The 288,358-nt window shown below is 37.6% G+C and overlaps 1 protein-coding gene and 1 long non-coding RNA gene across 2 annotated transcripts; one reads left to right on the forward strand and one right to left on the reverse strand.

The window, feature by feature from the left end:
• Positions 1–35,334: 35,334 nt before the first annotated feature.
• Positions 35,335–166,256, reverse strand: LOC122688087. Its single transcript, XR_006339324.1, has 3 exons — positions 166,196–166,256; positions 112,419–112,509; positions 35,335–35,398 (listed from the first exon to the last, which is right to left on the reverse strand). It is a non-coding gene; the product is annotated as an uncharacterized LOC122688087 (long non-coding RNA).
• Positions 166,257–225,377: 59,121 nt separating this feature from the next.
• ZFP42 (ZFP42 zinc finger protein) lies at positions 225,378–231,062 on the forward strand. Its single transcript, XM_043893915.1, has 2 exons — positions 225,378–225,479; positions 229,776–231,062. Exon 2 carries the CDS (start codon positions 229,870–229,872, stop codon positions 230,770–230,772), a length of 903 nt encoding a protein of 300 aa, XP_043749850.1. The 5' UTR covers positions 225,378–225,479; positions 229,776–229,869; the 3' UTR covers positions 230,773–231,062.
• Positions 231,063–288,358: the final 57,296 nt, after the last annotated feature.

Here is a 288,358-nt window from a genome sequence, read left to right on the forward strand (position 1 = left end):
TCTAATGCTACCACCCGTACGTGAACCATACCCCCTTTTGCGGGAACCATTTTAGTTGCTATTTAATCTAAAGCATTCTTTCTTTACACTCTTGGCCCTAATCATGAAGTGTTAGAGAAAAAGAGAAAACAAAGATGACTCTAAGGTTTCAGTCTGAGAACTGCAAGAATGGTATGGCCACTGAGACACAGAGCTCTGAAGACGGTTGGTTAATTTGGTGAGGCCACGGGTCAACATGATTTTGAAAAATAAAAACATGGTTAGAGAACTTACACTTACTGAATTCAACACTTTTGTAAAGCACTTCTAATCAAGAATATGTAGTACTGAAAGAAGTATAAAAATAAAGATTAATAAAATAGTCTTGAAAGCCCAAAAATAAACTCTTACATATAAGATCAATTAACTTTGACAAAGGCACCAATTCAGAGAGGAAAATGTTAGGTAGTTAACAAAAAGTTGATCTTTGCAATGAAAAGCTTTGGAACAACTGGATAACACCAGATGAAAAGAGGAATTGAGACACTTTACTCACACAATACTCAAACAATAACTGAAAACGGAGCACAGACCTAAATGTAAAAGCTGAGATGATAACATTTCTAGAAGAAAACACAAAAGAAATTTCTTATGAGCTTGGGTTTGGCAAAGAGTTCTTAGATGTAACTCTAAAAGTAGAATCCATAAAAGGAAAAAAAAATGATAAATTGATATTTGTCAAAATTAAAAATATTTATGCTTTCAAAATTCACCTTCAGGAAATGAAGACAAGGTACATACAGGAAGAAAAAGTTTGCAAATCACACGTATCTGATGAAGGACTGGTTTCCAAGATATATAAAAGGCTCTTACATATCTAAAAGAAGAAGATAAATAACTTAGTTAAAACTGAGTAAACAATTACAAGACATTCACTAAATAAAACATGTGAAAGACTGATAAACATATAAAAAGAAGCTTCCCTACAATGTCATTAGTCAATCAGGAAGTTCCAATTAAAGCCACACCTACTTCACGTCTATTAGAATGACAATGAACAAAAAGCAAGCGATAACAATATAATCTATATTATATGAACCAGCCATTCTACTCTTAGGAATTTACCCGAAGAAATTAAACAAATTTCTAAACACAAAAACTTGTATGGAAATAGTCATACTAGCAAGAAAGGGCAAACACAGAGACAGAAGGCAGATTAGGTTAGTGGTTCCCTAGGGCTGGAGTAAGGGTGAGCATTACCTGAAAATGGGCACAGGACATCCTTTTAAAATGAAAGAAAAGTTCTAAAACTGATAATAGTAACTGTTGCATAAGCCTATAAATTTATAAAATTTGTTAAATTGTACACTTAACTCCAGAGGACTTTATAAGATGAAATTATAGCTCAATAATATTGTTTAACTTGTATGCAAATACAAAAAAATGATTACTGAAAAAAGAACAAAAGCAATTCAATAGAGGAAAAATAGTATTTCAACAAATGGTGCTGGAATAATTGAACAACCACATGCAAAATACAAATCTAGACACTCACCTTACACTTTTCGTTCAACTCAAATGTAAAACAAAATGCTAGAAAACTTCTAGAAGAAAACGTAAGAGAACAATCTATGTGACTCAAGAGCATAAAAAAATAAACAAGGAGAAAAATAAATACCAGGAGAAAGTATTTGCCAAAAACATATCTGATAAAGGACTGTAATCCAAAATATACAAAGAATTCTCAAATTTTAACAATACAAAAACAAAAGACTGGATTAAAAATGAGGTCAAAGATCTTAGCAGACACGTCACCAAAATATACAGACAGCAAATAAGTATATAAAAAGAGGCTCCACATCGTATGTCAACAGGGAAATGCAAATCGAGACAACAAAGAGACTTCATTATACACCTATGAGGATGGTCAGAATTCAGAAGGTGGACCAAAGGTTGGCAAGGATGTGGAGCAACAGGAACTCTCACTTATATTGGTGGGAATACAAATGGTATGACCACTTTGGAAGACAGTCTGGTGGCTTCTTACAAAGCTAAGCATATTCTTAGCCTAACAGCCAAGGATCATGCTCCTTGGGATTTATCCAAAAGAACTGAAAACTTATGTCTACACTAAAACCTGTGGCCAGATGTTTACAGCAGCTTTAGTCATAACTGTCAGAACTTGGGAACAGCCAGGAAGTCCTTCAGCAGGCAATGAGCATGTGTGTGTGTGCACGCACACGCTCAGTCGTGTTTAACTCTGAGTTCCCCCTCACTGCAGCCCGCCAGGCTCCTCCGCCCATGGGATTTCCCAAGCAAGATTACTGAAGTGGCCTGCCATGTGTAGGCAAATGGATACATAAATTGCAGTATATTCAAACTATAGAATATTATTCAATGTTAAAAAGGAAATGAGCTATTGAGCCAGGAAAAGATATGAGTAACCTTAAATGCATATTCCTAAGTGAAAAAGCCAACTGAGTCAGTTGTACTGAGGTAGATGAACCCAGAGTATCATACTGAGTGAAGTAAGTCAGAGAGACACAAATGTCATATATTAATGCATATATTGCATATATATGGATTGCAAACAAATGGTACTGGTGAACCTATTTGCAGAGCAGGAACAGGGATGCAGATGTAGAGAACCGACCCGTGGACACGGCAGGGGAAGCAGATGGTGGGACAAACTGGGAGAGGAGCACTGACATACATACACTACCACGTGCGAACAGACAGCTAGTGGGAAGCGGCTGGACAACACAGGGAGCTTAGCTGGAAGTTCTGTGGTGACACAGAAGGGTGGGAGGCTCAGGAGGGATGAGATACACGTAACCATACAGCTGATTCATCTTGATACACAGCAGAAGCCAACACAACATTGTAAAGCAATTATTCTCCAATTAAAAAATTTAAACAGCCCATCTGAAAGGTTATATATTGAATGATTCTAACTATATGACATCCTGCAAAAGCAAAACTATGGAGACAGTAAAAAGATCTGTGGTTGCCAGGCCTTAAAGAGGATGGAGCGATGAATAGGTAGAACACAGAGGACTCTTAGGGCAGTAAAACCTCTGTATGACACTATCATGTGGAATACATGTCGCTACACACTGTCCACCTGCAGAGAACGTACACTAAGAGTGAATCTAACGTAAACTATGCGTTTCGGATGATGAGAATGTGTCAGTGTAGGCTTATCAGTTGTAACAAACGTCCCACTCAGGGCGGGGCACTGATAATAGGGGAGTCTATGTGGGTGTCGGGGCAGGGAGTGTGTGGGCAATCTCTATATCGTGCTGTGAACCTAAAATTACTCTAGAAAATAAGTTCATTTTTGTTTTAAACTTATGTTACCTTGACCTTAGCAAGGAGATTTCAGATACAGCAATAGCATAATCAACTGAAGAAAAAATTGTTAAGCTGAATCTTATTAAAAGTTACAACTTCTGTTCTGCAAAAGACACTATCAGGAAAGTGAAAAGACAAGCCAGAGATCAGGAGTAAATACACGCCAAACAGGAATCAAATAAAGGACACGTATCCAAACTCTGCAAAGAACTCTTACAACTCAACAATAAGAAAAAAAAAAATTTTGAAAACAGACAAAATGTCTGAAGAGTCTTCAAAAAGATGGCAAATAAAGATACAAAAAGATGCTCAATACCTTGTCATTAGGAAATCAAAATTTTAAACAACAATATGATGCCACTACACATCTATTAGGATGGCTAAAATCTAAAAACAACTCACATTACCAAATGACCATGAGGATTACACAGCAACAGGAATACTCATTCATTTTGGATCAAATGAACAAAAACGTATAGAAGACAATTTGGCACGTTCTTATAAAGCTAAGCATAGTCTTACAACACCATCCACTAATTGTGCCCCTAGGTATATATCGATTTTATCTGAAAACTTGCATCCACATGAAAACCTAAGTATGAATAACTATAACTGTTTTATTCATAATTGCCAAAAACTGGAAGCAAACAAAACGTCCTTCTTTAGGTGAATGGATAAACAAAGTGTGTTATCCATGCAATAGAATAACATTCAGTGAAAAAAGGAAATGAGTTATCAAGGCACAAAAAGCCATAGAGGAAAGTTAAATGCATATTGCTAAGTAGAATAAGCCAGTCTGAAAGGCTATCGACTATATAATTTCAATTATGTGACATTTGTAAAAGGCAAAACTACAGCGATAGTAAAAAGATCAATGGTTGCCAGGAGGGAAGAAGAGAGGTGAATTAGCAAAGCACCATGGATTTTTAGGACAGTGAAACTATTCTGTATGATATTATGGTAGATAGATGGATAACATGGTAATGGTAGATGGATAACATCATACATTTGTTAAAATTGATAAAATTTAATAGTATGAAGAATAAACGTTAATGTATGCACATTTTTAGAAAATAGGAAACTGGAGGCCCCAGGAATAAATGCAGAATATGAGAAGAGAATCCAACTGTATTATAATACATGAAATTACTTCACTGGAGTGGTAACGTGGGGGTGGGTAAAGAAAGATGCTGACCTAAGTAACTGGAATTAGGTAGAATCTCTCAGCTTAATGGAGAAGGATACGGCAAGCCACTCCAGTACTCTTGCCTAGGAAATCCCATGGACAAAGGAGCCCGGCACCTACTGTCCACGGGGTCACATGACAGGTGAACGCGAGCGAGCAACTAAACAACCAAAGCTTAAAGGGGACAAACTGTCGCACACAGGCATTCTACTCTAGCTGATAATATTACTTCCCATGAGGGTACAGTTTAACAACTCCTATGCTGTTATACATGTACATCGGAATCGAACACCTCTGTAAATGGGTGGAGGCAGTCAGGTTTCTTAGCTGGAGTGAGAATTTACAGATGAGCAAGCAGAGGACATTAGAATGATGCATAAACTAATGGATCAGAGATGATGACATCACTATAACCTCATGTTCAGCTGAAAATACACAGAGATGATCACCTGTATAAATACTGATAGGTATGTATTCACATGCATTAGAATTTGCTGTTTGTTGTCGTTCAGTGGCTAAGTCATGTCCCATCTTTGCGACCCCATGAACTGCAGTATACCAGGCTTGCTTGTTCTTCACTATCTCCTGGAGGTGGCTCAAACTCGTGTCCACTGAGTCGGTGATGCCATCCAACCATCTCATCCTGTGTTGTCCCCTTCGCCCATTCATTAGAACACACACATATATTTCTTTCCACTGGCAGCTGAGAAGACCTAAAATAAATGGCAAACCAGGTGCCCAGATCTTGCTTTCTAGTACTTTCTCCCATAAAAGGAACCAGGGCTCTTCAGAGAAATGGTTGGTGCTCGCACTGGGGCAGGAATTTCACAGGATAAACCTCGAGTGTCTTGTGGTGACACAGAGTAAGGAAGTGCTGTCTCTCCCCAAAGTAAAACCCCACATGGTGGGGGCATGTCAAAGGGGCACAGAAGTCAGGGCTCCTGATGGCCAACACTGGACCAGTCTGAGAAAGAACATAGAGCTGGGCTGCAACCCAAAGTATAAAATAAATAGCCACAAGTCCTTACAGATGTAAATGAATGACTGACTAAATAAACTAGTGGAGAACAGAAACAAATTTCTTAAGCAGAAGAATTTATGCAGCTACTCTGCTCTTAAGGAGGTAGAACTTTTACTCCTCAAGTGTAAGTTGCACATAGGGACATCCTGCATCCTTTCCATTTCAGAAAGAGGGAGCATGCAAAATAACTCTGCAGTGGAAAAAACTGCCAAAACTGCCTCAGTGAGGTACAAAGTCATAAATCATGTTGCGTGTACACCCATGACACGACGCGATGAAAATGGCACTTAGCTTTTGTAATCTCCCTCTCCCAAACCGTAACTCCAGTCTAAGCATAAGAGAAACATCAGAAAAATTACAGTAGATGGCAGTCTATAAAACACCTGAGTAGTCCTCTTCAAAACTGATAAGGTCGTCAAAGATAAGGAGGGTCTGCGAAACCATACATCCAAGAAGAATCTAAGGAAACAAGACAAAGTAACGTGGCTCCCTGGGTAGGATTCTGGAACACAAAATGGACAGTGTAAGAACTAAGGATGTCTGAACAAAGATGAAGGTTAGTTAATAAATAATTAACTATATTCATTAGGTAGTCTAAACTCATGTAAGACGTCAATAGTGGGGATGGTTTGGCACATAGGAAAACTACCTGGAATGTCTTTACAATTTTAAAAATAACTCTGTAACTAAATATATAGATGTGAGTCCTATTTATTCTACAGTCTCATCTTTGTATTATTCTTCCTCTTGGGACTTTTGAACAATTGTCCCTCTGCCTGGAACACTTTTTCCCTAGTATTCATCTAACTCACCCCTAATCATTCTTTGAATCTGACCTAAAATTACATATTTTGTATTACTTAAGTGTTATTCATTCATTAAAACTTATCATTTCCATAGACTACAAGCTCCATAAAAGCAAGTCATATATGTTCTCAGTATCGTGCCCAAGCATAATATTCAATATTACACAGTTTTAATTAATAGATGATAGAACAAGTTTATCTTGACCTCTCAAAGGTTATTTACAGACCTTTGCTTCTTCCTTGGCTACATACAAGATTATTTATATTCTAAATTATTGATAATTGACTTCTATATAACCAACAAGGTGATATAAAAGACATTTTAACTAATTATGTATGACTTAACACTCATATCAGGGATATATGGGCATAAATGTCTAGCAGTTTAAACTCCATAAAAGAGCAATATTTTGCCCCATAATTTATACTGCTATTGTGTAGGGACTTTATCAAAACAGAGTAAAATCTCTCAATTTTGAAAAAAAAGTAAAGCAACCAAAAACTTTGAAAACAAAAGGCTAACCAAGCAGCATAGTGATCTGCTATTAAAAAGCATAAAATAAAAAATTCCAACCAAGAGTGGACTACTGACAATCTCATGAGGCATCATCATAGAAGATAAAATACACAAATAAGAACTTTAGTCAACACTACAGCTAGATAGTAACAAGAAAACTTTATTCTGCAATCAGCAGTTTATAGCAGACAGCTCTTAAAAGCAGGTAACAATATTAAATTAAATTGTGTTAAGAGTATCCCCTATCAAGAAAATATCACAAAATTACTGTTGTCTGTGTAAAGAAAGGATAGAGGTATCCACTTTTGGGTGGGTGGGGGGGTAGTTTAAACTTTATATTTCTCTTAGTTGAATATCCAGCTAATTTAAATAAATAGACCACGACATAAAACTATCAACTACTCCAGCATTAATTCTAATTCTCAAACTAGAATTTCCAAAACTGTGTAACACCATAAGCTGCTTTTAATGCCTTGAACACTGTGTCCTACCATTATGAAAACAAGATACGGAGTGAAAGGAGGAGAAAACTGTTGAAATTAATAGAAAATACAATATGGAAAATAATGATCATTTAAAGAATGTTGTAAATGTTGTTAAATGCCAAAAGGATTTTCATATACTAGCTACTGAAAGAAATGCTAAATTATTTTAGTATTTGCTATAATCATTTGACAGAACTTAAATCTGAATGCAAACGACTGCATGATTTAGCAAATATCAGGGTATGAATCAAGGTTGAAGACAGTTCAGTCAAACTATAATCATGTCTAGTTTTTTCATCAACTTGATGAGTCTTCATTTAAAGTCAGTCATGACCAGAAAGAGCCAAAAAATAAATCACCCCTCTTCATCAGTTTGCTTGGCAAGTGACACAGTGCTTAAGGTTTTCTTGTGAGAACAAAGAGGAGGAAATAATGTCACACCACAAGAATTTATAGTGATTAATGTTATTCTAATAAGCACCAAAGGAAGTGATCACAATTTGCTACTTGTAAAAGCATTGCCCTGTTTTCCAATGAGAACCCATCACTATCTGCTTCTGCAGAGCAAGGATTTCTGACAGAAGAGAGAGGATGTTGTTGCTCTTTTCCTGAGCAGGCTCTGCACCGGTGATGAACGCATCACAGGATTAAGCCAATGCTTGTGCAAGGTCTCCCCCGTTTTGCCTCTTGACCTTTCTCTCTGGACTTGTTCGGAACTTGACTGTCTGCCAATTCTCAGACTGCATTCCTGGAGAGTCCTGTTCCTACCTGCTACCCTTTGGGCTAAATAACTTCTCTGCTCTTCTGTCACAGAACAGTTCCTTCCACAAAAATTACCACCTTGCTGTCCGTGGTGTGTTTGCCAGCAAACCATGCCTCAGGCTTCTGGTGTGCTTGTAGATAAACTTTAGAAAATACTCACGGATGAAAAGGGAGACTTTGGATCTCTTGCCGCTAAACTCAGCACTGAACAGCTTTACCAAAACGATTTGAAACTTGCCTGCTCTTCAACTGCCTGCTCTCTGATGCTATATGATTGTAATGAGTTAAGACTCCAAGGTTAGAAAAGAACTTACTTTTCCTAGAAAATTCTGGTGAAAAGGAGTATTAGCTGTTCCTTGACTCTAGCCAATTAAGTCATATTTGGATTGTTCTTGCCTTGTGTAATGTGGATGTCTAAAAGTGCCAACGAGGCATCCAGTTATTTCCAGAATTTGCAAAAACCACAAACTTGACTGCCGTAAGGTGGGATCCCACAGGAATTCACGTAATTCTGTGGTATACCATTGAATTTAAGTGGCTCCAAATACTTTCTTAAAATGTCCTGATGTGGTCTATATTTGTGGTGACCTTCACCGTAAAGTACAGCGAGAAAAATAAACACATGCTTAGTAATAACTTGCTAGCTTGAAAATAAGTGCTTTGCCCATGTGGCATTGGATATACCAAGAAGCTCTCTTGCTTAAGCAAAAACCAAACTTGAAAAGTGAATGCATTCTTTCAGGTAGCAAGATAATGTCAGCTTTTCACATCATAAATTTCAGGTTTAGACCTAAGATAAATCACATCGCATTCAGGCTTTGTAGTTCATTAGTTAGGCAAGAGAGAGGAGGTTTTGATTGTAGGATCAAAGTGTGTCTAAAGGGCATGAGTAAAGGAGTTCCCCCAGGAAATGATTTCAATAGCCATTAGTAATGGCACTACAAATGTGATTCATAAGGTATGAAAAAAGTTTATAGCAAGAACAACTTCTTGTTCTGTATTATACGATTTCTCCAGCTTGGAATCCCATAGCCTGTAGTTTTTAGATTATTTCCTGTAATATGACATCTGAAAACTTCCCCACAGAGTTAATTTTTAATGTATATCATTTCATGACCTCCTTCTTGTTGAACCACAGAGTATACAATGTCAGTTTTTGGTTAAAGACTGGCATGTTGGTTTCAAGAGAAAAAAAAGAAAAAACGCTATAATCACGAAAGAAAGCTTGATTCTTTTTCAGGGAAAGAGAAATAACCATTATAATAAACATAATGACTCTTTAGTTAAAAAATAAATTTCATTTTCTTCAAAATTAGAATAGTTTTATCAAATACATTATCTCTTTATTCTCAGATTTCTATTTATTTTGAAAACTGTATTTTGTTTCTTTCAATAGCAATGACTGGGCAAAACGTCTTGAATGCCTGTGCTTTCCTGTTTGTTCTGCATTTTTCACCCTGCTCCTCGGGACAGAGGACTGTGAGCTGTTCTCTACTCGTCTATTGTGTGTGTGTGTGTGTGAGTGTGCTGTGATCACTTACCTCAGTCATGTCCGACTCTCTGCGACTCCACGGACTGTAGCCCACCAGGGCCCTCTGTGCATAAGATTTTCCTGGCAAGAATACTAGACTGAGTTGTTATGCCCTCCTCCAAGGGATCTTCCTGACCCAGGGATCGAACTCATGTCTCCAGCATCTCCTGCACTGCACCATCCTGGATTCTTTACTGCTGAGACATCAGGGAAGTGTGTGTGTGTGTGTGTGTGTGTGTGTGTGTGTGTGTGTGTGTGTGTGTGTGTGTGTGTGTGTGTGTGTGTGTTTATATATATGTATATATTCTGGCCCTTTATTAATGCAAAGACAACACAAACTGCAACTATCTATTTGGGATCGTTTTACCAATGCAGAACCCTCTCTTTTCTCTGCACATCAGCAGTAAAATTAGGGGACTCAATCAATCATGGCAAAACCTCCAGAGTTCTTACTCTGGGCCAGTCGGGTTTTTAAATTTATCCTACTCTGCGTGCAATCACAGGGTCTATGCTAACCCGAGTTGCAGTTTGAGATACATGCCAGTAGGTGGCAGTGCTACTCACACACTTTTCCTGAGGAAAGACTTTCCCACGGAAGAACGCCATTAATTACAGATGGTTCAGGAATATGTCTAACAAACATCTTCTTTGTCAACACAAAGAGATCAGTCAAGTAAACAGACATAAAGAAAACTAACTTGGAATTTACAAGACAGTATTAAAAGATAACATGCTTCTTTAAAGTTCTGTTTCTTTCCTCACAGTTTATGAGTTCAAATTGCTGCTTCACTTATGAACTCCTCATTTGCTTCACAGACCCAAGCTGAGGCTTCCTGGAGCCCCGCCATAGACACCTAAGGTTTCATTAGTGTCTAGATACATGGAAATAATCTTTTAAAATCTGTCCTAAGACCACTTAATTCATGGCTCTTATTGAAGAGTGGTTTTGCTAAAGGAAAAGTAAATAGATTTAGATTCTCTCCACAGAGGCTCAACAATATCCCCTTTCTCCTTAGGTCCCTCCTCTCTCACAATCTCTAAAGCAGACAGTATCCCTTTCTGCCTCCAACCCCAGATGTGAACAATAAACAGAGAAGCAACTGGTTCGCAGGTGGTCCCGACGGCTCCGGGAGCCCCTTCTCCTTCCAGGTAGCCTATTGCCACTCTAGTCTGGCAGCACTGTCCTTCTCTGATGTGGTCAAACTGATAAAAGATGAGCAAAGATTCAGGAATGCTTGCGCTTGTGTTACTTAGCTTTATGAATGTATATGGGTTATGTAATCCTTTCTATGGGTAATATCATCTGATGATGTTTGTCTGTCTGTAACTTCTGTGCCTACTCTGAGCCTGTGGCAGCACAAACTTCTTATTAATCAGGGGTCACTCACTCCCTGAAGAGCACACCAGGGTCCTTGCTCCTGGTGGTCGAGCTGTATCCGCAATGCTATTTCTACACTAAACAAGCTTGCTTTGCTCAAGGAACTCAACCCGTTTCTTTCCCAGCCGAACGCATTTTAACTTAACCTGGACATAAAATATTTTAAATGATTAATTAGCAACTGCCCCATAGACTTGGATAAAATTTATTCAAGTTAGGAACTCTATGGAAATTTCATAAATGGGTAGTTCAAAATCAAAAGACAGAAATCACAGGCATAGCTTATGTGTTTCAAGAGTTATGAATTAACTTAGACCTTAAAGAAAAGTTTCTAATGATAAATACTGAACTCTCATTTGTATTTTTTGTGGAACCTCTAATATCTGTATGTTCCAAGTTTATATTTTATAGTATCTCCATTTCTTAAGTTGAGGAATCTTAGGAAGAATGTTTAAATATCTCACCCAAGGACACCCAGTTAGTCCTTTGGCAAAAGCCAGGAAAACTGCCAACAAAGCTGACTTGCTGCAGTGTGTTAACCTGAATCATGCTTTCTTGGAAGTCTAATTCTGGACTGTGATATTTCTACTCTAACAGCTCACAGTGAAGAAGAAGAAGAAGAAAAAAAAAGAGCAAAAACCTGATATTATATACACACACCTTGAAATCCTTTAAAGTATGTGAAATATTTTTGCAAATATTCAGACTGAGTTTAAATGAAGGAAAGCATTCTGTTAGCGGCTTGCATATCCGTTAGAGTAAATGAGCTGACGGCCAATCAGCCAGTGGCCACACAAGATGCTAAAAGTTAAGGTACAGCTGGATGGATTTTCACCTGGGCTGGCAGCAAGAGACAGCTGGTATAGAAGTGACAGGTGGAAGAGCGGGAGACGGACTCTTGTTTGGGGTTTAACACTCTTATTAGCTGAAGCACTGACTCTGCTCTAAAAGCAGCTGCTCACCTTCTCTCCTCTTGGCTGGAAAACAGTCTACTGTAAGGCTTACGGGACTGCATGACCACCATGAGGTGGTCAAGAGCAGAGTTAGAGACAGGCAACAGATTTCATGTGGAAAACAAGAAGGAAAATTCTTCTTGAAAACAAATATGGGAATATAACTATACTTTTTAAATGCGTGTATATTTTTATTCTATCTTAAATAATTTTCTCTCTCTACAAGAATATAGCTTGAAAGTGTTAGTCGCTCAGTCGTGTCCGACTCTTTGAGACCTCATAGACTGTAGCCTACCAGGCTCCTCTGTCCATGGAATTCTCCAAGCGAAGAATACTGGAGTGGGTAGCCATTCCCTTCTCTTCTCATTAGGGGATCTTCCTGATGCAGAGATCAAACTTGGGTCTCCTGCTCTGCAGGCAGATTCTTTACCATCTGAGCCACCAGGGAAGCCCCCCTCTGCAAGAATACTCAATAAATACTGCATTCTCTATATTAAAGCCTTCTTAATTGTTCTTGAAAGAAGTCATTATCTCTGAGAATTTTATTTTTCTGAGATCTCCATATTTTAATCAAACACTTCTTCAAGCATTTTGACTATAAAATATCAGCTTAACTCAGTTATAAAATTATTTTAAGTCATTCATGGGACTTCCCTAGTAGTCCAGTGGTTAAGATTCTGTGCTTCCAATGCAGGGGGCATGGGTTCAATCCTTGGTCAGGGAACTAAGATTTCACATGCCACACAGCCAAAAAAAATAAATTAAATAAGTCATTTTCAGTCATTCAGTTACCAAATCATGTATACAATGATGATGTATTAAATTTTAAATCTGATATATAAAAGGTTGAACACTATACATATTTTTTGTTGCAAACCCATATCAAAACTACAAAATTTAGATTTGTAATTTCTTTGCTTTTTAAGTTTGCAAAACCCCACAAAAATGCATCCCACAGTTTTATTTTGGGTTTTGCTTCATAATAGCTTTTTATTTGTTTATTGATTTTATATTAGTAAATTAGCAGAAACAAATGTACTATTTATTTTGCTAGGAATTACATTTTGTGAGCTGGAACAACTGAAAAACTACTGATGGCTACATTAAGAAGTAAGTTTTGCAAATAAAAAACTTTTTTTTAACACCCTATCAAAATATTATTCCTTTCATTTATGTAAGTTTTTTTTGAATATTTTATATCTATTGTTTCATATGGGAAGATCATTATTTATCTTAAAACTTCTGATTTTGTTATTCTAAAAAAGGAAAGAAAAAGATTGCTGTACAGATAATTGTTGAATTGTTCTCTCAATTTTCTATTGAATATAACCTGAGGGAAGAATTTCTAGAGGTCTGAAGGAAGCAGAAGGAGTTGCTCTAACAAAGTCCTTGTATTAATAACTAAGAAATCTGTTAACACTGCTGTCAAACTTCTTAATTGATATGGAAATCTGACTGGGTCCTGTGGGGGGAGTCATTTTCCTGCGAAGCTCTCTTAAAAAGAATGGTGCCAAATCAGAAGTTGAAGAAAAGCATGTAGAAGTAATCAGGCTCTGTCTTTAATTCAGAGTATATCAGATAACTAAGAATTTCATTAGTAAGAGAATCAGCACAGGTGGAGTGAAAGTAAAACATCTATCCAACCTAAAGGCTACTTTTTAAAATATTTGAACTTCAACAACAACACTGAACCAAGTATAGATTGTTTAAGAGTAATTAACGGAGCAAAACCATAGCTGAGGTCACCTTGTCTTTCAGATTTCTTAGCTACTTTTGCTGGGCACTCTTGAGTCTGGGTGCCAGCTGGTAATTCTCTAACAAAAAACTGGTTTCTTCCTTTCTTAATAATTTTCAGGGTTCATTCTCCACAGCCCTGACGTACCTCAGACATTGTGTGTTCACACCCACTCTATTCACTTTCTCTCAAACAAACCTGAGCTAATGAAATAAGACATGGTTTGGGTAATCTTACAAAGCATATCAATGTTGTAGGCTGGTTCAGTTTAATTCCTTTTAGGAGAACAATAACATTCTAGATTCAAAGGATAAGGATAATTTGGGAGTATATTAAGGAATATGGGATACAGAGAAGCAAGGAAAAAGAGTATATTGTGAAAATAGAAGAATGAATCAGTGAACGGGAAGATAAAATGGTGGAAATAACTTCTGAAGAGAATAAAGTAAAAAGAATGAAAAGAGCTGAGAACAGTCTCAGAGACCTCTGGGACCATATCAAACACACCAACATTTGAATCACAGGGGTCCCAGAAGAAGGAGAGGAAAAGAAATGGTATGAGAAAATTTTTGAAAAGATTATAGTTGAAAATCTCCCCAGTGTGGAAAAGGAAATGTCAATCAAGGCCAAGAGGCACAAACAATCCCATACAGGATAAACCCAAGGAGAAACACGCCAAGACACATACTAACAAACTAATAAACAGGAAGAAAGAATATTAAAAGCAGCAAGGGAGAAGCAACAAGCAACATACAAGGGAAACCCCAGACGCTTAACAGCTGATCTTTCAGCAGAAACTCTGCAGGCCAGAAGGGAATGGCAGGATATATTTTAAGTACTGAAAGGGAAAAATCTACAACCATGATTACTGTACCCGGCAAGGATCTCATTTGAAACTGATGGAGAAGTAAAAAACTTTTCAGACAAGCAAAAGTTAGGAGAATCCAGTATCACCAAACCAGCTTTACAACAAATGTTAAATGGACTTATACAGTCAAGAAATACAACAGAAGAAAAAAGATCTACAAAATCAACCCCAAACAATTAAGAAAATGGCAATAGGAACTTATATATCAGTAATTACTTTAAATGTAAATGGATTAAATGCTCCAACCAAAAGACACAGACTGGCTGAATGGATACAAAAACAAGACCCATATATATATGCTGTCTACAAGAAACCCACTTCAGAAGTAAAGTCATATATAGATTGAAAGTGAGAGGATGGAAAAACATATTCCATGCAAACGGGAAGCAAAAGAAAGCTGGAGTAGCAATCCTCATATCAGACAAAATAGACCTTAAAATAAAGAAGATTACAAGAGATAAGGAAGGACACTTCATAATGATCAAGGGATCAATCCAAGAGTAAGATGTAACAATTGTAAATATCAATGCACCCAACATAGTAGCACCTCAATACATAAGACAAACACTAACAGACATAAAAGGAGAAATTGACAGTAACACAATAATAGTAGGAGATTTTAACACCCCACTCACACCAATGGACAGGTCATCAAAACAGAAAATTAATAAGGAAACACAAATCTTAAATGATACATTAGATGAGATGGATCTCATTGATATCTTCAGGACATTCCATCCAAATTCAGAAGAATGCACCTTCTTTGCAAGTGCACATGGAACATTCTCAAGGATAGACCACATCTTGGGTCACAAATCACACCTCAGTATATTTAAGAAAATTGAAACCATATCAAGCATCTTCTCTGACCACAATGCTATGAGACTAGATATCAATTACAAGAAAAAAAGTGTAAGAAACACAAACACATGCACGTTAAACAACACGTTTCTAAATAACCAATAGGTTACTGAAAAAATCAAAAGGGAAATTAAAGCATTTCTAGAAACAAATGAAAATGAAAACACAACAACTCAAAACCTATGGGATGCAGCAAAAGCAGTTCTAGGAGGCAAGTTTGGAGCAATACAATCCTACCTCAAGAAACAAGAGAAACATTAAATAGACAACCTAACTTTATACCTAAAACAACTGGAAAAAGAAGAACAAACATATCCCAAAATTAGTAGTAGGAAAGAAATCATAAAGATTCAAGCAGAAATACATGAAAAAGAAATGAAAGAAACAACAGTAAAGAGTAATAAAACTAAAAGCTGGTTCTTTGGAAAGAAACAAAATTGACAAATCTTTAGCCAGACTCATCAAGAAAAAAAGAGAGAAGAATCAAATCACACAATTAGAAATGAAAAAGGAGAAGTCACAGCAAACAATGCAGAAATACAAAAGATTATAAGAGACTATTATGAACAACTGTATAGCAATAAAATAGATAACCTGGAAGAAATGGACAGATTCTTAGAAAAATTCAATCTTCCAAGACTGAACCAGGAAGACATAGAAATTATGAACAACCCAATTACAAGCACTGAAATTGAAGCTGTGATCAAAAAATCTCCCACAAAACAAAAGCCCAGGACCAGATGACTTCACAGAAGAATTCTATAAAACATTTAGAGAAGAGCTAATGCCTATCCTTCAAAAACTCTTTCCAAAAATGCAGAGGAAGGAACACTTCCAAACTCATTCTAGGAGGCCACCATCACCCTGATACCAAAACCAGACAAAGACAACACAAGAAAAGAAAACTACAGGCCAATATCACTGACAAACATAAATGCAAAAATCCTCAATAAAATTTTAGCAAACAGAATTCAGCAACACATCAGAAAGTTCATACACCATTATCAAGTTGGGTTTATTCCAGGGATGCAAGGATTCTTCAATAAACACTAATCAATCACTGTGATACACCATAATAACAAGTTGAAAGATAAAAACCATATGATAATCTCAACAGATGCAGAAAAGCCTTTGACAAAATTCAGCACCCATGTATGATTAAAACTCTTCAGAAAAAGGGCATAGAAGAAACTTACCTCAACATAGTAAAGGCCATATATGATAAGCCTATAGCAAACATTATTCTCAATGGTGAAAAACTGAAAGCATTCCCCCTAAGATCAGGAACAAGGCAAAAGTGTCCACTTTCACCACTGTTATTCAACACAGCTCTGGAAGTCCTAGCTATAGCAATCAGAGAACAAAAATAAATAAAAGGAATCCAGATTGGAAAAGAAGAAGTAAAGCTCTCACTGTTTGCAGATGACATGATACTGTACATAGAAACCCTAAAGATAGTATCAGAAAATTACTAGAGCTAATCAGTAAATTTAGCAAAATTTTAGGATACAAAATCAATACACAGAAATCACTTACATTTCTATTTACTAACAATGAAAAATCAGAAAGAGGGAATTAAGGAATCAATCCCATTCACCACTGCAACAAAAAGAATTAAATATCTAGAAATAAACTTACCTAAGGAGACAAAAGAACTGTACACAGAAAATTATAAGACACTAATGAAGGAAATCAAAGATGACATAAACCAATGGAGAGATATTCCACTTTCCTGGGTAGGAAGAATCAATATTGTGAAAATGACTATACTACCAAACACAATCTGCAGATTTAATGTGATCCCTATCAAATTATCAATGGCATTTTTCACAGAACTAGAACAAAAAATTTCACAATTCATATGGAAATACCAAAGATCCCGAATAGCCAAAGCACTCTTGAGAAAGAAGAATGGAACTGGAGGAATCAACCTGCCTGACTTCAGATTATACTACAAAGCTACAGTCATCACGATAGTATGGTACTGGCACAAAAACAGATTATAGACCAATGGAACAAGATAGAAAGCCCAGAAATAAACCCATACACCTATGGGTACCTTATTTTTGACCAGGAGACAAGAATATACAATGGGGCAAAGACAGTCTCTTCAATAAATGGTGCTTTGAAAACTGGACAGCTGCATGTAAAAGAATGAAATTAGAACACTTTCTAACACGATACACAATAACAAACTCAAAATGGATTAAAAACCTAAATGTAAGACCAGAAACTATAAAACTCCTAGAAGAAAACATAGGCAGAACACTCAATGACATAAATCAAAGCAAGATCCTCTATGATCCATCTCCTAGAGTAATGGAAATAAAACCAAGATAAAGTGGGACCTGATTAACCTGAAAAGCTTTTGCACAGCAAAGAAGACTACAAGCAAGGTGAAAAGACAACCCTCAGAATGGGAGAAAATGATAGCAAATGAAATTGACAAAGAATTAAATTCCAAAGTATAAAAGCAGCTCATGCAACTCAATACCAGAAAAAGAAACCCAACCAAAAAGTGGGAAAAAGACCTAAACAGACATTTCTCCAAAAAAGACATACAGATGGCTAACAAAAACATGAAAAGATGCACAACATCGCTCATATTAGAGAAATGCAAATCAAAATTACAATGAGATATCACCTCACACTGGTCAGAATGGCCCTCATCAAAAAGTCTACAAACAATAAATGCTGGAGAGTGTGTGGAGAAAAGGGAACGCTCTTGCACTGTTGGTGGGAATGGAAATTGATATAAACACTATGGAAGACAGTATGGAGATTCCTTAAAAAACTAAGAGTAAAACCACCATATGACCTAGCAATCCCACTCCTAGGCATATACCCTAAGGAAACCAAAACTGAAAGAGACACATGTATCCCACTGTTCATTATAGCACTGTTTACAACAGGTAGAACATGGAAGCAACCTAGATGTCCATCGACAGATGAGTGGATAAAGAAGTAGTGGTACATATACACAATGGAACATTACTCAGCCATAAAAAGGAACCCATTTGAGTCCATTCTAATGAGGTAGATGTACCTAGAACCTATTATACAGAATGTAGTGAGTCAGATAAGAGAAAGATAAATACCGTATTCTAACACATATATATGGACTATAGAAAAATAGTATCGAATAATTTATTTACAGGGCAGCAATGGAGAAAGAGACATAGAGAATGGACTTATGGACATGGGGAGAGGGGAGGAGAGGGTGAGATGTATGGAAAGAGTAATAGGGAAACTTACATTAACATATGTTAAATAGATAGCCAATGGGAATTTGCTGTATGGCTCAGAAAACTCAAACAGGGGTTCTGTATCAACCTAGAGGGGTGGGGTGGGGAGGGATATGGGAGAGAAATTCAAAAGGGAGGGGATAAATGTATATGTATCGCTGATTCATGTTGTGCTTTGACAGAAAACAGCAAAATTCTGTAAAGCTATTATCCTTCAATAAAAAATAAATTTTAAAATAAATAAATAAGCTACAAGGATATACAACACAAGTCAATATTTTACAACAATTATACATAAAGTATAGCTTTTAACATTACACCTCAAATTTACATAATATTGTACATTATCTATGGGCTTTCCAGGTGGCATTAGTGGTAAAGAACCCACCTACCAATGCAGAAGCATAAGAGACATAGGTTCAATCCCTGGGTCGATAAGATCCCCTGGAGGAGGGCATGGTAACTCACTCCAATATTCTTGCCTGGAGAATCCCAAGGACAGAGGAGCCTGGTGGGCTACAGTCCATAAGGATGCAAAGAGTCAGACATGACTGAAGTAACTTAGCATGTACACACACACCTACAATAATTATAACTCAATTTAAAAGAGCACAACTCACAAGAGAAACAGTGATACACTGTACTTCATCAACATTAAAAATTTTAAGCTTCAAAACACAGAGAAAGAAGGAAAAAGAAAGAAAAAAAAGAAAAGACAATACACTGGCAGAAAATGTCTGCAAATCATATTTCTTGATAAAAGCTTGCATCCAAAATGTAGAACTCATAGAGTTCATGAAGACAAATATCCCAAATAAAAACTGGGCAAATATCTGAATAGATATTTCACAAAAGAAGATAGACATATGGCTGATAAGCACATGCCAAGATGTTTAACATTTTATGTACTTAGAAAAGTGTAAGCTAAAACTACACTATTTTATACCAACTAGACAGGCAATAATCAAAAAACAGACAATAACTAGTGGAAAAACTCTTACACATCCCTAGAGGAAATTTAAAATAATGTTAACCACTTTGGGGGGAAAAAAATGCCACTTTCCTGAAAATTAAACGTAAAATTACCTTATTATCTACTTCTAGGAATGTACCTAAGTAAAAATATATTTGCATACAAAGACATATGTGGCATATTTACTGCAGGCTTATTCATCATAGTCAACAACTGTTAGATAGCAATTCAAATGTCTAATAATTGACAAATGAACAAACAAGACACAGTATATACAGTCCATGGAATATAGTCAGCAATAAAAAGAACAAAACTACAGATAAATGCTAAACATGGATATAAAAACAAACATGCTACATGGAAATAGCCAGAATAAACAGACCAAATATTTTCAGATTTTATTTATATGAAATGTCCTCAAAAGGCAAATTTATAAATACAGAAAGCAAATCAGTGGCTGCCTGGAGTTGGGATCAGAACCAAACCTACAGGCTGGCACAGGCAAACTTGGAGGGAATGGTGAAATGTATTCTATAATTGGCTTGGGCGATGGTTGCCCAACTTTTCACATTGATTAATAACCACTGAATTGTACAGACACTTACAATGTGTGATAGGCGGAATAATGACCTCCCTAAAAAAAATCTATATCCCAATCCCCCAAGCCTGTGAATATGCTACCTTACACAGGAAAAAAGGATTATCTAGATGTGATTAAGGGTTCAGACCCTGAGATGGGGAGATTATCCTAAATTATCTATGTGAGTCCATAGAATTACATATGTCTACCAAAGTGGAAAAGGAAAGCAGATTTGGTCAGAAAGATGCAACATGTTTGATCCTCCATTTAAGCTTTGAAGATGAAGAGAAGGAGCAAGGACTTCTAAAAGCTGGCAAGAGCCCTCAGCTGACAGTAAGAAATGGAAGCCTTATTCCCATAACCACAATGAATTCAACTATGCCAAGAAACTGAATGAAATTGGCCCCTACAGCCTCCAGAAAGGAATAGAACTTGGAGACATTTTAGTTTTAGTTTGGTGAGACCTATACCAGACTGTTCGTCTGCATAACTGTGAGATAATTTGTATTATTTTAAGCCCCTGCGTTTGTGGTAAACTTGTTAAGGTGGCAATAGAAATGCAATGCATGATGGGATAAAAAGAATTATAAGAGGACTTTCATGAATCACATCAAGGAAAAGTGTTTAAAACTGGGAAAAAAAGATTCCAGGTTCTTTCAATGTCATACAGAACATAAATTCAAACAGGGATTATTTAATTTTCTAGAGGACTGCACCTGTTTTCATTTTGCTAATTTTACTTAACTAAGAGTTGAGCTTAAAAAAAAAAAAAAAAGAGTTGAGCTTCTGTGAAGTAATATGTTAAGTTAATGCATTTCTTTTTGGTAGAAAACAATTATCTCCAAAGGTTATGGCTTCGTAGCTCTGTGAGGAATCTTGACTAACCTAGCAACATTATGACAAAGAAACTTGTTTTTTAATACCTAAATACTCTGTCATTCAAATGCCCTCAGAAAACCTTTAAAATATCTCTCCTATTCCTCCACCCACAGACCCTGGCAAGCCCTGTTTTACTCTCTGTGTTCACTAGTTTGACTTTGATTCCACATGTAAGTGATATTGCACAGTATTTTTCTTTTCAGTTCAGTTTAATTCAGTCACTCAGTCGTGTCTGACTCTGTGACCCCAAGGACAGCAGTAAGCCAGGCTTCCCTGTCCATCACCAACTTCCAGAACTTACTTAAACCCATGTCCACTGAGTCGGTGATGCCATCCAACGATCTCAACCTCTGCCGTCCCCTTCTCGTCCTGCCTTCAATCTTTTCCAGCATCGAGGTTTTTTCCAATGAGTCAGTTCTTCACATCAGGTAGCCAAAGTATTGGAGTTTTTTAGCCTCAACATCAGTCCTCCCAATGAATATCCAGGACTGATTTCCTTTAGGATGGACTGGTTGGGTCTCCTTGCAGTCCAAGGGACTCTCAAGAGTCTTCAAAACCACACAGTTCAAAAGCATCAATTCTTTGGCACTCAGTTTTCTTTATAGTACAACTCGCACATCTATACATGACTACTGGAAAAACCATAGCCTTGACTATATGAATCTTTGTTGGCAAAGTAATGTCTCTGCTTTTTAATATGCTGTCTAGGTTAGTCATGGCTTTTCTTATAAGAAGCAAGTGTCTTTTAATTTCATGGCTGCAGTCACCATCTGCAGTGATTCTGGAGCCCAAAAAAATAAAGTCTGTCACTGTTTCCACTGTTTCCCCATCTATTTGCCATGAAGTGATGGGAGCAGATGCCATGATCTCAGTTTTCTGAATGTTGAGTTTTAAGCCAACTTTTTCACTCTCCTCTTTCACTTTCATCAAGAAGCTCTTTAGTTCTTCTTCGCTTTCTGCCATAAAATTGGTGTCATCTGCATATCTGAGGTTATTGATATTTCTCCCGTCAATCTTGATTCCAGCTTGGGCTTTATCCAGTCCAGCATTTTTCATGATGTACTCTGCATATAAGTTAAATAAACAGGGTGACAATATACAGCCTTGACATACTCCTTTCCCAATTTGGAACCAGTCTGTTGTTCCATGTCCAGTTCTAACTGTTGCTTCCTGACCTGCATACAGATTTCTCAGGAGGCAGGTCAGATGGTCTCGTATTCCCATCTCTTGAAGAATTTTCCACAGTTTGTTGTGATCCACACAGTCAAAGGCTTTGGTGTAGAAAATAAAGCAGTAGATGTTTTTCTGGAAATCTCTTGCTTTTTCAATGATCCAACGGATGTTGACAATTTGATCTCTGGTTTCTCTGCCTTTTCTAAATCCAGCTTGAACATCTGGAAGTTTTTCTTTTACTGACTTACTTCTCTTAATATAATACCCTCTAGGTCCATCTACATTGTCACAAATGTCACAATTTCTTTCTTTCTTAAGGATGAGTTGCACATATTTCATTGTGCTATGTGCATGTATATTTATATATATAACACAATTTCTGTATCCATTCATATATCAAAGGACAAATTTAGGTTGTTTCAACATCTTAGTTATATAAATACTTCTGCAATGAACACAGGGATGTTCATATCTGCTTGAGCTAGTGATTTTTTATTTTCTCTGAATAAATACCCATAAGTAAAATTGCTGGATCAGATGGTAGTTCTAGTTTTAATTTTTCAATGAACTTCCATACTGTATCCATAGTGGCTGCACCCAATTTACATTCTCACCAATGGCACACAAGAGTTTCCTTTACTCTGCATCCTTACTAACACCTGTTTTCATACCTTTTTGACAACAGCCCTTCCAACAGGTGAGGTGATACCTCATTGTGGTTTTGATTTGCATTTCCCTGATGAAGTGATTCTGAGTACCTTTTAGAGAAACTATTTAGTTCCTCTGCCCATTTTTAAAATGGATTTTTTTTGTTTTGTGGTTTTCCATTATTGAGTTGCATGAGTTCTTTATACATTTTGAATACCAGACCCTTATTTGATACATGGTTTGCAAAAATCTTCTTCCACACTATAGGCTTCCTTTTTATCTTGCTGATTATTTCTTTTGCTATGCAGTAGAACTGTTCATATTTCCATGGCTACTTCTCTTTTTAAAGATCTCCTAGGTAAGAGGGAGGTGGGAGGGGCGATCGGGATGGGGAATAAGTGTAAATCTATGGCTGATTCATATCAATGTATGACAAAACCCACTGAAATGTTGTGAAGTAATTAGCCTCCAACTAATAAAAAAATTAAAAAAAAAAAAAAAAAAAAAAAAAAATAAAGATCTCCTAGGTAGAATTTTGAATTTTAACACATTTCTATAGCCAAGGCTTTATTCTTCTCCCTCAGACTAGATTCCTGTGCCTAAAACAGAAGCCCCGGTAAACAATTATGTGTCATATTAATTGTGTATTATTACAAAGTCCCTCAAATGATGGGCAGTGCCCTATATTTGGCATTTTATGTACATTTCTCATCCTCACATCAAATTTAAAATACAGGAATTATTATCTCAACTATTTTTAATCACTGATGAAGAAACTTTGGCCAAGAGAAGTCATGCAACTTACGTCTAAGGTCACACAGTTAACATCCACATCCAGCTCTGTTTAAAGCTTCAGGCTCTGTTCTTTCCATTAAAAGGCAAGAAGTGGGAGGCCTGAGTTCTGGAGCAGCTTTGTGACCTGGAGTTTAATCATTTTACCTCTCGAAACCTTTGTTTCTTCAACAGTAAGAGAACATGGTCAGGCTAAGTTATATTGAGTACCTTTTTCAACCTGAAGTGCAGACACAATGCATATTACCTTATTTACAATGTATCATTTTGCTCTCATCACTAGAGCCTTTGATGCAAAATAAAGGAAACTTGAGATGCAAACTTCCTCTCAACTTTTTAACCAGGGCAGCTTGCCTTCCTCTCTAGAGAGTGTATATCACATAGCCATATTAAAACAGGCCTAGGGATGGAGTGGGAGGTAGGAAAGAGGTTCTAGAGGGAGGGGGTATATGTATACATATGACTGACTCATGTTGCTGTCCAGCAGAAACTAACAAAACACTGTAAAGCAATTCTATTCCAACAGAAAATAAAATAACCCTAGGATTTTACTACTGACCCCCACAGATGTGCATTTTGTGGTATGAATAGATAATGTTAGATAAAATGTTTGGATTAAAATAATATTTGCTTTAAAATCCACATTCATGATGTTTCAAAATCCACATTCATGTTTTATATTTCAAACAATATGATGTTTCAGAATATATATATAATCAGCTTTCAAAATATTTTTTCATTTAATTTGAGAATCAATGTGTTTAATACGTCTTAAATGAAGAACAATTTTTTTTTCTTAAGCATGAAAGCATGTTAGGTAACTGAAAACTCCAAAATTAAAGTATTAGGAAAGAGCAATAAAAATAAAAAAGCAGTTAAGACTGGACTTAAAATAAGTTAGATGTACCCACTCGAAGCTGAGTTTAACAAAATATGATTTATGTGCACAGCATTTTTGCTACATAATTTATGAAGCAAAAAAATGGAATGTAGTCAGCATATGGTGACTTGGTTTGGAAGAGAGAATTTAAGAATAATTCAGCCTCTAGTTTATGCCATATTTGAATAAAGTATCTGTCTTCTCTCTGCCTGCTCCCATCCTCAGGACTCAACCCTGTACAAAAACAGACTATCACATCTTATGTATTTTCTGCATTGCTTTCATTATTTATTGTTTTTGACCTTAGAAAAGCAAAGGCTTCTTATTGTGCACTTTTCTTTCATATGACTCAAGTAATGTGCAGTATGCCTCACCTAAAATAAATAACTAGCAAGGTTGGTTTGTTTTTGCTTATTTATTTCCAAATCCCAGCTTTCTCAGGGTCCTTTGTGAAATAGAGAGAAAGACTAGAGAAAAACTGGTTCTGGCAACTATGTTTCATTATTTCAGACATGCATGGCCTCCTATACAATTTGCTTATTGATCTCAATAATGAAGACCAGAAAATTACATACTCTCCCGTGTATGGAGCCTATGAATCACAGACTGCTCAACCACTGTCAAATTAAACAGCCTTTCCTGTGACTGACAAAGGATTCACATCGAAACTAAAATGATCATCAGCCTTCTGTTGAACCCAGTATATTACTTATGTTAAATATAGTTAACATCACTCTAGACAGCTGTGCCACCTCCCTCAAGTCAATTCAAGAAACTGTTCTCCTTTTCAACCACTACTATTTCTGTAAGGTTTGAATACTGTTGTTTATGAAGAAGATTATGCTGGATATCTTTCTTTCCTGGAGAATAGATGCTCAAAAACAATTAAAATAAAAGTCAAGTCAAACAAAGGGCATTGGAAGATGGTGGTTTCTGGTGGTATAAAAGCTCCCAGTTGACACTGAAACTACTGTTTTCTAACACTAATATTTGAATATTCAAGGTCTAAAGAATAAATAGAATTATTGCATCATATGCCTACAATTAAATTCAGACTGAGGTCAATCTTCAGAAGTAGCTCTCACTCTAAATCACACAATTGTACCAAAAAGCTGAGTGGTTGAAGGGGCAGAACAGTAGAATCTGGACTCCCAGCACGGCAGTACCCAGAAGTGTGTTGCTCATTCAGAATTCCACAAAGGAAAGCAGTATTTATGAAACTGACTCAAGGGTTAAAAGCTAAAAATTTATCTAGGTCCACTCTTCTCATCATATGCAGAATAATGATATAAGTTATAATGAACAATTTTAAAGGGAATTGTTCTTAAAACCACATAAATTATTTTGGACAAGTTTCTTATATTTCCTTGAACTTCAATTTCCTTACCTAAACCTGAGGGGCTTATGATGTAGATGTTTTTAATAATCCTAACTTTCTATATTTTAGTGCCTCCATAATGTTTAAAGCCCATCTTAATTCTAAAATTTAAAAATAATTCTTAAAGATTTCAATGAGCTTGGATTAAGCTTCAAATTTACATTTACATATGTTTATGTAATTTTTCATGCAAATTTAAATGTATTACTTCTGCCCGTGAGATTTTAAATTGGAAGACTCATCTATGCTAGGAAAATACTTAACCTATTAACATACATCTCCTGAGATCCAAATCAATTTCAGTATCAATCCTCTTGGTCAGGAAATTCTCCCTTTTGTTGATTTAATTAAGTGTCTATTTAAACACTCTTCACTAAAGATGAAGAGCGTTAGCTCCCATCCTTTTGAAAACAATCTATTTCAAGTTTAAATTTCATCAATAACTAATTTCTATAACCTTCTTTTATCAAAATAATATGACACCATTTCTTTAACTATAAAAATCATTTGAATTATTTATGTCTTTCAAAAATGCAAAAGCTATGACAGATAATATAGATGTCACAGTATATAAAGAACAATGCAGATGAACTGGATAGCCTCTTCTTATATAAATTAAACAAAGAGGAAAGCCGGAATACATTTTAGAAAAATATAAAGTGAAGTGGATACATTTAAAGAAGAAATAAAATCAATTCTATACAAATTACTCCAGAAAAGAGAAGAGGAAACACTACTTCTCAATTCATTCTCTGATTCAAAAACATATAAAAACATTACAAGAAAAGTACAGGCACTGACACAAAAATCCTCAACAAGCTTTTAGGAAACTGAACCAAGTAAATATAAAAATGGTAATACATCACAACCAAGTGAGGTTCATTTCAGGAACACAAGACCATTTCAACATTTGAAAATCAACCAATGTAATACATCACATTAAAAGACCTTATAAGAAAAACCGTATGATCATCTCAATAGTTGCAAGAAAGTCATTCAACAAAATTCAACACCTATTTCTGATTTAAAATGAAATGAAACAAACATACAAAAATTCTCAGCAAACAAATGAGGGATATCTACCATCAAAGAAGTCTTCAGCTAGTAGCACACTTAATGCTGAAAAATTGGAAGTTTTCTCCTTTAACTGGGAACCAAAGATGTATATTCTCATCACTCCTAGGAAACATCTTGGTGATGCTGCACAATATGCAAGAAAAAGAAATAAAAGGTACACAGATTGGCAGAGGAGGTATAAAATGGTCTTTATTCTCAGACAACCTGACTGTCTACAGGGGAAATAAAAAAATACCTACAAAAAAAAAGCTTTTAGAATTAGTACATGAATTTAGCAAGATTCCAGGATATAAGGAGCCAAATATCAAAAGTATTTCTATGTGTTAACAATAATTTAAAATTAACTTTAAATGATGCTATTTACAAAGGCATCAATAAATCAAATACTTAGGGATAAAACTAACAGCAAAATATGTGTAAGATTTGCCTATTCCAAATTACCAAACAGTGATGAAATATGTATAAGAATGAAATAAATGAGGAGATATACTGCATTTGTGTATCAGAGACTCAATATTGCTTATATATCAACTCAACACTAAATAGACCACTAGATTCAGTTCATAGAAGGCTTTTTTTTTTATTTAAGAAACTGACAACTGATTCTAAAATTCATGAAGAAGAAAATCACCTAGAATATTCAAAACAACTTGGAAAAAAACCAAAGTTGTATGAGACAAAGAGTTACAGGTAGAAAGACGAGCAAATCAAAGGTCCTAAGAACATCCTAAGCATGACTTGGACCGAACAAAGCTTCGTTTAAACACAGCTTTATGTGTTGAAAAGCACACCCTCCCAGCATCTTAATTAGCAGTCACTGCCACATATGTTGACTGAAACAAAAGAAAAGCACAACATGAGTAGTGAGTTAAGCTTTATTCGAGGCAAAATGAGGACTATGGCCAGGAGGCAGCCTCTCAGATAGCTCTGAGGAACTGCTTTGGAGAGGTGAGGGTCGGGGAGTCATGCATACGTGATTTTGGTGAATGCGGTATGTGCAATCAAGCACACATTTTGGCAGAAGGCTGTTGCTAGTCACAATAAGGTTGCTGCTCTGAGAAGCAGATCTCTCCATTAAAGATTTAAAATCGCCATTAACGATTTTAGTGTTTTTCTAGATATGGGAGAATGCAAGAAACTGGGCTCATAAAATCTCTTGCAATAATACCTAACTATCTGAAGAACTGTTCTGCCAGTTTTTCCCAGAGCACAGAGTGCCTCATTCCTAATTTCTGTCCTGAACTCCTGGGCTGTGGTGAAAGTCAGCGACTACAGTCATTAGTGAATTCATTCTTGTAGTGCCAGATAGTGAGTGACAATTTTTAGCTGGCACATACATAACTAAGCTATTGGATTACTGGTTCAGTGACATATTCTGGTGTAAGAGATTCTGCATCTTGAGAAGAGGATTTATTTCACTATCTTGTAAAAGATGCTGAGACAAACATCCATATGGTGATGGACTATGAATTTAGTCACCGCTCTCAGGTTTCCTTAAAATTTATGAAGGCGGAAATCAACAACTTATCAGAAGAAAGGAAAAGAGATAGGCACAAATCAAAGAGAAAGATTAGACAGGATTACAAAAGGGTGGACTTCCCTGGTGGCTCAGCTGGTAAAGAACCTGCCCGCAATGAGGGAGAGCTGGGTTCCATCCCTGGGTTGGGAAGATCCCCGGGACGAGGGCATGGCAACCCCCTGCAGTATTCTTGCCTGGAGAATCCCATGGACAGAGGAGCTGGCGGGCTACAGTCCATGGGGTCACAAAGAGTCGGACGTGACCGAGTGACTAAGCGCACACAAGATTTGGCATGGGTCTTACTCTGCTGAAGAAAACTAACATTTTGATATTTTAGGTAGATTTTTAGAATAGACAAGCAACACACTGCTGAATGGTGGAGTCAGTGAATAGTTCCCAAGGAGAAAAAGAACAACTAAAAAAAAGAGAGCAAACAGAAATTTAAATAGTCAAATTTAAATTTCAAAATGATCAAAATTAATTTTGGATGTCAATTATTTTCAGTCAATGTGTGAAGAGAAAATCTTTTACTAGCTCTGTTTTAGGGCTATAATGGATAGCATGTCAAAGTCAATTGTTAATAACACCCTTTATCATTTTTTGGAAGGACAGTACATATTTACTGCTTTATTCACAGGAAATAACTTTCTATTTTAAGTCCTCACTGTCCAGTTTTGGACTGTCTAGGAGATTTGTTAACCACTAATAAACAAATTAATCAATTCTTCTGTTTCTCCACCTAGAGATCTGGTGTCAGGGTTGGGCATGGCTTGACAAACAGCTCAGTCAGCAATCTATGAGTCCATCTACCCTGGGAGCTGACTACCAGCCTCTGCTCAGAGGTCCCTTCCCCACACAAACTTGCTCTCTGCCATGTAGTTTATATTTTAAATCAAATGATTCCAGACACATCCTCTAACATTTGAAGAAAATCTGGCTAGTTCTTTTTTGTGACACAGATTTACCACACAGAAGCACTGCTACATTTATGCAAGCAGAATCTACCCTCTTGAGGCTTTTCCTAAATTTATAGTTACCCAAATGCCAAGTTGGTTACTGTTCATGACTCAGCTTCTTTACTGTTTATGACTCAGATCATTTACACCCTCATGGAACTTGCTTACTGAATATTTGCATACCTGATTTGGACCCAATTAGCTATTCTCACTTGTTTATATATTCCCTTTTGGCCAAGCATGTCAAAGACTATAAACGTTCCATAACTTGCTCTTAATTTTATTAGCTGGAGAAGGTTCTTTATGTGTAAAAGAGTTAAGTACAGTTAAGGAACAAGGTAACTTTGTATCTTAAATTTTAGCTGTTTGATAGGCCAGCCAGTTTAGAAAATAAATTCATCGGAATTTCTGACTTTATCCATAAACCTGGTCAGTTGGATACGTTAATATATTCCTCCCTTGATTTATCTGACCTGCACTCTTCCTGTTTTTTCCTGTAATCTTCTGTCCTTTTATATTAATGTATCAATATCTTTTAAGGTTCTAATCTAAACCCAATTATTTTCCCATCTTTACATTCTCTCTGGCTAATTGTTAATATCTACTCAGTTGACTTTAATTACGATGCTCATTATTAACTACAATGTCTCAATCTTTTAAAAATAAATCTTTTTTTCTAAACCCCTACTCATTTGTTTGCTCAAGCATTCTATTGAGACTGCGGGTCTATTCTGTAGAGTTCTTTCTTCTGACCCTAAGGTCTGACTGCTTCTGTAGCTAAAAGTGGACTTCCCAGACCACTAACTTGCAGATTTGCAGATTTCAGTTTTCTGTCTTCCAAGGAAACAACAGAATAGTGTAGAGTTCTTAGAGCAGCAATGCCCAAAAGAAATATAGTGCACTACACATGTATAATTTACAAGTTTCCAATATTCACATTAATTTAAAGAAACATGTGACATTTTAATAATATTTTTTTAACCAAATATATTTTAACATGTACTCATTATTTTTTTAAAAAATAATAATCTATTTTACACTCTTTTTGGTACTTAGTTTTCTATTCTGTTATGTTTTCACTCTTAGAGTACATCTGCATTCTGGGTAGCCATACGTAAGTGTCAATAGGCTTGTGGCTGCCCACTAGACAGTGCTTATTTTAGGGTCTTAGCAGAATCAATCCTCTATTTCTGATAAACAAAAGACTCACTATTCACATACCAAGGATTATAGAGTCAAAGCCCCAAGTCAGATTCAGAGTGTCAAAGTTTGCTTTAAAGAGGTAATCTTTTCTTTCACCAGGGAACTAACTCTAGATAGGAGTCTAGAATTTGATTCAGAGTGCACTTCAAGGGCCTAAAGTTTACAGTGTAGGCTTGACCTACAGTGATTAATACACTAAAGGAGAGGTTGAAAGATCTTGCAACTGAGTCATGACAGACACCCTGAATTACAACATAGTGGAGCACTGACACCACTGGGCTTTTAGATAATGTATCTGTTAGAGTCATGAAATTACCTGTCTTTAGAACCACCGAGAGTCAGCTCTAAGATAATTTAACTGACTCCAACACTAAAGTAATTATGATATGCGACCTATGGGAATAGATATCAAATACTCTGTTGGAAAACAAATTACATCATTTCATGAAGTTATCCTATTAAGGATGACTACAAAAGCCATGAAATCACCCTGTTTTCTATATTCCTGTTTTCTAATTTATTGTTATTCACAAACTAATATTTAAAAAGGTAATTTAATTTTTGGTATGAAAGTAATAATTCTACTTTAAAATATACTAGGTTTTGTATTATAACTCTAAGCTTATATCTAAGGTAGTAATAGTATTAAGCTTAAAACAACTGCCTGGGTTCATATCCTAGGCTCACTACTTAGTAGCTGTGTGACCTTAAGCAAGTCACTGAACCTTTTTGACTTTTGGTGCCTTGTTTGCAAAACAAAACAATTCTATACCTTCTTCTTAGGGTTGATGTGAAGATTTTCTGAGTCAATAGGTATAAAGTACTGCAAAAGTCCTTGCTACAGAGTAAATTATTGTTTTTGATTGCTTACTATATGCTAGAGACAAGGAGAATGCTGCACTTGAGTAATTAAATAGGATAATGCTTGTACACACGTTATCCCATTCAATCCACATAATAACTCTGGGATGTAGCTGCCTCCATCTTGCTTAGAGAAATTTGCTTAAGGTCACTCCATCAGATAGTGGTCAAGTCAACACAGCGAAGGTCAAAGCCAGTGAAAACAAATCTGCAGTGATCTTAACATTTCTTCATAACCTTTCTTTTCTCAGATTTCTCAGAATCTTTTAGTCGGTTCACGTCATCTACTTAGTCCACTCTCCAGAAATCATGAGATTAGATCTGAATCTCAGTCAGTCTTGTCCTTGATGCCACTGGGAATTGAAATCCTTTCACAGAAAATTTGTCAATATAAAGCTTGATTCTTCCAGAGTTCTGTGAGCCATCTCGATTTTGCTGATGAATATCTGGTTCCAGCTTACCCTGCAGATACTACTTCCCTGAATTTTATTTTTTGTTTTATTCAAAAGAGTTTGCACACTTTTATCCTTTTGAGAACAAGATTCTCTGCAAATCCACCTGAGACCTACAATATATGCATGTGGATTTTGTTCTGAAAGTAAATGCACCACTCTGCCCTTCAGCTTTTCCACAAAGTCTCAAGTGTATCAAAGTTTGTTACCTCAGGGGTTGAATGCCACTTTTATATTATCGACTATTTATCCACATACTTTTCAAAGTACTGTCACAGAAGTATTTTCTCTGAAGCAAGATTTAACTTTCAATATTCAATTAGATGGTTAGTCATGTTGTATTTATTTCACATCATATCACCATTGCTTCCTATCAGACGTCCTGCTCTGAGTTGAGTCAGATATTAACAGTAAAATCTCTGCAGTAAAATTACTGCAGCCAGATGACCCCTGAGATGACAATATCACGGTTCAGGAAGGACTTACAGCCACTTGACGGGGAGGACCACATCACATCATACTGTCTTTGAACCCCAACTGCCTAACTAAGAGGTTGACCATTAGTACACACTCAGTAGTGTTTCATGAATGAATGAATGTCTTAAATGTTTGCCCCCCAAAAATTCGCTTACTAAAAATAAAGCAAAACTAGACAACATTTAAAAATTATTGATCTTATTTTTCCCCAAGAGAAGTTTCCATATGTAAGGAGAGAAGACTAAGACATGGTTGATTTTGGTTTTTACTTCTAATGTATACAAGTAGATTCACTATTCATCAAGTGCTTACTGAGACCTAACTAAATATCAGGAGTTTTGCTGGATACTGTTCACCTGGCCAAGCAAAACCAGAAATGTCTTCCTGGCCTATATCCTGCTTATCGTCTTGAGTGCATGTGTGTGAAACCCCACATGCATAACCCTAAACTAAAACCCTAAACTGCCCTTCAATGAAAGCCCAAAATGGTCCAGGTGATGATGGGCATAATGGGATACTAAAGATTGCAACTAGAGTGACTGCAACTTATTCACTGTAAAACAGTGCAATCCATTGGAAGAGACCCTGAAGCTGGGAAAGATTGAGGGCGGGAGGAGAAGGGGACAACAGAGGATGAGATGGTTGGATGGCATCACTGACTCAATGGACATGAGTTTGAGTAAACTTTGGGAGTTGGGATAGACAGGGAGGCCTGGCGTGCGGCAGTCCATGGGGTCTCAAAGAGTCAGACATGACTGAGCGACTGAACTGAACTGATAGTACCTTATATATTAAAAGAAAAAGATACAAGTCTATGTTTTTGGTTTACCACTGTACTTTGGATAACATAACATTCTTAAAAGTGAAAAAGAATCTTTTAAAAATAAAAATCTTAATTAAAAGCTTAAAACACAAAAAAACTATGATAAATCTAAGTTCTTAATCTGTTAAAATCAGTTTTTCAAAAATACATACTTTTATCAATTTTCTTATAAGAGAATACAGTACTTCTTCATTAACAAAATGTTTCCAAACCTTAATCACTGATGTTTGACTAAACTATTAATAATATATTCTTGGAAACCACAGACAGTAAATGATTAATATCTATATTTATAATAGAGTAGGATAACAATTACAGCAAATCTATTCAAAACACGTACAAATTTTATATAACTACAACAACTATAGGCCCTGAGGTAAAGTTGGGTTATTTAAAAAATGAATTTTAAAAGAAAATAAATTTAATTATCAACATAAACACTGTGAAACAGAGTTGGTATCTTTTGAAAACAGAGTCTGGCATTTTCTTGTGTGGTTAAACACAGAGTTAAAATACAATAAACAATTTCACTCTCACACTTACACCCCAGAGAAATAAAAACAATGTCCACTCAAAAATAAGGACAAAAATGTTCATAGAAGCATTACTCATAGTATATAAAAGTGGTAACAATTCACATGTCTATCTGATGTATGGATCAATGAGGTATATCCATACAGTGGAGTATTATTCAGTAAAAAATAAAAGGAACAAATTACTGACACACATTACTACAGAAATGAACCTTTAAAATGGTATGCTAAGTGAAAGAAGTCAATCACCAAGGGCCACATATTGTGTGATTCCATTTATATCAAGTGTCAAGAATAAGCAAACCTACAGTGTCAAAAAGTAACCAAAAAGTGGTTACCTAGGCCTGGGAATAACAGAGGACCAGGGTAGAGTCTAGGGGTGCAGGGTTTCTTTTATGAGTAACAAAATTTTTCTAAAATGGTGGTGATAGTTGCACAACTATGACCATACTAACAACTGACTTATACTCTTTAAGTGGGTGAACTGTATGGTATATGAATTATATTACAACAAAGCTATTTTTAAAAAAGAAGAGACACAGAAAAGTGGGTCACTCTTAGAGAAATTTTCATTTCCCTCCAGATTTGTTTAAAGATCTTGCCACAGTGTACTGTATGTAACACATTAAATTAATATAAAGGATTTGAATAATACCAGTTCTTAACCATACTTTACTAATTCTTAATAAGAAATATATGCTAGATGAATGCTGTTCAATATATAATTACTCTTTGCATGGGTTACAATGTTTTTAAATAGCATTCAAACACTGTAGTTATGAGAAGTCTTTGAAATGAATACTCCCCTTACAGAAATACATCCTTTGGAAATAATTAAACATATTATAATTATTTCATTTCAAAATGTTTGTTAATATTGTCTACAATAGTAAAATTTAAGACAACCAAAATGTTCAGCAATAAGCATTAGGTTAGACAATTTCACATCATTCATTGATGTAATATGTACTCATTTAAAAAATATTATAGGAATAACTGTTGAAATAAAAGTGCATATAATACAGAGTTGGGGACAAAAATAGGTTTTAAGTGAGTATATACAGTATGAACCTTTTTTTTTAAAGATATGCACAGAAAATTATCTGATATTGGGGTGGCATAATCATGTGATTATAGATATGTATCTTTTCTTTTGCTTCTCTATACTTAAAAGTCTTTCCTATAATGGGTTTCTGTTGATTTGCTAATCCACAAGATATTTTTCATTGTCTTTTAAATAACTAAATAGCATATTAATTTTTACAGCAACCAGCACCAGGCATTGTGTCACTTCACAGTATTTCAGCCAAGAGCTTAACTCAGGTTACTCTGAAGGAAGATAAGAAATGGTGAGCCTGATGGAATATATACAAAATCAGAGGGACATTCTTACCTACCTGTCTTTCCATGAGAGACGAATATTCATCATGAACTGATGAATGGTACTTACCATTGCTCAGGCTGTTTTCATCCATCATTGTCCAGTCAATCCCGACCTCATACCATCCTAATCCTGTGGGGAAGAAATGACAGACTGTGTATATCAAACAAGATTTCCAGTTGTAAGCAACAGAAAATGAGTTTGGCCCTTGTAAGCCTGCGGAAGAGTCTGGAAGTACATAGGGGACTCACGGAGGTAAGAAGACCTGCTTAGAAAACCAGCAAGAACCAAAGGGCTTCTAGAAGCCAAGACACAACAAATTCCAGGATGGGATACCACCATCCACTACTGCCTTCATATCCAGGTGGGAAGGTTAAAAGGCCCATCTTGGCCCTTTTCGGAATAGGACCTTCCTGAAGCAGAAGTCTGTGAAGTTCAGGAAACATGCCTGCCCAGAGTCCATCCCTGCCTTCTTGAGCAAGCTCTGGCTGGATACACAGGACCCTGGAACTGCCTGCACAAATACCCTGAGCCCGTGAGATCTCTTCACAGCCTCAACCCACTCAAGAGTGGACCACACATGGGAGTGGCCAACATACAGCTTTATGTTGGGAAATATGAATTTCCCAAGGAGGTTTAATTAAATTGACCCCACAGTTATTAGCTGAGTAAGGATGGTCCTCTTCCTCCTGATGGAATGCGTATTTGCACCTGCAGGCCAGGGTGTCCACGTGCCTGGGCACGAAGCTCCTAACAAAGCAGGACAGAGCCTGGAGCAGGAAGAGAAAGAGGGGGTCAGCAGACCAGGGCCAAGCATCAGGGTCCTCGCTCCCTGAGCTTTCAACATCCAGCCCGCAACTCCGAGGGCTCTCAGAATTCTAATTCAATCCTGGCCAGCTGGGTTTTAATGAAAATTACATTTGTCAAGGTATAAGAATAGAAATACATTATTAAGCAGTTCCTTAGATGGATTTCCAACGTTTAAATATTTAGCTGTACAGGATGTGGGCCTCTGAGTACCGCTGGGCCTAGCAAATGTTGCCGGCAACAGACACAGCTCACAGAACTATATTCTCATCATTCCTTTATCTTTGTATTTTTTTTTTCAAGATTCATTTTTCCTCAGATTCAATTAAACGGACTGAGCCCAGGTAATGAGCTGCACCCTTGCTGCCAGGCACTAGGAAGAAGGGGACCAGGCCCTTGATGGTTTCCATGGTGGGGGGCGAGGTCCTGTGATCCACAGGACCACAAATGACAGTGACAGGCAGCTAAAGGAACCAAACATAAATACGCATTCTATCAGGAGGAAGAAGACCATCCTTACTCAGCTAATAACCCTGGGTCAATTTAATTAATCCTCTTTTCCTCATATATAAAATAACCATAATAATTCTTGTGTCTTGGTATTGCTGAAAACATTAAAAAGATGATTCATTGAAAAATGCTCTGGGGCTTCCCTGGTAGTCCAGGGGCTAAGACTCCAAGCCCCCACTGCAGAGGACTAGGGTTCAATCCCTGGTCAGGGAACTAGATCCCACATGCTGCAACAAATATCAAATATCCTGAGTGCCCCAACGAAGACCTGGTTCAGCCAAATAAAGTTTTAAAAATTTTAGAAAAAGAAAAATGCTCTGCAAACTGCAGACTGCTATCAGAACGATGACAGTAGTGTTATCACATTCTAGAGAGAGCTCTGACAGCTGCTAATCAAGAATTAAGAGAAGCAGACTCAAGAAGGGAGACTTGACAATGATGAGTGTAACAAGCGGCGTGACTGTACCTGCTGAAACGCTCTTCTACTCAAACCTTTACATTTCTGTGCTACGGTTCAACCTTTCATCAGAAGGACTCTCTCTCATATAATCTGCACAATTTCCTCACACTAAATTTGCTGGCTTCATTTGGTCATCCCCATCAATCCAATACACTGTAAGCAAGCTGTTAAATACATCCAAGGATTTCACAATGAACAGCAGAGATCCAGTTATCATTAAAATGAAGTGCTGACACTGGAATAAGGCCACAGGGAAGTATTTACTGCTACTGTCCTGGAATTATAATGACTTCTCTGCTTGGCCTTTAAAGGACTGAATCACCTGATGCATATCTGTCTTGTTTACTAATAAGATGCTTGAAATAAAAATATTAACACGCCCGGGTATACATGATTATCAGAACTAGAAATGATCTTAGCATTGAGTTTACAAAAAGATAGCTTCTTTGTCGGTTGCGGGGTGAAGGGGGTGGTGAGGAAGGGTTGAGGAAGGGAAAGTTAGGGAGTTTGAGATCAGATCAATACATACACCCTGCTGTATTTAAAACGGATAACCAACAAGGACCTATGTGGAGCACAGGGGACGTGTGGCGCCCGGACGGGAGGGGAGCTGGGGAGAGTGGACCCATGGACATGCATGGCTGAGTCCCTTTGCTGCGCGCCTGAAACTGCCACAACACTGCTAACCGGGTATATAGTACTTCAATACAAAGTAACAAGTTTTAAAAAGACAGCTTCTTTGTTAATTGCCTACATTCCTTATCTCTGCCGGATGCATAAAATTTTATGAGATGATAGTCGTTTTCCAACTTCACAGAATATAAGCTAAGAAGTACTGGAGAGTTTGAGAGGAAACTTGACATCGAGTAGGAGGTAAAAGATAAAAAGTGAAGGCTTTTGTTTTAGAAGATGCACATTCAAAGAGATTTCTGTCATAGGAGACAGAGAATTTTCCTGAGAAGCTCACCTCCATGCAAGAGACTAAAGACAAGCATCCCAGCACTTAGAGATTACATATTTGAAAGAATATTTGAATCAGGATGGATTTAAGACACTTAGAAAAAGTCGGGAAAATGAACACTGCACTTTGCTAGTTTTCTCTTTTTCTTTTCCCCTCTTTGACCTCAAAATACAGTTCTTTCCTGAAACAAATAAGTCTATGGGCTACTGACAAAATCTTATAAAATAAATGTCAGAATAAGAGTAAGCAAAGGCATGTCAATTTACTGTCAGAGTTTTGGATTAAATTCCCACTTCTTTTCCTGAATTTTCACATCTATGGTTTGGAGAAGTAATTTCATGAGTTGTTACTAATGGTAATTAATGTCTGATAGTGTATTTTAAGTATGAGCTTTTAAATACCACTTTGTAGGGAGCAAAAAGAGCTTCTGAAACTCATAATTCTCCAAAGAGTAAGGGCCTAAATGAAACAGAATGCTACGAGGGGCTAGCTGACAAACAGATGTGTGTGTGCGCGCGCACATGCGCGCTCAATTATGTCCAACTCCTTGCCACCTTCTCCAGATCTTCTCAATTCAGGAATTAAACCCACCTCTTTTACACCTCCTGCACTGGCATCCACCAGTGCCACCTGGTAAGACTGACGAACAGTTATGGGGCAACTAAATAAAATAACTTGATCAAACCTATGCATTTTACTTGCTATGGAGCATTTTATTGATTTTGCTCAAATCACTTCAACCTCATTCTTTCTTATATCTCGGCTTTTTTCTAGGGATCTCAAACTCAGCATTTCTCAAGAACAACTTGCAGACTCTCCAACAGCAAGGGCAATGTGATATTTATTATCTATTCCAGAAAGCAACATTTTATTGAGTGAGATATAACATTCAGTACCAAAGAGATCTCTTCGGTTGAGAACAAATCCTCCAATGAAAGTCAACGTTCTCAATGAGGGAGGCCTCCGTGTTTCACTTCCGTCTTTTTGTGTTTCCCTACCCGACTCTCTTGGCCATCTGTGAAAATAGTCTTTCATTTCTTATGTTTTCTTGATTTCATTCTTGCCTTTCTTCACCTTAAACATCCAGCCCTTCCCCCAACACACATACTAGGCACCGCTCAACACCTCTGTCCGCATTTTAACATTTTCTAAGACATTACTGCTCAAATTGGGGTTGATGGATCATCTGCTTCCCAATCACCTGGAGTCCTTGTTAACAATTCAGATGTTTGAGCCCAATGCCAAGCTCCTGAATCAGATCAACGGAGGGAAGGGCCCAGAAATCTGCATTTTAAACAAGATACCTTGCTGATTCTGATGCACAGCTAAATTTGAGAGTTGTTCTATAATTTCTGTAAATCCCTTCTTGTTCACTCAGTTCCCCAGTGATTCACTAATAATACCCCTAGCTTAGAACCCTTATTTCCTACATCACTTACAGAGGAAATGTATGGCATCCTGCCTGGTGATATGTTTTACTTTGCTTAGTGGTTTTGTGAATTTTTATAATAATTTTAACTGTGTGTATGTGACTTTCTGCCCGACATCACTTCTGTAATTTTGGGGGGAAATCCTGACGTCACACTAGTTTCCTGCATCAACTACAGGGCCCAAGGAAGTACCTTGTGTACGTAAAAGCATAATTAACAATGATAGGCTGACTTTACACCAGACTCAACTTAGATCCCATTCTGATTTCATTCATGGGCTTCTCTTCTGCTTAATTCTACTTCCCAGTGTTTTGTCTTGACTCGCCAGTCTTTTCACTTTATATTTCTTTGTGAGTGGGTAACCATTTATGTGATTTTCTGTGATTGGCCTGTAGATGGTTACCCTGCCCAGACCCTCTCAAGCTCCAGATAAGTATATACCTGCTCAAGGGACATCTCTCTTTAGATGTCTAACAGGCACCTCACATTTAACATTATCCACATAAACCTCATTATTTTTTCTCCCAAACTCCGTGTCTGCACCTGAATTTTTCTGGTGAATGGTAGAACTGGGCCTTAAGATCCTCTCGCCATTGTGCTTGGAAGTATTATCTGATGCCTCCTGGTACATATATTCTAAAGTCAGATAAATCTGTTTCTGTTTGTCCAAATTCTGGCTTACCAATATCTGTGCAATCTCAACCAAGGTTTCCAAATTCCCTGAATCTCAGCTCCTTTATCTTTAAAATAGGTATCTGGTACTTATTCTGTAGGTGTGTTATCAGGATTAAATGAGATGTGTTTACAAAATACTTAGCATCCTACTGGTTTATGACATATTTAAAGTTAATGATTACTGTTCAGGCTGTAATTACTTCTTGCATTGATTCCATGTTTTCTAAAGTCTTCTTACACTGTTGTAGGAATGTAAATCGGTACAGTCACTATGAACAACAGTAAAGAGGATTCTTTTAAAAAAATAAAAAGAGACCTACCATATGACCCAGAAATCCCACTACTGGGCACATACCAAGAGGAAACCATAATTTCAAAAGACACATGCACGCCAATGTTCCTTGCAGCACTATTCACAATAGCCAGGACATGGAAACAACCTAAATGTCCATCAACAGAGGAATGGATAAAGAAGATGTGGTATAAAGATACACACACACATACACACACACACAAAAAAACACACAATGGAATATTACTTAGCCAGAGAAAAACAAATATATATTAACACATATATGTGGAATCTAGAAAAATGGTATAGATGAACTTATTTGCAAAGGAGAAACAGATACTCAGATGGAAGAACAAATGCATGGACTCTAAGGGGGAAGGGAGTGGGATGGACTGTGAAATTGGAATTGACACGTACCCTACCATGCGTAAAACAGGCAGCGAAGACCAACCGCACAGGACAAGGGAGCTCTACTCACTGGTCGGTGGTAACCAAGACGGGAAGGAATCCAAGGGGAGACGGCAGAGGTGGACCTGTGGCTGATTCACCTCGCTGTGCGGCAGAAGCTAACGCAGCACTGTAAAGCGGCCATGCGCCAATGAAAAATAATATATACAAATATCCTTCCTGCTCCGGGCTTGGCTCCCCACATGTGCCTTCCCCACAGCCACCAGAGGCTAGATTTAAATCACATACACGGTCATGGCAATCTTCTGCTTAACATCCTTCAGTGACCCCACAGGGCTTTGCTGATGAACTGTTAACTCCGCGATTAGCACACAGGTCCTCTCGCTGACCAGGCGTCCTCTGTTCCTCTAACCCCTTCTCTGTTACCCTCAACATTTGCGATTTTTGCTTTAGATCCTGCTTTGTGTCTGCCCAATGAGTCATGCAGATCAAGCATCCATATATTCCTCCTGGATGTAAAAGGCATGATGTATTATTCTCATCACTCAGGTCTTGGGGAAATCTCCTTTCTTTATCACTTAGATTCTCTTGTGTTATCTCTTAGCATTGTGGCTGCATGTTGGTCATAGAGCTGACTGTATTTTGGTGTGGATGTGATTTGCTTGTTTACTTCTCCCAAGTAATTAAACTGTGTCCAATTCACTTTTTGATCTGACAATGTCAGACACTGTGCCTGGCGCATGATAGGTGCACAACGGGTATGTGTTAAGTATGCTGGTAACATATTAAAATGAAATCTCTTCTCTTTCGCAGTTCACTGTGATCCTCCTCTCCTTGCTTACTATGCTGACTCTGCTAGGATCCAACTTAGCATTTTAATTCTGGCTGAGGTGTTAGTAAAGTGGTCCACCTCTCCTTGGAACCAAGAATCTCTACCACAACCTAGACTCAACTTAATTTCAGAAATGAGTGAAAGGGAAAAATCCTAGTTAAGACTATCTGTATTCCTGTCTCTTACCAGCAAGATATAGTCCACAGCACTTCATTTAGCACATGGCAGGAATCTGCTTCTAGGTGGAAGATTCAACTGCTATTTTATACATGCGGTGCTGATAAAACTCAAAATGGGTCATGAGGCCAACTATCATGATGATGATATCAGATTGAGGAGACCCAGGTACTTCTCTCTACACAGGTATATTCCTTGGATGAAAACCAGGCTTAGACTCCCTTTCTTTTATCAGTAGGGATCAGAGGGATTTGGGGGAGTGAATCAATAGACTGCCCCCCTTCTCCTACTACATCAATTTACCCTCCAATGGAAAATAGACAATTCAGTTAAGCTCTGCATTTCCTGAACTTCTTTCGGATCAATAGTTCATTACCTGCTATATTTGCCGATACGTAAAGCCTTCACGAGAGTTTTTACAATTAAATGAAAAACCTACATTTACAAACTATGAGATGATTTGAAATTCAAAAGGTCTTCTTCCTATTTTTATTTTTTTAGAGTATTAGCTTTGACTCTCATTCTGCTTGTCAGTTTTTCTTTAAGGAATATGCAGTTCTAAGTGCTTCTCCTTTAGACAGTAGCCTTGACATATAACACAGGTGGACCTCTCACCTTTTACAAAACAAAAGCTACTTATCAGATTTCCTGGCTTCTCAAACCACTGTTTGCTGTCAGGTGGGAAGGACTATCCTTGTGGGAGATCAAGGGCCATTAGATATAATTAACTAACTCCATTCCTTTCCTCTTAAGAGATGGATTTTAAACAACCACTGCGCATCCCACCCTGGTTTGTGATTACATTCTAATAGAGGTGATGAAGCATCTTCAGAGAAAAGAGCCATCATTATGAAGTGAGTTTAAAAACAAATTCCCATGAGATCTGATAATTATCTCGTGGAGTAGAGATTATCTGCCTACAGTAAGAGGATTTATCTTGTTCATTACTGTACTCATAATAATAGCCTGCAGCATGATACCAAAAAACGAGAGGGCAAAGCATGAGTCTCAGGAGAACAGAGATCTCACTTCAGTCCAGTGAAGGAAATCAGCCACAAGAAGACAAAAACTAAGTGTAAACAACCATCGTTCTCAGGAAGATAACTTGGTCAACTTTCAGTTATCTTTCATGGTTCGTACGGATATAATTAAACAGAGTAGCTCACAGTTAATATGCTTTAGTATCTCTGGTTTTCATTTCTACATGCCATCTACGCATCAGCAACCAAAGCACTTCATTATCTCCCCCAAATGAGAAAAGTAGTGATGAGAAAATCCACTGAGGAAGGGAAAGCAGGAAAGAGAAATAGGGTACAGAAAAGGCCAGCTTAACTCAATAACTGTCATCAGGGAGAGAGACGATTGTGATTTAGGCATTCCGCAAGGGATAGGAAGCCAGGGACAGCTTTGAGCAGAAGGCAGGAGGAAAAGCTGAGAGCGGCACTTCAGCACTTTGATTAAAGCGCATTTCCAAACACTCATTTCATACATATGTTAAAGTACAAAATGACATCCCCAAGCCAAACATAAATGCATTGCATACCGTGTACAACTTCAAATGAAAAAAAAAAAAGAAGAGTGGATTCTGAGACCTGTGAACAATATACAAGCATTCCCCTAAAGGAATCAGGATCTGAATACATCACAGAAATGAGCATTTTATGCCGCTTGACAAGAGCACTTGCTTCCATTCTCTCCCTTTGCTGATTAAGACTCTAAGCCAGAGAAGTGACTCATCACATTGTCAGAGCGAGACTGGAGGTTCCTTCCTCGTAAAGTTGTGTCAAGGTTATGTTTACATTACATACAAGTCAGTAGTATGTGCTCGTGTATATATGTCTGTTGTTTTGACCTTTTTTAAGAACAGTGCTTCAGTGGCCCAGGTTTAAGCATCATATGTCCTCAAGCATGAACATGTTTGGAATTCTAGTGAATGGAAATAATAGAATGTTTATTGCACAGCTGCTATGTTGAAAACTAGGTCTGTGACTTAACCGCATTTAATCCTCAAAACAACCCAGGGGAAACATCCCGTTTTCCAGCCAAGGTACCCAAACTCAGAGGACTTAGGTACCTGTCGCCACACTAAAGAGGAAACGGCAGAATCTGAGTTTAAACCTGGGTCATTCGGAACCTTCGTGAAGTCTTTCTGACCTCATTAGCTTGGCCTTGGAAAATTCTATTTGTGAAGTTCCTGCTTGTGTTTTCGCAAGTAAACGAGTGGTTGGAAATAAGAGTATTGTGACCCAACTCGTGACTTTTCATGAAATGACCCGTTGGCAGCAGTAAACAAGACAGAAAGTACTGCGGGCTGTCTGAAGAGTGCAGAGCAGACTCAGTCACAACTTCAAACGTCAGGCTTCTTTAGTGTCTCTCTGAACATCACTCACACTTAGACGGCAGCTCGATTTTTCTCAAGAGAAGCCATCATGTCCCTCAAGGATTTCAAGGCTATAATCCCACAAGGACAGGAAAGATGGAAGCTGCCTTTGAAGCCTGTTCACACATGCCTGATGCTGAACTGAAGTTTAGAGTCTGTCAGAACTCTCAGCACAGGAGTCTGCTAAAGCAGCTGATGAGGTTTTACTTCTGAATAATGAAAGAAACACATCGGTCTTTGTCGTTGTTTTTCTGAGGAAGAAAATAAACACACTGGCCTGTCTGATTTTGGAAAGAATAACTTATCAGGTGATCTCATGGTTGGAGCACAAAGATAAGAGTTAAGAACTTTGAAACTTGGTCAGCATTACTTTCCTACCAGCAAACATCCTTAGGTGTCCTCCGAAAGGCCAGTCAAGGCATTGAATGGGATTCAGTCACGGAAAACATGTTCCAGACATAAGCTCTTTCAGTTTTTGTCCCACACACGTGGATACTGGAAAAATCATCTTTCCAAATGAGCTGTATTTATGTTAAGATTATGAAACATAAAAGGAATGATCCAATCTAAAATCACTTAATCCCTCTAGAGCAGGGGTTTGGCAAACTTTTTCTGTAAAGATCCAGATAAAATTTCAGGCCAAGTTTGATAAATCTGTGTCTATTTTTTCATAGTTATTGGCAGTAAAACTGTGGATATGACAGAGTCTTATTTATATTTAAGGGCAAAGTAGAAAGGGAATTTGGGGGAGATTCTTTGCCTGGGCAGGACTGTGGATGTGGCAGTACAGTGTTCCAGTACTATTGTCTCCTTGTTGGGGGAGGAGAGGATATTTCTTTTATGCTTTCTTCTTGGAATAGTTAATTTAATGAGTCTCAAAGTCTTAAATGTAACACAGGTGATTTGCTAGAGAATTCAAGGGTGGGAAGGGTTCAGGGACATTCTACCCGGATGACCTCGGTCTGCTCAGGGTGCCCCAGCTACATCTCAATGCAGTGCTTTTTGGAGACACCGGCACCTCTTCCAACATTTGACTTCATCTCAAAATGCATCTTTCAGTGCATCAGACAGCAAAACCCTACAAGAGAATGAGCAGCAAGAGACGAAAGATAGTGGCCTTCAGGGCCCATCGTTCCTCTCTGAAGCCCGGTTGCCTCAAGGATGAAATGGGTTGGCAGGTTCTAACCTCTAAAGTTACTATGGAAATTCAAACTAACAGAGGTCAGTGCTTGGCATAAGGCCTAGCTCACCATGGACGCTCAGCAGTAGCTGTCACTATTCTGTTTTTTAACTTTGGCTGCACTGGGTGTTCATGGCTGCGTGCAGGCTTTCTCTAGTTACAAAGAGCTAGGGCTCCCCTTCCTTGCTGTGCAGAGGCCTCTCACCGTGGCGGCTTCTCGTGTTGCAGAACAGACTCTAGCCATGAGGGCTCAGTAGCTGGTGCACGAGCACAGTTGCTCCATGGCATGTGGAATCTCCCAGAACCAGGAATCAAATCTACGCCCCTTTCATTGGCAGGCAAACTCTTACCCACTGTACCACCAGGGAAGTCTTGTTACTATGGAGCAGCAAGGTGCTATTTTCAAAACAGTATCAGGTTTATTTCCATCATCTTGGAAGGCAGTTGAATATCATGACAACTTATATATGTAGTCTCCTTTTTCTCTGAAGTAATAAAACTCTAAAATAATTGAAATTATGAATCTTTCAGATGGAAGACTGGAATCTTTCAGATGGAAGTCACTGTCCATGACTTATATTTCTCTTTAACCTCACATTTCTCTCTTTTGACTTGTTATACTTAATAAACTAGCTGATGCCAAAGCTGAAGCTCCAATACTTTGGCCACCTGATTCGAAGAGCTGACTCACTGGAAAAGACCCTGATGCTGAGAAAGATTGAGGGCAGAAGGAGAAGGAGGTGATAGAGGATGAGATGATTGGATGTCATCATCAACTCAAGGGACATGAGTTTGAGCAAACTCTAGGAAACAGTAGAGGACAGGGAAGCCTGGTGTGCTGCAGTGAATGGGGTTGCAAAGAGAAACAACTAAGCAACTGAACAAAGACAAAACTTAGAGTAATAGTTTAGGAGGCAGTGGACTTTTCTCATACCTATGCAATGTTGAGACGTCAAAAGGCTTCATTTTATGTGACCATATTTTATTTTTTTAAAACTCTACTTTTGCCAAGTTGAAACTGACAGTACAGAAGTTTCTTTGAATTTATATATAGTAAATGTTTATAAACATAGATAAAATATAAATAGGAATCCTTCTTAAAGTGCAGTCCTCCTATACAATTAAAATCAACAACCCCACCAGGTTAAAAGCATTTTTCATTTTACAAAGGTTGAGCTACGAGGCCCACTGACCTCACTGCCACTCATCTGCCTCATGTCAAAGTTATTTCAGAGGAAGAAAGATTCACACATTCAAAATGCTGTAGAAAAATTTCCCTGGGAAAGAGACCAAAGACAACTGGCTATGTGCTAGCTTCTGTGTGACTGAATCAAATGTGCTCAGACAGGAGGACACTGTTATCTTTGGGAATGAGCATTCCTGTCCCGTGCACCCTGACCTCTGAGCCGAGGCAGGAGCAGCCCTAAAGAAAACCTCAGCGCGTGCTCCCCGCCTTCTCCCGAGAATGGTGTCTACAGGCAAAACCAAGAGATACTGTGAGCATTAACAGCAGCCTGGGAACGGGAAAAATTTACTAGAGAGGAATCTGAGATGTATGTACAAGTAGAAAGATATAGTCCCCGTGGTGTTTTGCAGAAAGGGATGGGAGAGTTACGAGCTAACTGTGTGCGTGGGAGCCGCAGGCATCCCTTTTAGGCTGTAGCACAGCATAATGAGCCTCCCTGACGTGAGGCACTGCTCGGTGCGGAGCTCTGCCTGGTATCCTAAAACCAAAGGCTCGGGGAAAACAGCCCTGATTTCAGTACCCTTCTAAAGACCCCACCTATTAGTAACAGCACGCATTTTCAGCTACAGAAGGCTAGCTGAGGTGCCTGGACACCATCCAAAATGTGGCCTCCCAAGGAAGAGGTGTCAGCGCTCCTGCGTTGGCTCACCTGCTACTTGGGCCCAGGGTGACACGTCCTCCCCAAGCCGGAGGTGCCCTGCTGCTCTACCCACCTCATGGGTTCCTGTTCAGTATCTTCAGTTTCTCTTTCTCCTTTCTTTCTGTACAGTAACACCCCAAATTCTCCCCAAATTTGCACACACATACCAACCCCCGCCCCCCGCCAAGATCCTACTGCATCTTTCAGTCTTTTTCACTTGTTTTACTGCTAAAATCTAAGTCAGCAGCCTATGAGTATGAACTATTTTCTTCCATCTTCTCAACTTCCTACAATCAGGGTAACTTGCTCACCATGCTCCAAAAGGTGCTGTCTCGAAGTCACTGAAGTGTTACCTTCTTTATGATCTAGAACATTCCACTGGCTCTGATTTTCCTTCTCATGCTTTGATGCAACAAGGAGTTACTGTCAGCTCTTTGGAGCTCTTATCTATTCTGTGACAACAGAAACAGCAAGTCGTTCAAAGTTTTTAATCCTGGACTTACATCTGCTTTGTACATACCTATGCTGCCAGTTAGCTTTGGAAATGAATCAAGTAAAAGATGTGGCAAGTGATCTCTTCTGGAAACCAGTGACATTAACCAAGAGCCACGCCCACTTGGGTGGCCTCTGATGCCTCTGGAAAAACAGGGGGCCGTGGTTCATGGCACAGTGTGACGCCTGCCCTGTGGAGGTGGGCGTTGCAAACGGCATGGCCATAAATGCGCCCTACGCAGAGGGGTGAACTCAGATAGCACCTATGAAAGGAAAAGCCAAAATTGACCTCAAAAGCAGTTCTGAATCTGCCATAATATACACCTTACCTGGTGACCAAGGCCGCTTAGGACTATGTAAGGATGGCACATGGTCACTGAGCAAGCATAAATCACACAGAGAGAGGAGGGAGGGAGGGGAGGTGAATGCACCAGCAGCTTGCTATCAAGATGCTGCTACAATCTCATTCTTTACAGAGTTAGACTCAAATAACAGATTTTAAGCATAGGCCATTTTTTGCTTGATTTCTTCTTTGAAATGATCCCTTTCAGTTCAGTTCAGTCACTCAGTCCTGTCCGACTCTTTGTAATCCCATGGAAGGCAGTATGCCAGGCCTCCCTGTCCATCACCAATTCCCAGAGCTTGCTCAAACTCACGTCCAATGAGTCGGGGATGCCATCCAACCATCTCATCCTCTGTCGTCCCCTTCTCCTCCTGCCTTCAATCTTTCCCAGCATCAGGGTCTTTTCAAATGAGTCAGCTCTTAGCATCAGGTGGCCAAAGTATTGGAGTTTCAGCTTCAGCATCAGTCCTTCCAATGAACACCCAGGACCTGATCAATCTCCTTTAGGATGGACTGGTTGATCTCCTTGCAGTCCAAGGGACTCTCAAGAGTCTTCTCTAACACCACAGTTCAAAAGCATCAATTCTTCAGCACTCAGCTTTGTTTATAGTCCACCTCTCACATCCATACATGACTACTGGAAAAACCATAGCTTTGACCAGACGGACTTTTGTTGGCAAAGTAATGTCTCTGCCTTTTAATATGCTGTCTATGTTGGTCACAGCTTTTTTTCCAAGGAGCAAGCGTCTTTTAATTTCATGGCTGCAGTCACCATCTGCAGTGATTTTGGAGCCCAAAAAAATAAAGGCTGTCACTGTTTCCATTGTTTCCCTATCTATTTGCCATGAAGTGATGGGACCAGATGCTACGATCTTAGCTTTCTGAATGTTGAGTTTTAAGCCAACTTTTTCACTCTCCTCTTTCACTTTCATCAAGAGGCTTTTTAGTTCTTCTTTGCTTTCTGTGATAGGGGTGGTGTCATCTGCATATCTGAGGTTATTGATATTTCTCCAGGCGATCTTGATCACTTTAGGAAATGGTTGATGCCACTGGTGTTTTCTATGAATTAATCCTACCTTCAAAGCATTCATATATGTGAGGATTAAAACTATTACACATATTTGGTTATACTGCACAAAAGAGTATTTTTCACAACTCACATGTTTTCCAATTAAAATTACATGCTATTCTTTTCTCTAAGGATGCAGAAGCCTAGAACTCAGAATTACTCTTCAATGGCATCTATGCAAAATTCTTATAAAAGAACTACAGACTTCAATTTCCAGATCTTTTCTTCATCCTAAAAATGTTACAAATTCCTTGGAGATTTTCTCTAATATTGAACTCTGGGGCAAGAACTTTTGATTTTAAAAGTTGAAACATATTATATGGAAGATATCAGACAGTTCTATTAGAAGATTGCAAGGGAGTCCCTTCCTGCTAACTAATGGTGCTATGTTTGCCCGTTCGCCTTTATTTCTATTAGGTAAAATTTATGTTTGTAACAGAATCCTTCACCTAAGTTCTAGCAATTCTCTATTTGTCAGATACACTTCTAATTTTGAACTTATTTTCAATGACCTGATCCTTTCAGAAAAAGAAAGAGATTCTGAACTTTTAAAGTAAATATCTCATTGAATTTGTTTTATGTTCTTCCATTATTCTTTCCCTCCAACACACACACAAACAGGGTTAGCATGTGAGTGATCTCTTCCTCTCTTACCTTTGTGTGTGTGTTTATGTCATCAATGCTGTAAATTCATTCAGAATCCACTTTCTTTCTCAGTGGCCCTTGAAGTATGTGTCAGAAGCTGTAATCAGTATGTATTATGCCCACCCTCTCTGCAGGATGCTTTCATTTCCATGGTTTCTGTTTATGCATCTCAGCTCGTTACTGCATTTTTCCTTGTAACTTCCAATTCCTTAGAGCTCCTTACATGCTTGGCATATTTCTATACATATTTTCCTTTAATTCCCAAATGGAAAGAAAACAAATGCTGACAATGTTTTCTTTCTTTGATCTGCATCCCTCTGTTCTTGCGTCAAGAAGATCTTAAGATTCAAAAGACAAACGAAAGATAATGAAAAAATGTATTTTAAAAAAGCACTGAGAGTTGTAAGTGAAAAAGCCTCTAGTGTTGTGGGGGAAAATGAGGGATCTGATGGACACATGGTCTATGTGTATGTAACACTTGGTTATATGTGACCTGGGGTTTTCTTTAGGAGAGAAGTCTTGATTTTCACTCACTAAACTCAAGAATTGCTATGTACAGAATGAGAGGTGGAAAGAGGAAGTCAACATTCTCATGCGTGGTTGGGAATAATACCAATTAGTAAAGCATTTTTCAGTACAAATGGGCAATCTGTATTGAAAACATTCAAATATAAATGTAAAGTTACTCAACAAATCCTAAGAAGACAATAAAGAAAGCACACAAAGATTCAGCTATAAGGATAGTCATCAAGTGTTGCTTATAAAAGCACAAAACTGGAAAACATTTCCATGCTCAACAACAGAGGATTAGTTAAATTTAAGATGATGTATAAAATGGAATATGAACCAATCATTTAAAATAGGAGGCTTTAACCTGCGGGATCTAATGTCTGATATCTGAGGTGGAGCTGATGCAATAATGACGACAGAAATAAAGTACACAATAAATGTAATGCACTTGAATCATCCAGAAACCATTCCCCTCTCCCCTATCTGTGGAAAAACTGGCTTCCAAGAAACCAGTCCCTGGTGCCAGAAAGTTGGGGAACCACTGATTCAAAGTAATGCTGTATAAAACTAATGATATACTGTAGGATTATTTGGAAAAATCAGACTTTAAATATCTATTTACAATATGATTCTACTTAGTAAATACACATAAACATATAAATAATAAATAGAGTATATTCTTCAAAATCTTAATAATGTTTATTTCAGAGTAAACACAATTTATGTTTTCTACCTTTTGACTTTCTGAATTTTCACAAATGAATAGCAATATACATCTTAACTTTTCAAATCTTCCTTTAAAATTAAATTTCTTTAGAAATAAGACTGGAAAGGATGAACATGAAAAAAAGATAATTCAATGGAAGGATAGAGCTGGGACTCAAAGTCATGCCTGACCAATCTCAAAATTCAACTTACTTCCAGTTCTCCTTCTGTTATAGACTTAATGTTTGCATCCCACCCTCCAAATTCATATGTTGAAACCCTACCTATCAATGTGACGGAATTAGGAAGTGGGGCCTTTGGGAGACAATTGGGATTAAGATAAGGTCATGAGGATGGGGTCCTTATGAATGGAATTAGTGTCCTTTTAAGAATCATAAGGACCTTACTTCCTCATTCTATTTGCCTGTGTGAGGATATAACAAGAAACAGCAGTTTGTGTCCTAGAAGAGGGCTTTCATCAGAACTAGATCATACCGGCACCCTGATCTTGAACTTTCAGCCTCCAGACCATGAAAAATATGTTTCCGTTGTTGATAAGCCGCTCAGTCTATATCACACTGTTATAGCAGCTATACTAAGACACCTTAAAACAACTTATGTGGCCATGGGTTTACAAAACTGACAAGCCTTTGTGGACACAACTAGTGGTCATTGTAATCTCTTGAAGTCCTTCAAACCAGAGCAGTAATTGCATGTGTGAATCCCATCTGAGTTTCAGATAGGTGAGGAAGCTATTTTTCTCCATGTCTGTCAATGTTTTGGGCAAAGGTTGCTGTAGCAGTAAATAGACTTCCAAATACATTCTTTCTAAAAAGAATAAAGCCCAATACATGCACCTAAAAGACGATAATAGCTAACAAATAGAGAAGAGTAGTGATCCTGTGTGTCAACATCCTGAATGTATAAAAAAAGCTGAATTCTTATAATTAAGGACATTCTATACATTTTGTCAAAACAGAAGAGACAAAAAGGACTAAAACTTTTTAAATTTAATATCACCTACATTTTTACCTGGGATGACTAAGTAGAAAATTGCTCCATGACTCATGTGGAATATTTGGAATGAGAAAGTGAAAAAATGGAACAAGTCCCATATTTGAAATGAGAAGATTGAGTCTGATCTCTGAGTTTAGCCCAAGAGCTGTGTGCTATTTGGAAGGGATTTCTGGCTTCTCCTTACTCCAGTTTACTTGGCTAAAATATAGATAATAATACTTTATAGGGTGAGCAATATATGTGCAAGGTTTATTTGTAAAATAAAAAGCATTCGCTCTACAATTATTGTCCTTAACTCACATTTCCACAGTGTTACACCTAAAATGCTTTTATAAGTAGAATTTCATATAACCACACAATATTATAAGATGTTTAAGGCTGTGGTCCCATCATATAAAGTTTCTAATTTTAACATTTGAAAACAAGAACTATAATTTAAAACCACAGCATTATAAGAACAATAACATTTCTTTAAGGCAGCTTGTGCCAATTTATTTTTAAGCACATTTTTACTGCTAGATTCTAATTCACCCCACTGTATTATGAAAGAATGATTTTAGTAATCTTTTAACTGTCAGCAGTTCTTTCTTCATTCATTCATAGAAGATAGGTACTGTTATGTTCTTAGCTGTTCATATTTTTCTACACATAATTATTGTGACAGATTGTGTTTTTCAAGAAACAGTAACTATCGCACTGCTTACCACAAATTCTAATAATTAGACACTGAAATGAGACCCACCTAAGATGATTAAAGAGTTTTAGAAAATATGGCCTAAGTAGAAAGGTTAACAAAATTATACTGGATAATTTTAATCTTTTTAAATAACTAGCTGTCTCAGGTGTCTGCCAGTAAGGCTCTCTAGCTTCATTTTTTTACAAATCAAGAAAAACTGAATCTTTAGTACAGTATGAGAGATCCAGTTTAGGAGGAAAAAGTACTTTTTGACAGTACTTGTCTAGAGTCAACATGATTTCACTGCAAGAACTGGGAACTGGAAGACCTGTATTAATGACCCAACTCTAGTCTTTCATCAACAACTTGACTTTGACCACCTTAGCTAATGAGCCTCCTCTTGCTTACCTGTAACAAGAATAAACTATGTGCTTCCTGTATCACTGGTGGTAAAAATCTAAATGAGGCAATCTATGAAAAGCACTTGGTAACCTGTAAGGGCTACACAAATAAAGCTGTTATTGAATGTGTGTATTGGTGGAAAAATCCTTTTTTTCTAAAAATCTTCAGAAGTAGATCAGAGTCTCATCATGATAGGGTGGTTACTGTCAGTCTTCTGCAAAAAGCAGCAAGGAAGATTAGGTCAACACTTAATAAACACTTTGTCAAGAAGGATATTATGCTATTTACATATGAATCATAGAACTTAGAGACTCTCTATGCATTTACTTGATGACAAGATATTTTATTTCTAATGTCTGATTATCTGGTATAAAAGCCTTATATGAATAGTTGTCTGGTCTCCTACCTCTCTTCGTTTTCAGTTCTCTCTTACAAGCATATGCTTCTTTCATGGACCATACTGTAACACCTTAGCATGTGGTATTCACCAGCTTTTCATCTGACACGCCTTTGCTCATTCACTCAATCAAAGACTTGCCAGTAGAGACCGTGTGCCTGTGTGCCTCCAGCTGCTCTCCGCCCTGCTCTGCTGAAGTCGCCTGCCTTTTGTCTTCAGCCTTCCCCAGCATCAGGGTCTTTCCAGTGAGTCGGCTCTTTGCATCACGTGGCCAAAGTATTGCAGATTCAGCTTCAGCACCAATCATTCCAATGAATACTCAGGGTTGAATTCCTTAAGGATTGATTGATTTGATCTCTGTGCAGTGCAAGGGACTCTCAAGAGTCTTCTCCAGCACCACAATTCAAAAGCATCAATTCTTTGTTGCTTGGTCTTCTTTATAGTCCAACTCTCACATCTGTACATGACCACTGGAAAAACCATAGCTTTTATAAATCGGACTTTGTCTGGAAAGTGACATCTTTGCTTTGTTAATAGGCTGATTACGTTCCCTTAAATCCATGCTACAATTCCTACTGGGCTTCCCAGGTTGGCAAAGAATCCACCTGCCAATGCAAGAGACACTGACTCAATCCCTGAATTGGGAAGATCCCCTGGAGAAGGAAATGGCAACCCACTCTAGTATTATTGCCTGGGGAATCCCATGGACAGAGGAACCAGGTGGGCTACATGGGATCACAACAGACTTGGACACAACTAAGCAACTGAGCAACAACAATAATCATTCCTGTTATCAACTACACCTGAAATTATTGTTTCTATTTCCAGCACCAAAGACATTGAATTCTGAAACATTTTATTCATTAAACTGCATTTTATTAAGCAACATTTTTGTTTTATTAATCATAAATATTAATCTAAAAGCACAATCAGTGTGAGACAACTATTGGTAATAGCACAGAGCTGATAAGATTATAGCAAAGAATTTTGTGGTTTTTATTACCCCGAGCTGCTTTACAGAGGGTAAATTTATGAATCTCACTTCACAGTTTGGACATGTTTAAAACAGCTCTGGTATGAACTAAGTATTATGTTCTCCCCTTAATTCATTTATTGAAGCTAAACCCCCAATGTGATGGTACTGGGGGTGGGACTTTTGAGAGGTGGTTAGATTCCAATTAGGTCAAGAGGGTGAGAAATTCAAGATGGAATGAGAAATATGATTAGAAGAACAGGAAGATAAAATGTCCTTATAACAAGGAGAGAGAATTCACTTTTCTTTTCATGAGCATGCACCAAGAGAAGGGCCCATTTACAATCAGGAAGAAAACTCTCACCAGAACCAGACATGCCAGCACCTTGACTTCTCACTTCCAGCCTCCAGAATTGTGGGAAAATAAATGTCTGTTCTTTAAATCATCCAGCCTATGGCATTTTTGTTTTGTTTTGTTTTTCCAATGTTCTCAATGCACTATAAAGGTTCTCAAACGTGGCTCTGTGGCAGAATCACTAGAAAAGCTTGTTTGCATGTGTGTGTGTGTATGTGTAGTTTATTTATTAAATAGTGATCATATTTTTAAAGTAACATGCAAATAAAAAAATATGTTAGTGACTCTACAATTATAGATTTCTGCGAGTACTATTTACTAAGGCAATGCTAGTTTAAAATGTAAAATATATACCAGGATATTGTCTATTGTAAGCAACATGGCATAATATACACAAAATGATAATCTACTGAGAGTCTCTCCATAGCTTTAAATTGTTGTTTCTCTATTTTGTACCGTTATTAATTTTTGTCAGTGTACCATGATGCCATCAGAGAAATGCATTGTTATTCATTCGTCATTACTGATAACTCCTCACATATGGGGTTTCTATTCATTATTTCCTTAATTTTGTTCAGATCTATTTTTTTTAATTGAATGATAATTACTTTACAATATTGTGTTGGTTTCTGCCATATACGTCAACATGAGTCAACCACAGGTATACATACGTCCCCTCCTTCTGGAGTCTCTTCCCCACCTTCCACCCCATCCCATCTCAGCCTGTGCTATTTTATTACTGCAGTCCAAGCTAAGACAAGCTCTCTCAACCCCACTGGCCTCTTGTATCCATATAATTGAGGAATTTCAGGACAGAACTATTTTGTGAAAACAAGACCTCTGAAGCAAAATTCATGTGTTCACAGTCAGTCAGCAAGTTCACGGCAGAGCTGAAACTTGCTCCCTAGGTTCTCTGATTCTGAAGTTCCCAAATTTTCAACTAGACTTGGCAGTCATTTTAATTAACAGTCTGAATGGCATTCTGCTAAACATCAGATTTAGTCTTTGGGAGTCAACTGGAGTCTTAAGGAAGTCATTCAGATTTCATGCTCCAGACTCAGATGAATGAATTTCTAATGAAACTGAGACTCTATATCACAGAGGTCATGGCCCTTGAGTCAGCCTATCCATTCTGCTTACACCTAAGGTGAGTGAGCCATCATCCAAGGAGACCAGAGGAGTAAGAAAGGTCTTTGTACTAATCCATGAAGAACTGGGGCAGTTTTGTCTGAGAGGAGAAAAATGGCCCCTACCTTTAATCATGAATCAAACTTGATCTTTTCATCTGACTCTTAAATAACATTTCCGTTAAGATTTGGCAATGGATTTTACTGACTATAACCTTTAACCACACACACACACACACACACACACACACACACACAGGATGGGTGTTCCTGACACTGCTACGTCATAGCTGTGTGACCTCTATCTTGATTTTCTTATCTGTACACTGGAGCTTAATAATAGTACTTAGCAATATTTTATTTAGTATTATTATGGTGAGTATACTCCTTAATACAAATAATCTCCTAGAAAGTTTCTTGACACAATGAATGTTAAATATTATGATGGCAATTATTATTTTTAGAATGCATGTTGTGATTTTTCACAATAAATACACCAATAGAAAGATATTCTACTGACTTTGAACTGATTTAAATTGCAGTATATTATGTTTATGTACTGCTCCATTCTTTCTATAATCACCACTTCTTACAAGAATGATCCTCCCTTATTTGAGGCTTCTGAGAAAAAGAACTGAAAGAGGGTTTGAAATCACAACCAACAAATCCCCTCATAGACATAGGTTAAACACTTATAGACAAGTTAAGAAAATAGGGACTACTCAAGTTGATGAAGGTATAAAAGACAGATGAAAAGGTCAAATTAACATTAAGAAGTGTTGCTAAGATATGAAATAAATATCAGCCAAAACAAAAACAACTTTGAAAAATGCAAACTAGAAATTCTGAAGTGAAAGAAGTGCTGAAGTATAAACTAGAGATATACTTCAAATAATTCACCGAGGATGAGAATACAAAATAAGCTTGTAGGAAAGCAAAAAGAGTCTTATTCTTTGCAGCTATAATAAAGGAGATGTGAAAGCTTTATCTTAGAAGCTTCTTAAACATATTGAATTTTCTTGGTCTTTAAATACATTTATCAATGTTATAAAATGCTATATACATTTTTTTTAGCTTCCCAGGGGCTGAGTAGTAAAGAATCTGCCTGCTAATGCAGGAGATACTGGAGACGCGGGTTTGATCCCTAGGTTGGGAAGATCACATGGAGCTTGAAATGGCAGCCCACTCCAGTGTTCTTGCCTGGGAAATCCCATGCACAGAGGAGTCTGGCGGCCTACAGTCTGTGGGGTCACAAAAGAGTTGGACGTGACAGAGTGACTGAGCACACATGTGTTTTTCTTAACTATCTGGCTGAGGTACGATATTAAGAATTGATTTTATAGCCACAAATCTGCCTTTAATTTTGTTTCCAAATACCATGCTGCTGTGTGCCTGTTAGGGAATGGTTGTGTGTGTTAGTTGGTTAGTCGTGTCAGACTCTTTGCAATCCCATGGACTGGAGCCTGCCAGGCTCCTCTATCCATGAAACTGTCCAGGCAAGAATACTGGAGTGGGCTGGGTACTGGTATATTAACCATATCATTCTGTCCTAAACATTTTGATCCAGATGAAAAATAGCTAGGGACTCAGACTCCAAAATATCAGCTTTATTACTTACAAACTGAATTAGGGAACTCAATTTTGGTCAGTAGACCATTCATTCCTCTTTTAAATTAGATTCACTCTCCCAGTCTGAGGCACAAATGTCCATGTACTGTTTCTGCACATGACTTCCATTGAATGATCTGAGGCTATTGCTCTAATTCTATTGCTATAACTCCAGGCTATAGAAAAATGCAGTGAGTGAGTTGTGATCCCCCCTGGCATACACAGACTGAAGTGTGAATAGACTGAGGTATACACAGCCTGACTCTGTTGTTTACCGGTCCTTTACGATCTTAAGAAAGTTATTCAAACTCTCTGAACTTCAAGTTGCTGCTGCTCCTATTTAGTCACTAAGTGATTTCCAACTCCTTGGAAACTCATGGACTGTAGCCCACCCAGCTTCTCCGTCCATGGACTCTCCAGGAAAGAATCCTGGAGTGGGCTGCCATGCCCTCCTCTAGGGGATCTTCCCAACTCAAGGGAAGATCCCCCTTCTCTTACATCTCTTGCATTGGCAGGCGAGTTTCTTACCACTAGCACCACCTGGGAAGCCCTGTGCCTTGTATATAGGATATTAATAATATAAGATACATTTTATTGAAAAATAGTACACATAAGTGGTGAATTTTTTATGCTGAATAAGATGGAAATCATTAGAGTAAAAAGAGAAGACTTCAGACCTGAAAATGTGTTTATGTGTGTGTGCACTATGTGTGTCTAAATATAAGTTTAGAATATTTAAAACAAATTCAACTTAATATTAGCTTACTGACTCCCATACACTGTTTGCTATATACCTGATACTATGCTAGTATGATGATGAAAGGTATGGAATATGTTTAAGATATATAAAATATAAAAATATTTTTAGAACAAATGTAAGGAACAAATATTGAATTATTTGTCAGAGCAGCTTTGATTTCAGCCTTCAGAAAATTCTCTCTGAAGGCTTGACACTTTTGTCAAATAGATTCACACATCATACTAACATGAACTTGCATTGACAAACAGCCCAAAATAAGAAAATCATTCTAAACCTCCCTGAGTCTCTAGTCAAATTTCCTCACAGGTAACTGGCTACTCCAAAAAGACTTCAAAGAACTCTCAACATGTCTAAGAATAAAGGGAATGTTCACTCATAGAAGGAGAAGTTTTGTGAGGAGGACATTTTTCTATTGTGACTCAACATTCTATTTAGAGAACTATGGCAAAAAATGAAAACATGAATTGTTTGTGTTCATTTGTCCTCCGAGTATTTTCTCTTTTTACTAAGGCAACATATAAATACATATACATACACATATGTAATCATTATTATATACAATCAATATATATAATCATTACTGTATATGTACAATTACTATTTATATATATTACTCCATATAAATTAATATATTTGTGACCCCATGGACTGTAGCCTGCCAGGCTTCTCTGTCCATGGGATTTTCCAGGCAAGAACACCAGTGTGGGCTGCCATTTCCTTCTCCAGGGGATCTTCCCCACTCAGGGATTGAACCTAGGTCACCTGCACTGCAGGCAGATTCTTTATCATTTGAGCCACAAGGGAAGCCATATGTATGTATGTATGTATGTATGTGTGTGTGTGTGTGTGTGAGTGTGTAACCATCTGTACCTGGGACACTTTATTAGAAGAACAAAATCTTGGCCTCAACACCGATCTACAGAATGAGAAAATTTATAGATTAGGATCCATCAAATACCCGCTCCATGGTTCTTGTGCATTTAATTCTCGCTTGAGATTTCATGATGAGCTTTGATCCTCCCTATCTGAGGGGTGCTTCTTCGTTTCATACAACAGTTACTAAGGTAATGAGTTTACATAATTGGAAATTACTAAAATCTCTCAGTATAATTCTATGGCAGTGATGCCTGTAAGATACAGTTCTGCACAGAGAAAAAAAATTGTTGGTTCACTAAGGTCAAGCAAACCAATAGTAACAGGTATTGGAAATTATTTTGGGTGCCAGCACTGACCTAATTAGCTTATCTGTATTAACTAAATTACCCTTCAAAACTATAATCAACTATAATATAATCAACTCTCTGTTTTTCAGATGAGGAAACTCAGACACCACAATAGTAAGAAACTGACTCAAGGTCATAAACAGACAGGCGTCAGAACTACGCTTTAAACTGAGGTGGTCACTCTGTAGACTGTAACCCTAAGGGCCACACTGTGGCATAGGAAAGTGTAAGATGCTCATACCAAGGGTCTCAACTGTGGTTTATAAGATTTGGTCATAAAACTCTCTGAGACTCAAATGCAAGCTGTGGTCCCTCTCTGAGGCAGAGAGAGAGAGAATAGCAGACAACCCTTACGTACCCATTAGAGGCACAAAAAAAAAAAAAAAACACAAGTTCAGCATCTATAGAAAGAACTAAAGGAACATTTGGCCAAATAGAAATTTTTAAAAGATAACAAATACTAGATGACAATCTAGGAAAAAGCCATTTTTCTCAAAAGGTGAATAGAAGAAGGAAAGAAGATGACTACCTAACCCATAGATTTCACATAAATTGCGCATTTCAAGAGATCCCCACATAAAAAGTTTTACATTCCAAATTAGCTGCTCACAAAAATCAAAATCAAGTTTCATTTTTATAAACTTCTGCCCTCCTGTCCAAGTTCTTTTGTGCTGTAAGATTCTACAGCAGTTTCTTTTAAAAAGAAAAATTGTCTAATGGATTAAAGCTGTAACTTGGGGTTTAATCATCTTATTATAGAGAACTTCCCTTGTAAGTATTTTGTGAATCTTCTTTCTTATTTTACTTGTGTCATATTTCAGAAATTCTGAATGCAGATAGCAAATGTTGGTCATCTCCTTCCCAAATGTTTTCTCACAGTCAACACCTAGTTTGTGTTGCCACTAGCTTTCAGACTTTGTACTCATCCAAGAAACTCCGAAGGGAGAATCAGAGTTTTCAACTGGGAATCTCTTTGAGGGCATCCATCTCGCATATATTCACATATAATCCAGGTCTTGCTGGTAACCAGATGTGGAGAAAGCAAACTGCGAAAATTCAGAAACATTACGATCACAATGCTCATGGGCATTTTATTCTCATCCGTGGACAGAGGCTCACTCCATCCTCACCGTGAAAACACCTGCAGATGGTTTCCTGGTATAGATTTACCAGAGCTCATTTCTAAGCCTTAGAGTGAAGAATAAAGTCCTTTGTTGCAAACCTTAAATGCAGTGTCAACATGCTGAGACCATGTCCCTGAGCTCATGTTCCCTACAGCACTGGAGAAAATGACTCTTTAATGTGTATTCAGCCGAAAAAAATATTTGCATTAAGAAAATTTCTCTGAGACTCCTGTGCTGGGAATTAAAGCTATGTCCATATACACGAAATAAACAAACTGTCCTATGGCTGATACGCTCATATCAGCTGTCTTAATGATTAATGGGGATTGTTGCACAATCAATTCAACTACCTCAATCAATATTATTCATGAACTCCAGGAAATCTGGTGCAAATAAAATGGCTGGCACATTGGAAAGTGTTCTCACTTATCAGGTAGTTGATTTAACGATCTTCAATATACTAAAAATCATCAACTTTTACTTTTTCTACAACTTGCAATTAACCTTTTCTGAGTCAAAATTTTGGGTCTCTGTATCATTTGAACTTGAAGATAACCTCTTCAAGATCTGGTAACTGATGATTTCTCTAAAATATAGTCAATAAATTATTATGATTCTTGTCATGTTAAATGTATATTTAATATCAGAGAAAGAATTCCATTGTAATTTGTAAGAGGTGAAAGACTAAATGTCTGAAAACAGTGTTTGGTTCACAAAAACTTGGATCAAAGTCCTGTATCTTAGGAAAAAAATTCCTTGGTAAAATTTTCTCTAGTGTGTATCACACACAAACATGTCAAATTTGGCAGCTTTTTCAGATAGTCTCCCAATAATCAGAATCAGACAGTAACCTAAAAGGATTTAATAATTCTTATAATCCAAGGTTTTTCAGACTGCCTGCAAGAATTTTTTTTCCTATATTATGAATATCAAAGAGATTATCTTCCAAAGAAGCCTTTGGTTGGTCATAGTAAACTACCAACAAAAGACCTCAAAGAAACCAAGTCTTCATAGTATCAAACGTTCCAAATATAACTGAATTCAAGGCGGATTTCTGTGATAATACTGAGTGCAAAAGAGGAAGGAGAGATCTGTAGGTCTTCCTGAAAAATTGTTTACTAACTACAGTAAATATAATTAGGGTTTTTCTGCGGGACAAATTGTTCTCTATTGGACGCATGAAAGCCTGTCCTCCAGGAAAGTTATATTTCTCTATGAAAACAGGGAAGATTCTGGCATCCAAAAATATGCCATGCCAGGGAGGCCTGATATACTAAGAAGATCAGAGAATATTTGTATTGCCAATTCATTTCTACTGAAAATATCGATTGTGTTCTTTGTGGAAGATAAGGAATTTATTTCTTAAGGCAGTTCTCAAATTCTTTGGTCTCAGAATCCTCTACACTTCTAAAAATTATTGAGGAACTCTGAAGGGCTTTTGTATATGTGAGCTGTATCTACCGATATTTTCCTTTCCCTACTAAAAGTTAATACTAAGAAGTCTTTAAAATACAAGAATGCACAAGGACATATTTTATTTTCTGTTAGAGTGATGACATAATCACTTACTAAGCAATCTTTGGAAAAACCACGATATATTTGTGGAAGAATGAGAGTGCAAATGGAAAAAGCTGTCCCATTATTAAAATAGGATGACCTCAAGAATTCCTTGAAGAGGTCTTGGCAACTCCTGAAAAGGTCTTGGGGACCCCCAGGGTTTCACAGATCACAGTCATGAGAAACACTCCTCCAAACAGAATATGAGATAACACAGAATATGGAGCCAGACAGTCTGATATCTTCAATACTGCACACTAACACAGTGTTAGAATGCATGAGATTTCTTTATAGAAAGAATATATATATGTATATATATTTATATTTACATAAAAAATACATAGTATTTACTAACCCTTTCACCATTCAGGAAAATTACAAAGAATGACTATCTTATACCCTTTGCCCCAATAAGAAACAGCCCTCGACTCTTGAATGCACAGTGTATGAAAAGACCCTAATGGCCTAACATGTCTAAGTAGATTTAGTTGTTCACACTAAGTTATGAACACTCAATAAATGCAAAATTAACATATGATAAATTCACAAGCACAACAAAAAACCTCTTTTCCCTCTTGCCCAAATAGGGATTCATAGTCCTTTTGATCTACTTTGGGTCTATTTCCAAGTCTCTGAAGACTGGATAACGTGACAAATAATTATTTAAATAATTATGAAGAATTATGATGAGAGGTAAACATAAAACATAATAAACACCTGATAACCAATTTATTTTGATAGCAGTTTCTCTGCCTAGACAGCAGAATTTTCTAGACATCATCCCCTCCCATATTCTGCAAGAGATCAGGGGAACTGCCTTTAAATGGGCCCACTTGTCACCCCCTACACAGTCATGAAAAGCCCACTACTAGACCATTTATATAGTATGGCTAAAAGAAAAGCTACGTTTCTTCAATTCTATTTATGTAGTCTGGCTAAATGAAAAGTTATGATTCTTCAACTCTTTAGAGCACAAAGGAGCTGGCTTTTTACTAAGTATGATATCCTAATCACGTGTTTCATTAAAACTATCAGCAAGGCACAAAGAAAATATGAATTGACATCAAGGACGATCAGACAACACTGCCCAATAGGAGAGCTTTTATTCATGAATGATTGAAGGTTTTAGATACTTGTCTCTTTCCTTGGCAGAATGTCATCCTTCGAGCAAAAATAGTGGCAGGAGCAAGTGTAGCATTACGGTAAATTGATCTCAAATCCTTCCTCAAAAACAGTGTCAGAACAAATTGATTTTCCACCAATAACTTAAGTCGTTTTAGATTCCTAGGCTCCTGGGTCTAAGGTTTTTTCTGCTGCAGTACTTTATTTTTCCCCAGAGAGGTTTCAGAGGGGAGGGGAATTGAAGTGGCAAAGGAGAAGGCAAAGCTTAGTGAATGATTAGTCATGACTGCTGCTGCTGCTAAGTCGCTTCAGTCGTGTCCGACTCTGTGCAACCCCACAGACGGCAGCCCACCAGGCTCCCCCGTCCCTGGGATTCTCCAGGCGAGAACCCTGGATGGGTTGCCATTGCCTTCTCCAGTGCATGCATGCATGCTAAGTCGATTCAGTCATCTCCGACTCTGAGAGACCCTATTAGGGACAGCAGCCCACTAGGCTTCTCTGTCCATGGGATTCTCTAGGCAAGAATACTGGAGTAGGTTGCCATTTCCTTCTCCAGTGAGTCTTGACTACTCTTGGCCTAAAAATTCATTTGCAGGAAAGGAGTGGAAGACTTCTGCTTTGGGAGGGTTAATACAACATGTATGTTGTATACATGTTTGTGTGCATGTGAATGGGTGTATAGCCTTCAATCACCCTTCAAATACTCATCTTTCATAATTTTATACATCTCTATCATGACCAAAAAATCTAATAACACATGTGAACAGGTATTTGGAGAACTTGGAGAACACAGATCCTGAAGAAACTTTCCTATACTTGTACAGAGAGACTGGACAAATTCTATCTTGCTAAGAATCAAGTTAGAACTGAACACCAATAAGTTATTATGAGTTTTACTAAAAAATGTACTCTATAAAAATTATAGTCAAATTACTTAATCTAAGGAAATAATATTTCAAGAAAGATCTTTTCTCCAACCCTTGCCTGCACAAAACACTACAAAAGTAATATATGTTAACAAAAAAATAAAAGAATGATAACAAAATGGACTCAAATAGATTAAGTACAATTGGGTGAAAGGAAAAGTTTGTAGCAACAATATACATGCCCACTTCATTTCTTCCATAGGTGGACTTCAATTTACTAATATCATGTTCTAAATAACATCCTCAGAATCGTTGTTAATTTTTAGCATCTAGAATAGTAATAGTTCTAATCACTTTTTGTCTGATTTCACAATGACTTTCGAAAACATGAAAACTATTGTAGAAAGGAAGTGGCCACCTGTAATTTGTGACTGATAAAATCTGATGGAAACAATGGGCCAGAGTTTCTAACAAGGCCTCTTGTGAGCACTGACTGTATTACTAAGTCAAGTCTTCTTCCTTATTGTTAATTATCTGTACAACACTGCCACAGGACTTCTCCTTAGAATGAATGACTGCACACCCCACACACACACACGCACACACACACACACATTCTTTTGGGGTAATTAAATGTTTTAGAAAGTCTAGACTTTTCCAAGACAGTTTTGATTTCAGATATCCTCTCATTTGTTAGATTATATTTGACCATGTGTCCAAATATAGCTACTTCATATTTTATGTGTTCTTATCACTAGAGATAGAGCCCATTACTGTATACTTGAACTCAATATTCACAGATTGATAAATTATAAGAAAATCTTTATAATATTTCAAACAAATATAACAAATAATAATGACTTAAAGTTCATAATTCTTAGCTACTCTTCTCCTATACTTCCTAACATTCTCCTGCAAGTCAGTAGTTATGAAACAACGGCTAAATATAAATAGGATATTTTAGAAGATGATTTCAAAATAACCTGCATTTGGGGTTTGTAGAAAACCCTCCCATGTCACATTATTTTAAAGAAATGCTTAAATGCAAATGAGTTGACCTATACTTGATGATCCATTTTGATTTCATTATCCAATGTCTTAATGTGGAAGATCTTGACAGTCTAACAATTTGTCTTCTGTTCTCTTTTGAAATTTCTTTTATTTTTAATTTGGAGAAAGGAAATGACATTTTATTTTCTGCTTTCTACGGACTCAAAAGTCATAAAATTGTAAAGAGGAGGAAAATTGTCAATTTTTTAAAGGTTAAATGCAGGAAAATTAGAGTTTCTGAAAGGGTAGACTCTGAATGGGTCCAACACAGAAAGGTAGATAGCACTGGAGGGCAAGCTCAAAAATGAGTTTTGAACAAAAAGATTGAGCAGAAGTAAGTATGTAAAAAGAGCCTCCCATGTCAGTGACATCCATCCTTCCAATTACTTCTTTTAGCTTTATGGTTGCCTTGAGTCACACGGAATATAAGCATCCATTTGATCACATAATGGAAGAACACAACTGTGTTTTGAAGTGAACCACTAACTCTAGGGGCAAATCTCCAGAAAGGTAAAATTTCCCTTCTCTTCTGTCCCAAATCTTTCCTTCTGAAGTACAGGATGACAGCTTTGCAAGTGGAAGAAAATCTCAGAAGGCCAGGCAGAAAACTAGCTTCTCATGACTGAATGTAGCAGTGTTGGTACACTTTTTGAAATTCACACAGTAGAATTATCTAAAATTTTATCTTTGCAGATGATAAGTTTCTGTGTGGGGAATGGTTCTGGCAGACAAGTAGTGTATTTTTTGTTCTCACCATTCTTTGAGACACTGGGATGATTCCTCCTTGTAGAACACTTCAATCACAGACTATTTTTTCCCTTCCCTATGAAAATACAGGCTCAGAAAGACTTTTCATGAGCAGGTTTCCACCTGTAGGTTTCTCTCAAAAAAACAATGATCAGGATGCTTGGGAGTTCAGTTTATCCTGGCAATGTTCGCATATCCACCTGTACTCTGCTGTTAGTCCTGTTCCTTTTCTCAAATCAGTATTGAAAGCATCCTTTGATTTTAAAACTATAAAAAAAAAAAGATTTTTTTCCTTCAGCTTTAACGATGCTGGAAGTCACTAGAGTATAATTTGGTGCAAAGTTGTCACTCCATGAATCCTTAAGCAAAGTCATGTGGAAATGTGTAAACACTCATTTAATGAACCAGATGTTTCTGGAGTCCAAACTATTCCTTGAGAATAAAAGGAATCTGAGCTGGTAAAGAGTCCGACTGCAATGCAATGCAGGAGACCTGGGTTCGATCCCTGATTTGGGAAGATCCCCTGGAGAAGGAAACAGCTACTCACTCCAGTATTCTGCTGTAGAGTCCATGGAGTCGCAAAAAGTCAGACACGACTGAGTGACTTTCACTTAGGATATTTAGAACTCCTGCATATTCCTTACTCCCTAGGAATAATAATAAACATCCATGTAAGCTGAATTACTAAATACTGACAAGGTAGGGGGAAAGATTTTTCAAATACATTTATCAGCATGATCAACAGAAACAAGATTTAGAAAATCATATATGTACAGAAGATTATGTTCCATTTACTCATAGTACAAGGGAAAATTGCAATAACTTGACACAGTGCCTGCCTTCAATAAAGTTACTAAGTGAAGATAAGACAAACATCTGAAAAGATAAATAACAAGTGAATGCCATAAATGTTACAGGCAAAATAAGCAGTACTGGGATGTGGTGATTCATATATAAGAAATATGTATTTGGTCCTGGTCCCTGCTTCTGGCACAGAGCTCCTAAAACCCTTAGGATTTCCTAAGTGCTAAGAACAATAAAGGTCTCTTTTGTTATATTAATGAGGTGACTTCTGGATAGATCCTATGGAGGGGTGCTGATTACCAGGAAAAACAACCAGAAATGGGGGGTTTGAACTTTTAACCCTACCCACCCCCCAACCTCCAGGGAGGGGAGAGGGGCTGGAGGTCAGGTCAACTGTCAATGGCCACTCATTTAATCAATCGATTAAATCATGATATACCTGAAGAAAAACATGGTCCAAAAGGATACACGCATGCCACTGTTCACTGCAGTACTGTATACAATAGCCAAGACATGGAAATGACCTAAATATTCATTAAGAGAGGAACAGATAAAGAAGCTGTGGTGCATGTATACAAGGGAATATTATAAATCCATTAAAAAGAATGAAATAATGGCATTTGCGGCAACATGGATGGACTTACAAATTGTCACAATGAGTGACTGCAGACAGAAAAGAAAAATATCATATGAAGTTTGGAATTTTTAATCCCATCCCCTGACCTCCAGGGAGAGGAGAGGCTAGAGGCTGAGTCAACTGCCAACAACCAATGATTTAACCAATCGTGCCTATGTAATAATAACCTCAATAACAGCCCCAAAGAACAGAGTCTGAATACATTCCAGGCTGGCAAGCTAGAACACTTCCACATGCCTCCATGTCCCAAAGTTCACCAGAATAGAAACTTTTCTCCTCAGGATGCTGACCTGTATATTTCTTCATCTAGTTGCTGCTTTATATCCTTTAATATCATTTATAATGAACCAGTAATCTAGTGAGTAAACTAGTTTCCCGAGTTCTGTTAGCCACCGTAGCAAATGAACGGAATCCAAGGAGTGGGTAGGGGGACCTCTGATTACAGCCAATAGGTCAAAACACGATAAACTAGATTCACAATTGGCATCTGAAGCAGAAAGCAGTCTTGCTGAACTACGCCCTTAATCTATGGCATCTGATGCTGTCCCTGGGTAGATGTGCCAGAGCTGGAGTGAGTTATAGGACACCCTGGGGTCAGTTAATTACTTGGTGCTGTGGGGAAACCCCCCACACACTGAAACTGGATGCAGAATCTTAAGTACAGACAAGTAATTTAAGAAAAAAAAAAAAAAAAGAGTATTATATAATCCCTAGATTGGAAAGTCTTCAATGTTCTAGGTCAATAACTTACTGATGCTGGAGTCCCTTTTAAAAATGAGAGTTCACATTTATTAAATGTGTATTATCATACCAGCCCTGTGCAAAGCATTTTGATAATAAATGTTGAAAATATATATTCACTGTTTTGCATAACAACTTCACTAGGTGAGTTTTTGTTTGTTTTGTTTTCAAATGAGGAAACCAAAATTCAGAAAGAATGTCTAAATATCTTGATTTCACTTCTAGCAAGAGACAGAGCAGTGATCCAAACTCCAGTCTTTCTTACCTAAGGTCTGTGCTCCTCACTGGGGTTAACAGACTCGTCAACATGAATGGTAACATCCTAGGGTCCTTTCCCCAGTTAAGGAGACTCAACACATTACCAGTAACTTGTTCCACTGATGGTTCCTGGGGAGCCTAGTAAAGGTTTCATAGATGTGAATATTCCAGAAAGAAGGAAACCAAAAGTTAATTAAATAGATGGAAATTAAAATTTAGAAAAGTAAATTCCAAACCGTGCTTGTAATTTGTAGACTGCAAATTTGTACTGCACCTGGAATAGCCTTTGATTCCTATTCTACTCTTAACTATCAGAGTCAGTTCTATGTGACTAAGAACTGCACTTTTAAAAACTTGGTTTTTATGACATTTAAAAGATAACTGAAGTATAGAGGAAACTATCAGGAGATTAATGCAATATAATCCATAGAGTTACAAATGCAAATTCAGAGAATTTAAATTCATGATTGACAAGGCATACAATGGTTATTACAGACCATTTGACAAAAATCCTTTACTTTTGTGATCTATTTTCCACTCAAGAACAACTTTGTCTAAATCCATTGTTCTCCCTTGAGTTTTATCTTTTATCTTGTTCAACAGTTTATTTAATTTCAAAGACAATTAGATAAGCCAAAGTAATCGCTCTACAGATGTATAAATGTATCCTGAGATGAATAAATTATAGACATTTCAATAAGTACCAAATGGAAACTGGGTAGCCTATCCCATCTCCAGCAGATCTCCCCGACCCAGGAATTGAACTGGGGTCTCCAGCATTGCAGGCGGATTCTTTACCAATTGAGCTATCAGGCAAGCCTATGAAATGAAAAAGGAGCAGCTATTTGCTTGAACACAAATGGGTTTGTTGTTTGGAATAATCTTCATCTTTTTTTATTTTTTTAACCAAGCACTTTGGCCCCTTTTGTTACTTAGTGAACAATTAAAGTGAGTAATTCTTTTTTTTTAATTAATTGATTTTAATTGGAAGCTAATTATAATATTGTAGTGGTTTTTGAAGTGAGTAATTCTTAATGTACTGGTCTTTAATGTCCATTACTAAATCTAATGATTTTTCTTTCTCAAGGTTTCTCATTGTCTTTTTTCTTTCTCAGTGGCATAGGTATGTGGGATGAATTCATATATGTGAGGCTTAAAACCTGAGAAAAAATATGACCTCATGGAAAAAAAATACATATATGGCAAGTTTTTCTGGAAATGAAAGAAATATTTTTCAACACAATCTTTCCTTACTTTGTTAGGCCCTTTCCTCTATAGATACATCAGTTTGACTATGGTGGAGCTTTTTAAAAATACTTGTGGTAAGTAAGAAAGACAGGATTGGTTAAAATACCTTAAAAAAAAAAATTATACCACTTCACTGCTCCAAACAGCAATGGATTCACCATTCTACACAAGAGAGAAAAAAACTTTTATGACATTGCGTTAAATACTTTGCATGATCTGACCACAGTCACACTGATTTGGGTTAGTTATTGGGGACCTTAAAAGGTATGATACATACAAAGATCATTTAAAGGGAAACCAAACAGTGGAGGTTAAGAGTTGGGACCTAGAGTCCATTAGGTAAGGGTTAAAATGTAGCCCAGCACTTGCTAGTTTAGCAACTGCAAACAAATTAATTAAAATGCCTGAGCTTTGTTTTCCTCTCTAAATGAGGATAATGATTTTACCTTTTCTATAAGGTCATAAAGAAGATTAAATGAGATAATAAATTTAAGTGCTTAGCTGAGTGCTTGGGTTTATGTTCAGTACGTGTCCTCCTCTGCTTTTGCGGCTATGTTGTTGTTGTTGCTGGCATTTTTATCATCTTATTCTCATACATTTGCCCTTGAAGTTCCATCTGTCTAGACTGAGTGCTCTTTCATCATCTCTCTGAACGGTCAAATTCTATAAATCACCCAAGACTCAGCTCATCTGCCATCTACATCACTGCATTTTGCCAGTCTAGAGAAGTTAATTCTCATTCCTCAAAAATAGTGCAATTCTTATCACCAATGACAGACATCTGTACTGAATTCTTACAGGCTTATTTAGGTACTTATCCTTTCATGTATTTCTCAGCTATATTATAGTGAGCTTCTTGAAGGCAGGTACTGTAGCTATTTCTACATATCTGATACAGTTTCAGCATCTGATACAGAGTCGTTAGCAATGAATATTTGTTGTTCATCTCAAGCTCCTTCATCATTGGATGAAATGGCCAGAGTTAAATGGCTGCATAATCTACTGTGCTGGCATTTATTATATGTTGCTGTTAATGCTTATTATATCCCAGGCATTTGTTCTAAACACTTTAATGTTTTATTTCCTTTAATCTTCACACTGACTCTATGAAGCAGGTATTTGCAATTCATTTAGATCTGAAGATACTGAGGCACTGAAGGTTAAAAAAAAAAACTTTTCCTAGTGTGAAATAATAGAAATTATATATATATTGGTCTCTGCTGGCAGTTCCTGACACAGACATCCTAAAACCCTTGTAATTTTCTGAGTGATAAGAGCACTAAGAGGATCTTTTGTTCTAATACTTGGTCTTTGATCCCAGTTCCTGACCCAGCTCAAATCCTTTGGAATTTCCTGGGTGATAGAAGTGTCTTTTGCTCTAACGAGGTGACTTCCTGGGCTCCAAGCTACCTTCAGGAGCTTGGTTATCAAGCCATAATTAGAAGCTAGAAACTTTCCACCTTACCCTCCTACCCCCCATTCTCCTGGAAGTGGGAAAGCAGTAGAAACTGAGTTAACAATGGATCATGACTACATGATGAAACCTGCATAAAAGTCCCCAAAATACAGAGTCTGGAATGTTCTGGGTTGCTGAATATATGCAGGTGCTGGGAGAGTGGTATACCCAGACTCAACGTGGAAGTTCCATGCCCCTCACCCCACACCTTGCACTATGCACCTCTTCCATCTGGATGTTCACCTATATCTTTTTACAAGCAACAGGTTAATGTTAAGTGTTTCCCTAAGTTCTGTGAGACATTCTACCAAATTATCAAAGCCAAGAAGGAGGTCATGGGAATCCCAATTTATCTATAGCTGACCGGTCAGAAATACAGCTGACAAGCTGGGACTTAAATTGGCATCTGAGGGAGCAAGGGAGACAATCCTGTGGGATAAGGATCTGACCCTAGTGTGAGAATAGAGTTCAACTTCAGGACACCCAGCTGGTGTCAGAGAATTGCTTAACATGTGGAAAATCTACATATCCAAAGTCAGAATTATAGAGTGTGAAGCAGCACAGAGGTGTGTTTTCCTCACACAAAGATTATACAGTCAGTATAAGACTGAGGGGGCATTCAAACCCAGGCAGACTACCTCTAGACAGAAAACACGCTCTTGACCTCTGTTCAATACTATCCACCTACTAAAATATCCAGAGATTACCCGTAACTCACATTACTTACAAGAATAACATTTAAATTGTGTCTAAAAGCACTATAAGACCTGATATTATCATCCTCTCAACTTCTTTGAGGTTGGACTAGAAACCAGGAAGCAGAGAAGTCACAGTGGGAGATGTCACTGTCCTACCTGAGGGCTCCTTTTTCGGATAGGGGAAATATGTCCCTATTTTCCAAATCAGAAATCAAGTCTAAACATAACAAGACAGAATATCTCAAATAGGACTGTCATAGGAAAAAATCTGGCATCCATGATGAAACCAATAATACGGAACATATTTTGAAGTAACAGGCACCATCCCAGGCTGTTAAAGTGGGTTCTCTCTTTAATTAAAATATACTATGGTTACCACTATGGAGAAAGAGAAGAGCAGCTGAACAGCGGGAAGCTGGCCCTTGATGCTCTCCTGGTGCACATAAACTGTCTCACAGAGCGCCATCCGGTGGGATCACACTGTGATGCAGATGGACCAGGACAAAAGTATCACGGCTCCATAATCAGGCCTGAACCCAGATAAAAACAACAGCATTCTCCAAACCACGGAAGTAAGCCAAAGTCATCTTAGCCTGGCTAAAACGAGGGGCTGCCACTCCTTCACCAGTTACTGAGCCTCCTCCACTCCTCTGTCATGATGAATCTGAAAACACCCCACTCCCTAACAGCCTCCAATCCAGAACAAAATTTTGCTTCTTAGAGCCTTCTCCAAAATTGCTCGACAAAAGCCCAAATCCTATCATTTCTTTGTAACACTTCCCTGCTGGTATGTTCCAGGGTCCCCAGGATGTGTGTTCTTTCTCACTGTAACATGTCAATGAGCCAGCTTTGTTCAATCACAAGTTTCTGGTGCTCTGGAGCTGACAGCATTGACACTATTACATCACTAAGTTATTGATGAAGAAACTGGCCTCAGAGAAAATAAATCACTAATTATTTGACTCTAGACTTAAACTCAGTTTGCTTTTCTCCTTTTGTTATTTTTGTTTCTATTTGGGTATGTTTTTGTTATACAGACTCCAGAGACTTCCCTCTGAGCCACTCACTGCATTATACAGTTTCCCAAATATATACATGAATAACAGGAGGACTGGAGAGAACACTAGTGTCCTTTGCATTCTTATTATGTACTGGCTACTTTATCTGTATCTCCTATTCAAATCTCACAAGTATTGAGTTGGCCAAGACGTTCTTTTGATATTTCGAAATGATGTTGCAGGAAAACCCAAATTTTTTTTACCAATCTGATATGTACCACAATCCTTTGAAGAAGCTCAATTCAACAACTGAAAAAATCTGCATATGAAATGGTAAGTAACTTCTCCAGACGAGCCAGTTTTAAAATTTTAACCTACCTGTGCAAGTGCTTAGTTGCCCAGTCAGGTTCAACTCTGCAGCCCCATGGACTGCAGCCTGTCAGGCTACTTGGTCCATGGAATTCTCCAGGCAAGAATACTGGAGAAAGTTGCCATTTCTTACTCCAGGGGATCTTTCCAACCCAAGGATCGAACTTGTGTCTCCTGCATCTCCTGCATGGGAAGACAGATTCCTTACCACTAGAGCCACTTGGGAAGCCCTAACTTAGCTATACCAGATACCTTATTCTCACATGCCCACACCATACTGGAATAGACCATGTCTGGAAAAGAGTTAGGCAAACTTTCTCTTTCAGCACCATCTGGTCTGGCCTCATGCTTAATTCTGGATAAAGTTCAGCAGCAAACATATACTCTGCATGCACTCGCTTTGTATTCCAGTTGCTGTTCAGTTTTTCACACTAGTTTTAGAACTGAACCCTCTCTATTTCTGCCTCTATTAAGTAAACTACTAAAATCAACCTGATTTTGAGAGCATGTTGAGAGTATGTTGGTTATCATGGCAGAACATTTACTGTAACACAAATAATGGCACTGGCTTGAAAGTTTCTAGCCAAGATGGGAATTAGGAAAATAAAATATGCTATTTCAAGGAATGGAATATGTGCAATATATACTATCAACAACTACTATATTAAATTATCCTTGTCCTAAAGAGACACTTTCATTCTCCTGAACCGTAATTGGAGGATCTTAGGTTACTGGGATGCTTCTGTCCCAAAAGCATACAAAGTCCTGGTTTCATTTACCTTCCTGCTTTTCTTTAAAAAAATCATTTTCTGTAAGAAACAGCAAAAGAAGAAAGGAAAACAGAAATAAAATTTATCTCATATACCTCATCCTCTATGATATCAATTTTCAAAAGTTGATTCTTTCTTGAAGAACTACTCAAACCTGCATTTGAACAGGAAATCATTGCAGACAGCAATAAAAACTGCAGACATTATTAAGTTAACTCCTGATTTCTTAGACTCTTGATAATCTGCACATCAGCATAGCTAAAGTAAATGCTGAAGTTGTAGGCAAAAAGAAAGCATTTGACTTTTCATAGAATTGGTTAAGATGAAATCACAGTACAACATTTTTGAACTATAACTAAAATTCAAGTTCTACATATCTTCAAGAAGACAACAACACTAGTAATGCCACCATTTCTACACTGATTTTTCAAATTTACTGATGTAGATAAAGGGTATAAATATGTACTAAGACGATATTTTCCTGAAAATAGAAACACTACATAAATTACATGAGGTAGCAAACCTTCATGTCATATATACAGCCATTTACACTATCGATGAACACTCATATATATATATAGTCAATAATGTAACTCAATGAAATCATAATTGATTTCTAAGTGTCACTGAGTCATAAAGTCTTGAGTCATGATTTCGTTTTAAATTTGACAGTACAATGCAAAAGAAGCACTGAAGCCAAGAGGTCTCACAATTTACGAAGCATTCCAGGCAGCTACGTGGTATTCCTTCCACTAATGAGCACTCAAGATCAAGCCTTACGACTGACATTTTTACACATTTAATAAAGATATAGGAGTGTCGAATAGTAAGTTTTTTATTTGTACTTTCATTAATATTTTTCTCACTTTTGTTCACTAGTGAACATAGAAAAACTCAATATGAAGGTAGTGACCACTCAGAGACTTGGCAAGGTTCACTGCAATGAGCCCCCGGTACTAACATTAAGTGGATGGCTCACAGGAGCAGCTATAGAGGAACTGAATTTAATATTCTGGGACTCAAGTCTGGGACTGCAGATCCATAGACTCAAAACTAAGAATCATTTCATTTCTTAAAAGCAATAAAGGATAAAGAAATAGGAAAGGACTACATTAAAAGGCCAACATATCACTGGATTCAGTGTAAGAGCCCTATAGAAATTAGACATTTTGATTAATGAACACTAGTAACACTATGAGGACTAGAAAGCCTGGAAAGTAGGGTCTGATATAACATGGACATATTTATAATGATTGGACATTCTGGGATGAAACTTGCTTCAACAACTGAAGAGGACTTAATATTTGGAATTTTGTTATTTGCAGTGTTACCATTTTTTCATCTATCAGTAAACTCACAGAAATTTTTTATTCTGGATATAGAGCTCAATTTACATTCCCACCAACAGTGCATTGGGGCTCTTTTTTCTTTACACCCACACACACCAACACCTCTTAATCCATGTGTTTTGAGGACACCCATTCTAACAAGTGTAATATACCTTTGATTCGCATTTCCCTGATGGTTAGTGATGTGGAGCATCTTTTCACGTGTCTCTTGGTCATTTATATGTCTTCTTTGGAAACATGTCTATTCAGATTCTCTGTCCATTTCCTTATCAGACTATTTGTTTTTCTTGCTATTAAGTTGTATGAGTTACTTATATATTTTGAATATTAACCTTTTATCTGATACATAGTTATGATGGTTCTTCCAGTCCATTCAGAGACCACAGTGATAAATGGTAAAAGAAAAATAAAAGGGGGTGATTGATAAGGAATGATGGGGAGTAATACAGTGATGCATGACAGAGTTAAAGCAAGACAAGGAGTAACTGGGAGGGGTATTGTTCTAGTTTCGGCAGTTAGATAAAGCTCCCAAAAGATCACATTCAGCTGAAATGAACTGACAAAAATAAAGCAAGTTGTGGAAAATTCTAGAGGAAGAGACCTGTAGGAAGAGAAAGGAGCTAGTGCCATGAATCTCAGGAAGGAAGTAGTTCAGCATATTTGAGAAGCAGAGGCCAGCCAAGCTCCCAAAGAGAGAATGGGGGGCTGGGGGCGATGTGAGATGAAATCAGGGAGGCAAGAAAGTGTAGGTAGGAGTAAGGGTCAAACTCAGGATTTTAGATTCAAGTATAAAGGGAAATCAATAGAGGGTTTTCCCAGGCTGTAGTTGGATCTTATTTATGTTTCTGATAGAACTGAAGCAGGGGAAAGAGCCTTATCAGGGAGACCAGACAGTAGAAATTACAGGCATATTAGAGGGGGACGTAATGTCTTGAGCCAAAGAGTGGAAACAGTGGAAATGTGGAGCTGGATAGATCTGGAGTGTGTTCTCCACGTGGAGGTAACAGGCACTGCTGATAACCTACACCAGGAACATTTATTCCTTTTAATTATTTCTGTGTCTCCTAAGAATTAATTTGCAGTGTTTATGATTTGGGGGGGAAAAAAAAAAACAGTGCTTCTTTCAGATGTTTTAAATCTGTTTGAAAGCTGGTTAATCCTACTGTGTACCTATGGCCAAACTATAAATTATACTCCATGGATATTCCAGACATTGCAAAGTTACCAATTAAAATATGACTAGCTAAACAAACATTACTTTGATAATAGTTATGTCTGCATTTTTTTTCTTTGTTAAGAAATTAAAATTCTGGTGATTAGTTTGAGGATGTTTAATAGTTTAATAACATACTTATTAACTTATGTTAGGGAAAAAACAGTAAATTTCACTCCACCAAAAACAATATGTACTGACAATAAATTTTGAAAGATTCATAAAAAATAACTAACCGAAACTCTGTTAACGATGAATCCTCAATATGTAGATATGAGAGACGGTTTTTGTTTTGTTCTGTTTTGATTTAGTTTTAGGCAACATAGAAAAAAAATGAATGGCTAGTAAAACTGCCCAAACAATCTGGTTTTATTTTATTATAAATTACAAAGGAAAAGAAAAAACATTTTCTTTCTTGAGTTCTCCTATCTACACACTAAAACTAGCGAGTCTGTTTGATAGCATGCCATTCCCATTTAACATAAGTTTAAAGGCATCCAATAATAGTAATCATTTAGAAGGCATCCATCAGAAAATTTCCCATTGCTATTCATTTTATTAGTTCAGTTGAGTAGAAACAATAGCAGCCTTGCATTTAAGAAAGTTAATGATGGGTTTGTTTTCTTTTTAACAAGGAAGAAAGAAAGAAAGCTGAAATGCACACTGTTGTTGGAGTGAAAACAAAGAAAACTCATCAAAGGAACCAGGAAGGCCACCCTGGAAACAAAGGATTCACAGCCTAGATATTGGTCACAACAGGATGCCTTCGAATTCTTGGGGAAAGTCGAGAACACAGAACAGTGAATTTGGCTAACTGTTCAGCACTCCACACACTGATGTCAAGAGCACATTTCTGACCCAAATTCTGATTAGTTAGGATCTAGTTTAGACTTCGAGATAGATCATCAAATTCATTCTTGCCAAAATCTCCCAGGCATGGTTATGATACTCTGTTTGACCTCAGACAATAACTATTCTTGAAATCATCAATCTGATTTCCTTTTTTTCTATCTCCAGTGCTCTTTAAGTCAGAGAGTGTCCCTTTGTTGTGTCATGACTGAACAACAATAAACAACTGGACTCTTGACTTTAAACAGAGGCTTGCTTTTCACTTGAGTATAGAATTTAATCTTTAAGAATCCTGGAGAAGTTCCTACCATCTGGGCAGTAGATGCAGAGTCATGTATTTAGAGTATGGACAGGCTGCCTGTTGCAATCAGAAAGCCATGTGACACTGTAACTGAGATACAGGGCAAAATGTAATAATTCTACACTTAGTAGCACTCTTGCCGTGTATTAGAAATCACAGGCAAGGAGAGACTGATTTCATAAGTGCAACCTGGCCAGGAGGAAAAATGGAATTTTAAAATAGCATCATAAGAATTTTTTTCCTCTGAGTATTCAATTTATCCTGATAATTTGAGCAATGAGCCTGAGCAAGCTCAGAGAAGAGTATTAGTACATTTGTTGAATGTGTCAGTGCTGCAGATATTCACATCAAATAATCAAATGAAAAGCCTACAATTAAATATACTAATCAAGCCAGTCAATCCTAAAGGAAATCAGTCCTGAATATTCACTGGAAGGACTGATGCTGAAGCTGAAACTCCAATATTTTGGCCACCTGATGTGAAGAACTGACTCACTGGAAAAGACCCTGATGCTGGGAAAGACTGAAGGCAGGAGGAAAAGAGGATGAGATGGTTGGATGGCATCACTGACTCGACGGACATGAGTCTGAGCAAGCTCTGGGAGCTGGTGATGGACAGGGAAGCCTGGCGTGCTGTAGTCCATGGGGTCACAGAGTCGAACATGATTGAGAAAAGGAACCGAACTGAAGAATTTATAAGCAAAAGTAAAGAGAGTATTTAGTGTTCATCATGGGGCTTCCCCAGCGGCTCAGACAATTAACAATGTGCCTGTAATGAAGGAGATGTGGGTTCAATCCCTGGGTCGGGAATATCCCATGGAGGAGGAAATGGCAACCCACTGGGGTATTCTTGCCTGGAGAATCCCACAGACAGAGGAGCCTGGCGGGCTATGGTCCATAGGGTCATGAAGAGTCAGACACAACTGACACTCTCACTTTCATGAAGTTTCCCTATACTGATGGACATTAAACATGCATGCACTGGATTTCTTAGATGACTCAACATAACTGCCTTCGAAAGAATGACGGAAACACTAATAATGATCCTTTTTTCTCTATCTCACCAACTTGCTGCAACATTTCCTGTCCCTTCTAGAATCTTTCTGTTCCACTCATTTCTCAAGTTCAGAAAATACAGCATCACTGTGACTTCAGACGGAACGACCTTCGTTTCCTTCACTTAGATTGACTGTATTTGTTTATTTCCTAAAATGACCATTTCGCTTAGGAAGAGACACAAGTTGATGACATGTGAAGTTCCAGTTTTCTTGTGTCGTCTAACAATTTATTCTAGGTCTGCTAATTCTCATCATGCCCTACTAGAGAAATAATTAAAAGACAATGCAATTTTTAGAAATGCTAATCAAATCAAATATATCACTATCACATTCAACATATATTAGTTCTTATTTTTCACAAGATTTAAGAGGCTCTCTTTCTGTACAGTTTAGTAATAAGAAAAGTTGCAAAGAATAACAGCCAAGAATGAGAATTAGCAGCCATAAAATTAAATTAGGTTAAAATTTAAAAACTCTAAATGGTAACTAGACTATTCTGCGTAGACATTTTGAAGGGATAAAAGAAAAGGTCTCAGCAGACTGGTAAACTCACAAAGGCAAGTCAGTGACTAAGGATCAGTAATCAGCTCCTTGGAATGCTACCCTCTGGGAAACTTCACCCAAAAGAAAACCTGCCTGGCCACGTGGTTAGGAAGGAAACTGGCATTCTGAAAATGCTACTGAACGCAGCACCAGTAGATGCAAACCATATGGCGTATTTACAGATGCTTTCCATTCATATTCATGTATTAAAGGTTCTGAGACTTTCTGCAAAGGAATCTGCTTACCTTTACTTAACCCAATATTTTCCATGCTTATTTCAGCAAGGAAACACTCTAATATTTGGTGAAACACAGTTTGGAAAAGTTTGTTGATAAGTCAGAGTTTTGCCCATAGTCCCACTTGGTTCTCTCTGAAATTAATCTGTGTCTTGACATATGTCAGTTGTCTGCCAGACTTTGTAAAAGTCTAAGTGGATCTATGAATTGTCACAAAGGTAGTGCAAGATAACAAATCATATTTATCTCATTTCTGATATTAAATGTTCCTTATCTGTTACCTTGGCAGGAAAGGAATTAAATGAGCTATTAAAATGTGTGAAGATCATTGCCAACCATTATCTTTGAGAACTATTTAAGCTTCTCTTAAAGGTGTGTCCCAAATAACAGATGTTATCTAGCAAGAGATTGATCAAGGAAGCCCATAATGGACTGTTAACAAATAAAAACATGTGCTATGGGAAAAAATTAACTGGTTTTTCTCTGAAGTCACAAACCTGCTACTAAGCATCATCACTTTCACAATCAGCCCACCAGGCATTTGTTAATTGTGCCCTGAGCTGAGCACTGCATTTTATCAAAAATGTATATACCCTGCCATCCAGCTAGAGAAGCACTGGATAACTTTAACCATGCCGAGTTTCCTCTGTTTGAAAAAGAATATTAAAAGGATTTACTTTAGAATGTAATAGATTCCCTTATCATTCTCTAGTTGGTTAAACCTAGAGAATTCCTGGTTCAATTAGGAACAATCACAAAAAGTGTCATCAAATATCAACCAGTGCTACCTGGCTTGAAACTGCTGCTTCTTTTTTTTTTTTTTTTTCTTTTAATGGTTTCTTACTGATAAATTTTTTAGTTATTCAAGCCCCAGGAAAGCAAACTGGAAGTTGAAAATCTTTAATAAGTATTTTTTACAACAATAAATCTTCAATTTTACTAGACTTGCCAAAAGCAGGCAAGAAGGAAAACTTCCTGCCATGAGCCTTTACTCTCATAACAAGCGTGTGTTGCAGGAAGTTAGAGCTAATTAGTTTGTAAAGTACAGAGCTTCAGAAATTGTATGCTTCTTCAGACTGTATCCAATGAGAAGACACACTACTTACTATTTTCAAACAGTAAAAACAATAAAGAGCAAATTCTGAGGAAAAAGCAGCCATAGCTAAAATAATGATAATAAAACAACAACAACAAAAATGTATTCCTGGTCAAATACAAAAAACATTGTTTTCGTTAAACTTGTAAGTTGGAAAATTAAAGTTAATTATTGCTGAGGAATAAGTTCTGAAGAGTTACTGTACAGCATTTTGCCTATAATCACAATGTTGTATTGTGCACTGAAAAGGTTGTTAAGGAAAGACCTCATGTTAAATGCTCTTACCACAATAAAATATACTTATATATGTAATAATAACTTTTAAGACTTAGCTTTGACAAAATGTAGCTGGGTTTTTTAAATAAAGACTTTTTGATACTTAAAATGCACTGATTAAATATTTAGTTACCTTGGCTGGTGTCCACATACAACATAGGTAATATTAGTTTATTTGCTAAATGTCTCACCAACAAAAACTTTAGTTAATACAGTCACTTCAGCTTTATCCTTTCCAAAAAATGTTTGCAAAAGAAATAATATCTCAAAAGAGAAGTCACTGCTTATTCTGGACTGTACATGAAGCATTCTGGCATTGATATATACACAAGAATAGATGTATAAACTATTTGGTGCTTGTTATTTTATTCAAGATACAAGAGAAATAAATGTCTTCCAATAGCTATTGTAGAGATTTTTATGTTTCAGAATCTCTCTCTTTCCTAGATAACCTCATGCACATGCACACATATATACACACACAAAGGCAAAATAAAACTCCAAATATATTTTAAGCCAAACATGTTAAGTCAAACAACAAGATGCTAGTGCAGTTTTGCAGGCTTGGTCATGTTTGGCATATAAAAAAATGTCTGAATACTCAAAATTATTTTGGCATCATCTCTATGATACCAATTCCTAATTGGATCTCTGTAAATATACCAGTAAATATTTACCAGCTGCTGACTATGTGCCTTTGTTATGCTAAGATCTGTGAAGAATAAGAAAGTTTTCTTAGGGGGCATATTAAATGTTAGAAAGGTTTTCTAATACTAATTTCTAAAGCTTGTCAGAGTTGTCCACAGTTATGAAAATGATGGTAAAATCTACCTCTGTATCTGTCTATCACACCACATACTATGCCACTCCACACTCCAGGTTAGAAAAATTAATGACTGAAACTGACGTCACGAAATTCCACTGTGAATTCCATAATCGGCTTCAAGGACTTGTGCTGGGTTACTGACGAGCTGAAAGAACGAATACAATATCCTTTGTTTAATGACCCAAATACTCCGAACATATTTTAGCCAAGGAAAAACTACTACATTACTGTGTTTTAAAAATAAACTCTCTTCAAGCTTTGTGACTTTCCAGAACCTTCCAGAACATATGTTTGTTTCAATGAAAGGTACATGAACTCTTTATGGTGTTTAAATATAGGTTGTGCAGACCTGCATATTAAGATAAGCATAGCATCCTTTCAAAATTAAATGTTATTTCCAGCGGAATTTTTGCTCAATGTGAATAATGAGGTAAGCTCAGCATTATAGGAATTATAGTGCCCCTGATTTTAATAAGTGCAAGCAGGTATCTTTAATTATGTATTTGAAATGGGTTAGGGAACTTTTCATTGTTGAAGAGCAAAGCAATAAAGGTGGACTATTTCTGCCATGTACTGCTTCCTCCCTAACATAATTCTGAAATATAAACTTTACAAGGTTGTTTTCTGTGGTGTGGAAAACCAGTGTTTCTGTGAGATAAAAACATGGAACTAATTGTTTATGTTAGAGCCTTTAGGACTGGTGCTATTTTACATGCAAATTTACTAGAGTAATTTGTTTTACATGTGTATTAAGCCAAAAGGATCAACTTATCTGAGTGGGTTGAACTAAGATGATAGACCGCTTCATTCTATTTCGAAAAGAATTTGCAATTCAGCATTTTATACAAATCTAATTGAAATGTATTCATGCCTCTGTAAAGCAGTGATAAACTTAATAAATGAGGACAGTTATTATGCACCCATAAAATATCAAAACCCAGGAAATTATAAAACCGTTATCAGCATGACTGTTTAAAATAACATAACTAGCTCTAAAGCTGGGTCAAAATAATTATTCCATCTGTCAGAAGGGCACTCTAGTAGAATGAACCACATTTTTCTGTCAACAGATTAAGTTTCTTTATAGGATGACAATAGTAGATGTCATCAGGATTTGAACCGTGTATCATGGATTACAGTTCAAGAGGGTCACTACCACCTGAACCAGGGCGAGCATCAATTCTCAGGCCAGCACACAGGACTCCTAGCAACAAACAGGTCTGTGGTCCTTTATGAAGTGAAGCGCTTTGCTGTCACTGCAGTGAGAGAGGCAAAATAGCCCTTTCTGATCGTGAAGTCATCAGTCACTTAACATTGTTTATGAGTAGTTATTTTCAACTGTTTTCCTTTTCTCCCTTCTTTCTGGTCAGTGCTAAAGTGAGCTTTTTCCTGAAGAACCCGCCCGCAGTACAAGAGTGGTTTCTGGGGGCAACTTAGCAGGACCTGGATCCTAGGCATCTTCTGCTGTTACATAAGAGGATGTAGCAAATTTTTTTTAAAAAAGATTTTAACACCCTAGATGACATTTCATGTCATTATTGTACCAGGGTATTTTTTTAAGAGCCTCCTAATGCTCTTTGGTTTTCTTACAATAATCCCCTTTTTAAAAAATGTTGACTCTAACTCAACAGCTCTACAAGAAACTTTGACTTGCTAACAAGATAAATAAAGGGTGCTTCACATTGAAGACCTCACTGAACAAAGTGCAGTTTGCAAATGTTTCTAAGCTTTCACCAAGCTTAGAAATATTTTCAAGTGAAAGAGCTTTTGGTAATAGTTTTGTAATGTGGGGGCAAATATAAAACTCAGTTCACAATAAATTTCTGTTTTCTTTCTATTCGTTCATCCAAGTACAGAATTCTAATGGCCAGTTTGTGACCTTTCTGTCTTGAATAGGAAACAACTTCCCTGTTAAGAGCAGAACACTGCAGTTGAGGTCTAGATAACCACCATTTTAAAGGGTGAACTACTTATTTTATGTGAATGATGTACTAAAATACTCATACACATCAATTTTGGGCATAGGTCCACCTCAAAGTGTTGGAAGAACACTTGAGCAGAACCTACTTGCTAGAATCTCCTATTTTAATTCTTTTTTTTAATCCTGGGACAAAAAATGAAAGCCTCAAAGCATATACACGTATGAGACTTGGAAATAAATACTAAATGCAACCAAAAATGGGTCAGATTATCATTCTTACAGTGCTCCAGGCAGCATCTAATTATAAAGGGTTTTTTGATGAGTTTTCTTTTCTTTTCAGGCATATTGATATATTCTTGCCCAGGAAAAAGGAACTCATGAAAGAAGTCTTTAATTCTAATGCGTAACAGATGGAAGGAATTTTGGGTTCCATACATGTCTATAAAAGACAAAGTGACCTCCAAAGTTACACTCTAGCTCTGTTTTGGTGAGTCTGTGAGTTCTGATTAATGAAAATGGGCAGGAGAGGGCCATGTAAGCAACCTCAGTGTCAGTTAACAATGTATTCTGCTCTCTGTATGCAAGGACATGCTTGCAGGCCTTGCACCCAGCACACATCTCCGTGATTCCAGGACTGTGAGGTGTTACTGACACCAATGAAGAGCAGTGAAAACCAAGAAAAGAATTCAGACCTTTGTGATGTCAACACTGTCTAAACAAATTCCTGTTTAAATAATCATGAGCAGAAAACACCAATTCTCGGATGACAAAAACTGTTTGAAAAATAGAAAACTGAGCTTTGTGTTTTTATAATTTCTTTTCATGGCAGTGCCTAAATTAATGTACTATTCTACACTTGCTCACATGATCTCAGATAAATATATTTATTCAGCATTTTCACCTGTGTCTTCCACTTTAATCGTGAGTAACATCTAAGAGGTTTTGATAAACTTCTACAGACAAAAGCAAGCAGAACAGCAAAAGTGCTCTTAAAGTTGTAAAAGATGAAACTTCCTTTCATAGTTATATCAATAAAAACAAGATATTCTTATAATCCAATCATGCCAAGTCTAGACTGAAACTCCAAACAGGATAGCCAATGTGGAAATGTATAGCGAAGTGTTGGTTTCAAAGCACAGTAGAGATGTTTAAGACACATTTTTAAAACAGATTTGTAGGGACTGCCCTGGTGGTCTAGTGGTTAAGACTCTGCTCCCAATGCAGGAGGCACAGGTTCTACTCAGGGTCAGGAAACTAAGATTCAGCAAGCCATGTGGTGCAGCCAAAAAAAAAAAAGATTTGTAAAAATGGGAGAGTAACTTGAAGAAGCAAACGCTCTATTGAAAACTTCATCCGTATACATGAAGAGAAACAGAGAACAAAAAGCAGATGGAAAGACAAAGGCTGAAAACAGCAGGAAGAAACTTGACTGTTAAGATAATAGTAAGGTTTTGAACGAAGCAAGAAGACAAACACCCAAAGCTGTTATTACAGTCAAGATCCCTCTTCTCTAGGCTGTTGGTTTTATTCTTGGCTCCTCAGGCCATACCCATCTGATTAGTTATAAAGGTTACAATCTCTAAACCAAAACTGGTCTCAAAGTTCTCATCCAGTAACCCACTAGAAACTGTGAAGACCCCCAAGATCTAGAGATAGATATCAAAGCTTTAGAAATATATCATAAGAAATCTTTTCTCATTTTATCCATGTGAGAAAAGAATAATTATATTTTTGCCTTTAGCATTGTTTTTAATTCTCAGAACTTTTTGATAACATATGGAGTTTGTTTCAGTTATGAAAATTAACCGTGTTTATTTTAATTGCCAGATGATATAAAATTCAATGAGTATTTTTTTCCCCATAGAATGTGAAATTATGCTGTCTAACCATGTGAAATACAAACTATTCCTTTGGCTATTCATCTACTGGCTTGGGCATGACTTTTATTTTAAATGCTAATTTTCAGAATCCTTTCGGAGGGCGTTGTTACTTCATCCCATAGTCCTGTGAGATTTGTACAGTGTCTGTAAAATTCTGAAGTGTGTGTAGGTTTTTTTAAGTATCACATATAATTAAGATTAAATTTTCACAGTATCATGAGCCTGTTCTTACAGATATAAAGCAAAGAAAATTCCCAATGGACAACACTTCAGAAAATATTTGCATCCTTAACTTTTATAGCATTAAATCTGTCTTACTGAGTTAAAGCTAAAATTGGTTTAGTGACCAACTTTGAATACTAAAACATAAATAAATAAATCGAAAACATGACCTAAAAGACAACTAATTGACCAAGAGAAAGAGATAAACAACATAAATTTGTTATTGATTTCATTTTCATATTTTAACTAGTTATTCTGCCAGTAGTAAGTGTAGTTTATGTATGTGTACACATACATATTGCCACTGTTTAAAAACGACATGGTTCAAAGATCTTTAAGGAAATTTAATACTTTATGGGCTTAAAATTATGAAATCTTTACCCCAGAAAAACTGGAAAACAAAAAACTCAGAACACTTTGTCTTTTCTCATGCTATAAATCTGTATTATTTGGTTAACTCTTTCGTCTTCATGTTGTCCTCAAATTTTTAATTGCTGGCGTGTGTTACTCGCTCAGTCGTGCACAACTCTTTGTGACCCCATGGACTGAAGCCCGCCAGGCTCCTCTGTCCATGAAATTCTCTAGGCAAGAATACTGCAGAGGGTTGCCACTTCCTTCTCCAGGGGATCTTCCTGAACCAGGGTTCGAATCTGGGTCTCCTGCATTGCAGGCAGATGCTTTACTGTCAAAGCTACTAGGGAAGCCCTTTAATTGCTAGAGATAACAATAAACATTGACTCAATCTATAACTTACATAATCCTGGAAAAAATTGCTCAGAATAGCTAATCTATAACTTGGCAGTGGAAACACTTGAAGAAGGTGCACTAATCTAACAAATTAAGATTTTAATCTATAGAGTATGTTCATTATATAGATCTCAATTCAACAAATACAGTCTGAACATCATCTCCAATAAAGCACAGCACTCAGTCCTGTTAAGATGCACAGCAAATAGAATCCTTGCCCTCAAGGAGCTTAGGTTATGTGTGTACATTAGAAGGGAGATCTGTGCTTCTATTAAAGTTGTTTTGCCTCAGACAACTTTATACAGGAGCATTAAACCTCATAAATGTAATGTTTTTTTTCCCTTTAAGAACAGTAAAACTAAAGACATCTATAGGGAAACACTGCAATTGTATTTAAAGACAACTGAAATTACTTAAAAGTGAAGACACCATAAAATACTATTAACATGAAACTATACTATTAGAGTCCTCAAAGAGATATGTCCACATTGTTAACTGCAATTCAGGAGGAAAATAACACTTTTAAGAAGCCAAATTTTTTCAGTTAAAAATGTTTTTAAAATAATTCTAAAGAATTTCTTTTAAACAAAAAGTTAACAAAACATGTATCAATCTGAATGTTTTCTGAGGCTACTTAAATTTATTTTTTAATCTGGTAACTTAATATGAGAAATGCTATTAAATACATCCCACCTTCGCCATAGGGTCTCAAATGACTTAAAGGAAGAATGGTACTTTATTCATCTTCTTTTGATCAGTCCTTAGCATGGAGACTTGTACATAGTAGGAAAGAAACAAAAGTTGCTCCATGTTAGAACTACTTCTAATATTATCTATTTGGTCACCTGCAAAAGTATTTTCACATGCTCAGTGTCCCTTCCACTCTCTACCATCCCTAACAGCAATTCTCGGATATTGCTACTGCCATACAGAAGAATGAGGGAGAAGCAGGGTAAACTTGTGGGAGCACAAACAAAAAAGAAAATTGGTCAGGTTTTACAAATGATCAACAGAGTGATGGCAAGCCTCTGGCAGCTACTGTGATATCAGATGGGTGGAAAATATTCATCACCATTTCTAACTATTTTCTGGATGATGCTATTCATTGAACTCTCAAATTTAAATCAGCACATACCAGCTAAAGATATGAGCAGCTCATCCAACAGGGCAGTGAAAGTAGAAAGTGAAGTCGCTCTGTCATGTCCAACTCTTTGTGACCCCGTGGACTGTAGCTCACCAGACTCCGCCCTCCATGGGATTCTCCAGGCAAGAATACTGGTGTGGGTTGCCATTTCCTTCTCCAGGGGATCTTCCCAACCCAGGGATCAAACCCAGGTCTCCAGCATTGCAGGCAGACACTTTAACCTCTGAGCCACCAAGGAAGCCTAGGTAGTAGGGCAGTACTAGGTGTAATTAATATACATTAATAAATGTAATAAATAATATTACATTAATAAATGTAATATACATTTTTAATAAATATTTTAATGAATAATTAGGTGAATAAATAAGAAAAGAGATACAAAATGAAATTAAATGAGGCATAAAATTAGTATAGAGTGGCACAGAAAAAGAAGTCAGGTGGTAGAGGGCCAGAGGTAAGATACAGGGCCATCAAAAATCACATATGGATACAACTGGATTTCAGCTACACTACTGGCTAGCTGACTTGGTACACTGCCTATAAAAATGTAGACAGTAGCTCTGTGCCTTTACACACCTGCCACCTTTCTTCCAGAAAGGACCAAACACTCATTACTTACGCAGTCTTATATCTTTATCTCAAGCATTATCTTCCAGAAATTTCCTGTAATGACCTGACTCCTTCTCTTGCTTAAGCACTTATATGTTCTATTAGGAATTCTTATTCTCTTTGTAGCCTTATTTTTTTAGTGCTCTATTTATTGGGTATCTTCTATATCATAGCCACTAGGCACTGGGTATAGAAAAGTGAACCAAAAACTGACTGTCCAGCACAGCAATACACTATAATGTAAGCCCTTGTTTCCTATGTTATTTTCTTTGTTTCACAAGAATAGTCTTAACACTTAAATGTGTTTTACAAGTATTGTTGCCTTAGTAACTATTTAAATGATAGGTATATGATAGAGGTTAGAATTATTTAGCAATTTCCTAAAAAGCACATGGAACATTAGGAGAAATTTTGTTTGTTTCTAATGAGGGGGATAAAAATGGACTAGTTTTCTCCATTATGTATTAAATGTGAGGGATCTTCATGCACATGTTAGATTGTAATTCCTCTCTACATCTCCTAACATAAGATCTCAATTCACTTACTGAAACAATTAACTAATTGTAAATGAAATTAATAATCTAAATAAATTCCATGTAATAGCTATAATATCCTTATACAACTACCTTATAAAATCCAAATGCTATTTTTAGTGCATGAATGAAATTCTTTCTGAGAAAACTAGGAGATATGATTTTTAAATTAAAAAATAATAAACACATTCCTTTTTCTCAAGAAATATACCTGGTTTAGTGTTTTGCCTCTATGGTATGAAAAGAAAACTTTTTATACTTAAAAGATGGTTGGGAAAATATTTTAGGATTCTCAATGAAAGGCAAATAGCAAAAACACACCTACCCTCAAATTAAGCAATATATAATACTGGTTAATTAAACGAGCTTCAGAATCCAGCAGCCTGAGTCTGAACCTCATGTCATTACTCACCACCTGGGAAACTTGGACACTTCCCTTGACTTTACTAAGCCTTGGCTTTCCTGTCTGTTGTCTGTGGTGAAAGTGCAACAGTGAATTAAGCATTTTTCTCAGTCTCTAACACAGAGTAAGGGCTTAATAAATGTTACACATCATTATTATGTGTTTGTTCAACTGAAAATATTCCCACTGAGTGGTGCCAACTTTCAAAAAAAAAATATTATAGGGTAGTTCACATATGACTCCTAAAATCTCCCCACTGATTAACATTAAAATTTCATTTTCCATTAATAATTTCAGCTTCAAAATGTAAGTTTTTTTTTCCTTTGTCTCTTACATAAAGAAATAATCAAGCTTTAATGTAAGAAATGCTTTGAGGATGCATTAAGCAGACCTTTATACCCATGTCTGGAAAAATAACCTTTTAATTAAGGTAATTATTGCATACTTTTTTTCCATTTCAATTGTAATTAATAGTGTTAAATAATTCAAGAAAATTAACTATGAAAAGAGTAGTGAAATTATAAGCAATGGGGTAGGTGAACAAGAACAGGCTTGGAATGCATCAAAGTAAATAAACTTAACTTCTCAACTCAGGTGAAATAAAATCACAATGTACATATTAAGTCCAGTTAAATTTTGAGACCAACAAGCCTTATGTACTCTGCAGTGAGACCTGACTCCCACCATCACAGAAACATGCAAACTAGAACCAGTTCTCATTTGCCTTTATTTCTCTGCTCCATGACCCTCTCTGACTTCTCCTTGAAACATCCATTGAGCATAACCTGATTCTCACCCAATTCTCTTTCCTTCAGCCTCCCTGTATTCTCTGAATCTTTTTTAGATTCTGTTTTATTCCCACCTTTTGCAGATCTACTTTCAGCCTCTTCTTTTGTCCCTCTACATTTTTTTGATTACAGTTACTAACTTTACATTCATAACTTCCATTTATTTCAGAAAGACTTCAGCCACCTCATCACTTCTGTCTGTTTCTGTTTAGATATTTGATGACACCCAGAGTCAAGGAATGCTGGGAAATACCTCTAGCTGAAAGGTCAAGAGCCCAAAAAAGACTTGGGAGAATTTTTTTTTTTTTTTTTTTTAGGAAGAATCAATGCAAGAACTAGTCTTTATTGGGAAGAAGGAATTTCACAGCACATTTTCAGAGAGTTAATGCAGGGGTTCAGTAGGCCAACTGGGAGGCACCAGCTTGTGGTTCTGTATTTAGGGCATCTTTGAGTTTTGACATTGTGCAGCTAGAACCAGATGACAACACTGTTTTCTTCACAGTTGCATCCCATTATTTACTTGCTAATGATGGAGGAGACTAAATTAGGATCTGCTCTGGTACCCAAAGCTGCCTTTGGGGCGAGCACACTGAATGAGTCTCCTCCCTTCTGTGACCTTCCTCTCCAGGTCAGTTGTCTGCTCACCATTAGCAGGAATGCCACCTCCGTAGGCCTTCAAGGGGATCACAGTAAGTCCACCTGGCCCACGGGGCCTTAGGGCCTTCACCAGCCAGTGTTTCAGCTCTGCAAAGGAACCCTGACTGGATTTCTTTCTAAGGAAAAGAGTGAATGAAGTCTGCGGACCTCTAACCTTCACCTTGGTTCTCAGTTTCCCTTCTGCTGAGGCTGAAACCCTACTCACCCTCCCCCTTTTTTCCAGAACAAATTACTACACAGAACCCTTGACTGGGTTCCTGCTACCTGTTCTTGGCCTCTTTTGTTATTTACTTATCACTTAAAGTATCTTCAGGAGGACTTTACCATAATTTGTCACAAAAAAGTGACAAACAAAAAGGTATTATGTTCACAGGAAAATAATGGAATAAAGCGATGGGGATAAACTTGATATGAGTAAGGGAAAAAAAAACTTAAACACTGGAAAAATAACCAGAATTCCATATTTTCTTGCAAGTCAACAACAAAGAGCTTTAAAGAACATATCCACAGATAAGGAAAGATGTGTTATATTTTAGTATTGATGTATAAGCAAAACTAATAATTATAACAGGCAAAAAAATGCAATTGAGAGAAGACATTACTAAACCTCAGTGGTGGTAATAGCAAAGAGGAAGAATTAGAAGTTATAGATGCAAGACAAATTATTATTGAAAATGAGAGAAGGGTCATTACTACAGATCTCATGGACATGAAAAAGATAATACAAGAATATTATGAACAACTCTATAACCACAAACTTAATAATTCAGGTGAAATGGGACAATTCTTTGAAAGACACAGTGTACCAAAACTCACACAAAGAGATTAACAGGCCTGCATCAAATAACTAAATTGAATCAACAATGAGTAACCTTCCAAAACAGAAAGCATCCAGCCCAGGAGGTCTCAATGGTTACTTCTACCAAACATTTAAAGAAGAAATGATCCAGTTCTCCGCAATTCGCTCCAAAAAAATAGAAGCAGAAGGGACCCCTCATAACTTATTCAATATGAGGCCAGCATTATCATAATACCAGAGAGACACTATAAGAAATAAAAACTAAGAACAATATTCCTCATGAAAATACATGCAAAATCCTCAATTAAATATTAGAAATTGAGTCCAAAAATGTATAAAAATAATTCTACACAACGATCATACCCGGAATCTATTGCAGGTATGCAAGATTGGATTGATACTAGAAAATCAATTAGTGTAATCCATTACATCAACAGTGTAAAGAAATTATAGATGTAGTAAACAACTTTGTCAACAAAGGTTCGTCTAGTCAAGGATATGGTTTTTCCAGTAGTCATGTATGGATGTGAGAGCTGGACTATAAAGAAAGCTGAGCACTCAAGAATTGATGCTTTTGAACTGTGGTGTTGGAGAAGACTCTTGAGAGTCCCTTGGACTGCAAGGAGATCCAACCAATCCATCCTAAAGGAGATCAGTCCTGGGTGTTCATTGGAAGGACTGATGCTAGAGCTGAAACTCCAATACTTTGGCCACCTGATGCGAAGAGCTGACTCATTTTAAAAGACCATGATGCTGGGAAAGATTGAGGGCAGGAGAAGGGGCTGACAGAGGATGAGATGGTTGGATGGCATTACCGACTCAATGGGCATGAGTTTGAGTAAACTCCGGGAGTTGGTGATGGACAGGGAGGCCTGGCGTGCTGTGATTTATGGGGTCGCAAAGAGTCAGACACGACTGAATGACAGAACTGAGCTGAAACAACAAGATAATGATGATTTGGGGAGGGGGGAACTTTGGGATTATCTCAAAAGAATACACCCCTAGAGAATGCCACAGATCACTAAGTTTGGCCAGCTCATGGAAAAGAAGAAAAATACCCACTGATTCAAAAGACTTAGAGGTAAGTTTGAGAGTCCAGACTTCATTCTTAATATCACAATATTTTACAAAACCTTACTTTACAAAGCCTTAATCTTACTTTGTAATGGTAAATAGCTAAATATAATAGTCATGTGCACTCCACAGAATTGTATAAGCAAAATGATTATACTATGAAATCATTTTGAAAAATCAAAACGTAGCCATGTTTTAACATAAAATATTCAGATTTTGGTTTCAGGAGGTACAACATTAGTGATTATGAGTTTTCTATTAAAAATGTGACCAAGTAATCTCCAAAGAAAGCTAAGTATAGGGTATGTGAGGTAGGGCTAAATTTACAAAGCTAACATTTGTAACATGAAATAAAATTTGAAATTCAATGGGTTGAAATATATTCAATATCACATGACTAGAGGGGAAGAAAATGAAAAGGATATGTGAAATTTGAAAAATATTCCTCTCATTTTAAGAATGATTCCAGTAAAATGAGTGAATTATAATATTCTAAATGTAAACCCAAGTCCCTCAAATATCAAACCTGAACCAAAATGAAATCTCCATCTTTATCAGTGGGTAGACAGAGTTTCTGCTTTAAGGTTCATTTTTTTAATCTTGTGCAAAAGCAAAATATTTATACACCACTATCCATTTCCCATAGCCCTCTACTTTTCTGTATTTATCTCCTTTTTTGAGCACATAATGTATTTCCATCTACTGAAAAGAAAAAACTGTCTCAAATATTACTACTGATTGAACTAAATTTGGCTTTTATACAAAGCCACATGGGAAAAGAATACTAATAAAGTCATCAACGGTGGAGAAACTACAGCCATTTGTCATTTGCCAAGTTACGTTTACACTCTGGCAGAGAAGGACTGTAAGGTAACTTTTTCCTAAAGTTGCTTTGAGGGCTTATCATTGCCAGCACAAGGAACTTTCTCCAGATCCTTAATAAGTTATATACAAGCTGAAACGATGTTCTTTTTCAAACCTTAACCCTGCTTCATATCATTATTTATTCAAGCACTAGCTCCATTCAGAGTTAGAAGGAAGAAGGCAAAGCAGCAAATGACATCATTTCAGCTTTCTACAATAAATTATACACCTGTCAAACCTCCACATTCTATAAAACCGCATCATTTTGGAAGCACATGAGAGTTTTCAATTTTTTCCATTATTCTTCCATTTAACTTATAGATGAATTTTTTTTTTTTTTTTTTTCATTTAGGGAATCCCTGTTATGATTTCTTGGTTAAACATACAAAATTTAGAAACTCTTAATGAATTAAGGGAAAAGTATATGCCCACTAAAATATTACAGTAATAATGTAGGTTTTTTCTATGAAGTAACTGTTAAAGTGAAACAACCACATTCCAAAATATTCATCACAGATCCAATAAGCATTAGAAACAGTATAGAAAGACATATCAAAACTGTACCCAGGTCCCTGGGAACTTACCACCCAGTTAAGGTAAGTTATATAGTAGTAATAACAACAACAAAGCAAATGTATGTAATACAATCTAGTACATGAGTATATAATGATTACTATATGTCAGGTATATGTCTAAGTACCTTACCTATTCTAACCCATTTAATACTTACAACAACCCTACAGAATGGGTAAAATTATTATGAATCTGCATCTCTTGCACTGGCAGGTAGGTTCTTTACCACTGGGAAGCCATTTGGGTGTATTATCCACATAAATATACTACAGGCACCTCAAATTCAACATGCCACCTTGACATTTTATAAAAACATTTTTCATGTGTTCATTTGCTTTCTCTCTCCCTGACTAGTATGTAAGCTCCATAGAACAAGATCTTGCCTGTTAGTTTATGGTTATATCCCTAGTGACCAGGCATGGTGCCAGGCATGTAACAGGGGCTGATTTATTTGCTAAATGCTGAATACTTATGTATATAAAGGAGTGAAAGGATAAATTTGGCTCAACTTCTTTTCCCCAACAAACAACAAAAACAACAATGGCTTGACGGTCTTGATACATGCTTCCTATTTCTTGCGTTACTCACGTTTTCAGGCAAAAAACCTAGAAATCACCTTTGCTCCCTTCTTTTCATCACCACTCTCCATACATACAATCATGCAATTGTCTTGCTCCTTCCTTCTAATTACCTAATTCTTCCACTTCTGTTTTCACTGCCATTATTATATTTCTGACTACCACATATTAACATTTTCCTTGGAATAATGCTATGGCCTCTTTACACATCTGCCCCTGACTCTTCTTCCAGTCCACTTTCCCCACTGGCGTTCAATTAATGTTTCTATAATATAAATCTAATTACATCGTTCTCTTATTCAGAATATTTGATAGGTTCCCAGTGTCCTCAGGATGAAGTACAAGTTCCTTAACACCACATAGAATGTCTTTCATGGTCTAGTCACTGCATAAGGCTATAATCTCAGCCTCACAACAAACCCTTCTACTGAACTTCTTGGCAGCCTAAATTTTACATCAATGAAACCCTTTGAGTTTATCAAATAAATTTTGTCTCTTGTTTCCTTGGGTTTTTTCAAATAATCATACAACTGAAATCTCTCCTTTCCCCCTTTTACCTTCTTCCATAATATTTATCACTCAGGTCCTGGCTTTAACATCTCCTCTTTTAGAAGGTTTCCCATAATTCCCAAATTGATGTTATCTGCTTGATTATGTTCTCTATTCCTACTGCTCCTGCATTCTGTATCACCTTCTTCCGTGAACTACTACAGATGATTTAGGGCTTCCCAGGTGGCTTGGTGGGTAAAGAAGCCACCTGCCAATGCAGGAGATGTAAGAGACGCAAGTTCAATCCCTGGGTCAGGAAGATCACGTGGAGGAGGACGTGGCAACCAACTCCAGTATTCTCACCTGGAGAATCCCCAAGGACAGAAGAGCCTGATGGGCTACAGTCCATAGGGTCGCAAAGGACACAACTGACTGACTAACACACACACAGATGACTTAAGATACCTAAGTAAATCATGCTCATCACCATATTATAATAAAGAAGTCTCCGAGCTGGCTCAGCCACCCCAGGGCACTGTTTCAACTCACTCTGTCCTCTAGCATCTACCCACCCATGTGCACGCTTGTTGAACAACCAGATTTTAAAGGAAAGACGTGACTGATGAAGCTTATTCATGGATTCTCTCCTCCTTCCTCAGAACCAAGCACCTGTGAATTTATGTTGCTCACTGATGCAGGGAGATGTGAGGAGCTGCTGAGTTTGAGTCACAGATGTGTACATGCCCAAGTATATACACATCTTTTCATCAACTTACACAATTCTGAAATTCCAGGATAAAGTCACAGAATTTATCCCCCAACTGTGTCCTTTAACAAAAAATTATTGAAAGAAGGACATCCAAACAATAAACTATACTCCCCCTCCAGAACTCATAGTTGGGTCCTTATTTAGACATCAGTACAAATATTCCTCTTCAGTGATATAAAACAGCTGCATAACCCCTAGGAACTCTCTGGAATATCATTTATTTAATCATTTTCACTATACTTATCACCACCTGAAATTATCCTGTTCATGTATTTGGTTACTTGTCCATTGCCTCTCCCCTTCCTGTCACTGTCATGTAAACTTTTTGATAGCAGGGACCTCATATGACTTTCTCACTGTTCTACTGCTAGTCTCTGCAAAAATAGTTGGTACATAATAGGTGACCATTAAATATTTACTGAATTAGGGAAGGGATAAATGAATAGATTCAATGGATATTTTGAAAACCCTATATTCTCTATTCGGAGAGTTTCTTAAAGTACAAACTACGACACAACGAGGACACCTTATATCCAGAAGGAGGTAACTTGAATTAACAAACTGGTATTCCTTCTCGAATTCTAGTAATTTTTTTAAGTTTTAGAAGTAATTAGCTTGCATAAAAATTGTGAAAGGTAGAATTATCATCTCAAAGATAGATTCAAATTTATAAAGTATCAACATACTTTTAAAGGTAAAAAATTAGAAACTAAATTATATCTTGATTTGAAAGAATGCCAGCTAAGGGTTTACATCTCTTCGTTAGTAAGGAAGCAGATACCACTCCTCTGGATTTGTATCTTACTCATACACACAAAAACAAGCTAACTGGAAAGAACTCTTCTAACTTTTCTATCAGTCCCTAACGAAATCAAAGTCTTCTGGCTTGTGTGCAGAAAACCTCATCAAGATCCTACTCAGGATCTACACAACATCTATAAAAGATCTACGCTAAACGAGCTAAACTCAGAGTCACAGACAACACCATCTGGTCTCCAGCCACCGTCTCCACCTTAGTATTGACCAAGGCTCCTGAAATAAGTTACCACTCATAGAGTCTTTCAGAAATCTCCTCTGCCCTGCTATGTCTCATCCCACGCCTGTCTGGACCTTAGCTAGCACTGCATCTATTCTAACTGAATGGTTCTTAAAATGATGAAGTAGAACACCAGCTAATAATAAGGTCCTTCACCATGAATACTTCCGTTTGCAGAGAACAGAAGACTAACTGAGCTGACCAATATTATAGGCTCAACTGCACTACACCTGGACAGTATGATGCTGCTAACTGGCATATAGAAGCATCACTCTAGGTGCTAAGTAATCGGACAAATATGTCTGTCATTAATTATGAGTTGGAATTCACACTGTGCAGGGTGCTATTCAAAGCCACTACATTCTTATGCAACTGTAAATCACAGTTTATTACAGAACGGGCCTCCGCTTTCTGACGAGCTTTAGAAAGAACATGACACAGTGTGAAAGTGGACGTTTACTACCCACTCCTGTCTGCACCTGCACACAGGAGCAGGTAACAAACGCTGCCGTCTGACTTGATGATGGTGATGCCTGGCACGGTGGGGACACAATTAATGAATGTTCTTTGATTGATGAGGAGACAACCAGTACAAACATGGATTTTTCTCCTTTCTCAGTTTTCCCCAAATAGTTCTGAACAAAAGCAAAATGTGCTCCAGCCGCAGCAGAAAGCTAAGACAACAGAATCTTTCTTGTTTCGTCCTAATAATATTTACATATCAGTTACTACATACCAGGCACTGTTTAACCTTCAAAGCCACCCTAATAAATAATAATGATAATAACGTGCCATTATGATTTCTGCTTTTACAGATGAACAGAAAACATAGGAGAGTATCTTGTCCAAGGTCACATTCCCATTCCAGCAGCTGTCACTTTTGGCCTCTTATGTACAGTGCTGCAGGACTTCCTGGTGGCTCAGAGGGTAAAGATCTGCCTGCAATGCAGGAGATCATGGTTTGATCCCTGGCTCAGGAAGATCCCCTGGAAAAAGGAATGGCTAATCCCTCCAGTAGTAAAGTAATGCTCAAAACTCTCCAAGCAAAGCTTCAGCAATACGTGAACTTCCAGATGTTCAAGCTGGTTTTAGAAAAGGCAGAGGAACCAGAAATCATATTGCCAACATCCGCTGAATCATCAAAAAAGCAAGAGAGTTCCAGAAAAACATCTATTTCTGCTTTATTGACTATGCCAAAGCCTTTGACTGTGTGGATCACAATAAACTGTGGAAAATTCTGAAACAGATGGGAATACCAGACCACCTGACCCTCCTCTTGAGAAACCTGTATGCAGGTCAGGAAACAACAGTTAGAACTGGACGTGGACAAACAGACTGGTTCCAAATAGGAAAAGGAGTACGTCAAGGCTGTATATTGTCACCCTGATTATTTAACTTACATGCAGAATACATCCTGAGAAACGCTGGGCTGGAAGCAGCACAAGCTGGAATCAACATCGCTGGGAGAAATATCAATAACCTCAGATATGCAGATGACACCACCCTTATGGCAGAAAGTGAAGAGGGACTAAAAAACCTCTTGATGAAAGTTAAAGAGGAGAGTGAAAAAGGTGACTTAAAGCTCAACATTTCGAAAACTAAGATCATGGCATCTGGGCCCATCACTTTATGGGAAATAGATGCGGAAACAGTGGAAGCAGTGTCAGACTTTATTTTTTTGGGCTCCAAAATCACGGCAGATGGTGATTGCAGCCATGAAATTAAAAGACGCTTACTCCCTGGAAGGAAAGTTATGACCTAGATAGCATATTAAAAAGCAGAGACATTACTTTGCCAACAAAGGTCCGTCTAGTCAAGGCTATGTTTTTCCCAGTGGTCATGTATGGATGTGAGAGTTGTTGGACTGTGAGGAAAGTTGAGCACCGAAAAATTGATGCTTTTGAACTGTGGTATTGGAGAAGACTCTTGAGAGTCCCTTGGACTGCAAGGAGATCCAACCAGTCCAACCTAAAGGAGACCAGTCCTGGGTGTTCATTGGAGGGACTGATGCTGAAGCTGAAACTCCAATACTTTGGCCACCTCATGCAAAGAGTTGACTCATTGGAAAAGACCCTGATGCTGGGAGGGATTGGGGACAGGAGGAGAAGGGGATGACGGAGGATGAGATGGTTGGATGGCATCACCGACTTGATGGACTTGAGTTTGAGTAAACTCCGGGAGTTGGTGACGGACAGGGAGGCCTGGCGTGCTGCGATTCATGGGGTCGCAAACAGTCGGACACGACTGAGCGACTGAACTGAACTGAATGTGCTTTTAAATAATTCTTCCAACACATTTACTGAAGTTTAGGAGTTTGCAAAACAAAGGGAGTCATCCCTGAGAAACTTCATCGATTGAAAGAAGCTTCTCTTTGAGTTGTGAGACTTTTAGGTTTAAACTTACAAGCTGCAGTCCTTGCATTAATTCTGACAATGGTGCTACTTTCAATTAAGTAACCACTAATACCCTAAGCACTGCTTCATGCTTCATTGCTTTTAACCTTTTTTCAAAAAAATGAACTTTAAATAGATAAGAGTCACATCAGCTTTGTGATGTAATATCTTCCCAGATGTTTGCAGGAAAAATGATATAAAGATGGATCCTCAGATGAGAAAGCATTTTCATGGCAGTCAGGGAAGAAATTCAGACTGGACCCCTAAGCAGCAGAGAGCTAAATTCTTTGGACATCTTCTCTCTACCCCGAGCTATTTACCTATTTTGTGTGATTTTTTTTTTTCAAATGTTGAGAAATATTATTTTGGAAAATAACTTTGTCATTTTTATATGGAGATGACTTTCTGAAACATACACAAATGTCTGTCCTTTATTGAATGAGACGTTTTATTGAGTATTTATAGCAGCCTCTCTACTTGCCTGTATGGTGTATGATTGTTAAACCTGTGCTATACATAAATATGTATTTTGTAATTTCAGCCATAGATTCTTATTTATGTAAATAGGGAAGAAAACTTAATTTTTTTTTAACCTTTTGACCTCCTTCACCCGTTTTGTCTAACCTCCAACCTTGTGTCTCTGGCAACCACCAGTCTGGTCCCTGTATCAATGAGCTTGGGGTTTTGTTTCTTTAGAGTCCACAAAAAATAAAAATCATAAAGTATTTGTTTTTCTTTATGACTTATCTCAGTAACCACATTGCCCTTGTGATCCATCCATGTTGTCACAAATGGCAAGATTTCTATCTTTTTTATGTCTGAATAATATCCCATTGTGTGTATGTATGTGTATGTATATATTTAATATATGTATATATACATATACATACTACAATTTCATTATTCATTCATCCATTGATGAACACTCAGGCTGTTTCCATGTCTTGGTTATGGTAAATAATGCTACAATAACATGGGGGTGCAAATATCTTTTCACAGTAATGTTTTTGTTTGCTTTAGATAAACACCCAAAAGTGCAATTGCTAAATCACATGGTAGTCCATTTTTAATTTTTTGAGAAACCCCCATCCTGTCTTCCATAATGTCTGCATGAATTTACATTCCCACCAGTGCACTGGGGTTCCTCTTCTCTACATCCTCACCAACATTTCTTACTTCTTGTCTTTTCGATACTAGCCATTCTCAGACATGAGGTGATAGCTCACTGTTGTTTTTGATCTGCATTCCTCTGATGATTAATGATGTTGAGAGTCTTTTCATATGTCTATTCGGCATCTGTATGTCTTCTTTGGAAAAATGTTTATTCAGATTGTCTGACCATTTTTTTTTTTTTTTCGTCTGACCATTTTTAAATCAGACTGTCTGATTTTTGGCCACTGAGTTGCATAAGTTTTTTATATTTTTTGTATATTAGCCATTTATCAGCATATGATTTGCAAACATCTGCTCTCATTCAGCAGGCTGCCTTTTCATTTTGTTGATGGTTTCCTTTTCTGTGCAGAAAAGTATGATATAGTCCCACTTGTTTTTGTTTTTGTTGCTTTTACTTTTGGTATTAGATTCAAAACATCATCACTGAGACCTATGTGTGGAAGATTGCCTCTATATTTTCTTCTAGGAATTTTAGGGATTCGGGTCTTACATTCAAGTCTGTAATCCATTTTGAGTTAATTTTTGTGTATGATATGAGACAGGGGCCACATATTTTAAACTGAATAACAAATTTAGAGATATTTTTCCATAGAGCAAAGTAAGATATATCTGGGTTGTAAGTGTGATGCCAGTTACATGTTGAACATGTGAGAGAAATACAACAGTATAGTGAAGTAATGAACTAGCTATTTTCTTTTTTTTTTTAATTTTCTTTTATTATTATTTTTTTTTTCCAGTGGGTTTTGTCATACATTGATATGAATCAGCCATGGATTTACATGTATTCCCAATCCCGATCCCCCCTCCCACCTCCCTCTCCACCCGATTCCTCTGGGTCTTCCCAGTGCACCAGGCCGGAGCACTTGTCTCATGCATCCCACCTGGGCTGGTGATCTGTTTCACCATAGATAGTATACATGCTGTTCTTTTGAAATATCCCACCCTCACATTCTCCCACAAAGTTCAAAAGTCTGTTCTGTATTTCTGTGTCTCTTTTTCTGTTTTGCATATAGGGTTATCGTTATCACCTTTCTAAATTCCATATATATGTGTTAGTATGCTGTAATGTTCTTTATCTTTCTGGCTTACTTCACTCTGTATAATGGGCTCCAGCTTCATCCATCTCATTAGGACTGATTCAAATGAATTCTTTTTAATGGCTGAGTAATATTCCATGGTGTATATGTACCACAGCTTCCTTATCCATTCATCTGCTGATGGGCATCTAGGTTGCTTCCATGTCCTGGCTATTATAAACAGTGCTGCGATGAACATTGGGGTGCACGTGTCTCTTTCAGATCTGGTTTCCTCAGTGTGTATGCCCAGAAGTGGGATTGCTGGGTCATATGGCAGGTCTATTTCCAGTTTTTTAAGAAATCTCCACACTGTTTTCCATAGCGGCTGTACTAGTTTGCATTCCCACCAACAGTGTAAGAGGGTTCCCTTTGCTCCACACCCTCTCCAGCATTTATTGCTTGTAGACTTTTGGATAGCAGCCATCCTGACTGGCGAGTAATGGTACCTCATTGTGGTTTTGATTTGCATTTCTCTAATAATGAGTGATGTTGAGCATCTTTTCATGTGTTTGTTAGCCATCTGTATGTCTTCTTTGGAGAAATGTCTGTTTAGTTCTTTGGCTGAACTAGCTATTTTCAAATCCTGGCTCCATATTTACTTTACTGCAGATTTTAACAACTTGAACAAAACAAAAGAGATGGGAGAAAACAGAAAAATCTAAAATGAAGAAACTCAGTAGCCACTTGATTATAAATGATCTAAGTGGCCGGTACAACATCTGGCACAGTAGCAGGACAGTAATTTAATAATGGTGATGAAAAAAAAGTGGAAGTGTTAGTTGCTCAGTCATGTACAATTCTTTGCGACCCCATGGAGCTCACCTGGCTCCTTTGTCCATGGAATTCTCCAGGCAAGAACACTGGAGTGGGCAGCCTTCCCCATCTCCAGGGGGTCTTCCCAACCCAAGGGTCGAACCTAAGTCTCCTGAGCTGCAGGCAGGTTCTTTACCTCCGAAGCCACACCAGAGAAGCCCAAAGATGCTGATAAGATGATGCTATTTTAAGTCAAGTCAACCTGCTTTATAAGGCACCTATACAGGCTACATAACTCTCCTAGGTACTGACAACATGGGAGTATATAAAATAGACCTCTTTCCAGCCCTGAGAGAATTTACTGCTAACTTGGTGCCGAAGCTTCGTAAGATTAGGTAATGAAAGTTAGGGATTTGGGGGCTGGATTTTATCAGAAAACAAAAATTAAAGGAAGATTCTGAAGATGAAAACAGGAATGACTACCAAAAACTTTTTATGTTTTATCATATTCATCATATGCTCCATGCAAATATATGTGGGCCTTGGAGTAAATTTAACCTAACCCTAAGGAGCATTTGTCCTTTTTAGTTTCAATGTGTTTTTATGTAGTTTATCCAATTAATGTGAGAATAAAAAATAGAAAATAAACAATAAATATAATTTAAGGAAATCATTTCCAAAATACTGGGAATCATTTCAAAAAGCTACTTGATATCAAGGCAGAAAATGGAAAAGTAAAACGTAATGTTAACTTTAGTTGCTATAACATATCATGTAACTGTGCTGCATTTTTTCTACTTTGAATTAAGATTAGTTATATCTTAATGAATGATTTTTTTACACTATGAAACAACAATGATTATAAATGATTTTTGAGATTATTCCAGTAGTTTTTACTACATGAAATCTGATTACTACATTGCCTTAGGCACTTTTTATGTTTTGTTTATAAAGCTCATAAAATGACTAAATGAAAAAGATAAACAGAATGAAAAGCTTGAAGGGCTGACAGAAGAGCTATGGTTCCTACTCTATTAAATCTATATTGCATATCTAAAAAAATAATTTATGACAATCTCTTTGTATGGAAGAAAAATTTTATAATGTTTAGATCTATTAAGAGAAAGGATGATTTCCTAGGGTTTGAAGCCATAAGAATAATGAAAAAGAGATATATCATCCCTCTGTCTTCTATCATGTGTAAAGTCAATTTTTAAAATGGCAAGATATTCAATCTAAAACCATTAAAGACTATTTCCAAAATCTCACACTAACTTTAGATATATTACCTATTATACAGTGATTTTACAAAAAAAAAAAGTAAAGGGAGATTTATCCTTTTACTAGATCAGGTAGCTGCATAGCTGTCTTCATTAGGGTTTAAGTGTAATCTTGCCTCAGGTAGATAAAAGAACTAAGTCACCTCTTATGATATCTCTATGACAACTTCCAACACTTGGAAAGTAAGCACACTCTTAATGCAACAACCAGCATTTATAACTGGAAGGAACTATAGAAACCATCCAGTTCAGGGGTTACCAAACCACTGACCATTTCCTGGTTTTAACAAATTGCATTTATTAAAAATTTAATAAATTTCATTATAAGACAGATGCTTTCATGCTCATGCACTTGTTTCTTTAAATATTGTCTCAGCTGCCTTTGCATTACAACAGCAGAGCTGAGTAGCTGCAGCTGAGACCACAGGGGCCACAAAGCAAAGAAAAAAAAAAAACAAAAACCACTATCTGGCCCTTACCAAAAAGAGCTGTTGACTCCTGACCTCATCCATCTACCTCATTTACAATGAAGTGGCTGAAGCCCTGAAAAAAAAAGTAAGTTGCCCACACTTACCCAGACAGTAAAGAATGGAGGTCTTCTGTTTCCAGAGTCACTGAATGCATCATTACACTATCCTGTCCCTTGTAATATAAAATAATGTTTGATATCCTCCAGAATGGCTTCCCAGGCGGCACAGTGGTAAAAAAAACCCGCCTGCAATGCAGGAGATGTGAGTTCAAATCCTGGGCTGAGAAGATCCCCTAGAGGAGGAAATGGCAACCCACCCTGGTATTCTTGCTCAGGAAATCCCATGGTCAAAGGAGCCTGGCGGAAAACGGTCCACGGGTTACAAAGAGTCAGACATGACGGAGCCACTGAGCGCTCAAACTCAGCATTACTGATGCAATGACACAATCCTTTCTAAGAAGTTTCTATCCTGGTAAATGTACTCCTTCGTCCGTCTTATTCTTTTCCTTGAAAATAAGGGAAGGTTTAAAAAGACTAGTAACTAAAATAACACCCATATCTTTTGATCTATAAGTTGTATTTGTATTGGATTGACCAGAAAGTTCATTCGGGTTTTTCTGTAAGATAGCATGGAAAAACCCAAACAAAACTGTTGGCCAACCCAATACAGAAGGAAAACAATGGGATATGAACACGTCATACATTATATATTACTGGCTTCCCATTGTCAATCACATTTTCACTTTCCCTGATTGACTCCAAATTTCTACCCATTACTGATATCCAAGTATTACACCATGTGAAGACACAATCAAGCAGAATGCCAGCCAGTATCTTCAGAAACACTTAAGTCCCATCACTTCATGGAAAATAGAAGGGGAAAAAGTAGAAGTAGTGACAGATTTTCTTTTCCTGGGCCTCAAAATCACTGCGGATGGTGACTGCATCCATGAGATCAGAAGACACTTGCTTCTTGGAAGTAAAGCAATGAGAAACCTAGACAGCATATTAAAAAACAGAGACGTCACTCTGCCGACAAAGGTCTGTATAGTTGATGCTGTGGTTTTTCCAGTGGTCAGATGTTGATGTGAGAGTTGGACCATAAAAAAGGCTGAGCACAGAAAAACTGATGATTTTGAAGACTCTTCAGAAACCCTTGGATTGCAAGATCAAACCAGTCAACCCTAAAGGAAATAAACCATCAATATTCATTGGAGGAATCAATGCTAAAGTTGAAGCTGCAACCCTATGGCCACCTGATACAAAGAGCCAGCTCATTGGAAAGCTGGGAAAGATTGCAGGCAGGAGGAGGAGAGGGCTGCAGACGATGAGATGGTTTAGACAGCATCACTGACTCAATGGACATGAACTTGAGCAAACTCTGGGAGACAGTGGAGGACAGGCAAGCCTGGCATGCCACAGTGCATCGTGTCACAGAGAGTCAGACTCAACAACTGAACAACAAAAACAAAGCTTCAAAAACTAGACAGATGGTCTGTTCTTTAAAGATTCATGGAGGAGACGGTGTGAGCTTAGGGTTAAGAGTGAAAAGATGGCAAGCAGGTTACCTTTGATCAAATTTTACTCCACACCACCTGCCAGCTCACCACGTGTACACACACACACACACACGCACACATATATCTTAAGGCACCCTATTGAAATGTTACATATCTTTTCAATCTTCAGAAATATGAGATGATACATTAATTCTCTTTATCATGATGATTATATATACGGTATACCTCAATTTAAAAAAACAAAGAAACAAAAACCATGGGATTAATATTCGTTTAGCAAGAGAAGAAAGGAAAACATAAACTAGCCATTTCTTGTCAAATTAAACCTTTGGTTATTATGTTGCTGAACTCAGAATAAACAAAATGACCTTTATTTCCTACTTTGCAGTGGTTAAGTATTTGGATGTTTATGATTTCAGGGGTTTGCAAAAACAAGTTACCAACCAGCGTTGTCATCCAAGCACTGTGTAACCATTGAAATTGATGCATCGGTGATTCTAGTCCAGCACGGAAAATTTCAGTTCCAACAGGTACTTATGAAACAAATTCTGTGTACAAATGTAAAAACGTAGAAATATCAACAGTACAATAAAAGAGCTGGGTAGATTGAGTCTAGAGTATATTTTTTCCAGTTTGGAGTTCAATGAAACTATTTTTCTTTCAAGAATCCAAAATCTGCATTAGGACATCAAAGAGACCAGACTTACCAAAATTTTAACCTCACAAAAATGCTAGAATTAATGTCCTTTATGTTTCTAAAATAATGAAGAGTTTCCTATGGAAGGAAATAACACTTAGGGTGTATGTTGCATGCCTACTGAAAAGATTAAAGGCTCCTTGGTAATTTCCTAATTTCCCAGCTCCTTTCTTTCAATATCTGCTCTCAAGAGATTAGTGTTGACTTCTGAGAAGTGCAAGCTGCTCTTTAAAATCATCTTTTATATCCCACAATCACTGTTGATAAAATAGGACAATGTCAAGGGATTTTATGACATGTAATTCTTCAACATGCACAATAAATGAAAAGAATAATTTATACATCTCTAATTATAGTATGGTAAAAGGAAGAAGGAAGATCATATCATTGAAGTTACGAATTATGTATAAGACTCATCCAAAGCCAGCACTTACTTTTGTTCAGGATAACTTTATGGCTCATTAACTCTGTTGTGTGTAGAGTTAAGACTTTCATGGTCTTACTGTTCATACATTTTCAATTATAATTAAATTGATTATATACATTTCTAAATAACTAGTTTTTAAAAACAAAGGCATGAATGACCCAATATATCATGGGATAAATACGTGAGCCACAATTAGTTACTTCTTAGCCTTATGGAGAGCTATTTTTAAAAAAAAATTCTTAAATAGAAGTTATTTAATATAATTATAAAAATCAGTTATATTTTTAAATATTCAAAAATTTCAGCAATTATTAGGCTACATACACTCAATTTTATCTCCTTTTCTGTTTTAAAATCTGAAATAATATTTTATGTATATGTACATTCAATAATAAATTTTAAACTCTTCTCAGGTCACTTATTCCTCTATAATTCGGCTGGGGAAACATCACTCATTATCAGAGAGATGCAAATCAAAACCACAACGAGGTACCATTTCACGCCAGTCAGAATGGCTGCTATTCAAAAGTCTACAAACAATAAATGCTGGAGAGGGTGTGGAGGAAAGGGAACCCTCTTACACTGTTGGTGGGAATGCAAACTAGTACAACCACTATGGAGAACAGTGTGGAGATTCCTTAAAAAAGTGGAAATAGAACTGCCATATGACCCAGCAATCCCACTGCTGGGCATACACACTGAGGAAACCAGATCAAAAGAGACAAGTGCACCCCAATGTTCATCGCAGCACTGTTTATAATAGCCAGGACATGGAAGCAACCTGGATGTCCATCAGCAGATGAATGGGTAAGAAAGCTGTGGTACATATACACCATGGAATATTACTCAGCCATTAAAAATAATACATTTGAATCAGTTCTAATGAGGTGGATGAAACTGGAGCCTATTATACAGAGAGAAGTAAGTCAGGAAGAAAAACACCAATACAGTATACTAACTCATATATATGGAATTTAGAAAGATGGTAACAATAAGCCTGTATGCGAGACAGCAAAAGAGACACAGATGTATATAACAGTCTTTTGGACTCTGTGGGAGGGGGTGAGGGCAGGATGAAAGGGGAGAATGGCACTGAAACATGTAAAATATCATATGTGAAATGAATCTCCAGTCCAGGTTCGATGCATGAGACAGGGTGCTTGGGGCTGGTGCACTGGGATGACCCAGAGGGGTGGGATGGGAAGGGAGGTGGGAGCGGGGTTCAGGATGGAGAATACACGTACACTCGTGGTGGATTCAAGTCAGTGTATGGCAAAACCAATACAATATTGCAAAGTAAAATAAATAATTAAAAAAATAAAAAATATTAGAATAATTGCATACTTCTCCAATCATTCTTCAAATGTACCCCTGAATCAACGTTAGTTGGCCTGAAGTATATTCAAGTCTTTAAACAAATATGACTGTGTCTATGTCAGGGTCTGCAGAATTTGATTTGATTTGATTATAAAATAGATAGTGAAGTTGCTCAATCGTGTCCAACTCTTTGCGAGCTCATGAACTGTAGCCCACCAGGCTCCTCAGTCCATGGAATTTTCCAGGCAAGAATACTGGAGTGGGTTGCCATTTCCTTCTCCAAAATAGATAGTATAATATTGTAAATTGTGCAGAGCATACAGGGAAAAGTTTCAGTTTCCCACTGTACACCTCCAACAAATCTTCCTCTCCAGAAGTAACCACAGTTTAGGAATTTTTTGTGTATCATTTTGAGTTATATTCTGTGCATACGTATGTGGGTTTTGAAATGTTAACACCTGTAGAGGAGAACAGGTAAGAACTAGGGATCAATGTAGAATATTTTAGATAAACAGAGGGTGATGACAGTCCATTCAATAAAGTACACTCACTGGATAGCTCCTGTATGCAAACTGTCATAATAAATTTTATAGAAAACATCAGTTCAGTTCAGTTGCTCAGTCATGTCCGACTCTTTGTGACCCAATGAACTGCAGCACACCAGGCCTCCCTGTCCATCATCAGCTCCCGGAGTCCACCCAAACCCAAGTCCATTGAGTCAGTGATGCCATCCAACCATCTCATTCTCTGTCATCCCCTTCTCCTTCTGCCTTCAATCTTTCCCAGCATCAGGTCTTTTCAAATGAGTCAGCTATTCACATCAGATGACCAAAGTATTGGAGTTTCAGCTTCAGCATCAGTCTTTCCAATGAACACTCAGGACTGATCTCCCCTAGGATGGACTGGTTGGATCTCCTTGCAATCCAAGGGACTCTTAAGAGTCTTCTCTAACACCACAGTTCAAAAGCATCAATTCTTCGGCGCTCAACTTTCTTCACAGTCCAACTCTCACATCCATACATGACCACTGGAAAAACCATAGCCTTGACTAGATGGACCTTTGTTGACATGGGAGGGTGCAAAAGTGGAGAGATCACACTGGCTGCCTTCCATGAGTGTGTATTTCTGTAATGTACAAAAATAAACACCACTGGGGCTTCCCTGGTAGTCCAGTGGTTAAGACTTCTTGCTTCCAGTGAAGGGGGCATGGGTTCAATCCCGGGTCCAGGAACTAAGATCCCACACACCACTTAGCGCAGCCAGAAAAACAACAACAAAAAAGATAAATACCACTATTGTAAAAACAATGCTGAATGTTACATGGTATATAAGAATCGGTTATGGAAGAACAGAAGTGAGTGGCTTAAATCTACTTGGATGAGTCTGTCTGAGTTAATCATATGGTCAGGAAGACAGATACTGCTTAACATATTTAGAGGGAAAAAAGAAAAACCAGCCTGGCATGACTCAGGGTTAGAGTGCACAAACAGGTACAGTAACTAATAAAGTAACTAATAAAGTGGAGGCCAATGTTGGATTTTATACGGTAGACAAAACACTGACATTACTGATTATTTAAAAATAAGCTATCAATATCAGATATGTATTATAGAAAAAAATATCCAATGGAAAGAAGAGTGGATCAAAGATGGAAAAGATTAAGATGAGTAAAATAAGAACTTATGGTGATCCTCCAGGCAAGACTTTTAAAAGGGCTTATAAAAATGGTAAGACTGAACTGAGAGACAATTCAAAGAGGAGGATCGACTTGAATATGGGGTTTAAACATTTGAATCTGAGGTATGAAACAGCAGGAAACTGGGGAAGCTGCAATATTTTTTGCTTGACTGATTGTGTGGCTGTTGAAGTTATTAATTACGAAAAGGGAATATAGTAGTAGCTGGGGAAGAATGGTGAAGAATAATGAACTCGGCTTTGAAAATATTAAACCTGAGTCGCCTATGGGGCCCTCACAAAAATTATCCCAGAAGCAATGTCTGGGACATTTAAGTTAATTGAATAGCAAAACTCAGAGCCATAAATTTGAAGATGATTTTCATCTAGTTGATATCACCCAGCGAGATATTTAAACTGAAGAAAGGTCCAAGAGATAAACATCCACCAGGCAAGAAATGCTGAAGAAGAAAGGAAAGAAGGACCCAGAAGGACACATAAGGGAAGAGAAACACCAAACAGCTCCTAACATACACCTAGGCCTCCCGGAAGCTCACGTCTTCTCAGCACCACTTCTGCTCCTGGGATAGTTCCAAAGCTTTCTCTTGTCATTTTTCTTTGGGCTTTGATGACTGCTCTACCTCACCCCTTCTTTGTTATCAGCACTCAGACTTTGATCTTTCAGATACACAAAGAGTACACTACTTGCTTCTGTCCTTAAGAGTTAGAAGTTACTTTGAGCTGAAAACAATTTTTACTAACAAATACTACACGAAAAAAAGAAAGAGGTTTTTAAAAATAAAAACAATAAGAAAGCTATAAAGATTAAATGGAATCTTAAATTGCTTTACCTTACTGTTCACGTTCTTTTGACATACAAAGAAACTGAAACTGATGGTTCTTAGCATCCTCACTGATTCCATTTTTACGTGTTTCTTCTTTGCATCAGCCTTTTCTAAAACTCCAATTATCTTTTTGTTCCAGGGCCGTGGCTCTGAATCTTTTCCAAATCCTTCCCTATTCAGTACACTTTAAACTAAGTAAGTCTCAATGTTCAGCAACTGGACCCACCTGTGAGATTCATTTATATCTCAGAGATTATCACATAATCAGTGTTTTGTTCCTTAATGTAGGAAAATGCCTGTGTTACTGCTAACTTAAGTGAGAGGAACAGGTACAGGGTACAGGATGGAATAGCAGAGATTTTTTCCCTTCTCTGTGTTTTATTACACTGTCAACAACAATAAACATTTACTGACTGTCTCCCAAGCAGAATACCGAGGAATGAAGAGAAGTGCCGCTTCTATTTTCTCTTCTCAAAAACCTCATTAAAAAATAGATATGCAAACAAGTGGGAGAGTTAACCCAAGAAGAGAAAATTTCCTACATAACAACTTAGTGTATACTAAAAAAGACATCACAAAACTATGAAGAATGGAAAGGGCAGTTGGTAAGTATTATTTGAATTAAGTGCTTTGCAACTGGGGTGGTGAGCAGGGAATTCATTTAGAACCATACTTCATACCATAAACCAAAATAATTCTATTTAAAGTGCTTTTAAAATACATAAAAATAGACTATGATTGTCTCCCCAAATCTATACCTGAATTTTTCTTTCATCAACTAATAAAAGCATCAATAGATCTGAGGATAGCAACAAAAGAGAGACTTTTTATGTTTTAAAAAACCACACAGGGGTACTCTTTCTACCCCCTTCTGATGTCTGTGTCAGAAGCTTTCTCTATCCCTTTTATACTTTAATAAACTCTATTAAAAAAAAAAAAAAACCACACAAACTAGAAAAATAACAGGAAAAATTCATTAGTTAAATGGAAAAGAGATATGAACATGCAATTCAAAAAATAGCACATTTTAACTAGACACTGGCTTTAAAATACGGGAGTGCTGAAACTTGATAAACAGGAAAAGTTTTACATTACAACAGCAGCAGAATGACTTTCACATATTGCTGGGACCATCCGAAATTTCTTCAAACATATGGAAAGCAATTTGGCAACTTGAACTGAAAGACTTTACACTCTTTAAATCAGTAATTCTACCTCAGAGCATGCATGGAATACATTCTCAGGAAGTAAATTGTAAATTATGATTAATTCACTTAATGTAGCATCCATTAAAAACTATAAGAACTGTAGAAATAGGGTAAAAGTCTTTATAATTACAAGTGGAAAAGCATGATATAAAATTTCACATACAACGTAATTGTTTCTAGGTAAAATTTATGAGTTCATTTGCCACATGATGTATAAAATGCACAAAGGTGTGTTAGTCGTATCTCAGAAGAGAGCTCTGCCAGCCAGCCCGCAGGTTCGCAGGACTAGACTCCAGCTTTGGTTCTGCTCCCTCTCTCTCTTTCAGGGTCAAGGCAAAAGGGAAGGTGCCACTATGGCATGCTCTTCGCGCAGTACTACTAAAATTGTGTCGGCTGAATGAAGTCACGGGGTCAAGTCCAATATCAGAGACAAGGACAAATAAACTTTTATTTTAAATTATATGGTTAAGTCATAAAGAGGTATCAAAATTGAAAGCAAAAATTATAGAGTAAGACGTAACATAACTACTAAGATGCCAAAGGAAGCGAAAATGGGACTGGGAGCGGGACAATGTGAACTAACGAACAAGAGAAGGATGAGGCTGGGGAGAGCACAGAGCATGTGCTGAAGACACCAGGAGAGAGGCCCCAGTGAAAATTTTAATCTTAGACAAGTACCCAGGTAATGTGATAACTGGACAAGATTTCAAAACCCCATTATGTGCTCAAGAGCCATCCTCACCATGGAAGCCATCTCTGCCATCCTCTCCTTCCTCAGCCTCTTTTTCATCATCAGTGATCACCTCCAGACGATCATCCCTCTGATCTTCATTCTGCAAATGCACATGACAGACAGAGTGCAGAATTAACAACAATCCAATCCACCACAGGGAGATGAGATCACCTGTTGGCTTCAGAGTCCTCATTTATAAAATGAGGATGCTGCGTTATACAGTCTCATCGACAACTTATTTAATATGTCTAAACTTCAATTTCTTCATTAAATATAAATGATAACAGTATCTCAAATGAACGTACTAAATAGGAACAGACACAGATTTGAGAGAATGAACTTATAGTTGCTCTAGGGGAAGGACTGGGGTGAAGGGACAGTTAGGGAGTTTGGGATGGAAATGTACACACTGCTATATTTAAAATGGATAACCAACAAGGACCGACTGTAAAACATAAAGAGCTCTGCTCAATGTGATGTGGCAGCCTGGATGGGAGGGGACTCTGGGGGAGAATGGATACAGGTATGTGCATGGCTGAGTCCCTCCTCTGTTCACCTCTAACTATTAAAACAACGTTAACTGGCTACACCCTGATACAAAATAAAAAGTTTTTTAAAAATGATAATAGTATCTATAGTTACAATAGTACCTACTTCATGCGATGTTGTGGGATTTAATTAGATAGCACTTGTAGAACACTGAACACAAGTGTTAAACAGTTTGGCAGTTAAGTCCAGCTATTTGAGACATCTATGACATTTTAGTTTATGAGAAGCCATTGTATCCAAAAGAAGGACAGGAATCAACCATTTCTCTCCAAGAATCATCCCATCTCCATTATTATCATCTCCTCTCCAGATTTACTCTCAAACACTGGCTAATTCTAAGGTTTACTCAATGCTTCCCAGTCCAAATATATAATTCAGTCAACTACTCTAATTTGAAAATAAGTTTAAAATACACACACCCAATCTAAGTGTGCCCATTTCTCATCAGATGTCATAAAGCGCCTTAACTCATCTCACGCATCCTATCCCAAATGATTCCCCCCATCAGACAAGCTTGAAACTCTCACTGCATGTGAAATAAACTCTAATCCAGACTCATTAACTTGGCCTTTATGATCCTAAATGACCCCTGTCCTCTGCTTACTTTTCCACTGCCATTTCAGTCACCCTTTCCGTTCATCTTCTCTTACCATGCTAAATCTCTCTCCCTATTTCCTCCATCATGCCTTGTCCCACTCTTTGAAGGATTTTTCAGAGGATGTACATTCAGTATGTTCTTTTTCTCTCAATCTCTCTTCTTCCCTCATTAGTACCTCATTTCAGTTGACCCCTCATTAACATTTAAAGTGCTGCTCAAGGGACTACCCTAGAGGTTCAGTGGTTCAGAACCCGTCTTCCAATAAAGGGGATATGGGTCTGAGCTTTGGTTGGGGAACGAAGATCCCACATGCCATGGGGCAACTAAGCCCATGTGCCACGACTGGAGAAAGCATACACGCTGCAACAAAGACCCAACACAGCCAAAATAAATGAGGTGCTGCTCAACTATTACTCCCTAACAGGAGACTCGCCCAAATTCTCAGACCAAGTCAGAAACTTCTGCTGCTGCTTCTCGTCAGGCTATATGTAGATCATTCTCTTACAACCCTTTTCCAAGAGTTACATTCTGTAAGTTTATCCCTTTGGTTGTTTGCATGCATTTGTTGACTGTTCCTTGCTAGACCAAACGTCTGCTTAGGACAGAGTCCTGCTGGGAAATAGCAATAAACAATGCAGAAAGAACCCTGTGTGTCAGCCAGTCATTGAAAATATTTTCCTGACTATGTTTGCGGAATGACTAAAATGTCTCTGTCCTTCACTAGACAGTTGACTCCACAGGATTATAGGAGCTTATGTATCAGTGGATTGCTTTAGGTGGAGCCTCTACATACTGCACAGTAAAATGACTGGGGCTCAGTTAATACTTAATAGATGTATACCTCTTCTCAGAATGACCTCCTTGTTGTTGTTGTTCAGCTGCTAAGTCCTATCCAACTCTTGCAACCCCATGGACTGTAGCACACCAGGCTTCCTTGTCCTTCACTATCTTCTGGAGTTTGTTCAAACTCATGTCCATTGAGTTGGTGATGCCATCCAACCATCTCATCCTCCAGTGCTCTTCTCCTACTGTCCTCAGTCTTTGCCAACATCAGGCTCTTTTCCAATGAGTCAGCTCTTTTCATCAGGTGGTCAAAGTATTGGAGCTTCAGTTTTAGCATCCATTTTTCCAGAGAATATTCAGGGTTGATTTCCTTTAGGATTGACTGGTTTGATATCCTGGCTATCCAGGGGACTCTCAAGAGCCTTCTCTAGCACCAAAGCTTGAACACATCAATTCTTTATCACTCAGCCTTCTATATGGTCCAAATGGCACATCCATACATGACTAATGGAAAAACCATAGCTTTGACTAGATGGACCTTTTTCTGCAAAGTGATGTGTATGCTTTTTAATATGCTGTCTACGTTTGTCATAGCTTTTCTTCCAAGGAGCAAGCATCTTCTGATTTCATGGCTGCAGTCACCATTCACAATGATTCTGGAGCCCACGAAAAGAAAATCTGTCACTGTTTCCATTTTTTCCTCACCTGTCTGATATGAGTGATGGGACCAGATGCCACGATCTTAGTTTTTTGAATGTTGAGTTTTAAGCCAGCTTGTTCACTCTTCTCTTTCAACTCTCATCAAGAAGCTATCTAGTTCCTATTCTGCCATTAGAGTGGTATCATCTGTGTATTTGTTGATAATTCTCCCAGCAATCTTGATTCGAGCTTGCTATTCATCTAGCCCAGCCTTTTGCATGATATGCAGTAATTTGAACATTCTTTGGCCCTGCCTTTCTTTGGAATTGGAATGAAACACTTTTTCCAGTCCTGTGGCCACTGCTGAGTTTTCCAAATTTGCTGGCATTTTGAGTGCAGCACTTTCACAGCAGCATTTTTAAGATTCGAAATAGTTCGGCTGGAATTCCACCACCTCCACAAGTTTTGTTTAAAGTGATTCTTCCTAAGGTCCATTTGATTTCACACTCCAGGATATCTGGCCCTAGGTGACTGACCACACCTCCGCAATTATCCAGGTCATTAAGATCTTTTTTGTATAGTTCTTCTGTGTATTCTTGCCACCTCTTATTAATACCTTCTGCTTCTGTTAAATCCATACCATTTATGCCCTTTATTGTTCCCATCTTTGCATGAAATGTTCCCCTGCTATCTTCAATTTTCTTGAAGAGATCTCTAGTCTTTCCCATTCTATCATTTTCCTCCATTTCTTTGTATTGTTCACTGAAGAAGGCTTTCTTATCCCTTCTTGCTATTCCTCTTTGGCTTCCTTCCTTCATCTCAGGGAAACACCTTGAGGAGGAGGTACATAAGACTTCCAGTGGGAAGACTCTTCATCTCTAAAGGTTTTCACTGTGCAAATTTTGTCTTTTCTAAATTCAAAAATAGAAGAGTGAAATGAAGCTAAGTGATCTGGATGCAGACAGAGATGGTGTGAATGCTAACAAGTTAATCAGTTTACTTCTTCACACAAATATTAAAGCAGAATGTAACAAAAGGAGGATTTATAGCTACATAGCTACAATATCAATGCAACAAACTATAACAAAAATTAAGGAGATTTTCAGGATCTGCAAGTAATTGTATGAGAAGACTCAGAACATTCATTACAGTGAAAGGCTTTTGCTAATATTCCTTCTGGAATATTATATAACCAAAGAAATTTACTTGCCAAAAAGCCTTCTGAATTTCAGATTAGAATGCCAGGCAGGTTTATATTTTTAAATTTAGAAACTAGTCTTATAAATTTTTTCTAAATTCCATTAAGACTCAGTTATAGAGGCTGTGCTCTGTATCAACTACTAGGAGAAACAACTAATACTGCAAGGATTGCTTATTAAGTCCAGGGAAAAAATGTTTTAAAGGCAATAAAATTCTGACTCTTTCTTAAATAGAAATTCTACTATTCTATATTACATTTTCATATAACACGTTATTTGATGCCCTTGGGCCATTTTGTAGAATAGAAGCCTATCTTAGTAAATGTCATGATGAAATGAGATCAAGGATTATGGAAGTTGTGAAACTTTCATTAAATATGAAGTCCTATATTCACTACCCTAGAATTGATGTCTTTAATACTTGCTTTTCAAAGTTTGGTGTCAGTATCAGCTATGTCCCCAAATTAACAAAATATACTGAGAATTTAAGGCAATGACATTTAATAAAATAAACAGTCAATTCGTATTTTAAATATATCACTTTGTGTGCCCAAATGTAAAATGACCTCAAATGTAATTTCTCATTTCATTCCAAAACTTTTTTCATCAACTTGAAATGTCGATATATAAATGAAACAGTCAAATGTCTATTTACAATATTAATTATTTTCATTACCCAAATATTTAAAGTTATACTCTGTTATAGCATCATACAGCAAAACTTTTTGCAATAATAAAAGTGTTCTATATCTACTCTGTCTAACGTGGTAGCTACTAGCCATGTGTAGTATTGGGGCCCTGAAATGGGACTAAAGCAACTGAAAAACTGAATTTTTACATTTCTTTCATTTTAAATAATTTAAATTGCCTCACATGACTCGTGGCTACCACAATGGACAACATGGCAATATAAAATTAAAGACTCCTGTGGGAACATTATTCTTTTTCACTCATTCAAACTGTCCACTTACATCCTGAGTGAGTGATTTAGTGGTAGTTGCTCAGTCATGTCTGACTCTTTGCAGCCTCATAGACTATAGCCTGACAGACTCCTCTGTCCATGGAATTCAGAAGGCGAGAATACTGGAGTGGGTTGCCATCTCCTTCTCTACGGGATCTTTCCAACCCAGGGATCGAACCCAGTTCTCCCACATTGCAGGTGGATTCTTTACCATCTGAGCTACCAGGGAAGCCACATCCATTGTAGACAATATTATCTTTACCATCTTTAACAAGTCTAACAACAGCATTAAATGTGTTAATTTTTCTTCTCCACAGCATGTAATTTTGTGACTTCTAAGTTGCTTTAAAACACAAAGAAGATTGAAAAATTGTATGTGTAAAGATAGGGGCATAAGAACAAGAAAAGTCCATGATTCTTATGTCTCAAATGAGATTGAGGAGAGGAGATGCACAATAAGAAATTCAGAAACTTAAAAAAAAAAAAAACCAGGGACTTCCCTGGGGATCCAGTGGTTAAGGGTATGCAGGGTAAGCAAGTTTGATCCCTATTCCAGGAACTAAGATTCCATATACTACAGAGCAACTAAGTCCATGCCCGAGGGCCACAAGAGAGTTCATGCATCACAACTAAAGATCCCACATGCTGCAACTAAAACCTGATGCAGCAAATAAATAATAAACTTTTTTCTAAAAGCTCAGAAGTAGAATCACAGATGTAGAAAACAAATTTATGGCTAGCAGGGAATACTGTGGTGGGGAGGGGTGAATTAGGAGACTGGAACTGACACAGACACACTGCTAGACAGAAGACAGGTAGCTAAGTACCGACTGTGTAGCACAGGGACTCTACTCGGTACTTTTAAAGGGCCTGTCTGGGAAAAGAATCTTAAACAAAAGACAGAAGTGAATACACGTGTATATAAAACTGAGTCACTTCACTGTACCCCTGAAATTAACACAACATTGTCAATAAACTTGGTAAAGAAGCCGCCTGCAATGCAGGAGACCCCAGTTTGATTCCTGGGGCAGGAAGATCCGCTGGAGAAGGGACAGGCTACCCACTCAGTGTTCTAGGACTGCCCTTGTGGCTCAGCTGGTAAAGAATCCTCCTGCAATGTGGGAGACCTGGGTTTGATCCCTGGGTTGGGAAGATCCCCTGGAGAAGGGAAAGGCCACCCACTCCAGTATTCTGGCCTGGAGAATTCCATGGACTGTATAGTCCATGGGGTCGCAAATAGTCAGACACGACTGAGTGACTTTCACTTTCACTTGTCAATAAACTACTCTAGAATGAAGAGGCTGGGCCAAAGTGGAAATAGTGCTCAGCTGTGCATGTGTATGGTGGTGAAAGTGAAGTCTGATACTGTAAGCAACAATACTGCATAAGAACCTGGAAGATTAGGTCCATGGATCAAGGTAAATTGGACCTGGTCAAACAGGAGATGGTGGGTGAACATCAACATTTTAGAAATCAGTGAACTAAAGTGGATGGGAATGGGTAAATTTAATTAAGATGACCATTAAGTCTACTACATGGTTAAGAATCCCTTAGGAGAAAGAGAGTAGCCATCATAGTCAACTAAAGAGTATGAAATGCAGAATTTGGGTGAATCTCAAAAATGACAGAATGATCACAGTTTGTTTTCAAGGAAAAACATTCAACACCACAGTAATCCAAGTCTATGCCCTAACCACTAATGCTGAAGAAGCTGAAGTCGAATGGTTCTATGAAGACCTACAAGGCCTTCTAGAATTAACACCAAGAAAAGATGTCCTTTTCATCACAGAGGATTGGAATGCAAAAGCAGGAAGTCAAGAGACACCTGGAAAAACAGGGAAGTTTGGCCTCGGAGTACAAAATGAAGAAGAGCAAAGGTTACCAGAGTTTTGTCAATGGAACATACTGGTCATAGCGAATACTCTCTTCCAACAACATAAGAGACAGCTTTACACATGGACATCACCAGATACTCAATACCAAAATCAGACATTATATTCTTTGCAGCTGAAAACAGAGAAGCCCTATACAGTCAGCAAAAACAAGAACAGGAACTGACTGTGGGTCAGATCATGAGTTACTTATTGCAAAATTAATGCTTGAATTGAGAAAGCAGGGAAAACCACTAGGCCATTCAGGTATGACCTAAATAAAATTCCTTTATACAGTGGAGGTGATGAATAGATTCAAGGGATTAGAACCTAGTAAACAAGAGTATCTGAAGAACTATGGATTGAGGTTCATAACACTGTACAGGGGGCAGTGACCAAAAGCATCCCAAAGAAAAATAAATGCAAGAAAGCAAAGTAGTTGTCTCAGGAGGCTTTACAAACAGCTGAGAAAAGAAGAGAAGTGAAAGGCAAGAGAGAAGGGGAAAGATATACCCAACTGATGATGTTGTCAAAGTGCTGCACTCAATATGTCAGCAAATTTGGAAAACTCTGCACTGGCCACAGAACTGGAAAAGGTCAGTTTTCATTCCAAACCCAACGAAAGGAAATGCCAAAGAATGCTCAAACTACCGCACAATTGTACTCATCTCACAGGACAGCCAAGTAATGCTCAAAATTCTCCAAGCCAGGCTTCAACAATATGTGAACTGTGAACTTCCAGATATTCAGCTGGATTTAGAAAGGACAGAGGAACCAGAGATCAAACTGCCAACATCCACTGGATCATAGAAAAAGCAACGGAATTCCAGAAAAACATACACTTCTGCTTCATTGACTATGCTAAAGTCTTTGACTGTGTGGATGACAACAAACTGTAGACGATCCACAAAGAGATGAGAGTAATAGATCACTTTTCTAGCCTCCTGAGAAACCTGTTTTCAGGTCAAGAAGCAACAGTTAGGACTGAACATGGAACAAGGGACTGGCTCAAAACTGGGAAAGGAGTATGTCAAGGTTGTATATTGTCACCCTGCTTATTTAACTTCTTGGCAGAGTACTTCATGTGAAATGCTGGGCTAAATGAATCACAAGCTGGAATCAAGACTGCTGGGAGAAGTATCAACAACCTCAGAAATGCAAATGATACCACTAGTGGCAGAAAGTAAGGAGGAACTAAACAGCTTCTTGATGAAGGTGAAAGAGGAGAGGGAACAAACTGGCTTAAAACTTAACATTCAACAAACTAAAACCATGACATCTGGTCCCATCACTTCATGACAAATAGAAGGGGAAAAGTGGAAGCAGTGTCAGATTTTATTTTACTGGGCTCCAAAATCACTGCAGACTGTGAATGTAGCCATGAAATTAGGATGCTTGCTCCTTGGAAGGAAAGCTGTTTCAAACCTAGACAGCATATTAAAAAGCAGAGATGTCACTTTGCCGACAAAGGTCCAGATAATCAAAGCTATGGCTTTTTTCAGAGGTCATGTATGGATATTGAACATTGGACCATAAAGAAGTCTAACCATCAAAGAAACTATACTTTTGAACACTCAAGCTGGCAAAGACTCTTAAGAGTTCCTTGGACAGCAAGGAGATCAAACCACCCAATCCTAAAGGAAATCAATCCTGAATATTCATTGGAAGGACTAATGCTGAGGCTGTAACTCCAACACTTTGGCCACTGATGCAAAAAGCCAACTTATTGGAAAAGACCCTGATATGGGGAAAGACTGAGGGCAGGAGGAGAAGGGTACAACAGAGGATGAGATGGTTGGATGGCATTATCATCACAACCCAATAGACAGGAGTTTGCGCAAACTTCTGGAGATAGAAAAGGACCGGGAAGCCTGGCATGCTGCAGTCCACAGTGTTGTAAAGAGTCAGACGTGACTTAGTGACTAACCAACAACAAAAATTGACTAAACAAAAATTTTTTGAAAATTTTTTCAAAAAAAGAAATTTTGGCTTCATTTTCTTTGAAGATAATCCTACTCTTACATTCTGTTCTTCCAAGTTCTCAGGAACCAAAGGATCCATATGGTAATTACAAAGCCTTTCATTCTGCAAATTTTCAAGTAAGTGATTGTAAAAAGACTAGTGTACAACCACATCCACATTCGCAATTGTGAGACTTTGCCCCTAGGAATAATCACTAAATCTGTTTTTTAAATATATATTTCCTTCTCTTTTCACCCACTAGCTAAGGTGACTCTTAAAACAACAAAATCTAGCAAACTTGATATCATTTCAGTCAAACCTGAACTTTGTTGTTTAAAATGAAATGATAGAGGCCTATTACATGAGAGCCTTCTTAAGGACACAGATAGTGCTGTCTTCTGAAAAATAATTTTGCCAAAAAACAATTGCCTTATACTTGGGACATACATGTATGTAACTAAGAAAAAGTATAGAAATGAGAAGTGAGGATTACTACTTTAAAAGCTGTGTATTTTCTTTATAATCATATGAATTATTTTCCCATCACCAGCCATCTTTAGAAGTGGGTCCTTCCTTAACTGTCAAAACTCATGCAGAACAATTCTGCAGCAATTCATGCAGAACAATTTGGCTTTAGCTGGAAGTGGCTGGTCATTCTAAGAATCACCACACTGTTGGCAGAAATGCAAACTAGTACAGCCGCTATGGAGAACAGTGTGGAGATTCCTTAAAAAATTGGAAATAGAACTACCATATGACACAGCAATTCCACTCCTGGGCATACACACCGAGGAAACCAGATCTGAAAGAGACACATGTACCCCAATGTTCATCGCACCACTGTTTATAATAGCCAGGACATGGAAGCAACCTAGATGCCCATCAGCAGACGAATGGATAAGAAAGCTGTGGTACATAAACACAATGGAATATTACTCAGCCATTAAAAAGAATACATTTGAATCAGTTCTAATGAGATAGATGAAACTGGAGCCCATTATACAGAGTGAAGTAAGCCAGAAAAATAAACAAAAATACAGGATACTAACGCGTTTATACAGAATTTAAAAAGATGGTAATGATAACCCTATATGCAGGACAGAAAAAGAGACACAGATGTATAGAACAGACTTTTGGATTCTGTGCAAGAAGGCGAGGGTGGGATGATCTGAGAGAATAGCATTGAAACATGTATATTATCAAGTGTGAAACAGATCACCAGCCCAGGTTGGATGCATGAGACAAGTGCTCGGGCCTGGTGCACTGGGAAGACCCAGACGGATGGGGTGGGGAGGGAGGTGGGAGGGGGGATCAGGATGGGGAACACATGTAAATCCAGGGCTGATTAATGTCATGTATGGCAAAAACCACTACAATATTGTAAAGTAATTATCCTCCAAATAATAAAAATAAAGGGAAAAAAATAAATAAATAAAATGCTTTCAATTCAAAAAAAAAAAAGAATCACCAAGTGGCAACACTCCTGAAGCCAGGACACTCCGTAGGTGAGCAAGGGGCTCATGTGCCAATCTCAAGAGTTTCTAGCATATAATAATGATGAGTAATTAATTATGTGATCATTTTTTACCTCTTGATATGTATTAGTAACATATATAGCTATGTATTTACTGGCAAATAAAATGAAATATCCAACGAGATTGAAGAACTACTCTTAACTCACTCTTCAAACTTTCCGTGTAACTAACTCCCCCCAAGATTAAATGAATGATGTTTAATGTGTGCCATTCAGTTTTGCTTTATTACTAAGAATTCCTAGAATGGGGTGAATGAAAACGAATGTTAATATACTGCAATCCAGAAAAAAAAAAATCTCATATCCATAAAAAGAAATTAATGATTTCCAGAAGCAAATAATTTTAGTGTGATGATGATCTTTGAAGAAGAATTAAGGTGCTTTCAGGTGCTCTGCTTGGATCTTTAGCTTAATGGGCAAGATTAATCAAGAGGATAATGACTAGATGAATATTTTTGTTGTTCTATTTTTAATGAATAAGAGACACTTGTATTCATTAAAATTATAAAAAAGATAAATAATGAATCACCTCAAATTACAGAATTTTCATATTTCTTTAGAAACTGACACTGTGTCTGCCAATAATAGCCGCATATAATATTTATGAAGGGCTGGCTTTCTGTAATGAGAAATCCAACAATTACCATCGTAATAACTTGGGAGGCACAGATGAAATATTTGGTAATAAAAGCAGGTTTCAAGTGGAGATGGTGTGTGTAGCATTACAGCTCTTGGATGCAGGAACGCTTCCGAGGTCTGAAGGGTGAGGCATGAGTTCTCTCGCAATCATTCAAATGAACATGAAACTCACTGTTTATAAAGCAATTTCCATTGTTCTTCCTTATACATTCCTCACCGCATTTTACTAAGAACTTCTCAGACCCAAAGTTTACATTTTTCTCTGAACATCTTCCCGTCACTTTTTTACCTTTTTTTTTTCTTCCAACTCCACTGTCCCTTTCTTCTCCATTCAGATTTTACTGAGTAAAACTTCCTTTTATCAAATCCCCTGAGTTATGTTTCAGTGATTCTATTCCTCTTCCTCCACCTTCCTTTGAAATATCTGGATACAAAAATACTTCCCACAAATGATTTCTAACACTACTGGGTAAGAGATCAACTTGTTTTTCCTGCTTTCTTTGGAAAATATGACCTCTGCCCGAAACCGAAACAACGCAAAATATTCAAACTCCAGTGCTGGAATTAAAAATTCTATTTGTCTCAGTAATTATTTCTTAAGATCTTTAAGATCTTAACCTACATTTATTGGTAAAGGACAAGTTATAAATTTAAGCACAAAATATTTACCAAAAACTCTTAAAGCAGCAGAGCATTGAGATGTTATGACTAAAAAGAAAATATTAAGATGTTTTTTCTATGAATATACATGCAATTCGATTGGGTGCAGACTTTTATCAAAAAGTACTTTAAATGAAATTAACTGTTTTTCACATTCTGTAAAGTTTTCTATCCATGAGACAAGACCATGACAAATTGCCACAAAGGGAAACAAAACTACAGAATGATTACAAAATACTATTTAGAACTAATATTTTAAATATACTTAAGCTGTCATTTGAATATTTCACAGCAAATTACTTCAATGATATTTCTTAGCTATCATAAAGAACTATATCAAGAAGCATAGCAGTTTAACATGCATAGTTTTAAGATCTTCAAATGCAAATAAGTAAAGCATTTTAAAAGCATTACAATTCATCCTGTTGTTACTTGAAACTCCTGATTGTGTACACTTAAGAATAGTAAAGATATAATAGGAAACAGACTGGAAACAAGCTGAACAAATACATAGTGTTCATAAATGCATCTAATTTGATACTGAAGTCAAATGGTTCTATCAAAATGATTCAGGAACTTGAGAGATAAACTAATACCAAGACCTGCAGGGAGTCTTATCTTCTTCTGTACATATGAGTTCAGAGCTCTCCATCGAATTCTACTCTTTATCACCTCTGATTATTTCACAAAGACCATTGGGAGTAGACCAAATTGGGGCCACTGATCCTAATTTATGTCCTTTCTGACCCCTTTCCAAGTCTTACCAGAGTGTTTGAAGATGTTTGTATCCAAATAAAGTTTGGATAAAGTGTCGATAATTCAGAATAAAACTTTGTTTCATTATTATACTAACTAAATATTTTATCTTCTGATGTGGCTCTCCTCTGTTCCTCTTAATATGAAATATGATGTTTGTCAGATGTAATAAAGTACATTATATCACACTTTACAAAGGCAATGAACTTTTGAGTTTTAATAGAATAATTTTTTAAACTACAAAAAATAAATTTTATAGTAAATACTTATAGGTATATGCAATAGATTTTTTACATATATACACAACATATATATTAGAGAGAGAGAAATTTCTAGTTAAACATAATCTTGAGAAATTTTTCTATATGTTGAAAAATCCTCAGTTCATCTGACATATAAAGATAGATACACACAGGGAGGTATATATAAATTTATGCCACAGACATTTACTTCAACATCATATAAGTTATTGTTTTTCTTTCCTAAGAAAAAGAACAGCCCCCTATAGAACTCATTTTCTAGGGGCAGTGGAGCCAGGTAGCAAATTAGACCTATCATCTGTTGGTTAGAATTCCTAAGACTGCACTCTGGCTCATCTATTTGACCTCTCAGTATATACCAAGAGACAGAGGCAGAGACAGAGCTAGAGATAAATATAAAATATGTATCATAACAAATAATCATTTATACTTTTCATTCATGCGAACCCATAAAACCACCCCCACCTGTGTATCACTGTGTGTGGTTTCTGTATGTTAACAGGGTTTTGATAGTTATGTCCGTGAATGTCTCTGAACTTATCTGGTAGTTGAACACCTATCTTTTTGTTTAAATTATAAATTAAAGAATTAGTACTGGGGTATTCAGCACTAATTTTATTCATCCACCATATCATTCATTCCCCTCAATTTACAGATGTGATAAATAAGTTACTGAAAGCACTTCTCTTCCAAGGGCCAAAAATACCCAGTGAATAATGAAGATGGGAAGAGAACCTAAATTGCTTCATCTTCAGTGGAGTCTATTTCTAACCATACCGCACTGCCTCACAAATGGCATCTTATTATCCTATTCATTGTGTTGTTGTTCATCTGGCTCTTTGAAGAACTGATAAAAATTAACTAGCAAAATGAATCATTTTCATGAACATTTGATCCTAGAAATGTATTCTGAAACCCTTACAGAATAGCAATATTAAAGCAGATTAAACACTAGGATGGGTGTGTGTATCTCAAATTGTTTTAATATAAACTGGTTTCTCTAACTTTAATCAAGAATACTTAAACCCAGTCTAGGCAATAAGTGTAAATCTATGGCTGATTCATATCAATGTATGACAAAACCCACTGAAATATTGTGAAGTAATTAGCCTCCAACTAATAAAAAAATTAAAAAAAAAAAAAAAAAACAGTCTAGTTTAAAAACACTTTTAGGAAAGGACATTCTATAGGTTCATTCGTCAACTGTTAACACAGCGATTCGGAGCCCTGCCTGTCCTTGCCCCTCAGTTACCCCTCAAACGCACACACACTCTCCAAAATCACGGGCAAAACAAAAATCTCCCAGATGATTCAGACATGCTCTGTTTTGCTTACTTCAACCCTCAAACTGAGAACAAGACATAAAAGTAGAGAAACTGAACATAAATACAAGTTTGGTTCAATCATTTCTTTAAAAACTATAAATGACTGTAAAAGTCAATGACTGTAAAAGTCGAGGAGGAATGTCTCATATTTATGTAACCTTAAGAGTTCATGAAGCAGATAATCAAATGACGTTACATGATGAGAAAGAAGACTTCACTGGTTTCCAATAAATGTATCTGACCTTCAGAAGGGTACCTAAAATATCACTGTTTCTTCATTTGTAAAATGTGTATAATCCTACAAGTTTGTCATGAGTACTGAGGCTCATAATATATATTTCTGGAAACTTAAAAAAAAAATTAAAAGTGCAAAAATTCAAACTGTTGTCTGTATGATGCAGTTTATCCATTTGTATGAAAAACTATGGAGGAGGACTGTCAAGAATGATAAGATCAAACGTGAAAGAGAATTGGAGCACTGGTTTATTTCAGTGAATTGCACCAAAGAATTATTTGAAATAAATCTAGCAAGGTGTAAAGATAAACTAACCAACAAACATCATGGTTTATACTTGCTAACTTGCTGCTGGACAGAGACTAAAGGCTTGAAAAATACAAATAAATGCCTGACAGAGAGAAGAAGGATATGAACTGAAAGAATTTATTTAAATAGAAAACAGAAGAAGACAGTGTGAAGCAAATTAAGTGGTAGACAGGAACTACCACATATGTGAATGAGCCTTCACTACATAGATTACTTTAGAATTCAATTTCAGTGCTAAGTTTTCCAAAATTTAAGACAGTAATCCTTTTGAATATCTAGTATTAATGACAATAAAACAATCTATTAAGTCCTTAAAAGGAAACATCACATACACACACACAGAGAATATAAATTTATGACTTTTTATCAGCCTGAACACATGCATTCACTTTTAATTTAGTCAACTTTTCTTCACTTCTAACATGTTAAATACAACTTATTGTATACTTATACATGCCAGACACTGTTCTAAGTTTTTGAGATCTACTCTTTTATTCACTGTTGATATCTGTCCAAGAAAATAAGCATTTCCCCTATTTTAGCTGTGTGGAAACAGATATTTCAAAACGTCAGGGTCACACCATACCAAGTAACTGGCCCACGATTGACTTGGTCCATCAAACTTCAAAGCCTGCAGTTTAAAACCCTGTACTGTCTTTTCTCTTGTATAATAGTCAAGTGGTGCTGTCATTATTCACATTTTTAATGTCTTCTGAACTTATTGCATGTTCATTTTCAGGAGCCTTTCAGTCAGAGCAGCGTCATGAAAAGAGAAAGCATGCCAGCATTTTAACTGGGGAAATTCCTGGAGGCCTGGAAAGACCACAAGCAGGGGTAAGGGGATCCCTAGGTGACAGCCTGGGCTGGGATAAAAGGAAGAGCATGGGCTTATCATAACCTGGACTCTTGGAAAACCTGTGAGAGAAGGGCAGTTACTGTTGATGGAGGCCACCTCACAGGTCTCAGGAGGGATCCCAGAGGCCTGGAACTTCTCTCTCCGGGCTGGGGTTCAGGGGAGGGGGGTGTCTCATGGGGAGGAGGAGGGGTGTTGCTGCCTGGCTGGTCTTAGTATTTGACTCTCAACAACTATGAGCATGGCCTGGGGTGTGGAACAAAGGCTGAAGCAAATGCTGCTCCTGAACGATGCTGACAGGAAGAAGCATGTTCATCTTACCTCCTCCCGCCTCCCTCTAGCGCCTTTTGTAAGCAGAAACCTAACAGGCAAGACCTGATATTGGTCACATATTTCCATCCTAGCACCACAGAGCAGAGTTTAGAAAGGTCGGTTTGAGGCACAGAATACACACAAGACAATAAGCTTCGTGCTAATGATCTAAGTATACTAAGGCTTATAATAGGACTCTACAGAATGTATCTAGTGTAGCAGGTAAGACTTATACTGAATCTCTAGTAGGTAAAGAAAAGGAGAAAAAACATTGTATCAATAGTATAGATAAACGTTGTGTGTTATAACATAAGCAATGGTGTGAGGTAGGAACTGGATGTGTATGTAAGTGTCAGAGGTAAGAGGCTAGCATGATTGAAAGGAAAGGAGAGGCATGTATAGGAAAGTCAGATTGTGGAGTAACTTGAACCCATATTTCTGACTTGACAGAGAAGACAACTGTAGGTTTGGGATCCCTGAAGATGTAAAAGCAATGTTTCTTTAGGATAGTCATACCTGTTCTCAGGCTGGTGACTGCTGTTATATTTTTTCAAGCACATTCAGATTTAAACAAGAACATATTTTTAATACATCTGAGCATAGTGTGCAAGAAAATCAACTAGCTCCTAGATTATGAAAATTGTCACTTTTGAAACAAAATGATTTAAAGAGCTAAAAATCAAGCCATAATGGAATAGTTCTAGATGTGCTATCTTATTTTAATTTTCTTCTTTATAACATGTCAATTTTATGATTCTCTTATTTTAAGGATTATGGATTGCTACTAATAAGCCTTGGAACTCTCAGTTCAAGCAGTGGGTATGCTTTATTACGATCTGAAAAACCAGTCAGGAAGGGGCAGGCAGACTGATTTAGTATTAGAGACACACCACCTTCCCAATACTTGGCTCATTTAGATTTTGCATTTTTAAAAAACTAAAATCACTTAGGTTTTGCTTTTTTTTAGAACAGCTGCTTTCAATAAAAGAGGGTGAGAATTTTTTTAATCTATTTTACTATCTGTTAAATATGTTTCATCAGCCTGGATGAACCACAAGCTGGAATCAAGATCTTGACAGTCCCGTGGACTGCCAGGATATCAAACCAGTCAATCCTAAAGGACTCTGATACTGAGGCTCCAGTAGTTTGGCCACCTGATGTGAAGAGCCAGCTCATTGGAAAAGACCCTGATGCTGGAAAAGATTGAAGGCAAAAGAAGAGGGCCACAGAGGATCAGATGGTTGGATGGCATCACTGACTCAATGGACATGAATTTGAGCAAACTCTGGGAGATACTGGAGGACAGAGAAGCCTGGCATGCTGCAGTCCATGGGGTCCCAAAGAGTTGGACACAACTTAGCAACTGAACAACAAAATATATTTCAGGAAGAATACTAAAATTTATATGTAGAATTGTGTCTTTACATAGATAAATTACATGTATATTAACCATATCTCTATTTCTATCTTAATGGTTTGGGCTTGTTTTTCTTACATGCATGATTTATTCTTTTTTAATTATTGCCTATTGTTCGTTTGTCTCAGGAGGGTAAACAGAAGTGAATGTCCAGATATTTGGCATCAGGCAGGTCTAGTTTGAATCTTATTAACTCTATGGCTTTGTTCAGGTTATTTCTGTGAATTTAAGATTTTTTATCTGGACATAATTATAATTATACTGCCCACCTCATAGAATTTTTCTCCTATCAATTAAATAAAATGATAAAAGTGCTTAGCAAAGGGACTGGCATACATCAAGGAAATGATATATGATACCTATTATTGTTATTGTTGTTGACCATTACACCATGATTGGGGGAAAAAAAAAAAGAATGACCATCAGTTAAAGTCTAAACTACCCAAAAATACACTGAATGCTAGTTATTCTGTCTCAATACAAAGGGACTTACAAATGGAATCACACCTTTGACTCTGATTTAGAAGAAAGACATAATGTGGGATCATTATTTTATCTTTCATCCTCCCCAGCACTAGTTACTCTGTAACTACTCCGGCTATTTCTTTCTCTGGGCTCAGATTTCAGCAGGTTTCCACATCTAGGACATTTATAAACACTGTATCTTTTTAATATGGCTAGTGAGGAAAAGCTTTTAAATATGTATTTCAAGCTCAAAGTGTGGATACTTGGGAAACCATGAATAGGTTTCTAAGAAGGTATTGAGAAAAGAAAACTTTGAAAATTACACTTTGGAGGTAACTTTTAAAAATTATAATTTCCAGTGAAGGATGGGATGTGCAGCATTCATGCAAATATATGCAAATAAATACAGCTGCTTTTCTTTTTTATTCCTAAATCTGGTCCTTTGAAATACCTCAGCAAAAATTATTTGCATGGAGGCTGTAATAAACTGTAGTACATATCCCTGTTACATAAAACAAAACATTCTCTGTATATATACTGCCACATTTATTATGATGTTGTTTAGAATCACATTACATGATGACTATTATTCACTGGATCCTGGTGATGGTTTTCATTTAACTGATGTTGGCAAGGACTAGAGTTCTCCTTCGGAAGAAAGTAGCATCTCATATGCAAGCACCAAGAACCTGGAGACTGTGTTCTGTTTTGTTTAAAACTGTATTGCCAATGTCAAATATAGTACTCAAAATAAAATATTTGCTTTATCAGTAGCTGCTGAATAAATTAATAATTAATACTAGTTGAAAGATTTCTGGTGTTTTCATAATTTTTTTTTCAAGTGCTAAAGCATCTACACCAGTTTGCCTAAAAATCTGTAAGTATCTCTTGCAATCTGAGTGTGAGTTTTGTACACTAGATTGAGTTTTCTATAATAATGAGTCCAAATCATAGTTTCCAATTTAAAAAAAAATCTAGAGTTCAGTTTACCTTGTTCTGTGATAAGAAAACATATCTGCCTCAGTCATAAATTAAGTTCATAGGTTGGAAGCATCTAGAGCAGAAACTCACCAAGCAGAGGGGGAAAATGGCCTATTCACCCCATTCTGTCCAATGTGGGGACCCTGTTCACTCTTTCAATTTCAGAAGGGCCACTACCACCACCTCGATCTGCACCTGACTTCCACCCATCACTGTTCACCACCGATGACACACAGGTAGGACCAGAGCAACGCCATGAAGAGTCCTATAACTGTCCTCCCAGTCACGTGAGGAGGTTATTTTAAATCTGTGGAAGAACAAAAATACCATGCTCTGTCACTAAGGCAAGCTCAGGTATTTACAGCCATTATAAAGGATAGAAGCTGGAGTAAAGGAAAGTTATTTGACAAAGTCAAAACTGTCAGTTATAACACTGGAATGAGAACACATAGCCGCTGATTTTTCTATTATTTGACCCTAGGAGTACAAGCTTTCTCATCTCCAAGAAGTGAATAAATAATGTGTCTTCGACTTAAATTGTGAACTCTGATATCTCAAAAATCTTGACAATTCCTTATAGCCCCAGAAATTTTCTACTTTTTCATGTTCTTAATAAACTGATTTCAACCTAACTCTCTCAATGAGTTTGTTCCCCTGTATACAAATCGAAATAGAATCATACCCCCCAAAAATGCAATATTGTTTGGTGAAAGCAAGCAACTTATAAATAATTGATGACCCATCAAAGTGAAGCCAGTTTTCCTAAGACTTGGTAAAGAAAAGTTAGGTCAACTTTTGAGCACTTTAAATAAAGTATGCTAACTAAACTTTGTAGATTGACTAGTGTCTCAAAATAGAACATTTAGTCAACCTTACCAAGGAATAGTCCTTTTAGTCTGAATTAAATATCCCAATATCTTTCCTAGGATGTTAACAAATAATATCATATTAGTCTAATCTGACATGCTGGGCAGCAATTTAATTTTCTAGGATATGAAATCTTTATTTGCTTAGAGAAATCATTTCCAATAAAACATTCAAGTTTCAAAATGCACATCTACCCATTGAAGACAGACCAACTCCATCGGTCCTCCATTGAAGACACATTTTTACAATGTATTTCTCAGAATTATCTATGGTTATGGTTTAAAATAGAAGATAAATATACTACCATCATTTTTCCCCCTTCCTCACCTTATTCTAGATGGAACAAATGGATGCAATTGATTCTACTTCATTTAACTCACTTTTTCTAACTATAAAGGTAAAAATGAGATCTAAATGTCAATCTGTGTTTTTCTCTTTCTTGGCATTTAAACCAAAGTTCAGAATATTACGTATTAATTGTAATTGTTTAAAACTTTCCCTATGCAGCTTTTTTAAGTAAATGGGCATTTCGAAAAAAATTATAAGGTGACTTGAGAAACAAAGATACAAAAGCATATCTCTAAATAAATGTTATCCTTCAAGAAAGTTACACCGAATAAATAGCAATGATATTACAGCTTCTGGCCTAAAGTCACAGAGTACTATACAGATTTGTAAAACCATCTGCTACTTACAGATGGGATGATCTAAGGCAAGTTACTCAACATTCCATGTCTCAGTTTAGCTGTCTGTATATGGTAGACTATTACAAAACAACACTGGATAAAATACACCTTTCTAAATGCATGTCCTTACGGAGTCTTCTCCCGCGCTGAATCTGGGCTAGCATTATGAACTGCTTAGTCCAACAGACTATAATGCAAGTATGTGACATTATCCAAGACCTGGGTCTAGGAATTAAGAGACTTTGCAGTTTTCATTTTTACCTCCTTGAAATCAGATCATCATGCTATGAAGATGCCTCATCTAGCCTACTGAAGGATGAGAGATCTTGTGGAGAAGACATGTGGTACCCTAGGTGATGGTCAACAGGCAGACACAAAATTCAGGCCATCCTGGTCACTCCAGCCTCAGCTGAGCCATTCAGATGATGGCAGGAACATGAATGTTCCCAGGTGGTATCAGAAGAACTATCTAGACTGCCAATCTGAGAATCATTAGAACTGACAAATTGTTGTTTTAAATCTTAAGTTGGGGGTAGTTTGTTAAAGAGCAAGGATCAAGTGAAACATTGTGCAATGGGATAATATTAACATTTATCTAATGAGGTTTTGTAAAGATAAGATGAAAATTATACACACACACACACACACACACACACACACTTAGAACAAAATCTGGAACAAATAAATGCTCAGCAGACATTAATCATAATTATTACTACAAGATAACTAACTGGAAGAAGACAACACTAATATATACATGCAAATTCTAGAATATTTGTTTAAAATCTGCATATTACTCCATAATATAAGAAAAGAGCAATAAATGGCAAGAAACTCCAGTGATTTGAAACCTGGGGTTAAAAAAAAAAAAAGCTTATAGATGTATAATGATGCTTTTATCAGAGGCAAACTCAGGTCTAAAGACCACATCTACAAGGTGGAATTTTTCTCCAGTTTTTAAAATTATTTTATTAATTATTCTCATCTAATAATCAGAAGATTTCATGTAATAATATATATTTTCAGCTTCTGTAAATATTTGGCTGACTTCTCAGGATCTAGCTACAAAGGCCCTCATCATAACCACTGTCTGGAGCTGGTGAGTCACCTCCCAGTCTGAAACTGCATGTGTTCTCCAAGCCATGGTGGACTCCATTTGGCCTATCACTTGTTTAGTATCAAACTAACCCCTGCAGGCATTTGAGCTTGGGGATGCCAGCTTCAAATCGAGGATAAATACAGGTCTGTATTTATTAATTTTAAAGCTATGAACTTCTAAAGTTGCAAAAATCCTTAGAAAGCATCTATTTCAACTAATTTAATTTAGAATCCAGCCATGTAGCAAATTAAGCAAAGAAAAAGCTAGAATGCAGAGATTCTAAGTCTAGCTCCAGGTTACTTCCACCTCTCTGAAGGTCAACAATCTGGTGGTTAGAAGTTCATGACAGAAATTCAGCATTTGGATAGGGACTCAGCCAGGGCTGGTGGGTGTTGGTGGTAAAAACAGAAACATGTAGTTCTAATAGCACCATCCATTTCTTAACAGAAAAAAATAAGTCACCAGAAACAACTTCCAGATCAGTTAGAAGTGTTTGCTTTTGTAATCAGTGTTGCTTAAGATCAGTATTTGCTGTGCATAGGACTTCAGAAGCTTCCCAGTTACACAAACCCTGGGAAGGGAGATTTGGAAACTTGGTCAGATGAGGTGAACTGACTTTACTTATTCACTTCCAGTTGTGTGCTGTTTTTGAGAACATTACCTTACCAAGAGTAGATTTGGTGAGAAAAATCAGTCTGAGGTTGGGAAGATCCCTTGGAGAAGGGAAAGGCTACCCACTCCAGTATTCTGGCCTGCAGAATTCCAAGGACCGTGTAGTCCATGGGGTCACAAAGAGTCGGACATGACTGAGCAAATTTCACTTTCACTTTCACGTTGGGCTGGAGGACAGCAGATTATCTTTGAGCAGGCTGTGGGTACTTTTCTAGCAAGGGGGAAAAAAATCAAGGGCTGGGTCACCCAAGTTAGTTTACACCTTCCTCTGTGTGCATAAAGCATGTTGCTTCACTTCTACTGCATCTCCAACAGGTAATATATACACACTGACTGCCTCAATACGCTTAAGTTTCTCCGAGATTACAACTTTTATCTTTGAAACAAGGTTGCCAGATAAACTCAGGATGCTCAATTAAATGAGAATTTCAGGTAAACAAATCATTTTAATTTACATATGTCCACGCAGTATTTGAATAATGCTGGAATCAGAATATGATTATAAACTAATTCACTGCTCATCTCAAATTCACATTTAAATTTAACTGGGCAGCCTGTTCTGGTTGTTGGTTTGCTTCATTTTGATTTGCTTTCTGCCAAACTGGTAACCCTACTTAGAGATAAATGCCAAATACGGTCATGTCATAAAAGAAATGTTTAATAAAGGCTATTTGAATACTGAATGTCACTTTCTGCAATTCCACTTAATAGTGTGATATCAAGTCTTCACTAACCTTTGGATGTCATCAGATTCTAATCTGATTCTAGACACAATCTCATCTCCAGTAATAATAATTAAAAACCAAAATAACAATACTGACAATATTTCTGTGGTGTCCCATGGTTTTCAAAGGTCAGAGGCAGTGCTTTCTCTTTTTAAAATAAATTCAGAATAATCACATTATTCAACTGTGACTTTAATAAAAAGAACATGTAGAGAGTAAAGAATTTAAGTGGTTCATGGAAAGATCTTCATACTTATATAAAGTACTATGTTTCTGGTTCATACATTTCTCTCACATTTTTAAATCAGATCATTCTTTTTCTAGCATGACTGTGTCAGTTTCAGAAGAAGAGAAAATAATTTAGAACACTACTGGCTGCAGGTGAACATGCATTTATTTTTCTGTGTCACCCCATTTTTATGCCTTGCAATCTTTAAACTGCTAATTAAGAAAAAGGGCAAAATTATATCCTTGAGCAAACAGTCTAGTACCCTTTCCCAGTCTGGGATGTGCCAGACACTACACTTGAAGTGTGCTTTTTTTCAGAGTCTTTATATAGCATAATAGACTAACCAAGTACAAGTTGAGCAGACTGAAAGGAAGAATTACGTCACACTCCTGCTGATGTTGCTTGGAAGTACAGAAATGCTTCTGTTAATTTTTTACTCTTCAGAATGGCACACAGACGGCACACTAGCAAGTACCAGAACTCACAATGCCATCTGTCTGTTAAAGATACAGCCTAATTCATTAGACACTAAGGTATACATTTTTTTTGTTTAGTTTACTGGTTTATTGCTTTCTGTTGATCTGGAAGTAATAAATTAAGCAGTAAGAAAATGAGAACCAGTTTCTGTTCCAGTCAAGGAAATGTGCTGCTTTCCTAGGACTTTGGAAAGCCTCCGATGGCCAGAAAGTACCATAGAATGCTTGAATGAAAAAATAGTTACATAGTAATGAGGCAAGGAGGTGGAAGCCAGAGTTTATCAATAGGCAAAACTAATTAGATGACTCCTGTCACTCTTAGAGGATATGGATGTCTTCAGAGTCTGACATATCCTTCTACCATTTCAGAGAAAATTGTCTCAGATCAAAACTAGAAAATTCAATCAACTAAAGACAGTTTTTTGGTAGAACAGGATCATCTGTGAGAATTTCATGACAATATCATCTCTTTATACTATGCTCCAGAGTTTGTTTCACCTTTCAAAGATCAAATGTTTATCCTCCAGTTAAGCAGTGTACTCTAAACATTTAGACCAAAATACCTGGTTCTGATTCTGAGGAAAATGTGTAAGCATTTGACTCAATCACTCAATGTATACTAGCTCACTCTACCTCTGGGAAGACAACAAAGAAGGGTTTATACACATATCAAAGAGGAGAATGCATTATATAAATTTAGAAGCACCTATAAATATATAAATCAGTGTATAAACTTGTGCATTTATATATGTCACTGTAATATGTATTATATATAACATGTACTTTATATATATGTAAAAATCTCAAAAGGAAACTTGAGATTTAAAAAAACTATTTAATATTTATTTGACAGTGTCAGGTCTTTGTTGTGGGAGTTTCTTAGTCGCAACATGTGGGACCTTTCGTTGCAGTGCACGGACTCTAGTTGTGGCTGGGGCTTAGCTGTTCCGAGGCACGTGGGATCTCATTCCCTCAATCAGGGAGTGAACCCACTTCTCCCACATTTGCACAGAGGATTCTTAACCACTGAGAAGTTCCAATTCTCAGGTTTTTGACCTGTCTCTCTAACAAACAGGAAATACAATTCTTAGAGAATAACAACTGGAGGATAAATATTTAATCTTTCAAAGATGAGACAAACTCTGGACTTAAAACTAAGGTCATTAGATTAGAAACCCTTAGCTTCTTATGATTTGTATTCCTTTATCCAGTCCTACAGAAAAATAAAAGCCTTAGTCTGAAGAATATGCATAAAGAAGCTTCAATTTACACTCTAACTGCAAAATTTGTTACCAATAGTCTTTTAATCCCTTCCTTCCTCAGTTCTCTTCTACATGAGTTTATCATTTGAAAGCAAACATTTATCTTTACACTGACTTGGGAAAATTTGTTCAGAGACTCTAAGCATTTATTAAGAAAGAGGAGCTCAGGTTTAATTTCCCTGTCTTTTTTCCCTACACTTCAATATTGATAATATGGTTAAGAGGAGACCTCCAATACCTATTCGAGCTCTTTAGATGTAATTGGGATGCTTGTGAAAAGTCCCAGTTTACTTATCCCTTAGAGCAAGGTGTCGGTCACATTCCTCCAGTATCCACTGCTGCATTTGGTTCTACACCATTCCAAAGCAACCCCTCATTAGCCAGGCCAGGCAGAAGCCTGCAGCAATCCGCTGACAACCAGCAGCTGGAGATGCAGGCAGTCACAATCACCGGTGTGACCCAGCCCATCCAACAGGCTGGATCAGGGAGAGCAATTGCCTTCAGCTCTAAATTCCTAGCTCTTCACAATGTTCACTCCCAGAGCGAGTAAAGGGACAGAGATTCAGTTGCTCCAGCACATCGGGGGATTTATAATGAGTCAGGCAGCAAAATAACAGATGGCGCACTGAGTGTAAACATGACAATACCCTTGGAGCCAAAACAGAAGGCTGGCGCTCTCAGGGGAGTCAAGCAAAAATCGAGAGGGCTTCCGCGCTCTCTCAGCTCTTCCCAGTTCTCACTTCTCAAGGCACAGGCTTTGTGGACCGTAACATCTTCACTTTCACATAGTAACTGATAAGAACACAATTGTCCCAAATTGCGTTCCAGCAGGAGGTCCTCAGCCTCTGATCCCTAGGCTCACTCACCTCCTTATCTGCTCAGATAGGTTTCCTCATGATCCTCTCTTTCATGGTTGGATCCCCTGAGGAAGGCACGGGCAGCCACTCCAGTATTCTTGCCTGCACAATTCCCATGGACAGAGGAGCCTGACGGGCTACAGTCCATGGGGTACAAAGAGTCAGACACAACTGACTAATGGTTGTGTTAGTAAGTCACTAACACTTTTGCTGTAGAGTCTTAAGCCTCCTTCCTCCCTTCTTTCTGGACTTGATATGTCTGTTGGAATGATCCACCTCGAGAACTGTAACACTGACCATATTTCACCACTCTCATTTCTTGTTTTCTTTTTCATTTTTTGTGTATAATTGAGCAGTCACTCCACTACCACCACCTTCTTCCTGTTTGAAATGCTTCTTTTTTTTCATAGTCTTCTTTATCTTTCCATTAACTGTATTAGAATTTTCATTTTTCTCATTAAAAGCCAGCAGGAAATTTTGTTAACATTTGCTGTGAACTTGACATAATGACTTTGGTACAATTACCCAAAGGAACACTACATCAGGGAAGATGTGTGGTGCACTGCTTTTCCTTTCATACTGCTATGCATTCCCTTAGGCAGTAAAAATGTGCAGCTTTCACTGGACTGGATTTAGCTACTCTGCAATTAAAATTGTGAAAGAGTATGTCAGTGTTCTACAGAGAAACAGAAAATATGGAATATGGATATACAGCATTCTAAGACAGCTGAGAAAACCAAATAGGAAAAGGCAGAATACATAAGAAATTCTTTAAAAAATTTTAAAACCCACAATGGGATTATTTTAAAACTTTAAATGAGTATTTCAAATTAAACTGAATAATTTTCTAGAAAATACATTAAATTGGATCCAAGAAAAATATATAAATAATATAATAAATAATAAAGAAATTTAGTCTGTGAAGATGTAAATAATTTCTATTTTATACAAAATTTTCAGAGGATGAAAAAAATGGGAGAGAACTACCTATCCCATTTTGTCGGGTAAAATTAATCTTGGTTTATAAGGATATGCAAATGATAAGAACAGTAAAAGAAAAAATAAAGATACATATGTGATGTGATAAATCTCAATTGTGGGGATCTTTCAACAATGTGTAGGTATATGAAATCATCATGCAAATATGTTATTAAAAGAACTGCATTTGTCAAATACATCTCAAAAAAACTGAAAAATGTTTCACAAGATATAAAAGGACAGCAAAAGAAATTTTTCACCAGCTAGAACATAAATTTTAAGAACTCTAAACAAAATATTTTTAAAGCAAATACAGCAGTGCATTAAAAAATGACAATATATGATACCCAAGTATCATATATCAGAGACAGCATTCAGAATAGTAATTTTCTCTAGATGATCGAATTGGTGAAGAAGCAAAAGATAAACTTCTGTGGTCTTGTAAATTTATTTTAATATGTGCTGGGGCTACATGGATATATAAAATATATCTAATATACTTTATTATAAAATATAATTAAAGTTTATAAAAGTCATTGAGGTGCTTAATTAAGATTTTATATTTTGTTATGTTTATTCTCCTATAATTTCTTTTAAATCATGACATATTTCTCTTTAAATCTACACATATTGGTCCTCTAGGTCCTTATTTTATTGTCAAAAAACAGAATATACTGATGTGTTTATACCCGAATTTATTATTGCTATATGTCCAATCACCTGATGCAGGAATCAGTCAAGAGGAGTATGAAAGTGTTTATTGCTTTTATTGGCATTACTAACCTTTACCTCTTTGAGGAGGAACCAGCTATGGATCAAATGTCTTATATTTCACTGCAGATGCCTAAGAACAGGGCTTGTAGAAAATATGAACTTTTATTACAACTGCACAAATGTAAATAAGTAGGAACAGGTGAGTTAAATATGGAATAATAAGCTTAAATGATGTTAATTATGGCAGGCTTTGACCTACCTCTTCAAAAAATACACATCTAAGTTTATTTCATATCTGAAAAATTAAAAGAAATAATCAGCAAATACTGCAATACAAGTAGATCCAAATTATATTGGCAACAAAGAAAATTTAATTGTTAAAAAATACCATTTACATTTATAATTATAAAACATAACAAAAATAACTGATAAAAAACATATTCTAAGGCAAGGGAAGTTAAAAATTCTATTTATGGAAGAATAAAAGTTAGGAATAAATTTAACAATTTACATGTAGAACTTGCTACATGAATGCTAAAATGTTACTGAAACAAGTTAAAGAAAGCCTAAATAAACAGAGGCATACAACATATTTATAGATTGAAAGATTCAGTGAAGTATAGATGTCATTTCTTTCAAATTTATCTATTGATTGAATGAACTCTATCAAATATCCCAGCTATTTTTTAATTGACAGATACTTTATACATGACAAAGTTAAGATACAGATAAAGTCACAGATAATTTATACATGAATGCAAAGAGACAAGAACAGTCAAGGCACTCCTGAAAACAAACAAGAGGGGAGAACTTACTCTACTCTATATCAAGACTCAAAAGAAAGCTATAATGAATACAGTGTGTTCTAACACTGGCACTAGAATTTTTAAAAAGAAATCAATTAAATATGGTAGAAAGTACACAGACAGTCCCATGTTTATATGCACACTTCAGTGTATGACAAAACCAGCAGTATAGGAAAAAATGGTCTTTTCAATAAATGCAGGTGGGTCAACTGGATATCTGTATGGCAAAGTATTTTAAGCTTGACTCCTGCTTCATAAATACACAATAATTTCAAGTATAGGAAAAGCTTAAAATGAAACAAATTGATGAAGCCTCTAGAAGATAATATAAGGCCATAGGATTTTAGAATAGGAGATGATTTCCTAAATATGACCCAAAAAACATGAATTTTAAAATTAAATATTGCTCAGTTCAGCTGTGTTTACTTAAGATTTTTGTGTATCCAGAGAAATAAGTGAGACAGTCAGCCGCAGGTGAGAGAAAATATTTACAAAACATATACGCAAAATAGCTTTTACAAAGCAGTAAGACAACGACCAACACACTGACAGAAAACTTGAACAAAGTCTTACAGAAGAGGATGGGTGTTATAACTGACTGATAAGCATATTTTACAGTGTTTAACTGCAGTAATAAGCAAATTAAAACCATGGCAGATGCCGTTTATATAACCTGACTTTCTAAAATTAAAAATAGACAATAGTAAGTGTTAATAAGATTGCATAGCAACAGGAACTCTTATACCCAAAAGTTGTGTCAATAAAATGATTTAACCACTTTGAAAAAGAGCTTAATACTATATAAAGTTGCAAAAAAAAAAAAAATATATATATATATATAAAATCCTCATACCTTATAGGTCAAATATTTCCACTCACAGGTAAATACCAAACTAAAATGGTATTCTAGTATATGTACTAGAACGTTTATTGCAACATTATTGGTAGGAGCTAATGACAACCCAAACACCCATCAAGAGTCCAAAAAGACTTAGTGATAATCCTTACAGTGGAATACTATCCAGCAAAGAAAAGAAATGTATACAATAATATGGATAAATCTCACAAAGGATAATTTTGAGCAGAGAAACCAGGCACATAAGATGCCATCCTGTGATTTTCTTTCTTTAATACCATTCATTTAAAAGTTCAAGAGATTTAGAAAGATGGTAACGATAACCCTATATGCAAAACAGACAGAGAGACACAGATGTACAGAACAGAATTTTGGACTCTGTGGGAGAAGGTGAGGGTGGGATGTTTTGAGAGAACAGCATCGAAACATGTATATTATCTAGGGTGAAACAGATCACCAGCCCAGGCTGGATGCATGAGACAAGTGCTCGGGCCTGGTGCACTGGGAAGACCCAGAGGAATCAGGTGGAGAGGAAGGTGGGAGGGGGGATCGGGATGGGGAATACATGTAAATCCATGGCTGATTCATGTCAATGTATGACAGAAACCACTACAATACTGTAAAGTAAATAGCCTCCAACTAATAAAAATAAATGAAAAAAAAAAAAGTTCAAGAGAACAAGCAAAACTAAATTACAGTCTCCTGCATTGCAGGCAGATCCTTTAACATCTGAGCCACAGGGAAGCCGGCAGAGATGAATACTCACATGAAAACAGTAACAAAGAGAGTGGTAGGCAGAAGAGTTATAACTAGAGAAATCAGGGTAGAAGATACCACTGTAAGGAAGAAAAGGGTAGTCATGTGTAGAGGTTATGAGGGTGCTTCAGGGAAACCTACCATGAGAAACACATTAGGGTACTATGGGAAAGCATTTAACTGGAGCAGAAACCCTTAAGAAGCAGATGGAGTAGCCAAGGCTCAGATTGGCTAGCGATATAGCAGCAGCAGCAGTACTTAAGAGCATGAAAGAAACAGAACTTCAGGCACCACCCCAAACCTACCGAGCTAGAATCTATCAGTTTAACGAGATCGCCAAGTGATTGACATACTTTAATTCTAGAGAAGCCCTGATCTAGACAAACAAGAGAATAAATGTCTCAACAGAGTAGATAATAACAATAGAGAAGACCAGAAATTTGAAAGAAAATTATAAATATAAGCCACATAGGCCAGAAGAAGATGCAAGTCCAACCTGGGCCCACAAAAGCATTTGCATTGCCAGAGTCTGAGTTGGAGCTGTAACCTGTACAAGACAGGAGAGCAGGAAGGATTTTAGTGCTCATCTCCACTGCCCTGAGCTCTGTACTGCAGAAGCACTTAATAGACGTTCACCAGATCACCATCTATAAAACTCTAATGGAAATGTGCTGGGAGTCTGCAGTTAGCACAGTCACCAGCATCCCTGGCTATTTCTCAGATCAGCAGAGAATCGTTTCTAGGATATATCTTCACTCTAGCTGCCTGGTGCACTCCATGCAAATAAAATATCAACTACTAATTATATCTTTTTCAGGCTTGGTCTCATTTTGAATAAAAAGACCTCTTCTTGAAGGCATATACATTAGCTTGACTTCTAATGCAAACATCATCTCAAAATTGTGCTTCTCCAGTTATTAGTCTGCAAGAATTTTTCTCTGCAATGCTTCATAAAAGTCTTTACCAAAAACCAAGTCATAGGAGCACTTCACTTAAAGTTGTTTACAACCAACTTCCCAAAACAATGAATGCCAACTGTACTATACTTTGAAAAGAAGCTATTTGTCACTATAGATTTCTTATCAGATTTTGTCTATTTTGCAGAGGAAAGGCCTTTTAGTTTATGTGAAAAATGACTTCTGATTTGATTTAGTAGCAATTTTTAATTTAGGTTTTCCAGTTTCCATTTCTTTTTCCTCTTCTCTAACCATATAAAAATGTTTCAATACTACAAAATATGTGTCCTTGATATAAACAAAAGTGAGCTGGAATACAGTAAAAATTTACAAACATACTAAAATAATTAGGACACAATTTTTCAACTGAAAGATTTTTATAAAGATAGATAAGACAAGAAAAATTTATTAATATTAGACATTCCTAAATATTCACAATTGTACATTGCATGAATTTAATTACCTATTTTTCAAGAGATATTCCACTCCCGCGACTAAATTTTATACAAAAGAAATTACCTTTAAATCTAGGACACCTAGAATACTGGAGTGGGTAGCCTATCCCTTCTCCAATTGATCTTCCCGACCCAGAAATCAAGCCAGGGTCTCCTGCATGGCAGAAGGATTCTTTTACCAGCTGAGCTACCAGGGAATTCCAGTTACTAAAATAGAAAAACATAAAAAAGGTCTATAACAAGGAACTAATATGATATATACGGTTGTCATTGCTCTCACCTTAGAACTTATGATCTAACTTTCTCTAAATAGTCAAACACGGCATAATATACTGAAAAGATCTTCAAAAATCTTTTAGATTTATATAGTGTTTCATTTCTGAAAGTGTCATGGAAAACACACACACACACACACACACACACACACAAAAGGCTGAGAAGTTTACCAAGGTTACAAAATGAATCAGTGGTAGAACAAGAAACCTAATTCAGATTTGATCACTCATGCCTGTAACAAATAAACCCTTAATCTGCTCATTTCCTAAAATATAGTGTTGTTTCACAGGAAAGAAAAGTGCATTTTACTTCTTTCACTCCAGTAAGCTATTAGAATATAATATTGTTTGGGGATCAAGACTTTTCATACTGCCCTTCTAAGGGTCTAAATGAAAAACCATTGATTCTATTAAAGATTAGAGGAGAAAAAAGAAAACTGGAATCAAGAATTTGAGGACTTGAAAACATCACACAAAAAGCTTATTTTTAAATTCACTAAGAACACTGAACATATTTTTGAACATCACTGAAATACTCTTTGTGTTTCAGTTATTAAAATTGGATTCTGCAAAACTGAATTTTACCCAAAACTCTGTTTCTATGCAACAGCAGTGAAACTGGACCTGATATTTGTTTAAAAGAGAGGTAGATCTTTGTACATTGCCCATTCACTGGGTTACAGCCTTGCAACCAGGAAGTCTATACAGCAAAATGGTATCATTCCTGCAAGAAAAGGAGAGGAGGTTGTAGAAAACTGTCCTGCCCTGTCCCTGTATTGCTGACAGTGACTGATCACATATATAGATGACCTTGTCCTCAGTCCCAGTTTGCCTCAGAAGCCATCAACACAATATTCACTAAGCCTCATCACCAACTCAGTGTCTGGGAGTTATCCACTGCTGCCTAACACAGAAAAGGCAAAGGAAGTGACAAGCAGATTCAAGGGATCAGATCTGATAGACGGTGTCTAAAGAGCTATGGACGGAGGTTCGTGATACTGTACAGGAAGCGGTGATCAAGACCATCCACAAGAAAAAGAAATGAAAAAAAGGCAAAATGGTTGTCTGAGGAGGCCTTACAATAGCTGAGAAAAGAAGAGAAGGCAAAGGAGAAAATGAAAGATATACCCATTTGAATGCAGAGTTCCAAAGAATAGCAAGGAGAGATAAGAAAGCCTTCCTCAGTGACCAATGCAACAAAACAGAGGAAACAACAGAATGGGAAAGACTAGCGATCTCTTCAAGAAAATCAGAGTTACCAAGGGAATATTTCATGCAAACATGGGAACAATAAAGGACAGAAATTGTATGGACCTAATAGAAGCAGAAGATATTAAGAACAGGTGGCAAGAATACACAGAACTATACAAAAAAAGATCTTTATGACCGAGATAATCACACCAAGACATCCTAGAATTTGAAGTCAAGTGGGCCTTAGGAAGCATCACTATGAACAAAACTCTAGTGGAGGTGATGGAATTCCAGCTGAGTTATTTCAAATCCTAAAAGATGATGCTGTGAAAGTGCTGCACTCAATATGCCAGCAAATTTGGAAAACTCAGCAGTGGCCACAGGACTGGAGAGGTCAGTTTTCATTCCAATCCCAAAGAATGCTCAAACTACTGCACAATTGCACTCATCTCACATGCTAGTAAAGTAATGCTCAAAATTCTCCAAGCCAGGCTTCATCAATACGTGAACCATGAACTTCCAGATGTTCAAGCTGGATTTAGAAAAGGCAGAGGAACCAGAGATCAAACTGCCAATATCCGCTGAATCATCAAAAAAGCAAGAGAGTTCCAGAAAAACATCTATTTCTGCTTTATTGACTATGCCAAAGCCTTTGACTGTGTGGATCACAATAAACTGTGGAAAATTCTGAAAGAGATGGGCACACCAGACCATCTGACTTGCCTCTTGAAAAACCTGTATGCAGGTCAGGAAGCAACAGTTAGAACTGGACATGGAACAATAGACTGGTTCCAAATAGGAAAAGGAGTACGTCAAGGCTGTATACTGTCAACCTGCTTATTTAACTTATATGCAGAGTACATCATGCGAAATGCTGGACTGGATAAAGCACAAGCTGGAATTAAGATTGCCGGCAGAAATATCAATAACCTCAGATATGCAGATGACAACACCCTTATGGCAGAAAGTGAAGAGGAAGAACTATACAGCCTCTTGAGGAAAGTGAAAGAGGAGAGTGGAAAAAGCTGGCTTAAAACTCAACATTAAAAAAATGAAGATCATGGCATCTGGTCCCATCGTTTCATGACAAATAGATGGGAAAACAATGGAAACAGTGACAGACTCTATGTTCTTGGGCTCCAAAATCAGTGCAGATGGTGACTTCAGCCATGAAATTAAAAGACACTTGCACCTTGGAAGAAAAGCTATGACAAACCTAGACAGCATATTAAAAAGCAGAGACATTACTTTGCCAACAAAGTTCCGTCTAGTCAAAGCTATGGTTTTTCCAGTAGTCATGTATGGAAATGAGAGTTGGACCATAAAGAAAGCTGAGCGCCAAAGAACTAAAGCTTTTGAACTGTGGTGTTAAAAAAGACTCTGGAGAGTCCCTTGGACTGCAAGGAGATCAAACCAGTCAATCCTAAAGGAAATCAGTCCTGAATATTCATTGGAAGGACTGACGCTGAAGCTCATGTGGCCACCTGATGTGAAGAACTGACTCATTGGAAAAGATCCCCCTGATGCTGTGAAAGATTGAAGGTAGGAAGAGAAGGGGAAAACAGAGGATGGGATGCATGAATGGCATCACCGATTCGATGGACATGAGTTTGAGCAAGCTCTGGGAGCTGGTGATGGACAGGGAAGCCTGGTGTGCTGCAGTTCATAGGGTGGCAAAGAGCTGGACACGACTGCGTGACTGAACTGAACTGAATGTATTACCATGACGTAGCCTCAGAACAACATCCATTTTTCACCCCTCTGTTTCTACGGTAAGGAATCGGGACGCCAGTTAGCTACGTCCTCTGCTTCAGCACTTTCTACAAGGCTGCAACTGCACTGCCCACCAGTGTTGGCATCTCATCTCAAGCTCTACCAATTCCAAGTGTGCATAGGTATTGGAAGGATTCAGTTCCTTGGAGGCTGTCAAACTGAGACCCTACAGTTCTTGCTGACCCTTGGTTTCTCGCCACATGGGTCTCTTCATAAGGCAGTTTACTTTATCAGGGTCAGCAAGGGACAGAGCCAGAGACAGAGTATGACAGCAAGACTGAAGTCAAAATCTCAAGGAGTGATATTCAACCACCTTTGCTGTATTTTATGGTTAGAAACAAGTCACTTGTTCCTACCCACACTTAGAAGAGGATCACAGCAGGACATGAACAACAGAAGGAAGAGACTGGAGCCTCTCAGAGCCTACCTGCCACAACGCTTTTCTAGATCACTCATTCACTATCTGCTGTTTCAGCCTGAAATCAAATGAGATGCCTGGAACTTCATTCTGCTGATAAACCACTTTATTCTCCCATTTTCTCTCTCTCTCCCGCCCCCTCTTGGTTTTTCTTTGTTTCTCTTTTGCTAGATAGCTTGGTTCCTTGAGTATTATGTTCTAGGCTTCTTCTGTATATCTGAATATTTTCCTGCTAAGTTGGCCCTTTATTTCCTATACAAACTTCCTTCACCCCTACCAACCAAAGTTTCTCCTTATTGATTCATGAAGGACAGAGTTCTCAGTATGAACACTCCTTGTATACACTTACTGACTTCCTGCTGCTACGTCTTCATCTACAAGCCTTCAACAGCAGGTTAGACTGCTACTCTGGAATTTAGACTTGGTCTGTATCTTCGGCCAATGAAGTTTGTACCACATCTATATTTACCTTGTAAACTGATAACTGCTTTTCAGACTAAGGTTTAGAACACATCTCTCTTCTTTAATTTTTTTTTTAATTGAAGCATAATTGACTTTGGAACATATCTCTTTGTATTGATTTCCTGAATAACCAATCCCAAGTCTCATTCCAATACTGTAACATCTGCAATTCTCCTGATCCTTTTGGTATCTTCCTGGGTTCTTGACTGTAACCTATTCTGATCTGGTTCATCCTAAAAATGTCTGAGCCTAGTTCTGATAGGAATTTACTTGCCAAAAAAAAGTTAACCTCTCATGAATTCTTCCCCAGTGGATGTTCCATATCTAATAAAAAACATTTAAATACTCATTGTATTACTGCCTTATAAAAATGAAGAAAAAAAGTTTTTAACCCAAGAAATACTGCTTTTTCATGGTAGATATTTAAAACTGTCAAACTATCTATTCCAGAGTTTTCATTTTATTAAACAGATAGGTCAAGTGAAAAAAAAGACAACTCTCTATAAAGCCAATATGAGTCCCCAAAATGCATATCATTGTTTAAATAAAATGCTTATGCTTTTTCTTCTGCCTGAGATAACCTCATACATCATTCATTTTTATATGTCAAAATCCTGTCTAGGGAATAAGTGTAAATCTATGGCTGATTCATATCAATGTATGACAAAACCCACTGAAATGTTGTGAAGTAATTAGCCTCCAACTAATAAAAAAATTTAAAAAAAAAAAAAAAAAATCCTGTCTATACTTGCACTCTCTCTGATCACCTTAATTCAACATAATAGTGAGCCTTCTTTCAAATCTTCAGAGACAAGACTCATATTTCTTCTGAGGTGTATCGTGTGTGTATTAGTTGCTCAGTCGTTTCCGATTCTTTGTGACTCCACAGATTATAGCCTGCCAGATTCTTCTGTCCATGGAACTCTCCAGGCAGTGGGGAGTGGGGAGCCATATCCTTCTCCAGAGGATCTTCCCAACCCAGGAATCGAACTCAGGTCTCCTGCATTGCAGGCAGATTCCTTAGCATCTGAGCCACCAAGGAAGCCCTTGGTATATCATATTTATTATTTTTTAAGTATCCCTTTTATGATGCTGCTGGGTTATGAATACTCCTCTACCAAAAACAATATCTTTCTTACTCACTGAGATATATTTACTGTTACTCTGAGCATTTTAGCTTTTCAGGAAATATTTAACTGACTTGCACTGTATTGTTTTACTGTGTTATTTTATATATTTCCCTTGTTAATGAAGTCTTTCCCAACATATGTTTAGTGTTTATATTAGCAACACATTAATAGCTAAAGTTTTATTATGAATAGATGACATTTGCTTCCAGAAAGCAGAGTTGGTATCTTTGACATCATATGTGATTTAATTACTGAGTTAAGTTTAAAATATGGTGACACTCAGTTCAGTTCACTCAGTTCTGACACTCACAGAACTGACACTGAATTCAGTCGCTCAGTCGTGTCCAACTCTTTGCGACCCCGTGAATCACAGCATGCCAGGCCTCCTTGTCCATCACCAACTCCCGGAGTTTACTCAAACTCATGTCCATCGAGTCGGTGATGCCATCCAGCCATCTCATCCATTGTCGTCCCCTTCTCCTCCTGCCCCTAATCCCTCCCAGCATCAGGGTCTTTTCCAGTGAGTCAACTCTTCGCATGAGGTGGCCAAAGTATTGGAGTTTCAGCTTCAGCATCAGTCCTTCCAATGAACACCCAGGACTGATCTCCTTTAGGATGGACTGGTTGGATCTCCTTGCAGTCCAAGGGACTCTCAAGAGTCTTCTCCAACACCACAGTTCAAAAGCACCAATTTTTCGGTGCTCAGCTTTCTTCACAGTCCAACTCTCACATCCATACATGACCACTGGAAAACCATAGCCTTGACTAGATGGACCTTTGTTGGCAAAGTAATGTCTCTGCTTTTTAATATGCTGTCTAGATTGGTCATAACTTTCCTTCCAAGGAGTAAGCGTCTTTTAATTTCATGGCTGCAATCACCATCTGCAGTGACTTTGGAGCCCCAAAAAATAAAGTCTGACACTGTTTCCACTGTCTCCCCATCTATTTCCCATGAAGTAATGGGACCAGAGGCCATGATCTTAGTTTTCAGAATGTTGAGCTTTAAGCCAACTTTTTCACTCTCCTCTTTCACTTTCATCAAAAGGCTTTTTAGTTCCTCTTCACTTTCTGCTATAAGGGTGCTGTCATCTTAGTACTTACTAATTAATAATATTGGAAATAAACTGCAAAATTTATTCTTCAAAATATCTACCACAGTTTTACATAGAGTAGAAAATAATTTTTCATTTTCTTTGCCTTGTGTCTATTCTGCTTCTTAATTATCAGTTTAATTTTGGCATACCTATATTCTTCAAAACAACTGTTGCTCTTTGCATGTGATCACATTACTTAAAAATATAATGGCATTTGAAATACCTTGACTGTCTCAAAAGATCAAAACACTGAACCTTAGATTCAGGATCTTTAAAGATCATCTCTCTCTAGAGCAGTACAGGCTGCAAGCTTCTCTATCGAGTTTTGTAGAAAATCAGTGGACTCCGGGATTCCCCACCTGAATTTCCATTTCAGGAAGACCCTATTTCCCCAGTGGCTGGAAGTGCTGTTGGAAAGATGGCCTTCAGCTGTCAAGTCTCGCTAGGGAACGTTTCACTTAAAGAATGCTGCTTCACTCAAGCCGTGGCTCCACCCAGGAGAGCCCACGCCTCATGACTAAACGGCAGGCTGGGTATCGAGGACCAGCCTGCTCAGCACTTGGAGCCCCGGGCAGTTGACCCCAATTTCCTAGTTCTTGGTGGATTTGGTTGATGCTCTCACTGGAACTTCATTTCAGCTCAACTTTTTCTGCCCAATCGTGCTTTCTGGGTAAGAAAGGAAGGAAGGTATCCTTCCACAGGTGCTAATCCCTAAATTATTCCCTAAAAAATACCCTGTTGGCTCATTTCCATCTTAGTGTCTACTTCAGGAGGAACTCAAGTTGCAACAAACATAAAAATGCTCCTGGCAGGAGACAGAATTTCCACAAAGTGATAGGATTATGATTCTTCGATTTCTCTGCCTAGAGAAGTTTTTTCCAACCATCAGTACTACTGACATCATGGGTCAGAGAGATAACTGGGGGCTGTCCTGTACACCGTAGAATGTTGAGAAGAATCTTTGGTCTCTACCAGTAGATGCCAGCAGCCCTCACACAAACACCCATACTGTCTGAAAGCCAAAAGTGTCTCCAGACATTCACCAAAGTCCCCTGGGATGGGAGGAACTACCCCATTGAGAACCACTGTCCTAGAGCTAATTTTCTAATGAAGGGCAATAGGAAAATAAAAGGGAAGGGAAGGAAATTGGTGTCACTTAGACAGTAGGTAGTCAGCGGGTAGCAGCTGACAGTATGCCAGGTAATAAAGACACTAGTTGCCTGGCACAGACTTTGATGAACACCTCCCCCCAATCATATCTCTATTCTACTCCCACCACTGGATTAGCAATTAAGAGTCAGGATTCTACAATTTGAAACTAAAGGTTGACAGGTATTTTTCCTTATAATATCTTATAATATCTATGGAGTCTTTAATCATACTGAATGTTTATAATATTCATTACTTATTGGCTTCTAAAAGGTGTCAAATTCTCTACAGTCCTTTATGAAACGTGGGATTCTTCAATTCTACAGAGAAACTGTAAGTTTTAGTGCCTTTTTTTTTTTTCCTCCAAATTCTTGAAGTACCGATGTTCTTAAAGGATTTTCTGATCTGCTTTAAATGTCCCGGGCATCTATTTAAGTAATAGAGACACTTTCACCACCTACAATCCCTTCAATTGCATGGAAAAACACGATATGAAAATTCTGGAAAATTTTTCTAACTCTTGAATTCTTCAGTATGTATGAAAGCTCAACTTGGCTGGAAAGGAAACTACAGTTGAATCTGGCAAAGGATCAGAAGCATATAGGGACTAGCATGGAAAGAATATACAACTTTAAAAGGAAATACATATCTTTGTCTTTTGTAGGTATGGTGTGTTTTTCCCTAATAGGCAAAAATATATTTAAATAACTTCCCATCACCAGGTTTTTCAATAATCCCCAGTACTGCTCCTGTTATATGTTGTTCCTAACCATAAAATTTTTAAAAGCACTTTAAAAAAATAGTTATTCTTCTTATATACGTGTGTGTATGCCATAAAAAGATTATATGTAAACCAATGGTAGAAGAAATCACTGCTTCTGAGCAGTATCTTTAACCATTGTCTTTACTTTTGGATCTAAGATTTTTATATTTTAAATTTATTTTCTGCTAGCCAATTTCATTTTTACATGTTTATTAAGGTACCTTTGTATCACAAAGTTTAGCATTAGCAACTTTGTGGGATGAAAAGTAGAAAGAATATCCATGAAATAGAGGTAATTTTTAATTTTATCAGATAATTTCTTCCCATGAAGAATTTATAACTTTCTCATCTCTAATCAAATTCCCTGCCATAGGAGCATGTTCTAATTACAGCCGTCTGCTCCTAGCAGGATATTCATCCCCGTCCAATGTGTGTGAAATATTCTAATCCATTTTAAGCATATAATTTGTTTCTGCACTCAAATTCTAGGCAAAGAGCAACTGAGTGTCATTGGAGACATTTCTTACACAATAAGGGCAAGAAAAGTTAAAATAGGAAGTCACTCAGTGGAGACCAAAGAATTACCACTAATTAGGAAATATTAATCTGGGACATGAGTGGGCAAAATGAATTGATCACGGCATTTACTGAAGTAGTTGGCCATAAGAAAACTACTACCATCCCGTTTGTTCACAGGCTGTAAGACTCCCTTTTCCTAAGATTCAGAGGCATTAATTCATTGACCTCCCCACCCAATCATATATTTATGCATACTACAAAGACTATTTTTGAGCAAGGCACTATGCTTTGTGCTAAAGAAAATACCAAGAAATATAAGCCACTGAGTTTGTTTTCAAAAGTTCATAGACACTGCAAAATAATTTCTAGAGTTTTTTAAGGTCATTTCTTCCTTATATCTCGGTGGCGGGGGACAGTCTATAGAATAGTTTATTTTTGTCCCACCATAAATATAGAGATAAAATATATGTACTAAATTGTTCCTTTCACAGTTTGTATACTATTACATAATCATAAGAATTCAGAAATCTCAGATTCTAAGATACAAGGATGATACATTCTATGACAGTTTTTTGTATTTAAAAGCCAGAATAAAAGACCACAGAATGGACCTAGGGACTGTTAAAGGAGAAAAAAGGCACTATTCAAATTTCCATAGTTGGATGTGACTTTAAGTGAAAATGTAAAGTACTAATTCAGATGTTAACAAGTGACCCCAGAAGACAAGTGCACACACAGACACACATTCACCACGCTGGAGAGCAGCCCCGGGTAGGGTCCATGTCCTACTGCATTGTGCAACTTCCCCATCCAGCTATAATCACATGCAAAACATGAATGAATGAATGAAGGAGGCTATGCACATGTAGATACCCATGGACACACAAACACACATAACAGCATTTATTTATTTCAGCAGAGAATGAGAACAAATTTCTAACCAAAAGACAATGTATAGTTTTACAATGATTCTGTTAAATGCAGGACCAAGATGAAGCTCTGGTGACCAAGAAAAAAACAGACCCAGAACCAGAGCAGCTACTGGCTATCCGTAACCTCACTGAAGTGGTTCAGCTATGGCAGAACCTCGCATATGGATATGGACTGCTAAGCAGAAACATTCGTTTGGATACAGAAACTTTCTCTCTGGTCCCCATATAGGCCTACTCCACCAATTTCAAAAGTGAATTTTTCTTGGAAACAAGTTTATCCTCAGAACTGAATCAGTGCCACAAACGATGCACATAGTAAGAGTGGATGATCAGCATTAAAACTGCTCTTCCTAAAAATGCCATCATCAAAGCTTATCACCAATTATTGCCTAGTAATACCTTGTCAGTCTTATTTCATGCCATTATAAGAGCATATATTAAGAGATTTAGCCTGTAAACAGTTGACTCTGAGCTCATTTCACATCAGCAAGGCACAGGAGAGAGATATAAATAATGCACGTAGTGATGCTGCAAAATAGTTTGAGTGCATGCAAAATGAATGACCATATTACATACAGTTTACCAAAGGTTCATTTACGCTTGTTTATAACTGGGCGGCTGCTAAGCATAGACATCTGTATAAATATTAACTGAGACTAGGGTTTTCAGCAGATCATACTAATTAAGATGCTGTAAAATAATTGCAAGCTGGAAGCCCGCTCCATGGTTTGCAGACAGGGCATGTGCAGACTCTGAAGACAATGTACATTATTTAGCATATATATCACACATTTATAACTAGTACAGACCCAGTATTTTCACTGCCTGAAATCATTAAAATATCTCCTTAAATAAGATATTTTAATTACTTTATGAGAATAAGTGGTTTATATTTCTAAAAATCCAGTAAAACACTTCATCTTTCTCCTTATTAACATATTTTGTTGTTGACTAAAATAACAATGGAAAAAGAAATAAAGAAAACACAAATAATAAATATCTTTAAGTTGTCTTCCAATATTCACAAACGAGCTATGTAAAGAAAACTACGTTTTGGCCTAGTGTTTTTATTTTAAATAGCCCCGCTTGAATTTTCTATATAGCTTGTTGAATTAATTTCAAATTTGTTATATCTGGCAGAGTTGGGTAGTACTAAAAAGGTGTGCTCAGGGAAGGTTAAGCCCGGGCATGTACCCTGGCAGCTTTCTTTTTGGCAGTTTCCACTATGGGTACACGCTATTGATAATATCGATCAGCAATGTAGCAAAAGGGCTGGAGGATTTAACATAATGCTTTCTGTAGAGTCCCATACTGAAGCCAGATAATTAAAGAAATATCTCATCATGAGATAGCATGTATTTATTAAAGCAAAAAAAAAAAAAAAAAACCAACATAAATATGGCTCAGACAGTAAAGAAACCGCCAGCAATGCAGGAGACCTGCGTTCGATCCCTGGGTTGGGAAGATCCCCTGAAGGAGGGCATGGCAACCCACTCCATGGAGGAATCCCCATGGACAGAGGAGTCTGGCAGGCTGCAGGCTATGGGGTTGCAGAGTCAGACATGACTGAGCGACTAAGCATACTTACAAATAATTTAAAAACCAGTCTGGTTTCCTAGAAACTCTGCCTTTGGCAGATTCCTTTAATTTAGCAGAGCAAAACAATGAATTTATATCCCTTTTCTCTGAAATCCTTGGTTTTCACTGCACTGGGAAAAAAGATAAATCTCTTCCATTAAGAATCCCTGTTATTAATAATAACTGTTATTATTAAACATTCATTCCAATCTTTACCTACGTACTTTTTTTTTCCCTGTAGCATGCCTGAAGAGAATAATCATAAGGTTGATTATATCAAGCTACTCCTCTTAAGTTATGAACGAAATATGCATTGACCTCTTTGTAAACAGCACAATGTTATACGAAGACAAAATTTTAAAACCTCAGAGGGAAAAAACATCTCCTCCCACAAAAAGCCTTCAAATTGGCTAAGTTTAAAAAAAGTCATGAAATAATTAAAAAACAAAACAGCATTTGGAAATGTGCTCTACTGCAGTTCTTTTTGTACTATGTACTAAAAGCATCAGAGGAACTTTACACCAAAACTAGAACTTGAGTTGGGCCCAGTAGATTTCACAAAAGATGGATAGATAGAAAGAGAAAGGCAGACTTGATATAGACCCAAACACAGAGATGTGAAAATATGATTTGGAATAAAGGAAAGTATAATCTATTTGAAGATACAGTACCTATATTTAAATACTTCAAATTGGTTCAATAGGTTGGAGACAGGACTTTGCTTAAAGCAGACAGTAATATTCATATGGCCTGGCCTTTAATATCTTATAGCATTCAAGTATTGCAACATTTGATTACACACTGATAGCACTTAAAAAGAAAGGAAAAGGGACTTCCCTGGTGGTCCAGTAGCTAAGACTCCATGCTCCCAATGCAGGGGGTCCAGGTTTGATCCCTGGTCTAGGAACTAGAACCCACATGCTGCAAATGAGAATCTGCATGCTGCAACTAAGACCCAATACAGTCAAATAAATAAATAATATATTTTTTAAAAAAGAAAGGAAAGAACATATATTGATTCCCACTGAAAGCAACCACTGCATTTTTTTTACTCTTTGGGAGCAACTTTTTCACAAATTAATACTTATTGGTGCCTCTTATGCAAGGTATGATATGTATCATTAAATATAAGAATGGCAGTGGATTATATATTTAAAAGTATAAATGAATTATATATCATGATGACCAACCACTTATTTGATTAAACATCAATTATCTTGTGATAAGTTTCACAAGAGGAAGAATTATGTCTTTGTTACTTGCCTCCTGTATGCCCATCCCTGTTCAGAGGGATGGTCAGGAATAAATGCTATAACAGGTACTCTGTAACCGCTGAATGAGGAACTAAATCAAGTAATTACAAAAACTGTTGCTGTTGTTTAGTCGCTAAATTATGTCCAACTCTTTCATGACCCCATGGACTGTAGTCCGCCAGGCTCCTCTGTCCATGGGATTTCCCAGGCAAGAATACTGCAGTGGGTTGCCACTTCCTTCTCCAGGGGATCTCCCTGACCCAGGGGTCGAACCTATTTCTCCTGCATTGGCAGGCAGATCCTTTACCACTGGGCCATCTGGGAAGCCCAATTATAGAAACAGCTTCAGATAGTAAGGAAACCAAAGCTACTGCATATCTGTTACCCAAATGGGACTGTGTCAAAAGAAAATAAATCGTAGTTTCATTAAGATGCCCTCCAGGACTTCCCTGGTGGCTCAGTGGTAAAGCATCCACCTGCCAGTGCAGGAGACCTGGGTTCCATCAGCTGATCCGGGAAGACCCCACATGCCACACGGCAACTAAGCCTGTGTGCCACAACTACTGAGTCTGTGCTCTGGAGCCTGGGCGCCACAGCCACGGAGCTCACGTGCCGCAACTGCTGCAGCCCGGGGGCCTGAGCCTGTGCTCAGCAACAAGTGAAGTCACGGCCACGAGAAGCAGCTAGAGAGGAGCCCCTGCTTGCCGCAGTGAGGGAAAAGCCCGCAGAGCAACAAAAACCAACACAGCCAAAAATAAACAAATTACAAGAAAAAGACCCTCTCCCATTCTCAGAGGTCATATGAAAAGGTACAGGAGATAGGAAGTCCAGAGTAATAAAAGGAAATTGTTATTTGCTTGTCATTGATGCTAGAAATGAAAGTTCTTTCTCCCATTTCTGGCTGACTAAATTTGCAGTGTACAATGTCAGAGAATCTTGACACTTACTATAGTTGTGAAACTTAGGGTTTGGATTTTAGTCTGTGAATCCAAAAGTCAAAATTTAGAAAACACTGATCTCTACCTGTTCATGTATCAGTAAAAAGAGAAATTTTTAAAGTGCTCCAAATTTGGCCTACCTTAGAAGAGCTAATTTCATTTACCACTCAATTAATGCATGAAGTATTTAATTAAGTACTTACTAAGTACAGAGTTCAATTAAACATTTCTTAATATTCATATAAATGATTACTGATATTCAGTACTTATCTTGGAGGAAATTAAACAAAGACAGGATAGGCAAATATTAAAAAGTTAATTAACAAGACAGAATAATATGTATAAATGCCATATAAGTTAATTAAATAGCATTGTAGGTCATCCCCTGGCGGTCCAGTGGTTAGAACTCTGCATTTCCAATGCAGGGAGCACAGGTTTGATCCATGGTTAGGGACCTAAGAAATCACATATCACACAGCACGACCAAAAGAAATAAACCAAAACAGCAAAAATTAAATAGCATTGTAGGACTTCAGGGAAGTAAGATTCACTAAAATCGGCATAACCTTGGGTAAGTTCATGGAAAGACTTGTACCTTCAAAAGTGGATATGATTTAGCATGATGAAGAAGACATAAGAGTGCATTTCAGGAATGCATTCATAGCATGAAAAAAAATCACCAGGTCTGGAAAGAGTCTGACATATTTAGAGAAAAATATACATTAGCCTTCCTAAGGAAGATAACTCCTGTAAGAGTGGAGATGTGAGAGGAAAATCACAGTTTTGTTCAGCATACTGAGAGCCTTAAATGACAGCTTAGGCTTTTAAGACAATTTTATAAGCTGCGGTTGATGATAGGACGAAGAGAGTCATTTTAAGATCATTCTAGGATGTGCATTTCAGGACGCAGGATAAATGCGAGGTGGGGTGGACTAGAAGCAAGGTGTGTTAGGAAGCCCTTGGAGAAAACCAAGCAGGAGAAAGAATCACAACCACAGTGGAAGCACGAGACTGGAAAAGAAAGGATGGACAGAAGTAACATTTCAAAAGAGAAGTCAATGGCACTTTTTGACTGGACATGAACGGAGACTTTAAAGGTCATTTTTAAACTAAAACAGCTGCAAGAATGACCACGGAACTACAGGAAGCTTGTGTTCAACTTAAGAGCGCTGGATAGATAATTCCTAAGACTTTATCCAAATTAAATCCCACTCCCTGTGCCTGGACAAACTGTTTCCTTCTCTCTCCCCTCCGCCTATCCAAACATGTTCATCTATTAAGATCTAGTTCAATGTTTACCACTCCTTAGAAAACCTTGACGACTACTCTTTGCCTTGTATGGGGTCTTTTCCTTTGAGCTCTTGATGCATTCACTTCTCTTCCACATAAATCAGATGTTTAATTGCATTCTCCTGCATGTTACAGTAATTCTTTTTTGTATGAATCTTTCCTCCTCCTCCACCAGTTTTCACTATTCATAGATCACAAAAGGTAGCACTGAATTAAATATTAACTAGTATGAAATATAAAGTTATAGGTTGAAGTATTACATTTAAATAAACGTATGCCTTTTCACTAGGTCACTGAAAATTTTAATACTCAAAGGATACAGGGAAGCCTATTTCACTGCATCTTCAAAAATTAAAATAACGTCTTCAGTTATACAGAGCTACAAGTGTTGTTAGATACTCAAGTGTTATCTATTAAAATAAAGCAAAGAGGCACTAGAAAGTGTGCCAACTACCTTCCATTGCCGACTAAACAATCAGAAAGGCTGGTGTAAGAGTTACAGTGGAGCTAACATTCCTTACACTGTACAAAGAGAAACAATTCAATGATGCCTTTGTGCTGCTCAGAAAATCACACAAAGTCACTTTCTGCTTTTTAGTTCGCTCTTTGGCCCTATGTAAAATGTTGCCACAGAAATTGCTTTGTGCTCAGCAAAAACCCAACCTGTTAATTCCAGTGACTGGAATCATTGAAGGTCACAAAGGTAAAAACCACCTGCTGTGTCACATTTTCACAATTCAGAGATTTCCTCTGTCCTCAGCATTTATGTGGAGCTTTCTTTCGGTAGAACATTTATTTCATTTTTAAAAGTCCTACTCTTGACTAACTTGCACTTGGTAAACAGCCATTTATTGAGAGTCATTTTGATTCCAAGCACAATATTAAGGAATCTAGAGAAGAGATGGTATAAAAATAATTACATACAGAGACATCAATTTAAAGTGTTGATGCCTCGTAACATATACACTAGTATATATTACTATAAATAGTAACATATATACTAACATTGACACTATTTTATCAATATATATTTTTTTAAATAGACACTGCATGGAGAAAAACAGAAATGATAATCTATAAAACAACATACAATTTATGGTTAATCAAACTAGAGCATTATAAAAATGTATTGTATAAGTTTTAATCTAAATACAGAAATACAATCAGCACTGAGAAACAGTCAAAAGGAATACAAAAATTTAAGGGATTCATGAGACATTTCAAAGCACAAAAGGAGGAAATTCTCTGATAATTTCAACAAATTTCAGGGACTTCCCTGGTGGTTCAGTGTTTAAGAATCCACCTTTCAATGTAGGGAACTAGAGTTAGATTCCTGGTTTAGGAACTAAGATCCTGGCCTGTGCACCGTAACTAGAGAAGCCCGCAGGCTGCAAATACTGAGCCCACAAACTCTGGAGCCCAAGCACCACAACAAAGAGCCAGAACAGCCAAAAAAGATTTTTTAATTTTTTAAAAAAATGAAAAATTTCATAAAATTTGAGATGTGAATGATTAAAATATTCAATGGTGACATTTTATAATACTTTGTATTAGAACTTTATATTTTTAAACAACAGAATGACAAAAACGTTTTTCTAAAATTTATAATAAGTAATGGTCAAATGAATGTTGCCACTATATTGAGTAGCCCCAAGCTACTGGGCTTTTTATACATCAATTTTTAGCATTTTGTTCACTTCTAATACTCCACATTTAATTTATCATTCATTGTAGCCTATGAAAAACTAAATAGCACCAAGGGAAATCATGTTGTTAAACCAATTACATGAATTTTTTTTTTAAAATTCAAAGTCAATAGGCTCCTTTTGAAAACCTGTGGTAAGTTCTATTTGCTCATTACTGTGTCCCTGAGACCTGATATGCCACTGGCAATCAATTTAACTTAGAAAAGTGACAAAGAAACAAATGCATGAATTAATAAATAATTAAAGTGCAAATACTTGTAAAATATGTTTTACTTATTCTTTGAAATCCTCCCCTATTTATGTCTAGGCTTATGTCTTTGTCTAAATAGGCACAACTGCTAGACGTTTGTATGTCAAGTAACTGAAGTGTAGTGCATATTTAATATTTCACATTAAAGCTAAATCTATCTTATTTGCAGATTTTTTTAAATGAAAGAAAGAAGTGTTAAGGGATACTGAAGATGTTTTATTTCAATATCAAATTCCCCCTGTCTTTTTTTTGAACTGTGGGTGTGTATAGCAGATTCAATTTTTAACGAAAACTTTCAATGAGGTTCTTTTTGCCTCACTAAATGTAAGTAGCAAATTGTTAACTCATCAAACATAAATGTTTGATGAATTAAACATTTCATATATATGGAAATATACTGGGTTTGATGTTTATCCAAGTTTGAAAAGACAATTCTGTATTTTAAAACGCTGTTTAGATTTAAGTCAGAGGTGATGAAGAAGCGAAGGAGGGCTAGGAAATAAATTTCAGTAAACTATGAGATCCCTTAATTTGCAAAAACAAAAAAGACTAAAGATTTACTTAATACTAAAGTATTAAGTTTTAATCATTCCTTTGAAGTGTTTCTATGCTACCTTGGATGGTAAAATGAGCCAGGGTATTTCAGAGCAATTCTCCTTAATGTGAATGGAAGTCCTCATCTGTATGTACAGTGGATGTGTTTCCGAAGAATCAGTCTTGTGGGGAGACACTAAATACAAACACACACACATACACCTATGTATGTGAAAATATATATATATATTAGTGTTTATTCAGGTCTTCTGCCTTTTTCCTCCCCTGGGCCACATGGTTTGTGTAATCTTAGTTCCTCAACCAGGGACTGAACCTGTGCCTTCGTCAGTGAAAGCTGAGAGTCCTAACCACTGGACCACTAGGTAATTCCCTCTGTCCAACGTAACATATATTTTTAAATGTCCTACAGAAGCTGACTTAAAAGAAAAAAAAAGCTCGTAATGAACTCACTTAGAAAATAATACCAACCTCCCCTAATGTGTCCCTTTATATGACAGAATTTTATATAAATTCTCACAGGATGTCACTTGAAAGGAAAAAAAAATGTTTTATGGAATCAAGACCTCAAGAATAAAGTGCACAGTCTTCATTAAAGATTGCTTTAGTGATATTTCTTCAAAATGACCAGCTATGCCATTTTGTAACATCGCTCAGAGGTTAAGCTTTTAGAGGATTTCCTGAAGAATCATTAAATGTTACCTACTTCATGCAGGATATAAATAGCTTAACACTTCAATCACTCTTATACACCTTTTTATTAACAACTCATAATTCTAATTTTTTCATCGCTGATTCATATCATAACTTGATAAATGAAGAAACTGAATGTATCTTCCCTGGAGTCAAGAATATCAGAAAAAAGGGATTTTTCCGGGCATCCATTGGTTAAGACTCTGCACTTTTACTGCAGGGGGCACAAGTTCAATCCCTGGTCGGGGAACTAAGATCCCATGTGCCACATGGAATGGCAAAAAAGTGGAAAAAAGAAAAAAAAAAAAAGCTTTCATTATATCAAAAAATAAAAGCATTAAATACATGTGTGTGTTTATATGTGTGTATAAATATATACGTGTGTGTGTGTATGTGTACATACATACATTCTGATATATATAAACAAATGAGCACTTTTACTCCCTTATAGGATTGTTAAACACACTCAGTGACTTGTGCCCCAGATGTGAGCTCTCAGGAACAGTTCTTCATTGCTGAAAGAACTGTCAATGTGGCAGGAGCCAAAGGTGCTTTTCGAATTCTACATAATGTAACTATTTTGATACCAAAACCAATTTTTAAAATTGAGATATAGTTTACATACCGTTAAGTTCACTATTTTAAACTGCATACTTCAATGTTTTTTAGTATATGTACAAAGTGGTGCAATCATCAACACTATCTAATTTCAGAATATTTCCAGTGCCCCTAAAAGAAACCTTATACTTGCTTTTTTTTTCATATTTATTTGGCTGTGCCGAGTCTTAGTTGTGGCATGTGAACTCCTAGTAGCACTACGCAGGATCTAGTTCCCTGACCTGGTATTGAACCTAGGATCCCTGCATTGGGAGCATGGAGTCTTAGACACTGGGCCACTAGGGAAGTCCCAAACCCCACATTTATTAGCAGTGATGTCCTGTCCCACCTCCCTCAATCTCTGACAATCGCTGATCGACTTTCTGGTCTGTCTGGATTTGCCTATTCTGGATACCAACACTAAATCTGAAAGAGAAACATTTCATTGGTTTCCTGGGATAATTGGCATTCCTCTGATTTTTTTTTTTATGTTGTTTTTTACTTTTAAAAAATAGAAAAACAAACCAAGAAAACAAAACTTTGCAGATTTTTGTCAACTATTTTTCACCATAAGAATTATTTTCTTAGGAAACATAAAAAGAAATTCCCCTTCCTGGGTTCACTTTCCTAGAATTCATTATTTCATTTATTCATGCTACCAAAGAAACCTTCTTAAGTGAATTATATTGTTTTTTTCATGGAAACCACATTAATTATGCTTTACAGTTAAAACAAATAACACTAAACACAGCTTAAACATAAACAAATTCTTTACTTAAGAACTGAATGAAATAATCTTCTGGAAAATATTGAAATGTTAGTTATTTCAGCATAATTGCTTGATTATGTGAAAAAGAATCAAATGCAAATTTGTTCCTTGTAAAATGAATAAAGTTTCCCAAATCATCTCTATTTAAATTAAAAGAAATTTACTGCCTTTGTAATAAATTAATAATGTTGTATTAAAATAAAAATATTCTCAATAGTAAATTGTTTTGCAGATGAGTTTTGTTAATAAACCTATGATTTGAACATCTGGATTCATTCTAGCATCAGTATTTATTTTTAACAACAGGAGCAGGAATAACAGACTATTATCCCATAGTCTTAGTGAGAACATAAAGGTCTGGTTTAAGATGGTGAGAAAATAAGGAAATAAGATATTTCAATGACGCAAAACCAACAAAGCTTGGTAACTAATTAGATGTAAAGGATGAGAAAAACTTTAGAATGGCTCCATAATCTCTTGCTTGAATGACTGGCTATTTAACACAAAACCTCCAATGTAGGAGATGGGCGGGGAGTTAAGAGGCAATGAAGGAAAGATAATGAGTCTTGAACATTTTTGCTCTGTAGATACTAAACTGTCTAAAACTAAAACTCAAATATTGGATATTTGAGTTTATTGCTCAGAGGAAAGATGGAGGCTAAAGAGATATTTGGAAACAATCGGTATAAAAATGGTGAAAAGTACGTTTCAGTTAAGATGACCCAAAATTTTTAAAGAGAAAAGAAAATAGCTAAGGACAAAACAGAAAAGTAGCTAACTAACAAAACTGAAGCTGGGGAGAGGGGAAGTCAAAAGAAGACTTGAAAGCTACTAAGCAAAAGAATTATAGAAGAGGAAAACAGAGTACAGTGCAAACCAAGGAACTGAGGTTTTAAACCAGAAGCACTGGTCAGCAGAAACAAGTGCAGCATAAAGATCAGGGAGAGGGGGACTGAAAAAATATTGCAATTGGCCACTGAATATCACTGATACTTTAGAAGAGAGCTCAGCACCAATGAAGATGTCAAGTAGACAGTTAGATACTTGAGCTTGACATTTGTGAAAATTTTCTAGGGTAGAAATATGCATTTGGAAGTGATTAGTACTTCCAGTACTCGCCTATGGATGTGAGAGTTCGACCATAAAGAAAGCTGAGCATCAAGTAATTGATGCTTTAGAACTGTGCTGGAGAAGACTCTTGAGAGTCATTCAGACAGCAAGGAGATCAAACCAGTCAATCCTAAAGGAAATCAGTCCTGGATATTCATTGGAAGGACTGATGCTGAAGCTCCAATACTTAGGCCACCAGATTTGAATGAACTCATTGGACAAGACCCTGATGCTGGGAAAGATTGAAGGCAGGAGGAGAACAAGGCAACAGAGGATGAGATGGTTGGATGGCATCATCGACTCAATGGACATGAGTTTGAGCAAACTTTGGGAGATAATGAAGGACAAGGAAGCCTGGTGTGCTGCAGTCCATTGGGTCTCAAAGAGTCAGACACAACTTTAGCAACTGAACAACAAACATGTAGATGGAATATAAAGCCACTGACATGGGATAGGCTCCATTAGGGAGTGAGTGTAGGTAAAGGAGAAGATGCCCTAGAACTGAGCCTTTGGGGCTAGCCAACTGCAAGAGGTGGCAGAGCAGAAAAGAAACCAACAATAAAAACTGAGAATAGGAGGTAAGGGAGGCAGGAAAAACATCAAAAGACAGTGGGGTCCTGAAAGATTTTATTAACTTGAATCAAGGAAGATAGAGTGACCAGTTGTGTCAAATGCTGTTGTCAGGTGAGATGGCAAATTGCCCATTAGAGTTAACACTGTGGATGGAAAAGGAAATGGCAATCCACTCCAGTATTCCTGTCTGGGAAATCCCATGGACAGAGGAGCCTGGAAGGCTACAGTCCATGGGGCCATGGAAGAGTCAGACATGACTGAGTGACTAAACAATGAATCAATGAATATATGCATATAATGGTGATAAACAGGAAAAAGAAAGAATTAACTCTGTGGATATTACTATTCACAAAGAAGAGCTATTTCAATAGAGGGGCAGAGAAAACACTCCTGAAAGGAGCACATTCAGGAATGATGACAAAGTCAACAAAGCTAAAGGAAGCCTTGGGAATGGCTGCAGATTCTCAAATGACTAAGAAAAAAGAAGCTATGAGGGTGTGTATGTGTGTGGATAAGTATGTAGATAGATAGACAGATAAAGAGAATAAAGCAAACCAAGCAAAAATGTAAACAAATGGAGAGTTCATATGTAAGATATGTAGGAGCTTCTCATACTATTCATTTAACTTTTACTTATGGTAGAAAGTAGATTAAAAAAAAAAAAGTTTCCAAAAGAAAGAGTGAGGAGGACAGAAAGAAAGGAGAACAACTAAAAAAAGTGGAATATAGCAACTCATGGATACTTTCACTAAAAGGGAGAATGCAGAAATGGGGTGGTATTAATAGCTGGTGGGAGAAGGAATTTTTTAAAAGAGTTTAAATATTCATATTCATATTTTGGAGCATTACTTTACATTTTACAGGACACATCTGTATCTGAACCAGTAAGTATTTCTGTTCTTTCCTCCCTCAGATTATTTACATTGCTGTAGCTTCATTTTTTTTTTTCCTAACAAAATAAAGCATTTCTCAGAAAACATTTAGATAAAATATCATACATTTGGAGAATGAAACTCTAGATTGCAGATTAAAAACTATGCCATATTAAGCATACGCGGTGGTAGAGAGAGTACACTTTACAATGTCAAAATTTAATACTGCAAAGAATGTTCATAGGATAGAATGCAGATTGAATTCGTGGAGACATTTTCTTCAATTTATGGAAAGAATGTCATTTTATTCAGTGAGATTTAATCAGGTTACTTGAGACTGAGATATAAGTTTAGAGCTGATCTTAACTTTTTTCCATATACTTTGAATATAAAATTGCTTAGGAAATTTTACATTGAATCTACATAGTAAAAGACATTCTATTCTTTATATTTCTTTTTAAAATGAAATAAATTTTATTCTAATAAAATGATATTTGAAATGCAAATAAAATGTTAGAGAGATAAAATATTATTCCTGTGAAACAGAAAATTGACATTGAAAAGCACTTGTTTGAAATGTCAGTTGTATCAAATTTGAGTGAAAAAATAATAAAAATGTGAATTAAAAAATTAAGAAATGATACATACAGAAGTCCTATGTTTGTGAATATATTTTATTCTCAATACATTACATTCTGTTATGCAATAATTCTATAATACTCTATACTTAAAATTTAAGTGCTAGATTTTGGTAGACTACTTTATCGTTCATTAATTCCTACTCCCTTTTATAAAGAGTCACTCTCTACACTAAAAATAGATGGATATTTCAACAGTTAATTTAATCTAAGACAGCATCTCTAACAAAAAGGGAAAATTGCTATTGTGAGTTTCTTTATATAAAATAACATAATGGTATGATTTTATTTGAAGGTAAAGTGTTTAAAGTTAAAACTATCTTATAAACTTATAAAATACAGAAGTATTTTACAAAATACAAACTTATAAAAATACAGAAGTATTGCTAATAAGGTGACATGGGTATGAAACTAGGCATTAAAAGATAATCAAACCTAGAGCAGAAAATAGAGGGAAAGAGAACAAAGAGAATAAAGCACATGTAGAAAACAAATAGCAAGACAGTGAACTTACATTCAACCATATAAATAATTAAATGTAAAAGAACTAATATTTCACCTGAAAGTAAGAGACTGGCTTCCAGCTTCCAGTAGAGCATGTAATGAATCTGAAGATCATCACTCTTTCTTAACAAGTAAAAAGCTGACGAAAACTGAAAATCAACCACTCTTTTTAACCCCATCAGGGAATTTAAGTCACAGGGCAAACTGCTGCCCTCGAAATTGGAAAGATAGCCCAGTAGATACAGAGAACCAGTTCTGGGCAAGAAAATAAATTGTAGTCTACAAACTGCTGGAGGCTCAGTTTGGGTAAGGCTGAGAGTTAAAAACTCCAAGGGGGTCTGGTATTAGGGATACCTTTGTACTTTTGTATTTTACCTTCAGGAGCACTATGAGATTCTCATAGTGAAGACTGGAGGGGAAAAATCTCATGCTTTTCACAGGATGAGGGAGAAAATAGCTATTCTGAAATATGCCCAGAGCATTCTGTTCTTAACAAGGTCTTCTCTCAAGAGAAAATATTTTACCAGAACAGAATCTATTGGGGTTTTACCAGACCTTAAATAACCTTGGGAAAAGAAAATACCCAACTCCAGCCCCTGAGACTTTGTTTCACCAATGGAAAGGTCAGTAAGAAGCACTTGTGAAGGTCACAGCCCAGGGACACAGCTCAGCAAAAGACTTAAACACAAGCATAAGACTACACGATGTTTCCTTTCTATTCATCCCTTACCAGCCTATCACTAATGGTATATATACTACAATTTCTTTTACCCAGTTCATTATGTCTGGCTTTCAACAAAAAATTACAAGGCAAAACAGACGAAAACACAGCTTAAAGAGACAAAGAAAGCATCAGAACCAGGCTCAGATATGGCAGAGATGTTGGAGAGAGAGATTGCCATTTAAAAAACAAATCCCAACTACATGCTGTCTACAATAAACTCATTTCAACATACTGATACAGGTCAGTTAAAAAACAAAGGATGGGAAAAGATATACCATGCAAATACCAATCAAAAGAACTGTAAGGGCTATATTAACATCAAAGTAGACTTCAAGACAAAGACTATTACCAGAGTGAAGAGGAATATTTCATAATAATAAATAAGTCAGTAAGTCAAGAAGATATAATAATCCTTGGGAATTCCCTAGTGGTCCAGTAGTTAGGACTCCACACTTCCACTGCAAGGGGCACAGGTTTAATCCCCCGTCAGGGAACTAAGATCACTCATGGCCAAAAAAAACAGAAAGAAATAAAGAAAAAAGCCTTCATCAGAAAATACACAGGAAACCAGATCTGAAAGAGACACGTGTACCCCAATGTTCATCACAGCACTGTTTATAATAGCCAGGACATGGAAGCAACCTAGATGCCCATCAGCAGCTGAATGGATAAGGAAGCTGTGGTACATATACACCATGGAATATTACTCAGCCATTAAAAAGAATACATTTGAATCAGTTCTAATGAGATGGATGAAACTGGAGCCCATTATACAGAGTGAAGTAAGCCAGAAAGATAAAGACCAATACAGTATACTAACGCATATATATGGAATTTAAAAAGATGGTAATGATAACCCTATATGCAAAACAGAAAAAGAGACACAGATGTACAGAACAGGCTTTTAGACTCTGTGGGAGAAGGTGAGGGTGGGATGTTCTGAGAGAATAGCATTGAAACAAGTATACTATCTATGGTGAAACAGATCACCAGCCCAGGTTGGATGCATGAGACAAGTGCTCAGGGCTGGTGCACTGGGAAGACCCAGAGGGATGGGATGGGGAGGGAGGCAGGAGGGGGGATCGGGAAGGGGAACACATGTAAATCCATGGCTGATTCATGTCAATGTATGGCAAAAACCACTACAATATTGTAAAGTAATTAGCCTCCAACTAATAAAAATAAATGGGAAAAAAAAATAAATATACAAATGGTTGCTTTAAAAAAAAATAAAAGGATATAACCATCCTAAATGCATATATGTCTAAAAAGAATCTCAAAATATATGAATAGACAGAATTGAAAGGAAAAATAAACAGAAATCCATAATTATGGTTGGATATTTTAACACCCCTCTCTTAGCAACTGATAGAAGTAATGAGAAAATCAGTAAAGATGATATGAATAACTCAATCAATATAACTCAATCAAAATTTATAGAATACAACAGAGCAAAATCTTTACATATTTTTAAAGAGTACATGCTGGTCCATGAAATAAAACTTGAGAAGTCTGCTGTTCAGTCACTCAATTGTGTCCAACTCTGCAACCTCATGGACTCCAGCAGGCCAGGCTCAAACTCATGTCCATTGAGTTGGAGATGTCATCCTACCATTTCATCATGAGAAGTTTAAATTAATTGAAATTATGACAGTACTCATGATTCTCTCAACACAAATGAACTAAATTAGAAATAATTTTAAAATATGTGGAAAATCCCCAAATATTTGGAAACTCAGCAACATATTTAAAATTATTCAAAGTCAAAGGAGGTAAGGAAATGCAGGGAAGTAAAAAATACTTTGAACATGATACTAAAAACTTAACATCAAAATTTATGGGATACAGGGAAAACAATGCCTTGCTTAGAGGGAAGTTTCATCTCTATAGGGTTCTACTAGACATTGTGAAACCAAATAATCACATTAAAACAGTAATTACCACTACTGGGAGAACATTTAAACCTACTTCACGTGGAAGCTGCAGGGGGTAAGGGATAGTTGTGAAGGCACAGAGTAGTACAACCGGTGGGGAAGAGTCGATACTTGGGCCGGACATTGAAAAACAGGCGAGCTGAGAGGTTTCTGGAGAGGCAGAAGCATGAAGAATGGCAGGGGGGCGCTATTACTTGAGAGGATGATAGGAATACACTCTGGTTTGCCTGAACCATAAGATTTATATGGACAAAAACTGGAGTAGAGAACACACAGGTAGTTGTACATGTATCAGAGGGTGAAGAGCCTTGTACACTCTACATTTTCATGTAAGTAAATGTGCAAGTCAGAATTCCTTCTGTTAACACCTTCGACAATATCCTTGTTTCACCTTTCTGATGGAAAAGTGACCAAAACTAACGCAATAATAATAATTTGGAGTAAGAAATGACAACCCACTCCAGTATTCTTGCCCAGAAAATCCCACGGGCAGAGGAGCCTGGTGGGCCGCAGTCCACGGGGTCGCAAAGAAAAGGACAGACTGAGTGACTAAGCACAGTGCAATAATCAGCCCAACGTACAATTAATGCAAAAGAGAAGGAAGCTGGGTGAATATCAAAATTAATAGAGGCTTTCTCTTTGTACCAGATCCGAGTAGCTTATTGGCCCAAAGGAAGAATCACTACAGCCACACGGCAAGTCCACCGAAGGGAGCCCCAGTCCCACCTCTTCATAACACCCAGTCGGGTTGTCACAGAGCACTCGTTTGAGCTGAGTCATAGAGCAAATTCCCACTGGCTTTGGTGGTGGCTCAGATGGTAAAGAATCCGCCTGTAATGCGGGAGACCTTGGTTCGATTCCTGGGTTGGGAAGATGCCCTGGAGGAGAGCATGGCCATGCCAGTAATTTTGCCTGGAGGATCCCCATGTGTCGGGAGCCGCCGGGGTACTCCCAGTCTGTGACAAGGTCATGGGACGAGAGAGGAACCTGCAAGGCAGCTCTTCCTCACACGAGGCTGCCCTGGGGGCCCAATATGTCCCCTCCGGAGCCACCGGGACAAGAAAGGAACCTGCAAGGCAGCTCTTCCCCTTGAGATTGTCCCGGGGACAAGGTCACGGGATGAGAAAGGAATCTGCAAGGCAGCTCTTCCCCTCGAGGTTGTCCCGGGGGCCCGGTATGTCCCTTTCTTCCTTCTCTCTTACTGTTGTTGGGCTTTCTATTAATTTTTGGAAACATAATATATAGTAATAAGGCCTCGCTGGAAAAGTCCAAGCCTTTTTGGAAATGCTCATGATTGCTCTGGCTCAGGACACGACCATAAACATCAAGTCAAAAAAGAAGAGGCCACAGGTATAATTTGGCTGCTTGCTTAAAAGATTATAATGTTCCAGAATAGAAAAGAGTAGAGGCATTTAGATTTAGAAGTAGATGTACTGCTTCAGTTTACTTGCTCCTTGGTTGAAAGGGTTTTCACTATTGCTATTTCCTTGCTGCTATTTGTTCATTGTTTCCTGTTCTTTAAACAACATGGGATATTATGGGTATTTTTGTAAAATTAGAAAATGGGGTACATAGGATTTCAATAGAAGATTTATACTAACCAGCTTCACTGCCGTTATCTCACTATTAATAGAGGTGTTTTATACTCCAACTAATAAAAATAAATGAAAAAAAAATAGAGGTGTTTTTGCTGCTTAATAGTTAATCATTGTAAATTGGGATTTTGTGGTTTCAGGTAAAGAAAAATATCAGGTTTTGCTCATGGTACTATTCTCAGAAATGTCAAACATGTTACTGTGACCCTTCCCATGTATTGTTTTATTGTCCAAAGAATTTACACTATACCTGAGATTTGTGGAACATTGTTTTTGTTAGAGTGAGAATGTTAGGCCAGTGAGGCAAGAAGACTATGTACGGGACATTTAAGAATAAACCCTGTAATCAGAAACATTCTAGATGAATGCATGGGGGAAAAATATTGACAGAAGCACAAACCAACATCTGATGTAATATGTGATGACTTAAGGGGGAGGTAACGTTCATTCTATAAAAACTGAGCTATCCTAAAAATAAAAAAAAAGCTACCTCTTCTACGCAACCTTCTCTGTGTCTGTCTGTCTTCCTCGCCGACGCCACTCATCCGTTGGGTATTCCTGGTCCTGCCGGGGCTGGACCTCGGCACCCATGGACAGAGGTGACTGGTGGGCTACAGTCCATGGGATCACAAAGAGTCAGACACGACTGAGTGACTAAGCGCAGCACATCTATTTTACAAGAGGTGGAATGGGGTGGGAGGTGGAAGGCCGGTTCAACAGGCAGAGGACATATGCACCCTTATGGCTGATTCACATTAATGTATGGTCGAAACCAACACAATATTGTAAAGCAATTATCCTTCAGTTAAAAATAAATTTTAGCAAGGCAAAGAAAAACTCAGTGGCATGCAAAGTGTGAGAAAACAGACCAACTAAAATACACTGCTGAGAAGTGCTGAATTTATAAACAAGAGACTGCTGCAAAACAAACAAAACACAGCACCATGTTGTCACGCTGAGGAACAGTTTTGTACCAGAATATGTAAAAGTGACTAAATCAGTGTTGATGTATACTGGTTCAGTGGGTCAAGGTGTCTCAATGAAAATGAACACCTGAGACAGTCCATATTATTGACTTACTGGTAACATTAAAACACTATATAAAACACTTCCATTTAGCAGAATTTAACATGGTCAGAAGTCATAAAGCAGTTTTATTTTACCTAATTCACAATTAAGTTATAATGGCAGCAAATGGTATTTGGGGTTGTTAAAGTTACTCAGTTGCAGAGCTAGAGGATTTGATGAGGTATACAATTTTTCCCTCAAGGCTAAAAATGTAATTATGAAAACGTCCTGAGCTGAAAAACAGTGTTGTCAGCTGTTTCCAGGAAAGATAAAAGATCACTTAAAGGTAAAGAGATTATGGACAAAAGAGACACCAAATTAAGTGCAAACCATCAGTGTAAAGAGAGCAAGTTATAAACAAAAACTAAACATTAAAACATTTTACTATAAAGGCAGAATAGGGCTTTCATGTTTCTGAAAGAACAGCACTGAATTATGTCATTTGTGTCTCTGATTAGTTCATCAAGATGTTTAAAGACGAGTAGAAATCGAATGATTATTTAGCTCTGAATTGTGAAGAATGTGTCTCCATTTCTCAAAATGGCACAGTCCCACATCCAATAACCAAGGGACTTCTCTTCATAAATTCATATAAACTGCAAAGGATACTTACTCATTTTTTTCATTTCTTACCCCAAAACCTATCTTACTCTAAGTCTTCTCTGCAAAATAAAGATATTAACATCTGCCTTCACAGGATCACCGGGAAGATCAAATACAAGTAAATGAATAATACATGTGAAAGAACTTTGTACAATGCAAAGCCCTACACAGAAGACAATATTACAAAGTACCTTATATTTCTAAAGCCCTTCTCAAAGCATTCCCCACTTGACTCAATTCCCAATCATTAACTAAGACCTATTGCATGTCAGGTACTCTATTAGATGGCAGGACTTAAGACACAAAATCCTCAACCTCTGGGAGCTCAACATACAGATTTTAGAGGGAAAAAAACAAACATTATCATCAGATAATCTTGTCTGTACTTGACAAAAATGCTGTGGAAGCATAGAGGAGAGGTATTTGTTATAAAGGAACTGGCATTTAAGGTAGAGAAATGAGGAGAAAACTTCTATTTTCAGGACTCAGATCTTCTGCAATGTCCATTAAATACTTATGAATAACTTGAAATCATCTCATCTGACCTTGTTATCAGTCTTCTGATGGAAGAGAGGGGAGATATATTTTAATTTTTACAAGAGGCAAGTGAAGCTTAGAAAAGATTAGCAACTTCATTCATGCTAAATGATCTCACCTTCACAGTTTCAACAATACCTCAGTGGCAGAACTGGTCTTCAGACTCAAGAAGGGGTCACAGTTATGCGATACAGTTTACTTGGCATTTGCAAGAATGGGAAAGAGTATCGGGTCTTGTTGGAAGTTAAAGTTTTCATACTAGACACGTGTTCTGAAAAAACTGAATCATGATTCTCAGAAAATCAGATGCTGCCATTGTACATTCAGAATAGAATCAAAACCTGGGAAATAAAGTCAGTATGCATGTACACGATTTACAGTCATGGACAGTCCAATCTCAAACCCAGAGCTGTTCTGGGAGGATAAAAAGAGACACAGACGTAGAGAACAAATGTACAGATACCAAGGCGGGGAGTGAAGTGGGAGGTAGGGATTAACATAGAGACACTACCATGTACAAAGCAGATAACCAATGAGAACCTACTGCTCAGCACAGGGAACTCCACACTCAGCGCTCTGCGGTGACCTAAATGGAAGGAAATCCAAAAGGAGGGGGCATACGTGTATGTATCGCTGACTCACTTTGATGTACAACAGAAACTAACACAACACTGTCAAGCAACCGAACTCCAATAAAAAATTTTTAAATAAATAAATGTTAATTTGTATGCCATAGGAATGTCAAAGGAAGTGGTATTCATAAAACCATTAGCTTGGCCACACTACCCCATGGCGAGTATAAAAGTCCATGCATGCTCGGTGGCCCATGTGGGTTTAAAAAAAGAGGGAATTTTTGCTGCCCTCTCCCAGCCATAAAGCACACACTAACACATACAAATACACACACAGGCAGGCACACACTAACACAGACAAATACACACACACAGGCAGGCACACACTAACACATACAAATACACACACAGGCAGGCACACACTAACACAGACAAATACACACACAGGCAGGCACACGATACAGCAGCAGCAACAGTCCGCACAGTGAGGGAGTCCAGTAACTGCTGCTCTGCTCCTCAAGCAAGATTTTCTGGAGTATTTCTGAAGGATTTTCCAGGACTAATTTAGCAATACTCCTCTGTCAATAAACAGAGGTCAAGGAACTCCTCCACATCATGTGAGTCTGATGAAGGTTAAGTGTACCGCTTGTGGAGAAGAGAGACGGGAACAGGACGCTCATCAAAAACAAGCTGAACTCCAAAAAGCAATCTTAGTGACTAACAGTAAATACTTTGAAGAAATTGTATTCATTGACAATATCAAATATTGTGAGGCCATTAAAACTCATGCTCCAATTATCATTTTATGAGTCAATGCTCATGATACAATAGTAAATTTTAAAAAGCAAGCTACATACAAAATTGATGGTAGTTTACTTAAATACACATGTATTAAGCATTTATATATGTTATTTAATATCTTTTATATTTATATAATATGTAATTATAAATTATAAATGTAAATATTAAACATTTAAATTGGCATTAAATATATGTGCAGGGAATATAGATTCAAAAGAAATACAATAATGTTAACCATTAGTTTTTAAATGTTTCATCATTTAGTACAATGAGTATTTGTTATAGTTATAATAAATATTTGGAATGAAAGTGTAATTTCCTGGCTAAAGATAGGAGATTGAAAATATGCACTAGCCGCTGCTTCTTCTCAAGTGTGCACAAAAACAAGCTTGCTTTGTTGTGTTGTGTTTTAAGGCATAAACCCATAAGGGCAAAAATATCAAAAGAGAAGACAATAACAACATATTGGAAGTAGAAACCAAATGAAAGAGTCATAACAGAATAACAGAACTGTAAAAGCTCAAATCAAGACTGCTAACGAGGACAGCAAGGAGGCAACATGATTTATAGCAGAAAACCCACAAAGCCCCAGAAACTAGTAGTAAAAGAATGAAAAGCTGTTTAAGAACCAGGCAGAAACTCTCACAGGACAATCCTCACTCCCTCACCAGCCAGCCAGCCCAGCAACCAACTGTTCTCCACCGTGGGAGAAGACTGGAGTTAATTCTCTGGCACATAAGAAACAGAACTCTGCAGTGGGAGACAGCAGAAGAGATGGGCAGCATCTTGGAAAAAAAGAGAAGTACAGCCCCAAAGAAACAGCCTAGCCTATTTTAAACTAGAGGGAAGCCCCAGTTGATGTGAAACTTGTGCCTATAACTTCCAATCAATTTTTCAGGGTTCCACTCTTCAATAAAGGCAGATAGCGAAGGATCATCATGCTTTTGCAGAATTTAGCCTGAGCAAATAATGGAAAGATTCTGGAATACACCAGCTTCTTGAAACAGAGTAGGCAGAATATAATAGAAGACCCAAATTAAACCTTGTAGAAATTACACAGGCAGTGATACTGCTAAAGATAGAATGAATATATATATATATATTTTTAAAAATGCTTTAAGTTCAAGAATAAGGAGAAACAAGGTTTTCAAAAAGACCAAGTGAGGCAAGAACAAGGCCTGTCACAGGTTATGGCGCAAAGGTGGTTAATCAGCTCGGAACTGGCTCAGTGGAATACAACAGAAAGCGCGATGTAGTGTCTTGAGTAATAGTTTTATTTTCTCATACAACATTTCTAATGATGATGTCAAATGCATCATCACGTTTTTGATGATGCATGTTTCTCTCTCTCTTTTTTCTGTCTTCCTACTGAGTGAGAATTATCATGTGTTTTTTGTCCTCATGATTTTTTACCTCCTTGTTGAAATGTGGCCATTTACCTTCAGGTTACGGAGAGGAGAGCAAGAGCAGGACTTCCCTGGTGGTACAGTGGATAAGAATCCACCTGCCAACGCAGGGGACACTGGTCCGTCCCTGGTCCAGGAAGATTCCACATGCTGCAGAGCAACTAAGCCGGTGCGCCACAACTGCTGAAATGCATGCTCTGGGGCCTGTGAGCCGCTACTAATGAGCCGCTGGGCCACAACTACTGAAGGTCGCATGCCTAGAGCCTATGCTCCTCAACAAGAGAAGCCCCTGCAACAAGAAGCCCCTGCACCACAATGAAGAGCAGCCCCCCTCTTTGCAACGAGGGAAAGCCCGCCTGCAGCAACAAAGACCCAATGTAACCAAAAATTAATAAATTTTTAAAAAACAGTAAGAGCAAAGATTAAAAAAAAAAAAAAAGCACATACCAGTTTAAGTATGAAGAGCTCACCTAGAAATCCTCCTGGGTAACTTTTGCTCCTACGTTATTGATCAGAGTTGTGCCACATGGTCACTTATGGATACAAAAGATATGTAGAATTTTTTTGTTTGCTTTTTTACCTTAAACTGAACTCATTACCACTCTAAAAAATATCAAGTTCTGGGCATAAGAAAGAAAGAATACATGTTGACAGGAAACAGGCAGCATATAGCACAGAAGATTTTTTTAAGTTGAAATGTTTCAATAATAGGCCTAAAACTCAATTCCAGTTGTCAATAAATTAGATGTGTACAATGAAGGGGACCCTTAATTTAATCCAGGTTTTTCTGTGCATTTATGGCAATGACCCCTAAGGAATAGATGCAAACAAAGGAAATATTGAAGAAACAGAAAATTGGAAAATCAGTAGTTATCTTACTTCACCTTTCAGGTAACTGCTTTCAGATGCTTCAGAATTTTTATGGAAGCAAATTTACATTATACTATCAGTTGTAGTTGGTGACAGTAAATCAAAATATATTTCTTTTTACCTGGTAAATCTAAGAAAACACATAGAAGCCTGACAATAAACTATCCCAGAATCCATAAAAAAACTAAAATTTAAATATAAAAATTGCCTTTCTATTGCATAAAAATGTAATTTTACCAGTCCAATGTATATATCACTTGAAAAAATGTAGCTACAAAATACAATCTTTTTTATGCTTTATATTGCTGAATTTTGCAATTCAAAATAAAAGAGAGGCACATATAAACTGATTCCTTCTTTTATTTCTGAAGAAGTCACTATTTCTTTTTCATTGCCATCTGCTGTGATTAAGATTTTTACCCCCAAAAAGGTGAATATAACAATGCAAAAAAGGAATAATTAACAACATTTTTCTCTCATTATATTTCTCACAGAAGCTAAAAGAACAAATAACTGCAACTGTAGATATGTTTCAAAACAAAGACCTTAATAAATGTATTGTAGATTAAATGTATTGTAGATTAAATGTATTGTAGATTATCTGAAAGTGTTAGTCGCTCAGTCATTCACAGCCCCATGGACTGAAGCCTACCAGACCCAGACCCCTCTGTCCATGGAATTCTCCAGGCAAGAAGACTGGAAGTGTTTGCCATTTCCTTTTCCAAGGGATCTTCCTGACCCAGGAATCGAACCTAGGTCTCCTTCATTGCAGGCATAGTCTTTACCGTCTGAGCCACCAAAGCCACAAACTGCTGAAACTGAATTGAACACGGTTTTCAGATAATAAATTAATAGGATAAAACCTGTATCTACATTTTTTAAAGGGGAAGCACTTTCTATCTACACACAGATGTGCAGTATGATCTGATAGTCAGTTTGAATTATTTCCAAACTAAAACTTGTGACACCTAACAAGCAGTCACTCTCAGACTAAGCTGCCCACTGGAATCACCTGAAAGCCTTTCACATTCACAGATTCCTCAGGCCTATCCCATAGGCTTGGATTCAGTAGGGTATGGGTTGACTGTAGGAATCTCTATTCCTTTGAAGCTTTCCAAGTGACTTTGATACGCAGCAAGGAGGCAACTGAATAAATCTTTAACAGCTCAAGTATTTGCTATGGGTAAAACTCTGCTAAACTTGGGAAGAAGGAAAGTTGATACATTTATTCTCATGTAGCTTATTATCTAGCTTACTGGGTTTTTTAATTGAGAACAAACTTGCTTCTCAGCGACATCTGGAAATGCCTAGAGACATTTCTGGCTGTCACCACTATGGGGAGTCAGGACGCAGTCGGGGAGGCAGTAGGACTACTGGCATCAAGTGTGCAGAGGCCAAAGGATGCTGCTAAACACTTCACAATGCACAGGACAGCCCTTCACAACCAAGAATTCTCCAGCCCCAAATGCCACTTCTGTCAAGACTGAGAAACTCTGGTTCTAGCAGGAGGAATAAGAAATGTACATCAAAATATGTAACTCAGGCATAAGTATTTAAATGTCAATGCAAAAATATAGATAAACATCACCGTTTTTCAGAGTAGGGTAAGTTAATACCAACAGATAAAAAATCTTAGACCTTGGAATGAAGTCTGCCCTTTTTTCCTACAGCCCTACCATGCAAGCATTCGTTCATTCAACATTAGTTGAAACACATTGCTTCAAGCATTTGTGGAAATGATAATTAACTAAATACTAATAGATAAAATCCCTGCTGTCATAAAAGTCAAATTTTAGTAGGAAGAATCAGGTAGAGTGACTAAAGCCTGAAAATTGAGAATATTAAGTGCTGACAAGTATGTAGGATAACTGAAACACCTAAACATTTCTAGTGAGAGTGGAAATGCGTACAATTACTTTGGAAAACTGGTTGGCATATCTACCAAAAGTGATTTGCATACCCTCTAATTTAACACTCCCATCTCTAGGCATACAATCATTAGAACTGCATATGTCTGTGCACCAGAAGACATGCACCAGAATGTTCATAGGAGGACTATGTTTAATAGTTCAAAACCAGATATAATAAAAATGTCTGTAAAAATAAAATGAATATTTTTAAAACTGGGGTTTATTTATACAATAGAATAAATAAATTGAATGAGCTATAGTACACAAAATATAAAGATAAATCTCACAAATGTAACCATGAGTGAAAAATGCCAAACACAAAAATTATATATGGTATGATCTCACTTATATAAAGATGTTAAAGAGACAAAAATTAATCTATGGTGTTACAAGACAGAGAGTTGTTACTTTGGGAGGAGAGGATGAAGGGATTTCTGCAAGTCTTCCGGAGGCTGTAACATTCTATGCCTTAGTCTGGGTAGTAGAGCCAATAACCCATATATTCTTTTCATTTTTCTATATACTATATTGTAGTTAAAACATTTACTTAATACCAAGGTGATTAATGCTATGAAGAAATGCAAAGCAGGAAAAGGCGTGAGAGGGAGACAGGTTGCTGTGGGGGGTATAATAATATATAGAGCAGGGGTCAGGAATTACTTTCTGTAAAGAGCCAAATAATAAAAATATACTATGAGACACTACCATATGGTCTGTGTCAATTCTGTCACCAGAGCACGAAAGTAACCACAGACAATAAGTAAAGGAATGAGTGTGATTATGCTCCAATAAAAATTTACTTATGAATGCTGAAATCTGAATCTCACACAATGTCCTTGTGTCACAAATTATTCTGATTTTTGTTTTTTTCTAACCAACTAAAAGTATCATACCATTCTCAGCTCAGGAACCATTCAGAAAGAGGCAGAAAGCAAACTCTGCTATGGGCCATAGTTGACAACTTCCGATGTACAAAGTGGTCAGGAAAGACCTCTCCACTGAAACAACTTTGCATACAGCCTTAAAAAACTAGATAGCAAGTCACATGTTTATCTGAGAACAGAGTTTCTCTGGAGACAGACTAGCAAGTGACAAGCCCCTGAGATGGGAGCTCAGTTGGTGTGTTTGGGGAGTAGCTTATGTGGCTAGACAAAGTGAGCAAAGGGGAACAGTTACAACCCACCACCACACAAAGCTTTTTCTTTTTCCCTTGGCCACACCACACAACCCAGGGGATCTTAGCTTTTGACCAGGTAATTGAACCTCTGCCCAATGCAATGGAAGCATGGAATCTTAACCGCTGGACCACCAGGGAAGTATGCCTTACAGAGACAGGCTTTTAGCAAAATAACTCTCACAGCAATGGGGAACATGGATTGGAGGGAAGAATTTTCCAAAAGGAAGATGAGAGATTGAACTAGCATGAGGATGATGTGGAGAGAATGCAGGTATCAAGTGTTTTTAACTGTTCAAACCCACCACTGTAAAGACACACACTGAGTTCATTTTAAGCCTCATAAAATCAGACTATAATAAACGGCCTCTTTCCTTCATCCGTCCTTCCTTCTGTCTTTTCTTCATTGATTTTTTGTTTATTCTACCAGAAACTCCAAACCAAATAAGGTTACAATGATGCTGTTCTAGATAAATTCAGAATTTCCAAGTAAAGAAGAATGGCAATTAACAGTGACAGTCATTTTTAAAATGCGCCATGTCTTGGTATGTACCTAATCTTGGCAGAAAGATTGCTTTAAAATTTCAACATGAAATGAGGTGATGATGCCTGGCATAGGCGAACAAATGGCTTGCTTACCGGTTTTTTTTTTACTTAGCAAAATCAGTTTTTTATTGAACTTCAGCTATCCAATGTTTATTCTCTTACTTCTTACCTCTTTTATAACAACCATTTGATATTAATAACTAAAAGGCATGGAAATAGATACTGATTGGTTACAATGGGGTGAAAAGTAAGGTGACAAGAAAGAATATTACTGAAAGCTTTCATAAAATGTCCTGTTATTTTTTCGTATCTTTTATATAGAGGATATATCTTGGGTAATGGACTATGCCCTTTTGATCTACAGACTAGGAACATAAGAATTCTACTAGCTAGATAAGGTTGTGTCAGGTATACTTAATATGATCTTTTACCCAATTTATTGTATACCTCGCTTCGTAAGTTGGTGAAAAGGAAAACACATTTAGAATAATCATTAGATAAGACAGATGCCAATTAAAAGTGGATGAATTTAGGTAAACAAAATTAAACTTTTAATTAGCAGTTATAGGAAGTGCCTGCCATTTGTCAAACACTTCCTAGATTCTAAATAATATAGATAAACAAGATACTGGTACTTTAAATCCTATAAAAGCTCATTATCTTCTAGAAAAAAAGACTTAAAAGTAAATATTTGCAAGAGTTTGAATTGGGAGTGATTGAATCTGACTATTAACTAGTACTGATACACCAATTTATATATGCATAAACCAAAACTCCAACAAGTTAGTTCATATTTGTAATGTGACATAGCTGACAAATAAGTGATAGAGTGAAACTTGGGTGCAAAGCTTTTGCCCTATATAAAAATTTAACTTATTTTTCATCCTCATTCTACAGTCAGCAAATATTTACGTAGGAGTTACTATAAGCAGGGCATAAGCAGGTTATGATACTAGAAGTATTAGCATAGTTTAGTGATCACTTGAAGTAGGTGTAGTCTAGTGTTTAAGCCTGTTGATAGTCTGATTTCAAATATCAACATCTCCCTACGTATACATAAGACCCAAGACAAAGTTAACTTAACCTCCCTTTGGTCATTAAATGGAACACGGGGGGGGGGGGTACTCTTTTGCCCCCTTCTGATGCCTATGTCAGAAGCTTTCTCTATCTCCTTTATACTTTAATAAAGCTTTATTACACAAAAGCTCTGAGCTATCCAGCCTCGTCTCTGGCCCTGGATTGAATTCATCTCCTCCGGAGGGCAAGAATCCCGCGTCTTATCATTCAGCAACAACCTTTCATCTTGGGGGCTCGTCCAGGATCCTTCAGGACAAGATGGGCCTGACAATCTACGTGAGCCTACTTCTGCTGACTCCAGAAATCCTGAGTCTGCCGTTTGATCCTCAAGACAAGGCCTTCCTGTCCTGGGCTCACTCCTATGCTGCATTCCACAATCGGTCTAACTGCTGGGTCTGCGGAGCACTCCCCTCTTCATCAGTGGAAGGCTTCCCGTGGTGGACATCTCCACTTCAAGGAAAAGACTTTCTCCAAGTCTGCGAATACCTTTGACAACAATCACATGAGATGCCTCTTCTTCGTCTGATGACATCTAACAACCTTAAGACGGACTGATGTAACTATGGACATAATGTGACTTTCATTTTGATTTTAACTTGATTTAATGACTATTTTGCCTTACATCTGTAACTGTATAATGCTGTATAATGGGGTTTTCTAACCGTCTAAAAGCTTTTAATTTACAAACAGTTGTCCGAGCTCCTATGAGCGCCATAGCCTCCTCCAACTATTACTTGGAGCCCCTGGATCAGACATCCTCACTATGAGGATTAGGAGAATATGTTGCCTCACCAATTTAGGGACAACGCCCGTTGTCAGCTTGGAAGCAGTTATGGAATGAGAACGACGCCCCTTTTCCCTAGGCAACATAATTCTCCTAAAAGAAAAGGGGGGAATGAGAGAGTCATTTCCTAGGCAGGTTGATAAGAAGTCTAGGGGTCCCCAAGGAGAGAGAGGTCTGGGATATTCAAGGAGGAAGAAAGGACAAACTTTTTTACTTTTTTTCCTCTACATTCCTTAGGATTATATAACAATAATGTATCCTGCCTGAGGACAGTCTTTGGATTAAACCCTCTGGCTAATTCTGTTATCTTAAAACATAAATTATGGGAGTAGGTCTGGTCTTCACAAGGATGTATCCTGCCTGAGGACGATCTTTGGATTAAACCTTCTGGCCAACTCTGTTATCTTAAAATGTAAATTATGGGAGTAGGTCTGGTGAGGTCTTTACAACCTCCAGACATTCTTTGGATTCATTGGAGAGTATATAACTCCATTGCTAACACTAGCAAAGGGGGTACTCTTTTGCCCCCTTCTGATGCCTATGTCAGAAGCTTTCTCTATCTCCTTTATACTTTAATAAAACTTTATTACACACACACACACAAAAATGGAACACAGGTATTCCTATCACAGAATGATTAAAAGAAGTCAAATTACATAGTGCTCAAAATGCTGACAATAACTATTGCTATAAAACTGCCTTATACCTGTATACAGGATCTTAGTATCTTGATATGATTATGTTAACTACACTTATAGAAAGAAGATTTATCAAAACAGATAGCAAATTAAGAACTTGGAGTATCATCTCGTGATGATAAATATAAGCGACTGAACTGAAAATGGTTTTCACCCCAAAAGATACTCCACAATGTTGAGTAAATAAGTATCAACAATAAAAGGAATTTCTAAAATCTAATGAGTCTCATGTCACCTGGTTCTATGAATATCAGTCTCACAAGTATTCTAATTGATTTTTTTCAAGGACCTTTTTTAAAGGATGGTTGACACCATGCTTTTCCCAAAAGCTTTTAGAAGGATTATGAACACTGGAACAACTACAATTTGTTCTTATGATTAAGACTGGCAACAAAAGGAAAGAGAAAAACACAGAAGAGTAACAAATACAGTCTGCTCTCATTATATTGTTTATGGTAGTACACTGCGTCATTAAGTTTACATGCAGTTTTCTCTTCCAACCCGTTTTCACTTACTCATAAAAGATTGTTTGAAGTTGACATTTCTTATCTCTCATTTATAAACAAAGGTTAACATATATGTTGAAATGTAGAGAAAATTTACACATTTGCTCCTAGAATTTACTTTAAATAAAAAATTATATTCAAGTCTCATATTAGTGTTTGGAAGTGAATTATGGGTAGTCACAAGCAAAGTATATTGTCAAATAAATATTTTCAGATAATGTAAATGCTGAAAAGCCTAAATGTTTCCAAATGCAAAATGTTAAACATATTTAGAATATAATCGGTTAGATATTGATCAGACTGAAAATTTAGCAGCACAGGGAAGATTCTATGCTACAAAAGGTGAAGGGATATTTTGAATTTAGTCATCAAAACCTTCTGTAATACAGTTTCTTAGTAAAATTTCCTACCATTGAACTTAAATAGGAAGAAAGTCATTTTAACTAAGGGAAGTGTGGACCAAAAACTGGAAGACTATTACTGTAAACTGAAATACTGAATATTTCTTTTTCTTTTATTTAAGTTAAATGAAAACACAATAAGCTGATACATAAGAACAAATACAACAGAGATTCCTCACGCAGCGATGTCAGGGTGCAATTACATTAGACCCATGCAAATCTTCATTTGCCCAAGTTTCACACATTTTAACGTAAAATTTCCATAAGTTTATAAAATTTTTATGTTTATAAAGTATACTATGATATACTTTTTTCCTTTTTTTAAAATTTGTTTATTGGCTTGGGGTTTGTGTCTCTGTGTGTATGTGTGTTTATAGTGAGTAGAACATAGCCAGAAGCAGTAAACTATTTTCGGAGAAAAAATCATTTTTAATTTAAATGTGGGCTTTATAGAGAAGAGTAAGAAGCCCTGATTGAAGTTAATTTCAACAAATTAAAAAGAGCCTACAGGGAAAACTTACTGGTACGAAGAAATGCAATCAAGTGTGCAACCATATTGATCTTCAAACACAATGCCGAATAGATAATAAAATACAGTTTCAAAAACCCATTCATTTCTGTTATGAGGATACAGCAGATGCTGGTTTAAGTACGAGAATAAAACAAAAAGCCCATTGATTATTACAGCTGATACTGACAACACTGGATATACATAACTCTCCATAGTTTGTAATTGTTAGTGTCCTCAGGCGAAGTACTAACCCAGAGCTGGCACTGAGCCACTTTTATCTGAACACACTCTCACACATTAAATATTTAGGCTTCAGCGAGGGAGGAAAAGGGAAGGAAATCAAACAGAGTCAGGGGATGTGTGCAGGAGCATTTGTCAGACTGTAAACACAGCATGTTCAAAGCCCCTCTTTTGCTCCCCTTAAAACTTCTCTTGTCTTTCTTTGATCGACAGAAGTCTCCTGAGCAGAGTTTATAAATTAGGCCAAAACAATGACTTGAGATAAATGCTGTCTTAACTCCTAAACAGAAATATTATTTTTAGGATTAATTCTTACAGCAGAACAGTGCCTTGTTTGGTATAGAAGGATGTTGTCAGCTTTCTCTGTAGATCCTCATGGTATTAGAAGCACTACTTGCTCATTCAGACAGAGGAAGCATAGAGGGTTCTAGAATGATTGAGAATGGGGTGATGATTTCAAGAGGAAAGGATTGAACTTACTGTCCTGAGAACTGTTCTCCCTCCCTCCTTCCTCCCTTTCTTCTTTCCTTTCCTCATTCATTCAGTCAACAAAAGTAAGAGCTTGTTGTTGTTTAGTTGCTCAGATGTGTCTGACTGTTCTCCAGGCAAGTCACCCCATGGACTGTTCTCCAGGCAAGAATACTGGTGTGGGTTGCCATTTCTTCTCCAGGGGATCTTCCCCACCCACAGATCAAACCCTAGTCTCCAGCTTGGGAGATGACTCTTTACCACTGACACACCTGGGAAGCCCCCAAAGACACCATAACCAGGCTCTAATCGGAGAGGTTAAGCATAGCAGGGCCTGAGTCACTGTTGGTGAGGAACCACTCGTTTATCTTCCTGGTCTATTTCCTGTCTCATTATCTCTGTACTATCATCAAAATCTTAAATATTATGCTAGCATCATACCTTAAATGTGCTGAAGAGGTACATGTTTTGAAAAATGTGCTCCTCTACCTAATTATATTTCCAGAGGCTGGCTGTCAAATGGAACGACCATACTGTTGGGGGGAGAGAGAGAGAGAGAGAATAGATAACTAATTTTTTAAAACTAGATGATTTCAGAAACTGAAACTGCTGCAAAACCAATAAAACGCAATACGACAGGAGTGGATTTTGGCATAGACTGCTAAACTGTCAGGAATGCCCACTGAAATGATGAGCAGAAAGTTACCTTATCCAAGCTCTGGGTGAACAGCTTTCTGCATAGAAAAAGCACCAACAGCAAAGGCCCTGTGGCCAGAACAAGCTTGGCATATTAGAGGAATAGAAAGAAAATAAGTGTGGCTAGAAAGAAGCAAGCTAGTAGAGAGTGGAAGGACTCTGATAGGATATTAGGTTGCAGATGGAGACAAGAATCAGAAAGGGGGAACTCAGAAGCCACAACAAGCAGCTGAGATTTTACGCCTTGTTCCATGAGAAGCCACTGAAAGCCTGGGATGCTTAAATAATTACTTGGAACTTTTTAAAAATGAATATATTGTGTCCAAATCTTGTGAAGCAAGAAGCCACATCTTTTATATCCACCATTCCTTGTTTACAGAAATAAATTCATGCTCTCATGTATTTTTCTAAAATGGAAACAGCTCTAGTTTTATTTTCAAATGAAAATACCAGAGATACTTTGGTTTCCAATCCTTCAAAAGCACATATATTTTTACGACTGATTTTCTTTACCACATCAGTTATAGTTGTCGCAAATAATTTGAATAACTATGTTTATTTTTTGCCTTATTGACTATAAGCTTAGATTGAGTGAGTGAACCTCCAGTGCATCCCTGAGAGGCCAGCAAATATTTTAAGTGATTAAACTAATACAATCAAATAACCATTATTCATTTAACATGAATATTTTCCATATCATTAAGTCTTCTCAGCTGTATATTTTTTGCATAGCTGCAACATCCTATTGTTGACTAATTAAGGTGTTCCAAGTTTCATGAACATATTTTAACTCTATATAAAAATGTTCCTATTTGCTTAAATCTTTTAACTTACATGGACATGTTTAGGTCTCTGGACTTCTATCTTGCCTCAGTGTGTAAACAATATTGAAACTGAGTTTTTACACAATATTTTTTAATCTGTCATGGGTGGAACTATGTCCCTTTAAACGATGAGTTGAAGTTTTAACCCCTAAGATCTCAGAATGTGATCTGTTTTGGAAATAGGATCATTGCTGATATAATTAGTTAAAACAAGGTTATTATTTTAGGAGGGTGGATCCCCAATCCAACATAACCAGTGTCCTTTTTTCAAAAGAGCATGTCATATGAGGAGACGGGCATGCACACTTCATGAAAAGACAAAAAAACACCAGAAGCTGGGAAAGTCCTGGAACATATCCTTCTCAAAGACCATAATAGGGAACATGGCCCTTCAGACACCTGGATCTTGATTCTGGCTTCCAGAACCAAGAGATTAAAAATTTTCCACTGTTCTGAGCTACCTTGCTTGTGGTACTTTGTTATGCCTGCCCCATGAAACTAATACACAATCAGAGAGTCTTCAATGCTAAATTACCCTTAGATCATCTGAGAAGAAAATGCTTCACAGCCCAAAGACATTATTGTGAAGTCCACCACACAACAGATCTTGAGTTCCTAACTTGGAACTCAAATATTAGAGAAGGAAAATGCAGGCACAGGATTCCTGGTTAAATTTTAATTTCAGATAATATATAACATGTAAAACACACTAGAAAACTGTCATTTATCTGAACTTCAAATTTATCCAGGCATCCAATGTTTCCATTTGCTAAATTTGGCCGCCCTAAGGTGACCACCAGGAAGTAAACATTCACTTGGTGGAGGGCACATTCACTTTCTTCTGAGGTTTATCCTGATGGTTGATGCTTACCAACAGTTGGCCAAGTGAAATGGAAGCAATAAATGTTAACCCTTGGTCAAGTTCAGTGATGTGGATTAGGAAAAGTCAAAAAAGATAAATGAGAGAATCAGAGGAGCAAAAAGATCACTAGAAGATTGTTGTAAATGTGTGGCAAGGGACTTCCCTGGTGGTCCGGTAGTTAAGAGTCCACTTCCTAATGTAGTGGATGTGGGTTTGATCCCTGATTGGGGAACGAAGATCCTGCCACGGGGCAACCAGGCCTGTGCGCCACAGCTATAGGGAAAGCCCATGTGCTGCCATGAAGACCCAGTGCAGCCAAAATTAAAATAAATAAAGTTAAACATGTGGTTAAGTGCCCCTTGGAAATGGAAGATGAAGAAAAACAAACCCTCCTATTGACAATGCATGTCCTTTGTGACATGGTTTATTAATCCAGTACTGATACTACTTTAAAGCACCAGAGAGTATAGTCAAGAAAGTGGAAAAAGAATGATTTAAAAAAAATAGTATTTAGCTTCCATTTACTAGTGGAAGAGGCTCATGAAAGTTCTGAAGTGTGGCACAGACATGAAAAATTATTTTGAAAGTGCTAAACAAGTTACAGCAAAATTTCCTGGCATTAATGTAAGAGCAGATGAATATGTCTACTCTCATCTGATATTTGTGATAGAAAGAATGATGATGGTAGGGCTCAAATTCAGATAAATTCACGAACACTGCAGAAGTACATGCAAAAAATGGATCTGGCAAATTGAAAGCCCAGAAGTTCCCTGATAAATTAACTTAGGAAAATTACCCCCTAAAACGGTAAGACAGGAAAATGAAGTTTTCATTAGGAAAAGGGCCAAAAACAGGAAAGATGACAAAGCAAGTAAGTTTGATAATGATTTGGAAAAGGCCTGAACAGAATTCTGACTCAAGAGATGGAATTACTTTCTTAACCGGCAGGATTCAATATCTAGGAGTTAATTGTCAAAGTTAGGTTGAAATTTTGGTTAGGGGAATCCTAAATAATAATGAGAGAGAAAACTACCCAACAGAACAGAAAACATGTATATATTAAAAAACGAGCATACAAATGATCATAGCAGCATTATTGATAATAAATCAAGAAATGGAAGCAACCCATTCCTCCAGACTCCCAGAGGAGGCAGATGGGCCCAAGGGACCACTGCTGTTACCAAAGCTCCAGTTCCTCATGGAGTTCAGGTGAAGAAGGGAAGTTAAGGGTCACTTTGATGGTCGCCATAACTGTCGACTAAAATGATGCACAGCATGAGAGTTGCGAGTTAAGCTTTATTTGGGGTCAAAATGAGGACTGTAGACTGGGAGACAGCATCTCAGATAGCCGGGAAACTACTGCAAAGAGGTAATGGGGCAAGGTCAATACGTTAAGATTATGGTGAAGGGGGAGTTCAAAGCCATCAAGCTCTCATTTTACAAAAGGTTTTCCACTAGCATGAGGAGCTGATGTGACCATGAAGGGGTTTAGTGCTTTTCTAGATAAAAGGAGATTCAAGGATTGGGACCATGAAATCAGTTCCTGAAAATAGCCAGTTTCCATGGAGCAGAGAGTACCTCACTCTCCACTCCAAACTCCCTTCAAGGCGTATCAAAGGTCAGCAGCTGTAGCAGCACATGGCTCCATCTCGGCAGAGGCTAATAACTCAATTAACTTGCCTCCTCTTCAAGACAGGCTAGTCACAGTTTTGATCTCCCAGCCCTCTGGGTGTGGAGGGAGTGGGAGGAGCAGTGGAGGGATTCCTGCAGGGGAGTAGAGCTGGTGTCCATCAGCCAGAACCTCTCTCCTTTCCTCACACCAGCTGATTCACAAGAAGCCTCAATGACACAGCTGTAGGCCACCACCATGCTGAGCCTGCGGCCTTCTTGCGGCCCGCAGTAGTAACAGGGCAGACAGTGGTCCTGGAAACCTTCCTCATTCTCTCATCTATAATCCATTAGAAGCTGCCATTTACCACAAGCCAAGAAAACTTACTTTGCCGAGTGGGGTTTCCATAATTGTTATATAAGTTTGATATATTAATCTCCCTTCCTCTGGTTTCTAGAGCATCTTTAGGGCCAAGATGGAAAAAGGAAAAGCATATGTTATTAGGCTACTTTTCAGTAATCAAAGCCCACTGCACTGCAATTAATGCCTGTTTGATGGGACCATCTAGAGGACTGATGACATATATAGAGAGGCAAAGGGCATCCCGGGTAGCTCAGTTGGTAAAGAATCTGCCGGCAATGCAGGAAACCCCGGTTTGATTCCTGGGTCAGGAAATCTGCTGGAGAAGGGACAGGCTACCCAGTCAAGTATTCTTGGGCTTCCCTGGTGGCTCAGCTGGTAAAGAATCCACCCAGAATGCAAGAGACCTGGGTTCGATCCCTGGGTTGGGAAAGTCCCCTGGAGAAGGGAACGGTTACCCACTCCAGTATTCTGGCCTGGAGAATTCCATGGACTGTAGAGTCCATGGGGTCACAAAGAGTGGGACACAACTGAACAACTTCACTTTCTTCATAGAGAGGCAAACAGGAGAATGTTCAGGACAGTGATTATTTTTGTATTTCTATTTTCAAGATCGTAGAGCTAATTAATGTCAGAATCAGGACTGTGACACAATACCTTAGCTCCATAGTTTCCACTCGAATGCTGAACTTCTGACATAGAGTTGACCAAAAAACCCATTCAGGTTTTTCCAAAACATCAGAAAAAATTTTATATATTTTGGCCAACCAAATATATAAAATGTGTTCCAAGATGATTATTAAAGGGGGTATTTTAAACCAACCTTAGTATAATAATTTTATTAGATGAAGAGAGTAAGGAAGAATCATTGGTGCACCTTTGGCCATTTTTTTTTAATAGCTAATGTTCCATCTTAGCATATTTATTTTGTCAGCAGTATCCATATTTAATAAAATTAAGTGCTCTGTCTACACTGCTACTTCATACTTCTCGTTTCATGTAAGATCTTTTTTTTTTTCAAGTATGATAAACTAGCTTAGGTTTTTAGATAAGATTACAACTATAACTTTTAAAAACCTAAATTTAAAAAAAAAAAAACCTAAATTTTTGTTGAGTCCAAGCCATAAAAATACATCAGAAGAATGGAGAACCTAGCCATTTAATCATACAGATTATCAGGACTTCTATAAAAAAGCTTTTAAATGGCAAGAAGATAAAATGTTAAGTGTGGATGGTAATTACTTGCCTTTATCTCTTGTGCCAGGTTTCAAACCTCACCATATGGGTGTTTGTGCAAGATTAAATAGCTATTCAAGTGTGTAATGAGGTATAGATACTAAACGGGACCAAAAGATATAGCATGGAATAGGTCAGAACAGACCAATTCTGCAGAAATAAAAGAGGGAAAAAGTTACTGATAGATCTTCATTATTCCAGCAGTACATGTACTTTGAGAGCCATTTAACAAAATGCAGAAAATTCTACTTTTTGTTATTTTTTATAGGTAACAAAATACTATGGAGGGAAGCAGGAAAGAGATTGAGACTAAAACAACAGACTTGCCAGAAACACCCTCTAGAAGTGGGATGCCTGAATAACTTGACTTGCTCAGGACAACTCAGTTTAGGACCTGATATGACCCAGCAGTCCCACTCCTGGGCAGATACCCAGAGAAAACCATAATTCAAAAAGATACATACACCTCAATGTTCACTGCAGCACTATTTACAATAGCCAGGACATGGGAGCAATTTAAATATCCATCAACAGAGGAACAGATAAAGAAGATATGGTCCATAACTATAATGGAATATTACTCAGCCATAAAAAGGAACAAATTGTGTCATCTGCAGAGTTATAGATGGACCTTGAGAGTGTCATACACAGTGAAGTAAGTCAAAGAGAAAAACAAACATTGTACATTAATGGATGTATGTGGAATCTAGAAAAATGACCAAGATGATCTTATTAGCAAAGGAGAAATAGATGTAGAGAATAAACACATGGACACAAGGGAAAAGGGGAGGGGCAGGATGAATTGGGAGATTGGGATTGACATTTATACACTATTATGTACAAAACAGGTAACTAATAAGAACCTACAGTATGGCACAGGGAACTCTATTCAGTGCTCTGTGTTGACCTAAGCGGGAAGGAAATCCAAAAAAAGGAGGGACACGTGTATACATATAGCTGATCCACTTTGTTGTATAGCGGAAACTGACAGCAGTGTAAACAACTATCCTCCACTAAGTAATAATATTTAATTACTCCCAGGCCCTGTTTTTTACCCAAAAATATATTCCAGTTTGGTTGATAAATTATATGATCATGTTATTCACCATGATTTTTAATAGCTGTCATGAGAGTCCACCTCAAAAAAATTTAAGCATGAACTTGCCTCCAAGCTCTATCTCTAAAGGTGGCAGCCAGTAAAGATACTTGAGAAGAAAGAGGGTTATCTGGTTGATATTTTAATCTCAGGCTATGATAGGTGAGAACAAAGGTTTAGATGATCTGAGCTATCACATCACTCAGGGAGATGTGATGGGGTGTATGTGTGTGTGTCAGAGTCAGTGACCAAACGAAGCCAATGGTTTTGATCATGAGACGGGGTGTGTTGCCCCTTACTCTGATACTCAAAATATATGGAATAGCAAATATATCAAGCCTAATGCTCAAGTGTAATAAAATCAATATTTTTTTCTGAGCAAACTTTGTATTTTTTAGGAAACAGAAAAACAGAAACGGTGAATGTTTTAATTTGTAAATATCCCCAAGATACACTATTAAATGGCAAAAGCAAACAGGAAAACATATAATATCTTCTATTTTGGGAAAATGTGTCAAATATTTGGACATGTTTGTGGAAAAGTGTCTGAAGGATTCTCTGTCTCTCTCAGATGCAAACTAGTACATACAAAATGGATCAACAAGGTCCTACGTTATAGCACAGGAACTAATCCAATATCCTATGATAAACTATAAGGAAAAAGAATATATATAAATATGTATAAGTGAAACACTTTGCTATACATCAGAAACTAACACAACACTGTAATCAACTATACTTTGAAAAAATAAATGAAAAAAAAAAAACAGAAGAATGGATGAACAACAAAAAAAATCAATGGAGACTTTAGCTACAACAAAAAAGTAACTAGTACAAGTAGTCATAGGTTAATGGTAGGATTGATAAAAAATTTTTCTTTTGATTTCTATAATGAAAGACTCTTACAACAGGTATTTCTGTAATAAAAAATGATAATGAAGCTGATAAAAACAATAACAAAGCACAAACTTCTCATTTCTCCTCTGAACCTCCCTTAATCTCCAGCACCAACAACAAAACTACTAAGAGATCAATAACACCAAGTGATTTCCTGAGGTTTTCTCACCTGAGTTATGGTTGGTATTGTAAAAAAATAAATATATACTATCAGCCATGTGTGGCTCTTTAGTTTGTGTTGTAGATACAGACAGTTGGTATGTGTGTTAGTCTACATTAGCAACTGAAGTTCTTTAAATCTAAATCTGAGTAAGTCAAAATGATTCTTCAGACCACATCAGCAAGTTTTAGTCCATCTTAAGTACTTAAAAAAAAAAGGTCCTAGTGGAATCAAGTCATTCAATATAAATCACTACATAACTAATTCAGCTGCAGTTCAACTGAAAAGATAAACCAGTCAAGAAAACCAAGTCAACTGGTATCTCTAAGGTACAGTTCACAGAAATATGCCACTTGATCAGTATCTATTACTGTTCCCAGAAATATGCCACTTTACCAGTAATTATTACTGTTTAATTATAATTTTCACTAAAATCACAAAATATGCATAGTATCCTATAGTAGCATATGAATAATATTCCAAGAATATATGAATTTTTCATATCTCAGATCAGACCATTGCTAACTTGAAATTTTTAAGATAATGTGTTATTGTTTGCCTCATTGACCAATCTCTTCAAAACATAGTCAAACAACAAATTGATGTTACTGTCAGTATACTGAGCTTTGACAGCTTATTTGAATCAAACTGTATATTCTACTATAATTTTAGAAGTCACATTGAGGTTAAAAGCAGATTCTTTATATCTCCAATTTGTTTTCTCCACTACAGTTAGTGCAGCCTTTCAAAGGTAACCTCTGAACACATCACACCTTTTTTAAAAGTTTTATTTATTTGATTGGAGGCTAATTACAATACTGTAGTGGTTTTTGCCATACATCGACATGAAACAGCCTTGGGTGTACATGAGTCCCCCATCCTGAACCCCCCTCTCCCTATCCCATCCTTCAGGGTTGTCCCAGTGCACTGACTTTGAGTGCCCTGTTTCATGCAACAAACTTGGACTGGCGATCTATTTCACATATGGTAATATACATGTTTCAATGCTATTCTCTCAAATCATCCCACCCTCGCCTTCCCCCACAGAGTCCAAAAGTCTCTTCTTTATATCTGTGTCTCTTTTGCTGTCTCGCATATAGGGTCATAATTACCATCTTTCTAAATTCCATATATATGAGTTAATGTCACCCTGATTATTTAACTTATATGCAGAGTACATCATAAGACACACTGGGCTGGAAGAAGCACAAGTTGGAATCAAGATTGCTGGGAGAAATATCAATAAGCTCAGATATGCAGATGACACCACCCTTATGGCAGAGAGTGAAGAGGAACTGAAAAGCCTCTTGATGAAAGTGAAAGAGGAGAGTGAAAAAGTTGGCTTAAAGCTTAACATTCAGAAAACTAAGATCACGGCATCTGGTCCCATCGCCTCATGGGAAATAGATGGCAAGACAGTAGAAACAGTGTCAGACTTTACTTTTTTGGGCTCCAAAAACACTGCGGATGGTGACTGCAGCCATGAAATTAAAAGACACTTACTCCTTGCAAGGAAAGTTATGACCAACCTAGATAGCATATTAAAAAGCAGAGACATTACTTTGCCAACAAAGGTCCGTCTGGTCAAGACTATGGTTTTTCTAGTGGTCATGTATGGATGTGAGATTTGGACTGTGAAGAAAGCTGAGCACTGAAAAACTGATGCTTTTGAACTGTAGTGTTGGAGAAGACTCTTGAGAGTCCCTTGGACCGCAAGGAGATCCAACCAGTCCATCCTAAAGGAGATCAGTCCTGGGTGTTCATTGGAAGGACTGATGCTGAAGCTGAAACTCCAATACTTTGGCCACCTCATGCGAAGAGTTGACTCATTGGAAAAGACCCTGATGCTGGGAGGGATTGGGGGCAGGAGGAGAAGGGGACGACAGAGGATGAGATGGCTGGATGGCATCACCGACTCGATGGGCATGAGTTTGAGTAAACTCCGGGAGTTGGTGATGGACAGGGAAGCCTGGCATGCTATGATTCATGGGGTCGCAAAGAGTCAGACACGACTGAGCGACTGAACTGAACTGAACTGTACTGACGTTTTTCTTTCTGACTTACTTCACTCTGTATTATAGGCTCCAGTTTCATCCACCTCATTAAAACTGATTCAAATGTGTTCTTTTTAATAGCTGAGTAATATTCCATTGTGTATACATACCACAGCCTTCTTATCCATTTGTCTGCCGATGGACATCTAGGTTGCTTCCATGTCCTATCTATTATAAACAGTGCTGCAATGAACATTGGGGTGCACGTGTCTCTTTCAATTCTGGTTTCCTCGGTGTGTATGCCCAGCAGTGGGATTGCTGGGTTTTTTGGCAGTTCTATTTCCAGTTTTTTAAGGAATCTCCACACTGTTCTCCATAGAGGCTGTATTAGTTTGCATTCCCACCAACAGTGTAAGAGGGTTCCCTTTCCTCCACACCCTCTCCAGCATTTATTCTTTGTAGACCTTTGGATAGCAGACATTCTGACTAGCGTGTAATAGCACCTCATTGTGGTTTTGATTTGCATCTCTCTGATAATGAGTGATGTTGAACATCTTTTCATGTGTCTTTTAGCCATCTGTATGTCTTCTTCGGAGAAATGTCTGTTTAGTTCTTGGGCCCATTTTTTTTATTGGGTCATCTACTTTTCTGGTATTGAGCTGCATGAGCTGCTTGTGTATTTTTGAGATTACTTCTTTGTCATTTGCTTCATTTGCTATTATTTTCTCCCATTCTGAAGGCTGTCTTTTCACCTTGCTTATAGTTTCCTTCATTGTGCAGAAACTTTTTAGTTTCATTAGGTCCCATTTGTTTATTTTTGCTTTTATTTCCATTACTCTGGGAAGTGGGTCATGCAGGATCCTGCTGTGATTTATGTCAGAGAGTGTTTTGCCTATGTTTTCCTCTAGGAGTTTTATAGTTTCTGGTCTGATATTTAGATCTTTAAGCCATTTTGAGTTTATTTTTGTGTATGGTGTTAGAAAGTGTTCTATTTTCATTCTTTTACAGGTGGTTGACCAGTTTTCCCAGCACCACTTGTTAAAAAGATTGTTTTTTCTCCATTGTATATTCTTGCCTCCTTTGTCAAAGACAAGGTGTCCACAGGTGCATGGATTTATCTCCAGGCTTTCTATTTTGTTGCATTGACCTATATGTCTTCCTTTGTGCCAGTATCATACTGTTTTGATGACTGTAGCTTTGTAGTATAGTCTGAAGTCAGGCAGGTCGATTCCTCCAGCTCTATTCTTCTTTCTCAAGAATGCTTTGACTATTCAAGGTTTTTTGTATTTCCATACAAATTGTGACATTATTTGTTCTAGTTCTGTGAAAAATACCTAAGCAGAGGTCATATTCTGTTGGTAGCTTGATAGGGATTGCATTGAATCTATAGACTGCTTTGGGGGTATATAATCATTTTCACTATATTGATTCTTCCGATCCATGAACATGGTATATTTCTCCACCTATTTGTGTCATCTTTGATTTCTTTCATCAGTGTTTTATAGTTTTCATGCACTTTTGAAAGCTTAAAATTTATCTTGGCTCCTTCCTGCCTCAGCATGAAACCAGTACTCCTTATGGTGGCTAACAAAGTCCTCATAAGCACATTTCTGCCTATTATCTAGGCTCCTCTTTTGACATAGTTCCTCTCACGAGACATAAGCTATGCCTGAATTTGCCTTTTTTTTTTTTTTTTTTTTTCCATGCTGTGCAGTACGTAGGATCTTAGCTCCCCAACTAGAGATCGAACCTGTGCCCCCTGCAGTGGACACAAGGAGTCTTAACCACTGGATCATCAGGGAAGTCCCTCAATTTCCCATTCTTTGTCTTTTCTTGGGGCTTTTAAATATGCTACATTCTTTGACTAAATCATTTCCCTCTTCTAGTATCTATTCAACCATTTGATTATATTCTAAGATTTTACTTTATTTTCTTCCAAAACACTTCTTTAATCAAGTACTAAGTAAGAGTTCTCTGTATTCTCATAACTCCTTATGTTTACCCCATCCTAGCACTAGGCTCTCCAAGTAACCTATATAACCAAGTTATCTAACCCAGTGCTAAGACATAGGAAGCTCTTTTTTTTTTTTTCAGGAAGCTCTTTTTATTTTCATGTTTATGTTTATTTATTTATTTGGCTGCACTGGGTCTTAGCTGTGGCATGTGAGATCTAGGTCCCTGACCAGGGATCAAACCCAGAAACCCTGCATTGGTTGGAGAGTCTTAGCCACTGGATCAACAGAGAAGTCCTCACAGGAAGTTCTAAACAAACATTTACTGAATAAGTAAATTAATTACTCAAAAAAGAAGCCAGTGAAAAGGAAAAAAAAAAAAGAAGAAGCCAATGAATCTGACCTGTAATTTCTCTCTTTCAACACTTCTTTTTGCTGTGCCATTTACTGGGCTAAAATGTCATTGTGTCAGAATGATATCTAAATATCCTTCTGTGCCCATAACAGAATTAATTCTCGAAATAGACATGCCCTGATATGTAACTAGATGTTTTTATTATTGCTTTGGGAAGTGCTTCAGCAAATACATTTCTTATTTTTGTAGGACAACTGACATCTCATAAAATTCTTCCACAAATAATCAACTCAGAAATTATTTCATTCTATGTAATAGATTTTCTGATTCTTCATACCCCACATTTTATTTTGTATGAACTTATGTTGCTTCATTTTTAGTCCTCAAATTCAATGACCAAGATAATATAATGTCACAGAATATGACCTCTGCTCAGAAAAATTCCATTTCCACACCATGTATTTACAGGGCTTGGTGAAGGATGAAACAGCTCTTCAATTCCTTCCCCTTATCAACTAACACAGCAATTTCTGACACTTTTTTCCCCCCCGAGTGGTTTTTTCTTTCATTTCCAATTATGCCTTCTGACCTAATTAGTATAACTAGCCTTGGACACACAATAAACAAAAGCAACAAACAAAAAAGCCCACAAAATTCTGATTCATAGCCTGACTTTCATAGATTTTGCAGATCTAAGTTTTCAGCTGTCTTCATAACTCATAACCTTTAACCCCAACATCAATCTCAGCATTCTATTCAATGACAGCTGCTGTCTATTGAGCAGTAGCAAAGGTTTTGGAAAGTTTGTGGGAACACAAAAGTTGCCCCATTCGTTTTCATTAGTAAACTCAGGGGACACAAGTTTCATGAAAATTGCCAAGAGCACTCCAAGCTGTGTCTGGATGATTTATTATTAGACATCATATTTCTTTTCAAAATATGGTTAAAAGAACTCAAGAAAATCATGCAATTGTTTTACCTGAAATATTTTGTAATTTTATCACCTGAGCACTGAAGCTGCTGACTAGAATACTGATAGAATAACACAAAAGGTTTTGCATGGCTGGAGGGAAGGGAAACAGATACAAAGACCCATAAGTAGCGGAGTATAACATGGTTAGTTCCTATGGAGGTGACCAGAGAGGAGAGAGTGTACATTGTAAAAGGACAACTTGCCATACCCTTAAAAAAATGGAAAAACTGTTGTTACTAAAAAACAAAGTCATAAAACATTAAGGCAATATACCAGCACTAGAGGGCAAATATTATAATTTATAAAAGCAATTAACAAAACCGTTAGGCTGTGGTTTTAGGCTAAATGGCCCATGCTTGCCCTTGAGGAGCCTTGAGGAGCTAATTTCCTAGGAATAATATTCAAGACCTTCCACACACGACCCGATTTACCTTTCACAGCTCATAACCTGCAGTGCCAGCACTGCCGGTCCAGGATCTACACTTAAGCAACAGGGTGTTAGTTTGTGTTCCCATTCCCCACTGCACTGGAGGATCCCCTGGGGGAGCCTTGGAAACTGTGTCCAGGACCCAGTCCAGACTGATGAAATCAGAATCTCTAGGTGTGGAGTCTTCCAGGAGATTGATTATATATTTATATATATATATATTTGGCCTCAAAGCTTGCAGAATCTTAGTTCCCTGACTAAGGATCGAACCTGGACCCTCAGGAGTGAAAGCACTGAGTCCTAACCTCTGGGTCACCAGCGAAGTCTCTCCAGGTGGTTAGAATGTATAGTCTGTGCTGAGACTCACTGCTCTCCTTACGTTTGACTAGGCACCTTTCCCCATCAAAGAACTATTTTCTCTCCTTTGCTCATATGACTCCCTCAATCTGCTTTTTACCATGGTACTAATTTTTCTTCTCTTCAGATTTAACTGAAATGCCACTCTCATAAGCAGTCCAACTTTTTCTAAAATCCACTCTTAGACTCAGCTAGATTAGCTGAGCATGGGTAATCTGAATTCAGCTGTACTAGCCTTCTGCTAAACTACCTGTGATGTGTCACCATCTAGGGTTTGGCATGTCACCATCAGCATTTATTTAACTTATCCATCAACAATATGCTGCACACCAATTAAATTTTTTAAAAAAGACTCCCTTTAAGCTGAACCTGACATTTGTATCAACATTTTCCCCTAAACTTCCTGGATCTAATGCCTGATAATTTGAGGTGGAGCTAATGTAATAACAAAGGAAATAAAGTGCACAATAAATGCAATGTACTTGAATCATCTCCAAACCATCCCTCCCACCTCCATTCATGGAAAAAATTCTTTCACGAAATCAGTCGCTGGTGCCAAAGATTGGGGACCACTGCCCTAAACTCCGTTTCCATAGTATTTTTCTTCTTCCCCAGATTATAGCCTTAATTTTATTCTACTTTGCATCACAGAGTTAGCTGTATCTCCTTGAAGACAAGGAACATATCTTACTGACTTGGATAAAATCCATGACATTAACACATAGCAATTGGTTGATGACTATTTGTCACTGTTTGCTTTTAAGAGTACAGAACTAATAAAACTTGATTAGAGTTACAAATTTGTCATATACCAGCTGACATCTTAAGCAAGTCAGTTCATCAGTAAGGCCTCATTTGTCTAATTGTGAAATAGAGAAAATTGAGAATACTGCTTATATTGCAGGATTGTTAAGAGTATGAAATAATAGCTGTTAAATAACTTTTTTAAGTGGCAAATACAACCCAAATTTCAAACAAAGGAAAAGGTCTGGAAAAGCCTCATCTGTGATAATCATTATACATATCCATACTATGTGTACATGAATACACACACACATTGAGAGTCTAGGACCCTTGGACAATGCCTGAGACCATGGCTGAAGGGGTAGATGGAAATGAGACCATTCATAGGTTTTATAGCCAAACAGACGCTGCTCAATCATATTCTAAGAACAATGGGATACAACTGAAGCAGGGAATAATAAAGTTATATTTAAGATTTTAAAAGTGAACACTGGCTTTTGTGTTCTCGAAAGAAAGTGCTATGGGAAGGGGACAACGAAGGAAGCAAGGACAGCTGTTAAGAAGCTACTGTAATAGCAAACAAGAAAGCAATTTTAGGTGTCAGGCAATCTTATATCATCGTACAGCTCCACTGAGATAGAAAGCTATTTTCATTCACACTAAATTTATTATGTATATGACTCCATTTTTCTCTGCAGAAGCACTTTCTCTGTATAAGTAATTAAAATATTTTCAAGCAAAATATTTTATCCTTTCACAATATTAAGCATATTAGCAGTCTTAGAAACTGAAAATGTTTCTCTACAGCTGAACTTCATCTCTTTAAGAAGAAAGCATGTTTAACTGCTAAAGCTACAGATCTAAAATTAAAGATTCAAAGAGCCTCAAAGTCTCCCCCAAAGAGAACATCTCTAAATGGTCCTTAATTTTTCCTTGTAGCAAGAAAATTCTGCATCAGCAAAAATTACCTGCTCTGAGCTAAGAGTAAAGGACGCCGGAGCATGTGGGTTTGAAAGCCAGGGGCACATGGGTGATGTGAGGTGTGACATCACGTCCACCACGAATCAGAGAACGTAACAGTCCTTCTGTTTTTGTTCAGTCACTCAGTCGCGTCCAACTCTTGCAAACCCACGGACTGTACCCCGCCAGGCTCCCCTGTCCACAGGATTTCCCAGGCAAGAACACTGGAGTGGGTTGTCATTTCCTCCTCCAGGGGATCTTCACCGACCAGGGATCAAACCCAAATCTCCTGCATGAGCAGGCAAATTCTTTATCCCTGAGCCACCAGGGAAGCCCCATACAGGCAAATACCTGTTAGCCATGGCAAAGGGCTCAGGGCATCTTTGGGGTAGGAAGGCCAGAATCACAGTGACTGGCACAGCAGTAATGGAAGCAAACAAAAATGCAAATCTGATGAAATAAAGAGAGTATCAGTTTGGGTGAATCAGGCAGACAAGGGATCATTCACAGCATTATCACGTTCCCACTGGAGAACTTTGTGTAGTTAAAACTTGGAGCTTCAGTTTTTCACTTGCAGAATGAGAAATTCACCTGTGCCACATTATTGTGAAAGTAAACAAAATGTTTATAAATTGGTATAGTGCCTAGAACAGAGTTGTATTCATTATGGTTATAGATACTGACATTATCATGAGCTATACTTAAAGGCTGATAATGATCACCGTCAAAACTATATAACAAACTTGTTCTGTAAATGCTCTGTTATTTCCTGCCTTCAACCTAGATCATGATTCCTTTAAGGACTGTCTGTCTATGGGCATATGGTTAACTGTAGCAACACAAAAAACTAAAGAATACCAAAATAGTTTTGAGAAGAAAGAAAAGAGGAAAAAAGAAAGAAAGAGGAAAGAGGGAGGAAAAAATAAAAGAACAAAGAACATAATCTATTTTGAAAATAATCCCTTTTCACTACATACTCTAAATTTACTTCCTCATAGTTCCTTTTCCTTTGGATATGAATTCATCTCAATAATATTTCCTTTATTTTTAGATAATGCACATATTATCCTATAACATTTGCCTTTGCTTTCATGGGATTTGTTCATATTAAGAAAAAGCACAAAATTTACATATTATTAATATTGATTAATCACATCCTACAAAGGCAAAACAAATACTTGTCACTCGGTCACCACACTTGTACCAGGCAGCCGTCTCTTTACCAATGAGGAAGTGGTGTCTCGGTGCTAATACTTCCACCCAGGCTTTTCTAACACCAAAAGCTTCTATGTATTCATTCCATCTGTGCGCCTGCCTCAATTCTCAGAAAGTGTTATTCAAGTCTCTTGCTTTTATACATTTGTTTGCAGATTTACTAACAAAGCAGTGTGGAGGGCATTTTTTCTACATATCTGTCCTCTCTGCCTTACCTCACATCTTCAAAGAAAGTTCAGCTCCTCCCTTAAGCTTGTCCTAAAATCTTATCACTTACACAGAAACCTGCTTATATGAATGAACATCAAGTGTGGCTATTTCAAATTCCTCTAGGCTTTTGGGCTAATAGTTCCTAGGTTCCACGCTAAGTGGCTACATTCCAACTACAAGTACAGAAAAATCCTTGAGACATACTGATGTGGAAACTCAATCAACAAGACAAAGAAACTAACTGAAAACAGTCTAAGGTTAAAATTCTTGTCTCCTTGTGAGAATCTCCCTCACACAGAGATTAACTGTTGTTTTCCTTTCAGAATACCCCAGCAAATACAAAATTCTTGCTTTAGTAATAAGAAATAATGTTGACATCAGCTGCAGGGAGGAGACCACCCACCAAATCGCTGTCACTATAAGTTCCTGAGGGATACACACATGAAAAGTAGAGCCAAGTCCTACATGTGGTGGACTCAGAAAGCCATGAGCAAAGAAGGGACACCTTTTCTCCCTCAAGCCTAGGGCTTTGCTCCCTACCTTCCCCCTTTCCTTTCAGGCACACCTGGGTTTCTGCTTGGCCTCCTGAGAGGATAAGGAGATGAGCAACTAAGCATGAGGATATCCAGGTCTCTCATATATCACACAAAGGACATTCAAAAGACAAGAGAGCACAGCAAGCAGGACTAGGACTTCCCTGGTGGTCCAGTGGCTAAGACTCTGTACCCAATGCAGGTTCAATCCCTCATCAAGGAACTATATCCCACACACAGCAGCTAAGAGTTCACATGCCACAACTAAAGATCCTGCAAGTTGAAACTAAGAACCAGCACAGCCAAATAAATAAATAAATACATGTATTTAGGAAAGAGAAAAAAAAAAAAAAGCAAATGAGAGATATTCCAAAGTAGAGAGCCCTACAAAGCCTTGACTCTCTTGGTTGGTTATACTGAGAGTTCCACCATAGCTCACAAAGAATTCCTGGTTCAGACCCTTTCTTCATCCTGAAGACTCTAAATAAGGAGAGGCTTCACGCTATCCCTGGGAGCCTCTGAGAAACCTCTTTTTTGAGTCACTATTCAGCATGGTGTAAACAGAGATTTGAACTGGCATTGTCTTGATAGCAAGATTACAAGTTTAACAACTAGAAAGCCTGAAAAGAATAATAAATTATGCTATCTTCATTTTTATTTTTGATGCATTTCTATTAAAAAAAAAAAAAAAACTTTAGTCAGTGGTATCCTATGTACTTTGAAGAAAAATCAGACTGGAGAGACCAATGTGTAATAGAGATACCTAAGAATTAAGCTGGTATTAAGATTGTTGGGAGAAATATCAACCACCTCAGATGTGCAGATGATAGCACTCTAATGGCAGAAAGAGGAATTAAAGAACCTCTTGATGACAGTGAAAGAGTAGAGTCAAAAAGCTGGCTTAACCAGAAAGATAAAGACCATTACAGTATACTAACACATATATATGGAATTTAAAAAGATGGTAATGATAACCCTATATGCAAAACAGAAAAAGAGACACAGATGTACAGAACAGACTTTTGGACTCTGTGGGAGAAGGCGAGGGTGGGATGTTTCGAGAGAACAGCATTGAAACATGTATATTATCTAGGGTGAAACAGACCACCAGCCCAGGTTGGATGCATGAGACAAGTGCTCGGGCCTGGTGCACTGGGAAGACCCAGAGGGATCGGGTAGAAAGGGAGGTGGGAAGGGGGATCAGGATGGGGAATACATGTAAATCCATGGCTGATTCATGTCAATGTATGACAAAAACCGCTACAATATTGTAAAGTAATTAGCCTCCAACTAATAAAAATAAATGAGAAAAAAAAGCTGGCTTAAAACTCAACATTCAAAAAACTAATATCACAGCAAACAGATGGGGAAAAGGTAGCAGCAGCGACAGACAACTAATATACTGAACAACTGACTGTGAAGCTTGGATCAGAGACTGGAAATAATAGACAGATTGCTAGTTGTTGTTTTTTGGGGTTTTTTTTGAGGTTTTCACATGTCTGATGATAAGCTAAAGGCCAACATATAAACACATAATTACATTACTGTGTAGTAAATGGTATAAAAGACATATACACAAGAAGTTATCGGAAGATATAATCATGTGAGAAGTATGGGAATCATTAAAAACTTGAAGGAAATGATGCCAAATCTACATCTTGAAGAGAAATACCAATTAGCTCACCCACAGGCAGTGAGACACAGTGCTATCACTAACTAGGCTATTTTGTTGTCAGGTGGGTAAAATCTTCTACAAGTAAGACCAGGGAGGAACGCATATTGTACAGGGAAACGGGAAGCAATATATTAGGGCAGTTTAATAGCTATCATATCACTTGTACATGTGTGATCAAAATATAAAACTGCATACAGAGGTTTTATCCATTGGCTTCTGCAGAAATCTTTCACTCAATATATTCTTTGACACTGTGTTCACCATTGGTTGTTGATTATTGCAATTTTCTGTCTCTTCAAAATGAATGCCAGTTGTGGGACTCTCCTGGTGGTTCAGTGGTTAAGATTCTGCACTCCTAGTGCAGGGAGCCAGAGTTCAATTCCCGGTCAGAGAACTAGATTCTACATGCCTCAACTCTGGTCACCTATGTGAACAGCCAATTCATTGGAAAAGACCCTGATGCTGGGAAAGATTGAAGGCAGAAGGAGAAGAGGGAGACAGACAATGAGATGACTGGATGGCATCACTGATGCAAAGGACATGAGTCTGAGCAAACATGAACTGGGGCACACTCCAGGAGATGGTGAGGAACAGGAAGACCTGGCGTGCTGCAGCCCATAGGGTCTCAGTCGGACCTGACTGGGCAAGTAAATGGCAACATGCCTCAACTAAAAGCTGGCATGCCACAGCCACGACCTGGTGTGGCCAAAACAAGAAAAAGACTACTTGTCTATGTTCTTTACACAAAGATAAGTATCTCTAAAAACTAGAAATGAAGCGCAAGGAATTTTACAGTTTATTGTCCCTTACGGGAACAGAAAATGAGACCCCTTTTCATGCAGCACATTGCGTACCACACCACAATGTAGAGCGCACATTCTTCAGGCAACAGTAGCTCGGTAACACCAAGGCCTAAACACTTCACGTCCCAGATCTGACGGGCTGTACTGAGAGTTAATGTAAAATCCCTTTTGTGGTTGTCCATTTGCCTGGTATTTTCAACTTCTCAATTAGTACTGTAATACAAAGCGCAGTGTTCGCCTTATGCTACAATCTCTCTTCTAAACTCAGGAATAGTACACTTATCTATTGTGCTAAGATAATACTTCTCCCTCCCAGCGATAACCATTCTGTATCTTTTTATTCTTGAGATGACCTCTTGCAGTGCACTTATCAATTCCTCCCCACTCCCTGGGCCTGCAACAACCTCCTGGACTGCCTTACAAGAGATTTGACCTGAGATGCCTCATTAGCATTATAGATCTCTAGTCCACTACCAGCATCTAGTCCCCCATAGTTTATCTTGGCCATTCTATGACCTGGTAGTTGAACTTTCCCACTGTAGCGTCCCTTAACTGAGCTAAGCTCCTCAAAAACACATAAAGCAATTGATTTTTGTTCGTTTGTTTTTGTTGCTTAGTGAGTGTTGGCTTGAAATAAAGAGATCAAAGATATTTGTCTTCCCCTTTCCAAAGCTTACAATATCCACCTCAAGAATCTCATTTTAAACACACTTGTTACAACATATTTTTACATTTTGTGGGTTTTAATCTCTTTGTGTTGACTTCTACTAATAGATTAAAAAAATTCTAAGTGCTGAGATCAAAATCCCTAAGAGAAGAAGAAATAAATCAACAGCTGTTTACTTGTTAAGTCTAGACTTGCAAAGTAGAGAACAATGGTAATCTCTTTAAGGATTTGGAAGAAAAAGGCAATAATTATATTTTGTTTTACTTTGGCATGTAAAGTGAAAATGAAATGAAAATGTTGCTTTCATCAAAAATGAAAGCAAAGATGCTTTAACTAACAAGGGGGATACCAATTATTCTAGAAATAAAATATGATTATATTTGTCATAATTAGAGTTAACATTTCTTCTTTAATGACTTGTTTAGCATAGAAAGGAGGAGAGTTATGTGCTGACGCTTTACGGGTGCAGCTTTATAATGTCATGATTTTTTGCAGCACTGTAAACCTACCAAAAAAACATAGTAAATTGTATTGACAAGGTTTTCATGCTTAAGCCTACATTTTATTGTACCATTATCCCTGAACAAATTGAGGCACAATATTTCATTAGACTGGACAGATACATTATTGAACACATAAAAGAATATCAAAGGCCATTCAACAGTTTTAGCAAAGAAGATCGATACTAGGTTTTGTAGGTTTGCACACCAAAAACATTCAATATCATAGCTATATCTTTTATAATAAGACTCATTTTTAAAATACTCCAAATGAGCAGATTATTTATTTTTAAGAGATGCATTTTAAGGTACTGATTTTCAGAGACCTTTATTTTAATATTCAGAGTTATTACATTTAGAAGAGGGAGGTTCACATTCAGACTTACAAATCACATCTCAGAATTGCATTGTGAAACAGTTCTGGGGATAAGTGTGTTAAGTCATCTGTTACTTACTAGGTGATATGCAATTTAGTGGCACTAAAGCATCTGAGACTGAAATTTCCCCCACTTTCTACCATTAGCAGTGTTAATTTTTCACAGAACATCTAAAGCTTTATCAGGTTTTCACAAGAGGAAAACCCTGATATTCCATGTAAACATTAATCATAACAAAGTAGAGTAGCTGCATTAAAACAGACAAAGCAGACTTAGAGCAAGCAGTATTACCAAGGATAAAAAGCGACATTACATAATTACAAAAAGGCCAATTCATCAAGACTAGGTAAGGAGCCTAAATGTGTGCAACTAATTATAGAGCTTCAAAACAGACAAAGTAAAAGCTGATAGAAAAAAAAAAGAAATGGACAAATGCAATTATTACTTGAAACTTCAACATGTGTCTCAGAAATTGATAACACTGCAGAACATGTGAGTAAAGAGAAAACTTGAACAGAAGTAGCTACCAACTTATCTTAACTGAAGCCTCCAACAGCAAAATACACATTCTTTTCAAATTCAAATGTAACATTCACCAAAACAGATCAATAGAGTCTCTCCAACTTGGTTGGGTATTTAAAATCTAAGTCGCTTCAGTCGTGTTCTACTCTTTATAACCTGCCAGGCTCCTTTGTCCATGCGATTCCAGGCAAGAATACTGGAATGGGTTGCCATGCCCTACTCCAAGAGATCTTCCCAACCCAGGGGTCTAACTCATGTCCTCTTATGTCTCCGGCATTGGTAGGCAGGCTCTTTACCACTAGCACCACCTGGGAAGCTATTTAAACCTATAATGTTCAATACTGAAATAAAAAATATCAATTCATTGGACAATTGGAAGAATCTGATCACGAAAATTGCTGGATTCTAGTTAGTTCTACCCAACTTGTAGTTTACCATCTAATTTCCAAGTGGTGTACTATAGGATGGGCTTCCCAGGGAGTGCTAGTGGTAAAGAACCTGACTGCTAATGCAGGAGATGGAAGAGACATGAGTTCGATCTCTGGATTGGGAAGATCCCCTGGACGAGGGCATGGCAATGCACTCCAGTATTCTTGCCTGGAGAATCCCTTGGACAGAGGAGCCTTGCGGGTTACAGTCCATAGCATTGCAAAGATTCAGACACAACTGAAGCGACTTAGCTCCCATACATACATGTACTATAGGATACCAAGTCCTGGACTTCATATCATCAATCCTACAAACATCTAATAGCAAGTAGGCAAGGGAGTTCCTTGGTGGCTTAGTGGTTAGGATTCCAGGTTTTCACCTATGGCCTGGGTTCAGCCCCTGGTCAGGAAACCGAGATCTTGCAAGCCAAAAAAAGAAAAAAAAAGTAGGCAGAAAAATAGCTAGACGATCTCTTGCCACTCTCAGTCCTTGGCTGCTGTAACAAGCAGGGTGCACAAAACATTGACTTCAGAGCAGATGCATTATTTTGCTGCTAGGATGGATCAGCATACTTTCTTGTATCAGATTCCATAGTCATTACCTGTGAAGGGGGGCAGTCGGTCATGGGGTTAAATGAAGACCTAATGACCTACTTTGACAAGATTAGGAATGCAAATCTTATGAGATATTCATACTTCTTTTATTCAAGGGCAGTACAGCTGATAAAATCCTTCTTGCCTATCACATATCTTGAATACTGTTCATTTCACCAATGAAATATAGCCCACCAGACTCCTCTGTCCATTGGATTTCCCAGTCAAGAATACTGGAGTGGGATGCCAATTTCCTTTCCAGGGGATCTTCCCCACCCAGGGATTGAACCCATAGCTCTTGTGTCTCCTGCACTGCAGGCAGATCCTTTACCACTGAGCCACGTGGGAAACCCACCCCTAAGTTGTAGATTGACGTTAATTTACATTTAAGACAGGTACCACACTCCACATTAAATGCATAAATATATTTAAAGTTATGATCCAACCATATATAAATTGATATACTAAAAAATACTTAAATATTTTCAATATTTAAATAATCTAAATACTGAAATAACTGAACTGGGAGGTGGGAGGCTCAGGCAGTAAAATGAATTGATAATGTCAAAGGAAATCATGGAATTTTAGGTAAACAACACTGGGGAAAGAGTTAACCACTTTTTGATAGTTTTTCCTACCATCTCATAAGAACTATTATTTAACTACCACTCTAGTTTTCCTGAGAACAATGAACAAACTGTCTGTCTGTAGGTACATACGACTTACCTTCTTGAGGCATCTATTAAAATGCTGCTTAATAAAGGTAACCATGACTTTTAAAATCGACATTTGACAGGAGAATTTAATTATCTTACTTTTAGTTGTATAGGAAAAGTATTCTCATTGTACCACATGTTTTTTTTAATCCTATTAACACAGGAAATATGCTTAGCTGTAAGTGGTTCTATTGATGCTGTCTTATTTCAATCATGGATGGTTACACCATTAAATGGTGTTCATTTGATGGAACCACGGAAGAATCATTTACCTCCCACGTTCCAATTTTAACACCTACTCTTTGCTCTTCATTTTGTATATTCCAAGTTATTCAACTTCCACAGAGATTTATCTATTTTGAATGCCTGTCAAACTCTTCCAAGAGCTTCCTCTAGTGTTAGACAAAAATATGCCTCCTCAGGCTTAATCTTTCTTTGAAGGCTTCAATTTTATCTTAGAAATCCATATGAATTTCGTATTTAAACACACAAAATATCAATGTTAAGTTTTACATAAATGTTAATATTGAAAACTCTGATTGCTTAAATCACACTTATCACACAGTTTCACAAAATTCTTCTAGTGGCTCTATGTGGACCCAACCTAATCTGGAATCAGGAATTTAGTGAACACAGCTATAAACAAATTTAGAGACCCTTATGAAGGGTGAGAAATGTCTCATGAACCTACTATTTTTTCACAGTAGCCTTAAGAGGCCATATAAAGAGGAAGAAAATAAGTGTTAGCAAGTTCATGAATTCTATTTTTCCTAATTCTGTTTCAGAATGCCTATCCCAGTAAGAGGCAGAGTGACTTTAGAAGTAAACATCTGCTGCATCACAATGAGTAGGATTAATTCTATATGGAAGCAACCTGTGCACTCAAGGATCTCTGGAGTTTGCTTTCTTCCTAAAAAGCCAGATTACAGGAATCATCTCCCAAGTTTACATGTGGGAAGTCATGAAGAATGCCTTTTCATTAAATACCTACCTTGAAAAATAACTATTTAATGCAGCTCACAGTTATCTGGAGATGATGGATGACAAAAGCCACAGAAGACAAGGTCACGTAAATTAGTTTGGGGAAGAGAACAGGGGTGGCGAGAGGTCAGGAGTAGGAAAGACACTTCCTCTTCTGGTTCTCCCTGTTGCCTCTGTGTTCGTATTGTGCACATGTATTATCTCGTTTAGGAAATAAATTTCTAATAATTTTTAATAAATGATTTCAAGATAATCAGAAAAGCAGCAGCTAGTGGTTTTTCCTCTCATTCATCATAATTTTAGCCTTGGGGGAGGGGGGTCTCACCCAGACGGCTCTGGAGAAGTTCAGAGTCACATTAAATCAAGCATCCGTGCCTGCCACTGCTTCACAACTGAGCAGCTACACAGTTAATCCCTGAGGTTGAAACAACAGAGAAGGTATGCAAATGTGAAGGAATAGCTAAAGATACCAACAAATTGTGTAAGTTCCCATTTATTTAAAAAATTAAAATTTTTAATTTATTTTAAAAACAAGAGGGAAAAGAATATGTAAATATATTTAGTCATTTATGAATCAACAATCTTTGGAAACTACAGATGCCTAAGACTTGCAGTGTGCCATGCTATATTCATTGCACGAATTGCATCTAATAAATGGAAACTGAAAGTGTTAGTCGCTTAGTTATGTCTGACTCTTTGCGACCCCATGGACTATAGCCTGCAAGTCTCCTCTGTCCATGGAATTCTCCAGGCAAGAATACCAGAGTGGGTTGCCATTCTCTTCTCCAGGGGATCTTCCCAGCCGAGGAGTCAAACCCAGATCTCCTGCATTGCAGGCAGATTTTTTACCATCTTAGCCATCAGGGAAGCCTTAATAAATGGAAAGCAACCATTAACATAATTTGCTTTTCTATTTACTTATACTTATGACTGTGTGGATCACAAAAAACTGTGGAAAATTCTTAAAGAGATGGGAATACCAGACTACCTTACCTGCCTCCTGAGAAACCTGTATGCAGGTCAAGAAGCAACAGTTAGAACTTTACATGGAACAATGAACTGGTTCCAAATTGGGACAGGAGTATATCAAGGCTACATACTGTCATCCTGCTTATTTAGCTTATATGCAGAGTACATCATGCAAAATGTCGGGGCTGGATGAAACACAAGCTGGAATCAAGATTGCCGGGAGATACATCAATAACCACAAAGTATGCAAATGACTCCACCCTTATGGCAGAAAGCGAAGAGGAACTAAAGAGCCTCTTGATGAAAGTGAAAGAAGACAGTGAAAAAGCTGGCTTAAACCCAACATTCAAAAAACTAAAATCATGGCATCTGGTCCCATCACTTCATGGCAAATAGATAGGAAAACAACGGAAACAGTGATAGACTATTTTCTTAGGATCCAAAATCACTGTAGATGGTGACTGCAGCCATGAAATTAAAAGACACTTGCTTTTTGTAAGAAAAGCTATGACCAACCTAGACAGTGAGTTAAAAAGCAGAGACCTCACTTTGCCTACAAAGGTCTATATAGTCAAAGCTATGGTTTTTCCAGTAGTCATGTACAGATGTGAGAGTTGGACCATAAAGAAGGCTGAGGACCAAAGAATTGATGCTCTTTTAACTGTGGTGTTGGGGTTCAAGTCCCTTGGAATGCAAGAAGATCAAACCAGTCAATCCTAAAGGAAATCAATCCTGAATATTCTTTGAAAGGGCTGATGCTGAAGTTGAAGCTCCAATACTTGGCCACCTGATGTGAAGAGCTGACATACTGGAAAAGATCCTGATGCTGGGAAACACGGAAGGCAGGAGGAGAAGGGTGACAGAGGATGAGACAGCTGGATGGCATAACTGACTCAATGAACATAAGGCTGAGCAAACTTCTGGAGACAGTGAAGGACAGGGAAGCCTGGCGTGCTGCAGTCCACGGGGTCACAAAGAGTAAGACACAAATAAGCAACTGAACAACAATAAATTATAGGGTTATTCATATCAATAAAAAGAACATCCAATACTAAATGAATTAATCTAAACTAAATATTTCTATTAATGCATACCCCAAGTCAGGGGTGAAGCTTTGTTGAGATTATACGGAAAGGATGCAACACACCATAATACCCACCCAAATTCCTCTCCACTCCCCTAATCTTCCCCCTTCTCATCCAAAATGCACACATATTAAAGCAGTGGTGGATCTGAGTGAAGTTTCTACAGACATGGACTCTTAAAGATTGCTCTCCTGACTTCTGACTTTCCTTTTCTGATTCAACATCATCAGGATTCATGGACTATACTCACTTTGGGGCTGGACAGTAAAGAAAAGCTTCACTAAGTACCGAGCATTATACGAGGACCTGTGTCAGGCAGACTGTTAAAACCGAAGAAACAGCGGAGGTGGAGTGTGAAACTCCATTTCTCCAAACTTTGCTTCAGAACAATCTTTTGACACGTAGAGAATGATTATCTCTTCTTGTTCAGTCTGAGATGTTTAGAGGGGATGGCATTATTCATTTTTTATGCCACAGCCATTTAAGACCACTGCTGCCAAGGAACGGAGGCACTGGCTAAACGACTGCTAATTAAAAATATAGGAAAGCTTAAAGTGACTTCATAAAGATGTCATGGCAATATAGTGCGTTAGTAAATCACCATAATTCCCCAGATCCAAGCAAATAAGCCTAGATCTATTTCTTTTTGAATTTTTATTTCAGGATATGAATCCACTGCCTACTCCAAAGGTCTTTGTGAACACAACGGCAGTTCTTTTCTTCTTTCCCAAATAACATCTGTGAAACGAATTACATTCTTCCCCACCAAGGGAAAAGCAAATCCCTTCTTATACAGAAATATATATAAGAATCTATTTCAACAATCTTTATTCCATACAGCCTCCATACAGGCAAATTTCTTTTTTTCCATTTCTCCAAGCATTTTTCTTCTTTCTTTCTCCTTGGTGGTCAAAGTTGCCCTAGGACACAGAACCAAACCTATCACCTTCTGACTCACCCTCTCCCCAAAGGTACTGAAAATCCTTGAGGAAATTCATATACTGAGTTAAAACTCTCAATGGAAAAAAAAATGTGTTTCATTATAATCAAGTCAGAAAATACACTTGCCCTCCATTCTCTGTGTAATGCCAAACACCTGTGCTATCTTAGACTCGTCACTAGACTTAATGACGTGTGTGTTCATCCAAGTTGCTTATTTTGACCACAAGGTGAAAATTAATAACTCTTAAGCGTCCTTTGCATAACCTGTTCCCTTAACTCACTGTTCAGACACCCCTCAACCCCTGCTTCAATCTTTGTTCTCAGTAGATCTGGAGTGAAGACTAAAAATTTTCATTCCCTACAAGCTCCCCTATGATGCCAACACTGCTGATCTGAGATCACACATTGGTTTGAAATGTTCTACTACAACCCTTTATAAAATCTGGGAGCTCCAAACATGGGCTCTGGACAACAAATCATCTTAGCTCCATATGTACCATCTCTGCCAAAGAAATGGACAAATTAGTCCATCAGAGAGTATCTTCTGAATACTACACTTCAAAGTTCCTAGTAAAATATTTTCATCCTAGCATGGTAGTTACTTTCTAAAGCATTTGTCATCTCAAAACTCAAAAGCCTTCAATCCAAGTCTTTCAAAGGCCATCAGCAGCCCATCTGTTATTAACATTCTCCTTTTCCTTATTACCAAGTTATTATAACATAAGACATAATTGAATTCTCTGCAGGTGGAGTTCAGGACCAAAGAGGGAAGCTTTCCTATCCTTAAGATGTGTTTATTCACTCAGTCAACAAATACTCATTGATCACATGCTATGTGCCAGGCACTGTGTCTACTGATAATCACAGAACACAGATGAGCAAATTTCTGCAGTTATGGAGCTCACATTCCACAGGGGTAGGAGATGAACAATAAAATAATAAAAACATAAATAATTTCAGAGATTCATAAGTAAATGACTAAAACAAAACAATAGGATAAAGGGTGACTGAAGAGTACTCCTTTAGAAGGATGATTAGGAAAAGTCTTCATGTGCTAAACTCAGTGGAGCTGAGATGCAAATAATGAGAAAGAGCCAACCATGGGAAGATCTGAAAGAAGAACATTCTAATGGCCTAGTTTCCATAACTTATTCTGTGTCCCTCCAGTGAGAAAGTGATAAGTGAAGAGGAAGCTCTGGATAGAGGCACAGACAGTTCACGTTTTTTACCAAAGTAGGCTGCAAAGTTCCTGAGTACAGATGTAGATGAGTTGGGTGGTGGAATGCGTAGAGGATTTGGTCAAATTGCTTTTCTTTCTCAGTGCAGTAAGATAGCTGCTGGGACTGGGGGATGTTTGACGAAAGAGGGAACAATGTAAAATAATTGTGACATGGGGAAGGGAGCAATGAGCATAGGGGACTTTCAGAGCAGAGGAACTACACTATGTGATACTGTAATAGCGAATACATATCATTATATAGTTTTCTGAATCCACAGAATGTACAAGAGTGAAGTTCATTGTAAACTATGGACTTTGGGTAACTATGATGTGTCAGTATAGGTTCATCAATGTGGTTAACGAATGTACCACTCTGGTGGGGGATGTTGATAGGTAGAGGAGGGAGTTATGCATGAGTGGAAACAGGAGTATAGGGGAAACTTCTATACCTTCACTCAATTTTATTGTGGACCTAAAACTGCTTGAACAATAAAGTATATTATATAAATAAAAGTGAGAAGGTAAACTGATTTGTGCAGTTCTCAACCCTATCAGACCTAATGTCCTCTTTTATAACACATATTTTTAACACTTTTGGAACTATAATAAAAATAGTTTAAGCTACCTACAAATATTTTTAAAATCAATATAATGCCCTCATCATAATATAAAGAAACAAATGGAAAGTTATTCATAATAAAATAACATGTATTCCCATATATTAATGCTCAGTACTTAAACATATTAGACCATAGACAATACCACAAATTCTAAAGGAAATCAATCCTGAATACTCATTGGAAGGACTGATGCTGAAGCTCCAATACTCTGGCCACCTGATGCAAAGAGCCGACTTACTGGAAAAGACCCTGATGCTAGGAAAGATTGAGGGCAGGAGGAGAAGGGGACATTAGAGGATGAGATGGTTGGATGGCATCACTGACTCAACAGACATGAGTTTGAGCAAGCTCTGGGAGATGGTGAAGGACAGGAAAGCCTGGTGTGCTGCAGTCCATGGGATCCCAAGGAGTCAGACACAACTTAGTGACTGAACACCACCACAAAATACTTATGCCCTCTAGGGGGCGATACAACTTCTGATGAGGAACACTTACTGGACAAGAGGAGGAGCCGACGCCATTAGGAATTATACTTTCCCAGGAGACCTACTGGTACCCGGGAGACCTGGGTTCAATCCCTGGGTTGGGAAGATCCCCTGGACAAGGGAAAGGCTACCCACTCCAATATTCTGGCTTGGAGAATTCCATAGACTGTGCAGGCTTCCCTGGTGGCTCAGCAGTAAAGAATCCACCCACCCACTCCTGTAATCTGCAGGAGTTACAGGAGACACAGGTTTGATCCCTGGGTCAGGAAGATCCCCTGGAGAAAGGCATGGCAATCCACCCCAATATTCTTGCCTGGAGAACCGCATGGACAGAGGAGCCTGGTGGGCTACAGTCCATGGGGTCACACAGAGTCGGACGCAACTGAAGTGACTAGGTACACATGCACCATCAGTACAGGTGTGCCTTTTGCTCAGTTGCCTGGATGCGACTCAGACTAGGCTGAGTTGCTTTAACCAGGGTGGAAGCTTTACTGGAGAAGAAAATGAACTGAGAATGGAACAAGGAATTTAAGGCCCAGGTCACATCCCTTTCTGCAATTTAATAATCTAAAAAGAGCATGGATAAAGGAATGTTTTATTTTGTTGTGCTTTCACAAGTTTGCTCACAACTCATCTAGTAGCAAAATTCAACTTGAATAGACACAAAACTAGTTAGAACCCTTACTGATAACATTTCCTTGGGAATAACCATCAGTTTCACTGCAGATATCATGGTATATAGGAAATATATTATCATCTAATTTTTTTAAAATCTGAATCTGGAAATACATCAGACCTCAGGGTTTGGGATAAAGGATTATAACCTGTGTACATAAGGGAATTAATAAAATAATGGGCCATGTAATCTAAGGTGGACCAGACAGGAAGTGAGAACAAGAGCAGGAAGAGAGAGTGAAAAGATGGAGAGCTGCTGGATGGCAGATTGTTGGATTAGACAGGTGATCCAGGAAGACTGAAGTGATGATCATAGATCATGATGTTTTTAAATGAGAATATGGAGAGTTCCTGGTGGTCCAGTGGTTAGGGCTCCATGTTCTCACTGCAGAGGGCCCAGATTCAATATATGGTTGGGGAACTAAGATTCCCAAGCCAAGCAGCATGCCAAAATACATACATACATATATATATATATATATATATATATAGTCGCTAACATGTATATTAGCAACTAAACCACCACATCCCAACTTCCTTTAGGCCTTCCCTGGTAGCTCAGTTGGTAAAGAATCTGGCTGCATTGCAAGAGACCCAGGTTCAATCCCTGAGTGGGGAAGATCCCCTGGAAAAGGAAATGGCAACCCACTCCAGTATTCTTGCCTGGAGAACCCCATGGACAGAGGAGCCTGGTGGGATACAGTCCATGGGGCCACAAAGAGTCGGATATGACCAAGCAACTGAGCACACACACATGGTAATGACAAGTTTGGACCATGAGGTGGCTGAGGTGAGGAACAATCATCCATCCTTGCAGATACTGAAGTCACTAACATTAGTACTGGGATACTTACATCCAACAGCATCAAAGGGTAGTGGTGATGACAACAGTCTGACATGGTAAGCTTCAACAAAGCTGGTCAGTATGAGGCACTGGGAAAGAGAAAAGTCTGCAGGAAGCAATGAGGGAAAAGGTGAACATCTATCCCATGGTGTAGAGCAGGTGTGAAGAGAAAATCAAAAACTAAAATAACTGGCTCAGTCTTAAGAACACACATAAACAGCAGCAGAATTTTGTAGATGAACAAGTTCAATTCAGCTAAAATGGAAGAGTTCAGGAGGGGTCAGTAAGCTTTTTTTCTATAAAGGGCCAGATAATAAATATTTTAGGTTTTATGTTATAGTTACTCATCTCAGCTATATACAATAGCTGGACATATAGGCATGTTTCTGTTCCAATAATATTCTATTTATGCTTATTGAGCTTTTAATTTCACATGAATTTCAATATCAGGAAATACTATTCTTTTAATTTTCTTTTTGTTGTTTTATCATTTAAAAATGTAAAAGCTTTTCTTAGCTGATTGTAGGCAGGAGTCCAGATTTGGACCAAGTGCCAAAGATAGGCAAACCTTGGAACAGTTTGATGTGTAGACAATAAAAAGGAAGAAAAGTTTGGAACCAGATTAGAGAAGGCTTCAAAAACATACTAAAAACTCTCTTTTTTTGTATGCTTTAGAACCTATTCAAAATTTTCATGGAAGCAAAAGATATATCATCAGTGTTTTAGGAGACTGGCTGCCGTGTCTGTTAAGAGGCTTGGCACTTATGCAGAAAGGCTATAAATGCCCAGGGACCCCTTTGTCTGAGGAAGTATAGGACATTCAATGTCATTATAAATAAACTGGAAACATTGAAAGGATATTAAATATATGATTTTACTATCACTCCAAACAAAACTGTAACAAGAAAGGTATCAAATGAACAACAAAAAAAATCAATCCAATGTCCTGAACAGAACTGTAAAAAGAATTGCAGGCAGAGGAAAACACATGTAGGGCATGTAGAAACATGTAGAGACAGGAAGAAAAAGAAGATTTAGAAACATTAAAGAGATTTAACTCAAAAGACTCAGGTGGTAAGACTACCACGCTGGTAAAGAAGTAGGTGAGTTGGTACACATAGGAGAAGAGTTCAGAAAAAGGCAGTCCAAGAATATGGTACAAGCTGGTACCAAAGCTAAAATTATTTTCTCTTAGAACTTAAGAATTCTTTTCTATGACTGCCGATACTTAGTCGCACAGTCGTATCTGATTCTTTGTGACCCATTGGACAGTAGCCCACTAGGCTCCTCTGTACATGGGATTTCCCAGACAAGATACTGGAGTGGGTTCCCATTTCCTACTCCAGGAGATCTTCTCCACCCAGGGATCGAACCTGCATCTTCTGTGTCTCCTGCATTGCAGGCAAATTCTTTACCCACTAAGCCATTGCCAATGTCTTAAAATGTTTACCTCCCTTGAATTTTTGGCCACTGTATGGTTGGAACCCTAGGGGCAGGAAAAGGAGGCTTCCCACACTAGAAGCTATAAGCAATTCTGACCTACCAACACACATCTGAGACCCATTTCCAAGCCCAAAGACTTCCCGGACTGGGTCAGCAAGAGACATCTTCAGTATCCTACCACAGCAGTGGTTTCTTGGCTCTCTCTGTAGGAAAGGAAACATACCCAGCAGCCTCTGCATGAGCCTTTGTATTTATCCAAGCAAAGAATCTCAGCAAACTGAAGAAACTTGATGAGTACCCTGCAGAAAATCCATTCAGCTTCTTCTTTGCCCTCTGTTATTTACAGATTACACTTCAAGTGGGTAAACTGAAATTCAGTCCTGGGCTGCCTCTCTTCTACCTGTACTTTCCTCCCACACTGGGGCAGTTAATAATATCTTCTAGAGTGAGAAGAGCCATGAAGGAAATGGAGATATCCTAGCATCTGAGGAATCTCATTTACAATGGCCCCTCCCCACCACTGACTCTGAAATCAGAAAGAAGCAAAGAGCAGACTTGTGATAACGCAGGGTGGAGAAACTCAGAGAGAAGACAGATAAGTACAAAAATCCTGCCAATAAACACGGCAGAGATATGGACATGGAAGAATGAAGATGATAGTTTGGCTTGAGAGGAAAAGGAGCAGAGTTGAGGCAGAAGGGTGGGTGGAGACCAGATCACTTGGTATCTTCTAAGATAGGGAGGAATTGGGATTTTTTTTTTCCTAAGGGAGATGGAAAACCATTGGAGGAAGTGGCATCTCATATACCTTTTTTAAAAATCACTAGGATATATCTTTCTATTCTTTCAGTGGTACCTCTTAAAGTTTATAATTTTAATCTCATCCAATTTATCTATTTTCTTCTATATTCAGTATTTTTGTGTATCAAATAAAAAGCTTTCTCAATTCCAAATTTAAGAAGCTGTCCTATTTCTTTCTCAAAGATGTTTTTACCTTCCACAATTATATCTACAATCCATGGTTATAGCGACAACCTGGAGCTTATTTATGTGTGCAATGTGATTTATGGGTCAAGATTCATTTTTTGCCACACAGATAGCTAACTGTCCCAATTGTTTCTGAAAACACTAGCCTTTTCCCACTGTCACCTTTGTCATGAGTTAGGGTCTTAGTCAAGTCAGGCTGCTATAATAAAATGCCAAAGTATACCATACTGAGTGTTTTATCACCCTATGAGAAATTTACTTCTCACAGTTCTAGAGGCTGAAAGCCAAGATCATGACATCAGCATGGTCAGTTCTCATCAAAGCCCTCTTCTGAGATGCAGACTGCCAACCTCTCATCATGTTCACAGTATTGCAAAGAGAAGCAGCCAGCTCTCTGGTTTCTTATAAGGACACTAATTCCAACCTCAAGGGCTCTACCTTCATGACCTAATAACTTCTCAAAGATCTCACCTCCAAATGCCATCACATCAGGGATTAGCTTTCAACACAAAGTTTGGGGGGATGGAGATGAGTCACATTACCCCGTGTGTACAGGCCAGTTTCTGAGCTCTAATGTGTTACATCCTATAGCTTTTTAACATTTAATAAACAATTCAAAATATTACATATTGAAAGTTAAAAAGATGGATGTGGCTACAAAACTAATATATTCCATTCCCACTGCATATTCTTGCGGACAGAACAGTTACGTGCAGCTGGAGAAATGAGGACCTACACTATCTAATCAGATAAAGTAGCTCACCTGAGCCAACCTGATTTACAGCCCATTTGGGAGACTCAGTTTAAAAAAGAAAAGGTAACACAGCCGTGTTAGTCGCTCAGTCGAGTCTGACTCTTTGCGATCCCACGGACTGTAGCCCACCAGGCTCCTCTGTCCATGGGATTCTCCAGGCAGGAATACTAGGGTGGATTGCCATTCCCTTCTCCAGAGGATCTTCCCAAAGCCGGGGTTGAACCTGGATCTCCTACAATGCAGGTAGATTCTTTACTTTTGAGCTACAGGGAAGACCTATTAAGAGATAACATATTTAACTTCTAAATCAATGGTTGTTTATGGGATACTACTCAGCCAAAAAAAAGAATGAACTAATGTCATTTGCAGCCACATGGATGCAACTATAGATTATCATACTAAGTGAAGTAAGTTAGAAAGTGAAAGACAAATGCCATATGATATCACTTATATGTGAAATCTAAAATATGGCACAAATGATCATCTACAAAGCAGAAACAGACTCATAGAGCACAGACTTGAGGTTGCCAAAGCGGAGGCAGGAAGGCAGAGGAGTGGACTGGGACTTTGGGGTTGGTAGATGTAAACTATTACACTTAGAACGGATAAACAACAAGGTACTAATGTATAGCACAGGGAACTGTATTCAATATTCTGTGATAAATCATGGAAAAGAATATTGAAAAAGAATGTGCATATGTGAACAGCTAAGTCAGTTTGCTATATAGCAGAGACTGGCACATTGTAAATCAACTATACTTCAATAAATAAATAAAATAAAAGATTGTTTGAATCACTGATGTTTACACATTTATCCATACTGACCCACTTCTAACCATATAAGTAAACGAATTATTTAGAGTTGTATCTTTCAAATGTTTTTGGCAATGACAAAATGCTCACTCACTGATTCCAAGTCAGTTTGAACAATATAAATTTAGATCTTAAATGCCAAAAAAAAAAAGAAAGACTATATATGACTATGTAGCCTGGGACTATTTTTTAATACATTTCTCTTTGCCCAAATAAGGACAGAACCAGCATTACTCACAGGCTGACATTCATCATTTATTCTCATCATTTTTAGCATAAAAACAGAAACCATTGTTCTGTTTTTATTCTACCATATTCCTTTTTAGAGTATACAAACCTTAAAAAGCCTGGAGCTTCCACGTGTCACCATGACTTTCTCCCGTACAGATGTGTTTTACTGGTTTCCTACTTACCACATCATACATACCAAAAAACTTCTAAAGGTAATGCTAAATGGCTGATTATACCATACAGAATATACTCCTAAAAGCCAAGTCATGTATGACTCTTTGAAACCCCATGGACTGTAGCCTGCCAAACTCCTCTGTCCATGGGATTTCCCAGGCAAGAATACTGGAGTGGGTTTTCATGCTCTTCTCCGAGGGATCTTCCCAACCCAGGGATCGAACTTCCATCTCCTGCATTGCAGGCAGATTCTTTACTCTTTGAGCCACCAAGGAATCCCAATTCTATATAAGGAGAGATGGAATTGAGTTTTCAAAAGAAAAGTTTCCTGAGAGGTGGTGAGTCTTGATTTGAGTCTTAAGAGAGATATATGTTGGAATCAAATTTGGGGTGAATTTTATGGGAGAGGTGATATTAGAGAGGATATTCCAAGTCAAAAAATACCTTTTCTGGGCTAGAACTGGGGTTACATTGTGGAGTTTATGTCTGTGAATTAACTATGTTCTAAATACAAAATGGCATCTGGATTTTGGATCAGAACAAAAAGCATTATTGGGAAATAAATGGCAAAGTCTGGAGTTTGGTTAATAGTATTACACCAATATTGATTTCTTCATTTTGTTAAATGTATACTGTTCATATAAGATATTAATATTAAGGGAAACTGGGTGAAAAGATATATGAGAACACCCTGTATTATCTTTGCAACTCTTACATAAACCCCAAAATATCTCAAAATAAGAAAGCTAAAATAGAAAACATATCTGAGGCTGACTCCTAAATTTTTATGGGGAAAAATGAGAAATTAGATTAAGTCAGATCAAGCAAGATCAAGTTATTCAAAGATCAAATTAGATCAAAATTTCAAGCTGTAAAATTCTCTCCAGGTGAACCCAATTTTAATTATTTACTAGAAAAGGAGTTATGTGGATAGTTCATTCTTAAGAGGAAATGATCTTATAAAACTGCCAAATAATAATATTCATGAGTCACTGTCAAGTACTGAGGAGAATCTGTGGTCTAAAAAACCGCCTTTAGCTACTGCATTGAGGCCCACTGTTACATTCTCACAGAGAAAATAAAACATGACAATATTTATGTGGTTACAGTTTTCATCTAAAGAGCATAAAGACTGTTGAAAATGAACAAGATTTTGGTACAAGTCTCATTTTGCTCAGTGTGAAATATCAAACTGCATCCACTTAGATTTTCTTCTTAATGTAGAATTTTTCACCCATTTTGTGCCCCCCTGCTCCACTCACCCCCATACTCAGCCTGGTAAAGGTAATCAAATGGTACAACTTCTAATTATAAAATAAGTTCTAGCAATGTAATGGTGACTATACTTATTAATATTGCATTGTATGTGTATTTGAAAGTTGCTAAGAGAATAGATCTTAAAAGTTCTTATCACGAGAAACAAAATTTTGTAACTTTGTGTGTTGATGGAGGTTAACTCGAGTTATTATGCTGATCATTTTGCAATATATACATATATCGAATCATTATGCTGCGCACCTGCAACTAATGTTATATGTTAATCACATACATTTTTAATGTAGTCGAAGTGTGCCTGAATATGCCCTCATAAAAGTCATGATCTGCTAAGATATCGAATTTCAAGGAGAAACATATATTACTGACTGGCTTTTTTGGAATGGAAACTCAAAAAAGACATTTTAAAAGCTCTTAAACAACTGACTGAACTTGGAAAATTAACTTTACCTTTAAACTTTGTATCATGATAGCAGGAGTTAGGTTCTAAACTCTGGCCCATAAACTAATACCTCTGTGACTTTCAATAAGGCATTTGTCATTACTGACTTCCCATTTCCTTATCCATAAAATGGGTAATAACAATTCATAAGCTTTCTATCAAAATCAAATAAGTATGTAAAAGAGCATTATAAATTACTGAAAATAATAATGCAAGAGGCTTTTTATGAAAGCTATAACCATGCAGTTTGTAAAATACCATAATATAAAATGCTATATCTCAAAGAATTAAGCACATTCAAGTTCTGAGCTTAGCTACTTACCGGTGTGTAAACTTCCTTTGTGCCTCAGAATTCTTAAGATAAAATATTAGTAAAGTGATGATGATGATAGTAATCATTTTATAAATCTGATTTTGAGATAAAACGAGACAATGCATGTAAAACATTTAATTCGCTAAATCAAAGAGAGATAGACTGAAGCTCCAACAATGAAACAACGTTCTACAAATTTAAGGTTAATATGCATTGACTATATATGACGTCTTTTCTTAAAATATTCCGTTTCCGTTTCTCTTGGCATAAATATCTAACTTCTTTTCCATGACTTACAAGGCCTGGGGGTCTGGCACTGCACATCCCCTCTAGTTCTCCTTGCCTTCATAGGTATTCTGTCTATTCTGAGGGAGATCTCCACTCTTGGCTGACTATCTGATCACAGCACTCTAGGGAAATCTTCCTCAACTTCCACATTGTCAGTCTCCTACTCTGGCCTCTGGTGACATCAAATACCTATCCTTCATTGTCCTAACAATAACCTGAATTTCAATATTTACAAAGCATGATTATTTCGTTCTATTTATTTAAATTTTTGATATTGTGTTCATCATGAATTTTTGCACTAATTTTATTTGCTAAATATTGCATTAAAATATTATCAATCTTAAATACTGTATTTGGGGGCACCCCTGAAATATTTCTGCATAAACCAGTAAGTCACATGCCTCACCCTAGTTTTGGCCCTGCAGCTCCAGTCTGCAAATCCCAGGAGGCTAGGGCCACAGATCCCCAGGACCCATAACAGCAGCTTAACTGAGGGAGAAACTTACATATGTGTAGAGTGAACTACAGAATATTTGCAGTTTGTGAATCCTAAGTTTTTCGGGGAAAATACTGGTTGGTAACAGAAATAAGCTGTCAAAGTAAAAACAAATTTTAAAAACCACCTAAAATGTTATTCGTAGAAGAATTACTATGACTAAAGCTGCAGCAATCCAAAAAGCCACTTGTTTCCATCCACCACCCTCTTTGTATCAATTTCAAAAGGCAGCCCAATTTTGTTTCAGGATTTAATTGGATCCCTAGCTCATTTTGAAGAAATTCAATTTTCCTTGAGCTGGATTCATATGACAACAGACGAGTTCCTTCTTTTTGATTTACTTCTCTAGGGCCATGGAAAGGAAAGCTAAAACAAAATGGGATCCAAATGATTTATATAAGAGGTATAGTGTGAAATGTAAACTTAGAATTTCTTAACATGTAGCCTCCAGTTTACATGCAGAGTTACATTAATACAAATCAAGTGACCAGACTGAATCAGCAGTGGGAAAGATTACAATTTAATCTAGTTGATGGTATGCACTGTCTCAAAGGTTAAGGGGGTGAAAACAAAAAAGGTGTAGTATGGCAAATAAGAAGCAAGAAGTAGGTGAAAAAAAAAAGAATCTTCAGTTTTACTTACATGTGTGTATTTCTTCTTCTATATATGTCATCCTATATACACTATATACATTACATCAATATGCAACGGAGACACAATATTGTGATATATCATTTATATATTTTGTTTCGCATAAGTATCATTTAGATATGTAAACGATGATAATGACAGTTTATATAGAGAGCCTCCGGTGAGGAAAAGGACTTTCAACGACCAACGACACTGCCATTTAAAGGCTTCGAAAAAATGTTCTTCTAGGATTCTTTGGTTCCTTGAAGTTGTATTTCTTATTGAAACCCAAAACAATAACATTTTTATCACACACAGACATCTGATTCAAACCTGCTCGGAGAACTTGCCGGCAGTTTCTAGAGACCACAGCAGTGCATCCCAAAGAACGAGAGAGAAGTAGTTTCTCACAATCCCTGTCTTCAGAAATTCACCTGCAAATAAAAATATTTCAAGGTAAGGAGCTAAGAAAGTTTTAACATAATTTTGATATCAAACAGATGGGGACCTGGTGTGGCCTACTGGGGAAGATCAGGGAATAATCCATTTTTTAAAAAGTCCTTATTTCCCTGTTGGAAACGATCTCCAATTTTTCTCACTGGTTTTTACTCTAAAACAGACAAAAAAAAAAAAAAGTGGAGAACTGCTCCCAGATATACATGTGAAATTGCAGGCAAGTGAAAATGTTAAGAGGCTTTTAAACATTGACTTGGTTTTTGTTTTAATGTTCCGTGGACTTATACGAACTATTCAACTTCACTAGACCATAGCCAATGGTGAGCGAGGACTGACCAATGCTTTCAGAGTGAGCTGTGTTATCTTTAGAGACAAGGACAGTCACAAAATGGCTGGAAAAGACTCATAGGCGATTTTCTGAGACCAAGGGTAGGGTGAAATCTGGTATGAAGTCTGGGGGAAGGTAAGAGCAAGCACAGGGAAAGGCATAGTGTATGTTTGGAGGGGTGAAACTGCCTCCTGGCAAATAGATTTTCTTTCATTGACACAGAATTACCTAAATTTGATTCTACTTACGTTCATTTGTTCAGCAGAGATTTACTGAGTGCCGACTTCTTGCTAAAACCGGGCGGCAGGGATTCAGAGATTTTTCCCACGTGGCAGAGGGGTGAGGGGCACGGATGGGGTGGGGAGTCGCCCCTGCCCGTGGGCTCCTGGTTGAAGGTGACTCAGCGCGGGCAGGTCAGGCGGCCAAACCCACCTGAACCCGGAGCTGAGTCACACCCATCTCCACGCCCTCGATGCCTGATCCCTCAACCTTCCCCGGTGGTAGGTGCGGCCTTCCCTTGGAAATTCGACTAATCAATGCAGAGTTGAAAAGTAGGTGTAACCTGTGACCACAGGACCATCAAAAGGAGGGTGGATCCAAACCTTGGAGCATAAAGCCAGGTTGATTTTAACCCTGTGTGGGGAGCTCTCGTAGCAGTTTCTTCTACATCTGACCTTCGAAAGGACTTGGAATAGGAGATAGAGTGCTTCGCGGTAGCATGGGTAAGTACTGTTCCATGGAGCTGCTTTTTGAGTGTATTGAGTTCACTATTTAGTATTGAGTTGTGTGTGTATTGAGTTCACTATTTAGGATGGATTTTAAACTGTATCCCTATCAAAAAAATTTTTGAAAATCACGAATGGGAACCGTTTTATCATCCTAGAACCAGGTGGGGAGTGGACCTTGGCAGGTAGACTAACAATGTTTTTACGGCCTTAATCTACAGCTGTTTCGGGCCAGCCACTGGCCTCAAACTTTCAAACCAAAGTAGAAAAGTAAATACACTCTCAAGAAAGCAAATGCCTGGTTGCAATTTCCTTGAAATGGCATTTTTAAATTTTGTTTCAAAATTATATTGCCTTTCATTGCAAGAAACGGCTAGGTCTATTTTATGCTAACACGTTTAAATTATTATAAAGAGAGTAAACTTATTTTCTCTTTCTTTCCTCTTCAATTATCTCTGTAAATGGCACTGCCATCCAACCAATGGCTTGAGCAAAAATTAGGCTCCTCACTCATTCCTGATTCCTGTTCTCTCAACCCCTTCATCCAACCTGAGAGCAAACTGGAAGACTATCTCCATTTCCCCTCTCCCTCCATTTCTACTCTCTTGCCACCACAAGCTCCCAACCTCCAACCGGCTTTTCCTAGATTACTAAATAGCCTAAGGGATTTCTTTTTCCTGCTTTCACTCTTGCCTGCCTTAATCCATTCTTCACAAATCGGCCTGAGTAGCCTTTCAGCCTAAATCGGAGCGTGCTAATTTCCTTGTCTGAAAGAAACCCCTTAATGGCGCCCCTCGTTTGGGAACGACCTGCAGATGGTTCCCTCCTGCACGTCCCCGACCTTGTCTCTGACCTCTGTGGCCTCCGCCCGCCATTTTGTGTAACAAGCATGGCTTTCTTTCCATCCAGCAAGCTAATCCCTTTGTGCTTTCTGCTGCAGCTTGAAAAGAACACTCTCCTTCCACCTCTTTCAGCTGGCTAATACTTCTTTTTCAGATGCTTCTTCTAATGCTTCCTTGGAGGCCTCTACAGACATTCTTTTTAAAAGATAGCCTCCTCCATTTTTCCTCTTATTGGTTTCATTTCATAGCATTTTTCTCAACCGGAAACTATTTACCCTCTTATAAAAACTTTATTTACATTTCTATCACACACAGATGGAGGTTCCATGAAAACCAGGGACTTTGTATCTTTTTTGCTGCCTTAGAGTCAGCTCTGGGGGAATTCCCTGAGGGCCGAGTGGTTAGGACTACATGCTTTCCCTTCCCTGCCATGAGGCCGGTTCGATCCCTGGTAGGAGAACTAAGATACAGTAAGCCAAAATAATCTTTTAAAAGGTGAGTGCTGTACACATTAGCATCACTGATAGGCAACTTTTTCTTCCAGTAAATTAATTTTTTATAGGATTGCTAAATCAGGTATTACCAGTCTGATGACTAAATGCATATTCATCAATTAGTTTTTATACAACTAATACATAGTGTATACATCATTATATAAAACCAGTGAGTGCTGGGGCATGTGGATAAGACACAGAGACCCTTGCTCTCTTAGAGCTTACAGACTGGTAGGAAGACAGATCTGAAATAATCAGAACCAAGGGGCTCTGGTCAGTGTACAGCAGAGAGCTAGGAGAGCATTTAGCTTTGAGACTGAGAATCAAGGGAAGCGGGCCTGAGCAAATGCTGTTTAAGCAGAGATTTTTGATTCTTGGTAACAGCTTGGTATTTATCCTAGTTTTTTTGGAGGGAGGGATACAGTTGATTACAGTAATATTATGTAAGTTACAGGTGTACATATGAGGCTAGGTAGTATTTTGTTGAGAGGAAAGAGCTTAGCACTTTATTGAAAGGAGAGGTTAAAAAAAAAAAAAGGAGAGTTTATTTGGCTGAAAATGAAACAGGAGAGCTGGAGATGGCAAGAGATAAGTTTGTAGAAAAAAGCTGGAGTCAAACAAATTGCAGCTACTTTAAATAAGCTGATTGAGGGAATGGGCTATTGTCGTCTTTCCTACTTAAACTTTAGGTCTATCACTAGTGGTTTTGCTCCAAAAATGCTATATTCACTAATACAAAATGAAACAAAAATTATTGTTTAGCTATGAGAGCAAGATTTTGTTAGGCAAATATTCCTGGATACAGTCTCCTTGACTGGAGAGAATAAATAATAATGCTTATACCATTAACTTTATTATTAGGAATATAACATATAAACAGCTTTATAATATTTTTTAAAAGGCATGTTTAAAAATAATCACCTCAAAAGAATCATGTCAATTTATTTCTGGAAAAAGAAAACATGCAATAAAAACAAAATGTGCACTTCAGTTGGTAAGGGAAGAGTTTTAAATGTTTTAAATATGAGTATATATATTGTATAGAAATATATATTTATTACATTTAAACATCTTCCCTGAGCAATTTATATATAAATATGACATACTTATTTAAATATACAATACATTCATATAAAAATACCTATTTTACTTGTATAATATGTATACATAAATGCTTAAGAAGACATTTAAAAATCTTCCCTTAGCAATTTTAAAATATCATATAATATTTGTATTTTGTGTGTGTGTGTATGGCTAAGGCATGCAGGATCTTAGTTCCCCAATCAAGGATCAAACCCTCACCCCCTGCATTGGAAGCATGGAGTCTTAGCAACTAGACTGTGACAGAAACCCCCATTTATATATTTTATACATATAAGTAAATTTATATAATACATGTATTTTATACATATAAGTAAATTTATATAATATATGGTTTATATAGTTATATATTTACATATTATTTATTTATACCTATATAAGTAAATATACATTATACAAATTACTTATACCAAGGTATATATTAGTATATACTAAATATACATATTTAGTATATATATACTGGATATATATATACTAAATATATACATACTAAAGTATATTAGTGATTGATATGATGTGTATGTACTTTATATATAAATATGTGTGTGTGTATATACAGTGTTTAAGAAGACATAAAAGCATGTTTTGTTTTCATTCTGTGTATTATTTTACCAAAAGTAAATGACACAAAATTTTGAGGAGGTATTTTTAAATAGTTATTTAAAAAGCACTTAATTTTTGTTTCTAGAGCAGGACATCAGGCTAAAATTAAGAGATCTTATAAAAGATCTTTAGATCCTTTGCTTAATTGCTTAACAGTTGTAACGATTAAGCAAAGGGCTCTTAGGAAGAATATAATCATGCTGTCTCATACTACTACTTTTAGATTTTTTTAAAAAAGATCAAAAACCATGTGTGGCCAAATTCCCCTGTGCCTTTATTTTGACTTGCACTGATAGGAGATGGGAATGCGTGGATTTCATGTGGTTTATTCTCTGGATCCCCATCTTCTAGAACAAGGGTGGGCAAGCTACAGCCACACACTGAATCAGTCTCTGCTGTAAACTGTCCATCCTCCAAGTGCTGTCTATGGCTGCTTCCACGCCACAGTGAGAGAGCTGAATGGCTATGACACAGGCCCTCAGGACCCACAAAGCTTAATTCTGTCTCATTACAGAACAGGTTTGCTGCCCTTGGTCTAGAAGAGTACCTGGCACTTAGCAAGATCCTATATTTACTTACAGAATGAATACAAAGGTAAACTAACAGTAGCTCACATGAGCAGTCAGCATTTGCTCTATGCCACGAAGTGTGCTGAGCACTTTAAATGCAGTATTTGAATTTCACAGAAGAGTTACATAAGAATGTAGGCCTATCTTGCTCCCTCGCCTCCTTCAAGTTTTTAATCTGCTACCACTCCCTCAGTCAAGGTTTACCTGGAGCTCCTTATTTAAAATTGCAAACTTCTGCTTTCTACTAGTCCCTTGGCTTATTCCATATAACATACAATGTATGTTACTTATTTTTTGTGCCCAGGAGAGCATATACTCTACGAGGCATACTCTTTTTTTTTTTTTTTTTTTTTGGTGTATCTATTCACTGGTCTCTCAACCCACAAGTAGCCTAGAATAGCACTAGTACATCATGAGTGACCAGTAGACATTAGCTGATCAATTAGAAAGGTCTGATAACATGTGGGGGGTACCCAGGAAAGAAATGGTTATGATCCAAGTCTTATGTACTTCACAACTAATTCTCTTCCTCTCTTGGAGAATTAGTCAAAGATGTAAATGCAGTGATTCTGTTTTTAGAAAGTGAGTTCTAGGCCATTTTTTGAGGTCATTTTCCAATTATGGCTTGAATTGAGACTATATTAACTGGAATACATTTCACCTAATGACTGCTATCTCAAACAGGTGCTTGCTGAAGACAATTCAGGCTGAGCACTCCTACCTGGAAGTGGTTATCTATCCTGGTGTAAACCTTCAGAGAGGGAATTAACAGGACACCATGGACCAGCAACTGAAGAAAAGGGGAACGACACCTAGCCAGAAAGGCCTGGGTAGAAGAGCTGCCAGTAGGGACAAGTCGCTGCCAGCCCAGCAGGAACCTCCTGACACGACATGGATCTTATGTGATGACGATGTGTGCTATGAGACTAGCTTCCGGGTTGTCGAAGAGGATTCCTTCTCTGACTGTTACATAGAATGCATAATAAGAGGTGAGTTTTCTGAACCTATCGTGGAAGAGGACCCACTCCTTCAGTCCTTTGAATGTCTGAAAGAAGGACCAAAACAAGACCTTTCTCAACAGGTTCTTGCGGCAAGCTCACTTCTTGAATGTTCCTTGGAATACATGAAAAGGGACGCAAAACAAGAACTTCCTCAACAGATTGCTGGAGAGAATCCACTTCTTGAGTTTTCTGAGTACAAGCCAAGCAAGAAGCTTCCTCCCAGAGGAATACCCAACGTGGACTTTTCAGAACCTAAACAGTTCATGGGATGTACAAGAAGCAAGCCAAGTACAAATAAAGAATATGGTGCTCCAGAAAAACATGTCTGTCCTCACGATGGATGCATAAGAGAGTTCAAGAATAAAACATCCCTGAGAAAGCATCTTCGAGTTCATAATCCCCGAGATCATGTGTGTGCAGAATGTGGGAAAGCCTTCAAGGAAAGTGCAAAGCTAAAAAGACATTTTCTGGTTCATACTGGAGAGAAGCCATTTCCATGCACTTTTGAAGGGTGCGGAAAACGCTTTTCCCTGTCCTTCAACTTGCGTACACACGTGCGCATCCACACTGGGGAGAAACCTTTTGTGTGTCCTTTTGTAGGCTGCCGCAAGAAATTTATTCAGTCAAATAACATGAAAGCCCACCTCTTGACTCACGCAAAGGCCAACAGGAGTCTGTGAGAAAAGATTAAAAAATAATCATCAAACAGGATAGGCATATATTAACTAAAGAGTTACTGGGAACAAATATGCCTCATTGATAATTGGTTCAGAAAACAATTTTAAAATCAATATTGTGACCCTCAAGCCATTTTATTTTAATGTTACTAAGATGCTCCTCTAGTCTGAGATATTATTTTAGAACTTTGTGTAGAATTACAACATGCTTCTAACAGTAAGGTCAGTAATGAACTTACTTCAAAAGCATAATCCTTAATGTCTTAACAAATTGGATTTTTGGATATGAGACTTAATATCTCATAAGAAATTGATTTTTATTTTTCATTTTGTAGTTTTCAATCATTTAGCTTTTTCCTTTTAGCAAAATATTTAATACAAGTGATAATTCTAGAGAATGAAAATTTTTTAGTAGATTCTCAATAAATTAATGCATAGTTAAAATTTTTCAAGTTAAGCATCTTGTTTAATCATTTTATTTTTTATGACTGTGTCAAACCATGTTAATCATAGTAGATGTAAATAGTTAGCTGATGATGTCAATCCATTTGAATCCATTTTAGATATTTTAAAATAAAAGGAAATAAAACCCCAGAAATGTATTAAATCTGTATTAAAAAATCAAAGAAGTGTGTATTAAAAAGTCATTTAGTTGTCTTCCAAATTAGTGAAACATGGTAAAAATTGATTGTTTAGTGTCAGTGAGGTGTAGGGGGAAAGTTACTCTCTACATGGTCAGTTAAGGGATAAAAAGCCATTTGGGGAGGGGTGTGCTAGCCAGTTTTCTGGGAACTGCCATAACAATACCACCAACTGGGTGACTTAAACAATAGATACTTGTTGTCTCATAGTTCTGGAGCTAGAAGTTTAAAAAAAGGTATTGGCAGTATTGGTTCCTTCCTAGGGTTGTAAAGGTAGACTCTGTTCCAGATGTGTCTTATTGGCTTGAAGATGACTATCTTCAGGGTTACGTGGCATTTGCCTGTATCTTCACATCATCCCTCTGCATGCCTGTGTTCAGATTTCCTCTTTAAAGCACATCAGACAGACTAGTTTAGAACCCACCCTGATGATGCCCTCATTGTAACTTGGTCTATAAAGATGACCATCTCCAAATGAGGTTACATTACAAGGTACTGGGGGTTAAGATTTCAACATGGATTTTTGAGGGTACACAGTTCAAACCATAATGAGTGTTCTTTTAGGCCAAATAATTTCTAGAATTCCATTTTACAGAATATGTGCACTAATGTAGGTAATTTGTTCAAAGATGTTGACTAAAACATGTTTTAATAGTAGTCTGATTCATAATACAAATGTCCATTAAAAGGGAACAAGTTGCATAAATCTTTATTCAGTAGGAAATGTGCAAATATCCTTAAAGGGAGCTAGGCTGTAAAGGGAAAGAAGGAGGTCCACAGCCAGAGGGAAGCCACGGGAGGAAGTATGTACCATAAATAACTTTTCAGGGGGAAAGTCAACACACAATATAAACATCAAACTGAAAATTAATCTTCCTTTTAGAAATGCCAAAAGTAAAACTGATTTTTTTTTTATTTTTTTAAAGAAAACAAATCAAGGGCTTACATTTTCACTTAAGTAAAATTTAGTACTGTGGTGGTGGTTTAGTTGCTAAACTGTGTCCAACTCTTGCAATCCCATGGACTGTAGCCTGCCAGGCTCCTCTGTCCATGGGATTCTCCAGGCAAGAATACTGGAATGGGTTGCCATTTCCTTCTCCAGAGGACCTTCCTGACCCAGGAATCGAACCTATGTCTCCTGCATTGCAGGCAGTTTTGTTTTTTTGTTTTTTTTTTTTTTTTAATTTTTTTTATTAGTTGGAGACTAATTACTTCACAAGCAGGCAGATTCTTTACTGACTGAGCTATGAAGGAAGCTTCAATAGGACTAAGTAAAAGGAAGGATTAAATAGAGAGCAGTCAAGGCTAGAGAAATTCAATGGCAAGGTTTAGGCTGTAAATTGAGAGCTGGGACTCAAGGCATCAGGAAGGATCCCGTGTGTGTGCAGGCTGGTCTCCTTCAGAGATGACTCTTTCTGGAGCTGAAGGGGCCAAAGTCTCAGCATTTATAACCCTAACCTGTAAATGTACAAGGAGCATCAGCCTGAGAAAGTGCTTGTGTATCTGGATTCCAAGACTAAGTTAAATTCTGAGCTGAGAGTAGGAACTTACTTGACTAGCCTCCTAACTGTTCTTGTCTGTCTTTTATGTCTCCAGATACTGGCATTTTACAAACTGCAAACCCTGGTCAATAACTAAATATTTTTGTTTTCACACTGATATTTGGATTCATGGCATGTATCCTTTTTTAATTTATTTAAAAGCCAAATACAGTTAAAGTTAACACTAAAGAAATACACTCTACAAAAAAACTTTGGTATCACTGTAATATATGGGGCATAATTAGTTAGCACTTATAAATTATGGAATGAATAAATGTATAAAAATGCAGCTTAATACGCTTTTTAAAAACCAATTACAGGGCTTCCCTTGTGGCTCAGTGGTAAAGAATCTACCTGCCAATGCAGGAGACTCAGGTTCAATGCCTGACCCAGGAGGATCCCACATGCTGTGGAGCAACTAAGCCTGTGCTCTACAACTACTGAGCGCATGCGTCCCAGGGTCTATGCTCTGCAACCAGAGAAGCCACTGCAGTGAGGAGCCCGCGCACCACCCGGAGAGCGCGGTCCCTGCTCTCCACAGCTAGAGAGAGACTGCGTGCACCAACAAAGACCCAGCACAGCCAAAAAGAAGTAAACAAGCTTCTTTTCAATTAAAGGTCACCAAAATCACATGTATTTTAAAACAGCTAGTAAAACACTACTTGTTTTTACATAAAATCTGGTTACACCAAAATAAAGGTGGAAAACTACAGAGAAGGGTTTAATTACCTATGCATATGTCAACTCTTATTCCCAAGAGTAATCACTACACAAAAAAGCTTTTTTTTAATGGTCATTTTTGTTAATAGTCAAAATTATCTGAAATCCCGTATCTTTTTTTTTCTTTTTGTCTTCCTCTAAAAGGGGCAGGAGATTGAGGGTCCATTCAACTCCTAACATCTTAGATAATGAAGAACTATCTTGCCTTGAGAATTATATCAACCAAGGCTGTGATTAGATAGTTAACGTGTTAAACCACTTACATTCCTACTTTAGTTTATCGTACTCTGTGATATGTGCATATGTGATATGAGACTGCGTCTCCCAGTCATATTTGATTTCTGTATTTCACCTTAGCTACACTGTGCACTGGTGGACATAGGATTTCCCTTCTATTCTATCCAGAGAGAACTCTGCAAAAGAATTGTCAGATTCTTATATTACTTTCCTGCCAAATATGCATGTGCAGAAATCTGCGTGTGCTTATGTTTTAATTACCTAATGCACTAGCTCTGACTGAATAAATTGCATGATTACATCCTACATTGGACACAGAACACTGCAAGTTATATTAAAAAGCCATTATATTTGCAACTCTGAGCAAGAGACTATAATTAAAAGGCAATTGGATGAAATTAGCTCTGAGAGTACAAGAGTTTAAGTAGGATTTGGTAAATGAACATTTAACAGTTAACATGTGCTTTTTATTAGGTCTTTTGCTTCTTTTCTCTATGACCCAAGGGTTCAATTTCTTTCATGTCAGTGGATCAATGGATCAGACATGTGAAAACACCTGTACAAAGCTATGCTTTACAATGTGGCTAAAGTTATATCCATAAAAAAAGCCAAAATAACTTTTGTGACTTCAGTAAATCAAGGTATTAGGTGAGCCAGAATGATACCCTGGGCATTAATAAACTATTTTTAATACTCCTAAGATCTCAGGTATGTGTCATAAAAGGCAAACTACATGCTTCCTGCAACTGCATATGTTGATCATAAAATATACATGCAGAAATCAAAGAAATACAACTTCAGCGAATTTTGATTATCATGACCATTAAATATTTTAGAAGTTATTGAAGTAGTGAAGGACAGGGAAGCCTGGCATGCTGCAGTCCATGAGGTAACAAAGAGTTGGACAAGACCTAGAGACTGAACAACAACAATAACAAAGTTACACACAATAGATGTAATAGCACCTCATCTTTATCTAAGACAGCCAACACATTTGCAAACTGCTGAGGACTTAGCGTGGTACTTACTGATACTTGGCAGGGGGCAGTGGAAACCTCTATGCTTATCAAATATATATGCCTAAAAGATTTTATAGCAGTTTAGGGATGACTGCAAATTCTTTGCTACTCTTCCAATTGAGAGTTGGGGTCTATGATCCTTTGTCTTGAGTCTGCTTGGTCTGCTTTGATCAACAGGGTGTGGTATAATTGACGCCATAAGAGCTAAGCCTACTTCAGGCCTAGCCTCTAAGAGACCTGGCAGCTACTGCCTTGTTCTTGCCGAAACCAACTGTCATCTTAAGCAGCACGATTACCTGAAGACAACCACCCCAGGAAAACCAGCAGCTATTGCAACAGGAGCTGATGCAAGCCGTGTGCACAGGACCAGCGGGACAAGACAAGGAGATACCAAGCCAAGGAGTCATGACGTGCCAGGGATTCAAATAAAAGAGCCATCTTGGAAGGATCATCCTGCCACACTCACCCCAGGTGACACCAAATCAACTGTAGGGCCTAGATGGCCCTTTTCCAAATTTCTCACCCACAGAAGGATGAGAAAAGTAAGATGATTTGTTTTTTTACATAGTGACTGTAGTTTATAATTTATAAAATTAAAATTTGCTAAGAGTAGAACTTAAAAATTCATCATATACATGTACACATACATATATGCAATCATCACAATGTAGAGTTGAAATATCTTACAATTTTGTCAATTACACAATTTTATTTGTCAATTACAGTGCAAACAAGCTGAAAAAATTAAATGGTTGTTTTAAGCCATTTGAATTTTGGGGTTAGTTCATTACGCAGCAATAGATAACATACTTTCCACTTTGGAGATGTAATTTGAATTTCATAGTCTGCTTTGTATTTCTGTGTTGTATGTATATATACATATAGATTTTGCTGTTTTACTAGTTTAGTTTACTAGTTTAAAATTCTTTTTAAATTTATATAGACCTCTTTTTTTGGCCACAGGATTTTTGGGATATATGGGGTTTTTGTTCCCCAACCAGGGATCAAACCCAGGCCCTTGGCAGTGAGAGCGTGGGCTGGACTCCCAGGGAATTTCATAGATCTCTTTTCAAAGTCATATAGTGAGGTAGTGATCCCTCAGTCCTTAAAGGGCTATGCTCCCCTTTAACCCCGATCCAAGCTCTAGCTCTTCCTTACTACTTAATAGTAACAGTGAGGTGAGGCTGGAACACCTGAAGATCCCACTAAGACAACAGGGTAACAGAACACAGCCTGTGTTCTCGGTCACAGGCTTCAGACAGACCTGCTGTTTGGGACCCAGAATTAAGAAGGTCCACTGATTCCTTTCATTCTCACCTGGGACCTGCTTCAGGTCTCTGAGGGGCAGTGTTAGTCACTCAGTCGTGTCTGACTCTTTACAACCCCATTGGAGTACAGCCCACCGGGCTCCTCTGTCCATGGGATTCTCCAGGCAAGAATTCTGGAGTGAATTGCCATTCTCTTCTCCAGAGGATCTTCCTGACCCAGGGATTGAACCTGGGTCTCCTGCATTGCAGGCGGATTCTTTACCACTGAGCCACCAGAAACCCACTTATTCCCCTAGTCTCTAACTTGAGTATATCTAGATGTCGCATTTAACTAGGCTACACTAACGTTATCCCAGAGGGGGGTACAGGGTAGAGACAAGAGATAACCTTGACGAGGTTGGCAAGGAACAAATTTTGAAGGATTCATAAATCATTTCAAAGAACTAGAACTTTTTCTAGTAGTAAATAAAGGAAGCATTTAAGTCATTAGCATAAGTAATATGATCAAATTCACTTTTTAGAAAAATCATTTGGGATGCAGGGTAAAAGAGGATTGAGGAGTAGAAAATCAGGCGGCATAATCCACAGGAGAGGTGACGTCTTACTGGATACTTTATTTCCAACACAGACATAGAACATAATTTATTCACGGATGTTTAAATGCTTGACAGCGCGCATGTGTGCTCAGTCCTGTGCATGGACTGTACCCCACCAGGGTCCTTGGTTCATGAAATTTTCCAGACAAGAATACTGGAGTGGGTTTGCCATTTCCTCCTCCAGGGGATCTCTCCAACCTAGGGATCGAACCCACATCTCATGTCTCCTGCACTGGCAGGTTCATTCTTTATTGCTGGCATCACCTGGGAAGCCCAAATGCTTGACTGCTGCTAAGTCACTTCAGTCGTGTCCAACTCTGTGCGACCTCATCCCTGGGATTCTCCAGGCAAGAACACTGGAGTGGGTTGCCATTTCCTTCTCCAATGCATAAAAGTGAAAAGTGAAAGTGAAGTCGCTCAGTCATGTCTGACTCTTTGAGACCCCATGGACTGCAGCCTACCAGGCTCCTCCATCCATGGGATCTTCCAGGCAAGAGTACTGGAGTGGGGTGCCATTGCCTTCTCCGAAATGCTTGACTAGACAAAGTTAAAAGCATTTCCAAGCAGTAGGAAAGACTATGAAAGTGACAGATGCACTAAACGTCACGTCACTGACATACAACAATCAAAAGACGAACAAACCAATTAAAACTTAGCAAAGATCTTGAATAGACATTTCTCCAAAGAAGATAAATAAATGACCCATAAAGTACACAATAAGATGATAAACATTGTAAGTCACTAGGAAAATCCAACTCAAAACCACAAACAAAACAAAACCACACTTGCTAGAATGGCCATAAGTAAGAAAAAAAAGTCTTGGTCACAAAGTGGAGCAATTTGAACCTTCCATCACTGCTAGTGGGAATGGAAGATGGTATAGCCACTTTGAAAAACAGTTTAGCACTTCTTTAACATGTTAAGCACACTAATCAGATGACTCAGTAATTTCACCCCCAGATGTATAACCAAGAGATACACAAATCTGTATACAAATGTTCACAACAGCACGATTCATAACAGCCAAAAAGTGAAACACCCCAAAAGCCTCCAACTGATGAACGAATAAACAAAACTTGATATACCCATAAGTGGAATATTATGTCATCCATAAAAAATGATGAAGTATTAATGCATGTTACAACAACAATGAATCTTGAAGACATGCTAAGTTGAAGCAACCAGACACAAAATTCCCTATCATACAATTCTATTTGAAATGCCCAGAGTAGACAAACTCACAGAAATTGCAAATAGACTAGTGATTTCCAGGAGCAAGAGCATGAAGAGAATAGGCAGTGTTATATCAAACACTGCTGTGTGGAGCTATGGATGTGAGTGTAACAGGAAGCAGGGGGAAAGAAAAGACTGGAGAGAACAGGTCAGTTTGGAAGTAAGAAATGTTGAAAGCCCCCTAAAGGCAGCAATTAGAGGGATAAAGAAGAAACAGAAAAAGGACATATTTCGATAAAACTTTCAGACTGTCAGGATGCATGGGACCAAGAAGAAACATGTAGAATGTTCTTAAGATTTTCAGCTTGGTAGAGTGGATGGATTGATGTCATAAAGGGAAAGGAAACTGAGAGTGCAGAAATAGAAGCCAGGAGAGACTGACTACATGATGAGTTCAGTTTAAGGTAAGACTTACTCTGAAATGGCAATTGTGCATGTTGGGGGAAAAAAAAAAAAAATCACTGTGAAAAGTGAACCTAATTAAATTTGACTGTGGAAGCTAAAAGTTTTGCAGCATTCCAAAATCTTATTGATTTCTCACAATAATTTAATCCTGTGTTACAAAACAAGTAAACCAAACAGAGAGGATAACTATTCTTTCAACAGGTTAAATGTAAAATAGTCTTATTATATTTTCAACCCTCCAAATTGACTAGTAAGTCTATGACAGAATCAGACCATGTAAAATCAAAATCAAAACATATCAGAACTATTTCTCTCTAGCAATCAAGTAATTATTTGCACAGAAGACAGATTTGATCAAGAATGTCCAGTCAAATCTTGAAAATAATGAGGAATTCAAAAGCCAGCTACCTAGAAATTTCTCTAGTCAAAGAAATAACCAGAGTTGTAAAATAGCTGACAAGCCATTTATTAAAACAGCAGTCAACTAATGCTACTTCTTGCTTCAAGGTTACATTATAAATCAACTGAGAGGGGCAAAAGCCTTGTAGGAGATCAGCAGGAGGATGAGCAGAACAATTTAAACTGTAAAAAGTCCTAAAGTACGCGTATCTGACTTACAGGAAGAATGAGGCTTAAAGGGTAGCAATTAACAGGTATTAACACGGCTGGCACCCTGCACGTTTCATTGCAAAGATCAGAGGGATTGATTTATAGTGTTCCCATGTGACTAATGAAAGTAGACTGGTGACCATATTGTTCCAAATGACTCTATTAAAGAACATTATTACTTTAGAGAAGCCTATGATAATAACAAAATCATTATCGCCAAAGACTAAACAAAATAATTTTAGAATCAACATTTTACATCTGAATGCTCATATTTTACTGTTATTAACTATCTTTCAAAGTGATTAAAAACTCTAAAGAAATGTCAGTTCTGCTCTTCATTTTATTTTCCTCTTGGAAGAGAGATTCAAAACCTTCCTGATGTCAGCACTTAGAAAGGTTAATTATTCATAGAGAACAATGAAGAGGAAGCACTAAATTGGACACATGCTTCTCACATTTAAAGATAGGGGAGTAGATAATGATGTCCCTTTTGTGCCCTTCCAAAAGAAATATGAGGAATTGATAATGTCTCACATTAAGTCTTACAGGAACAAAATGTAGCGCATGCATTTTTGTAAATCACTCAATTATTAAGGAAAAAGCTCATAAGAAATGTGGTCTCAATAAAATGTTATCCTTTTAGGATGTTTAAATATGGCCAATGTTAAATATCTTATCTTAGAAGAAGTAAAAGATGACATTCTTTACCTCTAGAGACTAGAAGGAAATAATTGTTTTTTCTAGTTGCACTGTGCAGCTTGCAGGATCTTAGTTCCCTGACCAGGTACTGAACCCAGGCCATCTTCAGTGAGAGTGCCAAGTCCTAACCACTAGACAGCCAAGGAATTCCCTAAGAGGAAATTTATCTGTGTATTCCTGGTGGCTTGGTTGGTAAAGAATTCGCCTGCAATGCGGGAGACCTGACTTCCATCCCTGGATTGGGAAGATCTCCTGGAGGAGGGCATGGCAATCCACTCCAGTATTCTTGCCTGGAGAATCCCCATGGACAGGGGAGCCTGGCAGGCTATAGTCCATGGGGTTGCAAAGAGTCTGACATGACTGAGCGGCTAAGCACAGCACATGAAGTTATACTCAGTTCAGTTCAGTCCTTCAGTCATGTCCGACTCTTTGTGACCCCAGGGACTGCAGCACGCCAGGCTTCCCTGTCCATCACCAACTCCTGGAGCCTGCTCAAACTCATGTCCATTGAGTTGAAGTTATACTAGATACCGTATAGGTGCTCTGAGCCAGCTTGTATACAATAATTTTGAGGTGACAGAGCAGACCATTATAAAGAATTAGAGCTCTGTCTCAACAGGTCTTGTGACAGGATGATTATAATTTAACAGGACATTTTCATCAGTTGCAGCAGTGACTACGACAGAAGGAATGACAGACAGGCACACCTTAAATGGATAATTCTAATAGTTCGATTCTGAGGGAAAATTGGATGAATGAGTGAAAACTGAACGAATTCTTCAGTGCAAGTCTATGGGTCAGGACAAAGGGAAAACATCTGAGGCAGAGACCACCATGCACCTGTGAGCCCAGAGAAACACTACTTTTTTCTCCTTCACTCAAAAGTCCATTATACAAATGGGCTCCTGGTGGCTGGCAAGAATCAAACTACTTTGAATTCTAAAGAGAGGCTCCAGCTAGAACATCTATCTGACACTTTTTTAAAATTTGCTTTTATTTTTTGGCCATGCCACATGATATACAGGATCTTAGTTCCCCCACCAGGGATTGAACCTGGGCCCCCTGCAGTGGAAACACAGAGACCTAACCACTGGACCACCAGGGAATTCCTGTCTGACACTTTTATATATTAAGACTGCATCTAAACATTTACAAATGATGGTTCTGAATTCATACACACAACAGGTTAACTTTCATTCAAATTGAAATTCTTTTGACATTTATTTTATATGCTAATGTTCTTAAATTACCCTTTGATAAATACATTCAAATTTATCCAAATGAGTTTATTTTGGCTTTGTGGTAGACAGCCTTCCAATATGGCTGCCAACAATTCTTCCCAGCTCTTTAAGCATAACCCACTCCTCTCATCAAGAATAGATGAGGTAAACAAGGCTATTTATTTGCATAAACACTGTAGTTATCAAGTTTAAGTCTGATAAAACTATTGTTGTTGTTGTCCAGTCATGAGGTTGTGTCCTACTCTTTGTGATCCCATGGGCTGCTGCACGCCAGGCTCCTCTGTTCTCCTCCATCTCCCAGAGTTTGCGGAAATTCACGTCCATAAGACTACTCGGTCTCCCTGGTGCCTCAGACAGTAGAGAATCTGCAACGCTGGAGACCCAAGCCCCTGGGTTGGGAAGATCCCCTGGAGAAGAGAACAGCTACCCACTACAGTATTCTCGCCTGGAGTGTTCCACGGACAGAAGAGCCTGGCAGGCTACAGTCCATGCGGTCACAAGAGTTGGACACGACTGAGCAACTAACACTTTCACTTTAAAACTATTACCTGATCTACCCAGGTCTCCTGCACTGCAGGCAGATTCTTTACCTTCTGAGCCACCAGGGAAGCCCATTATCTGATCTATAATCTCCAAGTCATATTCTGTCCATCTTCCCAGTAATGTTCTTTATCCCCTTGCCCCTGGGTCAGGGCTCCAATCCAAGATCATGTTTGTCATGACCTTCTGGTCTCCTTTAACATAGCAAAGTTTCTTATCCTTTCTTTGTGTTTCTTGACCTTGACATTTTTGAGAAGTACAGTTATTCTGTAAAATGTCTTTCAAACTGGGTTTGTCTGTTGTTTCCTTATAATTAGATTCATATTGTGTATCTTTAGTAGAAATATAATTATTGTGATGTTGTGGTCTTCACCTTGCATTATATCAAAAGGCCTAAAAAGCTGGTTTTTCCAGGGCAAGGTTATGTTTCAGAACACTTGGTTAAAAGGTGGTGTCTGCTACACTTCTCAACTGAGAAGTCAATGCTCATCCTTTGTCATTCATAAGTAATTTGTGGGAAAATACTTGGAGATGGATATATCTTGTTCATCAAACTTTCACTCAGTAGAGTTAGCATACACTCATGAGAAAAAGAACACTTTATACATATATAATAATGAACTATTAAGATACTTCTTGAAGCAGAATATTAATTATATTCCAACTGTAAACAAATCAGAAATGTATGGCTTTAATTTTCTGTAATATATTTTTACTTAATATATAGTGGAAAATGTGCTTCACAAAATCACTTACAGTTACCCAACTCTACTAAAAAAGGCATTTAATTTTTCAGCATATTTTTGAATCTATTTAACCAAAAATAAAAAAACAAGACCATATAAAAAACAAAAGAATGTTAGTATATATAGTACATAGTTAGAACTGAATCTACGACAAAATTTAAAAGTTGACTTGGAGCTTTATAGTGACTCAGAGAAAATGAAGATTTCACAGTCAACTAACATTCATTGAATGTCTATTACCCGCTTAGCATTGTGATATGTAAATATATTCATATCCAGCATCTTTTTTTTTAACCATCCTAATTCTAAAGGTTAGTTGCATTATACCTTTTTCACAAATGACAACATTTAAGAGGTTTATTTACTTAACAAATAATTAATACCATGTGCCAGGTACTGTATTAAGCACTGCAAATACAATATGGAATAAGACAGAAATGGTTTCTCTTACAATCTAGGCAAGACAGGTATATAGCCAACTATAAGATGTTGTGCCCAATGTATAGTAAATGGTATGATTCAGGTCTATGCAATGTGCGAAGAGAGGCATATAAACCAGCCTTGGGGCTTAGGGAAACTGAGGATGAAAATTATAATTAGGTTGAGAAATGAAAGATGTACAGGTGATGTCAGTGGTAGTGGACAGAGGCCTCACATACTCCAGAGAGCATTTTCAAAGGTCCTGCGGCTATGCCAGCATTTTCATTAAAATTGGAAAGTTGAAAGCCAAGGGAAATGACCGGAAACGAGGCCAGCAGAGGTAAACAGGGTAAGTGAAGTAACTATATTTGGAAGGCCACATTCTTTCTACCCACAACTTGCTTAACATCACTCAAACATTGCTATCACTTGGAGAAGCTTGTGATATAGCTTACATTGATTTTAGTTTGTTCAATTTGGGATCAAAGGTGGCAAAGTTTCTGCATTCAGCATGGTATAACTCATTAAAATGCTGAAACTCCTTTTATCAGTTTATTCTGGCCCTGGCCAGAAGTCACTAATCCAGCTGAAACATCAAATATGATGGTAACTCGGTCTGAGAATAAATAATAGATTATGTTAACACAGACAGGGATGAGAAAACGAGAAGCAGCCTCCCTAGTTCTGCAGGATGTTAAGCAGTTTGTGAATCAAGATAAAGAAAGGAAATTGCTTTAAAAGAAAAAAATGGATCTTCAAATCATTGTTTTAGGTGTTTGTAATGTATTATAAATTAAGATAAATAATACAAGAACTCTATATTTAAAAGAGTTAAATCATTTTGTAATTCTGGCAGAGAACTGAATTCTGTAACTTTTTTTTTTTTTTTAAAGAAAAGGGATTCAGGGTTAGAAGAGGAGTAAAGTAGATGGGCATAGAAGGGAGACTGGTGGAGGGTCACAGAGAACTATGTAAGATATTATAGCACTCAGATAGTCTCTCTGAATTTCAGAGTTTGTACGTCTATTTAAAATATTCTGGGGACTTCTCTGGTGGTAGATGGTTGAGACTCCATGCTCCCAATGCAGCGGGCCCAGGATTCAATCCCTAGACAGAAAACTAGAGCCCACTTGTTGCAACTAAGACCTGGGGCAGCCAAATAAAATAAAAAAAAATTGAAAAAATAAATAAAATATTCTGGCCCAGGGGTCAGCAAGATTTTTCTGTAAAGGACCAGGTTATAAATATTTAAACTTTATTTTAAATTTTATGATCTCTGCTGCAACTGCTCAACTCAGCCCCTGTAGCACAAAAGCCATAGGTATGTGTAAATGAATGAGCATGATTGTATTCCAATAAACTTCATTTACAATAAAAGGCAGTGGGCCACATGTTGCCTACTGGCTTCTACTGCTGGGGATATGGGTTCCAACCCTCAGGGAAATAAGATTTCACACTCCACAACACAGCCTCCCCCCCCACAAAAAAACCCTTATTTTTGATAAAGAAATTAATCCAGAGTACATAAAGAACTTTACAACAATAAAATAGCAACAAGTGTAATTTAAAAGCTGATCAAAATATCTGAATAGATAATTCATCAATATAAATAGGAAAGGCAAACACAGAAAAACATACACAACATCTTTAGTTACTGGGAAAATGTAAATTAAAATCAAGAGATACCACGGCACATCAACTACAATGAATGAATTTTTAAAAACTGAAAATAACAAGGGTATGAAGCAACTGGAACTCTCAAAAATTGCTAATGGGAATGCAAAATTACGCAACTGCTTTGAGAACTAGGTAGTTTCTTAAAAATTTTTACCATGTGTTTATGTAAGACCAAGCAAAATCACTGCACATATTTAACCAACTGAAAAAACAAACATATATACACACACAGACTTGCCCTGGAACCTTCATCTAGCCATTTGTTCAAAGTGGCCAAATCAATGGCCAAAATCGCCAAAAACTAGAAACAACCCAAAAGTCCATCAACTGGTGAATGGATAAACGAAGTGTGGAGTGGAACACCATGGACTGTTTCTGAGCAATCAAAAAGAATGTGTTACTGATGCATGTAACAACAGAAACACATCTCAAAAGCACTCACTAAGTGAAAAGAAGCCACATACAAAAGCCATACACACATACCGTATGATTTCATTTAGATATAACAGAGTTTAGAAAAGGCAGATCTCTAGTGACAGGCTGCTGATCAGTGGCTGACAGACATTTGCCAGTAGGTGGTGATGGCACTAATAAGAGGACTAACTGAAAGGTGAACGAGGACATTTGGGGAGTTGATGAAACTGTTTTATTTTGTGGTTCTTGTTGTTACATGACTGGTCTATTTGTCAAAATTCATTGAATCATCCCTACAGGGGGATGCATAGTCTTAACCACAGGACCATCAGGGAAGTCCCGAGTCAGGCAAGCTTTGATGGAGGCTGGATCAGCACGGCAGTGGAGGGAGTCATGGTGAGAAGTGATCAGATTATTTACTTTGAAGATAAAGGTTGGTCACAGGGTTTCTTAATAGCTTGATGGTGAGAAGTGATCAGATTATTTACTTTGAAGATAAAGGTTGGTCACAGGGTTTCTTAATAGCTTAGAAGTAAAGTACAAAAAAAGAAAGAAAGGAAAATCAAATCTCCAATGATGTAAGATATCCTCGATTCATGTTGGAAATGACACTCTCCCTAGGAAAACCCACCTCGCAACAGTACAGCACAGGAGCCAAATACTGCACTGTCTCGTAGAGAATTCTACAAACCACCGAGAGTCAGCCTCCTTTGTCTTATTTGTAAAGTGGGGCTAACCCAATGCCTACCTCATGGGGCTGTTGGGAGAATGAAATGAGTTAATGTCTATGAAATACATAGAACAGGGCAGGGTACAGAGTAAGCTCTCAATCAATGCCAACTCTTCTTTCTCAAATCTGCTCAAGAAACATTGACTTAAAGAAGCTCTCATTTTTCTCCCCTAAAAGGAACATTCAGTCTACCACAGCTCTTTGTCTAAGGTAAAAAGAGTTCTCTGTGCTTGACCAACTTGTGGATCTGCCCATCTTGAGCATTAGTCTGCAAGCACTATCAGCTCCTGATTCATGTCTAGCCTCCCTTCAACAGTGCACAGCCATGGCAAAAACTGGTGCCAGGTAAACCTTGTTCTTTTTCTACTTACCATTTGCCACAATTGTCCCCAGTTACCATTAGCAAACCAGAGGGTTCTTTAAAAATAGATAATTTTCTACAACATTTTTTGTTTGCTTGTTTTTGGCCGTGCCACACAGCTTGTGGGATCTTAGTTCCCTGAGCAGAGATTGACCCTGGGCCGTTAGCAGTGAGCACACAGGGTCCTAACCACTGGACTGCCAGGGAACCCCCCAGGACAGTTTTGGATTTGCAGAAAAATGGATAAAATAGTAGTGAACTCCCATATACTCCACACATAGTTACCCTTATTATTAACATCTTGCTTTAGCATGGTACATTTGTTACAATTAATGAACCCATAGAGCTGCAACATTTATTCAGACTGCCTTAGTTTTTATCTAATGCCCATTCTCTGTTCTAAGAACCCATCCAAGACACCACATTATATTTAGTTCTGAGGTTCTTCTTAGGCTCCTCTTGGTTGTGACAAGGGTCTCAGACTTCACTTTTGATGGCTTTTTTTAACAATGATTTTTCAGAATACTGATCTTATATTTCGTAGGATGCTCCTCTATTGGAATTTGCTGGTTTTCTTCATAATTAGGACGGGGTAATGTACTTCTGAGAGGAAGACCACTGAGGAAAACTGTCATTCTCATCACTTCATATCAAGCATAGATATTAAATCTCACTAGTTGATGCTGGTCTCGATCATTTGGCTGAGGTGGTACTTGTCAGTTTTCTTCACTGTGAAATTACCTTTCTTCACATCACATTTTTTGAAGGGAAGTCACTATGCAATGCCCATAATTAAGAAATGGGGAGTTGTGCTCTGTCTCCATCCAGCATTTTTTTTTAAACTGGAAATTTTTGGTATTTTAAAACAACTAAATATTCTGCTGTCTTACCTACTTTTATTCACTGGTTCCTCTTGAAGTTAGATGATGTCATAAATTCCCAGTCCCAGCCCAGAGATTCTGATTCAATAAATCGTGGGTGGAGCTCAAGGGTTTAACCAATGCCCCTAGATGACTCAGATGCAAAAAGTCCATCAGCTCACTTTAAATAGTTCTACGCCAATCACTTATTAATGATAATTATTCTGAACTAAAGACCTCTTGACTAACTCCGGAGCTATTTTACCTTTGGTTAAAGGTTTCTGTCATTAGTTTCCTGTCAGACTTGGGGGTACACCTCTTTGCCCTTGTCTTACTGTTTAACATTCAAACTGGTTGCCCTAATTTGGCAACCACATAATTATTATTCATTGCCCATGAAGAAATTCAAATGCAGCACATAGCCCCGTGTCTCTTACTCCTCCCTACCAAAGAAGTCCCCAGTATATCTAAGTATGTAAACTATTCAGAATGCACTTTAAATTAGTTCCACAACTTTTAGAAGTAGCCAAATCAAGTCTACTGTCAAGAATTCCTCTAAAAACATGATTTAAAAAAATGAAAAGAAGAGAAACAGAAGATGTCCAACATGGACAACAGTTTCTTAGAGGAGAAAAATAAAAACCCTGAAGCTGTGAATTCAGAGAACTGAGCTCCTGACTGGCCTTTCCCTCTAACTGGCTGTGTGACCTTGTGACAATACAGATAATTTTTGTATTGCAATTTCCTCATCTGTAAAATACAAAAAAATAACACCTTATTTTACTGTGTTTGGATTTAGGATAAAATAGGATATTGTGTGAAGATCTGAGAATGAAAGTTGTTACACAAATGTAAAGTTTTCTCTAAAACACAATTTATTCACAAACACATTTATGAAATCAAAGAATTCAACCTTTAATGTTTAATGGCATCATTATTGTATACCCAGATCTAGGTTAAAAAAGGACAGCTGAAGAAATAATGCTCCTGCTCAGTACATAATGCAACAGACTAGGATATAGAATATGCAATATGCAAAACTATGCATACTTAAAACCTAAAATAATGTCCATGGACTCTAGAAGTATTCATATTAAATTATATATGTTTCTTAAGAGAACTAGTTTGCATTTTTTTTAAAAATCTGTAAAGAATACAGCATTTCTAAAAATTTAGCACTGGCCTTTTCAAAAGAGAGACCCAACAGCCATTTCAGTAAAGAAGCTGTAGAGCTACAAACAGGTGTTGATCCTAGACTGTGGTTTTAACTCGTGGCTCTGCCACTTACTGACTGCATTTATCTTAGGCAAGTTTCTCAACTATTAGGTCTTTTTTTTTTTTTTTTTTGGCTTCGTGGCATATAGGATCTTAGTTCCCTGACCAGGGATCAAACCCATGACTCCTGCATTGGAACTGCAGAGTCTTAATCACTGGACTGACAGGGAATTCCTCTCAAATATTTGGTCTTATCAGCAAAATTAGAATAATAACAATGCATACATCATAAATTATTTGTGAGTGATTAGTGTCAGCATGTGTGAAATTCTTTAAAACATCTGTGCTCATTATTAATATTTCTATTATCAGTTTGAGGGGATTAAGAAACTATAGAAACCAAAAGGTTAATATTTAAGCCAGGAAAAATGAAAAAAAACAGCAACAATGTTTTCAGTCAAACAGTCTGTCTCTACTTTTTTTAACAACTGAAAAGCATTTGAATTTAATCAAAATGGCAAATTTAAAGTAAAAATACCAACATCTACTTCTTCAAGCCTCTCAGGCTCAGTATCAGATAGAAAATGGATATCTGATAGAAAGAGAATTAATTAATTACCAAAGGACCACTGATGACCCCAATTACTTTTGTTTATTAATTATAGGAAAATCTGAACCATGAAATTAGATAGATTTTCTTGTAATGAAAAATTTAGACAACTAGTGACACCATTCTACATTTTCATCTCAACTGACACAAAAGACCTTGCTCACAAATAATCTCCATATACTATCCTATTGACTAATATTTAAAATTGCAAATCAATTGTCAAAATCCACATTTTTAAAAATTAAGTTAAAATTCTGACTCCTTGATAAAGATTCCTCAACTACCTATGGAGAAGTGAATTCTTCCTTTTCATGTTCAGATGTAGATGAGATTTCAGAATTCCAATATTGGTAAGCTTTTGTTATAACCATTAGCATAGCATCATATGGCACTTATAGAAAAGGATCTTGTCTGTTTTTACACATCCTCACTCCACAAAGCACACAGGCATACAGGTGGATGCTGGCATGCAATAAAACCCATCTCCTGACACTACTTCAAATAGGCTTTTCTTCACAATTTTCTCTCATATATATGCCATGGCTATTCTGAAATTCCATGGTTTGGTTCAAAATCCAACTGGCTTCCCCAATGGCTCAATGGTAAAGAATTCACTTGCAGTGCAGGAGACTTGCAGGAGATGTGGGTTCAATCCCTGAATTAAGAACATCCCTGGAATAGGAAATGGCAACCCAGTCCAATATTTCTGCCTGGAAAATCCCATGAACAGAGTACCCTCATGGGCTACACAGTCCATGGCATTGCAAAAGAGTCAGATATGACTTAGCAACTAAGCAACAACAATGGTTAATAGATCACCTTTTGATATGTTAATGTGTTAATCCCTCAGTCATGTTCAGCTCTTTGCAACCCCATGAACCATAGCCCACCAGGCTCCTCTGTCCATAAAATTCTCCAGGCAAGAATGGAGTGGGTTGCAATTTCCTTCTCCAGAGGATCTTCCCGACCAAGGGACTGAACTCGAGTCTCCTGCATTGCAAGAGGATGCTTTACTGTCTGAGCTACTAGGGAAGCTCTTTATATGTTAATAGTTTGCCATTAAATGTATTCAGGTAAATATGCAATTACAGTAAGCTTATAAAATATTAACATATAAAAATCATTTTTCTATATATAAGTAAACAACATGTAGAATTTGGAATTAAAAACATAATATCTTTTATATTAGCACCCCTGAAATGAAATGCTTATTAGGCATAAATCTAACAAATGTATAAAAAATCTACATGAAAAAAAAAATTGTAAGGGACTTCCCTGATGATCCAGTGGTTAAGACTCTACGGTTCCATTGCATGGGGCACAGGTTTGATCCCTGGTTGGGGAACTAAGATCCCACATGCCATGTGCCATGGCAAAAAAAAAAAACAAACCCAAAAACCAAACAAAAAAATATATAAAACTCTGATGAAAAAAAAATCAGAGAACAAAATAACAGACAAATACTTCATGTTCATGGATAGGAAGATTCAATATTATCAAAACTGTCAATTCTTCCCAACCTAATCTACAGATTCAATGCAATCCCAATCAAAATTCCAGCAAGTTACTTTGTGGATACTGGCACATTTATTCTAAAGTTCATATGAGAAGCAAAAGACCCAAACCAGCTAACACAATATTGAAGGAGAAAAAGTTGGAAGACGGATGCTACTCAATTTCAGTATTTAGTATAAAGTTAAACTAATCAAGACTGTGGTATTTGTGAAAGAATAGACAAATAGGTCACTGGAACAGAATAGAGAGCTGACAAATAGACCTTCATTAATATAGTCCGTTGATATTTGACAAAGGAGCAAAAACAACACAATGGAACAAAGATACTCTTTTCAGCAAATTGTGCAGGAATAATTGGACATCCACAAGTTAAAAAATGAATCCAGACACAGACCTTACACTCTCCACAAAAAGTAACTCAAAATGGATTACAGGCCTAAGTGTAAAACCTAAAATAAAACACCTAGAAGATAACATAGGAGAAAATCTAGATGACCTTAAGTATGGCAATGACTTTTTAGATAAAACACCAAAGTTGTGAGCTATTAAAAAAAATAATTGCAAAGCTGGATTTCACTAAAATCCAAAAAGTGCTCTGAGAAAAACAATGTGCAGACGGTGAGAAGGATAAACCACAGACTAGGAAAAGAGATTTGTAAAAGACACATCTAATAAAGCACTGTTATCCAAAATATACAAAGAACTCCTAAAACTCATCAGTTAAAAACGGGCCAAAGACTTTACAAGACACTTCACCAAAGAAGATGTACAGACAACAAATAGGCATATAAAAAGATATTTCACATGTCATTAAGGAAATATGAAACAATTGAAAACAATGTGATGCCACTATGTATCTACTAGAACGACCAAAATCTGAAACACTGACAATACAAAATTTTGAAGATGTGAAGCAACAAGAAATGATGAAAATGATGCTACCTTAGGTTAGTATTTTTCTTAATCCTTTGTTATCTGTTACATGTTAAATAATATTTATAAACCTAATGGCAGAATACCAATAAGCCTATTGTTACAATTTAAAAGCATGGATCTCATAGAAATATAAATTGGACATTTGTCAAAAATTTATTTAACTCATTAATGAGGGAATCGGTAAGATTGTTATGCTAGTTCCAAAAACATCTGGGAAACTTGGTGTTGACAGGCATTTAGAAAAAAATACTAGAATAAGATTGGTAGGGCAGATTTTTGTAAAATCTGGTTAATGTCTTACAGAGCAATAAACCATAATCTTTGGACTTTCTTTCTTATTAGACAGAAATCATTTGCATCTCTACCAGAATAAAATATTTAAACTCTGTAAAAACTGAACTCTTTATAATGACTAGCAAAGGTAAAAATGATACATCCTCGTGAAAAATTAGCAACACGGCATGACACTAATTTTTATGAATTGCATATACTGGCCAACGGAGCTGCAGAAAAGCTGTGTCCGTGTGTTTTTCTACCAGCAATGGAGAGGTCTATCTTAAAAATATCTGAAATTATGTATTTTTCCTCTTTGGAAACCTTATTTTATCAACCAAGAAACAGAAAATTGAAAGTTATGAAGCATTCCAAAGCTATATTTCAAAGCCAAGATTAGAATTCATTCTAGTGCTATGTTCCACTCTGTGACTCTGGATGCCAAATTGGTTGTTGGTCACTGATATCTTTCATTCATCAATTTTGTTTTGTTTTTCTCCAACTCCTGCCATTCCTAAAGTCCCAAGAATAATCCTGCTGCCCTTTAACTACCCAGTATCACATCTTGCTAAAACATACCCTCACCTGGTGACATTTTGTTCCTTAATTTTAACTAAGCTCATAACCTGTTATACTTAAACTCATTTTGTGGAAACGCTGTACCTCCTCCCTGACTTAATACACAGAAACTTTAAAGACTATAATCTTAAACAAAAAATAAAATATCAGTATGTAGGAGGTTTTAGCGATGGAGTGTGGAATTGAAGACTGAAGGACATCCTCCAAATTCTTCAATTATACCATAAACCAGATTTTTTTCCCCACATGTGTATGCTCTACCTGAAACTCATTTCTCATTCAAGAAATTCAGGATAATAAGGTACTAAAAGGATAACTCTAACTTATGTGTAACATAATTTACAATTTTGGTACTTTATCATTAGTAGCAAAGTACCTACCCATCTCACAGTTGCTCAAGACAACTCCCTGTACTGCTACCCTGGATCTGAGAACTGCTGATAAAATGAAGGGCTCCTAAAATTACTTTGCTACTTGTCCTTACACTGTTAGAATTTTCACCAACCACCTTTGTTCCAACTCAATTTCTTAGCTGTATTTTTGGACCGAACCATTTCAGTATCTCTAGCACTATCTCTGGCACTCACTGTGAGTGAAACATACATAGACGCACTGAACCTAGAGCCTTTTAGTATTTATCAGTTCAGTTCAGTCACTCAGTCGTGTCCAACTCTTCGTGACCCCATGGACTGCAGCACGCCAGGCTTCCCTGTCCACCACCAACTCTTGGAGCTTGCTCAAATTGATGTCCATCGAGTCGGTGATGCCATCCAACCATCTCATCCTCTGTCATCCCCTTCTCCTCCTGAATTTATAGCCACGTTTTATTAGTTCATCTTACTCAGAGTCCTCTGCTTGCTCCCTACGACCTGAGCCTATGTAGATTCTTCTCCAAGTGGTTTTGAAAGTTCCCAATCAAGTAATCAGATGATTTAAAAAAGTGTTTTTAATTCTGACACATTTGAATACTATAACTTTCTAAGACATAACATGAAATACTTACCAATAATACTCTGCACAATTTTATGCAATAGACTGAATGGTAAATATGATGTTTCATCATAACATAATACTTATTTGGGGAAGAAAAAAATTCATATACCTAATCTTTTTTAACTGAACAGAAAGTCCCCGTGGGTTTCTTTGTGTTCAAGAATAACTCACAGATCCATGTTCTCAAATGGTACACAAGGGGGAAAAAAAGAAGCTAGGCTTTGGTTCCAAAAAAGTCATTAATTCTTCAATTTATTTAACCAGCCCCTGCTTGTTGACACATTGATGTTTTACCAGCCCAATCTTTTCAAATGACTCATTAAAATTATTACAAAGTTTTATTGAAAGGTTTAGAATCAGACAATGAACTGACGGAAATGAAATTTCAGAAAGATAGATTTGGTAAGAATGAACTGGACAAGGAGAAGCATAGAAACCACTTTTAAGGTTCTTACAGTACTTCAAATGAGAGATATTTATCTCTCAATAAAATCAATATGGCTTAGTGATTAATTAAAAACTGTGAAGTCTAAAATTTGCATTTTGATGCTGAACACTGGACTAGATAGTATAGCACTTAATCTCAAAATTTTTGAGTTTAACTAGCTTCAGGGAATTTCCTGGTGGTCCTGTGGTTAGGACTCCACAACTTCACTGTTGAGGGCCTGGATTCAATTCCTGGTCAAGGAACTAAGATCCCAAAAGCCAACTGGTATGGCCAAAACACACACACACACACACACACACACACACAACTAGCTTAAAATTCTTCAGTGCAAATCAATCAGCTTAACTGAACACACACACACACACACACACAAAACTAGCTTAAAATTCTTCAGTGCAAATCAATCAGCTTAACTGAGCTGGAAGTAGATCGTCAAAGAAAAAAATCTAATTTCTTTTATTTATTATTACTGGCTAGAAACAAGTAATTATTTTTATTTAAGCAAGTTAGCAAACTGCTAACACTTAGAAACAAAGTCCAAGTAACAATATTTGACAAATATCAAGTGAGTAATCACCTGAGTAACCAAATTCCTTTGTAAAAAATATATGTATATTATTTATATGTTTAATATTTTATATGCCTGTGCTATTATTAATATATTATTGTTATATATCATATATATATATTTATTCTTTCTTTTTTATATTGTGGTGGTTTTGCCATATACTGACATGAATCTGCATGTGTTCCCCATCCTGAACACCCCTCCCACCTCCCTTCCCATCCCATCCCTCTGGGTCCAGCCCCGAGCACCCCGTCTCATGCATCGAACCTGGACTGGCAATCCGTTTCACATATGATACATTTTATATATATATATATATATATTTAAATATATACAAGCTTCTTGGCAGAAAATCAGTGGCCACATAAAATATTAAAACAGTCTCAAAATATCTGCTGTCTCCTTGTATGAACTGGAGTGAATGAAAATGGACAGGATATATTTGTAAAGATAAAAAGCAACTCTCTTCTCAATTGTCTTCAATTCTAAATTGAATATAGCCATGTCTAATAATCTAAGAAATCAGGAAGACACTCCAAGTGACAAAATACACTTCTTCAGGAAGATGTGACAAAACAACCGGAAGACTGTGCAGATTTCACCCTCCTGCTTAGTCACCAGGAAAGAGAACTGCTTTGACTTGAAAAATACATATCCTAGTAGGTAAGCCACTGTGTCATAAAGAAATCTGAAACTAGTTCCCTTTCAAACCCTGCGAGATAATAAGCAAATAGAGAGGAATAGTACAAACAGAAACTGTGAAAATGTTAACGGCGTGCTGGAGGGCAAATTCATCTGTGATAAACAATGATGCGAAAACTGGATAGATAGACACTGATATAATAGCAAAAGTGAGTGCTCTAAAAACACTGGCAGTTTCTGGACTATTCCAAAAATATTTACTATGATACTATGAAATTAGGTTTCTTTTTGTCTTCCTTTATCTCTTATTCCTTTAAAGGTTCAGTAATCATTTTTTATTTAAAAGATCACCTAATGGGCTTCCTGGGTGGTCCAGTGGTTGAGAATCCTCCTTCCAATGCAAGGGACACAGGTTTGATCCCTGGTCTGCTCCAATACTTTGGCCACCTGATGCGAAGAACTGACTCCTTGGAAAAGACCCTGACGCTGGGAAAGATTGAAGGTGGGAGGAGAAGGGGATGACAGAGGATGAGATGGTTGGATGGCATCACCGACTCAATGGACATGAGTTTGAGTAAACTCCCAGAGTTGGCGATGGACAGGGAGGCCTGGCGTGCTGCAGTCCATGGGGTTGCAAAGAGCAGGACACGACTAAGTGACTGAACTGAACTAAACTGGTAAGGATCCACATGCCAGCAACAAGTAAGCCTGTGCACCACAGCTACTGAAGCCTGCATGCTCTAGAGTCCGTGCTTCGCAACAAGAAAGCCACCACAGTGAGAAACCCATACACCACAGCTAGAGAGTAGCCCCTATTTGCCACAACTAGAGAAAGCCTGCATGCAGCAACGAGACCCAGCACAGTCCATAAATAAACTTAAAAAAAAAGATATCCTACTGACAAAATAAATTTGAGTAACTGTTTCTGAAGTGTGTCCTACTTTTTCTCATTATATATATGACAAATCTTAGCAGAAGTTTTTATTTTTTGTTTGCAAAACTATATAATAATTTATTCATGTAGTTAAAAGCAGAAAGTATCCCTATTTTATGCAAATACAGTATATTATATACCCCTTGTTCTAGGCTGGGGGGCTTCCCCGGTGGCTCAGTGGGCAAACAATCTGCCTGCAATGCAGGAGATGCAGGTTCAATCCCTGAGTCGCGAAGATCCCCTATAGGAGGAAACTGCAACCCACTCCAGTATTGGGCCTCCCTCATAGCTCAGTCAGTAAAGAAACTGCCTGCAATGCAGGAAACCCTGGTTTAACACCTGGGTCAGGAAGATCTGCTGGAGAAGGGACAGGCTACCCACTCCAGTATTCTTGGGCTTCCCTTGTGGCTCAGCTGGTAAAGAATCCACCTGCAAGGCAGGAGACCTGGGTTTGATCCCTGGGTTGGGAAGATCCCCCTGAAGAAGGGAAAGGCCACCCACTCCAGTATTCTGACCTGGAGAATTCCATGGATTGCACAGTCTACGGGGTCGCAAAGAGTTGGACATGACAGAGCAACTTTCACTACACCTTACTTTTCTCATTTAATGATGTGTCTTAGAGTCCTTCCCTACTAGTATCTTGAGAGCATTCTTTGTGTAGCTGTCTCCTATATATTTTTACGGACATATTATAGTTTCTTAACAGATCCCTAACAATGGACATCTGAGTTTAAACATTACTTTCATCTAATAACCACAAAATTTTACGTCTGACTTCTTTATTCAGATTACGAAGAAAAGAAGTTCAGGCATTCAAAAATTCTTAGCTAATTTTACTGAACAGTTTTGTTCAGTAAAACTATCTTCTCAACTTAAAAATTTTATCATTCATTTATGATAGATTTATCACTTAAGTCCAGTATAGTACCTAAACTTTTTTATACTAAGATCAAGATAGAATCAAACAAAAATATATTTCTGTATGTGGAAATTTAAAAGGATTTTCAAAATAACTGTTAAAAGCTTAATTAGTTAGAATTGCCAATTGAAATTCTGTATTTTATTTTATTTTTTTTTGAAATTCTGTATTTTTTTTTTCTTTTTTTTTTTTAGGACCCCCCCCCCCCCCCAAGAAAAAACAAAAAAACAAAAAACCAGTAAGAGACGTGGACAGGACCAGTCTGGAGCACCACTTAGCGCCTGAAGTGTTTCGCGAAAGCTTCGGGGTGTTCACAAAGGAGCTTGACAAGTCAGCCAGCTTGTCAAGACGTAACGACCCGAAGAAATAAACCCCCACAGCCATAGCATTGGAAATCTGAATGACAATGGTGGTGGCGCCCAGGATGTTGCAGGAAGGCCCAAGCCGTTATGAGAATTTACAAACTCCCGTTTCTGGGTGGACACGCACGAGATGACCCGCAGCAGCACTTGCCGAGAACCGCGGGATAGAAATATATGTCTTTAAACTCAATGCTCTTCACGTGAGACTTTTTTTTTCCTTTTCTTTTTTACAGGACCGTAGGTACACAATGGGAGTTACTTTCCCCTCTGGTTTCCCTGAATAGTTGTCCAATAGTGCTGACTAATGCTGCAAGCCACCAAGTGCCCTTAGGCGGCCACATGGAAATAAAGTTGGTATAAAGAAACACAGCAACCAAACAACGGGAAACTTTATCATCAGGTTCCCCTGGTACCAAACTGTGCGGAAAAGGTGGGATCAGGGGTCTCCGGGATCGCACCCAAGTAGTGAAGAAAGGAAAGGAAAAAGGAGACAGGAGCAGGGACCGGCAGAGCCTCAGAACCGCCCCAGAGGGCACGGCGGCCCGGGGCTCGGTCTCCTTGGTGCTGTCCAACCCCCTCGTCAATCAGCTCCTTCCCGTGCTGCGATTGGCCCGGGGCTTCCTTGGCCATCCTGGCGCCCACCTCCTGAAATTCTGTATTTTAATTGAAGGGTTTTTTCTCCTTCCTTCTAAAACCATGTTTTTTATGTGACTATTCATGTAGCAAAAAATAAAGTGAAACATTTGTCATTTAAGTTTGATTATCTACTAAGAGTAAACTTTGTATGTATTTCTCTTGGTTTCACAAAATTACAATTTTTACTCAAAAAGTTTATATCTTTCTTCAGAACTTCAAATGATATTTATTAACACATAAAATATATTTAACTTGATTCCTAAGCTCAATTACATGGCTGACAGATTGAAAGCTCATTGTATTCAACAAACATCAAAAGAAAACCACAAAAATACTATAAAGAAAAAAATTTTAATTGCTATAAATTACAATGTTTTTGGAAGCACATTTGAAAATTGAGGCATACATAGTGAAGTGTAAAGTCGTTCAGTCATGTCCAACTCTTTGCGACCCCATGGACCCTACCAGGCTCCTCCATCCATGGAATTTTCTAGGCAAGAGTACTGGAGTGGGTTGCCATTTCCTTTTCCAGGGGATCTTCCCCACCCAGGAATCAAACCTGGGTCTCCTGCATTGCAGGCAGATGCTTTACCATCATACATATGACCTATATAATTTGTAGACTTTTAAATATTAATACTTAATTTCTCTATATGACTACCCAAATATGTAGATACACATAAAGATAATTTTAGCTTATTCTATATTAAAGATGGTAGCTTTTTTAAAGAAATGTGTTCATATACATACATTTTTATATAAGGATAGATATATAAAACTGTAATAATAGGGCTTCCCTGATAGCTCAGTTGGTAAAGAATCTGCCTGCAATGCAGGAAATCCCGGTTCGATTCCTAGGTCAGGAAGATCCCCTGGAGACGGGATAGGCTACCTACTCTAGTATTCTTGGGCTTCCCTTGTGGCTCAGCTGGTAAAGCATCTGCCTGCAATGCAGGAGACTTGGGTTCAATCCCTGGGTTGGGAAGATCCCCTAGAGGAGGGAAAGGCTACCCACTCCAGTATTCTGGCCTGGAGAATTCAGAGTCGGACACGACTGAGAGACTTTCACTTTCTAAATAAAAAAACAAAATCCACCTAAGAGTTTACATAATATATACTTTCTTTCTTTTGTCTGTGGTCTCAGTGTGAGCAGTCCAGATTACCACAGCACCTCTCCTCCCTGTGGTCATTCAGGGATGCAAGTATCTTCCATCCTTTAGCTCTGCCATTCCCTCGCTTATCATCTACTTGGTTAAGATTGGGTTGCCACCACTTCTCTGTTGAAGTCAGTGGGCCACGGGGAATGAGCTTGAAAACTCAGTCCCACAAAGGTCCCAGATTAGTTTCTCAGCCCACTGATCAGTACTGAGTTAAATGGCCTTACCTTACAAGGCAGCGGCTCTATCACCACAGAAGAAAGAGAAAATGGTGGATTCTCTGGTGCTCTAGTGGTTAGGATTTGGCACACTTTCACTGCCTGGCCCAGACCTGATCCCTGGCTGGGGAACTAAGACCCCAGAAGCCCCTTCCGCCCAAATCCCATGGTTTTTAATTTTTATTTAAAAATATTTTTTCTAATTTTTGTCCTCGCTGCGCAGCATGCCAGATCTTAAATCCCAGACAAGGGATCCAACCCGTGGCCCCTGCAGTGGACATGAGGAATCTTAACTACTAGACTGCCAGGGAAGTTCCTCCCACGTGGCTTTTATATTTTGTGCTATTACTATGCTCATATCTATACACAAACAATACGTAGGAAAACAGCAAACTGGTTTCTTTCCATAGCTAAACTCTAGAGATGCCAAAGAAATGAGGACAGAGAATAGTTTATTTTTGTTGCTAACTTTAACCTTGCATTTCAGCATAACTTTTGCTTTAAGTTTCATTTTACTATAGAGAAAATATATAGAAAAATAAAGAGCAGTGATCTCCCTGTACCTATTACCCAGTTTCATTAATGATCAATGTTCTGCTTTTATTTCATCTGTTGCACCAAAAATCTGTTTTATGAGTATTTTAAAACAAATTTCAGGTACATATCATCTGATAAATATTTTAATATGCAACTCTAACAGATAAGGAAAATTTTAAAATACAATCATAATACCATCATCCCATCCAATAAAATTATAATTGATGCCAAATGATCTTTCCTACACATTTTTTAATCATTAAAGCTTTTTCTTCTTTGTAGCACTCTCATATATTCTTGGTCAGAAAACAAATTAGTAATTTTTCTGGAGATATAAACCTGTGAATTAGGCAAGTGAGAAGAGGAAGAAGTCATGAAAGACACTTTATCAGGAAGCTTTTTTGTGTGTTCCAGCCTTTAATGCTTTGAGCTGATAGCATTCCTGGTCCCTGCAATGCAACTTAGCTCTTAATTATGAATCATCTTTTAATACTTCATGTGGGTGGGTTTGTTTTCCATCTACACTTAAACTCACTGAAGCTAGGGTTATTTATAATGCCTTATTTACATGGTACTAAACTCAAGCTCTCAACCACTGTTACCTATTTCCAAAAATTCCCTGAAATCTCTTCTTTATTCATAACTATGTTTTCAGTTTCATTTCAGGACACATATAAAACTTAAAAAGATAAAATCAAGTCTCCATGTTTGTCAGGCTTCCCAGGTGGCTCAGTGATAAAGAATCTGGCTGCCATTGCAGAAGACTCAGAAGACAGGAGTTCAATCCCTGGGGTGAGAAGATCCCCTGGAGAAGGAAATGGCAACCCACTCCAGTATTCTTGCCTGGGAAATCCCATGGAGACAGGAGCTTTAGTAGCATTTCAGGACACGTACAAAATTTTAAAAGATAAAGTCAAGTCTCAATTTTTAATAGCAAGATTTTTGTTTATCTTTATAAGTAGGAAAAAATAAAGTTTTTCCACTTGAGAGAAAAGTTTAACGTTTGTTTTTTAGTCTGAGTCAAAATGAAAATATAAAAACTGCAACATCAAAACCCTGACATCAGAATGTCAAGTGTCCACTGCAGGGTACTAGATTAGGGAATACTGAGAGATTGCGGGTTGCATTTCTCCTACGCTTGTGGAAGTAAAGAGCAAGGGCAACGAAAATATCTAGACAGTTCTTTCCCCTTAAAGAAAAATAAAGGAACTCCTAAGTAAATATGACAGGGGTCCTCTGTAATCATCTTTTTATTCAGAAACCACTATTGACATGTGTGTCTAATTAGTAGAATCAGTAGGATGCATAATTTGCATTTTTTGAATACAAAGTCCAAGGATAATTCTGCAAAATGGATCAAAATAGAAGCCATACAATTAAGGATGATTGTAGCAGCAAGACTACGTTGGAGAGAAGTGGCTTACAAATATTATTTATAATTACAGATAGTAAAGAATTGTTTCAGCTAAAGCTAATAAACAAAAACATGATTCCAGGTATGGCAGTACACCAGGAAAATTGGGAATTGGTGAACAGATGTTCTTATGAATAATTCTAATCCTGAGTATATCATTTGGTATTGCCTGCATTCTTATTAACATAGAGCTTTCCTTATTACCTAACATCCTTCCTGCCATTATGCCTATGTGTGTGCGTGCGCACGTGTGCGCTCCATCGCTTTGCAACCCCATGGACTGTAGCCTACCAGGCTCATCAATCCATGGAATTTTCCAAACAATACTGGAGTGGGTTGCCATTTTCTACTTCTAGGGATCTTCCTGACCCAGGGGTCTAATCCGCATCTCGTGTGTCTCCTGCATTGGCAGGCAGATTCTGTACCACTGTACCACCTGGGAAGCCTGCCATCATCCTTAGAATTGGCTACTGATGGTCTCAGCTCCAGCATTAGGCCCCTTTCCCTTATTCCCAAACTTGACTTCCTACACATAGGAGGCATGGATACAAACAGGAGGCATGGATAAAATTAGCTTGAATGAAGAAGTGTCTCCAAAGCACTATCAGGTTTCCCTGGTATTCCAGTGGTTAAGAGTCCACCTTACAATTCAGGGGATACCGGTTCGATCCCTGGTCCAGGAGGATCCCACAAGCCGCTGACCAACAAGACCCATGTGTCACAACTACTGAGCCAGCACTCTAGAGCCTGGGAAGCACAACTACTGAGCCCATGTGCTGCCACCACTGAAGTCCAAGGCCCTGGTACATGTGCTCTGCAACAAGAGAAGCCACTGCAATGAGAAGCCCCGGCATCACAAGGAAGAGGAGCCCCGACCCCTGCAACTAGAGAAAACCCATCACAGCAATGAAGACCTGTTACAGCCAAAAAATAAATACATCAATCTTTAAAAAACAAACAAACAGTATCGTCCATGGTGAATGTTCAGATAGAGGTAATTCATTGGGAACTAAGACGCATATTGAGAATATACTAGCAGAAGAGAATTTGTCATGGAATTAAAGAGTAGAAGCCTGTTTTGTGAGATATTAATTGTCATCTTCTTTCTCCCTTGTTTAATTCCTTTTTTTAGGACTCAAAATTTCTCCCACAACTTCATTTGTACTGACTTAGTTTGCCTCTTGCGTAGCTCTTTTCTATCCCAGTAATTTTATAACAAGAGATATACTGGGAATATTGGTGAATGACACATATATTTAACCAGAGGAATATATATATTCCTTGCAGTGAAATCTGGGAAGAAATTTGGATTTTAGTTCTGTTCACAAATTATTTGCTTAGTGACCATGAACTGGTTATCTACCTTCCATGACTCAGATTTTTTTTAATCTGTGAAATAAAGAGATTTGAGTAAACTGATCCCTAAAATCTACTGACATCCTAAAATCCTATGAATCCTTGAAAACCTAGGTTTTTCTGTGGGGAAGCTGTCAGATTTCCACAAGATTCTTAGTTTGTTCCTGGGCCAATTTATTATCATCATCAAAAGAACTTGATAACCTATAGAGACAGAGTCACAGCATTAATTACTGCTCAAGAATAGAACTGAAACTCTATACATTAGTCAATTTTCTTCTGGGTCTTACAACACCTTTGTGCAAATAGGATCACACGTAGTATAATTTGGAAAATCTTCTAGTTCATAACTTTCCTTTATAACTTAAAATCTAATGAAAATTGCCAAACTCTATGATTATAAAACATATGAAGTCTGAATATATATTAATCTTCCATTCAAAGACCACCCTTGTTAGTGTGATATTTTTGGAAAGGTTCTGTCTTGCCAATATAAAACTACATTTTAAGAGTTTCACTTAATTGCTAAAGGTCTATGCTAATACCACCAAATTACCTTTTTATTCTACTAATAATTTTCATTCGTAGAAAATTTCCAGACTTTGGAATTTTGTTTTTTGTGTTTTTTTTTTTCAAACCCTGGCTGTATTATTTGGCATGAGTCTAATGTTGAGGTAGTGTCAATTCTGAAATTCTGCCAGGCACAAAAAGGCATTTTGCTCTTTGGCTTAATTTACCTGACCACCAACTGTATAGCTTATCGGCCTCAATCTTGTCATTTTTGGCTGAGACACTGCTTTTTCCCCACATACAGGGTTTTAGCTATATTTATCATCTCCCAACAGAGCCGACTGTTAATCTTTTAAGAGTAGGCAATACACGTGAGCATGTGATACAAAATTCGAAAGACACAAAATGACTTCATGAAAAGTCAGTCTCTTTCTTATAATAATTCCCCAGCCAACCATTCTCCCACCAGGTCAAGCAATTTGGTAGAGATCAACTCAAAATTCTTAATTGCTGTTTAACCTCTTGGAAAAATCATAATAACTTGAAAATGTGGCAGCATTTTCAACTAGGATCTGTTTTCTTAAATAGGTCATATTCTTAAATGTTTCTATGACTTTTATTAATTCAAGATAGGCTATATCTCACTTTAAAGAAAAGCTCAAGGGGCTTCTTTTAATCATTACTTTCACATCTTCAGAACATGAACTGTTTTAGAACTTAAAGTGAATATATTCTTTTTTTATTTGTGAACTGAGATATCTATAAGTAAATTTTTACTTTTAAAATAGTTTTAGACTTACAGAAACATACAGAAAGATCTCACACACCCTGCATTCACTTTTCTCTATTGCTAAGATCGTACATTATTTCAATACATTTGTCACAACTGAACATCAACATGGATACTGTGAATGTTTGTGTCCTCCTTAAGTTCATATATTGAAGCACTAGTTCCTAGTGTGACGGTATTAGGAGATGGGGGCCTTTGGAAGGTAACTGGGTCATGCTACATCTAAACGGAGGTATTTCTGTTATACCCTTAGATGAACAAAGTAAATGCTAACAGTTAACTGTTCATTCATTCAACCAATATTCATTGAACATCTTTATACAACCTCCTCTATTAGGCACCTGATAAACACAACATGACACACTGAACATTCATAATGGAGCCTAGGATCTAATAGACAATTGCAAAATCTCGCAATTGGTGATGGCCTGAAGTTACGTATATACAGAAGAGCCAACAAGATTTCTATAGAGAAGGGGTTCAGGGTCAGCAAACATCTCTGAAGGAAGGGGACACTAGGTAATTTGTATTGCATTTGTGTAGATCTTTACATACTGCAAAAAATGTCCACTGCATGTGCATACATATAGATACTTTTTAAATAGTAGTGGATGGGAACTGAACAGATCCCTCTTACTAGTTTAACTCTGTGGTTTGGAGCCATGAGCAAAACAAAACAAAAAAGAGACACAGTCTCCAGTGACTGACATAAACTGTCTGACACCAATGCCACCCTCAGGTCTTGCTGTCTGATTTTAGATGAATGGCTATAATTCCCTGTGCTTTGCTTTTCTTATTTTCTCAAGGTTTTTGTGAGCATTCAACCTAAGTCATCAAGAATGGTTATATATATTTTCCCATTCTTCATACCCACCTCTTTGCAATGTGTTCTGTATCTTCTCCCAGCAAAAGGTGAAGGCCATTGCTTTTTATCCTTGAATCTGGGCTTGCCCTCTAGTGACTTGCCTTTTGCTGATAAGAAATTTGCAAACATGATGCAGAGGCTTTAAAAGAACTTGTGTGTTTGGGATATGCTTTCTTACTACTTCTGAAATCCTTCTGGCATGTGAACTAATTCAGGTTTTCTACTACAGGGTGAGACCAGGGGAGAATTGAGGTACCTTTGCTTTCCACAGTGGCTGTATCAATTTACATTCCCAGCAACAGTTTCCTTTTCGCTGCATACTTGTGAACACTTGTTATCTTTTGTCTTTTTGATAACAGCCATTCTAACAGGTGTTTGGTGATATCAATGTGGTTTTAGATAATACTATGTTTTTGCTTTACTTTTTTATTGTAATTTTTAAAATCTGAAAACAAATACACAACTTGGAAAAGATTTGATACAAATTGTGCCATAAGCAATTTCCCTTCAAGTGGCTAAGTAGTTTTAAAAGCAGGTAACATGGGACTTCCCTGGCAGTCTAGGGGTTAGGTTCCACGCTCCCAATGCAGGAAGCAAGGGTTGATCCCTGGTCAAGGAACTATGATCCCACAGCCTGCTCGGTGCAGCCAGAACAATAAAAAATAAATAAAACATATTAGTGGAAAGAGTAAAGCAATTATCTAAAATTTAAAAAAAAATATTTTTAATTTAAAAAAAAAAGAAAAAAGCAAGTAATAGTAAAAGAACATGTTTCTCGAACAGGACTTACAGTACAAAAAAAAAATCAGCATATGAGAACCTGGGTTTTACCCCTTTATAATAGTATATAAGCCCCTACTGTTGACTGTCCATAGTCAATACAGAGATACAACCCTGCAGTTCAATAACTCTGTGTGTGTGTGTGTTAAAAGAGAAGTTAGACTGCAGTATCTATGTACATTTAAAATGAGAACAATATTCCCAAAATGCCACTGACCTGTCCCCAGAAGCCTCTTCTCTGGCCATTTAGTCTCCTGTAGAACTCAGACTAGCGATTTTCACAGTCTGCTGATTACCCCATGTTACCTATTTTCCCATCACTGAAAAATTGTATATGTGCATGACATTGGGTAGGGAGTGCTTTCACACTCTAAAAAACCCCTTTTCAATGGGAAAAATGTATCTGGTTGCTTTTTCCCCAGAGATAAAAATACGTTTTTGCTGACCCCAATCTAGAGGACAAATGACTCTGACCTTGAAAGCATCATGGTTGGTCACTATCATTATAACAAGAAAATGCTGTGCTTTTTCTCTGAACTGCCTTATACTACAAAATAAAGATCTTTCCAATGAGAGGAAAGAGGACAGTGGCTAATATCTAGCCTGAAAAATAATATGGATCCAGAAGATACACTTTTCATTGGATGACTCAGCAAACATCATGGGTCCCCGATTGGGAATACAGCCAAAAAGGGACCAACGCTGACTCCTCTAAATTGAGGCATCAGGATATGAACCCCATTAAAAATGGCAGCTGTGGTGCGGTGTGACATGATGAAGAATCTATGAACAGAATGGATAAGAACCCATACATCCAAAGAGGCTTCAAAGGCTCCCAAAAATGTGTCTTACGTTTCCATCATGGCTGCCACTGCTTTAAGATGTTGCTGACCTCTTCATGAGAAGCATCATTAGGAAGTTGTCTTATGTTATAGGCAGACCTCATCACAGGAAGTGCACTCAAAATGCAATGAGAAAGTCAGTTCTATAAACATCAGTGGCAGAGGAAAGAGATGGACTTTTTGTCCCCTTCCCCGTAAAAGGATGGAAATAATAATTACTTACCGGAGATTACTATAGTCTTCCTGTCAACTGCACTATTTATCAGTACATCATTACTCAAAGCATGTTCCGGGTCATATTAATAGGTGTTCTTTGAACAAACTTTAAGGGAAGTAGTTCTGTCACCAGCAAAGCCCATTAACAATTTCCAGGAAATAAAAATAAAATAAAAATAGCTCACACCTCTCTATTTTTTGATCAGAGAATGAAGCTTTCCTTTGCTTCTAAATGGAAATCAGTTGAAGGGCAGAAGGACCCTTTTGGGGGACTGATTTAGGAAGGTCAGTAACAAAATTCTGGCAGCCACAAAGAGATGAACTGTGGCCTGATTGCCTGTACCCATCCACTAGGCTTCAGGCTCATGCAGGCTCCAGCAACATAGGCTTTCGGAGGCTGATGTGAGGATGACCAACTCTGATCTTTTCTTTGAGGACACTGACGAGTAGAAGAAGGCAGCTGCTGGCTGAATTCAGAGCAATTCTACCCAATAACCAGGTGCGGTGTATACACAGCATAGTCCTCAGAGTCATCTGAACCTCACTCCCTTGAGAGAGAGAATCACACTGGGGCATCCATCCAATTATTCCATAATCTACACAAAGGACGAATTAGACAAAGCCTGAAAATGATGTTTCAAAACAGATCTAGGAGACCATGGGTGCCTAATTAACAAATGTGAACAATACTGCTTTCCCCAAACTGCAGCTTGTCAAGCCAACAGGGAGGCTCATTAAGGAACTCGTTATTGGAGGGAATCCCTGTATGATTGGTTAACTGAGTTCTGATAACTCCAGGCATGAAAAGTATAGTCAGTCAGATAGTTGTGACATGCCCCATCTACATAATGAACAACCCCAATACCTGACGCCCCCAGAGACCCTCCCCCACCACCTCCCCAGATATGACCCATTCAGACCAGGATAACATATCCGGGGGAAGACTGGCAGGTTGATTTCACAGGCATGCTGACAGTATTGTGCAATTTCAAGCATCTTTCGGTGCTAGTGAATAGGTGTTTTGGGTGGACAGAAGTATCCCCCGCTATAATTGGAAGAGCAGCTGAAGTGGGTAAGGCATTACTAAAGGAAATAACCACCTTGTTTCTGCTCCCAGGATACCTACAAAGCGGTAATGGTCTAAGTGGTGAAGGGGGAAACAAGTACCCTGGGCGTAACAGACCTTGCACTCAGCCTGGAGACCACGGCTGTCGGGGGAAGGAAGAGAGATCCAATCAGACCTTGAACTGGGCCCTAGTCAAGCTATGTTAGGAAACTCAAGAAAAGTGGACTAAGTTTCTTCCCATTGCCCGAAGAGATAAATTAAAGTCAAGTGCGTTTGAACTCACCTACCTAGGGCTTCCCCTGTGGCTCAGACGGTAAAGAAACCGCCAGCAAAGCAGGAGACCTGGCTTCAATCCCTGGGTTGGGAAGATCCCCTGGAGGAGGGCATGGCAACCTGCTCTAGTATTCTTGCCTGGAGAATCCCCATGGACAGAGGAGCCTGGTGGGCTACAGGCCATGGGGTGTCAAAGAGTCGGACATGACTGAGTGACTAAGCACACATAAGCACAAACACCGTAGACACACTCCCCAAGCCCAAGAGAAGGTTCACCTTAGCTCCCTCAATGAAACAATGAAGCTCCCTCAGTGAAACAATGCGAGAATTCCCAGGTGGTTCAGGATAAGCACACAGTGCATCCACTGCCATGGCCAGGTGCAATCCTTGGTTGGGGAATTAAGATCCTACAAAGCAAGCAACTCAGTCAAAAAGAAAAAGAAAAAAAGAAACGAAACAACTCAAGGGTGCCCTCCAAGTAGAAGGAACTGAGAAAGCTCTCACGGAATACGGTAACTGGTGCTGCCCGCGCCCGTCGCCCTTGGCCCTGCACCCTTTCCAGCCAAGAAACAGGTTGTACCCCCAAACCTGGAAAGACAGCCTCAAACTCTAGAGAGACAAGTTGGGGCAACACTCCCCATGATAACTTGTGGAAACCTCTCTCTGACCTGAAGTTTTTCTTCCAAAAAAACAACAAAGTGTGAGCAGGAAGATTCAGACCCCACCTCAGGGCCCACTTGCCTACAGACCAAAGACCAAGAAACTTTCGTTTTTAGGAAAAATTTGATATGTGACCACTATTCTCTTGCTGATACATGGACCACACATCCTAAATTGTCTGAAGTCCCATCTCCAAAACGTTAGAAACATGAGGGTTGCTTAGGCTACAAAGAGTTAGGCCTGCGGCCTGGTAACAAGCAAACGAGTCTGAAGGTGGCTGGGGAAGTTCCTCTCCTCCTCCGGTGGTAAGGACGACACCCTTAGGCAATTACAGAAGCCGCACCTTAGCCCGTCTGCACCCCTCAAAAATGAGGAGCAGAGCAGAAGGCAGAGCAGGCGTTTGTCACCGGCAAAGCCCGCTAGGAATTTCTAGGAAATAAAAGCAGAGTCTGGGCATGAAACTCGCTGACTGCCCTGGGTATGAAACTAACCTGCAATTAACACAACATTATAAATCACTTATACTTGAATTCCAAAACAGAAAACAAGAACCTGAGAATAAAATAAAGTCTAACCTGCTTTTTGTCCCTTGTGCTCAGTACAGTTTCACTCCCTCTTAGGGCGCTACATGCAGAGGTCTCCCAGCGGGAAGTTCAGAAGAGAGTTTCTAATGAAAACTGACTCTGCTGGAGCCCAGCGGCTGGGAAGAGAAATAAGCTCACGACCATTCCACTCAAGATGGCGGCAGCGGCGTCGGGCCGTGTGCACAGAGGCTGCGCCCGCACCGAGATCCATAGCATGGGCAGCACACTAATCTCGCGAGAACTCCATCCCTTCCCCGCTGTTGGGAGCCATTTAAAGCGGCCTGCCATGGCGTTTTGGGGAGAATGTGCGCTCTAGAGCAACTACTTTTCCGTTCTTTGATCAGAGAACAAAGCTTTCCTTTGCTTCTTTCTGAACCGAATTCTGTCTCACTCTATTGGCTTGAATGACGTCAGGCACAAGAACCCTTGCTGGGGACCACTGGAGGGTCAGTAACAGTTCTACCTCTAAGAATAATTTCTTACCAATCCTCTCGCCTCTGTCCCCACCATGACAAATACAAAATCACTCAACAACTGATCACAAATAAACGCTATTGAGTTATCAGTCCATAAAACTAAATGGATCAATAGAGTGATAGCCATGAAATTAAAAGAAGCTTGCTCCTTGAAAGAAAAGCTAGGACAAACCTAGAGAGCATATTGAAAAGCAGAGACTTTGCCAACAAAAGTCCATCTAGTGAAAGCTATGGTTTTTCCAGTAGTCATGTACGGCTGTGAGAGTTGGACCATAAAGAAGACAGTGCCAAAGAATTGAGGCTTTCAATCTGTGGTGCTGGAGAAGACTCCTGAGAGTCCCCTGGACAGCAAGGAGATCAAACCAGTCCATCCTAAAGGAAATCACCCCTGAACATTCATTGGAAGGACTGATGCTGAAGTTGAAGTTCCTATACTTTGGCCACCTGATGTGAAGAGCCACCTCACTGGAAAAGATTGAGGACAGGAGGAGAAGGGGGCAACAGAGGATGAGATGGCTGGATGGCATCACTGACTCAATAAACGTGAGTTTGAGCAAATTCCAGGATATAGCAAAGGACAGGGCAGCCTGGCACGTTGCAGTCCATGGGTCTCAAAGAATCGGACATGACTTAATGACTGAACAACAAAGGGTGATAGGATTTAAAACTTCACTTTGTTTCAAAGAGCTAGTTATTTAATGATTGCCATCCTCTTGTGTGTCTGTTTTGTGTGTTTATTAGCTAAAATAAAATTTATTTGAAAGGGAGAGGGATTTTTCTCCCAACCTCAGTAAAACTGATTGGAATTCATGATGTATCTAGGGAAAGTGATAAATTGGAGAGTTGACCAACCCTGGAAACCAATGAACTAGGACAGAGAGAGTACATCCGAGAGATACATCGGAGAGATGTATTAGGAACAGCTATCTATGCTGACCCTCTGCTGGGTGGTGACTATACCAATAAATTAGACATTAAAGGCTGCTTGTTTCTCTCATAAAACCTCTCTGAATCTACTTTTATTAAAATATATAACCAAAATATTTGTTAGGTTTTGGGGATAAATAGGTATGATTTTCAAGGTGAACCTATATTTGGGGGGAAAAACACCTTAAAAATGTTCGAAATACTAGATATAAAAAGAATTTTATACTCTGGAAAAACCATTAATTTTTTTCAAGCATACACAGAATGTTACACCAAATTTGTAAGAAAGCCTCAATATATTTAATATCATATAGATTATGGTATGCTTATAATGAAATTAATTAAAAATCATTGGCAGTTGATTGATTTAAAACATTGTCTGGAAAGTTAACAATGGAAAACAAAATTCTGTAAAGCAATTATCCTTCAATTAAAAAATAATTTAAAAACAAAAAAAAGCTTCTGAGCAAAATGAGAATCATTTTGAAAAATTCAGAATTAAACAATAAAAACATCTCTTGTTAATATTTGTGTCGAGAAGTAATTTCTTGGTTATCCTGAGTCATACTCCACACAACACAAAGGCAAGATTTTTTTTTTTTTAACTAGGCTTTAAAATAACACATTGGATAAATACTAACAATTCTTGTCACTGAAGGATGGGATTTGTTTATGAAATTTTCACTTCATTTATAATTTTATTTCTGGATTTTTTTTATACAAAAAATATCTAACTTTATACTCAGGAAAAAAACAAAACCAGCATTTTCCTTTTGAAAAAGCAATCACGTTTAAAGATACCTTTGCAACTAAATAAAGTTCCTCTCCTCTTCTGAAGTATTAAAAGTTTTGTACATATGTTTTAGAAAAATCTTAAGATTGCTCATGAAATCTGAAACTGAGGCAGTTTCTGGGTGTTTTTTATGAAAGAGACTCATACTAAAGTTAAGACCTCTGTTTTATGTCATTTTCAAAAAGATAGCACCTCTTGTGCTGGGGCATTGGTTCAATACTCACTTAGAGGAATGAACAGCACTTCCTGAATCACCAATGCCTCTGTCTGCAGACCTAGATTTTCCCTAGAGGTCTTTGAGTCCACACACAGGCAACACTGACAATACTCAGAGATTATAAAACCTGACAAATCATGAGCCAAGGTGAAAAAAGCTTTAGGACTGAAAAATATCATGAAGAATTAGAAATGAAAGGTGAATGCAATTATATTCATTTATTTCATAGCTAAATGATAATAAGAGAAAACCCAAAATAGAAATATTTTTAAAATCTGAAGACTGTGGCTTAACAACTAGCAGTAACATGATGGTTACCTGGGTCACATTAAGAATATTCTTTGTCAGTGAGACATTAGATTTAATAGGTTAACGAAGAAATAACTTTTTGGAAAATGTAGTTCATTTTTTTTTTTTTTGCTTTTCGAATCTGTGCTTCAGCTTCCAGGATGTTTTTATTTGGAGGAAGGGGTACAGGAGCCTTGTTGGTATGACTAATTTTCTTTTACCAGACTGGGCTGACAACATGGGTTTCTTAAGTCTTTTATGACATTACTCTTTTCATTTATTTTTAATTTATTGTTTTTCGTTTTTAGCCACACTGTGCAGCATGCCAGATCTTGGTTACCCTACCATGGATCGAACCCAAGCCCCCTGCAGTGGAATCGCAGAGTCTTAACCACTGGACTACCAGGGAAGTCTTGACATTAATCTTTTTAAATAGCAGTTGTTTTACAGAATTTCTCTCAATTTGCATTTTTACAATGGTTTCTTCACAAATAGATTCACTGATGATAAAACATTTCTGGTAGGAATACCACACAGGTGGTGTGTATGTCGAGTCAGAAAGTTTATGTCAACTTTTCCCATTACGGAGGATGTAAAATTTGGCTACTGAGGATGTTAAAATGGTGTCTTCCAGCCCTCACCTATAAAAAATACTTTTTATATTTGTAATTAATAAGCTATCATTTGGCTGATAATTTGATACTGTGTGAAGATCATGCTCCCCAAGAATCTTTCACACAACAGTTTTAGTTCATTGATGATCCTTGTCAGAATCAATTATGGGAATGGTTATAATATAGTGATTTTAAAAAATTATTCATTGGAATTTTTCTTCAAAAAATAACTTTCCGTCTTCCTCTTTCATTTTTTCCTGCCAGTGTGAACTCATGAATGTATCTTAACCACTTTTTCTAATACTTCTCTATCACTGCTCATTTAAGATGCTCAAATTGCTCCAAATTTCACAAGCAGGAGTGCTTTCAAGTTGATCTCTATGTCCTTGTGACATGTCCCTATTGGTTTCTGGTCATGTCTTTATTTTCTGGCACAAGATGTTTATTTAAGTCAAAATACAATAAATGACAAATTTCTCATTTAGTTATGCCTCCACGGTGTATTTTAATCTAGAAGAATAGCCCCTCTTTGTTTTAAAACTATATTGACATTGAAGAGACTGAGTCAGTATAATGGTCCACCTTCTAGATTTGTCCTGTTCCTCATGATATCATTTAATTTTCTTTATCATCTGTATTTCCTGTAATGTGGAAGTGAGATGTAAAGATTTCATTAGTCGTGCATGCGTGCAAAGTCACTTCAGTCATGTCCGACTCTTTATGGCCCTATGGACCACAGCCCACCAGGCTCCTCTGTCCGAGGGATTCTCCAGGCAAGAATACAGGAGTGGGTAGCCATTCCCTTCTCCAGGGGATCTTCCCAACCCAGGGATCGAACCTGGGGCTCTTGCATTGCCAGTGGATTTTTTACCATCTGAGCGACCAGGGAAGCCCCCTATATATCTTGGCTCCTCCCTCATCTCTTTGGAATAGTTCCTCAGTCTTCTTTCTTCTTTAAAAGGCTGTATCCTGGGCTTACATCCTCAGTAAGTCAACCAAAAATAAAATATAATTCTCAACTTTTAGGCTGTGCAGTTTTTTTTTTCCCCCTTCGACAATGTAATTCTTAGAGTTAGCAACAGAAAAAAAGTGTACCTGTCTTTTATGTTATATGAGCTCAACTGCATGGGCACCCAGTGCCCACAAGCTTTTAGAGGACTGTAATGTTTAAGGACATTAATGATTCAGGCCACCTCACAGCACTTCTCCAGTTTTGCTATTCCTCTCTCCTCTCAGATTTCAGCACACAGTTGCAAAGTTTCCTAACAAACATCCTCTCCATCCATATTTATGTGACTTCTCTGTGGTTTAGTTTAATAGAATTCACCTCCCCATCCAATCTAAATTATAATAAATATAAATACATTCCTTCTTCAACTAAAAGGAGGATAATATGCCTATACTTTTGCTTATCTCTGTGGGCTACTTCATTGTCTTCTATCATAAAGAAACTAGTCTTCGGGGAAATACATAGAAATTATAATGGAGCAATTAGACAGCTCAATAAAATAAAAAGGGATTTAATTCAATCAACCAAACAAGAACAATCACGGTAAATACAATGCTAGTGTATCGTGTATGGAATACTATCTCAGCAATTGCAAGCCTCCTGATACACCACAAACCATGTTCACATTAAGGTATTTTAATGACCTTAATTAGCTGATCTGAAAGAGACGTGTGAAATAAACAGCCTTGGTCATTTCTATTTTGACCTCATAATAATCTATTGTTGTCGCTGTTGCTGTTGTTGAGTCACTAAGTTGTGTCTGACTCTTGCAACCCCGTGGACTGTAGCCCGCCAGGCTCCTCTCCATGGGATTCCCCAGGCAAGAATACTGGAGTGGGTTGCCATGTCCTCCTCCAGGGGATCTCCCCGACCCAGGAATAGAGCTGGAGTCTCCTGCAGGTGGATTCTTTACCGCTAAGTCATAAATCTATATAGTTTACGGAAGCCATATAGTTCTACTTTAATTTTTGTTTTCTCTTGTAGCTTACTATTTAATTTCTGTTAATAAAAAACAAGTCTTCTAGTCTCAGAACACTTCCAAAATTACTGAGCTCAACATTTTATTCTCCCTCCTATTCGAGCGTCCTATATCAAAGACACATCTTCAGGATCACCATGGAGACCTTGTCCTTTAAACCTCCAAACCTGAAGTTTGAACCATTCTATTTGGCCTCCCTCTCTTTGCTGCTCTTGCCTCACCTATGCTGTCCCTTTTGTTCATTCAGGTTCATAAAACTTGTTTGAAAAAACTACTGTAATAATCTTTGACTTAATCTACCAAATGTGAGTTTTTCATTCTTAAACTTGTAAATCTAGTATCCAAGTTCTAGCACCCTTTATCTGATCCCCAACTTTTTAAGATTTGGCTTTCTATTAAATGTAAAAGTAAGTTGAAATATATAGTTTTACTTGTACTTAAAATTAAAGTAAAAATAATACATTTTAATGATTTTATTTTATTCTAAAAACTACTTTTAGATTAGCAAGGGCTAAAAAAATTATTTTAGTATTTATGTACAGGGATGAAATTGAAAAAAATTTTATATTGGGATGAAATTTTTTAAAATTTGTATTTATTTTAGCTATATTACATTAATCATATTTGTCCTATGAGATTGCAAAATGTTTATAACATGTACATATGCAATGTAAATTCCGTGAGAGTAGATGCTTTATCTCCAGCAATTATGAAAGTACCTGGAGCTTAGTAAGTACTATTTTCTGAGCTTCCCAGGTGGCTCAGTTTTAAAGGATCTGCCTGCCAATGCAGGAGACCCAGGAGATCCCTGAGTCAGGAAGATCCCCCTGGAGAAGGAAATGGCAACTCACTCTGGTACTATTGCCTGAAAAATCCCATCTGTCTCAAGGATTATAAAATGATTCAACAGCTACTATAAAGAGAAAGGAATGTTCTCTCCTATCTCTCCAGATACCCAGTTTCTATCCAGAGGCAATTACCACTTGAACAATTTCTTTTGTATTTTTCTAGTATTATTATAAGCCCACCTAAGCATGTGTGCATGTATGGGATAGGCAGATGTGTGTGCACACACACACACACACACACCAAAATCATCATTTTTTCTCCCTTCAAGTGGGAACAACTTACACACATTTCTGTATCTTCTGCATCTATATTTTGGGGGTCATTTCACATTAATTTTTGGAAAACTCTCTTCTTCATAAACATGGCATAGGTATTCCTTGAATAATTATGACCTCCATTTACTTGACCAGTTATTAGTGTATTTAGGGTACTAGGATTTTGGGATTTTAAACACTGCTGCAATAAATGTTCTTGTATGGGTAGCATTGCTCATGTGTGCCATTGCTCACATGGAGAATAAAATCTTAGGAGTGAGACCGCTGGATCAAAGAGTAAATGTATTTAAAATTTTAATGATATTGGCAAATTTCCTTCTGAAGACATTATACCAATTTATACTTCCATTAACAGTGGATAAGGGCACCATTCTCCTTCATGCTAGCCAACACAAAAAATGATACCACACTGTAACCTTTATATTCTTTTTTTAAATATAAATGAAACATTTTGTTAATCATTCTCACATTTTAAAGACATCTGTATTTTCATTTCTATGAACTGTCAAGAAGTCTACATATTATCAACTTTATCAACTCATTTTTACTATTTTCTACTCTACTGTAATTTCAGTCACTACATCTTCCTCACTTTCCCATCTCAGTGGCTTTGCACTTGCAATTCTTTTTCTGACATGACTTTTTCTAGTATTTCCTTAACATCTTAAGATTGGCATTGATACACACATATTAATAATTCACATCTTTAACTTTTAAGATACAGCTTGAGTGTAACTTTGAGTTGAAAGTAATTTATCTTTACTATTATTAACACTCATGAAAATTAACTGTATGTGCATAATACACATATAAAATATATATGATATATGCATTTTTATTTAAAAAAAGTACTTCTCCTTTAGTTTGTTATCTTTTTAATTGGGAATCTGTGTCTGATTATTCTTTGAATTCTGCCAACATGCTGAGCACATTCCTTAATCAGTGTAGGTACTCAAAAGTTGTTTAATTCATTTAGCAAACATTTATTGAGCTGCTGTTCTGAGAAAGTATCTTGGTAATCACTGGCAATAGAATTTACAGTCACAATCCTTGCCCTTAGAGATCCCAGTTAATGATGAAGATAAACACAGAGATAAATAATTTTAATAGGTGCAATTGAGACATGCAAAGAAGAGAAATGATAAACATCAAGTGATTATCTCAGCATTTTCCAAAGATTGAGTCAAGCAGCACCTTCTCATGACGATTATCTGTGATTACCAGCAACATTTTTTATTAGATAATGATTTATTGCAGAAAATGTTACAAAAACTAATAATTTTGTGGATATTAATTTAGCATGAGATTATGGTAGACATTTAAGAAGTCAGTCATTGTAAAGAAAAATATTAAGGAAATAAGGGTTTAGGCAGAGCATAGCTATTGCGATAACAGTGAAGCAGACAAGGTGACTTTCCTTTTGTAATTGTTGATCTGTCATGAGCCAACGAGGTACACACTGCATTGGTACTGATAACCGTAATTAAATATTATAATAGCTTCCCCTTTTTTGAGGGTTTTCTCTGTATCACACACTATGTTATGTAATACTTTATGGTACCCATCTAATAGGTGAAATATCCCAAAGAGATGTACATTTTCTTGAGGAAATTTAGGCTGAGAGATTTTAATTAAACACACACAACTAAAAGTATAGTTTTTAATTGTAATATAATTGGGACTTCCCTAGTAGCTCAGATGGTAAGAATCTGGCTGCAATGCAGGAAACCGGGGTTCGATCCCTGGGTCAGGAAGATCCCCTGGAGAAGGGAATGACTCCAGTACTCTTGCCTGGAGAATTCCATGGACAGAGGACCCGGTGGGCTACAGTTCATGGGATCACAAAGAGTCAGACACGTCTGTGCTGACTTTCCTTTCCTTTCCTTTTCCTTTCCTAACTTTCCTTTCCTTTTCTGTAGCTACTAGGTGCCAAGTATTAGAAGAAATGATAGTTAAGGCTACTGACCTCACAAATTTTGAATTTGATTGGGAAAAATAATAGGTGAATAAATACCACTTAAGAGAGGTGTTAAAAAGCAGAGACATCATTTTGCAGGCAAAGGTCCCTATAGTTAAAGCTATGATTTTTCCAGTAGTCATGTACAGATGTGAGTTGGACCATAAAGAAAGATGAGCGCTGAAGAATTAATGCTTTCAAATTGTGGTACTGGAGAAGACTCTGAGAGTCCTTTGGAGTGCAAGGAGATCAAACCAGTCCATCCTAAAGGAAATCATTCCTGAATATTCATTGGAAGGGCTGATGCTGAAGCTGAAGCTCCGATACTTTGGCCACCTGATGTGAAAAGCTGACTCCCTGGAAAAACACTCTGATGCTGGGAAAGACTGAAGGCAGGAGGAAAAGGGACGACAGAGGATGAGATGGTTGGATGGCATCACTGACTCAATGGGCATGAGTTTGCGCAAACTCCAGGAGATGGTGAAGGACAGGGAAGCCTGGTGTGCTGCAGTCCATGGAGTTACAAAGAGCCTGACACGACTTAGTGCCTGCACAACAAGAACAAGAGAGGTGCTATGGAAGTGTAATAAGAAGGCTGAAGGCAGGAGTCTTAGGGGTGGGAGGTAGGGTCGGAGAAGACTTCCTTCAGGAGGTGAGGTTAAACTGTGCCCTGACGAATGAATAGTAGCTGCTGGGCTCTGCACAAAGGAAGCTTCAAGTGGAAGTTCCTGAGGAAAGACATGAAAGAATGCCCATGTGGTTGGTATAAAGAACTTCACAGTCTTACAATAAGAGAGTCCCTGTTTCCACAGCCCTAACACAGTAGGCTGTCAAAACTCTGGATTTTTGCCAACCTCTCAGGTGAAAAATGGTATCTCAAGATAGACTTATTTCACAAAGCTTGGTTGTTACTGTACTCTGTATATTTAAGGCAAGTTTTAGGAAGATATATTTGTAATAAATGTTTTGATATCAGTATTCTAAAAATTAAATAAGAGGATCCATGTAAATTGTTTAGCCCAGAGTTTTCAATACAAACAAGTTTTTATGGAAGTTGCTTTCATCACTTTGCTCAAATATATATTTCAGTAATCTTTCCCATACTTCCATCCGTCTATCCATCCATCTTAAAAACTTCCCTAGCGGTCCAGTGGTTAAGACTCTGCACTTCTACTGCAGGAGCATGGGTTTGATCCCTGGTTGGGGAACGAAGGGCTTACAAGCCAAATAGTGCGACCTCAGAAAAATCTATCCATCAAACCATCCCCTATTTAACAATCACATTACGTTTCATAATTTATTTAGGAATCCCCCTATTGACATTTTCCCTTCTTTTAACAATGTTAAAAAGAATGCCTTGTCATCCATATTTGTACACCCGTTCAACAATTTCTACGGGTTAAATCCTAGAAGTGAAGTTGCCGGATCAAAAACAAAGCATTTAAATAGATTTTTCCAGGGTGCCCTATAAAGTTGTACTCACATACACCATCTCCAAGCAATTATGAGAGTATCTGTTTCCTCATAATCTTGGCACAAAGATGCTATATATATTTGCACATGTAAAAAAAAAAATCATTCTCTTCTTAATGCCTGAATTTGTATTTCATGCATTATTAGTGAAGGTAAAAGCATATTTACTATTTGATGTCTGCCATTGTGAAGCACTTTTTTGTGTTCTTATTTTTCTATTGGACTCTGTCTTTTCTTTATTGATTTGTTGGGGCTCTTAAGACTATTAATACTTTGTCATATATGTTGCAGAACAGTTTCCCTAGTTTGCCATTTGTCTTTAACTTTATGTCATTCTAAATAGTTCAACCTTTATTTTATGGTATCTAGGATTTATGTCTTGCTTAGAAAAGCCTTTCCTAGTACAAAACTATAAAGCTACTTTTTTCTGTAGTCTCTTTCACAGTGTTGGATTAATTTGTTTGCACTTACCCTTAATCCATCTGGAATGTATTATTGAGTTTGAGGCAAGGGTATATACTTTATTCTTAAAGGGAGAGCCAACTGTCCCAAACTGTTTATTGAATAATTTATTGTCTATACCTGGTTGGGAGTCCCCATCTCACTGCTTTTCTTTTGGATACTTTTTATTGGTTCTTTTTCACACATTTATTATTGCATATACATTTTAGAACCATTTGGTGTGTTCCAAGAAAATCCTAAAGGGATTACATTTTGAATCACTTTAGAAATTAGGTGAGAATTGGCATTTTTATGACACAAAGTGTCCCATCAAGAAGCACAGTATGTCTTCTCACTTTTAAGGTCATTAAGTAAACTTTATTATTAATGTTCCCACAAGTCTTTCACATTTTTTGTTAATGCCTAGTTATCATATAACTCTTGAGGGTTTTATCTCTCAATGAATAAAATTATTTTTGCCCTTTCATTATTTCACTCAGTTGTTGCTAATCTTACATTTACAAAATGCTAGGGATTTTTGTAATCATGCCTATGTACACACACAGTCGTGCAACAAACAATAAAACTCAAAGATGGAAGATGGACATAAAATTTTGGATGCATTATTTTATTTGCACGTCTCAGAACTCTATGGCCCAGCAACTGCACTTCTAAACATCTACCCAAGTGGCATCAATGCCTGTGTCTATGAAAAAAATGTACACAAGAACATTTATAGCCATTTTGTTCACAAAAGCTAAAAACTGGAAATAATCCAAATGTCTGTGAATGGGAGAATAGATAAAAACTATCATTTGTTTTTTCCATGGGGTACAAACAGCATGCCAACAATAATAAAACAACTACAGATACAAGAAATAGCATGGAATATCTCAAGACCAGTATTTTATCATCACACTCACATGAGATTCAGGAACAGGCAAAACTAATGTGCAGTAGAAGTCAGCACAGTCGTTACTGTGTGGGAGGTTCGGTATTGTCTAAGAAGCTGCACTACATGACCTTGGAGAATATCAGAAACCTGAATCAAAACCTTAAGCGGTAGAGTCACTGGTACACAAATGTGTAAAAGTTAATGGAGCTGTACACTTAAGTATGGGTTACTCAAAATAGATTTTAACTAATTTTTTTTTAAAAAATAGCTTCCTAATAGACTTGAGCATATGCAGTCAGAAATAAAAGACAAAATGAAAAACAAACAAGTCCCTCAAATAAATAACCAAATAAATAAAAACAGACAAGAAAGACAAATTGTCCCAAAGAGCTCATGCTTCTAATGCTTTCTATGCATCCCTGCTTTGATCTGCCTTATCTGGACAGTCCCCAGTATCCAGGGAGCATAATCCCAGAGCATCTTGCCCCCTCCACTTGCTGTCCCTTATGTGTTCCGTGACATTTGTATCTCCCAGTTCCCCAAGTTAAAAAATAGAGCACCATGCTTAATACCCCATAACAACTGAACATCACCTCACACCAATCCTTTTTTTTCCTTATTATTAACGCTATCTTTGAATGGACTACAAAAATAGCTCTCTAGGATTCCCTGGCAGTCCAGTGATTAAGAATCTGTTCTCCCACTGCAAACAGCACAAGTTCAATCCCTGCTCAAGGAAATAAGATGGCCACACTCTGTAGCCAAAAGCAAAAAAAAAAATTGTATATATTTTTAAAACCCTTCCAATAGGACCCTTCCTACCCATGCTCTGACCACTGTGTATTTTGTAAAATGCTCTATTTAATTTTTTAGAACAGTGTTTTCTGCAATGATAGAGCTATTCTGTAGCTACATGGCTGTCCAATGTGGGGACCACTGGTCACAAGAATTGGGTACTTGAAATGTGGCCAGTTTGGCCGAAGAACTGAATTTTTTATTTCACTTTCATTTTAATTAATCTAAATGTAAATAGCCACATTTAGTGGCTAGTGTTGAACAATGCAGTTCAAGCAGCACAGCTCTAAGCTGTCTCTTGATGGATGGGTCTAACTTTACACATCACTGAATGTGGGCCTGTGTAGGTTCTGAACCCATATGCTGCCACTGGCTCCTCCTCATCAAACCCAAACAAACAGTTTTGCATCATGGACTTCTCCAAGCATGATTTCTTCTTTTAACATGAATCAAGTAACTAAACAGAAACACTTTTTTAAATGTAAGATCTTTTCTCACCACTGACCATAAATGCTACATTATTTTTACAAGGTCTGACTCTGTTCTACAGGTATACCAGAAGTCTCCAATCTCTATTTCCTTATCACTTCCACCTGAAAAGCACTTTGCAGGAACTTCCACCCCAAACACAGAGCTATGTGTGACTGAAACCAGGCCATACTGCCTATCATATGTACAGATAAACAAAATTATAAGTAACTTAACTGAATCCAACCAAAACATGGGGTAATTCATTTATGGTAAACTGAGAGAATGGAGCTATACAGTCATTAAAATGATTTAGATTTGTATTGACACAGGAAAATATTTAGACATTATAAAATACTAAATATCTTAATCCTAATTTATTTTTTTCTTCCTAATTTTTAAGATTAAAAATATGTATATATTCATAAAGGAAATACATTAAAATGTTAACAACACTGGTTTACCTCCAGGTGGTAGAAATTGATGTAGTCAACCCAAATTTTCTATATTAATCAGTATTAACACTCTTTAAGAATGAAAACAGCACATTCAAATCCAGTAAGATTTTTCCAGGCTAGATATTCTTTACATTCTGCACTAGGAACTGTTTTCTGCAAAATCCACAGCTACAGCATCAGGTAAACTGAAAATTCCAAGGTTAGATTGTTAATTATTCAACAAACAGCCTCTATTGATGAAGATTCTGAAAAAGGGTAAACGTAAGATTTCACAGGTGGCCAGAAATAATATCAAGAAACATCTATGATGGGAGTGATATTCTAAGGAAGGACTAAATACCAATTCTAAAATTCAGAAAGGAGCATATGCAAAGATACCAGCCAACAAGAGTAAAAGAAAACTAATATAAAAGGGGGATTAAAAAAATGTCACATTGGGGAGGGTTTTTCTAAACATCACACAAAACTGAGAAACTACAAAAACTATAAAAAGCAACATAAAACAAACAACATTGGGGGAAGTCTACAACTAATATTAGAAAAGAGTAACTTCCTTAATACATAGACAACTTTTATAAATTAAAAAAAACCAAACAAACAAACAACAGGGTGGTCCTGTGGTTAAGACTCTTCCCTTCCACTGCAGGGGGGCACGGGTTTGATCCCCGGTCAAGGAACAAGAATTCCACATGCCGTGGGGGCATGGCCAAAAATGAAAACAAAGAAACAGGACAACAAAACATGTAAAAGATATAAATGCAAATTTTAAAATATTAATTATTTTGAGAAAGGAGGAAGAGAGAAACGATCAGGGAGGAGTCTGTAGAAAGCATCCAAGACGCTAGTAATATACACGTATATATACACACACATACACATATATTCTTTCTTCAAATTAAGTGATGGGTTCACAGATGTTTACTTATTCTTTAGTCACTCTCCCAATGTAGAATGTGTAGAAGTACATATACACACACACACTCATATATTTATATGTGTGTGTGTGCATGAAGCAAGACCCACAGATCCACAATTGGCAACTGTGAGGATATCCTCTGCTAGTGATGGCATCCACTCAACACACACCCAGCCGTGGCCTCCAGCCGGGCCCCAGCCTCTTCTGAGAGTCCTTCAGTTTCTGAGCCCAGCAGTAAAGTACACCATTTGTGAAGCACATCTGAAAATTCAGTTACCATTTACATGTTTAAAGGAACACATGGCTGTAGAATCTATTTATCATAAAGGTTATCAACTTGTAAAAGATATATATATACACACAAAATCTTATGCTTATATATATATACACATATATATATATGCTTATATATACACATATATTATACATGCACATTTCTAAAAAATGATTAAATGCATTAAGAATGCTTATAAGAAGGATCATACTGAGTCAAAGGGAAAGAAAGAATTGTAAGTTAAAATGCATGTTGGTATTTCTGTGGAGAACTATGACATATATAAAAATCATAAGGCATATGCTTTTTGATTCTACTAGGAATTTCCCTCTAAAATATAATTGAACATGCATTACATGAAATGTTATACAAGGCTGTCTGTTATAACATCACGTATTTCAGTAAAATTTTGAAAACAGAGAGATAAAACAATTCCATGATGTATTATTTTGTGAAGAAAAAATGTGGAAAAGTACTGTAATTAGTTTGTTAAAAAGGAACTATATACATGTTTGTATATTTACAGACTCTCCAGAGAAAAATACTTGGTTGGATGGTGAGTAGATGTAGAAAAGTGTAGTATCTATTCAAAAAACACATTTCAAAAACAAGTTGCCTTATAATTTAGTCATCAAACAGAGTGCATTTTATAATTATACATAGTATGATTCCGGTTACATAAATTAAAACCTTAATAGTGGAAGGGGAATTGCAAGAAATACTCCATATCAAATTAATTACAGTTGTATTTGTGTGATGGAGCTGGAGGCAGTCGCTCATGACAGCTCAGACACTTAACAACACAAACTTCCAGTGTTTTCCATAAGCTGTCAAAAGGAGTTGTTCATGACTAAATTTGAAGGAAGATAATACATTAGTTCCTTCCTTAAGTGTAAGGAAAACATTCTCTTAGGACGTTCTTAGGTCAGTCTCTTAGGACGTTCAACAAACCACCTAGCTCATAGGATATTAGTTGAATCATAGCGTGTTAGTTAAATCAACAAACCAGCTTACTTGAACCGTACAATTCTGTCCCCAACCCTCTACGGGAAAACAGGATAGATGCAAACATCTCCAGTGAATTGCCTTCTTCCTTGGGGGTGTCAGAACTGTTCTTTCAGTCGACAGGGGGACCTGGACTACATTTCAACCCCACTTCCTGAGAATACCATCAATGTGGCCCTTCAGTTCAATTCAGTTCAGTCGCTCAGTTCTGTCTGACTCTTTGCAACCCCAGGCAACTCGTTGCAACACACAGGCCTCCCTGTCCATCGCCAACTCCTGGAGTTTACTCAAACGTGTCCACTGAATTGGTGATGCTATCCAACCATCTCATCCTCTGTCGTCCCCTTCTGCTCCTGCCCTCAATCTTTCCTGTTGGGGTCCTTTAATGGACCGAAACCTTGTGGTGCAGAGTCGACGATAAGAAAGTGAAAGAGAGAAAGAGAGAGAGAGAAAGAGAGAGAGAGAGAGACAAAAAGACCCGGGGACCTAAGCTCTGATGGAGCAAAGGTGCTTTAATGATTTTTCTATGAGTATATATAGGCTGCAGTACAAGAAACTTCTTTCGGGAATGATAGAGATCAGAAAACCAAATGTACAGCAACTGTTACCACAAGGTCAGGAGACAATCCATATCTCAAGAAAGGGGAAGGAGATTAAGCTGTTTTGTCCTAAGGAGAATGTTTACTAAAGGAGACTCATGCTTGCCTCACACAATGACCTCAGTCCCTGGGAGCAGCGTGCTGTTCCGCTTGAAGAGGGACAAAGGACTCATGAGAGATAGCATGTAGGAATCCTCCCGTCAAACATTCCCTGACACTTTCCCAGCACCTGGGTCTCTTCAAATGAGTCAGCTCTCCGCATCAGGTGGCCAAAGTATTGGAGTTTCAACTTCAGCATCAGTCCTTCCAATGAATATTCAGGACTGATTTCCTTTAGGATGGACTGATTTGATCTCCTTGCCTTCCAAGGGACTCTCAAGAGTCTTCAACACCACAGTTCAAAAGCATCAATTCTTCGGTGTTCAGCTTTCTTTATAGTCCAACTCTCACATCCATACATGACTACTGGAAAAACCATAGCATTGACTAGATGGACCTTTGTTGGCAAAGTAATGTCTCTGCTTTTTAACATGCTGTCTAGGTTGGTCATAACTTCTCTTCCAAGGAGTAAACAAATGTCTTTTTAATTTCATGGCTGCAGTCACCCATCTGCAGTGATTTAGGAACCCAAAAAAACAAAGTCTGTCACTGTTTTCACTGTTTCCCCATCTATTTGCCATGAAGTGATGGGATCAGATGCCATGATCTTAGTTTTCTTAATGTTGAGTTATGTCAACTTTTTCACTCTCCCCTTTCACTTTCATCAAGAGGCTCTTTAGTTTTTCTTCGCTTTCTGCCATAAGGGTGGTATCATCTGCATATCTGAGGTCATTGATATTTCTCCTGGCAATATTGATTCTAGCTTGTGTTTCATCCAGCCCAGCATTTCACATGATGTACTCTGCATATAAGTAAGCAGGGTGACAATATACACCCTTGACGTACTGTTTCCCAATTTGGAACCAGTCTGTTGTTCCATGTCCGGTTCTAACTGCTGCTTCTTGACCTGCATACAAATTTCTCAGGAGGCAGGTCAGGTGGTCTGGTAGTCCCATCTCTTGAAGAATTTTCCAGTTTGTTGTGGTCCACACAGTCAAAGGCTTTGGCATAGTCAATAAAGCAGAAATAGATATTTTTCTGGAACGCTCTCGTTTTTTCAATGATCCAACGGATGTTGGCAATTTGATCTCTGGTTCCTCTGCCTTTTCTTGAATATCTGCTTGATCATCTGGAAGTTCACGGTTCACGTATTGTTGAAGCCTGGCTTGGAGAATTTTGAGCATTACTTTACTAGTGTGTGAGATGAGTGCAATTGTGAGGTAGTTTGATCATCCTTTGGAGAAGGAGATGGCAGCCCACTCCAGTATTCTTGCCTGGAGGATCCCATGGGTGGAGGACCCTGGTGGGCTATAGTCCATGGGGTCACAAGGAGTCGGACACGACTGAGCGACTTCACTTTACTTTGATCATCCTTTGGCATTGCCTTTCTTTGGGATTGGAATTAAAACTGACCTTTTCCAGTCCTGTGGCCACTGCTGAGTTTTCCAAATTTGCTGGCATATTGACTGCAGCACTTTCGCAGCATGTTTCAGAAAGATGTTTCAGGATTTGAAATAGCTCAACTGGAATTCCATCACATCCACTAGCTTTGTTCGTAGTAATGCGTCCTAAGGCCCACTTGACTTCGCATTCCAGGATGTCTGGCTCTAGGTGAGTGATCACACCATCGTGATTATCTGGGTCATGAAGATCTTTTTTGTATAGTTCTGTGTATTCTTGCCACCTCTTCAAGGATGACATCCCTTCAAGGATGACACAAAGTTACTTGATCTTGCCAAATGAAAATTAGAGCCTGATTTTAAAAGGTTTACATTCAAGCCCTTCCATGGTGCTTCCCTACCAAGTTATGCCTTGAGAAAACTACCTTTTACCAAACACAAGCCATACTAAAATTCCAGATTCATTTTTCTATAGTCACAAGAGAAAATCAGGAAGTTTTTCTTGTTTTTTTATACTAAATAATGTCCATAAGGTCATTCCATCTCTTCAGAATGAGCCATCATTTCCATCAACTAGAATTTGCTTCATGACACTTGCTAGTTCTGCCTTTTTGGTGGGATAATCACAGGTGTTTCAAAAGTAAGTAGAAGGTCTCATGTCTCAGGCCATCCTTATCTCAGCTGTCTCCAGTAAAGTTGTATTCTATACTCAGTCATGTTTAACTCTTTGAGACCCCACAAACTGTAGCCAACCTGGCTCCTCTATCCTTGGGGTTTCCCAGGCAAGCAAACTGGAGTGGGTTGCCACTTTCTCCTCCAAGGGCTCTTCCCTGACGAGAAATCAAACCTGCATCCTCCTGCCTTGGCAGCTGGATTCTTTACCACTGAGCCGGGGGGAAGCCCAGTAAGGTTATTTCTTTTATTTATTCATTTATATGTATTTATTTGGCTGCTCCAGGTCTTAGTTGCAGCACTGGGGATCTTTAGTTGTGGCATGTGGGATCTAGTCCCCTGACCAGGGATCAAACCCAGGGTCCCTGCATTGGGAGGGCTGAGTCTTACCCACTGGACCACCAGGGAGATCCCAGGTTATTTCTTGACTATTCTTTCATTGCACTCTGCCACAGGGACACTCTTCTTAAAAGCATCTCAAAGGTCCTGCTGCTGCTGCTAAGTCGCTTCAGTCGTGTACAACTCTGTGCGACCCCACAGACGGCAGCCCACCAGGCTCCCCCGTCCCTGGGATTCTCCAGGCAAGAACACTGGAGTGGGTTGCCATTTCCTTCTCCAATGCTTGAATGTGAAAAGTGAAAGTGAAGCCGTTCAGTCATGTCTGACTCTTCGAGACCCCATGGACTGCAGCCTACCAGGCTCCTCCGTCCATGGGATTTTCCAGTCAAGAGTACTGGAGTGGGTTGCCATTGTCTTCTCCCAAAGGTCCTGACACAGGTCAAAAGTTAGAACTAGTTGACACAGGTCAAAAGTTAGAACTAGCTGATCAACTTTTTTTTCTTTCAGTTGTTAGAACAATTTCAGATAAAAACACTGATTCCTATTTCTCTTGGAAAATAATGGGAAGATCTGGCAGAAACAGATGTTTCCATCAAGCAACATTTTCTTAGAGTGGAAAGGCTCTCTGGATCACTCCAGTTAACTCTGACCTACTTCATTCATTTCCTCCTACACCTGCAGGATTTTGATCTACTCTGTGTGGCTCTGTAAGGTCTGGAGATACAGGGCGTCAGCATCTGCATTCAGAGATGCAGAATTGCAAGCACATTTCCTGTCTGCCTCACCAGAGTCAGCACTGGAACAAGGGCCCCAAATGATCTCACAGCACATCAAATCAGAGAGGCCCTCATCACTTCCTGTCTTACCTTTACTCACCACTACCCACGAGCAATTTTCCATTCCAGCAATACTGAACTCCTTGGAATTTTCCTACTCAAAACACCTACTTCTCTTTGACTTCATGCAGCTATTCTTTTTGCCAAGATGACCTCCAAGTCACTAACACTGTCCTAGATCACAGGTCCCCAACCTCTGGGATCTAATGCCTGAGGATCTGAGATGGAGCAGATGTAACAGTAATAAAGTGCCCAATAAATGTAAAGCACTTGAATCATCCCGAAAGCATGTCCCCTTCCCCATCCCTCACCCAAGGAAAAACTGTCTTCTATGAAACCAATCCCTGGTGCCAAAAGGGTTGGGGGCTACTGTCCTAGGTAACTTAAATTTATCTTTTAAACTTCTGCTTAGAAGCTGCTTGGCCCCCTCTAAGATTTTTTTAGAAATTCGCCTCACTCAGTATATACTATAGAGTTAAAGTACTCCTCCTCTGTGTTCTGCTAATACTTGGTATGACTCTTCAACACTGTAGCTCTCTGGTTATGTGTTTGTCTAGACTGTAAACTTCTTGTGAGCTCAGTGTTTTGTTCATTTTTCTAGCACTAGAACCTATAACTGGGTTGAGTGGTGGCCCTCAGAAAGATATAAAGAGGACTTCCCTGGTGGTGCAGTGGGTAAG

The sequence above is a fragment of the Cervus elaphus genome, chromosome 32 (assembly GCF_910594005.1).
Source record: "Cervus elaphus chromosome 32, mCerEla1.1, whole genome shotgun sequence".
Classification (NCBI taxonomy): Eukaryota; Metazoa; Chordata; class Mammalia; order Artiodactyla; family Cervidae; genus Cervus; species Cervus elaphus.

Excerpts from the sequence above, each read along its gene's own strand:
- ZFP42 (XM_043893915.1), top strand. The coding sequence starts at position 229,870 with ATGGACCAGCAACTGAAGAAAAGGGGAACGACACCTAGCCAGAAAGGC.